Here is a 278,181-nt window from a genome sequence, read left to right on the forward strand (position 1 = left end):
ACGAGAGCAACAGAGCCACAGAGTTGGGTCAAATCCAGTCAGTGGGGGACAGTAATTAGATGAGAAAAGGTGGTGGGAAGGCAGTTAATCACCACCCTTTGCCTCGCAACAAAACCTGAGGCTTCTTGAAGCTGCTTTCGTTTACCAACCGCCTAGTTCCCCAGTAAGCACCCTATCGGAATTGGCAGAGAGACTCTCGGATTTGGTGCTGGAGACACCTAAACAAGTTGTTCTGGGTGACCTCAACATTCATGCTGAGTGTTCCTCACCAGGGCCGACCCAGGGCTTCATAGCTTCCTTGGCAGCCGCGGGCCTCTCACAATAGTAACAGGCATCACACATAGGGTTGCCAGTCCCCCACTGGGGGCAGGAGATCCCCCACTCCCACCATCCTGTGCACCACAGTAGGCCAATTTTGGCCCCAAATGGGCCTGATTTGGCCTGAAATGGCCTCAATTTAGTTCGCTGTGGAGCACTCAGGGGCCCGTTGCGCCACCCTGACAGCACTTCTGCACTCCACAGCGGCTTGATTCAGCCCGAATCCGGTCCAATTTGGCCCACATCAGGCCTCTGTGGAGCACAGGAGAACTCCGGGGCCCGTTGTGCCACCCCTGGCAGTGCTCCCATGCTCTGCAGCAGCCCAATTTAGCAAGAATTGGGCCACTGAAGAACACAGGAGCACTCCAAGGCCCATCACACTGCTCAAACAACACTCTTTGTGCCAAATCGGGCCCATTCCAGCCCACTGCGAAGCATGGGAGTGTTCCCAGGGACAGCATGTGGCCTGCGCGATGATGTCACTTCTGGGATGTGACATCATTGCGCAGGCTGGGAGCGTAAGTGACAGGTCTCCCACCTCCTGCCTGGAGGGTTAGGGGACCTGGCAGCTGTAATCACACATGGAAAAAGGCCACACGTGGTCTTAATCTTTTGCTCTGAGCCTTTGAGAGAGGGTCTTCTTTTGGGACTGGAGATTAAGCCTGGAACCGCGACCTGATGACTTCACAAGGGTGAATATGGCCCGGCACCCTACTAAAAGGGGGGGCCTGTTAAAGTTGTTCACCCACAAAGGCTCATGGGGTCCTTCTGGATTTCAAAACACTTTGGGGGATTTTAGAATTCCAAACATACCCTGGCTGTGGTGGAAGTCTGGAAAATGAAGCCTCTTGAAGCTATTAACAAGATTGTTCCTCGTTGACCTCTACCACCATTGCAGCAAAAGCCAGCCCTGTGGTGACCTAAAGAGGGCTGGAAGAAGTCTAGAAAGACTCGTGCTGAATTTGATAGAGCATGCTACTGAGCCCACTGGAAAATCTATGAAGCAGCAGAGAGAGCGGCAAAGAAACGGTACTTCTCTGCAAGCACTGCACCAGCTGGTCCACACCCATCTGAGTGGTTTGAGGGATCTTGATATCTTTTGAATCCTAAATCTAGATAAGAACTGAGACAGCTCCAGGCAACCCACTCTGCAATAAGTGCACGTAGGGGATAGACACTAAAAGGAATTTTGAAGGTCAGTAAGGTTTTGCAATGTTAATTTTCAAAGTGTTTAAATAAAACATCTTTTGTGAATGTAAGATATGGATTGTTTGTTAATTTATGTATGCTAATATTGGTGTAGGTTTCTAGATACTAAAATGCAGGGCTCATTTTGAGGGGGAACGCGCTGGGACGCAGTTCTGGCAGTTCCCCAAAGAGGTCACGTCAGGTGGCCCTGCCCACCTGACTCTTGGCCATTTTAGGCCCGTTTTGGCCTGGATTGGGGCTGAAATGGCCCGGATCGGGCCTGTGACGGGTGGGGGATCACTCTTCCACTCAGCAGCGGCCCAATCCTGACCATTTTGGGCCCCTTTTCGGCCATTTTGGGCCCAATTTTGGCCCTGAATGGCCAGGATTGGGTCCAAAACAGCCAGGATAGGTAATGTTAGGGGGTGTGACATATGCAAATCAGTTATGCCAATGACACATTTCCGGTGATGTCAAGGGGCATGGCATATGCTAATGAGTTATGCAAATGAGTTCCTCCAGCTTTTTCTACGAAATGACCCCTGCTAAAATGTATTATGAATTACACTTTGCACATGCTCTGTATTATTGTTTTGCTTTTTAATAATATGTTTCTTTATTTTTAAGATGATGTATTATTTATTCACATATAGTTTTATTGATAGATCCCCCTGACGAAGTTGTTATGAAATGCACAGGGATTACTTTATAATGAAAGAATTCTTCCTTTTGCACCAGTTGCTGCTCCTTCTTCGTTTTGCCTTGGTGCAGTCCCGGGTTGCCAGGTCCCCTTACCCTCCCGGTGGGAGGGGGGAGGCCTGGCTGTTACCTCCTTCTTCTCCTCTTTGCGCACGTGCGGCCCCATGACTGCGTGATCACAGCATTTCTGGTGATGTCACTTCTGGTGGTGTCACCGCGCAGGCGCAGGAGTGCACAGTGGGCTGATTTAGGCCTCAAATGGACCCAATTCAACCCACTGGGGGCCCAAATCAGCCTGCGGTGAAGTGCAGGAGTGCTCTTGGGGCAGCGCGATGACACCAGTGACATCGTTGCGCCACCCCAGTAGCTTGCCCGGGAGGCCCGTTCCTGTGCTGTCCTCCTCCACCAGCCAGTTAAGTGGAGGTGGGGTGTGGAGGGTGAAAGCGGGGTATCCCTCGCCCCCACCAGGGGAATGAGATCCTTAGTACCCCTGTTCTTCTTCATTGACTTCTAAATCTAATCTTTACTAGCTCAAGAACAGAAAATTAGCTGTGACGCTTTTGCAAAGTTCTTTGCTGCTAAAACAGCACAAATACAATCTGATCTGGATGCCGGCTGGAATAGAGGCAAAGCAGACGAAGTGATAAAGATGTCATCCAGTCCATTTCTGAACCGTTTTGACCCAGTTACAGTGATGGATGTTCAGATGGGTACAGCTGGCCCCACTGTAGAGCTCCCATGTTCTGAACAGCTGCACCTGGCTACACTCCCTCTTCTGCAGAAGCCCTCCTGTAGGCAGCTTACCCATTCCTGAGCTGAGACACCAGTCCTCCTAGCTAGATCATAGAATCATAGAATCATAGGGTTGGAAGGGACCTCTAGGGTCATTTAGATATCCTCTAGGGACCTCTAGATATCCAGTCCCTCCATACCTGGTGTCCCAACTCACCTCCATAAAGGCCGGGCCCATCAGCCTTCACCTTGCTGGCCATCTTGCTGGCCATCTTGCTGGCCATCTTGCAAATGGGACTGGTCTGCAGTTGACGAACAGGAAATAAGTAAAGACAGTTACTATACCCGCTTGGTGCCCTCTCCCTTCCATTGAAGCCACCACTGCAAGGGAGGTCTTACCTGGCCAGTGAAAAGCACCATGACAGTGTAGCTGCTAGGTGTATACTTGACCTGTGAAGGTGTCATTGTCCTTCTGAATGATGTCAGAGTGACTATCTGCCTCACCTGGGCTCACCTCACCTGCAACACACTTTATGCTAATGCTCTTATCACCTTTATAGCCAAGAACCAATCTGATAAATAAACCATATGTTGGCCCCAGAAACTAATTAAAGGATTCCATAGTTGGGCCATTAGCTGAGTATATTGTTTGCAGTGAAAGCGTGATCATAAGTGACGTGAGCTGGTTATGCTGGCTGGCGTGAGTGAAAGAGAGAAAATAACAAATCATACAGTTGTTTATATTTAGAAAAGAAAATAAGACTTCTTTATTATAGGAACTCCATACTGTGATAGAAAAGGAGGACAGATAGATCCTATCTACCTATCTAATCTAAGGATGGACATGGATGGCAGGACAAGTCCTGCATCCATGGTTGTAAGATGGAGAGAAGGGAGAAAAGTGTGACAAAGTCAGATAGACAAGGATGTCACAAGGAGGAAGTCCTGAGAATAGCAATCTACACATCAAAGGATAGTCAGAGCAGTAAATAGATGCCCTGACTTCTCTGTCTCTCTAAATTTTTGGTTTGTCCCCCTTTGAAACCTGAAGAAAGGGGCAGCGCTCAGTGCTCCTCTTCTAACAGAAGCAGTCCCCACAGACTGTGGGCAGAGAGACAGGCTGAAGTTAAAGACAACAGGTACGCAAACAGCGTAAAATTAGAAACTGGAAGTTTGTTAACAAGAGGGCCCATCAAAAGCCAGAAGATCTTATCCAGCCTATGCAGCACACCAGACTCCTCAACAGCGTTTCACAAGGAAGGCATCAACATGGACCAGACATGTCCTTGTAGCCACTTCTCTAGCTTAAGATGAGCCCCTAACCTGTGGGGAAATGTGGGGGCATTCCTGTAAGAATCCCTAGCCGTTTATTGCTTGGAAGACAAACCAGCACTTAGAATTGTGTTTAAAAGCTGCCTGAGAAGGAACATCATTTCTGACCTGCTTGCTCGAGCCAGTTCTAGTTAAGTATGTCCACTGCCCATTGGACCAGCTGAAGTTTGTCACTCCTGAAAGGCAGCCTCCCCGACCACGACGTACCGTTATCCATGGATATATCCGATCCCTTCTGTGGGGAAACAATCTCGCAAGCCCCATTTCTTTCCACGCTGGAGCCTGGAAGTTCCACAGCCAGATTTCCGCCTGGCAAGGCCCGTCTCTTCCTTACTCTCAGGCTGCCACCAACTAGACATTAAGAGTATTTCCTGCTGAAGGAATAGTATGTATGTATGCAGGGCTTTTTTTCTGGGGAAAGAGGTGGTGGAACTCAGTGGGTTGCCCTCAGAGAAAATGGTCACATGGCTGGTGGCCCCGCCCCCTGATCTCCAGACAGAGGGGAGTTTAGATTGCCCTCTGCGCCGCCGAGTGGCGCGGAGGGCAATCTCAACTCCCCTCTGTCTGGAGATCAGGGGGCGGGGCCAGCAGCCATGTGATCATTTTCAAGAGGTTCCGGAACACCGTTCCACTGCTTTCCAGCTGAAAAAAAGCCCTGTATGTATGTATGTATGTATGTATGTATGTATGTATGTATGTATGTATGTATGTATGTATGTATGTATGTTATATATAGTCTGTCTTCCTCACTGAAGGTGGATTACACCGTAAGATGGCCAAACTTCGTTCTTTGATTAGGAAAAAGACATCTAACTTTATTGTTACCTGGAAACCCCTTATAGACTTTTTGTGAGAAACAGAAAGAAATGAGCTGATGATCTGTGCATTTGAAGATTAAGAGGTAAAAAAAGATTTTTTAGAGGGAAAGGGGAAGTAGGCAAGATAAAACAACTGGTCTTTCAGAAAGATAAAACAGCAGCTCTTCATTGGCCAAGAAAAAAAAAGATTCCTATGTTCAATTTCTGTATGTTGCCAAGGAACAGATAAAGCCCCAAAACAAACATTCAGGAACAGAACGCTCCACCATTCTCCCCAATGGGAACTCAAAATGGCCAAAAGGAGAAGTATTTGCTTATGAAATCAAAATGAGTCCAGTAGCACCTTTAAGACTAACCAATTGTATTGTAGCATAAGCTTTCGAGAATCACAGTTCTCTTCGTCAGATGCATCTGATGAAGAGAACTGTGATTCTCGAAAGCTTATGCTACAGTAAAATTGGTTAGTCTTAAAGGTGCTACTGGACTCTTTTTGATTTTTCCACTACAGACTAACATGGCTAACTCCTCTGGATCTTATGGTATGGTAATTTTAGGGTGACTGTATAAAATGTAATGACTATATATCTTTCACAGAGAAAATTGGAGATTATTCCTGTATCTAATATAGTGTTTCCTTTTTTCTTTTTGTCTATTTTTTGTTTTATTATTTTTTAGCTTTTTAATATTCTGTTTAAAATTCTCAATAAAATTCATTTTTTAAAAGGTGGATCACACAGTGTGAGTTAGTGCAGTCAGTTTCAATGACATTTCAATGAACAATGTAATGGAGTCTAAACATGCAAATTTGCAAACATTTAAAACCAATTAAAAGCCAATACAGAGTTGAAGAAATGCTGAAACAGAGCGCAAGCGATTCTATGACATTAAAGAACATTAAATATGAGCCCCTAAGGGCTATCTGAAAAGGCACAGGTAGCATTACAGGCAACACAGACCTTTTCCGAGATTATTTTGCTTCCTCTACTATTCTTCACTATAGCATTGCCCGCACCCCCTTCCCCAGGCCTTTTCTCAAACCCCACCCCACATTACGGCAGCTCCCAGAACTCTTCAACCATCAGTGCAGATAATTTTCCTCCTCTTTATGTTTTTGGTGTTTTTCTTGTTTCTTTGCATTGTTAACACAAAGGGATGAGAAATGGGATGCCGGAAAGTGTGGATTTTTCCTCCTAACATCAGTTCCTAGGAAAGTGTTGGTATGTGGGGTTTCTTCTTGCTCAAGGACTGATAGGAAAAAACCGAGGGCTCCTGAGAAATTGTGGAAGGAGAACAATTTGGAAATCCCCATTTCCAAGTTTGTTCTTTCTGTCTTCCTACAAGCGCTCTCTGCCTTTGAACCAATTTACAACTTTATTTGAATAGCATGCTCTCTCTCTCTCTCTCTCTCTCTCTCTCTCTCTCTCTCTCTCTCTCTCTCTCTCTCTGCCTTTTCCTGCTTTGCTCAGGCCCAACAGGAGAGAAAGATGAAGCGCGCACATATTTGCCTAAGAGTTCATACATGTTATGAAGTACCTGAGGATGCTCAAGTGCAAGATTTTATGTGTGGTCCTCAATTCCTGTGCAGGTTGTCTCTTGCTCAGTGCATATGCATGCTACTTTCATGGGAGCTCCCTTTGTGTGATTGCATCTGCAAGTGAATACAAACGCCTCCACCACCAAGTCGAGACAGCAGAGCGCCAATTCAGCTCTATTTTCCCTGCGAGAACAAGTACTGTAGTCTCTTTGACTTGCCAATTTGCATTTATTTAAGGTGTGAAAAACTGTCAAGATCTGCATTTCAGTGAATGGATGTGGGAGGTGGGAGAAACCGGGAATTTAAACAGAAAATTTCCTTGTCAAAGGGTAGCAAAGAAAGGCTATAGAAATGTAATGCAACAGTTTGCATCAATTTCAAACCACATTGTTATCTGAAGGGAAAAATGGAAAACACTGGTGCCTCACAACACATTTTTCAAAAAACCAGCAAGGGAGCCTGAGATACTTTTAGCAGTCAAGGAGGAACTTGATATCGAACACTTGAATGTATTCATGTGGAGCAAATGGAAGTGTGACTGTGCGAGCGAGTGCATGGGAAGCGGGAAGGGGAACCAGTGAAATGAGGTGCACTTGAGTGTTCCTAGGTATCAATCAATCAATCAATCAATCAATCAATCAATCAATCAATCAATCAATCAATCAATCAATCAATCAATCAATCAATCAATCAATCAATCAATCAATCAATCAATCAGAGTGTCCCTAGGTAATTCTTAACTAGGGTTGCTAACCTCCAGGTAGTGGTTGGAGACGTCCTGGAATCACAACTGATCTCCTGGCCACAAAGATCAGTTCCCCTTGAGAAAATGGCTGCTTTGGAGGAGGGTGGAGTCTATGCCATTATACCGTGCTGAAGTCCCTTCCCTCTTCCTCAAACCCCACCCTCTCCAGACTCCAGCCCTCAAATCTCCAGGAATTTTCCAACCTGGAACTGGCAACCTTATAAACGTGTATTTCCACCCTAATTTCTAGGGCTTCCCAAGAACCACAACATAACCAGGCTTTTCCACATTGCTGCACCCTCACTCACTCTGTCCAAATCTTCCAAGATTCTCTAAGTCCTTGCCAACTTCCAGCTGGGACCTGAAGATCTCCCAATGTTACATCTGATCTCCAGACTACAGAGACAGTTCCCATGGAAAAAAGACAGCTTTGGAGGGTGGCCTCTATGGCATCACATTTCTGTTGAGGTCCCTCCCCATTTCAAACCCTGCGGTCTCCAAGCTCCACCCAGAAATCTCCAGGAATTTCCCTACCTGGAGCTGGCAACCATATTCTCAGATGGCGAAAATCAGAGAGAATTCCAGACCCCTCTTGGATATTGGCAATAATCCTAACTCAGATTTCAAATGTCTGAAATATAGAGAACAATTTCTCCTGATTCTTGTCAATACTGTTTGCCAACAACTCTTTCCTCTTGTATTTAGTACTTCTGGTGGTAGTCTGTCCAAGGGGTGGGTGTGGGTGGGAGTGGGGTTATTTTCAAAACCATTGCACCCACAAACTGACTTGCAGTCTATAAAGTATAACCATAGCTCATAGAAGACCGCAAGGCCACGCCCGTTGAAAAGCGATCTCAGACCTAGGGTTGCCAGCCTCCAGGTGGTAGCTGGAGATCTCCTGGATTTACAACTTATCTCCAGTTAACAGAGATCAGTTTCTCTGGAGAAAATGGCTGCTTTGGAGGGTGGACTCTATGGCATTATACCCCGCTGAGGCCCTGCCCCTCTCTAAACCTCACCCTCTCTAGGTTCCACCCCCAAAATCTCCAGGAATTTCCCAACCCAGACCTGGCAACCCTAATTGCTTTGAGCCATGGGAAAGTTGCTGCCAGTCAGACTACACTTCTTTGCATTTACCAGTATTTCGTGTTTATTGTTATTTGTTTCTTAAAATACTCTACCTTTCCTTTTGGCTGAGATTATATTCCTCATGGATAGAATTTGCCATTCTCTTGCCTCAGTACACCATTGAAGAGATCCTTCTCATTGTCTTAGAGGTTTGCTTGGGATTTTACTCTCCTGAACAGTATGGTTTCCTCTGCAAACTTAGCTATTTCATGCTCTTACTGTGGATCATTATGAATGACCTTGGGGCGCTCTATTGCTTACTTCCTCTACTGTGACAATTGTGCATTCATTCTTTTGGCCAATTCCTAATCCATATGAAGAGTCGCTCTCTTATCCTGTCTGCTATAATTCCTAAGAAGCCTGACTGAAAAGCTTTGATTATTTTTTTAAATGAATAATACATTGTCTACTAAGAAGCCTGAACTGAAAAGCTTTGATTTTTTAAAATGAATAATACATTGTTTTTTTACCTTTTACGTTGTCTAATACATAAATATAAGAATACATTGGCTACAACTCTTCTTTTACATGCCTAACAATTTTTTTAAAAACAGACAAAGGTCTTGGTCTTGGAATTTGAGTCAATGGCAAAACTTACTTTGTTGATTAATAACATTCAATTTATATACCACTGTTCAGGATCAGGACAACTTAATGCCCATTCGGAGTGTTTTACAAAGTGTGTTGTTATTATCCTCACGACAATCCCCCTGTGAGGTGGGTGGGGCTGAGAGAGCTCTGAGAGAGCTGTGACTGACCCAAGGACACCCAGCTGGCTTCAAGTGGAGGAGGGCGGAATCAAACCTGGCTCTCCAGATCAGAGTACCACCGCTCTTAGCTACTACACCAAACTGGCTCTCTCAGCAGGCTCTCTGAGAGAAGACAGTATCTACTTTTTTGGTTGAATGGAAACCTTTTATAGACTGTTTATATGAAACAGATAATAATGATTTAATGGTATGTGGATTTATGGAGTAAGGAATAAAAATGTTAGAAAAAAGAGAGCTTTTATTCTTAACAAAGCAAGTGAAAATTTGAAAATGATACATATATGTTCCGGAGAAAATCAGAACCCTGCTTGTAGTTTAAATAGTTTTTTTCCTCTTTTCTTTTTTCCATTATTTTCTTTTCCTACGTCTTTCTCATTTTTCTCTCCTTTTTTTCTTTATACGTATTGCTAGTTTGGTTTGTTTGATGATTTTATTTTTAATGTATTGTTTACTGTTTAAATGAATAAAAAAATATTAGAAATAGATAACATCAACCTCTTTTGCTTAAGCTGTTTCTTCCTTAACCCAGTTTATTGTGAACCACATTCTATTTATAGTATTCTATATTATAGTCTTAGGAATTATTTAAAAAAATGTACTTGGAACACAATCGTAGCTGATACGTCTGTAATTAAACCAACTTGTCCCTCATGGATTAACAGCCGCAGGAGAATGCTTCAGTCCCCAGAGTGTGACTCGAAAGAGCGATCACTGAACAGAAAATCAGTCCAGAAATATGTTTTGTCATGCAGTGAGCTACAATAAATATCTCTATCCTGATCTAGAGAGCTTGTAAAGGAAATGGCAAACCCAAACTCAGCTAGCGAGTGTTGTAAATTTTGTGGCTCTTTGAGACTGATATACACACAGCAAAACTCATGACAGATATGCTTAAAATTACTTATTTGTACTGAGTTGAAGTTTTAAGTGTCACATGCCCAAATATTGGTTTAGGCCCTAAATCCCTGAGGTACCAGTGGCTGATATTTCAATTACACATGGCTAAAACATGGCTGCTCTCAAACGTAAAAAAAACACCATCTATTTTATGGCAGTCATCACAGTTCATCCAGATCTGTGGCGAGGACTTGAGAGGCTTTTAAACAGCTGGAGGAAGGACCGGCTGTTCTGGAAACATTCTGTCCAGCAGGAAAGGGGAAAGAAAAGGCCTCGTTTGCAAAGTGTCTGGTCCAAAAAGGTTCTCCTCCAGTGTCTTTAAGACACCCCACTTTTTTTGCAAGAATGTTACATTTATCCCACTACCATTCCAGGATCTCTCCAGCTTTTGCACCGTCGCTGCCCTCCAGCGTATAGCCCACAGGGGCTTCTCCCTCCAGGGTCACTTTGTAAGCGGATCAGAACTCTGCACATAAAACAGCGCTTTTAAATTGGTTGCACAGGCAGGGGTGAGGGGAGCCGCACCAGCTACTTTTCTGCACAGCAGTGGTGCTCAAAGGCAGCGGAAAGTGAACCCATCCTAAGGGGGCGTATGGTTGCCAGCTCCAGGTTGGGAAATTCCTGGAGATTTGGGGGGGCGGTGCTGGGGGAGGACAGGATTGGGGAGGGACCCTAACAGGGCGTCATGCTGTAGAGCCCAGCCTCCAAAATACGGTTGCCAGCTCCAGGTTGGGAAATTCCTGGAGATTTCAGGGGGGGGGATCCTGAAGAGGGTGGGTTTTGGGGAAGGGATAGACCTCAGCAGGACATTGAAAGGAAATATAGAAAGATCCCATATGAGGATAGACACTGCCGTTGCTCCATTGGTGAAGTGGAATCATATGAATATGTCCTTTCCATCAAGTCTATAGGGTCAAGTTTATTTCCCCCCTCTTAGACACACCAATTGCAGAGGCAAATAAGGCCTGCCTGGAGAAACTCCTAATTGATGAAAATCCAACTATCTCCAGGCAAATAGCCAAATTCTGTCTCCATTTGGTTAAATCCGTAATAAAAAGAATAGCCAAACATAATCTCCTGCTCTTTTTATGATTTTAACTATTTTAATGTCCATGTTTTAAATATTAGAATTCCTGTGGTTCCCAGAGAACTATATACATGTTAAGATAAGATGCTAAATGTATTTTTTTATGTCCTTTACATTTTTATGCTGGATTTAATTATTTTATTGACTGATAAGAATGTATCGTCATTGTTATGGTCTCTGACAGCAAATAAATTCATTCAGCACAACATAACGCCATCGAGCCCACCCTTCAAAGCAGCCATTTTCTCCAGGGGAACTGATCTCTGTCAGCTGGAGATAAATTGTAATTCCGGGAGATCTCCAGCCACCACCCGGAGGCTGGCCACCCTATGTGTCTGAGATCGCTCTTCAATGGGTTGAGGTCCAAACCAGGTATTTTCTCCAAGGGACCTGATCCCTCTGGCCTGGAGAGCAGTTGCAATTCTGGGAGATCAGTTGCAATTCTGCCACCACCTGGAGGTTGGCATGCCCGACAGTGGGCCAGGCTCCGGTGGGCCCGGCTGGTGCTGCTGGGGCGAGGCAGGGCGCCCTCGGCTCTGAGGAGAGCAGGGAAGGCCGGGAAGCCCAACCGGCGGCAGGGCGGAGCAGGCAGGGAAGGTCCCGCCCAGCCCCAGGTAACCCGGCCGGGCAGGCGTGGCCTGGCCGCTGGGCTGGGCGGGCTGGGCTGCGTTGAGCGCGCCGCCGTCGAGGGGCTTCTGCTCGGCACCCGACGGGTCCCGAGGGCCGTTCCAGGGGCGCCCTCCTGCTGCTCCGCGAAAGAAGGTCTGTCCGCCCCCTCGGGGCCTTCGAAGGGAAGGGAAGGGAAGGGAAGGGCCAGGGGGGTCCTGCTGGGCTGTTTCTGGGAGCGTCCCGACCAGCGCCTGCCCTGCCCTGGGCGCGGCTCTGGCGCTCCGGCTTGGCTTGCGCGGCTCTGGCACGTCACAGTGGCCCCTTTCGGCCTCTTCTTGCGCCTGTCGGGGGAGTTTGCGTCCGAAGCAGAGCTGCGCCTTTCCGAACTGAGAGGCTTCAGTGGCCTTAGAAGGGCATAACTCTGGATGGCACTGGTAGTCATAGTAAAGAGTCCAGCAGCACCTTTAAGACTAACCCACTTTATTGTGGCATAAGCTTTCGAGAACCACAGCTCTCTTCGCGAAGAGAGCTGTGGTTCTCGAAAGCTTATGCTACAATATGATGCATCTGACGAAGAGAGCTGTGGTTCTCGAAAGCTTATGCTACAATATGATGCATCTGACGAAGAGAGCTGTGGTTCTCGAAAGCTTATGCTACAATAAAGTGGGTTCGTCTTAAAGGTGCTACTGGACTCTTTACTGTTCTGCATCAACAGACTAACACGGCTAACTCCTCTGGATCTATGACTGCTAATCACGGTGTCTGTTGGGGTGTGTGTGGCACAGGGGTTAAAATCCTTGACCTTTATTCCTATGGGGGGGGGGTTCATTCCTGGTTGCTGCAGTCCACATTGTTTTGGGGCTGCAAGATGGATCTGAAAAGGGAGCTTTGACGCTGGAAAGCTCATACCATGGAAATCTGAAGAAGTGAGCTGTGGCTCACAAAAGCTCATACCCTGGCACTACTTTTGTTAGTTTTATAGGTGCTACTGGACTCTTGCTCTTCTCTCCTGGAAATCTCATTGGTCTCTAAGGGAATACTGGACTCGAACCTTGCAAACTGTTATATGTGCTTGCTTTTTTAAAAAAAATCTTGCCCTCTTTTCCTCTGAGTGCCCTGACCTGGTGAGCCTGATCTCCTCAAATCTCAGAAGCTAAGCAGGCTCAACCTTGGTTAGTAAATGGATGGGAGACCTCCAAGGAAGACCAGGGCTGCAGAGGCAGGCAATGGCAAACCACCTCTGTTAGTCTCTTGCCATGAAAACCCCGCCAGGGGTCGACATAAGTCAGTTGTGACTTGAGGGCACTCTCCACCGCCACCATATAGTTTCAGGTAGGTAGCCACCTTGGTCTTCAGTAGAACAGCAGGATTTGAGTCCAGTGGCACCTTCCAGGGTACGAGCTTTTGAGAGATACAAGATACAAGCATCTTTTGTGTTTGATGAAGGGAGCTCTGAGTCTCAAAAGCTCATTTTCTTGAGCCTGGTAAAAATCAAGAGTATACTTGTTGGAGGGGTAAACCCCAAGGCTTGCACCCCTTCTCCTCTAGGCTTAGAAATACCTCCCTGGCTATGTGATGAGGTCCTTTTTAGTGTTGGCCTCTTGCATATCTGAAAGTTTTCTGGCTTTGCTCCCCTTCTCTTCACCCCGCCCCTCATTATAAGCTCTCTTTCTCCTGCTCACTTTTCGTTCCTGTTTGTGACCTGCCCGTCCCTTGCACGCTGGCCTTTTGCACTAGCATGAGGCTTTGCGCCACAGTTGGGAGCAGAATCTAGCCCCTTTGTGACTGTGTATTTTGGATGTCAGTCTGATGTCTCACTTGAGCGTATGTGACTCAGAGGTATGTCAGTGGAATTTTTCTCTGAAAGAAGCTCGCATAGGATTGTTGCCCAAACACGTTGTCAGTCTGAGCTGGAGAAACTATACAACAGTGTGGTGGATCACATTTATGATATCGAAGTAGAAAAAAATTCTTTCTGGCTCTCTGGGCAATGTTTTTATTTGAAGAGTGTTGTCAACATACTGACTTTCCAGAGGAAAAGAGCGCAATCTTGCTGGAAGGAATCTGTAAGACACATGTGGAGTCAAACTAGACAGAATGGTGGCAGACCTAATTTACATCCTCTTGATTTGTCTCTGTGTGTGTGAAATAAGCAGTATAGGTGGTCCTGAATGAATGCTGAGCGCTCTCCCCCATACTTTGCACCCTTTTGTACCTCGGCCATTTTGCTTCTGGAGAGGGGTTGTTTCTGATTTTGACAACCAGATTCATCTCCCCAAAAGAAGGGGGGGGGGGTTGCGGCAAAGCCACTTAGCCTGTTGTGTTCTCTCTCCTGCCGTCCGGGACGATGCTTTCAGACCTGAAAGTACAGCTTTCTTGGAGTGACTGATTCAATCGGACCAGATCGAATGAGCCAGTGGCATAAGTTGTCGTTTTGGTTAACCCAGAAAACCTATTATCCTCCCCCGGTGTCTGCTGTGACTCTATTTTCCTAGATTTTCCTTTACTGTTTATAAGCTGAAACCAACTTTCCGAATGATTTCTTCTTAATGCTTGCTTAAGCCAACGCGCTAATAATCCCTCCTCCTGAGGTTGGGGAGTTCATTCGAGACTTCTGCTTTTGTTTGACACATTTCTTGAAATCAATTTCCTCCCCTGGTGGAGGTTTAATCAGAAGTTGGACATCACCTTTCCTGTCCCTTTAAAAGGAAATGTTTTCCGCAAGGCGGTCGAGTATGACCAGGCAAACGCTTGGACGCTTTTCCTGTGCATAACTGTGAACATTCCCCGGAGGACTTCAGCACGTATCTGCGGCTGGGGAATTTCTTCCTACATTCTTGCACCAGGACTTGCTGGTATGTTTCTCCTTCTGAATACTTTTCTTTTTTAACCTGTTTATATCCTTCTACCCTGAAGAGAAACCCAGAAAATCTTTTGACTTTGTTGAAAGACATCCTGGAAGTAGATGGAGGGTAGCCTAGGCCCAAGGTGCAGTTCTTTTTATGCGGAAAAGCCTCATGTCCGGTTTTTGTGGGCATCTTGTATCTTGAGGGAAAAGTGAACGCAGAGGATGAGCGCCTCCGTATGAGCAGAGCAGAAGGATGCTTCAGACTGGAGTCACTGTACATTCCCACTCCCCTCTCTATCCCCAGGGAATAAATAGGTAAGTTTTCGGTGGACAATGAGTGGTTAAAATTTGGCCATCCTCCTTCCCAGGGGTCATTTCGTAGAAAGAAAGCTGGAGGAACTCATTAGCATAATTCATTAGCATATGCCACGCCTCTTGCCATCATCGGAAGTGTGTCATTAGTATAACTGATTTGCATGTGCCACACCCCCTGGCATCACCTATTCTGGCTGTTTTGGACTCAATCCTAGCCATTCCGGGCCAAAATTGGGCCCAAAATGGCAAAAAGGAACTGAAAATGGCTGAAAAGGGGCCCCAAATGGTCAGGATCAGGCCTCTGATGAGTGGGAGAGTGATCCACCACCCATCAGAGGCCTGATCCGGGCCATTTTGGCCCCAATCCAGGCTGAAACGGGCCCAAAATCGCTGAGAGCCAGGTGGGCGGGGCCACCTGACATGTGACCTCCTTGTGGAACTGCTGGAACTGCGTTCCTGTGCGTTCCCCCTCGAAATGAGCCCTGTTCCTTCCCAAAATGTTCCACTGTGAAAGGAGTCAAGTTTAGAAGTAATGTTTTATACTTTTGCTAAATCTATCAGATTTCATAGAAAAGGCAACCCCTGTTCCACTGTGGGTTCAATTAGAGCTTGATCCCAGAGGCTGTTTCCTTAGTTACCATTCTTTTGGGGGAAAGTATGTTTTCCGATCAGAATAAAATAGTGGGTTTTCTAAGACATGCCTCCTCTTGATTCAACCTGCCTGTTTGGACATTCATTTAGGATGTCACTTAGATCTGTCTACACATTATGAAGTCTCTAGGGATGCTCAAGTGAACCTCATTTCACATGTCCCCCCTCCAACTTTGCATGCACGTGACAGCACAGTCACACTTCAATTTGTTCTGTGTAATGTGTTTGATATCAGTTCTTCCTCAGCTGCTAAAAGTACCCACTTCCCTACATCCATTCATGGAAATGCAGATCTTGACACTTTCTCACACCTTAAAGAGAGGCAAATTGGCAATTCAGAGGAGCCTACAGTACTTGTTCTCACAGCAAAAACAGAGAGGAATTGGCGCTTTGCCCTCTGGAGTCACTTGTAGATGCAGTCATACAAAGGGAGCTCCCGTGGAATCAGCACTCACGTGCATTGAGCATGAATTGAGGACTAGACATACAATCCTGCACGTGAGAATCCCTAGGTATTTAGTAACGTGTAGAGACTCTTAGAGAGAGGATGCTTTAGGATAAAAAATAAACAACAATTTCAGCTTCGTTTGAAACATCTCAATTACAAAAACACATCAGTAAGGACAAGAAGAGTTTGCTCAGCCTTCACCGTTGGCATTCCCCTACCAGTTGGTATCCCTATGTATTTTTATGATTTAACATATCCTGAATATAGATGTGCCTTCATGTTGGCACATCTTAATGCTTTACCATCTGCTGTTTTTTTAGGTAGATACGCTGGTATTCCATACTCTGAGAGAACTTGTAATTGTAAATTTGTGACCTTAATAGTATTGAATCCATTGACCACAGACTCTTAAGCTGTCCTGAATTTTTAAAACTTAAGACAAGAGCTGATTTTTCCAGTAATTAGTAAGGATTCTGTTTCTCTGACTGCTGAGACTTCCAGGCTACTGAGCAATGAAGATGGATGGGTCACATGTAGAGTCGCTAGATTTTTGGCTGCCATTATAGAAATACGGAAACATTACAAAACAACTGCATAAATCTATCAGAAAAATAGTAAAATAGGTACAATAGTAAAATGGGTATAGTAAAATGGGTAAAATAGTATAGAGTCCAGTAGCACCTTGAAGACTAACCAACTTTATTGTAGCATAAGCTTTCGAGAACCACAGCTCTCTTCATCAGATGCAACTTTATTGTAGCGTAAGCTTTCGAGATCACAGCTCTCTTCGCCAGATGCAACTCTATTGTAGTATAAGCTTTCGACAACCACAGCTCTCTTCATCAGATGCATCTGATGAAGAGAGCTGTGGTTCTCGAAAGCTTATGCTACAATATGATGCATCTGATGAAGAGAGCTGTGGTTCTTGAAAGCTTATGCTACAATATGCATCTGACGAAGAGAGCTGTGGTTCTCGAAAGCTTATGCTATAATATGATACATCTGATGAAGAGAGCTGTGGTTCTCAAAAGCTTATGCTACAATATGATGCTTCTGACAAAGAGAGCTGTGGATCTTGAAAGCTCATGCTACAATAAAGTTGATTAGTCTTAAATGTGCTACTGGACTCTTTACTATTTTGTAACTACAGACTAACACGGCTAACTCCTCTGGATCTGTGATTATGTGGGTAGCTTCTCATGAACTCTTAGTGGCTGTTTGAGACCGCTGGGTTGAAGGAAAGAAAGAAAGACTTTCAGCTTCTTTGTTTTTTGGACCATGCTGAGCCGGCTCTCTCAATTCCTCTGAACAGCGGTGCTATCGGTAACAGTGATGTGGCTTTTTCAGCTGAGAAATGTTGACCAGCTTGTTGGGCAGGAAACTATAGCACACCTTGTGGTTTGCGTTTCATCACCCACAGAGTCTTCCAGCACCAGGCAGGTTTTTTTTCTTCTCCAATTAATGGTTAACTTTGCCCTCAGCAGTTCCTGGAAGAGACCAGCAGCTGTTTCACACCGTCCAGTTGAAAAGTAAATAGATTAAGTGTTAGCTGTGGGATCCATCGTTGTGAGACAGTTCGAGTGCCGCCTGCCCTGCCGTGATCAGCTCCAGGACCTGTCTTGCTGTTCTGTCCTGACCTCTTTGTCCCCCTGCCTGTTATGGAACTCCGGCGTTCCATGTCTGCTCGTTGTGGCTTTGCCTCTGCGGGGCACCCGAATGCCAGCTGTGCCCGCTCTTAAAAAAAAAGTTATTAAAATTTAAAACCGTATCAATAAACAAAAGTCTTTTAAGTGTAAGAACAATACAGTAAGCTAAAGAGAGCCTCTGTCCTGTCTGTACCTTTTCAGAATGTGTCTTGCTGTGACTGTGCAACTCTGCCTGCTTTGCCAAAGGCAGGGGTGTGTTTTGGTTGCTAGTTAGCGACCACTCGGAGCATCCAGAGATCAACATAGTATAGTTTATGGAGAGGTCAGCATTCCCGTGTGCCCACTCCTTTCTGCTCCGTGGCTTCCTTGGCTGCTAAATGCCTGTCTTCTTGCCCTTTCTGTAACCACAAAAGTATGTAAACAAAGAGAGATTCATGGGAAATTCTGGTGGTTTCTGATAGTGTTTGGGTTGGATACGTCACTTTGCACTTTTTGAAACTGTTACACTTTACCCATTTTTGCACTATGAAAGAAACAGATGTTTATTTTGACTTAAAAGTTTACTATTACTTATTGCTTAGTATAGGTTTACAAGTGTTAGTCAGCTATTCACGGCGAATGCTTTTGGCTTTCTTGTAACCATGCCTTGACTGAGAGGGCACAGGTTGTCGAACTCTGCCTCTTCTTCGCTCGGCCATTTCCTGATGCTTTCCAATGCCTGTTCTGTTTTTTAAAAAAATAATTGCAGTTTGAAACATGTACAAATGAGAACATCTGTATCATAAGAAGAATAACTTCAAGGGAGCCTTTGCTCCATGCCTTTCTGCCCGTCTTGCAGCAGGTGAAAACAAGATGTTGACCACTATTTATACCCCAGACCTTGTATTCTTTGAACTTGGGTTGTTTTCACACATCTTTACCCTCAGGGCTTTTTTTCTGGGAAAAGAGGTGGTGGAACTCAGTGGGTTGCCCTCGGAGAAAATGGTCACATGGCTGGTGGCCCCGCCCCCTGATCTCCAGACAGAGGGCAGTTGAGATTGCCCTCCGCGCCACTGGCACAGAGGGCAATCTCAACTCCCCTCTGTCTGGAGATCAGGGGGCGGGGCCACCAGCAATGTGACCATTTTCAAGAGGTTCCGGAACTCCGTTCCACCGTGTTCCCGCTGAAAAAAAGCCCTGTTTACCCTCACGCAAAATCACACAAAACTCATGGAACAAGGGCATCTTTATGGCATGATTTCTTACATCACCCCGTCATGATTCCGTGTCGTGCTCGTTCCGTGAGTTTTGCATGAGGGTAAAGACGTGTGAAAATGACCTATACGAGGCATCTTCCAGACAATCTTACAGTTCCATTTCCCTTGGTTACTGATGTTTTTCATACTTTCCCCTCAGTTTTTGTTGCCAATCCCTTGTGGCCCCAGCTTTTTTCCACCCCTTCAGTTCTTTCTAAAACCTATTTTCCTCCAATCTTTTTTCCTGAAATGGAAAACTTGGGTTGTTTTCCCAACCCTAATTTCAGTTTTTTCCAGTCTATCAAGACTGTGTTGTTTCTTGTTGCTCTGCCCACCTTGCCATTTGGTGGTCAGGGTTTGGTAGGTTTTTTCCTAAAAAAAATTTGCATGCTATTGATATATCTAGCCAGTGATATACCACACATTCACTAAACAAACCTGCAGTGACCAATCACAATGTTGGAAACATTCATTGCCACCAGAAATATTCCTTGTAAAAGCACATCAAGCATTTTGTTTGGGTGCTATTTCCAAGCTCTGTGCATACTGCATGCTAGATTTCTTTCCAACATGCGATTTGAAGAGAAAGAAAGGCAAGCCTGTGGGAGTATGTGGGGGTCTCCTGGAGAGAAAGGGAAGCCATTGACTTGCTATTGATCAGGGGTGAGGAAAAACTTCAGGGTGCCCCTTATAACCTGCATTCCCCATCCTGCCCAATGGGCCCTCCTCATAAACCAACAAAAGGGACACATGCTAGCAATGGCCCTGCACACTAACTCGTCTATTCAAAATTAAGTAATGATTCACTAGTCAGAATGCAGCTACTAGTCTAGTTCACTAGTCCAGAATGCAGAATGCAGTCTGGAGACTGAGCCCTACGAGGAAAGGCTGACGGCCTTGGGAATGTTTAGTTTGGAGAAGAGGAGATTGAGGGGGGAACATGATTGCTCTGTAAGTATTTGAAAGGCTGTCATTTGGAGGAGGGCAAAGAGCTGTTCCAGTTGGCAGCAGAGGGTAGGACGCGAAGCAATGGGCTAAAACTACATGCATAAAGGTACCGGCTGGATATTAGGAAGAACTTTTTCACAGTCAGAGTAGTTCAAAAGTGGACTCAGCTGCCTAGGGAGGTGGTGAGCTCCCCTTCACTGGCAGTTTTCAAGAAGAGGCTGGATGAATACTTGTCAGAGATGCTTTAGGTTTATCCTGCACTGGGCAGGGGGTTGGACTAGATGGTCTCTGTGACCCCTTCCAACTCTGTGATTCTATGAAAAACATTTCCTGGCATTAATGATGATTTATTGGTGGTTAGGTGATTCTGAAGCAGAATTTGCCTCCTTAAATGACATAAATAAAAAATAATACTCATTACCCCCCCTTTACTTCCTGTGAACAAAATCTTTGTGCAGTAATAATGAATTTGATCTTGACATAAGGAGTATAAACATAGAAAATTTCTTTATTGATCATTTCCCCTGGAGAAAATGGCCAGGCTTTGTTAGTAGCCAGACCCTCCTCTTGCTAAGAGGGTAGTTTATGGATGGAATATCATACACGCCTCCTTCTTCATAGGTCACAAGTCCAAGGCACTGCCTGGCCCAGCCAGTTAGGGTTTCCAGGTGCTTGCCGGAGGCAGGAAAACTCATCGGGGTTTGCACCCTTGCCTGTCAATCCGCCAGTGGTCAGTGGGAGGTGGCAAGCCCTTGGAGGTTACTCGCCACTGGCAGGCACCCCAGGAGCTCGTGCGGTATGGGCGCTCCCAAGGGGGCTCAGTGGTGTCACTCTTGGAAGCAATGCCATCGCACCGACTGTGGGAGCGCTCCCGTGCTTTGTTTGGGGCCGATTTGGGCACCAAATGGGTCAGATTGGCTCTGCATGGAGCGCAGGAGTGTTCCTGCGGCCGGTGTAACGACATCATTTCCAGAAGGGATGTCATCATGCAGGCGTTGGAACACCTGGGCAAAAAGGAGCACAGTGCCAGCGCCAAGTAAGTGACTGGTCCCCTCCTCAGCCGCTGGGAGGGTATAGGGACCTGTCAATCCTACAGCCAGTGGGAGCCTGGAAAATTACCGGAGTGGCTAATTGACTGTGTCAGAACTGTGGCTAGATAATGTCCTTACTCCAGACTACCTTCTGCAATCAGACAAAAGCCCGTTGTTTTCAAAAGTTTACTGAAGAAAATGCATTATAGTCCACGAGCCTGAATACAGTATTCAGGATGGTACATGTGAATTGTTACCAATGACAGGCAAAGCATGAGGTACAAAGTAACAGATCCCAGCAGGCCCAACCTCCCCCCATAGTTCTCATAACAATCCCTTTGAAGCTCGGAAAGCGAAAGTCCTTCGAGGCTGGAACAGCGGTAGCCAAAACATTCCTCCTCTGGGAGATAGCTGCCTGGGAACATCCTGGCACCTGTGAAGAAAGCACTCATAATACTGAAAGGATTAAAATGGAGTCTCTTTGGCACTAGCATACCTGAAAGTATTCTGAACATGACAGACTGATGCCTCTCCATGCCCCGGAAAGAGATGCATAACTTAGAATCATGAGGCTCCCAGGAAACTCTTAACTTATCTTGTCAATGCCCGATCTCACTTCCATGCTCAGTCTCACCCCCTTACCCTAATCAAGCTATTCAGCAAACCTGGTAGCTTTTCCCATCCGGTGCTTACACTTTTTCACCTGTCGTTCACTTCAGATAGGAACCATCAAACCTCTCCCAACTTATTGTCCAACTTGTGGACAACCCGTTAGGTTTTTGTTTGGGGGGAAAAGATGTCAGCTTGCCCGAGGTTGCATTTTGTCCTATAATTAGACTCCCTAGCCACCTGTGTGTGTGTGTGTGTGTGTGTGTGTGTGTGTGCGCGTGTTCTGGATCCATCCATGCACCCCCAAATCCATTTGGGCCTTCTCTGTGAAATGCGGGTTGTTTTGCTGCTGCTTCTGCGGACCCCTATCCTCAAGATGAGTAACTATTGTCTTTCCTGAAACTGCTTTTTCCGCTTTTCCTCCCTGATTTTTTCTTAGGTAGCTTTGTATGTGTGCTGTGTGTGGTTTTCTGTATGTTTCATTTCTCTTCAATAAAAAACCTTTCCGGTTGAACATTTGCCTGGCTTATCTGAGAATTCTCTAAGGCAGGGGTGGGCAAATTGCGGCCCGCGGGCCACATGCGGCCCGCTACAGAGTTTTTTGTGGCCCGCCAAGACAGTCAGAAAAATCCGCCTTAAACCGAGATTTCCTTCCCGTGCGCAATATGAAATTAGCACAATAAATAAACTGAATAAAACTACCACTATTTTATTTAATTTATATTTATTGATTTTTATGATACAATTTATACCTTTTCTGAAATGCAAAGTTAACTAATGAATGCAATCATTTTAAAAGGTGCGGCCCTCCGCTAACCTCCGCTCCCACAAAGTGGCCCCCGAGCCAAAACAATTGCCCACCCCTGCTCTAAGGGAATAATCCCCATAAACATAGGTGGAGATTCCCAATTACCCCTCTCCTTTGTCTCCCTTAAAGCTAATTCCCCCAACTAAATAGGAGACTGCAAATTTGGGTAACAGTTTGGAGAGTGGCCTCTGGCATGATACGTTTCTGAGGTCCCTCCCCTCCTCAAACCCTTCCCAGGCTCCACCCCCAAATCTCCAGGAATTTCTCAACCCAGAGTTGGCAGCCCTGGGCCAGGATATCTTAGGGATTTCCTCCTTCCATAAGGGACTGCCTGATTGCTGAGCTCTGTGTTAGAAGCCCTGACGATCCTATGCTCAGATATGCTAGAAGGGAAAGAGCCGTCATGGAGTTGGCACTTCTGGAATGTGCTTCCTTCTGCTATTTGCTTAGTGTCTCCCTTTTTTTTTTGTTCAAGCACCAGGTAAATACAATTTTATTTCCCCGGGCATTTGACAGTTAGTGGTTCTGATAGTGTTGGCGAGGTTTAAGTTTGAACATGACTTTCCCGCCTCTCCCAACTGCTGCTCAGCCTTTAGGGTTCCGTTCTTCTGTTGCTGCTTTTGAAATGTTTTATTGCTTCCAATGTCTTTGACTAGGTTATAGTGCTGTGAATAAGCATAGAAATAGGGAAGGGCTGTGGCTCAGTGGTAGAGCAGCTGCCTGGCGTGCAGAAGGTCCCAGGTTCAATCCCCGGCACCTCCAGTTAAAAAACGACCAGGAAGGAGGTGATGTGAAAGCCTTCTGTCTGAGAGCTTCTGCCCATCTGAGTAGACAATGCGAATGATCTGATTCGGTATAAGGCAGCTTTGTGTGTTCAAATACATAAATAAGCACCTCTCCAGGCCTGCTCAGCAAGTGAGAGTTTTAGATAAGCCTCTCTACACGAGACGCCTTGGCACGTGTTCATCAAGTGTAGGGAGGCGCAATGTTAGCTGGGAAACGTAGTTTTAAAAGACAGAGCCAGCAGAGATCACTCCTCAGAGGGTTTGTTAATTTCACCTTTGCCTCCCCGAAGGCGCTGTCAATTCCACTTCTCAACATCAGGGTAGTTTAAAAAGTCAGAGCCATGGAGGTGGCTCCTCAGAGGGTTTGTTCGTTTCGTCTTTGCCTCCCCAAAGGCTCTGTCAATTTTACCTCTTGCAACCAGAGGGCAGTGAGGAATGGAAGTGGGCTGGAGCTGCCTTCCAGAGCTGGGCTTGGACCTGGAGAGGTTCTAATGGGCTGAAGTTTCCCTTCTAGCATTTCACAGCCCCTTCACACAGCTCCAGTGTATAGCAAAGCCTTTGCCCTGCCTCCGGCTCTGTCTTTTAAAACTACCCTTCCCAGCTTCCGTTGCATCTCTCAACGCATGTTCTTCACGTGTCAGATGTCTTGTGAAGAGAGACTCTCTGTTTCCTATAAAATTGGGAACCTGTCTGCATGAAATTTGGTAGGGAGGGTTTCTTGGATGAGAGGGGCAAATCTTGAAAATTTCGCTCACATTCAATAGAAAACAAAGAAAGAACTTGTGTTTCCATGTGAAATGAATAAAACAAAAAAAGTAATAAATACATTTTTTAAAGCTAAGAAACAAAATATGGAACTCCCAACTACTTCTGCGCACTGAGTAAGTCCCTTCTCCACACCTCCTTTGGCTCTCCCCTCCATGCAAAGCCAGGTGTGCTAGAAGGGCCCAATTATGACATTTGCTGGGGTTGCCAGGGGATCTAGAAAGATCTCTTTATTATGTGCTGTCAATGACTTCTGGGTCTCTTGATTCTTTTCACAGGAGACATGCTCCCGGGGAAGATGGAACTGGCCAATGAGAAACTACGAAAGGAGCTGGAAGAGGAGTTGAAACTTAGCACTGAGCAGCTGCGTAGCCACGCCTGGTACCACGGCTGTCTGCCACGGAAGGTAAGTTCACAGATGATACAGGGAGGTGGCTGTGGCTTGCTTGGGAAGGTTTCTGCCCTGTTTTGGAGATCTGTTAGAGGTACCTGACCTGCCTCAAATGGGCAGATTTACCAAACCGAATTATTCAAAAAGGCTTTTGTATTGTAGGGAGGGGCTCTCAGATGCTTCGCTAATGAGTTAAGGATAATAGACTTCACCACTATGTTGCCTTACATACTATCTGTTGTCTTAAATATGTGCTGCTATGAGGAGCCCTGTGGCGCTAGGAGCCCCGTGGTGCAGAGTGGTAAGCTGCAGTGCTGCAGCCCAAGCTCTGCTCACGACCTGAGTTCGATCCTGGCAGAAGCCGGGTTCAGGTAGCCGGCTCAAGGTTGACTCAGCCTTCCATCCTTCCGAGGTCGGTAAAATGAGTACCCAGTTTCCTGGGGGTAAAGTGTAGATGACTGGGGAAGGCAATGGAAAACCACCCCGTAACAAAAGTCTGCCAAGAAAATGTCATGATGCGACGTTCCCCCTGTCAGGCTGTGGCTAAATAATGCTCTTCCTACAGATTCCCCTCCACAAGCAAACAAGAGTCCATTGTTTGAATAAGGAAACTTTACTGCAGAAAAAGTCCATTATAGTCCACGGTCCTGAATAGAGAACTCAGGATGGTACATGATCATTGTTACCAATGAAGAGCAAAGCATGAGGTACAAAGTAACAGTTCCCAGCTGCACCAGCCTCCCCCCATAGTTCTCAAAACAACATCTTTCAGTCTTGGGAAGTTGCTCCCTCTCAAGGCCAATCCTTGGTGGAACGGTGTTAGACACAACAATCTCGTCCGGTGAGAAGTCTGCTTGGGAACTGGTGCACCTGTGGGGAAAGCACTCAAACACTAGAAGCATTAGAAAATGGAGTCAGTACAGGTTACATATACACTGGACCTGACATTTCTGCCCCCCTTAAAATAAATCCCCCCCTGGCTTATATGGGTAGCGAGTATGGAAAGCTTTGGTTAATCTAGGAGCATGAACATGCACAGAGTTCACCCATTCATCGTAACCAGAATCAAAGTCCTTCCATCTGATGAGGTAAAAAAGCTGATTACGTTTGAATTTAGAGTCCAGAATTTGTTGCACTTCATAGTGTACTTGGTCGTCTATCAACGTTGGAATGGGTGGAGCTTTGACATGCCACTTGTCATCTGTTGGAGCTCTTTTCAAGAGGCTGACATGGAACGTGTCATGAACATGGCGCAAATTCTTGGGTAAATTCACAGCAACAGTCACTTTATTGATTACTTTGCGTACAGTAAAGGGTCCAAGGAATTTTAACGCTAATTTGCGGCTGGTTTGGGCTAGTTTCAGATTTTTGGTAGATATGTAAACATGATCTCCAGGTTGTAAATCCCAATCGGCCGCACGATGGCGATCTGCGTACTTTTTGTAATCCCGTTTGGCTTTTTCGAGATGTTGTTTTATAAGAGTCCATTGTTGAGCGGCCTCCCCCCACCATGAAGACACATCCGGCGAACTAGAGGACTGGAGAGGGGGAGCGTCCAGCGGGAAAGGGTTGAAGTGAGCTCCATACACAACTTTGAAAGGAGCCTCTCCAGTGGAAGCATGCACACTGTTGTTGTATGAGAATTCAGCTAGCGGGAGAAGGTCCACCCAATTATCCTGTTGGAAGTTAATGTAGCAACGAAGGAACTGTTCTAAGATCTGATTAGTTTTTTCGGATTGTCCGTCGGTTTGTGGGTGGTGGCTTGAGCTGATTCCCTGTTCAATATTCAACATTCGTAAAAGCTCCCGCCAGAAGTTGGCAACGAACTGCCCGCCGCGATCCGAAATCACCTTGGACGGAAAAGAATGTAATTTTACGATGTGTTTTAAGAATAAATCCGCCAATTTTCGAGCGGTGGGTACAGCAGTACATGGAATAAAATGCGCTTGTTTGGAAAACAGATCCACCACTACTAAAATGCAATTATGTCCTTTTGAAATAGGTAAATCAGTGATAAAGTCCATGGATATTGTTTCCCAAGGTTTGTTAGGTGTTTCCAACGGTTGTAAGAGACCCGGAGGTTTCCCTTTCCGAGTTTTGGCGCTGAGACAAATGGGGCAGGAGCCTACATATTGGGAAATGTCTTTGCGCATGCCCGGCCACCAGAATTGCCGCTGTATTAAATGTAACGTTTTCAGGTACCCATAATGACCAGCTGTGGGGGCATCGTGACAACGTTGCAGAACCTCCCGTCGGAGGCTGTCCGGGACATAAAATTTGTTCCCGGCTAGCCAATCCCCCTGTGGGGATTGATTCAGTTTGTTTTTAGGTGCTTTACCCCCCTCCTTTTCCACCTCAGCTTTAAGTTTCGATTTCCACTCCTGGCTGTGCGGGAGGGGTTGGCTTGCTCGGCTGCGGGTGGTCACCACGCCTCCCAATTGCGTAGGTGAGAAGACTGTGTCTATAGTCTCCTCCCGTTTGCTTTTGTGTTGGGGCATGCGCGATAGGGCGTCTGCGAGAAAGTTAGTTTTGCCTGGGAGGTAATTCAGAGTAAAATTGAATTTGGAAAAGAATTCTGCCCATCGTAATTGTTTGGCATTCAGTCTGCGAGGGCTCCGCAGGGCCTCCAAATTTTTATGGTCTGTCCAAACCTCAAAGGGGTGCCTCGCCCCCTCTAGCCAATGTCGCCAGTTAGTGAGGGCTGCTTTTACAGCAAAGGCTTCCTTCTCCCACACATTCCAATTTCTTTCAGCATCAGAAAACTTTCTTGAAAGGAATGCACAAGGCCGCAGCTTCCCATCCTCCCCCCTTTGCAATAATACCGCTCCAATGGCCGTATCGCTGGCGTCAACCTGCACTATGAACGGGCAGTTTTCGTTGGGGTGGCATAGGACGGGTTCCGTTACAAACTGCCCTTTCAGGCATTCAAAGGCTGTCTGGCAATCGGGAGTCCATTGTATTTTGGAGGAGGGTTTCTTTGCCTTGTCCCCTTTATCTTTGGTTTTTAATAGTTCTGTTAAGGGGAGCGTGATTTGCGCGAAATTTGCAATGAAGTCTCTATAGAAGTTGGCAAAACCCAGGAAGGACTGTAGTTCTTTACGGGTGGTGGGAGTTTGCCATTCTTGGATCGCTTGTATTTTAGATGGATCCATCTTCAAACCCTCTGGGGATATACAATAACCAAGGTAAGTAAGTTCAGTTTTATGGAATTCACATTTGGATAACTTGATGGGTAATTTATTCTCCATTAAAGTAGCTAGAACTTTCTGAACTAGTTGAATGTGGTCCTCCTCGGTGTCTGAGTAAATTAATACATCATCAAGATACACCACAACTCCTTTATAGAGGAATTCATGTAATACTTCATTTATCATGGACATGAATACGGACGGGGCTCCCGTCAAACCAAAAGGCATAACTAAGTATTCAAACTGTCCGAGGGGCGTATTGAACGCTGTCTTCCACTCATCTCCTGCCTTTATACGAACGTGGAAGTAGGCATCTTTTAAATCTAATTTCGTAAAGATCTTACCTTGGGCCACGACGTTGAGCAGGTCTCGGATGAGCGGGATGGGGTAGGCGTTGTTGGTAGACACAGCATTCAGTCCCCTAAAGTCCGTGCACAGCCGAAGCCCCCCATCTTTTTTCTTCACGAAGAGGACCGGAGCCGCATGGGGACTATTGGCTGGGCGGATGAACCCCCGTTGGAGATTGGTGTCGATGAATTTCCGGAGCTCTTCTCGTTCATGGAGATTCATAGGATAAAGTCGGCCTTTCGGTAGTGAGGCTCCGGGTAAGATCTCTACTGCGCAGTCGGTTCTTCTGTGCGGGGGCAGAGCATCAGCTTCTTCTTCGGAGAAAGCGTTTAAAAAGGGCCAATAAAATTCGGGTATTTGATTTATGTCTTCCTGGGTAAGAAGAGCCTTTTCAGTGTGAGTGGGATCACTACCCCAATTTTGGTTCCATCGATGGGTTTTACAGTTGGCGTGGGTAAAGGTGATGCATCCTTCAGCCCAATTTATGTGGGGGTTGTGATCACATAGCCACTTGCTGCCTAGGATTAACGGATATTTGGCTGTGGAGCTGATGACGAAAGATCTTTTCTCCCAGTGTTGGCCCATACCTGTGACCACTGGAATTGTTTCGGTGGTAACAGGGTTCATGTTGGTGCCGTCCATTTGTTCAAAAATAACTGGGTTCCGCAATTCCCGGACTGGTAGGACCAGTCCGTTGACTAGGGCTGGGGCAATGATGTCTCTTGAACAGCCCGAATCAATGAGTGCTTGCACACGGATGTGCATCTTCCTCTCCGGGTTAAGCAAAATCACTGGTATGAATAATATGGACCCATGCGGCCGTGTCGTGACGGGCTTGGGGTGGATCTGTCGGTTGGGCCCTTTTACGACAGATCCATTTCGTTTCCCGACTGAGGACTTTCTGGGTTTCCCTCTACATTTGGGGTAGCGGGGTCGTATTCCATGACTTCTTCCGCTTCTAACCCCCTGTCAGAGGTAGGTCGCTGGGGAGTGCCACGACCCCTGCCCGCTCTGGGAGCTGGTGTTGGGCGTTGGAATGTAGGAAATGGAGTAGGGGTTGGACGCCGTAGTTGGAGTGGAGGTCTTTGCACAGGCCTGTAGGGGCATTGTGCTGCAAAGTGACCGGCTTGTCCGCATTGCAAACACAACCCTTGCTGCCATCTAGCATCTCTTGCTCCGCGGGTGGCGTATCCAGTACCCCGTCCTCCCTTCTGTAACGTTAAGGATCGTCTCTGTCCTGTTTGTTGTTGTTGTTCAACCAAACGGACTTCCAAAATGCGATTTTCGACTTCGCATGCAAGTTGAATCCAGCCCAATAGAGAAGGAGGGTTGTCCTGCATAAGGGCTCTATCCAGGAGCCTCGGGTTCAGCCCTTGTTTGAACAGAATTATCTTGGTGGATTCTTCACACCTAGGGCATTTAGCGGCTAGCTGTCGGAATTTCGTAACATAGTCTCTTGCCGACATGCTGCCTTGTCGAATGGCTTGCAATTCTGTTCGGGCCCTAGTTTCTTCCAAGGGGTCTTCGTATTGTGCTCGGATAGCATCCACCAACCCCTGTAAAGTATTGAGTTCTGGGGCCCCAATATTGTATAATCCTACATACCAGTCTGCTGCTTTGCCTTGTAAACGAGAACCGAGATGCTCGATTTGGCTGGCCTCGCTACCAAAGAGATGTCCCCACCGGTTGAAGAACTGTACTACCTGCACGAGGAAAAATCCCAGTTTGGAGGGATCCCCGTCAAAAGTAGCTTCCAGTTTCACCCAGCCCATGGGAAGGTCTTGTCTCGGGGCTGGTGCCGGGTAAAAGTCCATCGGAACCATCAAGGGCGCTTGCGGCACGGGGAGAGGTTGTTGGGGCCATGGTTGTGGCAGCGGTGCTGGCTGTGCTGGCGGCGGTAGCACCGGCTGGGCTGGCGGCGGCTGCGCTGGTTGGGCTGGCGGCGGTGGCCTTGGTTGGGTCGGTGGCGGTAGCACCGGCTGGGCTGGCGGTGGCAACCGCGGCCCGGCTGGCGGTGGCAACACCGGAGCGCAGGCCGTAGCGGTTGAGTAGGAGGTGGCCGAATAAGTTGGGCCATGATCGGCCGCTGCGGGGCGGGCCGGCGGGGTCGTAGTGGTATAGGCCCCACTGGTTGATTAGGAGGTGGTAATATTGGCAAATCTGGAGGCAAACGTACCGGTTGCTGTAAAGGTATTAGTTGCGGTCGAAGCGGGAGGGGCCGCAGCGGCGAAGGCCTGATGGGTGCTGGGCCGCGCGGGCTTGCCCCTCCCGGCGTCGTTGATCTGGGAATTAGAGGCTGTTCCCGTGGCACTGGTAGACCGTCCCCTGGGGTTTGCTGAATGGGAATATTTACTGGCGGTTGATGTGGCGATCCCTCCCTTGGAAGAGCTGGAGGTTCTTCTAACTGATCCGGCTGGATCGTTATTGGGGAAGCTGGAGGGGGTATCACCGGCGACGTTGTCGGACGGGTTGGCCCTTCTCCACGTTCTCTAGGCACCTCAACTGGAGTATCTTCGGAAGGCGGACCTCCGTCCGTTCTAGGGGGTTCCGTTGGAGTTTCTCCAGGCACCTCAACTGGAGTATCCCCGGAAGGCGGGACTTCGTCCGGTCTAGGAGGTTCCGCGGGAGCTTCTCCCGGTTCTCCAGGACGGGTTTCCTCCTCTCCTTCCAATATGGGAGGGTCGATAGGGCCCTCGCCAGTGAGGCGGGATCCTTCTTCACCCTCAGCAGGGTAACTTGAGTGCGGCGGCTGCCACGGGACGAAATCCCTCATATGGGGAATAACGCTTTGTAGTGTTGCTATTTGTACGGCCATCTCTTCAGGTGATGGTCTCTCACCTGCTACCATCACCGAGAGCAGATGTATGGCATGAGCTAGGCTTTCCTCCATGTCGATCAATCTAGCTTCCAGCTGTTGGATTCGACCTGGACCCGGTTGTCCCATCGTAGAACCTCCTGCGGCGGCGGCTGCAGGGGAAAACGGCCCCCAGGGTGGAGGGTCTCCCTGATCGTCTTGCGATCTCGCTGCTAGAATTCCTTTGGCTAGGCCCGTCACTGCCGAAATGCCGGAATCTACAGCAAGGGTGCGATTTTGCATCTGTACCCAACTTGATTCAGGAACCTCCGGTGGCTCCTTCCACTGGGCAAGTTCCGAATAATCCCAACTTAGGACGCCGCGGCGGGACGTGTCCCATTCCGTGTGCTCGGTCGTCCTATTCCAAAACAGCCACGGTTGGCTGCTGTCAAATTCAGGGACTGTCTCTAGGCTCCGGCGCCCGTCCATGGATAATTGTTGGTGCACCCCACTGGCCCTGCGCTCCCTCGTTTCTCGGGGTCTGGGTCCCCACTCCGACGGTGTGGGTAACGAGAACAAGGGGAGGGCGGTGGCCGTCGGCCTTTCCCCTCCACTGCCGAGATCGATGAGAGGCGGGGTAGTAGTCGAAGCTCCGTTCCCTGTTGGCACAGGTTCCTGAGGTTCTTGGGGTTGCACTGGTTGATCGTCGGGAGGCGCATACGGATCAAACAAAGGATCCCTGTCCGGGACTACCTTGGATTCCGCTGGGCCCAACTCAGGCATGATTGGTAAAAAAATGTCAGGCTGTGGCTAAATAATGCTCTTCCTACAGATTCCCCTCCACAAGCAAACAAGAGTCCATTGTTTGAATAAGGAAACTTTACTGCAGAAAAAGTCCATTATAGTCCACGGTCCTGAATAGAGAACTCAGGATGGTACATGATGATTGTTACCAATGAAGAGCAAAGCATGAGGTACAAAGTAACAGTTCCCAGCTGCACCAGCCTCCCCCCATAGTTCTCAAAACAACATCTTTCAGTCTTGGGAAGTTGCTCCCTCTCAAGGCCAATCCTTGGTGGAACGGTGTTAGACACAACAATCTCGTCCGGTGAGAAGTCTGCTTGGGAACTGGTGCACCTGTGGGGAAAGCACTCAAACACTAGAAGCATTAGAAAATGGAGTCAGTACAGGTTACATATACACTGGACCTGACACCCCCATGGGTCAGTAATGACTCGGTGCTTGCACAGGGGACTATCTTTACCTTTTACCTTTTTATGAGCTACCTGTGCTTCATGTGGTCTAATGGCAGCCCTAGAATTGCTCATGTTTTGTTTCAGCATCCCTTCAGCTCTGTATTGGATTCTTGCTAATATTATGCCTTTGTAAACTTGTGTTTATTTACCCTATGACCTTGTTGATGGAAATGTCCTTGAAATTGACAGGACTGTGTAATCCACCTTGAGTTACAGGGCCAAGCTACAAGTGACGAATGACACTTGAACGGCAAGTGGATTGAGTGGAGGGCAAGTGAACAGGGAGAAATACACTTGCTGTTCAAGTGTCATTTGTCACTTGTAGCTTGGCCCTCAGTGAGAAAGGTGGACTATAAATGACATAAAATGTATGCTGGGCCAAGGCAGTGAAGAGCTTTGTAAGTGATAACTAATACCTTGAACTGAGCATAGTAACTGATAGGTAGCCAATGGAATTTGTCCCTGTTGTAATTCTGTTTTTTGTGTAGCAGCCAGATGGTACAGGAATCCTGTTCTGTCTGGTTCTGATGGTTCTGGTTCTGGTTCTAACTTCCTCTCAGCTCCCTTCTGCTGCCTGTGTCCTGTAACTTACTATTTTTTTAAAAATTATGTTCTGTTTTTCTCTCCGCTCAAGAGCCCAAGTGGCTTATCGTTGTTCCCTCCTCCTCCACTTAATCCTCACGGCAGCAGCTTTGTGAGGGTAGGTTAGGCTCAGAAATTATGAGGGACCCAAGGTCACCTGGCAGGCTTCCATGGTTCAGTGAGGGATTCAGACCCAATTATTCTGGGTCCAAGTCTGACACTCGAAACACTACACCACAACACCAGCCGTTATTTGTTAGAGGTGGTGGTGGAGAGTGCTGTCGAGTCATCCATGACTTATGGCGACCCCTGGTGAGGTTTTCATGGCAAGAGACTAACAGAGGAGGGTTGCCATTGGCTGCCCTGGTCTTCTTTGGAGGTCTCTCATCCAATTATTAACCAAGGCCTACCCTGCTTAGCTGAGATCTGACAAGATCAGCCTCACCTGGGCTATCAGGCATTGTTCAACCCTTTCTCTGAAGCCCTGTCCTCTTGCCAAGCCATTCACACCAGGAAGCAATTATTCCCTCTCTCTCTCTTTCCATCCCGCCCTCCTGGGATTTAGGAGGCTGAGTCTCTACTGCAGGAAGATGGGGAGTTTCTGATCCGTGACTCGCGGTCCAGCTCAGGAGACTACGTTCTCTCGTGCTTCTGGGGTGGCCAGGCCCTGCACTTCAAGATTATCCGGGTGGTCCTCCGCCCTCGGAAGGGTTATTCCCGCACCCTCTTCCAGTTTGAGCAGGAACAGTTTGACAATGTGCCAGCCCTGGTGCGCTTCTATGTGGGCAACCGGAAGATCATCTCAGACACCTCAGGGGCTGTGGTGTCCCGGCCCGTCAACAGGATGGTGCCTCTCCGTTGGCTGGAGGAACGCTACAGTGACACCGGCCAGCCTCCGGGGCCAACCAAAAAGGATGGAGCTCTTGCTCGGCAGTTCAGTTTCCGCACCACCGAAGCAGGAGGAGAAATGGCAGAGGCGAACCTGCTCCGGTAAGGAAATAACCGTGATGAAAGTATAGGAGGTGTGAGCACAGGGGCTTGTGGAAGGTAGCGGTGAGGGCTAATGACATAGCCTGGAGGCAAGATCCACTGAGGAAATTAGACCTTCTCCCTTTAAAAAGATAGGTGCTAAAACTGATGCATCTTTTGGGGGGAACAAAATGTAGCCAAGGCCAGGCAATGCGGCTCTGAAACAGAATCAGGTTGCTGTTCCAGCCAGGTTTGCCCTGCATCATCCTCCATGGAAGGGCTGCAGTCTTGACGATGCTTGCTTCCCTTTTATCTTGAGTCAAAGCATCATCAATTGGTGACTTCCTTTGGGTGGAATTCTTCCCTTTTCTTTACAAACAATCCTCCCTTTTGCTGAAGCCTCATCAGCATGTATGCAATCTTAATTTCAAGTTTTTGGAAGGGGGTGGGGGTCTGGATCACGCAGTGAAAGTTCCGTTGTTCTTCTCCCTCCCGCTGGGCAGGACAAAAGATCGAAGTGGAAGTGATCCCAGCAGCCTCGACCAACTTGACCGGAGGCCCTCCTTACACAGTGCCCGTTCAGACAGCAATTTGCTGGCTGGTGAGTGATGGGATAGGGGAGATTCAAAATGTGCGGGTTGGTACATGAAGGTAGCATTGTGCAGAATTTAGTTTCTCCTCTGTTTGCTGGGGCTGTTATTGCTGAATGTAAAGACATATAGGAGGGTGGCCTTTCAAACAGGAGTTGCCCCTTTGGCTTTGGGGAGCAATTTGATCTGTTGTCTCTTTGTTTCCAGTTCTACTTTCCAGCATTGCCATTTGCTGGAAAGGTTGCAGACGTCATAAAATCAGAGAATCTTAGGGTTGGAAGGTACCTCTAAGGTCATCTAGTCCAACCCCCTGTACAATGCAGGAAAATCACAGCTACCTCCCCGCCCCATACACCCCCAGTGACCCCTGCTCCATGCCCAGAAGATGGCAAAACACCGTCAAGATCGCTAGCCAAACTAGCCTGGGGGAAATTGCTATCTGACCCCAAGGTGGCGATGGGCCACAAGAACTAAGCACTCACTCTTGTGATCTGCCCAGGCTCACAGAATCAGCATTGCTGTCAGATAGCCATTTAGCCTCTTCTTAAAAAGTTACCACGATCAGAATTGCTCCAGGGTACAAAATGAGGGATTCCAACACAGACTCTAGAGCCCAACGTACTCCTAAAAATTCTTAGCTGTGTTGCAGTGGAAGAATAGGTTTCATTCATGAAAGGAGCGTTCTTCTCAGCTCATTTTGGTTTGGGATTGGTGTAATTTTTTTGTCTGTAAGTACATGGAAAACCTCCTCTGTTTCGGAGCATTTTCTTCCAGGTTGTAAAGATGACACATGCGCAGGTGGTGCCCCATATGTGAGTCTCAGGCTCCAATGAGACGTTACTAGTTGAGGATGGTTCCATGGGCCCATCTCATGTTCCCTGCGGTCACACAGGAGCTGCCTTTTAAAGACCCTGATTCTGCTCGGGACCCGTGTGGTGGTGAATGGGCTCCCACCTCCCCAATTTGGTTTTCCCGAGCCAAAGTGGCCCTGAGCGTATTATTTGCTCCATTTTGGAGCTACATGTGCAGCATTCAGTGCAGTAATGGGCCCCTACAGCTCTTGAAAAGGCAGTACCACACAGCCCCTGAGTGACTGTGCAGAGCGAGGTCCAAGGAGACCAGACTCAGCTCGTAAAGTCTAGTAGCGTGAGCCATGTTGTGTTGCCCGGAAATTATCGTTCCTAGCTCCATCCATTCTGAAGCATCCTCCAGCTCTTTTTCTCCTTACCCCCAAACACAAGAAAAAGAGAAGTTTGTAGATCTCAGTTGCATGGATGGCAAATGCCACATAAAATATTTGCAAGAAACACAGGAGAAAATTTGCCCCAACCGAAGGGTGCACCCCCCACGTGGTCCTTTTGGCCCTTGGAAAGCCACATGGGGAGAAAACAAGAGCTTTTCTAATTGTGATTTAGATGGATTATATTGCTTAATTGTTTTTTAAATAGGGTGCTTAGTGGAGTAAAAAAACAAAGACCTTAAATTGGAAAATGTAGAACCAGAATAAGCTATGCAAATTAATAACATTTGATTTATGTACCGCCCTTCAGGACAACTTAATGCCCACTCGGAGTGGTTTGCAAAGTGTGTTTTTGTTATCCCCACAACAATTACCCTGTGAGGTGGGTGGGGCTGAGAGAGCTCTGAGAGAGGTATGACTGACCCAAGGTCACCCAGCTGGCTTCAAGTGGAGGAGTGGGGAATCAAACCCGCTTCTCCGGATTAGAGTCCTGCAGCTCTTAACCACTACACCAAACCTGTGTTTTAAGTCTGCACCTTCTGTCACAAAACTGAATGTTTGGAGTACAGCATTAGGGATTTTTAGATCCCCTTGGCTATCTTGGTTTGACTTAATAGAAGAGGAGTGGTGGATGGTTTGCAGGTGTAATTTGATGGAGGGTGGACGGGTTAATGGAAACAGTCACACAGGTGTATTTTTAACGTCTGAGGTTAAGTCCTAGGACTAACATCTCGTTTGTATGGGTGACCTGAGTGGATAGGTGTTAATCAGGGCTGTCGCTTGACAACTTCCTGCTCCTCCCCAGCTTAATGTCTGTCCCTTGTTCTGTGCACAGGCAGCCCAGAAACATCACCTGGAATCCAGGATCGTAGCCCGCTCCCTCCCGCGTCGCCCATCTTTCGCACTGGCAGCGATCCTGTCCTGCGGCCAAGTGCCCCATCGTCTTACGAACAGGGGAGTCTGGCGCTGAGTGGCTCTGAAGGGCGGCTCCATTCCAAGGCCCCGCCCAAGCCCCTCAGGGCCCCTTCCGTGCTGGTGAGCGACTACTGTGAATTGGTTCCCAAGGCGCCCGAAGGCCCCCGGAGTCACGTGGAACGCCTGAAAGCGGAAGAGAGATGGCGTGGCCGGGCTCACGTCACAGAGACTGCCTTTGGGTTCCTGGACTCAGAAGGGTCGTTTCCTTTTCCCCACTTGGTGGAGGCAGAGGAGGAGCCAGGATTTGAACGGCCCCTGATGGAGACAGTTTCCTCTTTCCAGCCTAGGCACTTCCGTTCACTGCTCTTGCCCCCTGATAACAAGCCCTTGGAGCCCACGGCCCTGAAAAATCTCAAGGCCATCTTTTCTCAGCACGACTGCCAGGCAACAGCCTTTCATATTCTGCAGGTGGACTGCCAGGTAGGGGCAGCTGGTGGCTAATAAATAATCACTTTTCCTACTACTGCTCTCTCCCATTTTACAGATAGGGAAACTGAGGCTGGTGGCTTTTTCCCAGAGAGCCAGTTTGATGTAGCAGTTAAGAGCAGCAGTTGAGAGCCAGTTTGGTGTAGTGGTTAAGAGCAGCAGGACTCTAATCTGGAGAGCCAGGTTTGATTCCCCACTCCTCCGCTTGAAGCCAGCTGGATGACCTTGGGTCAGTCACAGCTTCTCAGAGTTTTCTCAGCCCCATCCACCTCACAGGATGATTGTCATGAAGATGATAACAACACACTTTGTAAACTGCTCTGAGTGGGTGTTAAGTTGTCCTGAAGGGCAGTATATAAATGAAATGTTATCATCTGTCCCAGGAGCTAGCTGAGCATAATTTGAACTCTGGTATGGTCTGTGCTAAACTACCAAGCTGGAGATAACTCCAGTAAGTGGAGGAAGCTCACATTCTGTCATTGGAAGCAGCCTGCATCCCCCCAAGAGCATTCCGGCGAAGTTAAGCTGGAGTTAGGTCCAAGTGCAGAGAAACCATGTGGCTAGTACTTCCTATTCATTTAAAAAGGCATGTGTGTGTGTGCTGTTAGCAGGACAAGGAAGCTTGTGTATTAGCCTTAGAGAATGCTAGATAACGAGGGTTTGCACTCTGCACCTTTAAGAATACAGACTCATGGGAATTGTAGTCAGATGGGGGAACCCACTGTATAGTAATCTTGTCTTGGCATCATTCAAGGAGATGTTTGTTACCTAAAATATTTCCTCTCCTAATGATTTGGGTTGAGTTCTACCATGGGTACTTTTCGCACTTGGTTTTTAGAGCGCGTTTGTACCTGTTCCACATCCCATGTTTGCAAGGTTTTCACACTTAAAAGCAGTCATGGGATGCAGTCCCGCTTTTTGTCCGCTGTATCCCTGATTTTTCCCCCTGCAGACATACCCCGATGTTTTTTTAAGTTCGCTGCTGACTGGCAGCTGGCCCGCATTTTGCTAATGTGAACACTTTTGCCCCCTTTTTGCTTCTCCCCCCCCCCCCGCTCTCCTTTTCCCTGGGAGCTGATTGGTTTGTGCAGAATTGACCACTCCCACCCTCCTCAGCTCTCTGAACTCCTTGTCCACCATTTTTTTTAGTAAAGCAAGGTGAGGGTCATAAGGCTGCTTCTTCGTTGGTTTCCTTCCTCCCGGTATGCATGCTCTTTTATTTTTTTTCAAAAGCCAGGAATGATTCCTAAGCTTGCTGCTAATTCCCTGCTAGCTTTAAAAGCAAGGAAAGTGTTAAATAGCTGCTTTCTCCTTCCTCCCTTAGGGTATGCACACACATTCTTTTTTTTTTAAAGACAAGAATGGGTTGCAACGTTGTAATGTTCCTGCACTTTCTTCCTGGCTTTAAAAGCCAGGAAAGGATTAAATGGCTGCTTTTCCCTCCCTCCCAGGCATGTTTCAGACTTTGCCAAAGAGGGGGGTAAAAACCCAAGCATTTTGCACAGCCCTTTGGAAACAAGCCTCTGCTTCCTGGGAGGAGATGAATCGGCAACATTTTAACCCTTTCCTGGCTTGATTAAAAAAAATGAGAGTGGTACATGTTTTCCCCCAGAACTCTGCCACCAATTGCCTCTCCAGTGGGCAGGGGACAGCCCAATCAGCAAAAAGGGGGGAAGGGTTCCAACATTGCAACGTTACTACGCATGCTCAATTTTTTTTTAAAAAGTGTGACGTGAATTGCAAGGCCCCGAAAGCCCAAAATTGCACCGAGGTTTTGAAATGAAACACAGACACCAAATCGGAATTGCAGTGGACAGTGTGAAATGAACAGGTGCAATGCCGAAGCCACTGCGATCGGGGCGAATGTTCATAAATGGCGGTTTAAACCGTAAGTGCGAAAAGGGCCATGGTGAGAACCAAATATGATGATGTATGTAGAACCAAAACACACAACGTCGCATTTTTGGAAGAGAGCTTCCAATCAGAACATCAGACGGTTCTATGCTATGTTGAGATTGAGAGTGATGATGGCCTGGATTCTGCCTGAAGCATAAGCCCCCTGCTGCAACCCCCAGTGCTGTTCCCGGGGGCGGGGGAGAGTAGACCCCCAGGAAATAGGTTGGAAGGGAGTCAGGAGGCCTGCCATGGAGGCCGGGGGGGAATCAGTGAAAATGGCCCCTTCTTGCACACGTAGAAAATTTAGCTGGGATCTAGCATGATATCATGTCAGTCCACCAGGGAAGTTCCAGCGTTTCCCTAAATGCTCCATCTATTCCTCAGGCTGCCAGAATTACCGGAGTCTCCAAGGAGCAGCGGCAGGCGATGGGAGTCAGCTCTGGGCTGGAGCTTATAACGCTGCCTCAGGGGCATCAGCTGCGAAAGGACTTGCTGGAAAGGTACCTACTTCGGAGTCTTTTCTGTGCTGTGGTTGTTGGCCTGGGAATCAACACTGCAAAGTGTGTGTGTGTGTTTCACAAACAGCACATCCATATTGTTTATGTATGAGTGTGCTCTCAAGGTGCAACCGACTAATGGCAAGAGGCTTTCAAGGCAAGGGAGAGGCAAAGGTGGTTTGCTGTTGCCCTCCTCTGCAGAGTCTTCCTAGGTGATCTCCCACCCAAGTACTGACCCTGCATAGCTTCTGAGATCCAGTGAGATCAGGCTACCCCATGCCTTTCTGCTTCCTGCTTCCTATAATGAAAGCAAAACCAGAACTTAGATAAAAAGCTGAAGGGGATGAGAGATCAACCTAGAGGGGTAATGTTGTTTCAGAGTTAGACCCCTCTCCCCTACCCCATTAGGAACAAAAAGAAGAGCCAGCTACCCATTCATGCCTTAAAGTTGGGAGGAAAAGCCATTTGGAGTGGTGCAGTTCCCGCTCACTTATTCTGGGAGCCAGTTTGGTGTAGTGGTTAAGAGCAGCAGGAATTTGATCTGGAGAGCCAGGTTTGATTCCACACTCTGCCACTTGAAGCCTGCTGGGTGACTCTGGGTCCGTCACAGCTCTCTCAGAGCTTTCTCAGCTCCACCCACCTCACAGGGTGATTGTCATGGGGATAATAATAACACACTTTGTAAACCGCTCTGAGTGTGGCATTAAGTTGTCCTGAAGGGCGATATATAAATCAAATGTTATTACTATTGAGAGCCAGTTTGGGGTAGTGGTTAAGAGTGGCAGGACTCTAATCTAGAGAGCCAGGTTTGATTCCCCACTCCTCCGCTTGAAGCCATCTGAGTGACCTTGGGTCAGTCACAGCTCTCTCAGAGCTCTCTCAGCCCTATCTACCTCACAGGGTGATTGTTGTGAGGATAATGATAACATACCTTGTAAACCACTCTGAGCAGGCGTTAAGTTGTCCTGACGGACAATATATAAATCAAATGTTTTTATTAATGTTATTATTATCCAGTATAACCCCCTGCCCAGTACAGGAAATTTACAGCCCCTCTCACCTCCCCCAGTGACCTCTGGGCCCAGGGGAGGAGATGGCGGTGAATTCCTTGCATTGTGCAGGAAATATGCAACATAATACTGTATTGAGGAACATAATAGAAAAACATGAGTTTTTCTTCAGATATGTTTTGTGTTTGTTAGGTTCGGCCTGCTATTGATTGCGTCCCCTGTGGCACAGCGCCCTCTGGTGCCGACTGGAGTCACTGACGCTGCAGCTCAGTCTTGGTGTGGGGAGGAAAGGAGCAGCTGGAGGCATGTTTTGGGGGGTGGGAGCAGACAGACAGAAAACGTACCATGGGCTGTCTCCATGCCTGTAGTTTGCTGGCATTAAGAGAAGCGAGCACTCTTCCTTGATTCTGGCAGAGGGCCTTCCTTGCAGCGTCTGCAGGAAGGCGCTTTAGAAAGTGGCGACGAAGGGTTCTTCTACGCTCTTTCCCATCCCGCAGGCACCACCTTATAGCCCTTGGCATTGCGGTGGACATCCTGGGCTGTACCGGGGCAGTGGCTGAGCGGGCAGCCACCTTGCACAAGATCATCCAGGTGGCTGTGGAACTCTGGCGGTCAGCAGGGGACCTCTTCGCCCTCTCTGCTGTGATGAAGGCCTTGCGAATGCCACAGGTAAAAGGAGGGGAGAAGGAGCAGACTGGTTTGGACTGAACCACAGGGGCTCTGCCGTGGTCAGAGTACACGCGGAACAGGAGCCAAGGGGGTCTTCTGCCCCCCCCCCCCACAATCAAAACCTAGAGTCTGTCGACTTGGCCTCTTTGGTGCTATGAAATTACAGCAAGACCCTTACTTTCATTTTAAAAATAAACACTTCCTGTGCTTCCTTATGGTGAATCGTACATGCAGCCCCTCAAGACATGCCTCGTTGCTGGGGGACTCGTATGGTGCAAGCCCCAGTAAAATTGTGCGTGTTCTGTGCACATGCAACTCCAAAAAGGGGCAAATAATACCCCACCCGTATTTTGGCAAAGGAAAAAGGCATTGGGAGGGGGGAGCCCCTCTTCCTTCTGCACTGCGCTCCATGTCAACGTTTGGCCCTTGCAATATATGGTGACGGCAGCAAGAAGGCAGAATGCAGTCCAGATTTTGACAGACTGGATGAATAAGCTATAGGAATATGCGTCAATGGCAAAATAGCAAAGAGTACAGTAGCACCTTTAAGACTAACCAGCTTTATTGTAGCAAAAGCTTTTGAGAACCACAGCTCTCTTCGTCAGATGCATGGAAGATAGAATCATAGGATCAAAGAATTGGAAGGGGCCATACAGACCATCTAGTCCAACCCCCTGCCCAGTGCAGGATCAGCCTAAAGCATCTCTGACAAATATTCATCCAGCTTCTTCTTGAAAACTGCCAGTGAAGGGGAGCTCACCACCTCCCTAGGCAGCTGATTCCACTTTTGAACTACTCTGACCGTGAAAAAGTTTTTCCTAATATTCCTAATATCCTTTGTGCATGTAGTTTTAGCCCATTGCTTCGCATCCTACCCTCTGCTGCCAACTGGAACAGCTCCCTGCCCTCCTCCAAATGACACTCTTTCAGATACTTAAAGAGAGCAATCATGTCCCCCCTCAACCTCCTCTTCTCCAAACTAAACATTCCCAAGGCCCTCACAGCCTTTCCTCGTAGGGCTCAGTCTCCAGACCCCTGATCATTCTTGTCGCTCTCCTCTGCACCCTCTTGATTTTGTCCACATCCTTTTTGAAGTGAGGCCTCCAGAACTGCACACAGTACTCCAGGTGTGGCCTGACCAAGGCAGTAAGAGAGGGGCTATGACCTCCTGCTATTTTGACGCTATGGCCCCTTTGATACAACCCAGGACTGAATTGGCCTTTTTTGCCACCGCATCACACTGACTGCTTATATTTAGTTTACAGTCCACTCTTACCCCAAGATCTCTTTCACATATACTACTGCCCAGAAGTGTATCCCCCATCCAGTATTTGTGCTTCTCATTTTTGTGGCCCAGATGTAATACTGTGCACTTGTCTTTGTTGCATTGCATCCTATTCACAGCTGCCCACTTCTCCAGAGCATTCAGGTCTTGTTGAATTTTAATTCTACCTTCTTGGGTGTTTGCTACTCCTCCCAATTTGGTATCATCAGCAAATTTAATGAGCAGCCCTTCCACTCCTTTATGCAGATCATTGATAAAAATATTGAAAAGTACCGGGCCCAAAACCGAGCCCTGTGGCACCCCACTGGACACCTCCCTCCAATCTGATGAAATGCCGTCGACCATCACTCTTTGGGTGCGGTCCTCCAACCAGTTCCCTATCCACCAAACTGTCCTATAGTCCAGTCCACAGTCTTCCAGTTTGCCCATTAGAATGTCATGGGGAACCTTATCAAAAGCTTTACTGAAATCCAGATAAATCACCTCTAAGATTACCCTCTACCCTCTTAAAGGTGCTACTGGACTCTTTACTGTTTTGCAACTACAAACTAATACAGCTAGCTCCTCTGGATCTATGACAATGGCAAAATTAACATCTTACATGCATAATAGGCCAATCCTACAATTTCAGGAAAAATGGAAAGCCTTTTTTAAATGTAGAACAATTAAAACAATTTTAATTAAGAACAATTAAAAACAATTAACAGTAAAATGGATTACTTCTCAAATTTGTAATTAAAATTTTAAATATAAATGTATTTTAATATAACTAAATATCGTATCTCATAGAAAGTGTTTTAAGAAATTGAATTAAGGGGATGGTGGGGAATTGGGGATAAATATTTTGTGTTTTATATATTCTGTTCTATCTCTGATTTATATAACTGTTATACAATCCCTTTTTTCTTTCTGTATCTCCTATTATTATTATTATTTTGTTTTTCAAAATAAAATATATCATTAAAAAAATTGGCCCTTGCAGTGGTTTAAAAATTAGTTCCCCGCAGCTGCAGGGGGGAAGTGAGTTTGGTCACTTCCCCCCAGGACTCAACTCATTGAAAAAAAAATTGCTTTAGTTTAGCATTCAGCATACGCAAAACTCTGGCTGAAAAGCTGTTGCTTGCCCAGGAGGAACTGGTTTTCTACGCAAACTCCTTAGCGGCTCACTCAAACCTCCCAGGGACACACGGATACAGACTGGTAGGTGGGTGTTTCAATTGACTTATGTTTCTTCCTCCTTGCCCCAGATCACGCGGCTAGAACAGACGTGGCGGCAGCTGCGCCAGAACCACACACACAGTGCCATTGTCTTTGAGAAGGAGCTTAAGCCCCTCATGGGGCACCTGAACCGGGCTGAAGGTGAGCATTGATTGTTTTTTTTTTTAAAGTTGTAGCAAGGAGGAACCGAAGATTGCTTTCTACAACATGTAGACCTTTGTGGTGATGCTTTGTGGAGCATCTGTGGATATTGGATAGCTCTTTCCATGTGCTTCAGCCAAATTATAAGAGCAGCCTAATAGCCCAGGCCAGCCTAATCTTGTCAGATCTTGGAAGCTAAGCAGGGTTGGCCACAGTTGGTACCTGGATGGGAGACCCACCCTGGGAAGGCCAGGGAAGAGGAAGGCACTGGTAAACCACCTCTGCTCATTTCTTGCCTTGAAATAATACTCGATTTATATACCGCCCTTCAGGACAACTTAATGCCCACTCAGAGTGGTTTAGAAAGTATGTTGTTATTATCTCCACAACAAACACCCTCTGAGGTGGGTGGGGCTTAGAGAGCTCTAGAGAGCTGTGACTAGTCCAAGGTCACCCAGCTGGCTTCAAGTGGAGGAGTGGGGAATCAAACCTGGCTCTCCAGATTAGAGTCCCGTGCTGTTAACCACTACACCAAACTGGCTCTCCACGGTCCTGGGGTTGACTGTTACATAGGGTTCCCAGGTTCAGGTTGGGAAATTCCTGGAGATTTTGGGGGTGGAGACTGGAGAAGGTGGGGTTTGGGGAGGGGAAGGGCCTCAGTGGGGTATAGTGCCATAGAATTCACTCTTCTTACATGCCCAGGGTAATACCAATCACTGCTTTGGGGTCAGGAAACAATTTTCCCCAGGCCAGTTTGGTTAGGGATCCTGACGGTGTTTTGCCATTTTTTGGGCATGCAGTAAGAGTCACTGGGTGTGTGTCTGTGGGCGGGGGGTGGGGGGGTGGGATGGGGAGGTAACTGCATTTCCTGCATTGTGCAGGGGGTTGGACTGGATGACCCTAGAGGTACCTTCCAACCCTATGATTCTATGATTCTTCAGAGCAGCCATTTTCTCCAGGGGAACGGGTCTCTGTTGCCTGGAGAGCAGTTGTAATTCCAGGAAATTTTCAGCTACCACCTAGTGGCTGGCAACCCTAGGTTGACATGAGTTGGCCGTGACCAGAAGGCACACAATTATTGGCTAGATAAGTGTTTGCTGCCATCCAGGTGTATTTGATAGCGGCTATGGTGCAAACTGCAACAACAGAACTGGCCCTTTCCAGGGAAGATTGGTTGGCTTGAAATATATGAATTCAAGTTATAGTAGCTTCCAGAGCAACGAGTGTGGTTGGGAGATGCATGTGGCCCTCATTGGATTTGCCCCAATGGGGGATAGGGGAATTGGGGCAGCACGTCCAGGTCCTGAAGGTTAAAGGCACTCTTGCTGCCCAGTTAAGAGCTGCGTCTATTCTGTGCTAACCTATGTATCGACATTTGGAACAAGAGACTCTTGAGTCTGCGACACCCAAAGCTCGAATTCGGCACACTGCACAGAAGGTACAAGAGTAAGAAAAAAGCTCACCATTTCCCTGTGGTTCATTCTTTGCAGGGCACTGAAAGTCCTGCCAGATCATGAATTGAAACCTTTGTGGCTTCTGAGGCTTTGCCAGTCATATGCATATCTGCAGAGAAGGCAAATAGCATTTGTAAAAATTCAGCGGCAGCGGAGTTCTGCACGCCTTGCCCTATTGTGGGTTTTTTTGGGGGGAGCTCCCACAGCATTGCGCTCTTTCTGCAGCTGTGGTCAAGAGCGGTGCCAAGAGGTTGCCATTTTGTTGCCATATCTGAAGAAGTGAGCTGTGACTGTCAAAAGCTCACACCCTACCGCAAATTTTGTTAGTCTTAGAGGTGCTACTGCACTTTTGCTCTTTTCCACTGCTACAGACAGACTAACATGGCTGCCCACCTTGATCTGTTGCCATTTTGGCTAGGCCTTTGTAATCTGCCTGTGATGCTTCTCTCTTCTAAAGAGAGTTTAACTCACTAAAACCACCCCAAGTTTGACTGTTCCTCTGCTTCAGTATCACAGCAGTTAGTCTTGCACTCCCCCCCCTCTCATTCAGTGCATCAAGGGGTACAGTCTGTAGTCTACTTTGGGCAAGGTTTTTCCCCTGCAGTCACTGGATATTCAGATCTGGTTGTATGGCCACGTGCCTGCAAAAAGCAAGCTTGGAATCTGTCGTGAAAGCGGCTCAGCCGTGATGCTTTGAAGCTGGGTATCTGAGCACTAGTCTGCATGGGTTTGGGTGGCCTTCACGGTTAAATAGGTTGTAAAGCTAGGAAGAACTACTGCAATTGGTGGGAAGCGTACCGGATGAAGAAGATCTGGGTTCTAATTTCTGTTGTACTATAAAATCAGGCTGGCTGACCTCTTCATGTCAGTGTAACTTCTCTCATGATGTCAGGACAAAACGGTGGTAGTGGGGACACAGGCATGTCATTCTGAACTTTTTGGAGGAAGGCCTCACCTGCATAGCCCAGGCGAGGCTGATCTCGTCAGATCTCAGAAGCTAAGCAGGGTCAGCATTGGTTAGTAATTGGATGGGAGACCTCCAGCGAAGACCAAGGTTGCAGAGGCAGGCAATGGCAATTGGCAAACTACCTCTGTTCGTCTCTTGCCATGAAAACCCCACCAGGGGTCACCAAGAGTGAACTAGGACGTGAAGGCAATCCCAGCCAAATCTGAGCACTTGCTTGTCAATTTGCTTTATCCCAAGTCAGTCCTCTTTCTAAAAGCAGCCCTTGCTTATTTGGGGCGGGGGAGGTCTTTCCTAGCCCTGCTGCTCTTAACTATTTGGGAGGGCCCCCCATAGAAGCTAGGCCTTTCCGTGGGGAGGGGCTGTGGCTCAGGGGTGGAGCATCTGCTTGACAAGCGGAAGGGCCCTGGTTCAATCACTGGCGACTCGAGTTAAAGCATCCAGGAGGTGATGTGAAAGACGCTGGAGAGCAGCTGCCGGTACGAGTAGGCAATGCTGACTTGGATGGACCGATGGTCTGATTCGGTCCGAAGCCATTTCATGTGTTCGGCACGGCAGACCTGCACTCTGCCTCGGAGATCGCCCTTCCTTGGAGCTGCTTCTGATCGTTCGGTGTCTCATCCCACAGAGAATGCGGACCCCTCCCTGAAGGAGGCAGCGGTTCCTCACATCTTGCCCCTCTTGTGCCTGATGGAAGGAGAAGAGCTGCAGGGTGAGAGCGAGGAGACCTGCGATGTCCTCTTGCGGATCCTGGCGGCTGCCCGCTCCATTGCGACCAATGCCAGCGTCTTCCGTGCCAACGCTGAGGCGAAACTCCAAGGTAGGGGGTCATGGCATTTGAGCTCCCCTCCCGCTTTGTTTCTAGCGTAGAGGCCGATAATTCCAGCCCTTCATTTTAAAAATCCTATTTGGTGCCCATCTTAGAGCCAAACTACGAATCTCTCTACACGAGACATCTGACACATGAAGATGATTTGTCAGGAGATGCAATGTTAGCCGGGAAATATAGTTTTAAAAGATAGAGCCAGCGGCAGGGCAAAGGCTTTGCTATGCACTGGAGCTGTGTGAAGGGGCTGTGAAATGCCAGAAGGGAAACTTCAACCATTATAACCTCTCCTGGTCCAAGCCTGGCTCTGGAAGGCAGCTCCAGCCCATTTCCATTCCTCTCGGCCCTCTGGTTGCAATCCCGCACAGACTGGAGAGGTGAAATTGATGGAGCCTTTGGGGAGGTGAAGATGAAATTAACAAACCCTCTGAGGAGTGATCTCTGCTGGCTCTGTCTTTTAAAACTATGTTTCCCAGCTAACATTGCGTCTCCCTACACTTGATGAACACGTGCCGAGGCGTCTTGTGTAGAGAGACTCCAAATGTGTGTGGTGGGTCCCAGATACCACGGGGGGCGGGGGGAGGCATTTCCCTGCTGCTTCACATCAGGAATTCTGTACTTGTAGAACACCAAAAATGGAGAAGTAGCCTCTCCCTGCTGTGTTCTGCCATGGAAAAAGGGCTTGGCGGGGAAGGCAGGAACTCTTCTTCCCCCTGTGGTGACGTTCTTTATTCTCTGTAGCTGCAAGGAACCCGGATCCAACTCTTTCAAAAACCTGCCTGTCCTGTTTGGCTGTTGCTCTCACAAAAGGCTCGGGATTGCATACGTGGGCCCTGTCCTTGAATTTAGAATTGCTTGCCCTGGGCCAGACAGTGAATTTTCACAGCTGAGCAGAGGGCCTTTGACTCCTACGCATGAGCCACTCCACCACCAACTCTTACCTCTGGTCTTTCAGAAAGGGGCAGGGGGATTTGCTGTCTTACTGCCAGCCACAGGGAGCACCCTCCCTGGACTGTGTCCCTTCCTGTTTCCATGAACACTCCCCCCCCACCCCCCCCCGTGTGCTCCAAAACATGCTTGTAATTACATTTTGTGACCAGCATTTGAAAGCTGGAAAGCGAGTGGAACTTCTGTCCCGGCTGAGCTCACAAGCATGAGAGGGAATCTGCAGGGGGCGGGAGGCAAAGGCAGACATGCGCCAAAAGGCGAAGGCAGACGCGTGCAGCTTCTGCAAGGGCCTCCCTTCCGTTTGAGGGAGCCAGGGGCTTCCATCTGCCTATGAGCTAGCCTCACCTCAGGCTTTCTGCTGTGAGCCAGCCAGCTGTGTTGCCCTTTGGACGTCTGCAGCAGTTTGTGCTAAGTAAGCTGCAAGGGCTCTGGTTGGAGTGTGGAGCGCTGGCCTGGCTCCTTTCCCCGCAGCTCCTGTCTGTGGTTTGCATGCTTGGGATACCATCGTAAGCTGTTTGGCTGCAGGGTCAGGATTGCACATTTATACAACAGTCGTGTTTCAAGCTGCGGCCTGTTTGGCATTCCTTTTCTTGTGAGCGATGTAGCAGGAAGATCCATCAGGGAACCTGTGTGGAAGAAAATCCCCCATTGGGGCATGGAAGGGTAGCGTGCTTCGGGATGGGGGGGGGCATCCTTTTAAAACCAGCACTGCTAACGCCACATTTTTGTTAGGTTCTGCGTAAGAGTGCAAACTCCAAAAACGATCAGTATCACAGAGTCAGGAGGGACATGATAATCGTTCGCAGTAAACACTGGTGGTGGCTGGTATTGTTCTGAAAAGCTGGGTTGGGGGGAAATTTTCCAGCTTAATAAATATCGGAACAATACTATTAAATTGATAATCCTTAGATTATTCACCACTACACCACCTCGTGTCGGACTAGGATTTTGGAGCCCCAAGTTCGAATCCTCACTCCGCCGTGGAAGCTTGCTGGGTATATATAAGAACTCTGCTGTATTAGACAAGTGGTCCATCTGTTCCAGCATCAACAACTGGGCACAGAGGCCGAGGCCTGCCCCTGAAGTTGTCTCCTGGCACCGGGTTTCAGAAGCTTTACTTCCTCTGAATGTGGAAGTTAGTTACCATAGTTAGCAGGGCTTTTTTCTGGGAAAAGAGGGGGTGGAACTCAGTGGGTTGCCCTCGGAGAAAATGGTCACATGGCTGGTGGCCCCGCCCCCTGATCTCCAGACAGAGGGGAGTTGAGATTGCTCTCCGCACTGGTGTGGAGGGCAATCTAAACTCCCCTCTGTCTGGAGATCAGGGGGCGGGGCCACCAGCCATGTGACCATTTTCAAGAGGTGCCGGAGCTCCGTTCCCCCGCGTTCCCCCTGAAAAAAAGCCGATAGTTAGTAACACTGAGGGTCCTCCATAAATCTGTCTTTTGAACTTTTAAATTTGTCTGTGTGGCCATCGCTACGTCCTCTGGCAGCGAATTCCACATTTTAAGCATTTGTTGTGTAAAAAGAAGTATTTGTTTTTATCTGTCCTGAATCTACTGTCAATCAACTTCGTTGGATGCCCTAGTGTTTTTGGAAGAGGGAGAAAAATCTCTATCCACCCCCCTACCCCATTCATAATTTTATAAATCTCTCTCACATCCCCCATATTCATCTCTTTTCTAAATTGAAAAGCCCTAGACTCTTTAGCTTTTCCTCATTGGTGCTCCTACCCCCTAATCATTTTGGTTTTCCTCTTGTGTACTTTTTCCAGCTCTGCAATGTCCTTTTTGAGATATGGTGACCAGAACTGCACATAGTATATCAAATGAGGCTGCAGTCGAGATTTATACAGGGCTATCATATCGGCCATTTTGTTTTCAATTTTTTTACTGTGTGTCGCAGCCTTTTTCACTGCTGTGACACACAGAGTCAACACACACTCATTGTGCTGCCCCACAAGGCCCTCCAGGTCTCTTTTCCTCTCAGCAAGGGTGACCTTGAGCCAATCGCATACTTTCAGTCTAAACTACCTCACAGGGGTGTTGTGAGGATAAAGCGGAGGGGAGAGGAGGAGTCACTTTGGGTTCCTACTGAAGACAGAGGAGAAATGAAGTTAAAAAAAATAATGAAATGCCTTCCTGAGCTAAAAAAGGAAGCGATTGTGTTAATTGAAGTGCTTTTAAACTTAAAAGCCCCCTGTATCAGTGGATGGTTGGGCAGGTCTATAGATACAGGGCCTTTAAAGGGCCAATTTACCTAAGCCAAGCTGGGGGCCATGGCAACGTCCTTTCTCCTTAGTCATGCTCTCTGGTGGGGGGGGCACCTTCTCCTGCAGGTGCCCCCCTGCACATGAGCGAAATCAACAGCAGCCCATACACGGGCTTTCTCTGTGGTGGCCCCTACCCTGAGGAACGGCCTGCCTGAGGAGGTCAAGAGACCCCCCACTCTCCTGGCTTTCCGCAAACAACGCAAAACCAAATTATTCAAGAAGGATTTTTTTACACAGATAGGCTGTATTGTAGGGAGGGGGTCTCAGATGCTTCACTAATGAGTTAGGGGCCATAGACTTCACCACTTCGTTGTCTTATGTACTATCTGTTGTTTCAAATATGTGCTCCTCTGAGCTTCCTGTTGTCTAATGTCGGTCCTAGAATTGCTTTCACCGTACCTGCAACTCTGCATTGGGTTCTTGCTAATGCTACGTCTTTGTAAACTTGAACCTCAGCTCACTTCAGAAGAAATGAGGTTCTTCACTTCCTCTGAAGAAGTGATCTGGGGCTCACAAAAGCTCACACCCTGCCACCAATTTCATTAGTCTTATAGGTGCTACTGGACTCTTGCTCTTTTCCACTGCTATAGACAGACTAACATGGCTACCCATCTTGATCTATTTACCCTACGGCATTGTTTATGGAAACGTCCTTGATATTGGCTGTACTAATCTCATACTGTGTAATCTGCCTTGAGACTCAGTGACTATAAATGACAGTATTATTATTAATAATAATAATAATTTTCAGTGTATCCTTTAACATTTAAAGGGTTCAAGCTCCACAGAAAAGTTCTGCCTCAGCTCGAATCCTGATTCCAGTATTACTTGGAGTGGAATGTCAGGAATCATAGAAGGGGGCATAATAATAAATTTATATATCGCCCTTCAGGACAACTTAATGCCCGCTCAGAGCAGTTTACAAAGGGGCTGAGAGAGCTCTGAGACAGCTGTGACTGACCCAAGGTCACCCAGCTGGCTTCAAGCAGAGGAGCGGGGACGCAACCTGGCTTTCCAGATTAGAATCCTGCTGCTCTTAACCACTGTACCAAACTGGTTCTCACAGTCTTTCACAGCATTGGATATTGTTGGTCTGGTCTTGCAAATAACTGGTATTTTATTGGGTTCGCAGTATCTGATCACACACCCCTAGTTCTTGATCTGCTTCCCTTCCCCCATCGTGAAACTCACAGCCCTCCCCGTGACTGTGTGCATTCCCGTACCATGGTCACCCGAGCAAGCGCTGCCGTTGCATACCGCGCACTCTGATCTCCCCTCATGCTTCTCTGCTAATGTCTTTTTTTCCATTTCCAGGGTTCCAAGCCTCCCCTGAACTTCTGGAAGCCTTTCAAACCGAGTTTGCACTTCTGTTACTCTGGGGCAGCAAAGGCGCAGAAGCCGAGAGGACTGAGCGCTATAGGAAATTCGACAGGATTCTGACTGTTCTTTCCCAGAAACTAGAGTGAACAAGGCAGGGACAGTATCAGTCTGTCCCTCTCCCACCCTGAATGCAAGCTTGTTAGATCTGTGAAAAGCCCAGGAAGAAATCACTGTGATTTGCTTCGGTGGATCCGAACTGTGCCGCTGCATCTGACAGCTGTGGTGGGCCTCGGAGCCCGGATGGACAGCAGACGCTGGAGTTGGGAAATTCATCAGCTGAACAAACATTCCTTCCAAGAGCTCACCTTTCTCTGCTTCCACCGTAGGGAATGTTAACCTAGCTTTGTATGAGCAAGCAAATTCTCTTCCCCTCTCTCCTGTAAAGTCTTGCAAGATCCTACAGGGATAATAATAACAACATTCAATTTCTATATCACCGTTCAGGACAACTTAACACCCACTCAGAGCGGTTTACGAAGTGTGTTATTATTATCCTCACGACAATTGCCCTGCGAGGTGGGTGGGGCTGAGAGAGCTCTGAGAGAGCTTTAACTTATCCAAGGTCACCCAGCTGGCTTCAAGTGGAGGAGTGGAGAATCCAACCTGGCTCTCCAGATTAGATTCCTGCCGGTCTTAACCACTAAACCAAACTGGTTCTGCCTAGCAGGCCGAAGCTCTAGCAGAATAGCAATTGGTGGGGGAATATGCAGGCCTCTTCTCTCCAACCTTATTGTTCAAGGCATCTGAGGACCCTTCCCTCTTCTTCTATAACAGGCGGCATTAACGAAGGGAGAAGCAGAGACTGTTGTTTTGGGCTTCCTGCCTGAACTCTCCCAAAGATGAGAACGTGCCCTCTGCTCCCTTGGCAATCATTCGCTGTAACTGCAGCAGCATTTTCTAATTGACGGGGCGGGGGGAAGAGAGAAGCATGCAGAAAGCAAAACCATTTGCGTGGGGAAGTTCAGAACAAAAGGAAGCAGCTGGGGCTGGACTTGAGGATGGAGGGCTGTTCAACTCCTGCAGTAGACTGGAGCGCCCCCCCCCCCATTATCTCAGCCTGTGCATTTGGAAGGAGGGGTGAGAAAGCAGAGGTAAGCAATAGCCCTCAAGTATCCACGCGGCTCCACCTAAGGATACCAAGCATTTTTACAAATGGAAAAATAAACAGGCTGGGGAGACTAGCAAAACACAATCACACCCTCCCAGTTGCACAGGCACCAATAATCTAATTTTATCTGCTTTTATGTGTAAAAAGGCACCAGGCTGGCCCACAAATACATTCTACATTTTGAGAGAGGGCGGCTCAGCACCTCACTCCCCCTTCCAGGCTTTGGGGAGGGGGGGGGGAACTAAAGACACACACAGATGATGTCAGCCAATAAGCTAAACCGAGTTGTAAAATAAATTGGTCACTGTATAAAAAGACTAATACATTAGTATTTTCTTTTAAAGAGACCACACAAAATACACAGGAGATATGAGAGAGACAAATTTGGGGGGGGGGCAGCATGTCAGGCTTCCCTGACAGCAAAGGCCACAAGGAAAGGAACTTGGGAAAGCAGGCACTTCCAAATGGCTGAGTGGGCCAGGTATATCGGATCCAGGCCAAATAAAGTGCATTTCGAGAAGAGAGAATCTGGACGTTGGTTTTGGAGCCAGTCTTGGCATTAAGGCTCTCACGCCTCAGGTAGGTACCAAGGGCATCTGACCCACCTTCCACACATGCAGCCCTTCTTCTCTTTCTGTAGACACACGTGCACACACACAGAGGCCAGGCCCCAAGGCAGAGCCGAAGGCAGGCGTAGCAGCAGTAGCAGGGGCGTGAGGCCCAGTCTCCCACAAAGACACCCTCTTGGTAGGGACAGAGTATGTTGAATGCAGCACCAAGCAGGGAGGTCCTCTGTCCTGGGGAGAGTGGAAGCCCTGCGCAGCAGTCTGGACTCGCTGGCCCTGGTCGATTCCCCCACTCGAGAGTTAGCAAAGGAGTAGCATCCCTTTATGCACAACCGTTTCTCAGGACCAAGGAGAAAGTGGACGGTGCTCTCCCACCATTCTGGCCGGACAGCTGTACTCCGGGGCGATAGCGTGGCTATGCTCACATCAACAGCGTGTACAGGGAAAGAATTACTAGTGGGGGGCATAGCAGAATGAAGCAAGTCTCCCACTTCTGTGCTAAATCCACAATGTTCTCTTCCCCGCCCCCCCCCTTGCTTGAGGAAGACAATTATCTCACGCTCTACTCCCAGTGGTAGTAATTTGGCAGGTCGTTCCTTCTCTCACATTTCCCACCCGCAGCAGGCATCAAGTCAGCTGAAATACGGCACACCTCCTCCTGCCCCGACGCTGGTTTGCAAATGTCAAGCTGCAGCGTCTAGGATGCCACTAACTCCTCCCCCGTTCAGTTGAGGCTGATGCGCAGGTAGGAGGTAGGGACGTAGCCTTCGTCCCCTTTGCTTCGCCGCACGCGGGTCCACCCGTCCCCCTTGTCCTCCTCCATCAGGCTGAGTTCTTCACCCTCCAGCATGGAGATGGTACCCTCGCTGGAACCTAGAAGGGAGGGGGAAGAAAATGAAAGCTCTGTAATCTGCCTTAAAAGTCTCAATAAGAAAGACAAGCTATAAATAAAGATAAGCAAAGGAGGGCCAGAAGACCGACCTGATGATACAAGAAACTCAGTCTAGCAACAGCTGTGGCCAGAGGAAAGGAGAAAGCCAGGAACCCCCCCCCCCCCCCGTTTCTTCAGAGCTCAACAAAGAGGTAGCCCAGACCAGATTAAAATCAACAGGCAACAGCCTTCATTTATAGGGTCCAGTAGCACTTTTAAGACTAACCGACTTTATTGTTGCATAAGCTTTCGAGAACCACAGTTCTCTTCGTCAGATGCATCTGTCAGAGAACTGGTTCTCGAAAGTTTATGCTACAACGAAGTCGATTAGTCTTAATGGTGCTACTGGACTCTCTACTATTTTGCAGCAACAGACTCACACAGCTAACTCCTCTGCATCTTAATTAATAGCAACGTTTACATCCCTTGCTGCTCCCATCCAGGATACAGTGACAAGACACCAATTCCATAGAAGTGAGGAGGCTGCACTGAGCTCTCGTCTCTACCATTCCAGCGTGAAAGCTGTGATGGAACGGAGCAGTCAGCACGCCGTGATTCTGCAAGCGAGGTGCGGAATGTGGTGCTAGGTGCAGAATTCAGCTTCCTTGGTTGGAATTGATCAAAAACAAGTTCCTGACCTTAATAGCTGCAGCCATCTACCCAGTGCAGGCTGTGTGTGTGTGTGGGGGGGGGGCATGTTAGAATCAGCTGATGCTGCAACGCTGGTGTTGCTAAGGTCTTGCATGTCTGATGGGCTCTTGGGTGGGGGGCCACTGGTTGAAGTAGGCCAGAAAGATTTAAAAGTCCATAAAGAGGGGGGGGGGGAGATGGGCCCTGAAAACTAAACCTTCAGGAGTCAGAGGGCTGCTGAGTTTTCAAGAGGCTGAAGGTGGGGGCCCCTGAAAAGCCATAAATTGCTGCAGGGGTACAAATGGTCAAAAAACGATCGATTTGCATAACAACGCAGTCCTGCCTCCCCTCACACATGAACTAAACGCAATGCCCCTTTTCCTCAGCCATGTTATCCTGCATTTGTCACAAAGCAGCTCTGTGACGTTCCAGCCGGCAGTGCCAAAGAGGCAGGATTTGGCTCTGCACCACTTGGGGCATTTCGCTGAGCAGGTACCTTCGAACTGGTATAAGGCCACACACGTGCCGACCGGAGAAGCCGGATCCTCCTCGAAGTCCTCGTCGAACTCCGTGTAGATGGGCTGGTTGAGGGTGTCTTGGCTCTCGTCGGAGAGGGTGGTGTCAGGGCTGCAAGAGAAAAGGCCAGCTGTTGGGGGGACGGCAAGAGCAGGCTGAGGAACTATCCTCTTCCCTAGAAGGATCCTTCCCTCTGATCTCAAAGCTCTCCTGGAACTGATCTGGTGATGACCAAAGCAGTAGCAGGAGGTGGCCTCTCGGCTGCTTTGCACATGAATCGGACCCTTTGTCCATCGCGATCAGTATTGTCTGCTCAGACTGGCAGCTGCTCTCCAGGGCCTCAGACGGAGGTCTTAAACATCATCTGCTGCCTTGTTGTTTTTAACTGGAGATGCTGAGAATTGAACCTGGGACGTTGGGCACGCAAAGCAGAGATTTTTCCACTGAGCCACAGCCCCTCGCCAGTTTGGAACTGCAATGCCTTGATCAATTTTCTTTGACTCCAAAATTATAGGAACCAGACGTATATTTCAGCCTTCAGGGTTATGTATGTGACTGTTCTTTCTTATTATTGCTATCACCAAGAAAAAAAAAGCAGCTTGGTGCCATGATGAAATTGCTAGGCTCCCTCGTGACCAGGCACCTGGGAACTGTCAAGCCCTGGAGACTGAGACACCTGTGCCAAGACCCAGAAATGATAACACAGCATAACACTCAGTGTGATGTAGCCAATTAAAACACACACACCCTTGCTATGAAAACCAAATTGGACAGGTTTTTAGGAAAATATACTGTTCTGCCCTTCCCCCCTCCAACAGGCCAATGCCGTGACCAAATCTAGCCACATACGGACTGCTTCTACACAAGCAATGACTCTCTGTGTAGCTATCTCTGCTGAATTTCCAGCTTTCATTTTTTAAAGTCTCCAGACCGCTTTGTATCTCCACAATGAGAAGGGCCTGTGTTGTTTTTTTAAATGAAAGCTGGGAATTCAGAACTAGCAGATCATGGAAATCTAGAGTAATAGAGTTATTGTGCTATAGTGATCTAGCAATTACTGTTTTTAAAAAGCCCTCCAGTAGTACTGGGGTGGTGGGGGATTGCAGCTGTCAGGCTGAGTCAAGGGAAATAGCACCAAATGTGAGCGAGACCCTCCAAACTGCACAGCCTGTATAGGTACTTTGACCTTTTCAAAAAGATTGTATCAAACCGGGGGCAGGGCGGGGGGAGGATGGAAAGTGGACAATTAGGTGATGATGTCATATAGATGCATCCCATAATGCCCCCTTCTTGGCTCCAGGTTGGATGCCAAACCAGAGCAAAGCTTCTAGGTGGGAAGGTGCTTGTGAATTGGTCACTCTTCTCACTGTATGTACATTTAGGCTCTATATTAAGAGTGGGACAAACCTATGTCTATGCTTTGCATTTCATAGCAGCTCTACGGCTCACAATTTTTAGCCCTTCTGCACTCACGTTATGTGCATATGTGGTCTGTCTGTCCTGTCACTGCTCACACGGCCTTACGTAGAAATTAAAATGGAAAGAACCTTACTTAATGTCATTTCACCGGTGTTTAATTATTGCCCCCATATATTTTACCACCAAAAGAGTAACGGAATCATTTGTCTCCGATAATAACCACGTCACCTGTGCTCTCATATTAGGTGGTTCCATATTTTTAATTAGAGGGATGATTAAGCTAGCCCTCAGCTCATTAAATATGGGACGCTCTATACTCATATGTTCAATGGTTTCAATTTTATCATATGGGCATCTGCCTGTTCTGTTAAGCATATGGTACTTTTAGGATGTGTGATTTTTCACAACTGATTGAAGACAGAGTAATGTACTGGTAATGTCCATCGAAAACAACACATGGTAACTGGATGAGAAATGGCCACATATGATTGTATAATGTTATGCCTTTGAAAAAGTGACCAATACGAAACGGGAAGAGAATGCTGGCACACGGCCGTTAGGCTATCAAGAGGCTCTCCCCTACTCTGTCTTCAATCAGTTGTGAAAAATCACACATCCTAAATGAGGTTGGAATAAATCAACAGTTTATTGCATCATTACAGTGGAATATGAATGAAGCTGCTGAGTTTGAAGTTGGAGTAGAACCGTTCTCACACATCTGGAAGAACTAACAAGAAAACAACAAGTACTCATTGAACTATATGTTCTGTAAGGACTAGTAACTTACTTGCATTTAAATTGTGTATATTGAGTTGTGATCTCTGCTACATTTTGTTTGCCTAAAGTTGTTAATACAGTTCTACTAACCTGTTAAAGTGTTTCACATGATTGTTTTTCATTGTTGAAGTAATTGAGGGTACTGTAAAGACTTCAGCCACTATACAATTGCTAAACTGCCTTTTTACATTTCAGCAGGTTCGGTGGTATCCCTTGTTATTTGGTTTTCAGATTTTGCATGAACAAACACTTCAGCCATCTAGTGGAAGCACATGGACTCTTTATCCACAAATGGTGGAAAGTGCCTTCAAGTTGCAGCTGACTTATGGTAACTCCCTCATGGGGTTTTCATGGGAAAAGACTAACAGAGGTGGGCCGTTTTCACATGCCTATTAAGGCTGCCGGAAAATCATGCAAAACTTGTGGCACGGCGGCGTCCTCATAGCATGATTTCCCATTTAATGGCACAATGATGTCAGAAATCACGCCATTAAACGGGAAATCGTGCTATGAAGACGCCATCGTGCTGTGAGTTTTGTGCTATTTTCTGGAGGTTTTAGCTATGTGAAAACAGCCGTGGTTTGTCGTTGTCTGCTTCTGCGTAGCAAACCTGGACTTCCTTGAGTGGTCTCCCATCGAAGGACCAAGCAGGGCTCACCTGGGTCATCCAGGGTCAGGGCCCACAAATGCTTACATGACAATAAATCTGTTAGACTTTAAGGTTCCATGAGGCTCTCTTTTGTTTTTTACTTCAAACATTCACAACTAAGTCCTGAGAAATCTTTTCAGGGTTTGTTTTTTGTGTATTTAGGTGTGAATATAACACTTTTCTCTCTGGAAAAGTCAATAATGCTAAGAAAAGTGGAAGGTAGTAAGGGACATGATTACTCTCTTTAAATATTTGAAAGGCTGTCATTTGGAGGAGGGCAGGGAGCTGTTCCAGTTGGCAGCAGAGGGTAGGACGCGAAGCAATGGGCTAAAACTACATGCACAAAGGATATTAGGAAAAACTTTTTCACGGTCAGAGTAGTTCAAAGGTGGAATCAGCTGCCTGGGGAGGTGGTGAGCTCCCCCTCACTGGCAGTTTTCAAGAAGAGGCTGGATGAATCTTTGTCAGGGATGCTTTAGGCTGATCCTGCACTGGGCAGGGGGTTGGACTAGATGGTCTATATGGCCCCTTCCAACTCTATGATTCTATGAAAAGAGGAAGACCTAAAACAAGATGGCAGGACTCAATAAAGGAAACCACGTCCTCCAGTTTGCAGGATCTGAGCAAGGCTGTTAATGACATTTTGGAGGTCTTTCATTGAGACGCCACGGGTCGGAGTGACTTGATGGCACATCACACACATAGCATGCCAAGTATGAGCAATGCCTGCATGTTAGCATTAGCCTCACAATCTGCAGTTATTGCATCACTCATGAGTTTCATACCTGGGTATTCCTGCTCGAATAACAAGCAAGGGGGAGCATGCAGCAACCAGCCCAAATCTCATACCTTTGCCACGAATTTACTAAATGGCCAGAGACTGGCATGTATTCAGAACCCCACCCCCTCCCCAATCTGAAATATAGGCCTTAGCTTGCAGGGTTTTGTAAGGATCAGAGATAATATCAGAGATCAGAGATGCACTTATTATAGTAATAACATTTGATTTATATGCTGCCCTTCAGGACAACTTAATGTTCACTCAGAACAGTTTACAAAGCATGCTGTCATTATCCTCACAACAAAGGTGGGTGGGGCTGAGAGCGCTCCAGAGAGCTGTGACTAGCCCAAGGTCACCCAGCTGGCTTCAAGTGGAGGAGTGGGGAACCAAACCCGGCTCTCCAGATTAGAGTCCCGCGCTCATAACCATTACAGCAAACTTGGTAAAATACTTTCCCCTAATTTACTACTATATCTGGTGCCTCTTCTTCTGCAAGGAAAAAGAGGAAAGGGAGAGGAACCGAGCTCCAGCACGGAGGAGGATTTAGCTACTATCTTCTCTTGAAAAGGAAAACCATGTTGTACATATAAAGAGTCCAGTAGCACCTTTAAGTCCAACCAACTTTATTGTAGCATATGCTTTCGAGAACCACAGCTCTCTTCGTCAGATGCTAAGAGAGCTGTGGTTCTCAAAAGCTTATGCTACAATAAAGTGGGTTGCTCTTAAAGGTGCTACTGGACTCTGCTATTTTGCAACTGCAGACTAACACGGCTAACGCCCCTGGATCTATGGCCGCGTTGTACGTGGCATACAGGAATGGGTGCAGATGCAGGCAGGGCTTCCTGCAGACTTTCCCAGAAAGGTCCCCTCCTCCCACACTGGGGGAATGGCGCAAATACACACTGACAAGCAACTAACGCCCGAACTGTGGCTGTGTCTCTCTCTCTGTTTCTGGAAACCAAAACTGAGTCTGCCATCAGACGTGACCACGCGGGGCTGAGTCAGAGAATTCAACGCATACTCCTGAAGTCACTGGCAGAGACAGACCCAGCTCCCATATCGATGATGGACTCAAAGTACCTAGCAGCAGCCCATGGCAGGTGTCAGGTCTTTTCACCCACCCACACAGCTGCCCGTAAGCTGGGACCAAGAAGCTAGTGAGCAACTAAGCCAAAAAGCCTCTGTTGAGAGTCTCAGGTGTTTCCAAGCCCCCCGCCCTCACAATCGGAATGCACAAAGTCCCCCAGAGCTGCCAGAAGAGACCCTCAGCAGCTGCCCCTCCACCCCCAAATCTGCTCTCACCTGTCCTTCTCGTGAGAACAGTTGTTGTTGTTCAGGGTGCTGGCAGGATCCAGGTGGCGGTTACACCGTGTGACCGTGTCGGGGCGGTTATTCAGCATCCGGCCTTCTGCGTCTGCCAGCCAAGCCTGGTGGATCCAGGAGATGGACGTGGGTTAGGGTTTCACTGCGCACGCATACGGAAACATGCACACACACACCCTCCAGTATCAGCTAAAACAAACAAGAAACTCAGAGCCAAAACAGACGAGACGCCGGACACGTGTCAGTTTCCCACAAGGTTCCACAGGAAGTGTAGTGAGAAAGAACCTCTGCCTGGGAGAAGAGGTTCTTTCTCTAGGCGTCTCGTCTAGTCCGCTCGGCTCCCTCTCGCTGCTGTCAGCATGCCCCCCTTATTCCCCTAAATGCACTTGGCAGCCAGAGGGAGCTGAGCACACTGGCCGCAGCAAGAGGAACAAAGAACTGATCACCGCTGTCAGCTCCGACGGCCTCTGGCACAATGGACTCCCTCTTGCCAGCACCAGTGTGCTCAGATCCTTCTGGCTGTGGAGTGCTTTTATTGGAGCAAGGGGAGCTAGTGGCGGCGAGAGAGAGTTGAGCGGACGAGGCAAGATGCCTAGAAAAAGAACCTCTGCCAGGGAGAAGAGGGATTCTCTCCCTCTTCTCCCTGGCAGAGGTTCTTTCTCACTACACTTCCTGTGGAACCTTGTGGGAAACGGACGCGTGTCCTCCACGCGTGTGGCGTCTCGTCTGTTTTGGCTCTCAGACCCTGTGCTTATGGCTTGGCCCACCTGCTGCACACAACGTCCACTGAGAGAATCAACGCAGACGTTCGCGTGTCCAAGCTGTTCTGCTGTGACAGGGCGATCCGCACCAAGTCCAGCCTCCTCTTTACCAAGCTTCATCACATAACACTCAGGGCCAATCAAAGACACAGTGCTGCCCAAGGCACAAAGCCCAAGTGGTCCTCGCTTCCTCCAAACAAACACAGAGCACAACCCGCCAGGAAACTGTTTTTAACTTTTCCCAACTGCTGCTTCCAGGAATTTGGGAGGTCAGTGGACAGAGGTGGGATGTGCCAATAGAGAACTTCCTCGTGTTGCCTCTAGCCCTTGGTGAGAAGGAAGAATGGATGGAGAAACGACCCCTGACAAATACCTCCCCTTGCTATCCTCTGAAGCTGCCCAATCATGAACTCTCAAGATAAGTTACCATTGTCTCAAGATCGGCACCCCAACTGCAATATGGTGGTGTTCATGCTGGCTGGTGCTATTGTTAAGGGATATTTTTTAGGGTTTCCTCTTTTAAAACTTGCCTTGATGACAAAAGTTTTTCCCCCTCACTGTTGAGATTAAGCTACAGGGTCAGCTTGAACTCATAGTAAGTGAGAAAGTTTCCAGCAACTGTAAACATCTTTTTGTTTTCATTCCCTAACTAGGATTTCAGCCTTGGAAGAGCTGCTTCCCAGAAGTATCTTGAACCCATAACAAAAGCATGGCTCCGGCTTCTGAAACGTTTGTATGACTGACCTGTCACTCAAGCTTGTCTTGTGCCATGTATTCTGGAAAAATGTAATTCAGGAGACGTTTGTATTGACCTTTTCGATCTTTTATTCTGTAAACAATTAGTGCTAAGGTATGTAAGATTCTCTGATGTAACTGTTCTTTATGCATGTGAGCTAGAGACAGAATATGCATCTGAGCTTTATCTGGAAATAATAAAACTCATGTTTCTCTATATCACTGTGATTGGTGTCTTGGATTATATTTGGGTAAGTGGTAGACGGGAAATTTAAAATTGGCAGCAGAGTACTATGAAAAAAATTTCCCTATTAGGTATTGTGTTGTCCCCACCCATTTCTCTCCTGGCAATAGCCAGGGCTTGGCTTTGACCCAGCAGACAGCAGTGAGGGTTCAGGAAGTTGGGTTGCTGACTTTGAGTTGGGAAATTCCTGAAGAACTGGGGGTGCAGCTTGGGGAGGGGAGAGACCTCAGTGGGGTATGAAGTAACAGAATCCACCCTCCTCCAAGGGAGCTGATCTCTGTTGTCTGGAGATCAGTTGTAATTCCAGGAGATCCAAGGAATGCTTGGATCTCCTGACTGGAGAATCCACCCTGGCTGACCTACCATACACGCAAAAGGAGAACTACAAAGATCATAAAAGGAGCAGGCAACCAATGACAGCATACGAGACACCTGTTATACCAAATGGATATGAAGCATTTTGAAAGGACTGTCATCAACCAGTCTCTTCTCAGTAAGGAGCAGCGACTAACACGAGGGTGCCCTTCAGTTGAGATGGAGCCCTCTGCCAGCCGTTCCTGGGCAAGTGTTATTTGGTGACCAGCAGGGCTTTTTTTCTGGAGAAAGAGGTGGTGGAACTCAGTGGGTTGCCCTCGGAGAAAATGGTCACATGGCTGGTGGCCCCGCCCCCTGATCTCCAGACAGAGGGGAGTTGAGATTGCCCTCCAAGGGCAATCTCAACTCCCCTCTGTCTGGAGATCAGGGGGCGGGGCCACCGGCCATGTGACCATTTTCAAGAGGTTCCGGAACTCTGTTCCACCGCGTTCCTGCTGAAAAAAAGCCCTGGTGACCAGGCAGCGGTAAGGAAAGGGACATCTGGACAGAGCAAGGCAGATGGACTCTCCCACTTCCTTACTTCATACTTCTGGATTTCTAGGTGCAGTCTCTCAATGTTGCCCAGGGTCTCCGAGATCTTTGGCTCGAGACTATTGGGATCTCCCATCTGAGGGGTCTTCTGATAAACATCCTTCATCTTATTTAAGGCATCCCTGAAAGAAGGAAGGTCGGGGGGGGAGGGAGGGGGAGAGAGAGAGAGAGAGAGAGAGCTGGTTACTCAGACAAGACTTTGTACATTCCAGGAAGAAGAAAGAAAACAGGCATGCACAACCTGGGTATTTGGAGTGAATGCATACTCATGAGATCTAACCCTTAATAAGGAGGCATGCTTTGTTGACTAGTATCTCTTCTAGTTTGTGTCATCTGCCCCCTCCCCCCTCCCTCAAGCTGGGAAACATACAGGAGGGATCTTCACTTGTCTATGAAAAGGCTTGTTACAACTAAACATTTATAACACAGTTGCAGAGAAACAGCACACACTTTTGTACCGGGTGAAAAGCGCATCTCTTGATTCATGCCATCTACCAGTTAACAAACTGCCATCTTTTTTTCTTTTTTCATTTCACCCAGCCAAACTACATGAGTTCTCAAAGTGGAAAAGGCTGAATGGGATCTTTCTCCATTTGCTGGCCAAGACACACAAGAGAGCTATACGTTAGTACAATAAGACAGGCAGGAGAGAGGCTTGTGAAGTGTTGTGCTGTTGCATACTGGCTTAACTTGTCAACAAAGCAAGGACAAGTCCCTTCCCATCAGGTGTTAACTGTGGATTTTAAACGACCCACATTTTGAAAACTGTTTAAAAAGCAACGCCACGTCAATTTAGCGCATTTAAGGTCTCTTCCTTGGAAGTTCAACCAAAGACAAGAGTCTCTGACCTCTGATCCAGCTCCTTCTGCAGTTCCCGGTTTCTTTCTTCTATCTTCTGCTGCAACTTTTTCCTCCTCTGTTCTGGAGGCAGGTGGCTGAAGTCTTCCGTGATCACAATCTGGCGGCAAAGAAAGACACACCGGTCAGCCTCTTCTGCCTCCTGCCCAGCCAGCTCACGGCCTTAGTCCAATGACCCTTCACCACTTCACCAACTTCACTGAGAACCGGAAAATAAATTTCAGCTTTTCCAGAAGCCAATTATCCTCCGAGAAGGAATGCTCATTCCAAAAGGCTCTCTCAGTTACAACTTCAAGGGCACTGGTTAGCTCTGAGTTGAGGGAGGGTGTGTGTAGAAATTGGCCCGATCAAGCCCTTAAGAGCTTATAGCACCCTGGTTTAATACCAAACTTCACAGTTAACTATTATGAAAACAGGCCCTCCCACAGAGGAGGCTGGGGTTTCCGCATAATTGGGAAGCTCTCCAGAAATGCAAAAAAAAACCCCCGCTCACGTAACTGCCTGATGAGGACTGAGCATGCTCACTCCCTCAGAATATTAAACGTAGATCAGAGTCGTTTAAGTTTGGGGAGGGGGTTCCAAAGCCAAAAGCAGATCAAGACAATGGCCTGCTCAAGCCCCTAGGAGCTTACAATGCTCTGACGGAGGAGAAGAACGCTCATCATTTATTCCTCCACTATCACCCAATGGTATTGACATTTTGAAAAGAATAAAGGGTTTTTTTTTAGCGCACGAATGTCATCATTTGCTTTCTGAAAAATCTACTTTCTTGTTGCAAGACAATGGAAACAGAAACCAAGATATAATAGAACTGTGAAATAACAATGGAACAGAACAAAAGGGACCTCCCATGCCCACGTCCCCCCCCCCCACAAGCAACTTATGGTGGTTGCGTCCGTTCTACCACTTTTGGACGAGTGTATGCACTGCCTTTTAGACTGCTACCATGTTCCTTCCTGCTTAGGATTAAACAAGACTAAATGCTACCTGAAGCTGCTCCGCCCATCAGGGCGATGTGGTCAAGGCACACAGCCACAGCACAGGCAAGAATGGCCAGATGGGGACCCAACATTCCCCATCAAGCTTGCAACCTGATTTTCTCAGCCCCTCCCCCACCCCCGGCAACTTTGCATTATTCCGCATCACCAACCTGGGAAACCAACAGAAATATTACGCCAACAGCACAACTGGCACTTTAGTATTCAGAACTCTTCATGTACATTATTTCCATAATCCTCATCAGGAATATGGAGGACAGGAACTGTATCTTTTCCCTAACCACCGACTCCCTGGCCTACAGTTAAACACCCCATTGGGATAGTCTGCTCTAGACTACAGATTTCTGTGTCTACTTTGTGTAGGGGAAAACATTCACCTGGCTGGACCAGAGCTCCATGCGCAGTTTGACCTTCAGTGGCCTTCATGCTGTTAATTTTAACTGCAGAATTCCTGACCTACAGCAAAGGTCGGAATCCCCCTCCTCTGCGCCTCCCAACATATATAAGAGTTGCCAGGATGGGGACAGAGAGGAGGGTCAAGAGGATGCCCTCCCCCATCTTTAGATGGTCAGACAAGAAAGCCAAAGCTGTTCTGATCTTAGGCAACTTACAAACATTACAAAAGTGCTGTGGCTGCTGCCTGAAGCTTTCTGAAACACTCTAAAGCTTTCAGAAAGCTTTGCTTCGGTATTTCCGAATCAGCTCAGCAATGCTGGGGCCAATTCGGGAATACCGAATCTACCCGAATCGGGCTCGATTCAGGTTAAAACCTCAAATCGGAAACCTGAAGCACATACCCCTACTGGCCACACACCAAGGAGAGAAAGCACACAGGCACCTTGTAAACAGGCGTAAACCAAGTGCTAGGCCTGTGTGAAAGAGACCATTCTAAACCCTACAAAAACAGAACGGATTTCCAAATTTGAAATTTCTCTTTCCCATATTCAGCCTACTGAAAAACAAAAGTGCAGAACAGAAGGCGTTTTTTTAATCTCATGAGCACTAAAATCTAGAGCTGATTTTCTACTCAGCAGTGGCATTTTTTAAACAGCAGGCACCGGATGCTGATTTATCAATGAAAAGGAGCCACTTACCCCCCGTTTGAGGCTGCGGAAGGACGTGATGCGGGGTTTGACTGTCTTATTGATCTCGTTCAAACAGTAAGACAAGGGGTCACGGGTGAATTTGGGGGATGGAGGTCCATTGATGGCAGATGAGGAAGGGGGAGAAGACAACAATGTGGGGCAATTTAAGGGGGAGAGGGGAGGGGGTGGGAGCTAGCGACAGACAAGGGCCACAAACAAGAAACAAAACACACACAGAGAACGAAGAAAACTCTGTAAGAAAATAAAAAGGAACATACACAAAACCACCCCAAAACACATGAAAACAGAGAAATTACAGTACATTCCACTTATACGGCACGTGCTTAGAACGGAAAGCTACGAGCTGGCTGAAGCGCCTTCTAATAGTTTGCCTTACAATGCAGTGACTGAGGCCACTGCTCGTGCTGCTTCCCCTTTACCCCTGGCCTGGCATCATCAAACCTATGTGGCCAATATAAGAAGAATGCACTGTAATCAAAATCAAGATACACTGGGGTGGGAAGGGGGGGGAGAGGAGCACCAAATGCACAGCAACACCTCACCACCGGGGAATACAAGAGAAAGAGAGTCACGCCAAGAAGCAAAGTGGGCTTTCCGGGTGGGCTGAAGGGATGGACTGGATGCAAGTATCCCATTCTGACTTCTCCTCTGACACTGCCCCCCCCCCCCCCGTCCAAATCCCTGGGCTGTGATCCTTTGACGTGGAGGCTGGGGAAGGAGGTTAAAATCGCCCTAAATCTCAATGCGTGAATGAGGATGGGATACGGTATTAGTAGCAAGAGAACAGCCATTTGGAGGGGGTCTTAGCCAAGCAGGCTGGGGAGAGGCCCCCCGCATCCTTCCTTCTCAATTAAGCCTTCTCACTTCCTGCATCTTGCCCTCTAACTAACCCCTCCCCTTGAAATAATGATGCCTGCTGTGTCTGCTTTACCCTTAGATGTAGCAAACATCTATGTAGCAGATAGCCCCCCGTGGAGTACAGTAAACCACTTACTCCAGTGTTAAATATTCCAGAGTTTCTAATTATTAAAGTGCAAAGTGCTCAAACTGTGAGAAGTAAAGTACAGTAATATATACAATACTAAGAAAATATCACATCTTATCTTTCAATCAGCACACGGGTGTGCCGGTTGAAAGATAAGATTGTGATATATTCTCAATATTCTATATATGATTGTACTTTAATTCTTACTGTTTGAGCACCTTGCACTTTAATAATTAGAAACTGTTGAATATTTAACACTGGAGTAAGTGGTTTATTGTACTCCACGGGGGGCTATTTGTCTTTAGGTTTGCTGTCTTCCCAGTCCTGGCCTTGAGCTGCGGCACTGCCGCCCTGATGACCGAGCGGAAAAAGCAGCACTCTGCTCCGCTCCATTAACAACAGTACCTCATGAAGGAACTGTTGGAATTCAGTTGGAAAACTTAAACAGATTCGCATAAGGGACAACTGTGTGTGCACTTTTGTTTCGGCTGTCTGGATTTGTTTTTAAAGTCTTCACCCCCCTTCCCTCCAATGCAGGTGTGTTTCAGTACTTCCAAGACCCATCCTTTGGGCGGCTGTAGTGCAGGATTTGGTGGCTTCGGGCTTTATTTATATTTTGCTCCTCCGCCAAGCAAACATAGTAAGGTTGAGAGCCAGTTTGGTGTAGTGGGTAAGAGCAGCAGAACTCTAATCTGGAGAACCAGGTTTGATTCCCCTCTCTGTTGCACCAATATAGATAAAAGCACATGGCAATAATCAATACTGAGCAATACTAGGCCAAGCACTTGTATCCTAGATGGACGTTCAGACTTTGCATGAATCATCTCTGTGTTTTTTCTATGTGTTAGGTACTTCTAACAGGTGTGCTTTAATCTTTTGACAGTTAATTAAAATAGTGGACTCTATCGAGATTAATGTTCCTCTATCGGAGATTCAACCAATGGTGATCTCTCAACTTAACTTTTTCTGACACTTCTCAGAGATTTATAGTTTTGTTTTGCAAGTTTGAGTATAACATAATTTTTTACTAATTGGAAGGTTGTACAATAGAAACTATGAATATTCAATGAAACATCAGACCAATTATCGTTTGTTTGTGCTATCATGTGAATAGACCTTAAATATTTGCATATGATGACTTATAAAATTGCAAACTCAGATAGAATGGCAGAGCTCTGATGGAAGAAATCTCTTGAGAGAATTTAGGTGAGAACTTATTTTTACCTATGCATTTCACAGAAACTTTATGTTAAACTTGGAATTTATTAGGAAATGTTAGCAAACTTATTTCTTATTGCCTTTCTGTGTTCTGTTTTTATAGGATCTATATTAATAATCATTTATATTTTGATTACTTGCTTCATTAAAAAACTAGGGTGTATTTTCAATAAAGTGAAATAAACTCTAGACAGGTGTCTGTGTGTTTGATAAAGAGTTGCAAAGCAATACTGAACTCTATATAAAATAAATGTACTGATAAACAGGTGGTTCAAAGAACTTAACTGTTTGACAGGTCTGAGAACTAATTGCTGAAAGCTTTCCAAGAGAAAAGATTCATCTTTCTTTTGGCTAGTAGAAGCTTAGTTTCAGACACGGGCAAAAGCTCCGTTACATCTCCTCCGCTGGGTGACCTGGGGTCAGTCGTAGCTCTCTCCGCCCTCCCTCCCCCATTGTGGGAAGAGGAAGAGAAGGTGATTGTAAGGTGCTCTGAGACTTCTTTGGGTAGTGAAGGGCGGGGTACAAAACCAGCTCTTTTCCTCCTCCTTCCCCACCTTCCCATCTGGCCTCACAACCACCTTAGAAGTTCAGTTTAGGATACAAAAGTGACTGACGTTAAGCTGATTTTCTGGGAGAGTGAGAGGGGCTGACTCTCAGTCTCTCGCAATCTTAAGCACCAACTAGATCGCATGTAATGTGAACCTGCCAAGGGGACTTGTGGACAAATCGGCCTCCCACCTTTGGGGTGGGGAAGGTTCTCCCCACCACTGCACCTTGTTAATTTGTTTTATTATTTGTATATTGATTTTAGTTTTTGTTTTTATCAATTTTAACTGTTCACCGCCCAGAGCCCCTGGGATGGGCGGTATATAAATTGAATAAATAAAATAAATAAATAAAAATGGCGCCTGCAGGATCCTTTGGGGACTCACTTCTGCATTGCCGCAGAGGCACACTTGTGACGGGGGTTGGGGGGGGGCGCTTCAGCCTTTCGTCTTTGCGCTACCTTCCTGCTCTGAAATGGCTTACGGGTGCACAATTTACAGATGTGAGTTCCCTTGAGGAACTTGCACCTGCCATTGTCCAGATCTGGCACTGCGCACTTTTAAGTATATAATGACTGGCAATTGTGGCCGCGGAAGAACTTGTATCTTTCTATGGACTCATCTCAGGCAGGCCACAATCTCTCCCTCTCTCATCTGCAATTCAGGGATAGCAACATCTATCCACTGTACACGCTTGTTGTCAAGCAGCGATACTCAGTGGCTTGGGAGCCTCCTGTATACACACCACATGTGGGTCTTCTGAGCACCATGCCCCGATGTGGCAACCTGCGCCATGTTCCATGAAAGTGGGGCAAGGCTCTTGCCTTGCGGGGCTTATGGTTGGCAGGTGGTTCCAATCCTGAAACAGAAGTGCAGGCCTCATAACACAGATGGAAATAAGTGGGGCTCTTTTGATTGATGTAAATTCAGAATGCGGCTCTCCAGGAACTGGGGTGAGTACCACTGCTAGAAAGATTGTGGAGGTCTAAGTAAAGATGCTCGGAACAATTCAAGACCATACAAATGCTAATATTTTAATGCTGCTACTACGAAATATGTTCTGAGGGGGCAGATGCTCAATATTCCACTCAGTTTCTTGGACTTCCTATTCTATCTTATTCCCTTTCCTGCCCTCTCTTTCCTTCCTCCTCTTGCCACAATACTGAATAATGACAAAGAAGCATAAGTGAAGTTGTATTTACAAATTGCAAAGTTTGCATCTGTCTTAGCAATGTATTTTGACTGAAAAGATAACGGTTGATTTTTGGGGGGCAAACATTTGCAACTTTCCCATGCAATGGGAGATGGGTAAGGCAGGGGCGGTCAAAGGACATGCAGGAAGACAGCTTGGCATCTATTAAAAAGCACCTTGTCTTCCTGCAGTAGAGAAAAGCATCCACAATAAGGGATCACAGTTCTGCATTGCTGCCTGTCCCTCCCAGAAGAGCCAAAAGACACTGAGATTTAAACTCCTTTGGAGACCTCTATAATTTCCGCGAGCATACTGATTTCCTCTTGTCCTATAGGGGTTTGTGGATATACCAGGAGAAATGGTAAAACCAGCAGCAAACTTAGAGGCAACACAGTTGATGTGGAAGAAGTTAGTCCAAAAAGCGGTGTAGGTAAAGGGAAGGCCCGCAAGCAATGCAAGTCCAAGCAGTTAAGTTTGGCGCTCCTGCAATTTCTGCCCTGCAGGATATACAGGGCTGGTTTGGCTGAGGAGGACCTTGAGAAGAGAGTTTGGAGGTCAAATGCACAGCCAAGGGGGTTGGAAAGTTAAGGCAGAAGCCACTGCTCAGGTGGAGGAAAGAACAGAACCTCAGGATGCCCATGACCGGTGGCTGGACGAGGCAAGAGCCACATGGAGAGAAGAGCAAGGAGGCCTTTGCCAAACAGGCCATGCAGAAGTTATAAAGGATCCTCTGCATCCATGCGACATTTTATCACATGTGGTGGAGATGCAAGAAAGCACAAAGATATTGGATAAAAACACACAAAGAGACGCAGAAGATTTTCAAGCTCAGGTTTGAGTTGATTCCGAAAAATATGCTATTAAATATTCTGCCGAGCATTGTTACAAAAGAACAGGGAGAACTCTTCCAGCATATGGTGACAGCTGCGAGAGTACTATATGCAGCCAAACGGAAGACAGAATCTTGCCCTGATATGCCTGAGTGGATAGATATACTGTACGAATATGCATTGATGGCTAAATTAACAACAACGACAACATTCGATTTATATACCGCCCTTCAGGACAACTTAATGCCCAACCAGAACAGTTTACAAAGCATGCTATCATTATCCTCACAACAAAGGTGGGTGGGGCTGAGAGAGCTCCAGAGAACCGTGACTAGCCCAAGGTCACCCAGCTGGCTTCAAGTGGAGGAGTGGGGAACCAAACCCGGCTCTCCAGATTAGAGTCCCGCGCTCATAACCACTACACCAAACTTCCTATGTGCATAATAAACCAGTATCGGAATTCCAGAAAAAGTGGGTTTCTTTATTACCTAGCTCAAAACTAAGAAAAACGAAGAGTAGTTAATACGGAAAGAGAATAATCATAACACAGACCTTAAAAAATGTTGAATATAAATTATGGAAGAGATAATTGATTAAAAACTATTGATATTAAAGTTTAAGTATAAGCAATCAAGGAGAGAGAGTAGAGAACTAATACATAAGCAAGTTGTGTTGTCACATATTTTGAATATATTTTTATGTTGTGGCTTAAATGGAGCTCAAATATAGTGCTTTGCAGGGCTTTTTTTCTGGGAAAAGAGGTGGTGGAACTCAGTGGGTTGTCCCCGGAGAAAATGGTCACATGGCGGGTGGCCCCGTCCCTGATCTCCTGACAGAAGGGAGTTTAGATTGCCCTCCATGCCACTGCGCAGAGGGCAATCTAAACTCCCCTCTGTCTGGAGACCAGGGGGCGGGGCCACCTGCCATGTGACCATTTTCAAGAGGTTCCGGAACTCCATTCCCCCGCGTTCCCCCTGAAAAAAAGCCGTGGTGCTTTGTATTCTGTGTAAGTTTCTATGCCCTTTCTATTGTAATTTCTATTTCTTTTCCAAATAAAACTTTTAATTTTTTTTAAAAAAAGGATCCTCTGGCAAAAAAAGAGGAAGAACTCGCCAAAGAGAAGAACTTCCAAAACAGGCCCTGGACCTCGGTCATGATCATCCCCACAGCACTAAACAGAGGTCAACTAAGGACCGGAAGAAAAGGAGCGCCCTCCCGGCCGCTCGAGCTCTGAGTGACAGAGAGCAGCTGGGAATCACTTCTTGGAACAGGCTGCGGGGCCTCCAGAGTCAGAGGGGCCCGGGAGACATGCAGCACAGGAGGCCGGCACGACCAACAGCTGAAAAAAAAGAGGCATGCTCTTGCCAAAGGTTATTCCGACTCCGCTAGGCTCAGGAAGCCAGTGCAAGAAAAAAAAGGGATTTCACAAGGACAAACAGCCAGAAAGGACACAGAAGGCAGCTGGACAGCAGGGAAAGGGGAGGTGGAATCCTGCGAATTGCCTCTGATTGAGCCAACAGTCATTATTTTGCTGGCTGGTCACCGTGGGCTTGTTGAGCCTGGGTTGGGGGGGGGGCGGTTAGTGGCACAGAACGATCTGCATGGCATTATACCAAACTACTTCCTGGAGACTCAGGACTCTGGAGGGGTACAAAGCACAGAGGCTGGGAGGAACACTGTGTCAGTCCCACTTCTTCCCATGCCCCTTCCCCCACTGCGCAGCCAGAGCTGATAAGAGGAACCTGTTGTCCAAGAAGCCCCGAGGACCACGAGACGAAGTGGAAGCCACCCTGCCCCAGGGCGTCCCTCCCCTCCCTGCTTCGCAGACCCCACCTTATTCTTCCTGCTGAAGGGCCAGCGCTTCGTCTTGCTCTTGCCCAGCAGTCGGGGATCCAGCCGGCTGTCGAGGGTGCCGCGAGGGGTGCCCAGGCTGCTATCGGAGGAGGTGCGGTTCATAGGCTGGCTAAAGTCTTCAAACTCCATGTCTCCTGGCCTCTCAAAGCCCGATTTGTGAAGTTCGATCAACATCTGTGAGTCCTAGCAAGAGGAGAGCGTCCTTGTTAGTGGAGCTGAGCAAGCAGCCCGTGGATGGACTCCCCCCTTGCCCCCACCACCCTCGAGCCGCGAACCATCAATATACAGACTAGCAGCAAAATCGAGACGACACTGGCGCTGACCTCTCCACCATCCTACCCCTTAAAAGAAACCAGAAGTCCTGGCGAGAGAGGGGAGACTGGGATTCAGGGAGTTACCCAGAAATTTTATATAATAGCTGGCCACCTGAAGTCAATAGGAAATGGCAGAACCCAAAACACAAGAAGCCTGGTATCTTTAACGCGACAAAATATTTTAATCTTCGTAAAATGAACACTGCAGGAGCCACGTGCTCGTCAAGCACTTCAACTGCTTTGCAACACACCGGAATGTGAAAGTGGGCATACTCCTGGACTGCTTACTGGGATGGGACCGTAGCTCAGAGCTAAACTACACGAGATGAATTACATGAGGACGCTTAAGTTAAGGGAGATGCAATGTTAGCCAGGAAGCATAGTTTGAATTTCACTTCTCTCTACAGAGCTGGCAAAGATGACTCCTCCGAGGGTTTGTTAATTTCCTCTTTGCCTCCCCAAAGGCTCTGTCAATTATTAACAAACCCTCAGAGAACTTTTCAGGCTCTGTAGAGAGGTGAAATTAACAAGCCCTCTGAGGAGTGATCTTTGAGAGGTGAAATTAACAAACCTCTGAGAAGTGATCTTTGCCAGCTCTGAAGAAAGGTGAAATTAACAAACCCTCTGAGGAGTGATCTTTGCCAGCCCTGTAGCGAGTGGTGAAATTAACAAACCCTCTGAGGAGTCATCTTTACCCGCTTGGTAGACAGGTAAAATTAACAAACCCTCTGAGGAAATGATCTTTGAGAGGTGAAATTAACAAACCCTCTGAGAAGAGATCTTTACCCGCTCTGTAGAGAGGTGAAATTAACAAACCCTCTGAGGAGTGATCTTTTCCCACTCTGTAGAGAGAGGTGAAATTCCAAACTACACTTCCCAGCTAACATTGCGTCTCCCTTCACTTGAGCGTCCTCGTGTAATTCATCTCATGTGGTAGAGCACAGCCTTTGCAGTCTGGAGATCCCAGATGCAATTCTACGCATGTCCTGGTTAAGGATCTCCAACTGAAGGGCTCTACGCAAGCAGACTCTACCCAAGATGGAGCAAAGGAGAGTCCCACTCATAGCTCCTGCTCATTTCATGCTCACACAAGGCTTTAAGAAGATGGAGAGTGGCGTATTACATGCCAGTAACTCCCATTAGAAAGCACACTACCCATTTTTTCAGCCTCTACCGCTGAGGCTGGATTCTAAGACTTGTCTGGTGGGCACCCACATTCTTCTCATCAACCAAGTCTGCTGCTGCCTTCATGCCCTCCAGGCACTTGCCGATGATGGGCATGACTTGCTGCTCGGTGTCCGAGAAGATGCTGTAGCCTTCTTTGAGCCGCAGCACTCGCTGCTCATCCATCTCCTGCAGTTTCTGGGGATGGACGAAAGGAAAAGGGAGATGGTCATACAGAAGAGCACATGGAGTCACTGGACTGGAAGCCCCAAGGGAAGGTCACCTGTCCATAAATCCTTCCAGCAAATGCACCTGACACAGGCCAGAGAGTCTTGTGTGGATGCCGCACCTAGTTTCCTTGTAGAAAAGAGCAAGACTGCAGTGTCCTAAGTCTCTTGTAGAAAAGAGCAAGCATCCAGTAGCACCTCTAAGACTTGTGGTAGGGTATGAGCTTTGGTGAGTCACAGCTAACTTCTTCAGATACTGTGCAAAAGTCCAGTAGCACCTATAAGACTAACATTTGTGGCAGGGTAGGAGCTTTTGTGAGTCACAGCTCACTTCTATAGAGAGCTCATAACCTACCACAAATGTTAAGTCTTATAGGTGATACTGGACTCTTGCTCTTTTCTACTGCTACAGACGAATATGGCTACCCATCTTGATCTAAGTTTCCAGGTTTGCCAAACCCATAAAATTGCAATTGCTTCCTTTGATTTCCTGAGGGTCACCTTGATGGAGGTTTTGGAAATGCGCTAATTTAAATTCCTAGATCGACTCATCCCATCAACACACACCACCAACACTCTTGGGATGGCCTGGTGGGAGACACTTTAGCTTCCTTAAGAGGGCATGTAGGGGTGGGTAGAAGAGACTGCAGGAAGAATTTGGTATATAGTACAGTATCAGCCACAGCTGCTTTTCCCTTTGGGGACTTCAGCTAAGAATTCACGCCAAAAGCTACTCCAGGCCGCTGCTTAACAGAGAATAAGTAAAGAGAAAGTTCACCATCAAGTCGCAACTGACTCATGGTGACCAAATGAAATTCCACCTCAAGGGGGTTTCAAAGCCAAAGATGAGCAGAGGCGGTTTCCCATTGCCGCCTTCTGCACTGCAACCCAGATGATTCATATATTATTTTTTAAAAGATATAAGTCAAATTACATATTGAAATGTGTGTAGTTGCACAACAGCTGAATAACAGGCTGCCAAGGAAAGGCCAAAAAAAAAGGTAAGGAAAGAAATAATTGCACAATTTGCCTGACAGCTTAACAAAATTTTATTTCAATTCTAATGGAAGTAAAACCCTTATCTAAGCCTCTGTTCACAGGTTCCTGGAAGATGAAGAGCTGGAGCCCAAACATCTCGAAACCAGTTTGCTTGGCTGTCTGTGAATCTAATTCGGAGAGTCGATTTTTGTAAAAGAGCCTGTGACAGATTCCCAGGAATTAGATTTCTGGGGGAACTTAGATGCCTGCTAGATTTTTCCCATCATCACACAATTTTTCCACTTTTCTGCCCTTGGCAGAAAACTGAGAGTGATTTAAGGAGTCACAACCTGGGAGCAAGTATAAGCTCACTCAGGCTTGGACTGATAACTGAGGTAAAAATTCACAGATATTGGTTTGCTTCTTAAAGCAAAGAGGAATAAAGTTAATTCAGAAAGAAAAGAGCAAGAGTCCAGTGGCACCTATGGTGGTGGAGAGAGCCCTCAAGTCATAGCTGACTTATGGCGACCCCTGGCGGGGTTTTCATGGCAAGAGACTAGTTGCCTGCCTCTGCAACCCTGGTCTTCGTTGGAGGTCTCCCATCCAATTTCTAACCAAGGCTGACCTTGCTTAGCTTCCGAGATCTGATGAGATCAGGCTTGCTCGGGTTACCCAAGTCAGGCCAGTAGCACCTATAAGACTAACAAAATGGGTGGCAGGGTATGAGCTTTTGTGAGTCACAGCTCACTTCTTCAATTACAGCTAGAATGAGAGTCCATCTGCCCTTATATCTTGATGAGTGGAGTGGACTCTTGCTCTTTTCTACTGCTACAGACAGACTAACACAGCTACCCATCTTCACTATTCAGAAAGAAATACACAACTGAGGTCAATATTAACAGTCAGTCAGGAGCTGCAGGATGTTAGGCTTCAAATATAAAAAGGCTTCTCTCAGGCAGGTTTATAGTATATCAATATAGCCCTCTGCTGCTACAACCAAGCTACAATCAGGCCCACCCAACTCTTCTGGCCAAAAGACAGAGATCTCTCAGTGTCACAGTGTGGACAGTGTCTTTTGGTGCTACACCTCTGAAGATGCCAGCCACAGCTGCTGGCGAAACGTCAGGAACTACAATGCCAAGACCACGGCAATACAGCCCGGAAAACCCACAACAACCATCGTTCTCCGGCCGTGAAAGCCTTCGACAATACATCTTCTGGCCCACTTTAACACCTTTCTACAATGAGTGCCCCAGACAGGGAATTTTCATCAAAGAACTGAAATCCCTGAGGTTAAAAACCCGAATCGGAAACCTGAAGCGCACACCCCTAGTCAAGACTACAGAGACCAAAGATATAATTAGGTAAATAAAAATGGGTGTCAGGAAGATGGGCGTTACTAGTATGTCTGTTAGGGCACGGAGGGTATTTGACTGTTTAGTTAGGTATTGCCCTCCTGATGCAGCTGCCGAAGTATTTTTATCATTTGACAGTACCAAAGCTCAGAAGAGCTTTTACTCTGGCAAGAATGAATGTTCTTCCCTCAATGGTTCTGGAAGGCAGATACAAGAAAGTACCATATGCTAACATGCAGATGCCCATATGAAAATATTGAAACCATTGAACATATATGATTACAGAGTGCCCCATATTTAGTAAGAGGGCTAGCTTAATCATCCGTCTACTTAAAAATATAGAACCACCTAATATGAGAGCGCAGGTGACGTGGTTATTATCGGAGACAAATGATTCCGTTACTCTTTCGGTGGCAAAATATAAGGGGGCAATAATTAAACACCAGAGAAATGACATTAAGTAAGGTTCTTCCCATTTTAATTTCTGCTTAAGGCAACAGCCGTAGGAGCAGTACTAGATAGACAGACAGACCGATCGATGATCGATACTTTGAAGGAGAAAAAAGCGACTCACAAGAAAGGACATTTGTGAGCTTTGGACTAGCAGAAGGAATATTCAAGCACCTTATTTTATGATGTTTTTTCTGTTCTGACCCTCTCTGAGCCCGCTAGCGGGAAGGGCGGGATATAAATATAATAAATAATAATAATAATACTCCTTACCCCTCAAATTCCTCAACACTAACCTTCCGTCTAAGACTAAAGTGTGAAGGGGAATTCTCCTACCCACTTCAAACAACCTTCCTCTAAATCTTCTCACTGACCAAAGACTGTTGCAGCCCAAGAACCTGCCCATGAAAATCCATTTTCTGGTATCCAAAGAATCTCTGCCAAGTTATTTGCTCCTAGAGAGATGCCAAGACCTTATCTTGATGTTAAAGACAGTGAGAACAAAGACTACCATGCTATCACCAGCGAGCCTATTCTCCCTCCACTAGCTTTATTTACCTCAGCACTTACAATCCACTTTCCCCATCAAAGAGAGCCCAAGACAGTTTCTAAATATTTGGAAGTCCTCTTCAGAGATATAGGCTTGGGGCCCGCTCCGTTGTGAGTTTTAGCCTACTGGTGTAGATCTACCTTTTCCACAACTTTTTTTGTAATCGTCAGCTCCATTCCTGCTGCTGCTGCTGCAATCCCAGTATTTAGCATGCTGCTGCTGTTAAATATTTTGACAATTCATGTTTTTAAGTACAGACTTGGTAGGATAAATTCTAACATTTTATTTTATGATGGCTTTTACTGGCTTTTGCAAGTTCAGTTGAGGGCCCTCGATACGGTACAAAAGGAATACAAGGATTTATTCTAGACCAAATGGAACCGAACAGCTGTGTGGACTTACATTGAAGATCTGCGGCATTTCCAGAAAGTACAATTGGCTCTGGTTGCGGTTGAATTTCTGCAGACAGGATGCGTACTCGTTCTTGCTGTCTTCAGCCATATGACTACGGAGGTTTGCTTGCTGCTTGGCCTGGGGGAAGTCCCAAAAGCTGCTAAGTCCATTTTAGGGGAGAAAGGCAGGGTATAAATATTTCAAACAAACAAAATTAGAGGAAAGACCACATTACAGAACACCCCGTAGCAGTGCTGAGGACAGAAGGTTTTGTTTAGGCTCAGAGTCAGCTTGTGGCGTTCATGAAACATTCTGTCTGGATTCTTTAATATTGTTCTGACATGAATTTGGAATTGTTATTGTACTTGGATAACATCACCATTGGTTTTCAATGGAGGATATCTTTCTGCATGCAACTGTGCCTCCCACCAACTGAGAGAAAATTTCCAGAGACTTTCAGGCAGGCCAGAGAAAAGGTCTCAACGCGCAGCAAGCAATTAAAGTTCTCACTGGCAGCCTAAGCTGAGGGAGAAAATATGCTTCAAACAACTGAAACCTCAGGGCCAAACTACACGTTTGTATTTCTTAAAGAGTTGCAATTTGAGGTGTGCGGATGACACCACATTACTGACAGAAAAAAGGAAAGACTTGAAACGACTACTGAGGAAGGTTAAAGCGCCAAAGCAGGATTACAGCTGAACATTAAGAAGACAAAAGTAATGGAGACTGAGGAATTACACAATTTTAAAATTAACTATGAGGAAATTGAAATTGTTCAAGATTTTCTATTCTTAGGCTCAATCATCAACCAAAAAGGAGACTGCAATGAAGAAATCAGAAGAAGACTGAGACTTGGAAGAACAGCTGTGAGGGAGCTAGAAAAGATCCTCAAAGATACAGATGTTTCTCTGGGAACCAAGACCAAGATAATCCAAATTATGGTATTCCCCATTACTATGTATGGATGTGAAAGTTGGACGGTGAAGAAAGCTGACAGGAAGAAAATTGATTCATTTCAAACATGGTGGTGGAGGAGAGTTTTGCAGATATCATGGACAGCCAAAAAGACAAATAAGTGGGCTCTAGGTCAAATTAAGCCTGAATTCTCCCTGGAAGCTAAAATGACAAAACTGAGGTTATCGTACTTTGGTCACATCATGAGAAGGCAAGATTCTCTGGAAAAGTCAATAATGCTAGGAAAAATGGAAGGCAGTAAGAAAAGAGGAAGACCTAAAATGAGATGGCTGGACTCCATGTCCTCCAGTTTGATGGATCTGAGCAAGTCTGTTAATGAGAGGATGTTTTGGAGGTCTTTCATTCACAGGGTTGCCATAGGTCAGAGGCAACCTGATGGCACCTAATATACACAAAGATTCGCAGGGTTCCCTGGACCCACAAACACGTAATTTGGCCCTCAGTGCTATAAGATAAGGCAAGAGGAAGGGAGTTGCCCCCCATGTGCCCTGCTTTTTTAAGAAACAAAAGCCAAAGACTACCATTTAATATGTTGATAATAAGCAGACTCCTTCCCCATCCCCCTTTCAAAAACTCTAATTGGCAAGCAAATTTTTGCAGTTGTCTGGCTCTTCATCACTGACCTCTCTTACACCTATATCTTATTCTTTATCATAAGTTTCTCTCTCTACCACTACTGCCAGTCTCTTAGAGGAGCAGGGCAAAGCCCTGGCCTCTGATCCTGCCACCACCACCCAAGCTTTACGCTACATGCAGGGCTTTTTTTCAGTGGGAATGCGGGGGAACGGAGTTCCGGAACCTCTTGAAAATGGTCACATGGCTGGTGGCCCCGCCCCCTGATCTCCAGACAGAGGGGAGTTGAGATGGCCCTCCGCGCCGCCTAGCGGCGCGGAGGGCCATCTCAACTCCCCTCTGTCTGGAGATCAGGGGGCGGGGCCACCAGCCATGTGACCATTTTCTCCGAGGGCAACCCACTGAGTTCCACCCCCTCTTTCCCCAGAAAAAAAGCCCTGGCTACATGCCTAATACATGCACAGCCCATATTCATTTACAACGATCTGTTCAGTGCGGTGGGACTCTAGATTTTCTTTATGCAATAATGTGCTCTTTTCTGCAATTAAGTCCTAAAATATTTCTTCATGTATCTCAAGGGTGCTAATGTGGGATGCTGTGGAACAAAACACCGGACTTGCCAATGAAGGTTTCTTCTCGTCATTGGAGTGGAAGGTATCCTTGTAGGGGTTACACTTCCCACCCACCCCTCAAGGAAAGGATATGTGCAAATTTCTTTGCAAGCCTTTCACGTCTGAATGGAGGCAGACCCCCAGTTCATGGCTCGCCAAGCTACCAAGCTACCTTTAAAGCCCTGAGCGGGTTGGGACTGGCATATCTTCGGGACCGCCTCTCCCTGTACGTTCCCCGGAGATTGCTTCGATCAGCGAATTAATATTTACTTGTGGTCCCTGGCCCTAAGGAAGCCCGCCTTGCTTCAACCAGGGCCAGGGCCTTTTCAATCCTGGCCCCAGCCTGGTGGAACGCTCTGTCAATGGAAACCCGGGCCCAGCGGGACATATTATCGTTCCGCCGGGCCTGTAAGACAGAGCTGTTCTGCCAGGCGTTCGGTGATTGAAGGGGGCGGTGCCATGTCGGCCTCCCACCTTTGGGGTGGGGGAGGGTTCTCCCTACCACTGCAGTTTGTTAATTTGTTTTATTTTTTGTATATTGATTTTAGTTCTTGTTTTTATCAATTTTAACTGTTCACCGCCCAGAGCCCCTGGGGATGGGCGGTATATAAATTGAAATATAATAATAATAATACCAGGTAGGAAATAGCTTGAGTAGAAGCACTAATGGCAGGTGCAAAGGATAACTTGGAAACAACATGGAAAGCAAGGGAAGGAACTGGAAAAGAGAGGAGAAGACTTGCCCAATCTGAATCGGAGGTTCCTGCCTTGAAATTCCTCCACCGCCCTGATGGTGGGGAAAGATACCTTCCAATCCACTGATAAGAAGAAATCCTCCTAAGTTAATTCTGTTTTGTTCTCTATGAGTGGAAGATGATATCCTCACATAAGATGTCGGAAAGTACTGATGTCCTGGTTGGAAATGACAAGGAATTATGGAGGAAAAAGCAGACACTGTTTCAGCCAGGCAAATGCGACTGGGCTGGAGTATCTACCAGACATCTTGGTTTTTAAGTTGAGCTTTTAAAGATTTCTTGTGTGTCTTTTTAATCTGTTTGATGGCCTTGATGAGAGCAGAAAGGCAGGGTATAAGTTTTGTAAATAAATTCATAAATGACAATGACGCCGACGCCCCAGTGGCTGCCTTACAGATCTTCTTCGATAGTCACACAGGTGGAAAGGGCAGCTAACTGAAGAGGGCTGTAAAGTCCAATGGAGCCAGGAAATGTTGGACTTTACAGGTCAGAAACTTCATGCCTATATCTCTCTGGGTATAGACTCATTAGAAACCTTACTCCCATGTTCTCAGGGCTGTATGGGACATACAAAAATACTCCAAGCAATGCTGGAAGGCCATGTGCTTTGATGAAACCCCCCCTCTTTTTATTTGATTTATACCGAGGGCAAAAGAGGAATGCGGGAGCTCCCCTTTCTGAGGAAGACTGAGTTCACCTTGGGGATGAAGAGAAGCCTGACCTGCCACTATGGAGCCCTTCAGAGAAGTCAAGACTTCTGCCCCAGGCCCCTACAAGTCATTGGCTGATTCCGCACATGTTGGATAATGCACTTTCAATGCACTTTATCAATCGTTTGAGGTGGATTTTTTGTTCCACACACGAAAAAATCCAAATGATCTATAAAGAGGATTGGAAGTGCATTATCCAACGTGTGCGGAATCAGCCATTGTGACAGCAATAAGGAGGGTCACCTCGAAGGGCAGGTTTTGCTCTGAAGTTGAACCATGGAGTTTGAATGGCCATATAATTTCCCAAGGACCTTGTAGAAGGTCTAAGGATGGGAACGTGTGCAGAACAGGAAAGACAGAGAATAACAATCCCTTGAGGAATCGTTTGGTGTAGCTAAGAGCAGAGAGAGGCTGACCCTCCAACCAGGCAGAGGACAGAAGGAGAGGCAGCCAACTGAGAATGCTGAGCCAGAAGCTTATCCCCAGTTCATCCTGGAAGGAAGAGGCACTTCCTGAATCCCTACGGCTTAGGAAGTAAAGGCTTTGCATTTTTTTTTTTTTGCAGCCACATCACGAGAGCATCTGCCAAGCGGTTGCATAAGCTTGCTTGAGGCAGAAGAACATCTGCATATTAGTCAAGTAGGTTGGTTAACCGAGGAGTTCAGAATTCGTCTTTTAATTTCCATGCAGTATCAGCCTGGGTAGTTCTGCAGCAAGACGTCATGACTGATGGAGTGATCTGGAGATATTTCTGCCATCCTTGCCTATTGGGGTCAGAGAATTCATAGGATACTTGACCAGTAATGATGGTTATTTTTGCCACTTCTTGGGTGAACATGTTGAGGTCTGCAGGTATAAGACGAATTGGAGGAAGCTAGAGAAGATGTCTGAAAGCTACCAGGAGGTGAGAGTGAATTCCCCCTGTCTGGCTGGACTCCGGACAGGAATCTTATGTATGCATGCATTTATAGTCTGCCTTTCTCACTGAAACTCAAGGCAGTGTGAGATTAGTACATTCAGTATCAAGAACATTTCCATAAACAATGCCATAGGGTAAATAGATACAAGTTTTCAAGAGGGGGCAGCGTGGAACACCACATGCACCGTGACGTGCATATGTGCCCTCAAGTCGCAACCGACTTACGGCGACTCCCACAAAAGGCTTTCACGGCAAGTGAGAAGCTGTGGTTTGCCACGGCCTTCCTCTGTTCTTCGACGGCTGCCCATCCAAGTAATGACCTTGTTTTGCTTCAAAGCTCTGATGAGATCAGACTCTTATCACGCTGCATTCCTTCACATATGTGCAGACGCTGTTGAGGAAATTACTCCAGCAGACTCAATCAAAAACAGTCCGGGAACAGGTCCCGCCCCAATGGAGGAAGGAATGATATAGAGTTGCCACCCTCCAGGTGTGGGGCCTGGAAATCCTCTGGAATCTTAACTGAACTACAGAGATCATCCCCCTGGAGAAAATGGCTACTTTGGAGGGGGAAATCTGGCATCATACTCTGCTGAGGTCCTTCACCTCACCAAACCCCATCCTCTCCAGGCTCCACCCCCTCCCAAATCTCCAGGAATTTTTCAGACAGCGCTGTCAAAGTTTGGAGGGAAAGAGGGAGAGGGCCCAGCCCTGCTCCCTCCAGCAGAGAAGGAGCAGGATTCTGCCTCACTCACACCCATCCCTTCTTGCTTGTGAAGCCGTAAGTAGGTTGCCGAAACTTTTCAGTATATTAAATAGCATTTATGCCTGAGGAGGCCTAACAGAAGGAAAAAAGAGCCGTGGAAACTTGCTGTGGTGCAGAGCAAGGAGGGCATGAAGAAGTAGCATTGCAAACTAACATGCATATGCCTCTACCTTGCGCAGCGAATAGGAGGCGTCACCCCTTCCACAGAGACCTTCCTCCATGGATGGAGAACATCATAGCCTCCCAGCTCTTTAACTGAAATGCAAGGTCCATTTCCAAAGGGTTATAATTGAGGTCCATCAAAAAAAACAAAGGTCTGTAAGCAGCAACTGACAATGCCGGCAAAGTATCATAATGTAACTTGCATATCTGGCGAAGGGTGAGTGGGTGTGGAGTACCAATGAAATGGCCGTTTATCGAACTCTCCTTTCGTACGGTTATCAATCAGATTTTGAGATACGTTAGGTCATATCCAGGAGCATTCTCCGAGGAGAATGGATGCGCCTGTAGGAGTTTCCCATTTTATCCTACAATCCTTGAGTAAATGCAGTAAAAGTTGATGTATATTAAGGGTGTAAAACTGGAACTTTACTTGTGAAGATCTGATGCAAACATCACCCATTCATAAATATTGTAAGTGCTTTGAATCCAAACAGAATGATTTCTGACCTCTGAGGCGGTCAGAAACCTTCCAAACTGGAAGGCAAGGCAGGGAACCGGAGGAGAGTTTAGCTTCCCTTCGTCTGCAGATTCCTTTTAATGAAGCAAACTTTCCACAAATCTCACTTTACATGTGTGCAGGGCAGAAAATACTACCTTTCAAGTCAATTCACACATTGTCCTGGCTTGGAAAATAATTTAAGATGGATTTTGTACCCGAACATTTTGCACAAATGTTCAAAGAACCTTACGTATAAAGTGGCATTGGTGGGGGGAGAGGGCGGGAGATGTTTAGCCCCGTTTCTGACCTTTTCCACATCGGCCTTCGTAGCATTGATGTCCTGGTCCAGTCTTTCTGCTGTCAACACAGCTTTCTCAGCCTCCCTGCAGTCGCGTTCAAATTTGCGTTTGCTCTATGAGAAAGGGACACAGACACAATCAAGTGGGGCGATGGACTGCGACCCCTGTGGGGCTACTGACCTGATGATCCCACACACTGGTGTAGTGAAATGCTTTGACTTGCCTACTCTTACTAAGGATCACCAGGCCATGCTTCAAATATTCCATTTTGTTAGCCACCCTGAGCTTGCAAATAGAAAGGGCAAGGGAGTGGATAAAAAAAAATGTAAATTATGTAACAAAACCATTATTCAAATAGAAGTGAAAAATCAGGAATACATAGGGCAAGTCTATATAGATATGCAAACTATATGATTTGAATGATTTTAGTTTATGTTTATATTAAAATGTATGTGTCTAGTTTGTTTTATGTAGATAAATGTAGAAGTAGATAGTAGTAGATATATGGCTGTTTCCACACATCCTTAAAGGAAATGATTACTCACCGAACGCTGCCAACTTTTCCCCTTCATTCCACGTCTCTGATTTCAAAACATAGCAAGCTGTTTGGCTTCTGTTTTGTCGGTGCCTTCTCGGGGACGACAGGAAAGTGCGTTCTCAGAAAAGGCACCAAAAAATTGGAAGCCGAACAGCCTGCTACTGTTTTGAAATCGGACATGTGTGGAGTGAAGGGGTAAACCCAGACAGTGAGCAGGCCGTCCTTTTAAGAACATATGGAAACAGCCTATGATTTAGACGTTTATATGATTATACTTTTGAGTTTAAAACTGAAATAAAACTTACTAAAAAGATAAGATTATGTTATTAATTCTAAATCGCTTTCAGAACAAAGCACTGTATGGAGATTTGCAAAATTAAAGACAAAACCTGCCTGCAGGTTTCATGATAAAAGCAAAAATGTTTTTAATGATAACAGTAAATACGTTTTGAAGAGGAAAGGAAATAATCTTTTCTTGTTTATGTACCTGAAATGCTTAAGAGTTAAGAGGAATCTAAGAAGCTGCCTCCAAAGAATCGGTCAGCAGATTTTTCTGGTCTGCACAGTCAAAAGTTAACGACAGTGTCTGGAAAACCACCGCTTCCACTTGTATCCGAGCCCTGGAGATGCCATTAACAGTGACCTTCAATTCCACCCTTGCTCCATCTCTGCCCTCCCCCAACTACGGGAGAGCCCCCAAACCATGATCAGTTTTCTCTCCACGTACAGACTGTAGCAGACAAAGTTCTACTCTGAAGAAACTGCAGGTAGGATGAACCCCAAACCGAGTTCTACCACAGCACAAAAAGTGATCCACTGATAAAAGGCTGTCCTCTGCTTAAGAGGGAAAAAGCAAAACAGCCACGGTCATGAGCACTCTGAAAAAAACAGCACCAGAAACGCCTAAGATACAGAACTAGCTTCTGAGTAGGACTCCTGTGTGCACATGTCAACAAGTGGGGAAACTGAGTGTCCACGTGCCATCTACACAGAAATAATGTACCAGCACATATATTCTTACTGTTTGAAAACTTGTTTTCAGGCAGGAGTCTTTTCTACATAAATATGGGAACATATTCAAGAATGCTTGCAAACCAATTAAGGGTCAGAATGGATTCTTGGGATCTCCTGTCTCAGATTTGGGTCTCAAATCATTCACAAATCATTTTCCTGTCTTCCAAGTTTCTTCAAACCTTTCACTCTAACCACTATGAAAATCCACACTCCAAAAAGACGGGGGCCAATTTTGCCTCTGCAGAATTTGTTTCTCTGCGGTTATGAGATTAAATCGCATTAATAATTTGAGACAGAGCCAGGATTCATTTTGAGGATGATTAATCAAAGCTTTGGGGCTGGAAGGAATTGTTCCAAAGGTCACATGGGGGAGTCTGGCCAAAAACCCAAATGCCAGAGTGGTGGCCGATGATGCTCCCACACCACGAGGATGCTCTGAGCTGTGTCACCCTTTCTTCCACTCACTAATCTCATAATTATTACTTAAATTACCTCTTAATTACTGTTTTCACGATGAAAGTCATAAACAACGAGCAATCACACACTAGAAGGGAAGGCCTCGAGTTTACTGCCTGAGTTACAACGTGCTTTTACTGCAGCGAGCAAAAATTTAGCCACATATCGGTACTTGTTTATCTTTGGGCCAAGCTACAAGTGACGAATAACACTTGAACAGCAAGTGGATTGAGTGGAGCGCAAGTGAACAGGGAGAAATACACTTGCCGTTCAAGTGTCATTCGTCACTTGTAGCTTTGCCCTTCATCTCTCAGTGACCAAGAAGATAATCTCATAATTATTGCGAAGAATTGGTGGAAGAAACATTACCTGAATAAAAAAGCCTCGTTTGGGCTCAAGACATTTTATTTCTTTATTTACTTCATTTATACCATTATCGTTCTCCCTAAAGCAGCTTACATCACTCTCCTCTCCTCCACTTCATACTCACAACAACCCTTTGAGGTAGGTTTGACTGAGGGAATATGATTGTCCCAAGGTCACCCAGTGACCTTCCACGGCAGAGGAGGGATTTGAACCAAGGTCTCCCGTATCCTAGTCCAACCGCAACTCCACACTGGCTCTGGTGACCACAATTCCGTCCACCAAATATTAATAGAGAATTTCTAGGGAAATAACGCCTTCTTGAATTGCGTTCAGTCAGCCAAACCCACAGAAGAAGTCGTAGGCCTTCCAGTCATGCGGTTCTCACCCTAGGCATGCGGCATACCACGTTAATTTTCACCTTAAGAACAGACTCACATTTTCAAGCTGCTTGAAGGAATTCTCCAGCTGCTGCTGAGCCCTTCGGCCTTCTTGCAAGTGCTGGGAAGAGAGGCGGTTAAGAGAAAGGAGGTCTTCATTAGATGTTATTATTAACATCCAGGGAGCAGCCACAAGGTACCATACTCTATTCATCCTTCTTCCATGTCCCCCACCCCCCATCCCTTTCTTTGCTGTGATCTTTCCCAAACCTGGTTTGGTCTGATCTTTTGGGGAAGACAGCAGTCAAAGCACCTTTAGATGCCTTTTGGACAGCAAGGTGTACATTTTTCCAGGTCTCGCTCACATCAACATCCTTTTGAGGGATTTTTTAAAAAAAAAAACAGATATTGCTAGATCACTATAGCACTATAACAATCATTTTCGACAATGTACTACTTCCTAACATTCATTGAAAGAAAGTCTCTAGCCATTTTTGTTGTGTGCTATAAAGGTGGGGACTGGTTTGTTGCTGCACTTGATCCTTACAGTGCTAGGCAAGGAAAGTGTGGTGGTGACGGGGAACTTTTGTATGGATACCTGTTGCCGGTGCAGATACCTCTGCATTTGCAGCAGCCAGGATAGCCATACAAAGAATTGTTTCTGTTTGGAAAGACTTTGAAATAATCCAATAATGGATGTACTTCAGAAGAGGCCACCTGCAACAGGTGTTTTCCAGCACCTGTCTGTCACCCGGCATTCTTGGTATGTTTAGCCTTCTTGTAGACTTTATCACACCTACCTAGTTCTCCTCTTAGTCTCTCTACAAGAGATGCCTCTGTATGTGTTCGTCAAGTGTAGGGAGATGCAATATTAGCCAAGAAGCATAGTTTAAAAAGAGCCGGCAGAGATCGCTCCTCAGAGAGTTTGTTAATTTCATCTTCGCTGCCCTGAAGGCTCTGTCATTTTCACTTCTCCAGTCTAAAACTGTGTGGGATCTCAACCAGAGGGCAGTGAGGAATGGAAATGGGCTGGAGCTGCCTTCTAGAGCCGGGCTTGGACTTGGAGAAGTTGTAATGGTTGTTTCCCTTCTGGCATTTAACAGCCTCTTCACACAGCTGCAGTGTAAATTAAAGCCTTTGCCGTGCTGCCAGCTCTGTCTTTTCAAACTACCCTTCCCGGCTAACACTGCATCTCCCAACACGTGTTCTTCATGTGTCAGATGTCTCGTGTAGAGAGACTCTTAGAAAGCTTGGACACTAATTTTTTCTAGAAGATAGCCTCCAAGAACGCCTGTTCAGGACTAAGGCCCTGAACTGGTTAGAATACCAAGCCCCACTTGGACCCATAGAACTTATTTTTGGTTCATTGGATCTTGACTGTAGCGAGCCAGTAAGTAAAATCTCTTTGTGTCACCGCTTGGAACTTCTGACAGTTGTGTGGAAGTTCTAATCAACAAAAATGATTGATGGGCCACTCTATGAGATAACAGGTGGCCTAGTTCTGTAAGAAAGTCCCAGGACTTCATTGTCAGCAGCCAGTGAACAAAATTAAAATATGATGTGCCCCTCACACAGAGGGACACCCGAGAGATCCTCAAATCCAAGGTGCATGGAATCAGACAGGTTCGATCCCTGATTCACCAGACTGACTACCATGCCAGGTGTTTTGCCACTGCATACTGTCACTTGAGTGCTTTAAGGAGGGGATACTTTACCGATTTTCTCTCCTGCTTGAGCTCCTGAGAGTACTTGGCAAGCTCCACACATATCCGTGTCAGGAGGTTCTCTGCTATAATCTCACGCTGGCCTGCAAAGTCGTTCAGCTCCCTCACCACCTGCAGGAAGGCTTGGTATTGGCAGAACCTGCACAGAAGGAAATAGTCACAGCCCATCACTGTAATAATAAACTGGCTGGCCTCAGAATCGGCCCAGAACCTTTAGGAACTGGGGAGGCAGTGCCAGCTTGGTTGTAACTAGGACTGCGGCAGAGGGAGGTCAGCAAGAGAAGGACTGCTTTGTATGCTGAGATGGCTCACATTTGTTTTGGAATAATAACATTTCAAGGCAACATCACGGCTCGCTCTGATTTGATTGATGACTGAGAGCTACACGAGACTCCCAACACATGTTCTTCATGAGTCAGGTCCTGTAAGGTTCCCTGGGAGGGGTAGTCTTACAAAGAACAGCCGCTTGATGAGATTCTCCACTGGGGAATCTTTTTCAAAAAACCACTTGGCTTGGGTTTTCCTCCAGGGGAGTGGGGGGGGGGTTGTAACAGGAGGCAGGAAAAAGGTCAAGGCTTTTTGCAAGAGAGAGAGAGAGAAAATCCTTCCCATTGAGATTCTCACTTCATTGTGATTCTCTATCCAGCAGCTCCTTCTCTCCTCCTTTTCATTTCCTCCCATCCCTTTTCCTCTTTTTTAACAGAGAGCCTGTACAAGTGAAATTGAATGACTTTTGTCCATTTCACCTCCTAGCTAAGTAGAGGAAGCCTGTTAATTTCACCCCTAGCTAGGAGATGAAATTGACGAAGGTCAGTCAATTTCACTTGCACAGGGCTCTCTGCAAAAAGAATAAAAATTGACTGACATTCCTCAATTTTACCTCCTAGCTAAGTAGAGGAAGCTGGTTAATTTCACCTCAAGGTAGGAGGTGAAATTGATTAATGTTGGTCAATTTCACTTGCACAGGGCTTTCTGCTAAAGGAATAAAAAGGGAACTTCCCCTTGGTGCTTTTAAACCAGCAATTCATCCAGCGGCTGATCTTTTTAAGACTACACTTCCCAGGGAACCTTGCACGTGCCCATGTGTATCGGGTAGTTTCCCTCAGGGGTCAAATGAGACATGGCACAGGGTAGCGATGAGTAGAATCTCCAGATTTTTTTTTAAAAAAAAACAGAACTTACCCAGCCCACAAGACTGTTTTGATAATCAATCAGACTCTTTCATCCCATGCCATTCCCTCTCATCTAAACTGCCTCCTGAAGCTGCTAACAGCTTTGCAGGGAACAAACAGATCCTTTCTAGCAATTAGAGAGAAAAAGGCAGGGCATCTATCTTTTCTTTTCCCTCCCCAAAGCTCAATTGCAGCTTTAGGAAGGGGTGATTTCTATTTTAGACTTTTAATAAATGCAAAAATTGGAAGAGAAAAAGAGCGCAAGATCAAACCAGTATGCATGTGACACAGGCCCGACAAGCTAATAAAGAATAAACGGGAAGAAACAAACACATAAAAAGGTTGCTTTGTGTAGTGAGCGAGGAACTGTCAAATTTGTTGCTACCATCAATACAGATGGAGAACAGAAGTCTGGAGAAGATGCTGTCCCATCCCAAATGGCTTTGCTGTGCTACTGGATCCAAGAGGTGCTGAACACCATCTAGTGACATAGGAAGAGGCTGGGTTACAACTCTCGTCTCGACCCAAACGCAGAGCTGCTGCTTCACTGACACCTTGACATATCCTGATGTTTTCCAAACAGGGGCCGATTTGGGTAGACTCCCCGTTGCTGCTGCTCTGGCTGTTGATACAGCAGCGACAGATTTCCACGCAGAAGGATCCCTTTTTTAAAAAATCAGTAATTTAATAGCATTGTTATCAATATACACAAAAAATATGGATCAGGCTTTAATTTTTTCAAAAGAAGTTTGAAGCCCATTTTGTTACAGAAATATGCTCCCTACCTTATATCTCCACAAAAAAGGGGTTTGTTTCCATTTCATTGAAAAATAAAGCTGGGAATTCAGAGCACCTGATCCATATTTTGGTACAACAGTATACTAATATAACGCTGTTAAATCACTGATTTAAAAAATAAAGAAAAACCCTCTGCATTAAGGAGACAAAATGGCTATTGTGGGGGAAATGTCTGATGTGCTGGCAAGAAAATCCAAATTTTTCTACTCAAGACTTCACTGTGATGTTTCCCAAAAATTTGAAGCAAATTTGAGAAAGATTGTAGAAAAGATGGGGAAACCCCAGGGGGTACATGAATGAGCCACGAAGCTCTGGAGAAGCATGAAAAAGAAAAAAAAACCCTTCCCAACAGAACTGAACTCAGGGCAAATAACCTGTGCAGAAACACCCCGTCTCCCTAAGTGGACTGCCTGGGTTACCAGCTATGCCAAGAGACAGTAACATGTTTAGGGCTGGCCAAGGAAAGTGACAAACCATTAATCTAGGTTATTCTGTTTTAAGAATGCACGCGATTGAGAGGAAACAAGCTTAGTCTCCTAACATTTAAGCACACACTGAACAATTCTTACTTTGACTCCAGGTCTTCACGCGTCGTCCTCTTGGGAAGGTGCTTTTTAACAAGATTCCTGTCAACAAAAGAAAACCATCAGCCTGTTGGAGGATTTACATCTTCCATTAATTTGTAACGGGCGAGGGCCAATTTTTTTTTTTAAGTTTCTTCTTTATTAGCAACAGCATCTTTGGTTGACTCATCTTTTAAGATGGAAACACAGGGCCAGATGAACATCCCCAAAAACAAATTGATGCAGCAAGTCAGTGGTTGGCCCACCAAAGCTTTGCGGAACTATTTCTCATGGCTTTGTATCCCTGGAAGATTATATTGGGGGTGCTTTGTGCAGGACTGATTTTTCTCTCCTTTTCTTGTGTTTGTTTTTATTTATTTTTCTGGACTGCCATACTCACGAGGACTGAAGTAGGGGTGCCATTCCCCAACTCAGGGTGGGGCGTCCCCTGCTTCCCCCCCTCCCACTTACTTGGTCGATGGGGGGCAAGATCCCCAGGGTGCCCCCCCTGGGCAGCACAGCACGCCCCTGTGCCCACAGTGGCCCGATTCGGCTGAATCGCACCCCGCAGCGGGCCCATTTTGAGCCGAATCGTGCCCCACAGCAGGCTGATCCAGCCCTTGATCAGCGTAGGAGCACGCCCAGGTTACCCTTTGATTTGTGCGATGACATCACTTCCCGGAAGTGATGTCATTGCGCAAGCTAGGAGCAGGAACCCAAGGCAGCAGTGAGGTAAGTGCCAGGCTCCCAATCTCCCACCGGGGGACTCAAGGGACCTGGCAGCCCTAGACTGAAGGCAGTTTAAAGTAAGATAGAACTATTTAACCAATCAGTGAGTGGATTACAAAATATGGTAACATTTGAATGAGAACATTTGTGCGTGCACACATGCACAAGATCGGAGTTAGTCTGCAAATCTTTTGATTTGAATATTAATTTCGTTTTTGTGACACAGCCTGAGAAATTATATGTTTCAAAATTTTCAAGTAGAAGTTTTTAAAAATAGAAAACATTGTAGAGTCTGGGCTGGGAGGTGGGGGGACCATACCAGGAAGATGGGAGGAAATCAGACCTGATATAGAGACACGTTTTAAAATAGGAAAACAATCGTAGCTGAGATGCCTCCTTTAGAACAGAATATTCTGGCACAGAAGGGGAAACAGAAGGCAGCGATAACACATCTTCGGCTTGAGAAAGAAAACATGCATCCAAAACCTCTTCCCCGAAGGATGATGGAAAAAACATCCTGATTCTCCCGGGGAAAGGAACAGAGGCACGAGGCAAAATCCACCAGGGATTCTCCACTCATGTCAACGAGGCATACACAGCGCAACCAAGGCTGTGTTAGAAGTGTAGACCGCACACTGATGGGCAAGTTGCTGGCAGCCTCAACAAGCACTGCTTGATTTTTGAATGTTACAACATTTATAATTTCCATTCATTTGTAATATGCAAGGCCAAACCAAATATCTTCTGTGGCTTTTTTTAAAAAAAACAGGTTAACTAAACAACCACAGTGGTGACACAGCTTTGTGGCTAGCACACCATCTCCCCCCCCCCGCCCCCCCCCCCCACACCTTTTACCAATGCGGACTGCCTCCTTGCTCCCACCCCACCATTTACCCTCCAGCTCCAATACTAGACCCGGCCAACTTTGCCCTCAGATACGTTCTAGCAACTGGCCATAACAATGGCCGCTTCCACCTTTGCTGTGGAAGGAGCAGCAGGGAGGGACCCGGGGACATCCAGGAATCTCACAGCTATCCCCAGCCCCCTCAGTCACACTGGCAGATGGGCCGATGGGATGAAAACCTTGCCAGGCCCCATTTCAGAATCGCAGCCCCGTGAACAAAAAACAAACCCCTAAGAGGGCTGAAGAAAGGAAGCAAAACAGAGCTTAGCTCTGCCCTTTTAAAGAAAGCACTTTGCCTGGCTCCGTCCCCATACTGGCTGTATGCAGTTTCTACAAAAATTCTCTGCATGCAACCACACCTTTGGGCCATAGGAAAGGGTAGCCAACCTCCAGGCGAGACCTGGCTATCTCTCAGAATTACAACATTTCCAGATGACATACATCAGTTACCCTAGAGAAAACGACTGCTTTGGAGGGTAGACTCTGTGGCATTATACCTACTGAGGTTGCCCCCCGCCCCCTATGAGCAGTCAGTGTGATGCAGCAGCAAAAAAGGCAACTGCAGTCTTGGAGTGTATCAACAAAGGTATAACATCCAAATCACAACGGTGTCATTGTCCCACTATATACCACATTGGTCAGGCCCCACCTGGAGTATTGTGTGCAGTTCTGGAGGCCTCACTTCAAAAAGGATGCGGAGAAATGGGAACGGGTGCAGAGGAGAGCAACCAGGATGATCAAGGGCCTGGAGACCAAGCCCTGTGAGGAAAGACTGAGGGACTGTTCAGTTTGGAGAAGAGGAAGTTGAGGGGAGACATAATTGCTTTCTTTAAGTATTTAAAAGGTTGTCACTTGGAGGAGGGAAGGGAACTGTTCCTGTTGGCAATGGAGGAAAGGACTGGCACAGAAGGGAAAACAGAAGGCAGTGATAACACAGCTTCAGCTTGGGAAAGAAAACATGCATCCACAACCTCTTCCCTGAAGGATGACAGAAAAAACACCCTGATTCTCCCACAATGGGTTTAAACCACAGGAGGAAGGTACTGGCTGGATGTTAGGAAAGGCTTCTTCACATTAAGAGTAATTCAGTAGTGGAATCAGCTGCCTAGAGATGTGGTGGGCCGCCCTCATTGGCAGTCTTCAAGGAGCAGCTGGGCCAAGAATTGTTGGGGTGCTTTAGGCTGATCCTGCACTGGGCAGGGGGTTGGACTAGATGGTCTGTAAGGCCCCTCCCAACTCCAGGATTCTATGAAGCCCCTCCCTCAAAATCTCTAGGAATTTCACAACCTGAAGCTGGAAAGCCTACGAAGGGGTTTTTCCTTCCCTTTAAATCTGTTTTAAAAGGGGAAGATCTGAAAGCCCCACGTGACATTTGGAAAGAGCACAATGTTGTGCGGAAGCTCTGCCTAAAATGCACAGGTTGCGCTCCACCTATGGAAAAATCTCCATGCAGAAGTCGCCAGCCTCAGCTTTGCCGTCTTGCACTTTATCCACTTCCTCGTTCTCCAGTGTAATATATGCCGCCAGGAATTCACAACGCCCTTTTGCTCTCTGTGGTGGACAACAAACTAGGCCTTGCAGAAGACTGCGCAGACATGAATCTGAGATTAAGAATCACAATATTCTGAAGCCAATGGGTTCACATTTTTCCCAGGGCCTTTATTTTGGTTCCAGTGGCACCTTATAGACAAGCAAGATTTTCAGGGCATGAACTTTCGAGAGTCAAAGCTCCCTTCTTCAGACGTGAGTAGGAATGGAGATCCCTCAGCCCTTTATATTCCAGCCAAAGGTGGGTGGGGTGTTACAAGGGAGGGGATCAGGATTTCAGATACAAAACAGCTTGATTACATGGGAAGGGTGTAGCAAAGGAAGATGTCAGGCTGGAAAGGCACAATGCAACTTGATTAGAGCAACTTGATTACAGCAGAAATTAGCATTTGGGGCTCTGTTCAGCCCCGGAGGGTCTATTGTTCTGAACTTGTGAATAGACTCCATTGCAGCAATCTCAGGTTGTAATCTCCCCTTGAAGTTTCTCTCTTTGAGGACAGCCACTGTTTAAGTTAGCAATGGAACGTCCTGGAAGATGAAAATGTTCTCCTGCTGGTTTTTGAGCATTCTGATATCTAATGTCATATTTATGTCCATTATTCAATATTATTTATTCATTGTATCCATAATTCAACCTGAGCTCAGCAGGTGGCCATGGGTAAGCGACTCCTTACAAGCCCAGCTCCCCAGCTGTATTTTGGGGATAATAACAACACTGACTGGGGCACTCATCTGTTTAGAAGAGCAGTAAATAAATGCAGCTATTATTATTTTTCACGAGGGGTTCCAGAGGCTGCACATTTCTCCTAATAAGGCCACAACAAAAAGGGCTAGAGACTTACTTTTTTTTTAAAAAAATGAAGCTGGGAACAAGTACAGTGTTGCAACAGATCATTAAAACAGTGTTATGATCTAGCAATTCTTAATTTTTAAAAAAGCCCTCTGATGGAAGAGCAAAATGGTGGCGGGGGGCGCAGGGGGAAATGCTGTGTGGACGCTCCATTGCATCTGAGCTACACAGACAGCTGCCTCCGAGTAGAAGGAGCCAAAATCACTCTTATCCTACAGAAGAATTTCAAAGAAAGAATGCAATGGAAATTGCTGAATTTAGAATTCCCGTAAACAGCAAGTCCGGGAATATACAATAAACCAACAGTTCTTTTTTCTTTTTTTCTTATAAACACTGTATTAGTGCAAAGGTGCAAAAGTGTAAAGTGCAAATGAATAAATACATTATACAATAAATACAATCAAATTTCTTGTTTCTTCTGTCCAAGTCGTTATGGGATAATGACAATGTCCAAAGGAAATGTTGTAGAAACCCACAATGGGGACTTAGCAATATACAAATGGAAAGTCACAATGTTAGAAGGGGGGGGTGACCCCAGTCCAAGCTGAAGGAAAATCCAAATGTGCCAAAAGAATTTCAAAGAAAGAATGCAATGGAAATTACTGAATTTAGAATTCCCAGCTCCCCCATACCCAAGGGACCTAGAATTTCTAACTTGCATTTCCCACCCCATGTAGATGTTAATTACTTCAGCTACACTTTCTATTGCTTATTATCTTATTTTATCCTGCACTGAGTTTTGCATTTTTCCCATGTAACAACAGTTGGGAACGAGACTCCCTTGCTCTGAGTGAACCGGTAACTCTTTGGATTGTATTTCCCCCCACCCCCCTCAGCCTCCCTTTCAGCTGCCAATACAAATGCTTCATTCTAATGTATGAACACTCCTATCCATCAGATAAAGTAAGCTCAGAATCACAAAAGATTATGCAGGTACGTTTTTGTTAAGTCTTCATCTTGCCACAGGTCTCTGGTTCTATTTGGGTGCAATACAGGTGTCTGTATTCCCCCATGGAGCAAAGGAAAGCTTGGACGGGTGATTTGCATTGGGAAACACATTACCAAACCAAACAAGGGTGAGGCTACAGCTGTTTTCAGTCTTTTTTTTAAAGCAATACTGATTCCAATCATGCATCATCTTTAGTTTCAGCTGCTTAATGTTTTCGGGGTTTGTGTGTGAAAAATTCAGACATTTCATTTATATGGAATCTACCCATCCATCCATCTATCCAGGGCTTTTTTTCTGGGAAAAGCGGTGGTGGAACTCAGTGGTAGAACTCAGGACCGCACAATGATGTCACTTTGGAACAAGGGGGGAGTTTTTTAAAGTTTAAATTGCCCTCAGTGAAAATGGCCACATGGCTGGTGGCCCCACCCCCTGATCTCCAGACAGAGGGGAGTTTAGATCGCCCTCCGTGCCTAAACTCCCCTCTGTCTGGAGATCAGGGGGCGGGGCCACCATCCATGTGACCATTTTGAAGAGGTGCCGGAACTCCGTTCCACCACGTTCCTGCTGAAAAAAAGCCCTCTATCTATCTATCTATCTATCTATCTATCTATCTATCTATCTATCTATCTATCTATCTATCTATCTATCTATCTATCTATCTATCTATCTATCTATCTATCTATCTATCTATCTATCTATCTATCTATCTATCTATCTATCTATCTATCTATCTATCTATCTATCTATTTTTGAGTTGCCTTGCTGGTTCTTCCTACATTTCAAATTTAAAAAGCAGAAAGGAGGACTCCAAGATGTCAAACAAAATTCCGGAGCGAGAAGTATTCAGGTGAGGGTCCCAAAAAAGGAGATGGAATTCTTCCTCACTCCCATCACATAATCTGAAAAGTGGATTTAGCTTTCACCTTTTCTTTCTATTTGGGATTTGCTTTCTACCTTAGGCAGAAACGCACAAATAACGTGGGAAGGAAATGAGTATCACATGATATGCCAGGCAAATGAAATGGAGGATTTGGGGGCAAAGTACAGCCCTTCTTCACTAACAGCCCCGATCTAAAAATTCTGGTAGAGAAGACAACAGAGGCTATAATCAGGAGTATAAACACTTTCAGCAAATTTAGGATAGAATTACATGGGGAGTTTAGATCTGTGAATGTTGTAAAAAGAAGTACATTCCTTTTCCAAAGGCAGCTGCCAAGACGGCTCCTTTTCCAGAACAAGAATGGCACAGGGTGGGTGGAAGATACATACAATAAACAGTGGCATAGACTTACAGAAGCACCCTCCACTCTCTTATACTACATCCTTTATAGAAATGCCCTCCTAAACATTTTGTTCTACACAGTGAACTTGCTTCAAATGCTCCAAAACACGACAATCCTGAGACTCTACAGAAAGGGCCCGGAAACAGCCCCCCAACAGCAAGAGAGATCCAAGGCATGGATGAAAGAGACGGGGGTGGGGGGAAGAGGAAGAAAATCCCTGCCGAGAGCAAAGCAGATCTATCCATCCACCTTTGCAGCTGAGGAATTACAGAATTTTAAAGTTGACAAAGAGGAAATTGAAATTGTTCAAGATTTTCTATTCCTTGGCTCAATCATCAACCAAAAGGGAGACTGCAAAGAAGAAATCAGAAGAAAACTGAAACTTGGAAAAGCAGCTGTGAGGGAACTAGAAAAGATCCTTAAAGATGCCTTTCTGGGAACCAAGATCAAGATAATCCAAACTATGGTATTCCCCATTACTATATATGGATGTGAAAGTTGGACGGTGAAGAAAGCTAGCAGGAAGAAAATTGATTCATTTCAAACATGGTGGTGGAGGAGAGTTTTGCGGATAACATGGACAGCCAAAAAGACAAATAAGTGGGTTCTAGATCACACCAAGTCTGAACTCTCCTTGGAAGCTAAAATGACAAGACTAAGGCTATCGTACTTTGGTCACATCATAAGAAGGTAAGATTCTCTGGAAAAGTCAATAATGCCAGGAAAAGTGGAAGGCAGTAGGAAAAGAGGAAGAGCTAAAACCAGATGGCTTGACTCAATCAAAGAAGCCACGTCCTCCAGTTTGCAGGATCTGAGCAAGTCTGTTAATGATGGGATGTTTTGGAGGTCTTTCATTCATAGGATCGCCACACAGAGGCAACTTGATGGCACATAACACACACTTTGCAGCTTGAGTGGTGGGGGATACATGGGGCAGGAGCAAAGAGGAAATGCCTGAGGCCACCTAGGAAGAGGTGATCTTCGAAAAGAGTCCTGCAGCCCTCTGAATCAAGAGAGGTCATTCCTCCAGTTAAAGATGGCTTCCAGCATCCACTGTTTCTCCTATGAGAGCACTAGGCAATATGGTAAAAGCCAAACAGTTGTTCTACCAACAGGAACCAGATGCCTCTTGTTTAGGAGCAAGGGATACTTTTCCTGCAAGGTGCTCCAACATGACCCTTGGGGTCCCTTCCAGCTCTAAGTTTCTATGATTTTAAGTCAGACATCACAGACCCAGCAGCACAGGTGTGAAATTTGACCTGTACTTCCAACAGATCAAGTGGTACGTGCTGTTCAGGTGCTCAGGAGTGAGAGGCAATTTCTGTAACAGGGAAGACATATTTTTCTCTGTCACACTGAATCCAAAGATATTTTCCTTTCACAGGACTAGAAAACATTTTGGAAATGTGGGGATTTTTGGTTTTCAGAAACCAGAAAAGTCCCCAAAATTTAGAAGAAATCAAACTCTAAGCAACACAGTGAGACACTCTCAGTAAATAGGGAAGGCTTATTTGTTTATTTGTTTGTTTGTCATTTATATTCCGCCTTTCTCACTGAGACTCAAGGCGGATTACACAGTGTGAGATTAGTACAATCAGTAGCAAGGGCAAGGGCAGGCATTTCCATACAGTGTCAAGGACATTTTCATAAACATTGTCATAGGGCAAATGAATACAAGTTTACAAAGTAAACTTGTTTACAAAGTAGATTTCACCACTATGTTGTCTTACGTACCATCTGTTGTTATAAATATGCGCTCCTATGTGCTTCATGTTCATATGCTCTGTTTCAGCATTTCTTCAACCCTGTATTAGCTACTTGCTAATGCTACATCTTTGTAAACTTGTGTTTCTTTCCCTACGGCATTGTTTATGGAAATGTCCTTGAAACTGACTGTACTAATCTCACACAGTGTAATCTACCTTGAGTCTCAGTGAGAAAGGTGGACTATAAAGGATATAAACAATAATAATAAATAAAAATAATATTGCACTCAACAGAGCGTCTGTAATTCAGCCCAGCACAGGGGGGCTAAATAACATGGACAATAAGGTTCCATAATGAGCAACAGCAATTACACAACAACAGACGGGTGGGTATAGAGCAGCCCACTGAAACAGTATCTCTCTTCGTCCCCAAAGGGCTCGTTATTTACAAAAAGCCTTTACAGGATGCCTGTAAGACTGGTCAATATAATCATCCCTGCATTGTGGATTAGGGATCCCATTCCCCCGGTGGGGGCAGAGGATCTCCCACTCCCATCTTTCGCCCTCCATCACCGCTTATCTGGTCAGCAGGAGAAAAGATGGGGAATGGGCTTCCTGGTGCACTCCCGTGGGCGGTGCAACGACATCACTGACATCATCACGCCACTCCGAGAGCACTCCTGTGCTTCGCAGTGGGCCAATATGGGCCCCAAACGGGCTGGAGCAGGCCCATTTGGGGCCCACATCAGCCCACTATGAAGTGCACACACGCTCCCCAGCCTTGTGTGATGACGTGACTGCCTAGAAGTGACGTCATCATGCCAGTGCAGGGCCACCCACGCCCCGAGACGCTAAGAGGACCTGGCAACACTATTGTGAATTGGGTATGCAGAAAATGATTGGTCACGTAGCGTCTTCTTTTGTCCAACTCCTGCTCCACACTCTCTCATTCCATCTCTCTGAGCCAATGAAGGGCCCAAAATGCACACCGACTCCTTGGTGTCTAGCTTGCATCTGCTGAAACATTTCTCTAGTGTTTTTTACATGGGGACAGGCTTGTGTGCTTTCCCTGTTGCTACTGGGCCTGCCCGTAAAGCACAGAGGGAGAGGAGATTCCTCATGGCAGGGCCCCCCACATTTGCTCTGCCCCAGTCTCCCATGGCAGCCCCCCCCCCGCCCCATGGCTTTAAGAAAACTGGCAACTGACACGCTACTTCCGGGTGTTTAGCGAACATTTCGTGCAACGCCGGGACGCTCCGAGGGCGTGTGGCTTTGCCCCTATTGTTTTAGCATTACAACAATCTGTCAGGTTCTCTGATGTTCCACCTTTCATTTTTTTTAAAAAAATAAATCCCTACCCTCTTTTGTTGCGGAGATACTGGAATTTCCTGGGGCATGGGAAATGGTGCCAATGAGGAATGGGACCAGAAAGATCCAAGTTTTCCCATCCACATGGGAGCCCCCCCCCCACCAGTGCTGCTGTGATCTTTCCCAAAACATTACAGTAAAGCAGGTCTAGGAAAGATCACAGGAAAGCTTGGGGAAACCCAGGACATGCGAGAAAGCATCAGAATACCTCGGGGAACAGGGGACAAAGCCTGCTTCACAACAGCATTCAAGTCTGGACAAACACACATGTGCGTGTGGGTGCGTGTGTGTGTGTGAGAGAGAGAGACCTATGTCTACTCTCTTCACCCAGTGCTTTAGAAAGGGAGAAATACCCCAGGAGGGGGTTCTTATATTCCAGTTCTTATATTCATGCCACTGCCTGACCAGGCACTCTTTCCCAGAGCCAGGCACAGACAAAAGCAATAACCAGCCTTTCCTTTCAGTCAAGTAAATCTCAGGCACAGCTGCCCTCTGAGCCCGTGCAGGCCTACCTCAGCTGTTTGGCGTATGACTGTTCGATCTCCGTCCTCTCCTTCACAAACTTGACGTATTTCTCCACCAGTTCTAGGCCCCACTGCGTGTGGCGCTCGATGGTGTCAAACTGATCCTAGAAGGGGAGAAGAGAGAAATACTATCAGACGGAGCGGAAAGGAAGAGGGCCCAATGGATCTAGCCACAAAAGCCTAGTTCTCATGGTGAGTTTGGGCTGTACTCGCCCAAATGGAGCTCAGGACTGACCGAGTACTCCTCCACACACACGCACACACACCCTGCACACAGAAGGCTAGCACATCTCCCCAACCTGGCGAAATGTGTAGGAACTCTTGTCCAGAGCAGCAATAATTCATGGAAGCTGTATGTTCAGGCTGGAGCAATACCTCCCAGACACAAATTTACCATATCAGGAAGAAACAGGCCCATGTCTGAGGTCCTCGGAGGACACATAAAGTGGCGAAGTGATGAGAAACAAGCACACAAACACAAGTCTCTTACACAGCACAGAAGAATGAAGAATAACTTATTCGGTCATCTTGATCAGTCTATCTGGCCCAGTGCCCGAGCTCTGGCCGATGTATACAACTCTCAGCTGAGGGTTCGGTCACTGTTCCTCTGTCCACAAGCCACATGAGACCCGAAGCTCCCCCCCCAGCTTGGCAGAATCCTTTTTACAGCACTGACCTCCGTCATCTTGATGCCTTGAGGTGGAAAATCCACAGGGCAGAGTTCTCCTGCAATAAAAGGGATCTGCACAAGGACCAAGCATCCTGTGCTTTGGACAGCACAACCAGGTGACGGCATCTACTCTCCCTTTTCAAAGTGTATCACCACAACTCAAGGCAGATCCCTTGCAGAGACAGGCCCCCTTCAGATGATATTGACGACGACAACAACAACATTCAATTTATATTCTGCCCTTCAGGACAACTTAATGCCACACCCAGAGTGGTTTACAAAGTGTGTTGTCATTATCCTCATGTCAATCAGGTGGGTGGGGCTGAGAGAGCTCCGAAGAACTGTAACTGACCCAAGGTCAGCCAGCAGGCTTCAAGCGGAGGAGAGGGAATCAAACCCGGCTCTCCAGATTAGAGTCCTGCCGCTCTTAACCACTACATCAAACTGGATTCTAACCAAGATTTGTTTTCTAGATTTTGTAATGGATTTGCACATCTGGGGGTGCAGAAGAGGAAAAAAGGGACCAAGACTACACATCTTGTAACATCCTTCACACTGTTTAGTTTTTAAATATGCTTCCAGCAAGTGTGTTAACCTCCACCATACAAATCTATGATACAGGAGTGACTCCAAGAGAGTTTCCATAAGCTATTAGCAGTCTTCTGTCATTCTGCCTCTAATCACTTTGTGCGTCTACCGAATGCCTCCTCTTTTACCAACTAAAAATAACAGAAGGCAAAGGTGCACGGGAGGCTTTTCCCACTCAAGTGTTCTGATGACAGCATCATTACAAGCATAAATTTAGAACAAGTGATAAATTATCTCATTAGTAGCTGATTATTTTGCCCATGGTGGTGGAGAGCTTTCAAGTCATAGCTGACTTATGGCATACAGATCCAAAAAAATCCATGGCAGGGGGGTGGGTGGGTTACATAGAACTAAGGCAGAGATGTCTGCAAACCAGACTTGGAAAAGATAATGGTTGGCAATTGAAATCTTGTAAGAGTATCTCAGGACACTCCCATTTCAGGTTACCTAGGCAACCACAGACAACGTCACTGAGACCTTAGCTTCATGGGGACTTTTCTGCGGAATCTGCTCAAGGACCTTTCCCAAGCATCTGGTAAATAGTAACATGAAACACAGGAAGTTGTCGGACACAGAACAGTGGTCCATCTTGCCTGGCGCTGTCTACATCAGTGGTCTTCAACCCATGCGCTGGGATCCTCAGATGGGTTATGAAGTCACTCCCATCTGCTGGGTTGTGAGTCCTTATAGGGTCACTATTTCTTGTTGCCTTTTGGAATAACCTACTGCTAATGTGCATGTGTTGGGACTGAAGGTTCCGCGCTCCCTGCTCAACGCTGCGCATGTGCAGAGAGGAGTAACAGAATGGCAAGGCAAGGACTCTCAGCTGTGGAGGGGATTCCTCCGTGGCTCATGACTCTTTGGTACACAGCTTGCATTTCTAGCCCTGGTTCTTTCGATTTCCGGCCTTCCCCTTCCCCAGTGATGTCACAACTCTGGCTGGCCCTCTGCCCCTCTAGCTTCTGTTGCATGATTCTGATGTTACGAGCTTGCAGCCCAGTAGGACCCTGAGTTTGGACTGGCTGAAGGACGCTAGTCTACATGACCAACCACAACTCTCCAAGCTCTCAGGGAGGGGCCCTTCTTAATCTTGTTGTATGACATATGGGGGGGGGGCGAAGAACAACGACGAGGCCTCCTTTCTCTCCTCCAGGTCTTTGGCCCTCCAGCAGATGAAGGGATGTGGTGGCAGGAGGGGCGGGGCCCTTTTTGTGGACCCTTTTGCCCTCCTCCAGTCTGCCTCTAGTTCTAACAATACTTCCACTTATGACTCAAACCCCAAAGTAATCACAGATGCTGGAAATCTCAGTAATCTGACCAAGAAAATGCCATCTGCGCCTAGCTTGGGTGTTTTCAAATTGAGCTCCAAGCTCCACTTTCCATGAATTAAAACAAATCACGCCTTCAAAATCTTAAGGGAGCAATTTGATTCTAGACAACCTGGCAGAACAATTTCTTACACAACTATGATTTTTCAGAAAAAAATACGACAGAAGTTGTAAGTATACTTTAAAGATATAAGGCCTCTTGTCTGCTTCATAAACCCGTATGCGTTTATTGTATTTGTAACCAGGGCTTTTTTTCTGGGAAAAGAGGTGGTGGAACTCAGTGGGTTGCCAGCACAGAGGGCAACACTTGGTGGGAGGTGGTGCCCCTGGTACCAGATGTGCGCGTGCAAAGTGCACGCATGCTCCCAGGGCCAATGACATCACTTTGAGTCAGCTGGAACAAGGGGAGAGTTTTTAAAAGTTTAAATCACCCTCGGCTGGAGCGGCGCGGAGGGCAATCTAAACTCCCTTCTGTCTGGAGATCAGGGGGCGGGGCCATCGGCCATGTGACCATTTTCAAGAGGTTCCAGAACTCCGTTCCACCGCGTTCCAGCTGAAAAAAAAGCTCTGTTTGTAATAGAATAATCTGGCTCGTAAATTTTTGGGCTACCTCCCAGAGATATGTAGAAAATTTATCAAGGCCTGATAAATCACCATCATTACAGGTAATATTCCGTTCATTCATTTGCTTCATTTATGCCCTACTTTTCTTCCCAACGGTGGCCCAAAGTGGCTCACATCATTCTCTTCCATTTTATCCTCACAACAACCCTGTGGGGTAGTAGAAAAGAGCAAGAGTCCAGTAACATGTATAAGACTAACAAAACTTGTGGTAGGGTAACAGCTTTCAGGAGTCACAGCTCTCTTCTTCAGATACCTGATGTGTTACATATTTCCCACCCTACATCCATTAGCTATTGCACATGAGAAAATCTGCAAGCTGATGACTCAAGAGGATCATCCCACACATTATGGAGGAGATCTGATATCTGAAGTGAGCTGTGGCTCACGAAAGCTTGCATTCTACCACAAATGTTGTTAGTCTTCTAGGTGCTACTGGACTCTTGCTCTTTTCTACTGCTACAGACAGACTAACATGGCTACCCACCTTGATCTATCCCCTGTGAGGTAGGTGAGGCTGAGAGTTTGTGACTGGCCCAAGGTCACCCAGCAAGATTCCATGGCAGAGCAGGGGATTCGAACCTGGATCTCCCAGATCCTAGGTCTACATCCTGATCACTCCGCCACACTGGCTCTGACCAATAAGGCCAGGTAATTTCCAAAACTCAACAGGATACAAGCATGCAATTTTTGTCAGCAAGCATGCAATACTGGAGGCGAGTGGGGCAAAAAATATTTCCATTTCCCATTCACCAAAATCAGATTTTAAAAAGCTTTCATTGCACAATGCTGAATGGCTGGGGGGAGACAGAGTATACATACTGGGGGATGGGAAACAAAAGTTCCAGAGCAGAATCCCTTACTGGGTCGGGGGGCGGGGGAGAGTGAGATTGCAGTGTGACACATTTCCCACCCTACATCCATTAGTTATTGCAGATGAGAAAATCCACAATATGATGTCATTGCAACACAACGCATTATGGAAGAGAACACAACTGGGGGTGGGGGATCCTCTTTTCTGCTGCAACGCCATGTCCAACTTGCCACCCGCACCGACGCATTTTGCACCGAACGATTTACAAACCATAGCCTGTTATGTAACGGACAACTTCTACTTCAAGGGGGGGAGGCAGCATTTTGGCCAGCACGGAGGAAGAAGCAATCCTAGCCAGAGTGATCATTTTCATGCCATTTCCCTGAGTAATTTCAGCACATTCACTCAAACCTTGGCTCTGCTTACAGGACAAAATTTAAACCCCAGGCAGACAGACAGACTCAGGGCAGTGCTAGACAAGCTGGGGACAACCACATGTATTTCTTCACATCTGTCCTGTCAACTGGGGAGATGGGCTCAGGGTGCGGCAGGGAAGCTGTGCTTTTTCCAATTTAACAGAGTGTGGAGCCATGAGGAGTCACGCTCTCCCCTAACTTTCCTTCAATGACCTCTACTACTTTAAGCACACTTCTCTCCCTGGGCCCTTCTTCATAAGCACGGCAAGGACATTTTCAGGATTTTAACTGATGTCACCAGCTTCCTCTTAGCAGGCCGATACTATCAGAGGAATTTTCTCTGCCAGCTTTGATCTGCAACATACGTCTGAAGCCCTACACAATGTCAAGTGTTGGGATTTGGGGGATATGTGAGTGTGGATCTTTGCCCTTCAAGATATCAGCCTTGCTGGGCAATCTAAATTTTCACCTCGGTATCCCCAGTTTAAGGAAAATAAAATTTTCTCCCACCGTCCGGCTGATCTCTCTAATGGCATTCACACAAGCTTGTTTTCAAACCATGCTGCCTGCTTAGCTCCAGGTAGATTCTCAAAACTACCCCTGGAACAGCGCTTTTGCTCCTGCAATTTAAAACAGGTAGATGATATTGTTCATTATATTCTACACTGCCCTTATAACAAGACTATTCGTAAGAAATTCTTGCACCCATTTCTTACTAACTTTTCTGGTAGAGAGGACTGCACGCACTTTCTATTGGCTAATGCCATTCCAGAGGTTTATTTATTTAATTTAGATTTCTATTCCGCCCTTCTCACAAAGGGCTCAGGGCAGTTTACAGCATATTAAAACACATTAAACTTAATTTACACTGTTAAAACCATAACAGATTGATAAAAAATATAATGTAATATAATATAACATACATATAAAATATATATATTTAGATGGCAGCAATCAATAGCAGCAGACACAACTCGACATGATAAGGTGGTGGACAACCTTAGTAGGGAGGGGTTCAGATTTTATTCTTCTCCATTTTTCTCCATTTTTCAGCTGGTGGAGGCCAAACCTGACCTCAGCCATATGCCTGGTGGAACATCTCTGTCTTACAGGCCCGGCGAAATGATAACACATCCTGCCGGGCCCTGATCTCAGTTGACAGAGAGTTCCACCAGGCCGGGGCCAGGACCGAGAACGCCCTGGCTGTGGCTGAGGCCAGGCGGGCCTCCTTGGGGCCAGGGACCACCAATAGATGTTTCTCTCCTGATCGGAGCGTCCTCTGGGGGTTACCTTTAAGGTGGCTAGTTTTATCCTTTTTTCAATTAATTTAAGGAAGAAATTATCCTTGGTTGCTCCCAACAGAATTTTAGCTAAATTACAATATTTATTTTATACATCATATGATGTATAGTGCCATTGGGGTTGGACTTCAGAGCAGAACACCAAGGCCCCAGCTCCCAGGTTCAGTGGGTGGGGGGCAAAAGCAAGTTATTGCTTCATATCTGAAGAATTCGGGGGGCCAAACAAGAACATTTTAGACAAGAGTCTAAAATGACATCACCAGCTTCCTAATTCAGCTTAAAGCAACAACATGGTGAGGCTACAGCCAGGCCACCCCGAAAAAGAGTCTGACAAACACATAGGCGATTCCCTCCGTAACCAGCTCACTCATAAGAGTCTGCAAAATTAATAGTCTTTGTATCAGGCATCTGACGAAGAGAACTGTGATTCTTGAAAGCTTATGCTACAATAAAATTGGTTAGTCTTAAAGGTGCTACTGGACTCTTTTTGATTTTGCTACCACAGACTAACATGGCTAACTCCTCTGCAAAATTAAGGAATCTTTTGAATCAAGTGTCAAGTACACACATATAGTAACAAAAACCTACTCATTACCAGTTGCCAAATTCTTCCATACCACTGAAATTTAGACCTCGATACAGTTACATGTGTTAAGGTGTAAAGGCAATAAATATAGAATTCAAGGTCATAAATATAATAAATATGAAGCAGAAGTCATAAATAAAAAAACACCATACAGGCGACCTTCAGAAATAAGTTCAAAATCACATGTAAGTCTAAGAAGTGCTGTAGTGCCAAAATGGATTACAATATCATAAACTTGGTTGTCTCTTTCTTATTTCCTTTGCAGATGAATGAAAACAGCTCCTGCACCATTGCTCAACGAGCAGCCCACTTACTCCCTTGTTTCGAGATCTTTTTCCAGAACGTGCCTTGCAGACTCGACTCATCCAAAGGTGTATTCAGGTCTTTTTTTCTGGGGAAAGAGGTGGTGGAACTCAGTGGGTTGCCCTTGGAGAAAATGGTCACATGGCTGGTGGCCCCGTCCCCTGATCTCCAGACAGAGGGGAGTTGAGATTGCCCTCCGTGCAGCTCAGCAGCGCGGAGGGCAATTTCAACTCCCCTCTGTCTGGAGATCAGGGGGCGGGGCCACCAGCCATGTGATCATTTTCAAGAGATTCCAGAACTCCGTTCCACCACATTCCAGCTGAAAAAAAGCCCTGGGTGTATTCATTCATTAAAACAATTCCTTCATAGAAAATCTCTACAAAGACCCCCTTGGCAAGTTTCTACCTTGCTTAGACATTCTTACTGAGCAAAAGAGGAGGGGAGGAGAGGCAGGCTCCATCTTTTAAAGAGCCTAGCTCCCATACTTGAGTCTCAGACGAATCCCACGATGTGCTAAAGTGTCACAATGAAAGCTTTCCCCTCTCTTTTTAAATGATAGAGATGGAGGCAGAAAAACGGCTATTCTTCTCCCCCATGGAATAGAGCATCTCGGAAAGGGAGATTTAATTCTCAACTTTTGTTTACTAAATATAAAGGGAAAAGTTTCAGGGCTATCTCTAGGAGATAAGCACGCCCAGTTGCCCATGTCCAAGTTCCTGACCACCACTAGGTAGTTTCTGCCTGTCCAAAGGAAGTATTTCCTTTTCCATATTCTCCTTTGTTGGAGTCATATATGAACCTCCCACAATGGGGAACATACTTTAGACTGTCTAGCTGAACCCTCTCCTAATACATACGGGGGGAAAGTCAGCAAAAATGTAAGTTTACCGTAAGACAGATGACATAATGAAAAAATTCAGCAAAATCAACTTATTTGGTTCTTTGAAGACATGGAGATCAAAGTGTGAGACTATTGAGAGCTCATTCCTGCCGTGTTTTATAAAACCACCCCTGGACAGAGGCAGCAACTCAACACTTGGCTCTAGAGAATCTTCCTCCAAAGGCACTTAAAGTGCTTGTAGGTTTTTCAGCACATGCATCCTCCGGGAAGTTTTGTGTTTTAAAACACAAAAGATGTTGAAAATCAGAAGAGCAGGGATGTGGAATTGACTATTTGGAATGGAAAAAGGAAGCTCATGCCATGCCAGAGGAAGGAGCAAGATTTGAGTCCCGTAGCACCTTGAAGAGCAGCAAGATTTTCAAGAGATAAGGTTTCGAGAGTCAACGCTCCCAGTATCTGATGAAGGGAGCTTGACTCTCAAAAGCTTGTACCTTAGAAATCTTGTTAGTCTTTAAAACCAACCTTTAAGGTAGAAAAGAGCAAGAATCCAGTAGCACTTATAAGACTAACAAAATGTGTGGCAGGGTATGAGCTTTCATGAGTCACAGCTCATGTCTTCAGACCCACGAAAACTCATACCCTACCATAAATGTTGTTAGTCATATAGGTGCTACTGGACTCTTGCTCTTTTCTACTGCTACAGACAGACTAACACCTTCTCGATCAACCGTAAAGGTGCTACTGGACTTGAATCTTGCAAACTCTTGAGGGATACACACTTTTGGTTTGCCCCAGGGGATTTTGAGATGCTGTGTACTTTCTTTGTACTCTGAACTGCAAGCTGCAAAGCAGACAGCTCACTGTTCAACTTTTAAAAGAAAGCACATTTCTAGTCCTCATGGCATGTCCATGGGAATGCAAAAGATCACAGGCAGTCTCCCCCCCCCCCCGAAAGTTCAGAGCTTTGATTCCATGACAGAGGTTCTCAGCTTCTCCCACTGTTTACAGATGAGAAGCAGATGGACGTCTGTCACGCAGAAGAGGAGATGCTCCAGGGACATTCCATTGGCTCCTATCACTGTTGTTGCGCAACTGACAATGCAGTTTAGTTCTCTCACTTGGTTCTCCCAGGCCATCTAGAAAGCTGCTGGTTGAACAGAGCATCGAATAGGGAAACTGAAGCTTGCCCCACCCCAGCTCTCTCTTAACAGAATATATTAAGGGGTCCAACACAGCTATTCCACTGCCCAGCAGTTTGCCTGAACAGCAAAAATGAGTTGTTGCCCAAATGACCAGAGCTGCTATAGCTCACACAAGGTTGCCAGCTCCAGGTTTTTCTTTATTTTATTTCATTTATACCCCCACCTTTTTCCCCAACGGGAACCTAAAGCAGTTTCATTATTCTCCTTTCCTCCATTTTACCTTCACAACAACCCTGCGAGGTAGGTTAGGTAAGGAATGTCTGATGAGCCCAAGGTCACCTGGTGATCTTCCATGGCAGAGTGGGGAATCAAGGCAGGGTCTCCCACCACTTTAGCTACCACCACACCACACTGGCTCTCCAGGTTGGTAAATCCCTGGTGATTTGGGGGAGAGAGTCTGGAGAGAGCGAGGCATAAAACCACAGAGTCTACTGTCCAGAGCAGCCATATTTTCCTGGGGACGTGGCCTCTGCAGTTTGGAGATCAACTGTAACTCCAGGAGAGCTCCAGGCCCTACCTGGTGGTTACAATAAATCACAGTGCATGGAATCGTATAAACATATTAAAGTGACTAGTGCAATACATGAATAAATAAACTGTACACAATTTCATACAATCATCCTAAAACTCTATACAAATAACAATCATACCCATCTATACATATCAAAAGTTCTTCCAATAATGATAACCTTCATTCAGTATCAAAAATGGATCTATCTCAGATTTGAGTTCATACTCAAATAAATATACATATGGCCAGGGATTTTTTTCAGCAATAACGCAGCGGAACGGAGTTCCGGAACCTCTTAAAAATGGTCACATGGCTGGTGGCCCCGCCCCCTGATCTCCAGACAGAGATTGCCCTCCACGCCACCAAGCAGCGCAGAGGGCAATCTAAACTCCCCTCTGTCTGGAGATCAGGGGGCGGGGCCAACAGCCATGTGACTATTTTCGCCAAGGGTAATTTAAACTTTAAAAAACTCCCCCCTCGTTCCAGCTGGCCCAAAGTGACCTCATTATGCGGTCTTGAGTTCCACCACCTCTTTTCCCAGAAAAAAAGCCCTGGATAAAGGCTTTACTGTTGAAGTGCTTTGTGGAAGAATGGCCATATGCAGGGCTTTTTTTCTAGGAAAAGAGGTGGTGGAACTCAGTGGGTTGCCAGCACAGGGGCCACTCCTGGAGGGAGGAGGTGCCCCTGGTACCGCATGCGCGTGTGCAAAGTGCGTGCACACTCCCAGGACCTCACAATGACGTCACTTTGGGTCAGCTGGAACATGGGAGGGGGGGCAGTTTTTAAACGTTTAAATCACCCTTGGCACCTCTTGAAAATGGTCACATGGCCGGTGGCCATGCCCCCGATCTCCAGACAGAGAGGAGTTTAGATTGCCCTCCGCGCTGTGGTGCGGAGGGCAATCTAAACTCCTCTCTGTCTGGAGATCGGGGGCATGGCCACCGGCCATGTGACCATTTCCAAGAGGTGCCGGAACTCCATTCCACCGCGTTCCCGCTGAAAAAAAGCCCTGGTCCTGAGCCAGCCCTCTGTATGAGCAGCAAAGCCGCAGGCAGACAAGGACAGCAGAGGCTCATCTGCACATTTGCTAAGTAAAGAGCAACGGACTCGCTGGCTGCCAGCACAAAACAATATTGTTGACCACAAAAAACCTTGAAACAAGTCACTGAGAACAAGCTGTTGCGTCCGGGGAACTGGACATCTGGCAGGAAGGTTCGGCCAGCAAGTGAAGGCTTGGCTGAAAGCAAATCTCGGAGTGGGATCCTCCCAGAGCTCAGATCCTAAGGGGGGATTACGAGAGGAAATGCCGATCTTCCCACTCACAGCAACGTTAGGAGAGAAAACAACTTGGGGAGATGTTTGCGGAGAAGAAAAAGCTATCACAGAAGTCTGGCAAACAGAATGCAACCAGCAAGACTGCTTACCCTCTGGACAGAGAGGCATTCAAGAGAAAAGAAGATGTTTTTCCAGAGAGCTGGAACTCGAAAGGGAGAGCCCTGGTGTGCAGGAATCAAAGCACAGAGACCTACTGAGAGCTGGTGGTTTGGATCCTCCAAAGGAAGAACATGAAAACAGATATGATCCCCCCAAATATGATCACCGCTCCTTCTAATGGTTCCCCGATAGGGCAGCTTAAAAGGGTCGCTCCAAAACAAACCAGACGAGCACATCGCTATGCAGGAGCCACAAAATACGGAAGGCAGTTGAGTATGAGTTAGAAAGCGGGGGGGGGGGGGGAGAAAGAAAGGAAAACAGAGGAGAGAGGAAGTTGCCATTCCTTAGGCTTGGAGGAAAGTTAATTGTGCACATGCACAAATACACCAGTGCATGCTCACTGCATGCATACATGCATGCAAGGGGTGTGTGAATGAAAGGAAAACAGAGGAGAGAGGAAGTTGTCCTTCCTTAGGCTGGGAGGCAAGTTATTTGTGCACATGTACAAACACACTCAATACAAAGTTACTCCAGTCTAAACCCACTAGCTTCCACAGATTAGTGCAACTCTCCGTAAGATACAAAGGCAGCAGAGCTCCTAATATCATATAGCATCCTGGAATGGGGTGCGGAATGATGCGAAAGGGATGCATATTGCAGCGCATGAATTTCACATCCACTGGTCCCCCTGTCTCCAGCCTCTCCCACAAAAGTACCCTCCTGCATTGCACTACTCAAACTCAGGGTTTCGTTAACAGCTGCCTGCTCATTTACCCGGAACTTCAAAGGTCAGGGAAACTATACCCAAAGCTAAGCGAGTAGTAGTTTATCCCCCCCACCCGCAGCCACATTCATACTTGCAATTCCTTGTGGGCCCCAACTTGTTCCCATTAAACTTAATAAGCCTGTTCAGTTACTCCATGAATACTGATGGTGTTTTTTCGACCCCTAGATGGTTCTCATGCTTTAGGCCACTAAACTGGAATACAGGAAATCGGCTGGAATTTAAGGCACAAAGCCCTATTTCCAAGCAATTTACTTCCTTCTCATACCTCATTCCATTGATTTAAATGAAACCAAGACAGAGGCCAGTGTCGTAACTGAAGGAACAAGTCAAGGAAACCGTTAAAAAAAAGAGGCAGCTTTCTATAAAAAGTGGAAGCTTTGCCCAAATGAGGAGGAGGAAGAGCCACAAGGTCGGGTAAAACAAATCTAAATTGACAGTAAGTCAAGCAAAATGAGAACTGGAGAAAATATACTGAAAGACAAGCACTAAACCTCTCTTTAAATGCAGAAATTCAGTTAGCGAGGCCACTGTAAGATGATACAAGAGTGAAAGGATAGCGAAAGGCAAAAAAACAATGTATTCTTCACTGCAAAGATGGGGGAAGGTAACCCATGGCAGAATCACTAATTTGAGGGAGGGTGACTGAACAGCCAGCTCAAAGAGACCAAGGTCTAGGACTAATGAATTAAAAAACAAACAAGTCACCAGGTCCAGACAGGACATATCCAAAATTCCTAAGAAACTTAAACGTGAAACTGTAGGCTTCTTAAAAATAATACACTTCTCCTCACAAGCTACCTAAAGAATGGGGAAAAACATTACGGGCAATTTTTGAAAAGGGATCTAGGAAATTATAGGTTCCTTAGCCTAACATGTGTTCCGGGTAAATTGGTGGATTTTGTTATTACAGATAGAATTATTGTTGGTATCAAGTCACCATTTTGTTAGCCTCTCTGTCCTCCATCTTGGCTCCACAACCAGATCACCACAGCTCTTCATGCCTACAAGATGTCATGAAACATCATTTTGGGCCATTTGTTGCACAGAGAGGGGAAACTCTCAGGATACATTTAGCCTAACCACTGGTACTATGACAAACTCGAGATACCAATCCATATTTGTTGTTGTTGTTAAGTGCCATCAAGTCACCTACGAGCTGTGGCGACCCTATGAATGAAAGACCTCCAAAACATCCTATCATTAACAGACTTGCTCAGATCTTGCGAACTGATTTGCAAACTCCTTTATTGATTCAAGCCATCTCGTTTTAGGTCTTCCTCTTTTCCTACTGCCTTCCACTTTTCCTAGCATTATTGACTTTTCCAGAGGATCTTGCCTTCTCATGATGTGACCAAAGTACGATAGCCTCAGTTTTATCATTTTAGCTTCCAGGCAGAGTCCAGGCTTGATTTGATCTAGTACCCACTTATTTGTCTTTTTGGCTGTCCATGGTACCCGCAAAACTCTCCTCCAGCACCACATTTCAAATGAATCAATTTTCTTCCTGTCGGTTTATTTCACTGACCAACTTTCATATCCATATACACGAATGGGGAATGCCATAGTTTGGATTATCTTGATCTTGGTTCCCAGAGAGACATCTTTATCTTTAAGGATCTTTTCTAGCTCCCTCACAAGTCTCAGTCTTCATTGCAGTCGCCTTGTTAGTTGGTGACTGAGCCAAGGAATAGAAAATCTTGACCAATTTCAATTTCCTCATTGTCAACTTTAAAATTGTGCAACTCCTCAGTAATCATTACTTCTGTCTTCTTGATGCTCAAATGTAATCCTGCTTTGGCACTTTCTCCTTTAACCTTCCTCATTAGTTTTCACTATTTGGTTTTTAGACTATCAGCGCTCGCAACCCAGGTCCTTTTAGCAATTCAAACAGGGCGTCTCTCAGCACAATGACACTCTTATTTCCGTACATTCCTCCGTAACAAAACCCCCAGTTACATCAGCACTTCCAGTTAATAAAAGTCGCCTCTTCGTGTCCTTCAACAGGAAACATCCCACATTCCAATGAGGTAATTAAACCTCCTTCCCTGTAATTCCTTCAGCCACACCTTCTGCCAACCAGAAAACTGCCTCTAAGCTCACCTGGATTCTCCTCCCCTACCTAAGCCTGAGGAAAACAAATAATTTGAATGCTGTTCTTCCCCTAAAACTGACACTAGTATCTTTCCCTAAACCATGCATATTACGGGCTTCGGCTCCTTTACACTGCTAAGTCCTGCCCAGATTTCTGCCTCTGGTCCTGGCCAGCGTCCCACTAGCTGGCTTTGCACCAGCTAGAGAACCAACCTGTATTTACTTCCTACGCAATTGGGGAAGCTTCCCTGCTCAATCCCCATGGAGCAGAGGTAAGAGGTAAACCCTCTTCTCTCCCCCTTTCTGGTCTCTAATCCATCCCCCCCTCTCTCTAGTGATTCACGTTGCACAAGAGTGTGGGCGTCAGTAACACCTGCGGCTCAACAGGATTTTCAAGGTATAATCTTTCGAGAGTCAAAGCTCCCTTCTTCAGGTGCCACCGGATTCATATCCTGCAGCTCGAAAGGGGCACCCCAGTACTTGATGCTATTTGAGCACTCGATGTCATTTTTGACTGCTTGAGGAAGACCTGGAAAAACAGCCCTTTCAATGAACTTCGGCTGTTTTTCCAGGACTTCTGCCTTTTCCTTTCTGCTTGTCTAAGATATGTTAAAACCTCTGGGTCTGAGCTGGGTGTTAAAACTTAAGCTAGAAGGTCTTAGAAGCAAGAGATAGCACAGGAAAGTATGTTTTCCTCCATCTGAATCTTTTAGTGTGAAGTCAAGATCCAAATTGAGTAGTAAGCCCATTCACACCAAATAGATCACACATAGTAGCAGAAAGCAAATGTGAGATTCGGGTCCGGTATCAGATCATCCAGATTTCCAGGGTATGAGCTTCCGAGAGTCAGAGCTCCCTTCCTCAGATACTTTGTTCTTCTACTACAGACCAACACGGCTACCCACAACTATCTTCACAGAAAGCAAATGTGTGAGTGAGTAAGTGAGAGGGGGAGAGTGAGAAAGAGAGAAAGAGAGAAAGAGAGAAAGAGAGAGAGAGAGAAAGACCAACACGGCTACCCACCTGAAACTATCATAGAAAGCAAATGTGTGAGTGAGTGAGTGAGAGAGAGAGAGAGAGAGAGAGAGAGAGAGAGAGAGAGAGAGAGAGAGAGAGAGAGAGAGAGAGGAGGAGGAGGAGGAGGAGGAGGAGGAGGAGGAGGGAAGGCAGGCAGGCAGGTTAGGGAATGCATATATATGCCACCCCAAAATCTCCCCCTTCAGGAGTCTCTACTCCCAAGGTGACTTTTCCTAATTCAAAATTGCTCACATTTCCACTCCTTGGGAACATTTTTAGTCCTCATCAAGCCTTTTAAAAGGAGTTTTCTTTTGCTTAATTGCACAGTCCTGCGTACCTGAGGAGTTCCTTACCTATAGAATTATAGGGTTGGAAGGGATCTCCAGGGTCATCTAGTCCAACCCCTTCCTTGTCTGTTGGTGGCTCATTTCTGTGGCCTGGGTCACCCATACAGGTTCCTGCTAACTCAAGGTGAGATTTAGTGATCTGGAACCATCAGTATGACTTCTGCAAAAGGAAACCTTTCCTCTCCAAAGATTTGGAGTCCTTTGAGAAGGTTAATAAACTGAGCTTGGGATTCCAAAAAAGCTTTTGATACAACCCCCTCAGCCGGAGGCTGCTGAGTAAACTTTGCAGTCATGGAATAAAGAGGTCAGAACCTCTTGTGAATTAGTTTTAGCGGTTAAATGGCAGGAAGCAGAGAGCAGGAGCAAACATGAACTCAAACAATTCTTCTAACAGAGGGAAATAAACAGTAGGGTCTTTAGGATTCAAATAATCTCTGGATTATTAAGAAAAAACCTGAAGAGAGGCAGTATTTTAATGCCCTCACATATTTTGGGGCTGTACTTGGAATACTGTGTACAGTTCTGATCATCCATTCTCAACAAGGAGGAAAGATGAAGAAAAGATGAACCAAAACAATGAAAGGGTTGCAAAACCTCTCCTATGAGGATGAGGTCAAGAGTCTGGGGCTTTCCAGGTTACAGAAAAGATAACTAAAGGGAGACATGCTACACCAAGGTCCCAACGTTGTAGAGCCTGGAGTCAGTTTTGGAATTTTGAAAAAGAGCGGTAGGGGCCACCAAGAACAGCTGGAAGCAGGGGCAATCACAAAATGGCGTCAGTCTCCTTATGGTGCAGGGTCCTCCCGTAGAATACTCAGGTATATAAGAAAAGGCTACAGTCCCGCACAACATAAACCAGCCTGCAGGTAGTTCCACATTCCCCTTTTCATGTCTAAGGGGATACGTCTCGTTGCATTTCAGGGAATGGCCGTGGGACATATAAGTGATATATATAAGTAGTATATAAAATCCTTTTCTTCAAATCTATATCCATCAGACCCCCCCTTTTCGTGTTGTTGAAATGTAACTGTGGCACACTGTGCATTTCAACAATGCCCAGCCCGTCCATCTGCATCCTGGTCACTCCGCTCACTTTGTTCACAGAACGGGCGCACCATCATTATCAAACGCTCTTCTCTGGTTTGTGGTGCAGGCTTTGGGATGAAACAGCGTGCACAAGAAATAATAAGAGGAAAACATGGAATGCAAGTGCACACACATACTATCAGCAAAATCCCTGCCGCTACATAGATGAGTATGGCCTTAAATTTTGATCCCAGTCCCGAAAACAACCCTCCCACCCATCCAAACCAGTCATCAAGCCAGCTGGTACTCTTGGAAATCTCTGCTGCAAAGTCCTGCAACTTCTTGCAGAGTTTCATCATACTTCTCTTGATCTTCTTGTTTCAAGTGTCATATTCTTACAGGTTGCATTACAAATACTACATTGGCTCCTGAGCGTAGAAAAAAAGTGCAAGGCATACAAGTGATATATAAAAGTAGTATATAAAATCCTTTTCTTCAAATCTATAGCCATTAATACCTTCTTTGGCTTGTTATATAAGCAACAGATGGATAGATTAGAACTCGCTCCCAGATGAGGCGTGCATCAAGAAAGTTGGGCCTACTCCACGAACACTCTAAACTGTCGCCTGGTGGAGCAGTAAAGCAGTGTGTGTAATTTGTGGTCCCATTCATTTAAGGGTTAGGATCCACAAACGGGCAACTGGAATGTCTTGTCCAAAGTGGCCGCACAACAACAGCACAATATCCAACAAAGTATGTGTGCGTCTTTACAGTGCAATTTCAGTGGGTTGAGATGGGAGTAACTGCACAGGGTTGTACTGTTGTTCATGCTTTGGTAACTCCTAAATTAGACTTAATGTGCTCTCAGATTAGCCCTGGGCGCTCCAAATTAAACCCATTGGCTCTGCATGGGTCTGTCCTTGAAGACTGTTCAGAAATTTCATTTAGATCAGATCCCAAATGTTCAGCTGTTGTCTGGTACAAGCAAGTAAGATTATATTAAAAAAACCTAAAAAAGAGGAAGACTGAAAGATCTGAACCCTCGCCTAGAGTGGTAGACTCTGTTTTTGATGCTTTAAGTAGCATTTATCGGCCGCCATCTGATTACTAATTGTATTGGATTGGATGTCTTGAAAGTTTTAAATGTTTTTTACTGTTTTATACTGCATAAATCTCATACATGTTTTAAAATCGTTGTAATCTGCCCTGAGCCCGTTCACAGGGAGGGTGGAATAAAAATCTAAAACAAATAAATAAATAAAATATATGACATTAGGGTTTCTATCTCCAAGTTGGGAAATTCCTGTAGATTTGGGGGCGTGAAACCTGGAGATGGCAGGGTTTGAAGAGGGAAAGGACATCAGCATGGTATAATTCCATAGAATCCCCCCTCCAAAGCAGCCATTTTCTCCAGGGGAACTGATCTCTGTGGCCTGGAGATGAGTTGAAATCCGGGAGATCTCCAGCCACCCCCTGGAGACTGGCAACCTTATATGACATTGATCATACAAGATCTTCACAGATTGTCAGTAAGTTTCTAGCCACAATTCATGGTGCTGGTGTAACCCCTTTCAGTATGGGTTCTTTGGGTCTGAAATAGGAGCCAAACTTGCAAGACAACTTTAAGTTAAGAAACTCAAAACCTTTCGACAGTCAGAACAATACAGCTAGATTTTTATAACTGAACACACAAGTGTAACAGAGAACAGAAACTTGCAGCAAACAGAGTCTTTGAATTCACTGGAGCAACTGGTTGTTTCTCGTAACACTGAGTAAAAATCCAACTATTCTGGTCCACCAACTGCCACAGTCTTTTGATACAGTCCTCTTGATTAAAGGAACCAACAGGCTTCACTTTCAACTTAAAAATTACAGCCCTTATTCATAGAATCATAGAGTTGGAAGGGGCCATACAGATCATCTAGTCCAACCCCCTGCCCAGTGCAGGATCAGCCTAAAGCATCTCTGACAAGTATTCATCCAGCCTCTTCTTGAAAACTGCCAGTGAGGGGGAGCTCACCACCTCCCTAGGCAGCTGATTCCACTTTTGAACTACTCTGACCGTGAAAAAGTTTTTCCTAATATCCAGCCGGTACCTTTGTGCATGTAATTTTAAGCCCATTGCTTCGGGTCCTACCCTCTGCTGCCAACTTGAACAACTCCTTGCCCTCCTCCAAATGACAGCCTTTCAAATATTTAAAGAGAGCGATCATGTCCCCCCTCAACCTCCTCTTCTCCAAACTAAACATTCCCAAGGCCCTCAGCCTTTCCTCGTAGGGCTCAGTCTCCAGACCCCTGATCATCCTCGTCGCTCTCCTCTGCACCCTCTCGATTTTGTCCACATCCTTTTTGAAGTGAGGCCTCCAGAACTGCACACAATACTCCAGGTGTGGCCTGACCAAGGCAGTATAGAGAGGGGCTATGACCTCCTGCTATTTTGACGCTATGGCCCCTTTGATACAACCCAAGATTGAATTAGCCTTTTTTGCCACCGCATCACACTGACTGCTCATATTTAGTTTACGGTCCACTCTTACCCCAAGATCCCTTTCACATATACTACTGCCCAGAAGTGTATCCCCCATCCAGTATTTGTGCTTCCTATTTTTGTGGCCCAGATGTAATACTGTGCACTTGTCTTTGTTGAATTGCATCCTATTCACAGCTGCCCACTTCTCCAGAGTATTCAGGTCTTGTTGAATTTTAATTCTATCTTCTTGGGTGTTTGCTACTGCTCCCAATTTGGTATCATCAGCAAATTTAATGAGCAGCCCTTCCACTCCTTCATGCAGATCATTGAAAAAAATATTGAAAAGTACTGGGCCGAAAACTAAGTCCTGCAGCACCCCACTGGACACCTCCCTCCAATCTGATGAAACACTGTTGACCACCACTCTTTGGGTGCGGTCCTCTAACCAGTTCCCTATCCACCGAACTGTCCTATAGTCCAGTCCACAGTCTTCCAGTTTGCCCATCAGAATGTCATGGGGGAACCTTATCAAAAGCTTTACTGAAGTCCAGATAAATCACGTCAACAGAGTTCCCCCGATCCAGTAAGCTGGTCACTCGATCAAAGAAGGAAACCATTCAAAGTGTTAAGAGCATACTTTTTTTATCAAAGTCCCAGCAACCAGCCTCTTCCTTGGAGGTTCAGCTCCAAACACTCACTCCACCCGACTGGGCTAGATCAACTGGCTCATGAGGGTTACACCGGCTTAAAAAAAACTAGTTAGCTCAGAAAGTGCCTTCTCCTATATGAGGAGACCTGCTTCCAAGTCCTTTTGGGAATCAAGACTGGCATCTGCTCGGGCAGCGCCTTCTTGATTGTCGCCCCAATTCTGCAGACTGCCTGCCCCAAGGAGATGCATAATCTCCAAAAATTGCCACCTTTCAGAGGCAGAATGAGACATTTTTATTCAGCCAGGCTTTTGAAAGATGCTCCTGGGTTTTCTCATAATTTAACTGATCTGAAGGGCTAATCCTATAATGCTGGGTTGGGGCTGTTTTTAAAGTTATTTTTTTAAGAGGCAGGAGACCAGCCAGGAATTGCAAGGGAGGAGAAAGCTCATCTCCCCCTCCCCACTCCAGCTTTTCCCCTGGCCTGGCTTTCAATCCCCCACTGCCTGGGGTCAGGGACTAGGAAGCTCGAGAGAGAGAGCAGTAAACTCTATGATGAGTCCCTTAAGTACCATACGAGGAGAGCAACTCACCATTATAAGGGGTTGTCTTGGAAACCAAAATGGATGACATTTCTGGTTATCTTTTGAGGGGAGAACTGTAAATTTTGGGGCTCAAATTTGTAATTTTTTTCTGCATGCATGGAGATTCCCCCAAATTGTAGAACCTGAATTTCTGATCCCTTTGCAAGGCTTCACTGTCTACCCAGGGCCAGAAAGCTTGCTACTAGATACGCTAGGGATGCTAGACCCCCAGTGGGGGCGGGGGATCCTCCTCCCTCGCCCCCCACACCCCGACCCCAGTTACCTGGTCAGCAGGGGGCGCACACCTTCCATGCGCGCTCCTGTGCGGTGCTGCGTGCTCCCGTGTGCATCAGCCGCCTGGATCGGGCTCAAAACAGGCTCAATTCGCGCCAAAATGGGTCCAAAACTAGCCTGATTGGGGCTGAAATGGGTGCGTTTTGGGCTGCTGTGGAGGGCAGGAGCGCTCCACAGCAGCCCCAATCTGAGCCAGGGGCTGCGTGATGACATCACTTCCCGGAAGTGATGTCATTGCGCTTGCGGGATGACACACACACACAAGTAAGTGCCAGGAACCAGTCCCCTGCCAGGAAGTTGAGATTGCCTGGCAACCCTAAGATACCCTGATGGTGGTTTCGAATAGTTTGATTGTGATGTTGTTCTCCATTCTAGCAGTCAGTATTTAAAGGACATTTGCAAGTATTTCAAATAAATAAATCAGATCAGAGTACAGCTGCTAGGAGTAGCAAAAGCCCCTTAGATTAGGTTGGGCATCAACAGGCAGGGTTGCCAGCCTCCAGGTGATGACTGGAGATCTCCCAGAATTACAACCGATCTCCAAGCCACAGGGATCAGTTCACCTGGAGAAAATGGCTGCTTTGGGGGGAGGACGTGATCTCTATGGCATTATACCCTGCTAAGGCCCCTCCCCTCCCCAAACCCTGTCCTCTTCAGGCTCCACCCCCCCCCCCCAAATCTCCAGGAATTTCACAAGCTGGAGCTGACAAACGTATCAACAGGAAGATCTTGTGCTTCAAAAATGAAGTATTTCACTTGTATCTTCTGCCTCTCTATCCTTCCCACTCAGATTTTACGGCAAGGGTAACAATAAAAAGGCGCTCTTCCCAATGCAATGAATACTTGCCCCAGTCACAGAACAGGGAAGGCAGCCAAGCAAGAGTGGCCAATGACTCAGGGCCAAGCTACAAGTGACGAATGACACTTGAACAGCAAGTGTATTTCTCTCTCTTCACTTGCCCTCCACTCAATCCACTTGCTGTGCAAGTGTAATTCGTCACTTGTAGCTTGGCCCTCACTTTACAACCTTACCCAGTTGCGAATCCTACAGCAGGAGTTCCCAGCAAGGTGCCCATGGGTGCCATGGCACCCGCCAACACCTTTCTTGGCATCCTCCAAGTGTTTTGAAAAGGTGGATGAGGCTGGGCGAGGCGCTTGCCCAGCACAGCTTCTGACTGGCCACTACAGGGCCAGTTGGCTATGCAGATTAAAATAACATTGGTTGTTGGGGGTTTTCCGGGCTGTATTGCCGTGGTCTTGGCATTGTAGTTCCTGACGTTTCGCCAGCAGCTGTGGCTGGCATCTTCAGAGGTGTAGCACCAAAAGACAGAGATCTCTCAGTGTCAACTCAGTGGTGACACTGAGAGATCTCTGTCTTTTGGTGCTACACCTCTGAAGATGCCAGCCACAGCTGCTGGCGAAACGTCAGGAACTACAATGCCAAGACCACGGCAATACAGCCCGGAAAACCCCCAACAACCATCGTTCTCCGGCCGTGAAAGCCTTCGACAATACATAAAATAACATTGTTTTGACGGCAGCTGCCATCGTTTGTTTTATACTCTCTTACTCCTGGAGTTGCCAGACATCCAGTTTTCCACCAGTCTGTTTTGTTGTCGGACTATCCGGTGAAAAGAGAGCAAAAAACACAGACACCTGCCCACCTTCCTGACATCCGGCATGCCTGGAGAGATGCCGGACTGCTCACCCAACCGCTCGGAGTCCTATACACCTGGGGAGAGGCTAGCTGGCCGGACAGCCCTCCCAGCCTCTTGCAGACCACCAGTGATGTCACTCCTGAAGTGACATCATCACACTAGGGTCGAATCCACATTCACCCATTACCCGCATGTTTATCGGATATCTTCCGTTTGCCTCCAATCCGTGATTTTTTCCTCTTCGTTCACATTCCTGCTTCCAATCCGTCTTTCTCGAGCGTCCCTCCGGTCACACGGCCGCTCGAAAACTGCTTTTTTGAGTGGGACCTTTTTTCCCCGCCCATTTTTTTTTAGTGCACTTTTCCGTTATTTTGATCTTGCCTTATAAAGAAACATCATTGAAGATAATGATGCTTCTCTTTCCCCCACTGACAGCACTGATGGCTCTCTCCCGTTTCTTTTTTGGAAATTTGGAAGCATGTGGGAAGCTTTCGTGGGCATTTCCTATGCAGGACAGTTCAGTGCCTGAATTTTACTGAAGTTTCACTTCCTTGGAGTGTCATTATTTCGATATTTCGTAATTTCGATATTACAGTAATATAAAATAAAAAAAATAAAAAACAGTTAAAAAGGAAGTTTCGCGAGTCCGTTCTGAGGATGGATTCACCCCAAAATGATTTTTCAAACTACCAGATTTGATTCAGAAACAGCATAATCAATAAATCCAGTGCTATGAAGTCAAAAACAGTCTTTTGCAGACTACGGAGCACTTGCAAGTTGAATCAGCCAATAGGAACTCTCGGAACGGCCGGAGAGACAGGAAGGGGGGTGGTTTTTAAAAAAAACGCGTAAATTGCGCCTTGGCCCGTTCACGGCCACCGTGAAACTCCCGTTGAAAACCTGTGACCACATATTCGGGAGAAATGCGAATGAAATGCATCTGTTTAATGAGGTAACGTGACCGGCACTCGGGATTGCGTGGGGAATGCGGGGAACATGCGACTTAGAATGAGTAATGTGGATTCGACCTAGGGCTGGGAGTGCACGAGCACAAAATAATAATAAAGAAGTGGCTGGCCCCCATGCGCTTTTGGAGGGGAAGCCATCTGGCAATCTACTCAATCCTCTTTCCCAGTGTATTTTTTAAAATCATCCCTCCTTTTCCATGCACTTGAGCTTCCTGTAGGTGTCTGGCTCCACCTCCTTTGGCAGCCATTTTGTAGTTGGCTTCACCTCCTACGGCAGCCATTTATTGGCTGTATCAGAATTCCAAGGATGCCCACAAGTTTGATAAGGTCGGGGACGCCCGTACTGCAATCTTACTGCAGTAAGACCCAAGGACTAAGTCATTCCATATCCTCGCATTCAGCCAGAAATGCTCAAGGTGTTCTTTGGATTTGCTCACACTGAAGACTTTCAACACTGCTGCTTAAGGCGCCCAACCTTCATTTTATTTGTAGAGCACAACAAAGTGGGAAGTCTCGCTGTCATCACTGAGGTCAGAAGTTCCTGTAGCAGATTTTAGAAAAACAGATTTTTCTGGGCTCACATGCAGCTCAGTGCTGATGTCCCCATTGTCCTCTATTGCAGCAAGGGAGACAACAACTGATTAATAAATGCAATTGAGCCGTGCTGGGCAAAGCTTTCAGCAGATCAATACAGTCTCCAAACCACCACTGCCCTTTGCCTCCAGACAAAGTGCAGCTAGAAAAGTTTGCCAGAGACCACAGATCTGCACAGATCTCATCCTGTCCTGACCCCCTTCCTGAAAGGCTGCCTCTCCTTCCCGTGACCCTGAATAAACTTCAGTAATCTGTACCGAAGTCCGCAGCTTCTATCCTCCTCTGGCATGCACCCACCAGCCACCACTACTCCCAGCCACAAATGCAGCACCCCGATTTTCCATCCATAGATAGGAGTGGTATCGTCAGGACCGAGACAGCATGTCTACTTTCAGCCCAGAAGAAAAGCATTCTTTCTTACACTCGCACTGCACAACCGCCTGAAATATTAAGAACAAAGAACAGATCTATCATTGTTCAAGGCTGTTACTCTTCCTCTCCATTTTCTTCCAGTACTGATAGTGCACAGAAGAAAAACCAGAAAAATGGAAGGTTCATCTCAACTTTTAGTTCTTGGCTTCCAGTTTACAGATTCCAATTTGCAGACGTCACATTTTTAATACAAAAAAAATTTTTTTTTAAAGGGGGAGGGCACCAAATTCAACTTCTAGAGAAATCAAAGCTACCATAGCCTCAAGGTTGGATTACTGTAACACACACAGCATGGGGCTGCCCTTAAAGGCAACATGGAAGAGCCAGTTAGTGCAGAATGAGATGTCTTTTGACCGAGAGAGGGCAACTCTGAACATATTACAAACATATGTTGAAACAGCTCTACTGGCTTCCTGTGAGCTTCAGGGCTCACTTGAAGGTGGCAGTTCTTACCTTTAAAGTCCTTCACAACCTGAGACTGGATACCTTAACAACCACATTGCCGAAGCCCATGCTCTAACCAGTTTTTGCTTTGGGTGCCCTTCCACGGGTCTGCATGTTCTTCCTCTGTCCATGGCAGGCATTCTTGGCCAGTGGACTGACATTACACCCTGGCCAGCCAGAGATCAGGAGGGAACCATCTTTGCTGAGAAGCAGAGAGCAACAAAGCATCTGGCCAACGGCGCATCCAGGTTCTACTAGCTGCACTTCCAAGCTTTGCGCAGAAGAAAAAAAACACTCTCAGATGTCAATCACACCATACCAATGAATCGGGGGGGGGGGTGGATTCAGGTAGAGTATGGCTGATTCCGCACACGTTGGATAATGCACTTTCAATGCACTTTATCCACCGTTTGAGGTGGATTTTTTGTTCCGCACACAAAAAAATCCATTCCAAATGATCTATAAAGGGGATTGGAAGTGCATTATCCAACGTGTGCGGAATCAGCCGATGTCTATCCCAAAGCAAAATTCTGGAGGAAGGCATTCTCCTTCCATACCCTAGCTCATCCCGCAGCCCTGCACAGAGTCAGGAAGGGTTGGAAGGCTGACCATTTCAGGGGGCTACTGCTTACCCTGTGAGAAACAGTGGAGCTGTTAAGAGAGGTTCAAAGGCAGAGCATCTGCTCTGAACAGAGAAGTTCCCAGGTCCAATCTCCAGGCAACATCTCCAGGTAAAAGGATCAGGTGATGTGAAAGATTTCTAACCGGAGAGCCACTGCCAGTCTGGGCAACACCTGGATTGACCAAGAGTCTGACTCAATATAAGTGTTAGCTTGTTAAGAATTTTTTGTGGCCTTGCTCTGTTCAGTAAGCTTTTCATAGATGCATAGTATCAATACAGGGTTACGTATGTATGATAAAAAAAAAATTTAAATTGCATATCCCACTGGCTCTCGAAGAAAAATTAAAGAGAAAAGAAGACCTCTGACCATCTAGTGCCAGATTTGGTAACAATTTGGTAACTTTAAAAAATAAAAACGTTAATGAGCAAACCTCTAGTTCACCTCGAGCGAAACTACACGAGATGTCCAGGCACGTGTCGTGTCCCGCAAGGTTCTCTGGGTAGTGTAGTCTTGCAAAGAACAGCTGCTCGATGAGATTCTCCGCTGGGGAATTTCTCTCTCTTGCAAAAAGCCTCAGCTCAGGTTTTCCTCCTGGAGCTCTGGGTTGGGGGGGGGGGGGCATAACAAAAGCCAGGAAATCCAGGGCGGCTTTTTGCAAGAGAGAGAGAGAACACCTGTGAAGTGATTCTCTGCCAGGGAGAAGAGTGGTGCGGGGATTCCCTCTCTCTTTCTCTCTGTCTCTTGCTAAAAGCTGCCTTGGATTTCCTGCTTCCTGTTACGTTCCCCGTTCCCAGAGGAAAACTCGAGCCAAGGCTTTTTGCAAGAGACAGAGAGAGAATTCCTCCCATCGCTCTTCCCCCAGCAAAGAGTCACACTGAGCGGCTATTCTTTGTAAAACTACACTACCCAGAGAACCTTGCAGGACCCGACACATGAAGAACACGTGTTTGGCGTCCTATGCAGTTTGGTTCCTACTTGCTATATGACATGGAAAAAAGGAAAAAGTCTGGTAGCACCTTTAAGACTAACCAACTTCACGAAGAGAGCTGTGGTTCTTGAAAGCTTATGCTACAATAAAGTTGGTTAGTCTTAAAGGTGCTACTGGACTCTTTCCTATTTTGCAACTACAGACTAACATGGATAACTCCTCTGGATCAATGGAAAAAAGGTTTCTGTAGACGGCATGGCAGTGAGAAGGGTTCTGGGTAAGACTAGCAGGACGAGGTGGGCTACCATCTTCCATTTCCTCTACCATGGTTCCCAAAACATGGCCCCCTGCTCTTTCCACCACAGCACAACATTCTAGGCGTCTCAAGCTCTCCTCCCCTTCCCTATACTGATCCATAAGAGAAAAAGTTCCTAACGTAGCGAGAAGGAATGCACAAATATTAAAACCAAATCCATGCTAAAGTTCTCCACGTTGGTTCTTTTGGGGGTGGGGGGTGGGAATCCTCCACAGTAAAAGAAAATTCCGTGAATAAGAGCAGAAAGAAATACTATGTCAGCACAAGCCCAGAATGTGAAGAAGGACTGCTGTGCTAGGAGGGGGTCAGGCTTGCACGAGACGGCCAGATTTTGGTCTCGCCAGAGCCATTTATCGGCAGAAAAGGCAATGCGCAAGAACTGCACATTCAAGAGGTGAGCGTTTGCCCATCCGTAGCATACATGTTGGATTGAGGGCCTTAGTGATAGATTTTAAGCCTTCTGTAGACACGCCCATAGCACAGAAGTGATCTGCTTTGTCCAGCAATATTTGCAGGGTCAATATTTTCATCTCCCCCCTTCCCCTCTTTGAAGCGCTGGGAGGAGAATGCAGCTAGCCTGGTTTTCCCAGTTAAGAGAAGAAAAAGCCAATTTGGACTCCCACGGCAAAGATGGCATCTTTACACTTGGCTGCATCTGGGGTGGGGGAAGGAGGGAAAGGTACTCACCCTCTTAGGATCGGCTGTCCAGCAATCTAAGAAAGAGGCAGGGAAAATCAGGGCCACGGCTGACCCCACAGCATGAAAGGCATACAGCCAAGAAAGCAACGTCCGTTCTAGGATCAGAAAGCTTTCCCTTTGAGAGGAAAGAGTTCCGTGGCTTACACATCCATGGAGAGTACAGGTTAAGGAACCAGCCTTTTTTCAACTTGCAAGGGAGAACTTTTCAAACTGTATTCTCCTAACCAATCATCACTAGAACCTTCTAAAACATGGCCAGATCGTACACGACAGATCATCTTGATTTTATCAACCTCGTTTCCAGGTGTTTGCAGGAAAAGAACACTGAAAAACAGAGTCACTTAAACTGTACAGCTGCTCCGTAGGCTCCTAAGAGGTCTCATGTGGTTCCATCACGATAGAGTGCAGGAGTTACTCACATGACTGAACACTCCTCCATACATTTTTTAAAAAAGCTATCTTGTCAGAGTGAAGGGTCTAGCGTAGCTTCCCCCCAGGCATGCCACTTTTTCAACCCTATGCCACCCCCTCCCCACCCCGCTGCCAAATCTGCAGACTTAATGCCCAGGCACAGCCTTATTGCTTTGCTAAAACTTGGGCTGAGCTGTTAACTCTACTGGAAACTTGCTAAATGTTTATTAGGAGAGGCAATTCATTATCTGGAGCAGCTGATTAGAGAAAAGGCAAAATAAAAACAGCTCCTTGGCTGAGTCGGCACTTCCACATCCGTGTCTCTGCAGAAAGAGCAGTCAAGCAGGCTACTTATGAACAGATAAAATGTAGTCGTCTTCCATGCTCGGTCTGGCTCTGTGGATTAAGGCCTGCTGAGTTACAAGTAGGGCTGCTTGTCCCCCCGCTCCCACCCTCCACTTCTGCTTACCTGGCCGGTGGGTGGGGAATGCATCTCCCAGGGCGTGCCACGCGCTCCCGCATGCCACTACGGCCTGATTAGGAATTGGGCCAGATTCGGGCTGAACTGAGCTGCTGCAGAGTGGAGCAGCACTCACGCGCTCCACTGCAGCTTGATTTGGTCCGAATCCAGCCTGGATCGGGCCAAATCGGGCCCAATTCGGCCACCTGTGGAGCGCAGGAGTGTTCCGAGGGCAGCACGTGGCCTGCTCAATGACATCACTTCACGGAATGACATCATTATGCAGGCTCGGTACACGCGCAAAGGAGCACTCCAAAGGGGCATTCCACCTGGAGGGGAAGGAGACTTGGCAACCCTAGTTGTAAGCTCTCTCCTGCACAACTTCTGGGGTTTCGCTGCCTTTTGAAGCACCAGGTGCTGGTGTGCATACTTAAGGAGCAAGGGCACCATGCCCCCTGCAGCACTGCGCATTCTCGCATTCTCACTTCTGCAATGTTGCTGAAGCTCAGCGTAGTCACTGTCTCCTGGGGTGACCTCCAGACAGACAACGTAGGGTGCGCTTTGAGGGCAATCGTGGAAGAAAGGCAGGATGTAAATGGGACAAACAAATAAAGACGGATGGCTCCTGACAGTTGCAGAAGGGACACCTTCGGAATGGAAATAATTGGCGCCGGCATTGTAGCTCCCTGTTTGCACACTAAACCCAAATACACACCCAGGACCAAGATGGAGGATTTGAGTTCTCACCTCAAAAAACTGGAAGGGGATGGTTACAGAATGCCAGCTTCTAATTCACTCTGTTAATAAGCAACTGCAATTAAGGTTGAGGGTGGGGGGGAGAAGCTTGTTGAGAAAAAAGGAAGAAATTTTGCAATGAGTTAGAAAGAAAAAAAGGCACGTGAAAGAAACCACATGACATAACAGCAAAGAGCCCCTTCGGTTTTTAGAACTGAATTTCTACTAGACAGCGGCCTGTATCCTCCCACTCCACTCGCAAAGCCCGAAGCCTTCCTCCGGCTTAAAGAGCTTTCTGTCAGCTTCAGCGGTTTTTACGCCAGAGGGTGGGCCTCTTCTGCCGCTGGAAGACTTCTAGCTTTGCTGAGCCGAGTGGGAGGATGCCAGGAGCTGGAGACCCTTCCTAGCAGACACCACTGCTGGCTGTTTAAGGTCAGACCATACCAGGGCTGCAGCTGAGGTTGCCAACTCCAGCTTGGGAAATGCCTGGAGAATTGGGGGTGGAGCTTGCAAAGGGCGGAGTTTGGGGGTGTTGTGCAGCTTGCAAAGGGTGGAGTTTGGAGGTGTTGTGCTATAGAGTCCAACCCCTGGAGCTGCTATTTTTTCCGGGGGAACTGATCTTTTTAGCGGAGATCACTTACATTTCCTCTAGACTCCACGTGGAGGTTGGCAAGCTTAGTTGCAGTCCCGGCAGGAGCGCCTATTGTCACCACTTGTATGTTTTGCTTGCCTGTTCCACAAGTCCGCAACACCAAAAGGCAGCAAGACCCGAGGAGCAACTAAAGTCAAGTTTGCTAGGAAGGAAGATCTTTTTAACCCATTGTGGTTATAATATCACCCAGTTAAACCTGAGAAGTTAGAACTTCATGGATTCTAGTGCTCACCTTCCTCTGTCCCTTCCCATAAAGGAACTCTCTGGGTGAACTTTAGCTAGCCAGTCTCTCTCAGAAATAAACTACATGAGACACACGGCACGTGTTCTTTATGTGTCGGGCGTCCCACAAGTTTACCTGGGGAGTGTAGTCAAACCCCGTCCCCAAGCTCGGGAGCAGGGCCTGACTACACTTCCCAGGTAAACTTGTGGAAACTCAACATGTGAAGAACACGTGCCGGGCGTCTCGTGTAGTTTAGCTCTCAGCCTAACCTTTTAAACAGAATGTGGGACTGGATAGCATTCCCCCATTTAAATTGGAAAACATGTGAAGCAGAAAGAGAGCAGCAACTCCTCCAGCCAATGGGCCTCCAGGTTCTACTAGCAGAAGAGAAAAAAAAACCTCCAATGAGGATACACTGTCAGATGTCAATCTCACCGTACCAATGAATCCCTAAAGAGAGGGGGGCATTCGGGCAGAGGATGTCTATTCCAAAACAAAATTCTAGAGGAAGGCATTCTCCTTCCATATCCTAGCTCATCCCTGCTCTCAATTTGCTTCTCGATTGTGGCTGGAAAGCAGTACATTTCACATCGCAGACATTACACATCTCATACCTCTTCTCGAGCCAAGAAAAGAATCCCAAAGTCCTTATAATTTATTCTTGTTTTTCAGTGCCATGTTCTGGACACAGATACGTTGCCAGAGACGTCCCTTCCCCCTACACTTAACTAAATCCCCCCCTTGCAGAGTTGGCACAAAGTCTCTGGTAAGAGTCAACCCACAGCAGGGGCTTTTAGAACCACCAATGTGCAAAAGAGGAAGAGTTCCCAGATCATGTCAGGATGCACAGGCCAGGCCAGGGTGACTCATGCGGCTGCCTTGAGAATGGGGTGGGTGAGTGAGAAAGACAGAAAAGGAGTTTGCGTTCCACCCGACACGGTCAGCATCATCGGGCTTTTGGAATGATTTCTGTAAACATAAAATACATCAACAAGTTTTGTTAGACTAGGCAAGGCACACAAAAGAGGAGCAGACTGAAGCACAGAGGGCGGCAATACATTCTCCCCAATTAACACAAAAGTCAGCCCTGACTGATAAAGAGTTCTACAGTTCCCCTGGTCATTCTCCGCCCAGCTAGCCAATGTATTTATTTTATTTCCGTATTTATATCCTGCTTTCCTTTCCACTGAAGACCCAAAGTGGCTTACAACACCATGTTCCCCTCCTCCAATTTTATCCTCAACAACAACCCTGTGAGGTAGATTAGGATGAGAAAGACCAGCTGGCTGAAGGTCCAAGTTTCCAGGTCAGAACCTGGCTCTCCCAGATCCTACGCCAACACTCCAACCACTGCACAACGTTGTCTGGGGACCCAGCTGCAGCTTCAAAGCAGGCGCTCCCTTGCTGAGTTAGGGTCTCTTCCCCAAATTTATTCTTTCAGATAATGCCAAGCAACAGATCCACTTTTACCAGTTCACTTCATAACAGCAAGATTAAAGGCCCCTCTTTGGAGCAAGACACTGTAACATGCATTGGAAAAAGATATGTACCAAAAGCCATAGACGCAAAGATTATTACAGCCAGCATGGTGCAAAAGTTAGAGTGTTAGACTAGGATAAGGGAGGCCCAGATTCGAATCCCCACTTTGCCATAGAAGCTCACCAGGTGATAAGGTTGCAAAGCCCCTTACCCTCCTGGCGGGAGGGGGGGGACCTGACTCTTGCCTCCTTCTTCCCTTATGTTTTACTGGTGCATGGCCGTGCACTGCACAAGAGCAGGAGTGCACGCACGCTTCACAGCAGGCCAATTTGGGCCTCAAATGGGCCCAATTTGGCCCATTTGGGGCCCAAATCGGCCTGCAGCACAGCACAGGACTGCTCACAGAGTGGCGCGATGACATCAGTGACGTTGCGTCGCCCTAGGAGTGCACCAGGAGGCTCATTCCCGTGCCTTCCTCCCCCGCCGGTCAGGTAAGTGGAGACTGGGGGGTGGGGAAGGTGAAAGCAGTGGATCTCTCACCCCCACTGGGGGAATGGGATCCCTATTGGGTGACCCTGAACCAGTCATGCACTCTCAGACTAACCTACCTCACACGGTTGTTGTGAGAATAAAGTGGAGGAGAGGAAACTGATGTAAGCTGCTTTAGGTCCCCCTCGTGGAGAAAGGTGGGGTATAAATGAAGTAGAAATAAAAATACTGGGTTAGGCCCAGCTCTGGTCACAGAAGAAAGCCACCCGGGAAGCTGTCGATGCTAACTGCAGCAATATTTCACATGTAGTTTTGTGCTTAGCATGTTCAAAGCACCTCACATCTTATCTTGCAATCTTTACAAGCAGTCTGTGAAGTGGGGGAGTATTATTATACCCATATTGCATTGGGGATGGACCTCAGAGCTTGTTGCCCAAAGGCCACCTAGTTGGCTCACAGCAGAGACACTATCTGAGCAGGAACTCCTAGCGCTTTGCTTCAGGGGCTTCCCAATTCGGAGCTCCGTCTGTTGGCTGCTGCAGCGACTCTCGAACAGACAAACTCCAAATCTACAGGATCAAGAGATTAAAATCCCACAGAGCCCTTCCAAACGGTTCTTGCTGCTTGACACCCAACAAGTTGCAAGCTGAACGGCAACCTTTGCAAAGCCAGGCTGTGTGTTTCAAAGCTGTCGGCAGTGGGCAGCTGGGGCCTGAGGAACCTGCAAGCGCAAGGTCTCCGTCCCAGACGCTGAGTCCTGCACCACACAGAGGCCTGGAATGCACTTCAGCAGCCTGGGTAAACAGGGCGGGAATTCTAATGAGGCCAACACGACTGAGCCACGGAGTGCATTGTTCTGGCAACCACAGACAAATCAGTTCTGTCGTCCCCTCACCCAAAAGCCTGGCTGCGTTGCTGGAGCCTTCAAAGAATGTTGCAACGTGCTGGAAAGTCGCCAAGAGGAACGGACAAGATACCAAGGGGCCAGGGACGTGGGGCGGAAAATTTCCCGATGCTATATTTTTCCATGCAAAACTTTCCACTCCACGTATGTATAAGTAGAATCTAGTTTATCTATAGTTGCTAGGGCTCTTGTGCGGCAAATCGCTCAGGTGAGACAGGCTAAAAGAAGGATGTGAAGCTTGGACAAACCCCAGTGCTGGTACATGGTCAAATGCACAACGTATTTGCCTTAGAACCATAGGGTTGGAAGGTACCTCTAGAGTCATCTAGTCTAACCCCCCGCATAATGCAGGGAATTCAATGACCTCCCCTCTTTTGCTAACATTAATTACTTACTAAAATTTGAATCGGAAAATTTCCTGATTAACATGTTCCCAGAAAACCCATATCACTGCAAGCGCTTTGCACTAAAATTTGCACAGAGTACATTTTGGCCACTTCTGGCTTGACATGACAAGTGGCACAAACAGGGCATAACTGATAGGTGCCCAAAAGTCAAGCGTGGCACTTAAAGAAAGAGCTGAAAGTAACAGACGGCCCTTGAAACCTGCATCTATTGATGGAGGAGAGCGCCACATCCACCCACAGACATTGTGACTGAGTCCAAGAACATAAGCAACATAATTTGGGGTTGGACTAGATGACCCTAGGGATACCTTCCAACTCTATGATTCTATGATCCGTGGTTTAGGGATAAAAACTGCAAAACTGGGTTCTTTTCTTTTACATTGCCCTTCAGCTCTCTGACTCTGGCAAATTAGCAGCATCCCAAATCATACCAGGCCGCTTCTTTAAAAATTAGTTTTAAATTCTTTGATTTGCTTCTCCCGTCAACTGGAAAATCTAGGTAGCCAAAGTTCAAGAAGCCTCACTACAGATAACTCATTAGAGATAGCAGTACAACCGCCAGTCTCAAATTGTTCTCAAAAGTGGGTCATGGCTTTCTTGTAGGTGGGCCGTGGGGCCGGGAAGGGGGGGAGAGGGTGACCTGGGAGGACTGAGAAGCTCAAAAAATAATTGGGCCCGCCTCTACAGAACAAGAGAAATGGCCACAAAATACAGTATGTTGCTCGATACAGCCAGGGCTCATTTCGAGGGGGAACGCACCGGAACACAGTTCTGGCAGTTCCCCAAAGAGGTCACATGTCAGGAGGCCCCGCCCACCTGACTCTCAGCCATTTTGGGCCCGTTTCAGACTGGATTGGGGCCGAAACGGCCCAGATCGGGCCTCTGATGGGTGGTGGGTCACTCTCCCACTCAGCAGTGGCCTGATCCTGACCATTTTGGGCCCCTTTTCGGCCATTTTCAGCCCTTTTGCCATTTTGGGCCCAATTTCAGCCCTGCATGGCCAGGATTGGGTCCAATACAGCCAGGATAGGCGATGTCAGGGGGTGTGGCATATGTGAATCAGTTACGCTAATGAGTTCCTCCAGCTACTCTTCTACAAAATGACCCCTGGATACGGCTATATATTTATAAATACTGAAAATGAAAATGTCAACTGGTTCAGTGTTAACTGACCTGAGATTTTTGTTTTAGATGGAGTGATAGCATGGGATTACTTGACAAGCAGGTACTAACGGCACAGTAGATTTAGAAATGCGGGCCCCTCTTTTGAAAAGGTAGAGAAGCACTGAGGTATAAGTACTGTGCATATTTCTTCTCTCACTTGAAAATGTGTTTGTGTGTGTGTGGGGGGGGGCATCATCTTGTGCCAACTGTCAAGAGGACAATTCGACTGCAAACCCGGCAAAGTAAAACTTGGCGGCATCTCAGTACTCAAAGGAAAATCGGTGCAGGGAGCCAGCTGTTGTTCAAGCATACCACAGTGCCTTGAACAGAATTCATTCTAATGACTCAGAGTCTCTCTCTACAGGAGACACCTCAGCGCATGTTTGTCAAGTGTAGGGAGACACAATGTTAGCCGGGAAGTGTAGTTTAAAAAGACAGCTGACGGAGATCACTCCTCAGCAGGTTAGTTAATTTCATCTTTGCCTCCCCGAAAGCTGTCAATTTCACCTCTCTACACCAGGGTAGTGTTAAAAGACAGAGCAGGCAAGATCACTCCTCAGAGGGTTTGTTAATTTCATCGTCACCTCCCCAAAGGCTCTGTCAATTTCACCTCTCCAGTCTAAAACTGTGTGGGATCACAACCAGAGGGCAGCGAGGAATGGAAATGGGCTGGAGTTGCCTTCCAGAGCTGGGCTTGGACCTGGAGAGGTTATAATGGGCTGAAGTTTCCCTTCTGGCTTTTCACAGCCCCTTCGCACCACTCAAGTGTATAGCAAAGCCTTTGCCCTACCTCCAACTCTTTTTAAACTACCCTTCCTGGCTAACATTGCATCTCCTGACACGTGTTCTTCATGTGTCAGATGTTTCATGTAGAGAGACTCTGTGTCTGGGATCTCTCTCAGTGCCTGAAAACAGGATTGCTTACCCTCTGCATGAAACCTTGGAGAACCACTGCTAATTCACAGGGGACTGCGTTCAGACAAGTCGACCAATGTTTTGGTCCAGCATAATGCATCTTCTCAGGCTGTTAACTGAGGCTGCCAATTGAAGTTTCAATGTGAAATTTTACAATTTGAAATTTATGCACTTAGATGCCTGAACAGCCCAGTCTAGCTCTGGGAAATAATGACACCAAAAATACACACAGAGAATAAAAATCAGATTCATTTCAACTTTAATCTGAAGATCAGAAGCAGTGCAGGTTTCATCCGAGACCATGAGGAACAAACAGGAGGTTGGCTGGGAGGGGGAATGTAGTGTCTGACTGTGCATGGTTTATGTGTTAAAGAACACATGTGCAAGAAGTGTAGAAATGCAAGACACGTTGCTAAAAGTCATTTGGACCAAGGGCAATGCAGCAGTGTAGTGAGCAACTCACAAAACCAAAACAATTTCTACCAGGCAAAATTGTCCTAATCAAGCTGCAAGCGAGGATTAAGATCTGAGCATCGACACCTGCCAAAAAGAGAGCTCTAGTATCCAACTTCCTTTTCCCAGGCCTGAATCACAAAATCCAGAGCTAGAAGGAGTTCAAGTACATACACCGAGCATGATGCCAGCCCCCAGTCTGCTTCCTTTGTCTCTATGAAACCCGGAAAGCCTGGACTTTTCTCAGAAAGAAGCAGATGCAGGACATAAGCAAGACATACGGCTAGCTGCCTCGTAACGCTTGGGCCCTTAGTAAAACTTGTTTTTCTACAGGCCTTTTGGATCCACGCCATGTCATGCGGGAAGAGATTACAGAAAGAGAGAAAGGAACAGCAGGGAAGCAAGCATCCCCAAATGGTACGTGCCTCTCCTCCAAGGAGCCTGGAGGAATCCTGTTCTCTTTGCAAGCTGCTAGCCAAGGAGAAACCCCAGGCTTTCCAGTCCTCTGCCGCTCCTTATTCACAAGCTGTATGAAAACAGAAGGGCACTCAGAGTTGCCCTTGGAAGCTGCGTCTGCTCACGGGTGCCCTTTGCCAACTGACCGCTTTCACCATGGATTATTTTTAGGATACAAGTAGGACAGAGTGGCACAGAAAGGTGAGAAGTTCAGATGTAAATTCAAGGCAAGGCAGCTGTTGCAGAGCAGAGATTTAAGAAGGGAAAGAGGAGATCGGCTAAAACGTTCAATTCAGAGTGCAAGCCGCTATTCAGTCAGGACTTCACTTGCCATCCAAGAACCGCTGCCAGTCCACAAACTGCCCTTTTCAACCCACCCATCTGCAGCAAGGAGGCTGTAGGAATGCGGAGCTGAGCTGAAACATTTCCAGCCACGGCAGGAATTGCAGGGAGGAATTCTAGGTGCCAAGGAGGGCAGGGCAGGGCAAGCTCAGATCTACATGTGACAAAAACTATCCCCACTCCTGCCTAAGTAAGTGGTGGCCACCACCTGGCCTCTGGCACCTCGGCGTTATTTGTAGAACTTGCAAAGGACCAAACAGTAGCAACAGCTATCATGCACCTAGCTGAACCTCCAGAGCAAGAAGCAGTCAAATCCCTACCCTAGCTCTCCTACCCTAGTGCTTCCTGAGCCCATCTGCATGCAAGAGAAGAGGCAAGCCATGGGATCCTGTCCCCAGATCTCTTCCATCCCCCCATTTTTTAACATTCAATTTATATATCACCCTTCAGGACCACACACCCACTCAGAGCAGTTTGCAAAATATGTTATTATTATCCCACAACAATCACCCTGTGGTGTGGGTGGGGTTGAGAGAGCTCTGAAAGAGCTGTGACTGACCTAAGGTCACACGACTGGCTTCAAGCGGAGGAGTGGGGAATCAAACCTGGCTCTCCAGATTAGAGTCCTGCTGCTCTTAATCACACTCCACCAAACTGGCTCTCATCTTTCTCTCGATCTAATGGAGACACTATGATGCTGGAAGCACCCCATCCAGACTACGCATCCTGTTCTTCAATCACGTTTATGTCATTTGGCAGGAAGGGAAAGTTGGACATGGGCCAGGTAGGTGTGCACAGTCTGTCTAGCAACTCCAGTACCGATTCCTCACAAGGGCAGAGTGAAGGTTTTCATGAGTCAGCAGTTACAAGTATGTCCCTTTTCCAGTCCTGTCTCCGCATATCAAATGCAGAGAACAGCCCCTTAGACAGCTCTCCTGCACAGGCTCCACTAAAGTGAATGGGAGCGTCACAATATATTTACTTGATCCCTCGCCTTTCTTGCTGAGACTCAAGAGAGAGTGCAAGATATATGCAGCACAGGCAGAAAGCGCAAGGCAACCAATGAGAACAATGCCGTGGGACTATGACTGCAGGAACGACAGAACAGTGCAAACAAACTGTTTAAGGCAAGGTGTACGGTTCACACCATTCACAAGGTACAGGACAATGTAGTATAAGCATTATAATGGTCTTGGTGGTGGAAAGTGCCATCAAGTCACAGATGACTTATGGCAACCCCTGTTGGGGTTTTCCAGGAAAGAGACTGTCAGAGGTGGTTTGACATTGCCTGCTTCTGCAACTCTGGTCTTCTTGGAGGGCTCCTAACCGATTACTAGCCAAGGTCTCCCCTGTTTAGCTTCCACAATATCACGATATCAGACGTGCCTGAGCTATCCAGGGTATGGTGGCCTTGCCCACTTTCAAATGCTGCAAATGTCGTAGAATGAAATGCAAATGTCTTCTGACAGACACAAGCATGTGACCTGTCAAGGTTTACTCATGATAACGAAATACGGGCCATTTTCACACATCTTACCTGCTGCCGGAACATTGCACAAAACACCCGGAAGACAGCATCTTCTTGTGTGAAATTGCGCCAGGAAGACGCAATTTTGCACAAAACTCCCAGATGACAGCGTCTTCCTGGTGCGATTTTGCGTGAGAAGACTTCTGGGTGTTTTGCGCGATGTTCCGGCAGCAGGTAAGACGTGTGAAAACGGCCACTGTCACATGCAATAGTGCATAAACTCTAAGGTGCATTTGCTGGAGTGAACTTGCGCTCTTAAAGACTCATGCCACAATAAATTGAAGCTGTTTTCACACAGCCATGCGCCCAGAAGATCGTGCGCAACATGGCATAAAAGCGTCTTCCTAGCTCGATTTCCTAGCACAATCCTGTTTAATGGCACTTCTCCTGACGTCATCGGGCCATTAAAGGGGATCGTGCCAGGAGAACACTTCATGCCATGAGTTTGCGCCATCTCCCAGGGCGCGTGTGAAAACGGCCTGAGATAGCTTTTAAGGAGCCATAAGAAGAACCTGGCAGACTATACTCAGGAGCTGTCTAATCCAACACTATCCATTCCCCCTCAGTGGCCAGACAGAGGCCAGGCCCCCCTGCTCTCTCCAACAACCAGCAATTGTTACCGAGAGGGTACACTGCTTCTGACCATGGAGGGTCCATTCAGCTAGTGTTTGATAATTTGCCCAATCCCCTTGTAAAGCAAAGGCGATAGCCGCATCCTGTGGGCTGCCGGTGCCATAAGTTAAATGATACACAAACAACTACATTTTTGATCTGGCCTGAATCTCCTCTCCGCTCCTGTGTTATGAAAACCACAGAAAATATTCTTCTGTATTAATTTTTATGCAATGCTAGAAATTTTATAAACTGTATCTTGACTAAAAAGCCCTAAATGTTTGTGCATCTGTTTATAGGAAAAATGCACTGATCATTTTAGCTGCCTTTTCTACACCTTTGCTAGCTCTACAATAGACACTTCGAAGTCTATCGATCATATCTTTGTCTTTCCTCCAAGGAACTGGGGGCAGTGCATAAGATTCTCATTTCTCCTATTTTATTCTTACAATGCTTTGGCAAGGTAGTAGCAGAAAAGAGCAAGAGTGCAGTAGCACTTATAAAACTAACAAAATTTGTGGTAGGGTATGAGCTTTCGCAAGCCACAGCTCACTTCTTCGGATACAGTTTCTGAAGAAGTGAGCTGTGACCCCCAAAAGCTCACACCCTATCACAAATTTTGTTAGTCTTAGAGGTGCTACTGGACTCTTGCTCTTTTCTGCTGCTACAGACAGAATAACACAGCGATCCATCTTGATCTATTTGCAAGGTAGGTTAAGGTGAGAGGCAATGACTAGCCCAGGGTCACCTATGGCATAGAGGGAATTTTATCAAGAACTGCAAGATGGAATATATCTTTTGTCACTTGCAGCCCTTCCGCAGGGATTCTGGGGGTGCTGCTTGTAGCCAGGTTTTAAGGACGCTCTTTGCTAGGGATTTTATCACCAAGACAATGCTCCATTATAGCAGCAACAGAACTGCACAAGAGAAACAAAGGCCAAATTCCCATTGACAAAGGACACAGAGTGACCGGACTGCAGCAAAACTCCGAGATTGCACTGGTGGGACTCGGCCCCGAGTGAGGAGATGTGGTTTTTCTTTTTTGAGTATGTGCACATAGATAATTTATCTGCTCGGCTTTGTTAAGTAAATACAAAAAGATCAGAAGATCCTTTGTGACCAGACTACATTTGCTTTCAAATTTACAACATTAAGGCCAGGCATGTTCATGACGCGTTCGTTTTTCTTCCTACATGCAAACCTGTGCGTGGCCTCTTTTTTCAGTTAAAACTCTTACAATAATAATATAATAACATTATATACTGCCCTTCAGGACAACTTAATGCCACGCAAAGTGTTATTATTATCCTCAGGACAATCCCCCTGTGAGGTGGGTGGGGCTGAGAGAGCTCCAAGAAGCTGTGACTGACCCAAGGTCACCCAGCCGGCTTCAAGTGGAGGAGTGGGGAATCAAACCTGGCTCTCCAGATTAGAGTCCTGCTGCTCTTAACCACTACACCAAACAACAGCTCTTTTGTGAATGCTTTGCTTAATGCCCAGGTGAAATTAAACCCAAAATCACATCATTGGACCAAACACATGGTCTTCTTCCCCCCCTCCACCCTCTTCCCAACCTTCTTCTCCTTCCTCTTTAGCCTTCTCCTCTTGACGGATTTAGATTACATATCCCTCCAATGGGAAAGACTGGAAAAGCAGAAACAGACTATCAAATTGAGCTGGTCCTGACCAGTGTGATGGGCCCAGACTTCAGTAGGCCCTCACTGATACATCTGCAGAAATGTTCTGTGGTCCATGCTTGATTTCCCATCTGAATTCTTCATATTTCATATTTGCTGGGAGGCAAAACAGATACAACCATCAGTGAAATTAAGGAACAGGTCAGACTATAAATTCCCACCAGCTTTTTCTGGTTCATAAAGTGCCCCTTCTCAGAATTCTATAGAACAAAAGTGCTTGTAGACCACACAACAACCCACCTGTTCTGGTCTCCTCTGGCTTTCTTCTAGGCCACATTCTAAAAGCAATAAGCAGAGAGCACTTGGCCCAGTCGGTGTTATTTATTGCCGACCCAGAACTACACAGATGTGGGATAGCTCCCAGGGTAATACCTGGCTGTACAAGATCGAGAAATAAAAGTGCCGGCTACTAAATTTCAAGCGCCAGAATCCAATCTCTCCTCAATTCATAATCCCCACGGAATAAGGGCTTTCACAGCATGGGTGAAAAAGATTCATGCTTTCTGGAATAGAACTCAAGTTCCAAACTGGTTACACGCCTCTTCAAAATATTCTCTGCTTTCCAAATAACGTTTGGAAGCTTTCTCTGCACTCCAGTACACCCCAAATTAAAGACATTTCCACTGGGAGCTTCTAGCCAGGAAAACTAGGGCCTATTCCCACTAGGACCTAAACAGGGCCTATTCCCACACCCCCAACAGAGCTTCACCATTATTTCCTTGCTCTAGTAGACTATGTCAGTACTGAACAAGGAACTTCCTCTGTTCAATTGTCCATTTCTCTTCCAGAAATGGAGACTACAGAAAAGAGACGGCAGATTGGGAGGGGGCATAAAATGTTTTTTATAGTTCATACTTTCTTTGTTTAGTGTAGTAGTAAAGAGCAGCAGGACTCTAATCTGGAGAGCCAGGTTTGATTCCCCACTCCTCTGCTTGAAGCCAGCTGGGAGATCTTGGAGTCAGTCTCAGCTCTTTCAGAGCTCTCTCAGCCCCATCCACCTCACTGGGTGATTGTTGTGGGGAGAGTAATAACACACTTTGTAAATTGCTCTGAGTGGGCGTTGTCCTGAAGGGCAGTATATAAACTGAATGTTGTTGTTGTTTGAGGAGGGAAGCCTCTGTGGCTGCCATATCACCGCATTCAGAGACAAATCTTACTAGGGTCACAAACAAGAATTAAAGTCTACACAGGCCCACTCAAACAGTCCTTTTCAAACCACCGTTTCCCCCGTGATAAGCCAAAGTGCCTGTGGTGGATTTCCTGGGGGGATGGAGGCTAGCCATCACGCTGCACACATTAAAAGGAATATATACTGGGTTCAAGGGACAGGATCTGGCCCAGTGTGTAAACACACCCAAGCCTGGGACAATCACAAGAGGTAAAAGTGACAGACAAAAGGCAGTTTCTGTGTCAAGTGAACAAGAATAAAATTTATTTTAAAACACACACAAATTGTAGTAACAGTTAACAACGAATCAGGAAGTGGTATGATGTTACTCTGCACATCCCTCAGGGAAACATTTTCCCAGGCAAGAGTACACTTAATTCTCTCAGGGAGGAAGCTCAGTCAAAGATCCCCCCGGTCTCTTCACTTAACTCCTGTCTGCGTAACCCTCCAACTCTTCCAAAACAAACTATCCCTGCATCTGTTCCCAAGTCCACCAGTATGCTCCGTGCTGGTGGATTCAGAGCACTGCTTTCCTTGGCTGCTGTGACTGGAGCACATTTCTCAGCTCAACTTGTCACACTGCTGCTTGCAAAAATTCAGATTTTTCCCCCAGGCCTGAGCTAAGGTAGGTCACAGCAAAGACAACAAGCTGACCGGGGAGGTCCCGGGTCAGAATCTCATCTCCCCTCCCCCCCGGACTCATATTTACCAGGCAGGCAAACCACTTTTCTCTCTGCCTCAGCACCACATACTGATCTACCTTGTAGTGCTGTTGTAAGGATTACAAGAAAATACACATGAAGCTCTTTGAACACTGAAAGCCCTACATAATAAGCACTTGGTTTTTTTCACCCAAATATGAGGCTGTAGAGAAAAGCAACCAGAAGGGAGGGAATCCCTCATATTTCTTGATGCCAACCACATACAGTTGTTAAAAGATGTCAAAGTCAGAACAACTTAATTCAGGCATCAAATCAAATCATGGTTTACCATCCATAATTCAGCATCTGACCCATATTGCCAGCTGTTTGCTCGGTATAATTTCCAACTTGCTCAGCACTCCTGCCTCCCTACTGCTGCAATGAATAGCTACAACCTGTCAATTGAATATATCATCATACCAAGCCACAGTTAGCACAAGCCACAATTTGCAGCCCCCTGTCAAAGCATGCTTTCTGCATCGAGCTTGTCACTATCACAAACCATGGTTTGTCAATTCAGACATCGTACCAAACCACAGTTAAGCTTCCTTAACTAGTTCTGGCCTGATGTGCATGGTTCCTAGGCACAGCAGACTGGTTTTGAGCCCAGCTTCTGAGGTACAATGGAAGGCACAAGGGTGCCAGCTGGGCTCTGAACTTTTGAAAATGAAGCAAGACTCCTCAGCCAGGGACAGAACTGTGCTGAGACATCAGCTGCAAGAAGGATCCTATTACTTTGCTCCAAACAAACATGTTCTCACTGGAACTGGGGTGACCTGCCAGCACTGATAGATGTCTGGAGCTATTCTTACTTTGCTATGTTAACCATGAGCCCAGTGACTAACAAGAGCGTTGTAGAATACGTATCTCGATTCTGCCAAGCCAAGAGGCACAAGTCAATTTTATGCCAACTACAAAAAAAAGCAGACATCTTGGCCACGGTTATTCTTATACCACCCAAGCTCTTTTCTACCTACAGACACCCTTCTAACTCACTGCTCTCCCAACAAATATTTAATGCCATCAAATAATTTCTCTACCCCTCTTATCCTGCTCTAACTTGCTGATCCATGTTCACTTTCTCTTCCCCTCCCTCAAGACAATCTGATTTCTCCCACTTCACAATCAAAATAGACATCAAGAGAGACACACACCCCTTTCTCTTTCTCTCCATTCATAAAGCGCAAAAGTTTCCAGGACAACTCTAACTAAAGATCCACCTCCACAAACTAGGCCAACCTAGACAGAGAAGCACACACCCAGAAGAGAGAAAGGGGAGGACTGAGGGAGCCAACCGATCAGCAGAACAGGTTCTTGACAAGCAAGACGTGCGAGTGAAAGCCCAGAGACGGGCCGCTTCCATGCAAGGCTGCAAAAGCGAATCGCCGGTACAGGAGCAGCAGGTGGCATGGGAGCAGGCAAGAAGAGAACCAATGCAGTCCCTGCGGCGCTCGCTGCTGTTGCCGCCCTCAGTCCTTTTCTTGTTTCCTTCTGTTGCACAAAAATGCAGATACAATAGAGATCACACCACTCCTAAACCCAGCCTAGCAAACCTCCATTTCCACTTTCTTTCCCAACTAAACCACATTGTAAACCTACAGCATGGCTCAGCTGGGAAATCATAGAATCACAGGGTTGGAAGGGACCTCCAGGGTCATCTAGTCCAACCCCCTGCAAATGCAGGAAATTCCCAAATATTCCCCCCCATACACACACACACACCCAGTGACCCCTGCTTCATGCCCAGAAGATGGCAAAACTCCATCAGGATCCCTAGCCAAACTGGCCTGGAGGAAATTGCTACCTGACCCCAAGGCTATGATTGGCCTTACCCTGGGCATGTAAGAAGAGGCCGCGAGAACTAAGTCCTGATGTGGCCCTTCCTGCCCTCCCTCTCATGATCTGCCCAGGTTCACAGAAGCTGCATTGCTGTCAGGTGGCCATCTAGCCTCTGCTTAAAAACCTCCAAAGAAGGAGAGCCCATCACCTCCTGAGGAAGCCTGTTCTACCGCTCTAACTGTCAGGAAGTTCTTCCTAATGTTTAGCTAAAAACTCTTTTGACTTAAATTTCAACCCATTGGTTCTGGTCTGACCTTCTGGGGCTGCGGAAAACAACTCCGTGCCATCTTCTATATGGCAGCCCTTCAAGTATTTGAAGATGGCTGTCATATCACCTCTCAGCCATCTCCTCTCCAAGAGGAGAGGAGGGGGGGGGGAGAAATGGAGGGGTGGCATTTCAAAGGACCAACGCTGCGGGGGGGGGGGGGGGAATATGGAGTTTAAGGGAATAGACAGATTCATGGAGAACAGATCCATTAATGGCTACTAGGTGACTAAAGTGAACCTCCATATTCAGAGGCAGTATATCTATGAAACCAAATGCTAGCAAATAGCATTAGGGGAAGGCCTTGACCTCCAGAATTGGCCCCCCAGAGCTGGCCACAGTGTGAAACAGGAGTCAGGACTAAATGGACCACCCGTCTGATCCAAAAGGCTCCTCTGATGTTCTTATTCTGAGAGCAGAGTCTTGCTCCGCTCCGCTCCCTGTTGTCTATATGGACGTTCCACCCGCCGCCACCCTCTAAATCAGACCAAAGGAGGCTTTTAAAAAGGAAAAGGCCAACGAGTCACGATCCGAATGAGCTCAGTATCACATGGAGGCTACTGGGGGGAAAAAACCTGGGCAGAAGTAATATCAAGGCTCATTTCGAGGGGGAACGTGCAGGAACGTACTTCTGGCAGTTCCCCAAAGACGTCACATGTCAGATGCCTCCACCCACCTGACTCTCGGCCATTTTAGGCCCGTTTCGTCCTGGATTGGGGCCGAAACGGCCCGGATCGGGCCTCTGACAGGTGATGGATCACTCTCCTGCTCAGCAGCGGCCCGATCCAGACCATTTGGGGGGCATTTTTGGCCCCTTTTTGCCATTTTGGGCCCAATTTCGGCCCTGAATGGCCAGGATTGGGTCCAAAACAGCCAGGATAAGTGATACCAGGGGGTGTGGCATATGCAAATCAGTTATGCCAATGAAACATTTCCGGCGATGTCAAGGGGCATGGTATATGCCAATGAGTTATGCTAATGAGTTCCTCCAGCTCTTTTTCTACGAAATGACTCCTGAGTAACATCAAGCTAAGACCAAATTTGCACGTGCTGCTAAAAGGGCTTTCCAGCCCGTTTTTACCTGTTGACGGTGTTCATGAGCAAAAAACAGACAGGCAGTTCTAAATGTGCTTGGGTCAGGTTCCTGAACAGAGAGATGGTTGTAAAGAGGGACTGACTGACAATCACAATTGAATCTTTCTCCACTTTTCCGTATCTATATCTGAAGAATGAGCTGCGTGAAGCTCACAAAAGCTCACACTCTACCACAAATGTTTAGTCTTATAGATGCTCCTGGCCTCTTGCTCTTTTCTACTGCTACAGTCAAAGTGAAGAAATGGGCTGTGACTCACAAAAGCTCATACCCAACCACAAATTTTGTTAGTCTTATAGGTGCTACAGGGCTCTTGCTGGTATGTACATAAGCAACCAATATGAGTTTGTTTAAATGTGAATAATTTTGGCAACAATTAATATGCTTTTGAAAATTTATCATCATTAAAGAATTCCATGTTATAAAGTTTTAACTTGATATTAAAATATTGTTGGTATTGTCTATTTCAGGAGAACGTTTCTGTTCAAGTTTGGCTTGTAAAAAACTAACAGCACCATGCTAAAGAAAGTTTGGCCCTTCTAGGATAACAGTGCAAAACATTTATACTTTTAAATTCAATAAATACGGCAAACTGTGCAATTCTATATGCTAACTTATAATTGATGCATTTTATGTTGTCAAATAGAACAATAACACAAATTTAGCTTTGACAGGAAAATAAGTATTGCATGTGTTTCAATTTCCTCCCAAATTTTCTTTTCCTGAAACAACAACAAAATCAGACCTGTTTCCCCACCACTCCCAAAGGCAGCAATATTTCTAGAAAGTTTACTTCTCTAGATAACATAACCCAGATTTGCCAAACAGGGTATACTCAAGAGGCAGCTGGGTCAACAGTCCCTATAGGATGTTCAGAAAGTTCATACTTGGTATTTTTAGGTGTCCCTGTAGAACTGTAATTTGTGAAAAACCACAGAATAAAAGCAAGAAAGTCGGCATGCATATATTTTATATATATTTATATATATAAAATAAAATCTGGCTCAAGTCAAATAACAAATATAAATCTAACGCACAGAAAATACAATAAAAAAACCCCTCCCTGCACTACGCCTAAAAATGACTGTCTCTCAATTCCCTTCCTTGGCTACTATAGAGGTTGTTTCCCATAGAAACTCGCTAGGAAACAGCTCTTTGTTACACTGCCTTCTGAATCAATTACTTCCTACTAGACAAATGCCACTCTCCCCTACTTTGCAAACAAAATGAAACACAAAACTCACACGAACCAAAAAAATTTAGAGCAAACATTTCCATTATTAAAAACTGCACGATTCCCAAGGGATGCCTTTGGGGATACGTTGGGAAAAGGACGTAAATTTTTCTTTGTTTGCAAGCGATCTTGCTAAGAGCATTATTATTTTTGTAATAGTGGTTTTGATTCCATCTGGCATGCCCCTTTCTTAGGAAAAGGCTATGCTGAATCAAATCCCCCACCCTGTTCCCAGTTGGAACTTGCATATAGACACAGTTGGGCTAAGTACCAGGAAGAAAGTCTGAAATCAGAAAGCCGTATCCAAGTCAGCACAAACAGCCAACTAAAAAAAAGGAACAACAACTATTGCCAGGAAGTCAGCTGCTTTTATAAGAAATGCCCGTGTCCTGGAAGGAAACGCTGGAGGCTTTCAGGGCCAGGGATGGCATGTTTGATGTGTTTCGTTTTCTTGTGGAGTGGCTTTGACCACCGTTCACAGCATACCTGGCAAATAACTGCCAGCACCATCAGAAAGAATTGGTATCACCTAATCGCACTGCCTATAATGCTAATCATATCCCCAAGAAGAAACTCTACCTATAGACAGGTAAGGTCATAACTGAGGGGGCAGGAGGACGCTCCCAAGTGTTGGTGAGCTAGCTGCCATCACCAGCAACTAGTTGCCATCACCAGGGTTGTTTATCTACTACTATATAAAAGGGGAGCCATATTGGCGACGACTCACTTTTTATTCCTGCACAGGTGCAAGCAGTGGGAAAGCCCAGCACACCTTGCGCTGCCCTTCCCAGCCCCAATCAGGCCAAGCCAGCAGCGAAGGTGGGAATGCCCGGCCAGGCCACCCTGCCCTCCCTCCACCCTGACTGGGGCACTGGGGAGGGGGCAATGCCCAGCCCTACTGCCCAGCCCTCCCCCCACCCAGATCGGGGTGCTGGGGAGGGGGCAATGCCCAGCCTGCCCGCCCTGCCCTTTCTACAGCCCGTTGTATTTATTCCCACAATGGGCTTGGTTGCTAGTTTGAAAATAAATGAATAAATAAAACTTGAATCTTTGTCCAATTCCTTTTTGAAGTTTTAAAATGAATAAAGAGGATCTTTCAAAATGAACAAAAATTGTGGTAGGGTATGAGTTTTCGTGAGTCACAGCTCACTTCTTCAGATACCTGTACCTTCAAGTATCTGAAGAAGTGAGCTGTGACTCACAAAAGCTCATATCACAAATTTTCTTAGTCTTACAGGTACTACTGGAGTCTTGCTCTTTTCTACTTTCAAAGTGAGTGGGGCAGAAATGCATTGTACATTCAGCTGAGTCTAGCTGCTGTGCAGCACTGGAGGCTGGGCTTCAGCATTCCTCAGCACACAATTCTGTGCATGGAAATTTTTAAAAGCCTTCAACACCCAAGACCCACCAATCTTAAGGGTGCTGCTAAAGAGTAGACATGGGCACAAACCAGAAAAAAACGAAACAATAGGATTCGTGGTTTGTGGAGTTTCCACAAACCACGAACTGGCACAGAACTGGCCCAGTTACAAACCAGTTTGTGGTTCATGGAGTTTAAATACCCCTTTCAGGGAATCCCCCCTGCCGCCTGCCAGGTGATAGTTTAAAGGGACCTGCCACTTGCAAGGCAGGGCCCTTTAAATGGCCCAAACCTGAGCCCCCAGCCCCCCACTTACCTTCCCTCTGATGCTGGGGTGGTAGAGGCCTCCTTTGCTGCCCTGCAGGCCTGCGCAGCATTGGAGAAGGCAGAAAACGGCCTTTCCATCCCTCAAATGGCAGCCAAGGCCCAAAGGATCGCCCCGCCCCTCAAACGGCAGCCGTGGGGAAATGGCCATTTAAACTGGCCCTTTAATACGAACCAAACGAACCAGTAGTCCAGTTCGTGGAAGTTCATCGAAACGAGCTTCCACAAACCCTGATTCGTAAACTCCGAACCGGGCTGGTTCGTGGGTTTTTTTGGTTCGTATTTAGGTCCGTGCCCATCTCTACTAAAGAGAATGCAAGAGAAACGGAGGCTTATAGCAGAGTACATCAGTTCATCTAATGATGGAAGGGCTGGATTTTTTTCTCTTACAAGGATTCCAAACCTGTTGTGCATTCGTTACTTTCCCTTTTTAATCTGAAAAGAAAACCTGAATATAGTGAGATTTACTCCTCAAGAAGCAGAGGCAAGATTGCAGTCCAAAACAGCCCACTCTTCAACACATCTGTCCTTACGTTCCCTTGCAAAGCAGGCTGGGGCTCTCTTTCCATTCTAGCTGGGAAACTGAAGCCAAGGATGCTCAGGCAAGGAATTTAATTCAGGCTTCAAACCAGACAGGGAAAATAGCCACTGGGAAATTTTGTCACTGTGTTTACGATGCCTAATAAGAGAAAACTAATCCTTGCTAAAGGGCAAGGTTGTCGCTGGGTAGAAAAACCACTTAATGTTAAATACAACTTTGCATATATCACCTGAAATAAAATCAGGGAGAACATGCAAGCAATTAAGCAGGAATTCAAATATCTGTATACAGAAGCATATGTGCTAAGACCGATATTGCAAAAATGGTTCTGAAAAAAAAATCCTGGAACTGTATTTACAATGCACCCTAAATAGACTCCCACCTGCCTTTTTACATACATACCAAAACTTCCAGAATCTGATAAAACTCTGCTAACAGATGTTTACTTTTGGAAATGAGTTTTCCCATGAAAAGTAATCCTCAGCAGGTGAAATTACACTGTAGCGCTTTAAAGTTTAACATTTATCTCAGCTCCCTTTCTCATATGATTAAGAGTGTACATCCATTAACATACACAGCAGAAGGGGGGAGTTATAAAAAGGGAGGCATACGTAAACTAAGATCCAGTTGAAACAACTGACTGATCCAGTGTCCTATAATAATGTCTGAAGCTCTGACTCACATTCTGGAAATCTTGTTGTTAATAATAATATTTCATTTATATACCACCCTTCAGGACAACTTAATGCCCACTCAGAGCGGTTTACAAAGTATATCATTATTATCCCCACAACAAAACACCCTGTGAGGTGGGTGGGGCTGAGAGAGCTCCGAAAGAGCTTTGACTGACCCAAGGTCACCCAGCTGGCTTCAAGTGGAGGAGCGGGGAATCAAACCTGGCTCTCCAGATTAGAGTCCTGCTGCTCTTAACCACTATACCAAACTGGCTCTTTGTTGGTCTCTGTAGGGCTGCTAGGTCCTCCGGTGGGGGCAGGGGATTCCCAGCTCCCACCTTCCACCACCACCCCGTCACCACTCACTTGGTGGCAGAGGGTAAAAGCAGGGAAACAGGCCTCCTGAGCACAAACCGTCACTTCCGGGAGTGGTGTCACTTCCCGGAACAAAAAGTGAAAAAGTGAGTGCCCCTCCACCCCCGGACTCAAATCCTGCTGTTCTACAGCAGACCGACACGGCTTCCCAACTAAAACTGTCCTATAATAATGTATCTTTTAGCTTTTTCCAGACTCGGTGTAAATACGCAGTTAAGTTTTTGCAGTATACAAATTTGGATTTCCTTCTTGCTAGTGCTACTTGCTAGAAACAATAAATGTAGATATTCCTCCAGCCTTGGTCGTTCAGCTCCCTTTCCCAAGCAGGAAGAGGAGAACGATAAGGAGTGAAGGACAATGGCAGAGGAGCGAAAGAAAGAAAGAAAGAAAGAAAGAAAGAAAGAAAGAAAGAAAGAAAGAAAGAAAGAAAGAAAGAAAGAAAGAAGAAGAAAGAAAGAAAGAAAGAAAGAAAGAAAGAAAGAAAGAAAGAAAGAAAGAAAGAAAGAAAAGACTAGTGGAAGTCATTTGGGGTCCCTCTAGCAACTTTTCAAGCAATGTCCTTGAGCTACTATCCCAACAGGCACTTCTATTCACGTCTGGCTGCTGAAAGGTCTCTGCCTGCCCAATGAAATGGGAAGGGCAGTGGACAACACACCACCTCACACAAAGGTCAGCCAACATTAGAGCTTTGATGCCACCCAGTTCACTAATATAAACACGGTCTCTTTGCAGCAACATGCATTCATTATGAGGCTCGCTACCCAAGGCTTGCAAACATTTATCAGCAGACCTCACCCAGCCATGGGGCTGAAAAACAATACACTACAGACTGAACGGGTCAGGGCAGGAAGAAACCAGCATAGCGTCGTCCTCCTCCTCCCCCACTTCAAAAATTCACCCTGCAAGTGGAAATGGCATTGCCTGTTGCCCCTGGCAAGCAGGGAGTTGCCACTTAATGCAGGGGCAAGATATTTGCAAGGGAAAAAACAGCAGGCAGGAGAAGCACTCTGGCCTGCCAATCCTCCATCCCCTGTCAAGTTTTGTTTATTTAAGCAACCATCTATCCATCCCACTCTTCTTTCCTCTTCTAAGTTTTATCCTCACAGCAACCCTGTGAGGTAGGCCAGGACCCCTTTCGTACAGGCTGTTTAATTCACATTGGCTTCTGTAGGCAAACAGATCTTTAAGGTTTCACGTACCTTAAGGTCCTCTCGCAGTTAATGAAGCTTAAACGTGGGTTTTCCAAATCCATTTTTGCTCCAGTGTTTTGCTGTTGCGTTTTATCCTCAGGGAGCACAAAACCTTTAAAAAGATTCTGTTTGCCTTCAGAAGCCAAAGCAGAATTAAAGACGCCGTATGAAAGAGACCCAGCCAGCACTATTACACACAACACGACATACTGTGCGTACAGATCAAGTAGGATCACAAACAATCTGCATTCTTTTGCCAACACGTGCTACCTGCTCCGGTAATTCATTAAATTAGAACCAGATTTTAGGTAAAGAATAACCTGCCCCAGTAAAATCTCCCACTTCTCTGATCAGTAAATTCAAGCCCTGGCATAAAGTCTCAAAACCAAGCAGCAACGCTAAACCGCAACAGTCCAGGTTAAGGATGCCTAACAGCCAAAGGATCTGGTATGTGCCAAATTTCAGTTCCTCTACAGCCTCCACTCTAGACCCTGGGCTCCCGTGCCATGCATTACAAGTTTCTAAGCAGAGTTACTCCCGTCTAAGCCCACTGAAATCAATGGGCTTAGATTGGAGTAACTCTTGTTAGGATTTCTCTGTAAGAGTCTTTAGAAACGGAATCGGTGGGCCATTTAAATATTCTTTCCCCGATAAGTCGATTGATCTTGCAACTGCATCAAAGCGGTGTTCTGTATGTGCATGCTTGCACCAGAAATAGCTTCCTCCACTCAAGCAACTAGGCTGGGAGCTTATCTGTGCTCTAACCAGATTAGACGCAGCAGCTTTGCTCAAATTGCTGAGAAAGACACCCTCCGGACCTTCTATCTTCCACATGCTCACAGCAAAGCAGAAACAGAACTTGATAAAAGAGAAAGCACGGGCCCCAATAATCACTGGGGAAATACTTCAGGGTTACCGAAATAGCCACAGAGGGGTAGAAGCATCTGAGAATCCCGTTTCTTGCACTTTTCACCCTTCTGCCTCTTCTGAGTCTCTGGCCTGATAGTTAATTTGAATAGGCCCGATCCAGTCTAAAAGCACTGAAACCATTGGGCTTAGACGGGTGTAACTCTGGACAGGATCACAGTGCTAATTTTTAAAAATGCACAGATTGTCTAAGAAGCACAACGTTAATGGGCAGGTCAAAGATGCTCTCCTGGTACCACACTGGAGAATTTTCAGCTTCAACCCATTAAAAGAAAATAAAGAACACTTCCTAGAAGAGACTTTACGGATCAGAAGAAAAACCTCCGAAAGTCCAGATTGTATACCGAATGCATTCCCCAAGCCTACCCAACCAGGTCCAGCATTTTGTGTAGTGTAGGCAGATCAGGGCTTTTTTTCAGCTGGAACGCGGTGGAACGGAGTTCCGGAACCTCTTGAAAATGGTCACATGGTTGTTGGCCCCGCCCCCTGATCTCCAGACAGAGGGGAGTTGAGATTGCCGAGCGGCGCGGAGGGCAATCTCAACTCCCCTCTGTCTGGAGATCAGGGGGCGGGGCCACCAGCCATGTGATCATTTTCTCTGAGGGCAACCCACTGAGTTCCACCACCTCTTTTCCCAGAAAAAAAGCCCTGGGGCAGATCATCTTCTGAACTGAGAACAAAAAGAAAGGAGAACTCCTGTCTTCTCCCTGAAAGGGAAATGCATGCAACCTAGCAGAAGCTGTGTACCACGCGGTATGGGGTCAGGATTACCGCTCAAGAATGACAAAGAGCTGGTCAGAGAACACCTAGCTACCTTAAACGAGTTCTTCTGGGCTGGATGAATGGGATCCTAAAGAAGGAACTTCGTCTTAGAAGCTTTGAGAAATACTGCTGAACTGGGAAGTGCCGTGAACTGGGGGAGGGGTGTGGCAGGCATCTGGAAAACTACAGTCTGGTTATTCTGAGACCTGGAAAAATAGCGGAACACACATAAAGCGGTCAGTCTGCAAGCATTTTGAAATCAGTGTTTGGATTAGCAAAAGCCAGCATGGCTTTGTCAAGAAGAAATCTTTCCAGGCCAGCCTTATCGTCGTGGAGTTTGATAGACTGGTGGATCACGGGAATGCAAGGGGGAAACAGTACCTCGATTTCAGCAAGGTCCTCCGGTGATAATTTGGTGAACAAACTGGTTAGACTCTGGCTGGATAATAGTACTGTGGGTGGATTCACAGCCAGCTGGATAACCCTGTACAAAAAACTCTTTTTCCTCCACTTCATCAACTTGGAGGGAATATTGAGAGAAGAGCAACACAGGGCTGGCGTCAGCCACATACCCTTCAACGTTTTTATCAATTGCTTGGAAGACAGGGTGGAAGGAATCCTTACCTAATTGCAGATGGCACTAAACTGAGAGCCCTAGCAAAGATCCTAGAAGACAGAAAATTTAAAAGGTCCTTGATAGGTAGAATTGAAAACTGAGCTGAAACCACCAAAAGTGAAATACAACAGAAACAAATGCAGAGTAGTGAATTTCTGCAAAAACAATCAAATGTACAAGTAGAAGATACAGGCTCTGGTGGGAGCACCTATGAAAACAATTTGGGAACTGCAACCAGTCGCCAGCTAAAAAAAACAAACATACCAAAAGAAAAAAAAGACCCGTGGGTTTTGGTTGCAATGATACAGCATCCAGGGCACAGTCTATCCTTGTTAATCAAAAGAGTTAGCCATGTTAGTCTGTAGTTGCAAAATAATAAAGAGTCCAGTAGCACCTTTAAGACGAACCAACTTTATTGTGGCATAAGCTTTCGAGAACCACAGCTCGAATGTATCAGGCGAAGACAGTTGTGGTTCTCGAAAGCTTATGCTACAATAAAGGTGCAACTGGACTCTTTACTATCAGGCATCACTTGAAGAGTTCTGTTCCGGATGGCACAGTTTATGAAAGATGTAGAGAAATCAGAACAGGTTCAGAGGAGGGCAAGAAAGAGGGTTGGGCATCTAGAAAACAAGTCGCATGAAGAAAAACGGAGTACATTCAGCCAGAAGACAAGACTAAGGGCTTGCAGACTGCATTCTACAAATGCTCGAAGGGCTGCCACATGGAAGAGGGCCGTGGCTCAATCCAGGCTGCTCCACAGGGATCTAAGGGGCTTAGGGTTACAGGAAGGTAAATATGGGCTAAAAAGCAAGAGAAACTTCCTAACGGAAAGAGCAGTTCAACAACGGGATCAGTGACCTAGATGCGGGGGGGGGGGGGGGGGAGGCCTCTCACTCACAGGACACTCTTCAAGCAGAGGGCGCGGAGCAATCTTTCAGGAACGTTCAAGCTTTGGGTTTCCTGCACAGAGCAAAAGGTTGGACTAGATGGTCCAGTAGGTCTCCCTCTAAGGTGCCAGCCATCCCAGGGACTACTTTTCTGCCTGCAGAGGTGATTTTTGATGGTTCCGCTCTCCTGCACCACCCTCTTCATCTGCTCCTTACATTACAGGCCCAGAGACCCACCCCAGCACAATCTTGGGGGTCCCGAAGGCTACAGCAAGACGGGAGAGGCAGGGAAGTTGACTTCTCACATGGCTTCCATTTAGGCCTAAATTATCCCCCCGCTCCCAAGTTCAGAGAACAGGGTCAGTGCCAAACCTAAAACTTTTTCAAGCCCTCTGAATAGAAAACAATTGCAGTATTTTGCCTAACGTTGCTTAAGACTGTAGACGGGGCTTTTGCCGCATTCTGCACCAGACTCAACTGCATTTCAGTGCCCGCCAAACTGGCCATCTTAATCGCGTGCAGATTTTGACCAACCCGTAACAAAAGAAGGCCCTGACCTCGAGAGCCCAGGCAAGCCTGATCTCGTCAGATCTCGGAAGCTAAGCAGAGTTGGCCTCGGTTAGCAATTACATGGGAGACCTCCAAGGAAGACCACGACTGCAGAGGCAAGCAATGGCAAACCACCCCTGTTAGTAATTTTCTTGCCATAAAACCCCCACCAGGGGTCACCATAAGCCAGCTATGACTTGAGAGCACTCTCTACCACTACCAAAAGAAGAGGGTAAGAAGAACAGATGAGGACATCGGAAGAGCCCTGCCAGATCAGACCAGAGGTCCATCTAGCCCAGCACCCCGTCTCACACAGTGAACTGCCAGTGGCCCTGGAGGACCAAAAACAGGATATAGTTTCAAGTGGATAGACGGACTCTCCAAAGTTCATACCCTGGCAATCTAGTTGGTCTTTAAGGTGCTACTGGAAACCAGATCTTGCTCTTCAACAGGATACAGAGGTTGTAATGACAGCAGGAGACCAGCTTCACTCAGCCATAAAAACAGCCAAATGGTCAACAAGGAAAGAGGGAGTGTTTATGGAGATGGAGGGGTAGGAATGCAGAGTCTGGAGATGTCACCAGAAGCCAGATCAACGTATTTTCATATTCCGAGTCTAAAGCAGTAAAGTGCACCAATACAGGAGTCTCGGGGGATGGCGGGCTAAAGGGAGCCAAGCTCCAGGGAGCAGATCGGGTCTGAAACCTTTTACACACCTACAGAGGAGAGGGTTAAAAGCCACCTGCTTGGCTGTCGGCATGAGTGAGACAACCTCCCTATCACCCATCCAGGGCTTTTTTTCTGGGGAAAGAGGTGGTGGAACTCAGTGGGTTGCCCTCGGAGAAAATGGTCACATGGCTGGTGGCCCGCCCCCTGATCTCCAGACAGGGGGGAGTTGAGATTGCCCTCCGCGCCACTCTGGCGCGGAGGGCAATCTAAACTCCCCTCTGTCTGGAGATCAGGGGGCGGGGCCACCAGCTATGTGACCATTTTCAAGAGGTTCCGGAACGCCGTTCCACCACCTTCCAGCTGAAAAAAAACCCTCCATTCATTCCACCCACAAGGGAAGGGGGGCATCGGGTACATTCTGAAAGAAGTCTTCCTTAGAGTGCTTTTCTGATCTGGTAGATAAGCTTTCCCGATCGTCGTCTGTGTTGTTCCACTATGCTGCTTTGGGGCTTAGTACTAAATAAAACTTCAGCTTGTTAAAGAATCGAGACTGCGCTCTCTCCTGCCCATGGGCCCGACTGCTCGCTCAGCTACAGGCTCAGTGATCCCACCTGCACCAAAGTGCTTTGGGGGGAGAGTAATGGGGGGGGGGGGGAAGCAAGCCATTCCACTGAGGTCCCTCAAGCTCTGGAGAGGGCTTCAGAAGAGAAAAGAAGGAATCACACAGAGAACGCTGGTATTCCTCCATGTGACACCAACCCTCTGGACAAGCTTAGATCTCTTCCAGCTCAAAGGCTTGCTGCAATGGGGGGGGGGGTTGTGCTTCATAGGGTTGGGAACATTACCTGCAAAACTTGCAGCATCTCTTGCAGCTCATGGGGGGGGGGGGGCGGGGAGAGCCAGATTTGCATCTGACAGAACTACCATATGTAGATAATTTCAGGAAGATAGCCACACTGGGCTGCCGTAGAAGAGCAAGATTCAGGTCCCATAACACCTTAAAAGCCCTGACCAGGATAGCGCAGGTGAGCCTGATCTCATCAGATCTCAGAAGCTAAGCAGGGTCGGCCTTGGTTAGTAACTGGATGGGAGACCTCCAATAAAGACAAGGGTCGCTACGCAGAGGCAGCCGATGGCAAACCCCCTCTGTTAGTCTCTTGCCACAAAACACCCAGCCTTAAGTCAGCTATGACTTGAGGGCACTCTCCACCACCACCAGCACCTTAAAGACCAACCAGATTCCCAGGGTGTGAGCTTTCAATCTTGCTGGACATCTAGTTGGTCTTTCAAGTGCTACTGGACCTGAATCATTATACGAGACACACTGGAAATTAGACAACAAGAAAAGGCATTTATTTATTTCAAACGTTTCTATCCCTCCTTCTCTGCAAACAGACCCAAGGCTGGCCAGTTTCCAGCAGCCCCCCCCCCTTCAATACTGCTGGCTTCTAAGGTGGGCCTTCGCTACCGCTCAAGGATGGATGTTTGCTTTAAATGCAAAACACATCAAATGGATGGGAGGGGGGAGAGAAACAGAAGAAAGCCTTTGGGTTCTGCATTCAAAGCCCCCAGCACAGTCCAGGACTCCCCCTTCGCCCATAAACTGCATCCTTCCGACATTCTCTCCCCAGCCTACTGAAAACACAGGTAACAGGAGTTGGGATATAAGAGGCCAGCAGGGCACTGAAAGCAACTGGGTCGAGCAGTTCAGACAAGCACAAGACTACAGAGTTGGGAATGCTGACCCAACTCTGGGTTCGCAACCCAGCCCAAGAGTTCCACCCGAGCAGCCCGAAAGGGCGCAGCTGTCTGCCCGGGCTGGACCTACGTTTGCCAATCTGCTGGCGTTTTCCTAGCATTACAACTAATCTCTGGACTGCAAAGATCAGTTCCCCCTGGAGGAAATGGCAAGTTCAGAGGATACACCCTTTGGCATCACATGCCTCCTGAGGTCCCTCCCACACCCAAATCTCCAGGAATCTCCCAGCCTGGAGATGGCAACCCTAGTGGACCTCCCGAGAGGGAAAGGGGCGAGGGCGGCCCCGACGCCAGCGGGCAAGACGTGCGCAACGGCGCCGCGGAAAACTTTCTGGACTTTCGCCCCCTTCCTTCTCCACTCGCAAGAAGCCCGAGAAGGGGCGGCACACCGTCGCGGCACCTCTGCCCCCCCCCCCGCCCACCGGATGCTGGGGAAAGGAACGGGGCTGGGGGGCTCGCAAGGGGATACGACCGGGGAGCCCCGGAAATGGCCCCCGCCTCCGCTTTGGGCCGGGAGGCGCGTCCCCACGGTCACTGGCATCCCCCACGTTTGCGCAAAGACCTGGGAGGGACGCGGGAGGGGCGGGGGCGGGGGCAGGACACCGCCCCCCCCCCGCCCCCGGCCATCTCCCCAGGCGAAGAGCAACAGGCAGCCGAGGCGGGCGGCGAGAGAGGCGGGCGGGGAGGGCAGGGGCGTGGGGGCCAGGGACCCGCGGAGGGCGGGCGAGGGCTGCGCGGGGCGCCGGGGCTCACCCAAAGCTCGGTGCCCCAGTCCATGCTGGCGGCGCGCTCCGGCCGGCGGCGCCTGGCAGACCGATCCCGCTGCTGCTCCTCCGCCGCCGCCTTCCCGGGAGTCGCGCTCCGCGCTCCCCTCCAGCTCCAGCGCCTGCCCGGGACACGCCCCGCTCCGCCCCCCGGCGCCGTCCTTAAAGGCGCAGGCAGGCGGAGGCTGCCAGGCGGCGCCCGAGCGGCTCTTCCCCGCCCGGCCGCAGGCGGCTCCCGCGCTCCGCGGCCGCCTCTGCGGTCTCGGGGCGCCCGTGCGCACGAGCACGACTCGCTGCCGGGAAAGCCGGCTCCGGCTCTGCCTTTGGCGCGCCTCCCGACGCGGAGCTGGCCAGGCATTCCACGCCAGGGAGTGGGTCAGACCCAACCGGGTGCTTGGCACGGCTCGGCGCGCAGAGGTGGGAGCCCGGGCGAGATGCCAGCCTCCAGGTGGGAGCTAGAGATCTCCCGGAATTGCAACTGATCTCCAGGCCACGGTTCCCCTGGAGAAAATGCCTAGTTCAGAAAGTGGACCCTACAGCGATATACCCTGTTGAAGTCCCTCCCCTCCCCAAACCCTGCCCTCTCCAGGCTCTAGCCCCCAAATCTCCAGGAATTTCCCAACCTGGTGCCGGCAACCCTTGCTAGCCCTCTCCTGGGCGCTGGGTTGCCACCTCCACCCTGTAGAATTCCGGGAGATTTGCAAGCAGGGTCGGTGGAGGGGGCATCGGAGAAAGGGATTCCGCCTAGAAGTTGCCAACCTCTCTCAGAATGACGTTTGCTTTCCAGGCGGCCTTGAACGCCAGACTATGCCATTATACCCACCCTCCTCAAGCTCCACCCTCCCCTCCAGATCTCCAGGAATTTCCGTATCTGGAGCTGGCAACCATAGGAGTCTACCTCCTGAAGCTACCATTTTCTCCAGAGGAACTGAACTCTGCGGTCCAGAGATCAGTTGTGATGCCAGGAGATCTCCCGGCCCCACCTGGAGGTTGGCAATGATATGACCCATACAGTTGATGGCTGGGAGCCGGGCAAGCCCCTGCAGAGCCTCTGGTGTCCTCCTCATGGGGCCGCTCCAGGCCAAAGAAGTGGTCTTGCATGGACTCCTTCCTAGCTGTGCTGATGGCTGCGTCAAAAGTCCATGTCGCACGGGCTCCGTGTTGCTGCAGAGTTTGCATTAAAAGGCACATTGTGCTCCCGCCCAGGCCGGCTCTCTTGCATTGTATAGTGAAGCCTCACTGCACAGAAGGGCTGATCTGCAACAGCCACACTTCTGTGCCACTAAAGAGGCCCTGGCAAAAGGCACATGGCAACATATTTGTGCTCTCCAAACAGTCACACTGAACCATCGTGGCAGGTCTCTCTTCCCCACCTCTCGTCCCACTCACTTTCTGGGATCCCAAATTTTAAAGTTATTGGCCTCTTAGGACCACAGTCTAGTCTCCAGCCTGCCCCTGTGTGACATTTTAACCCCAGCCAAACTAGAGACTTTCCCTTCCCTCAACAAAACTGGACTGTGGAGATGGAGGGAGAGGGAAACCGTGATCTCTGAGTAATGGGTTGCCATGCATTGGTTGGGGATGGGGCCACCTGCTTCCTTTGGTTGTTTACTGCATCTGGGAGAGCTTTTATTGATTTATTTGTTGAAATATTTACATGCCTTTCTCCACCCATCTTTGCAGCTCAAGGAAACTTAACAAAACCCTGACCTCCAGGCAGCAAAGGGTTAAAAACAACTAGTGGGAAAATCCATCAGACAATCTGAACTGGTATGCCAACTGCACCCCCTCCCGAATCACCAGAGCCCCAGTGCCTTTCATACATGCCTCAGGAGCTTCTGGGGTCTGATCTTCTAAAGAGCTGTATGTGGATATTACCCTATACCAGGGGCCCCCACCCTTTTTGAGCACCTTTGAAATTCTGACAGGGCGGTGGGTGCAACTCCAAAATGGCTGCCACAGGAGGTGGAGCCACCCACAAAATGGCTGCCACAGGAGGCGGAGCCACCCACAAAAAGGCTGCCACAGGAGGTGGAGCCAAACACACACAGGAAGTCCAAGTGCAGGGGAAAAGAGAGGTAATTTGAAAAAAACACACTGGGAAAGAGGAGTGTGAGAGAGAGTATAAGACAAACACTCATGACAGCTGCCCTCAAAATGATGTTATTTTAATCTGCATAGCCAACTGGCTCTTCAGTGGCCAATCAGAAGTCCTGCTGGGCAAGCACCCCACCTGGCCCCACCCACCTTTTCAAAATACTTGGTGGGTGCCAAGAAAGGTGTTGGTGGGAGCCATGGCATCCATGGGCACTGTGCTGGGGACCCCTGGCATAGAATTATTATTATTATTATTATTATTATTATTATTATTATTATTATTATTATTATTGGATTTATTATCCACTCAGAGCGGATTGCAAAATAAATACATTACAATAAAAACAGCATTAAAATAATAAAATACAATAACCTTAACCCAAGTTGCTCAGCACCCAACCAAAAATATTCCATGAGCTGGGAACTGGCAGAATATATTAATATTTCAGTAGGAACTGGGGTGAGGGCTTTTTTCAATCCCCCCTTCCTCAACTGGAGATCAGCACAGAAGCCCACCAGTACCTTGGCCTCAACCATATGCCTGGCAGAACATCTCCATCTTGCAGGCCCTGTGGAAAGATAGTAAATCCTGATGGGCTCTTGTTTTAGCAGGCAGAGTTCCACCAGGTTGGTGCCAGGTCCGAAAAGGCCCTGGCCCTGGTTGAGGCCAAGCGAGCATCCTTGGGGCCAGACACCACCAGCAGCTGTTTCCATTTTACAGGCCCTGCGGAACTGTAACAGGTCCCGCAGGGCCCGGATCTCCAGCGGGAGAGTATTCCACCAGGCCGGGGCCAGGGCAGAAAAGGCCCTGGCCCTGGCTGAGGCCAGGCAAAGGTCCTTCGGGCCGGGGACCACCAGGAGTTGTTTGTCTGCGGAGCGCAACACCCTGCAGGGGACATAATGGAAGAGGCGGTCCCACAGGTATGCAGGTCCCAGTCCGTGAAGGGCTTTAAACACCGAGGTTAACACCTTGAACCGGATCCGGAACTCCACTGGGAGCCAGTGCAGCTGGCACAGCACAGGATGAACGTGTGCTCAGACTGGCGTTCCGGTAAAGACGCGTGCCGCTGCATTCTGGACCAGCTGTGACTTCCAGGTCAGGCCCAAGGGCAGCCCAGCATAGAGTGAGTTGCAGTAGTCTACCCTGGAGGTGACCGTTGCATGGATTACTGTGGCCAGGTCCCGGGGCGAAAGATAGGGCGCCAGTTGCCTGGCCTGTCAAAGATGAAAAAAGGCAGACCTGGCAACGGTCATGACCTGGGCCTCCATTGAAAGTCTGGCATCCAAGGTCACACCCAGGCTCCTCACCGTCGGCGAAGGTTTCAATTGTACCCCATCGAGGGCTGGGAGCCGGGTCCCCAGCTCGATTGCCCCATGACTCAGACACAGAACCTCCGTCTTCAGGGGATTCAATTCCTGGACAAGACTTGTTTAGATCTTGGAGCTACTTATGCAAGCCAACCCTCAACACATTTACTATCCAATCCTGTGCCAGTTCTACAGTTAACCTTGGGATGTTCCGTTTCACCTTCCTTTATGTTAGATGCCAGACTCATATCCTACAAGTAGGGCCTTCACTCTGGCATCTTCCGGGCAGTGGAATACATTCCCCAGAGAGTCATAGATGCAGAGGAGTTAGCCGTATTAGTCTGTGGTAGCAAAATCAAAAAGAGTCCAGTAGCACCTTTAAGACTAACCAATTTTATTGTAGCATAAGCTTTCGAGAATCACAGTTCTCTTTGTCAGATGCATGGTACAGAAACTGGTCAAATATAGAAGAGGAGGGAGGAGGGGGGAGGAGAGAGAAGAGGCAATTAGTTGGGGAGAGGGAGGGTGCAACCAAAACATTCCTTTGCTAGTAAATGTAAACATCTCCTTTTGGTGCAAATTTGACTCTGTCAAGCTGGGACTGAATAGGGACTATGAATGGTTATCACATTATCACAGGTAACAGATTTCCTTTACAGAGGCTGGGTCTGGGGGAGCCCAGTGACACCTGGCGTGGGCTTTCGGGGACCACAGTTCTCTTCGTCAGATGCATCTGACGGGGAGAGCTGTGGTTATCGAAGGCTTATACCGCATTGGAATTGGTTTTGCTGCTACAAACTAACAGGGCAAACTCCAACTGACCCCAACACCAAAAGGAGATGTTTACATTTATTAGCAAAGGAATGTTTTGGTTGCACCCTCCCTCTCCCCCCCTAATTGCCTCTTCTCTCTCCTCCCCTTCTCCCCCCTCCTCTTCTATATTTGACCAGTCTCTGTACCATGCATCTGACGAAGAGAACTTGATTCTCGAAAGCTTATGCTACAATAAAATTGGTTAGTCTTAAAGGTGCTACTGGACTCTTTTTGATTCCCCAAAGAGGCCCATCTGGCTTGATCTACTGGGACCCTTTACAAAATGAGTGTAAACTAGTTGGGGGCTTGTGAAGAATTCCAGATGGACAAAACAACACCCCCCCCATCTCCCTCCCTCAGAGGTCTGAACAGCCTGACCCCCCCCCCCACACACTATTAAACTGACATTCTGTCCCTTCTGAAGCATATTGTTATTAAACAGGGTTTTTTCCCCCCTTTTGGTTAATTTAGTCGGGTTTTTCCCTGGAATAAGTTCAGGTACTTACCCTTTCTGTGAGTGGACCAGTTCTCCGGCTTTTCGCAGCTACTCAAGGATCATCCAGGGTACTATTAGAGTGACAAGTGTGCCCCCCCCCCGTTCCAGGAATGATGGGAGAGGGGAAATCCCATCCCCGTTCCTCGTCCTCATCACAACCAGTGATGTTAGTTTTCTGGGGAAAGTGTCTGATTCAAACTTAACTGTTTAAATAGTGTCAGCAAAAGAAGGCAAATCTACCACTCAGAAGCCTGGGCTATATACATGCTTTGTTTCCTCCATGTAACCCATCTAGCGTGATTTGCAGTAGAGCAGCCCTTAAATATATCTATGCTATTTATAGTTTGCCTTTCTCACTGAAACTCAAGGTAGATTACATAGTGTAGGTCAATACATCAAGACTAAGCAATGCAAGATTAGGACTGCAGACATCGGAAACCAGGCAGAAATCTGAATTGGCGCTGAAGCAAAGCACAAACATTCATGTGACTTGTTAAATAATGCAGGCATTACATAGTAGGATCATACATGCAGCAACACTACCTACTAGCCACAGTAGTGTAGTCTACAGTCCCTAGCCCTTTATTATAAAGCGTCTTTCTGAACCATTTTGTTATAATAATGCCCCATTTCCTGGGTGAAAAAACATGCTGAATAATTCAGTTTTGCATAGTTCGGGGATTTCCAGGAGAGTGGGTGCTTTCCTGACCTCTTCAGGCAGGCCACAACAGAGAATATACAGGTGGTTGTTGATCTATGTACAGGTGGTTGTTGTACAGGTGATCTAGGTACAGGTGATCTTCAGGCAGGCCATTCCATAAGGTGGGGGGGGGGCCACAACAGAGAATGCACAGGTGGTTGTTGATCTTGTACAGGTAGTTGTTGTACAGATGATCTATGTACAGGTGGGAGTGTACAGGTGATCTATGCACAGGTGGTTGTTGATCTTGCCCACTTGCAGGGTGGCACCTGCAGAATGCCCTGCTCAGATAAGCAAAACTGACATGGAGGAATATAGGGGAAGAGGTACTCCTGCAGGTATGAGGGTCCAAGGTCTTAAGGGCTTTGTATGTCATAGCCAGTCTCTTGAACTGAACACAGTAACTGATGGGAAGCCAACACAACAACTACAGAATGAGAGTAATATGCATGCTCCACCGAGATCCTGATGATGATTGAACGGTGGCATTCTGCACCAACTGGAGTCTCCGAGGGGAGACCTATATAGAGTGCATTACAGTAGTCTAGTCTCGATATTACCGTGGCATGGATCTGGGCGTCCGGATCAGCCAGGTCAAGGTAGGGAAGGGGCTATCTTCTGGCCTAGACTATATTGAAGGGAAACATTTTCCCCCATCTGCTTTAACTTGCATCTCCAGCACAAAGGTTGGATCCAGTACGACCCCTAGGTGCTTATCTGAGTCACCAAGGGTCAACTGAAGACCGTCGAAAGGGGGAAGCACACTATCTTTCAAGAACTTCTCCTTCCCAACTAGAATGACCTGTCTTCAATGTTTAGTTTCAGTTTGTTCACTTTTGGCCATTTAACCACAGCAGACGAGCAGTGATTCGGGATCTCTACTGTAGTTTCCAACCAACCCAGTGGGGTGGGGTTTTTTTTGTTCCTTGCCGCCACTCTGAGTGGCAGGAGAATTTTTTTTTAAAATAGCTATCAGACCAATGGCATGACATCACTTCTGGGGAAAACCTAGATATCCCTTATGTTATCATGATCGTAGTCTTTTAGGGAGATAACTTCCGAGGAAGATCTACTAAGAATAAATTCTGAGGAAGTTCAGCTACAAAACAGGTTTATATCTAAATGCTCGTCTTACTACAACTTATTACAGAAGCTGTTTTACAATATTGCAAGAATGGGACTTTTCTAAATTTATGGTGCAGGATCACATTATTTGTTGTGACATTTTTCTGTCATTTATATAAGGACCATATGCAATTTTATAACATAATATAGTAGCTATAAATCACAACGTTGTTTGGGGTTTTTTTTGAAAACTTAGAAGTGACTTCAATCCCTTCTAGAATTGTTGAAAGTTCTATGGTTTCCATGATTCCTTTAGAGGCATGATGTCACTTCTTGATTTTTACGGAAGTGACATCACACCATTGCCAATGGCCAACCCTCCCCCCAATGTTCACAGACCACGGGCCCCTTTTAACCAGAGATAACAGGGGCTGAACCTGGAACTTCATGTGTGCAAAGTAGATGCTCTATCACTAAGGCTGCAATCTTAAAGACACTTTCCTGAGAGTAAGCCCCATCGATGAGCATAGGGCTTACTTCTGAGTAGATCTGCTTAGGATTGCTCTCTAAGCTATGGCCCCTCTCATTCCTGAGTTGTATTCCTGGAAAACATAACCCTGGTCAACAATGAGGAAGTAAATGAGTATCTGGATTATACAACTTCAGAGTGCACATGGGGACTTGTATGACTGAATACTAGAGATGGGCACGAACCGAAACACAAACCAAAGTTTCTCATGAACTGGGCCGGTTTGTGGTTCACGAACCGGCAGTTTGTCAGAGTCCATTTCTGACAAACCACCATGAACTTTAAGCCGGTTTGTTTGGTTCATTTTTCAGTTCATTACTGCAGACAGCCTGGCCCCGATCAATCAGTTCCCTAGGCAATGGAGATCCCCTCTTTCTGCAGACCTTCTGCTGCCCCAGAAGTGACATTTTCACGAACCAAACAAACTGGTTTGCAAACTGCAGCAAGTTCGTGAAAGTCCATGGTTTGTGAAATGCGAAGAACCACGAACTTCATGGTTCAGTATTTTCCTGGTTCGTGCCCATCTCTACTGAATACCAAAAGATCCTCAAACCCATAGAAAGCTTGCATGTCAAGGGAGGCAACCAATCCACGTTCTGTTGCTACACTTCTGCCTGCGGTGGAGCTCATCTTTCCTTGTTTAAAGGAGTTATTCTGCTGTCCCTCAACACTACTTCAGCTGCGTCAGGGACCGTTGTCTTCTTCCTTGCTTTCCAACTAGTTGAAGCCCCCATTCCCTGCCTTCATTTTTTTTTCATGCACACACAGTTCATGTACCTTTAATCAACACTTTTGCACTAGCTCTGCCAAGAGGAAGAGGAACAAACAATTCATGGGCTACAAGCAGTATCTGAAAAGGCCTGCTGGGTACCATGGGAGGGGGTGACTTAATTTCTTTGGACTGCAGGTTGTGTTTCTCCCAGGGGCCTTTCATGAAATGTCATATACACAAGATAATGGCTGTATAACCATCACCCCCTGCCCTCTATACTCACAACCAGCAAACTAGATTACAATTGATGTCTGAGATTCAGAGCCTCCTCATCTCACCCTGAAACATCATTTTGTTGTGCGCATGCAAGCACCCCCCCTTCCTACTGAACATCAAGGCAGATGAATAATTCCAGAGGATTTAGATCCAGATGGGCAGCCGTGTTAATTTGTCTTTAGCAGTAGAAAAGAGCAAGAGTCCAGTAACGCTTATAAGACTAACAAAATTTGTGGTAGGCAGGGGTTATTTCATAGAAAAAGCTGGAGGAACTCATTAGCACAACTCATTAGCATATGCCACACCCCTTGACATAACCAGAAGTGTGTCATTAGCACAACTGATTTCCATATGCCATACCCCCTGACATCAGCTATCCTGGCTGTTTTGGACCCAATCCTGGCCATTCAGGGCCGAAATTGGGCCCAAAATGGCAAAAAGGGGCTGAAAATGGCTGAAAAGGGGCCCAAAATGGTCAGGATCAGGCGGCTGCTGAGTGGGAGAGTGACCCACCACCCGTCAGAGGCCCGAGCTGGCCACCTGACATGAGACCTCTTTGAGGAACTGCCAGAACTGCATTCCTGCGCATTCCCCCTCAAAATGAGCCCTGGTGGTAGGGTATGAGATTTCATGAGCCACAGCTCACTTCTTCAGATCCAGATGGGTAGCCGGGTTAGTCTGTCTGTAGCAGTAGGAAAAAAGCAAGAATCCAGTAGCACACATAAGACTAACAAAATAGTCTCAGATACTGCTTCTAGGAATCTGAAGAAGTGAGCTGTAACTCATGAAAGCTCGTTAGTCATAAGAACGTAAGAGCATAAGAGAAGCGATGTTGGATCAGGCCAATGGCCCATCCAGTCCAACACTGTGTCACACAGTGGCCAAAAAACCCAGGTGTCCTCAGGAGGTCTGCCAGAGGGGAAGGGACACTAGAAGCCCTCCCACTGATTGCCCCCCCCCCAAACACCAAGAATACAGAGCATCACTGCCATAGACAGAGAGTTCCATCTATACCTTGTGGCTAATAGCCACTGATGGGCCTCTGCTCCATATGTTTATCCAATCCCCTCTTGAAGCTGTCTATGCTTGAAGCTGCCACCACCTCCTGTGGCAGTGAATTCCATGTGTTAATCACCCTTTGGGTGAAGAAGTACTTCCTTTTATCCGTTCTAACCCGACTGCTCAGCAATTTCATTGAGTGCCCACGAGTTCTTGTATTGTGAGAAAGGGAGAAAAATACTTCTTTCTCTACCTTCTCTATCCCATGCATAATCTTGTAAACCTCTACCATGTCACCCCTCAGTCATCGCTTCTCCAAGCTAAAGAGCCCCAAGCGCTTTAACTTTTCTTCATAGGGGAAGTGTTCCATCCCTTTAATCATTCTAGTTGCCCTTTTCTGCACTTTTCCCAGTGCTATAATATCTTTTTTGAGGTGTGGTGACCAGAATTGTACACAGTATTCCGAATGAGGCCATACCATTGATTTATACAGGGGCATTAGGATACTGATTTGTTTTCAATTCCCTTCCTAATAATCCCCAGCATAGCGTTGGCCTTTTTTATTGGCGTCGCACACTGTATCGATATTTTCAGTGAGTTATCTACCTCAACTCCAAGATCTCTCTCTTGGTCAGTCTCCGCCAGTTTGGACCCCATCATTGTGTATTTATATTTGGGATTTTTGGCCCCAATGTGCATTACTTTGCACTTGACTACGTTGATGCCCACTCGCCCAGCCTCGACAGATCCCTTTGGAGTGCCTCACAATCCTCCCTGGTTCTCACCATCCTGAACAATTTAGTGTCATCAGCAAACTTAGCCACTTCACAGCTTACTCCCAACTCCAAATCATTAATGAACAAGTTAAAAAGCACCAGACCCAATACTGAGCCCTGTGGTACTCCACTGCTTACCACCCTCCACTGTGAATATTGCCCATTTATACTCACTTTGTTTCCTATTCACTAGCCAGTTTTTGATACACGAGAGGACTTGTCCTTTCCCCCCATGACTATTGAGCTTACTTAGCAGCCTTTGATGAGGAACTTTAGCAAAAGCTTTCTGGAAGTCCAGGTAGACAACATCTATTGGTTCCCACTTGTCCACGTTTGTTCACACCCTCAAAGAACTCTAACAGGTTCGTGAGACAAGATCCTCCCTTACAGAACCCATGCTGAGTCTTCCTCAATAGCTTTTGTTCATCAATGTGCCTACTAAAATTCTTTCTTTAATAATGGTTTCCACCAATTTACCCGGTATTGACGTTAGACTGACTGGCCTGTAATTTCCCAGATCTCCTCTGGAACCCTTTTTAAAGATGGGGGTGATGTTAGCTACCTTCCAGTACTCAGGAATGGAGGTGCTACTGGACTCTTGCTCTTTCCAGAGGACTTGAAAGCTCGCTCGCTGTTTTGTAGTCTTTCGTTTGGTCCTAATTATCCCACACTTGTTTCTTTTGGGATTTTTCTGTGGACCAATGGTACTCTCTCCTCTCGGTCATTGATAAGTCAGAAAATCCTTCAAGATATGTGCTAGGTGGGAGCAGAGCCAGTTCAAAGTATTTTGTCACCCCAATAAAGGCACCCCTTCAGAGCCTGCACCCCAGGCAGCCAGGTCCAAACCTGGGGATGCCTGCCCCCTCCTTGTGCCACGTACAAGCCCCTGAATTATACCAAACATACATGCTAAGTCCACCCAAATCTCCACTATGCTGTGTGTAACAAGGCTTTCCCCAAAGTCTGATTGAGCTTTTCAAAAAACGTCTCCTCCTGTGTACTTTAGAATTTGGAAAAAATTAGTAAAACCTGTATAGTAATTTCTTGAACTACGAAATAGCAAAGTGTGCAGAACAAATCAAGATGGGTAGCCTTGTTAGTCTGTTTGTAGCAGTAGGAAAAAAGCAGGAATCCAATAGCTCCTAGATGACTAGCAAAATTGGTGATAGGGTATGAGCTTTTGTGAGTCAAAACTGGTATCTGAAGAAGTGAGCTGTGACTCACGAAAGCTCATACCCCACCACCAATTTTGTTAGTCTTACAGGTGCTACTGGACTCCTGCTCTTTTCTACTGCTACAGAAAGACGAACTGAAGAAGGGAACTGTGACTCACGCTCATACCCTACCACCAATTATGTTAGTCTTATAGGTGCTACTGGACTCCTGCTCTTTTCTACTGTGCAGAACAAAGATCGCCTCTCACCAAAACCAGTCCAGGGCTTGGATCCAGCAATATGCAAGCAGAGTCACGAATGATATTAGCACAGCTCTGCTTGGGCCAGATCTTTTGCAACACCTATCTCCATTCTTCCTATATATGTATAGTGCCCAGAAAATGGTTGCACTAAGATCTAGTGAAAGCGAGAGCGCTATAAGGCTGGCTTAGCACAAGAACTCTTGTACAGAAGCAGGAATTTTGCACCAGATCCAGCCAACATACTGGAAGCTGTTTTGGTAACAAATGCTTTGGTAACAAATGCTTTGTTTTGGTAACAAATGCTTCCCTCCCTACACCCCTTTCCCCTCCAGAGAAGTCCCTCTTTCCAGACATTTCAGTCCCTGTACCACCCACGTTAAAAGGGATATAGGGAAAGAGTTCAAGAAAGAGAGACAGAAAAAGAAAAGACAGTTCAGTTGATCATCAACACAAGACACTTTATTATATATTCATCCCTAACTCTAAGGAAGTCAGGTTTTCTCCATTGTCTCCTCACACCAGTACTGTGAGGTAGGTTAAGGCTGAGAGGCAGTCACCGACTCAAATCGAACAATCCTGAGTAGAGTTACTCCAGTCTAAGCCCATTGATTTCAACTGGCTTAGAGTGCAATAACTCTGTTTAGGATTGCACGGAAAGTCTCTCAGTGGCCTTCACACGGGAGTGGTGCCTCTCTCCCCTTCAAGTCTTACATCACACTAACTCTCAAGCGTCTGTACTAAGGGACAAGCCCCCTTCCCATTTCCCCCCTTGCCTTAGTCCTTAGCGACTGCTTTCACAAAACCAAACCAGCAGCTTCTTTTCTTGCCATTTCCTTCTTTCCTTTCCCTTCCACTCCATCTCCTAAAATTAGTTCCTCTCAGTCCAGCAAAATGGCTGATGAAGGAACTCAGCTCTGGACAGCAGAGAATGAGGTGGTCGAATTCCACACCACTTCAGATCGCAAATGGCTACAGTCAGTCATTCCCCAGGGCACCTTCAAGGAATGGGAGGGGCCTTTTAAAAACCTTGTGCCGCCCCCATACTTGTTACAGCAGGTCCAATGGAGGCCCAACCGGATTTTCTGTATGGGCTTGAAAAGTTGTAACGTGGGTATGGAACGTTTAGCATAGTTTATTTAGGAGGGACTCAGAGTTAAACTACACGAGATGAATTACACGAAGATGATCAAGTGAAGAGAGACGCAATGTTAGCTGGGAAGTGTAATTTAAACTTCACCTCTTTCTACAGAGCCAGCAAAGATTGCTCCTCAGAGGGTTTGTTCATTTCCTCAAGGCTCAGTCAATTTCTCCTCCCCTTTGAGCAGAAGAGGAAATTAACAAACCCTCTGAGGAGCAATCTCTGCAGAGAGAGGTGGAATTTAAACTACGCTTCCCAGCTAAAATTGCATCTTCCTTCACTTGAGTATAATTTGTCTTGTGCAGTTTAGCTCTCAGAAGATTAATTTTAAAAGATTTACCCTCCAGAAATGGAGATGGCTTCAAAGTGTTTTTTGACAGCTCTGGAATTTCCCCCCAACATGTCAGGCAGACTGCTGGGGCTCCTGGTTGGCCGCAGGAATCAAGACCACCTGGGTGATTCATGACTCTGCTCCTGAGCTCCCTCTCCCACTAGCAAGGGAGAGGCCGTGGCTCAGTGGCAGAGCACTGGCTTTGCATGCAGAAGGTCCCAGGTTCAATCCCCGGCATCTCCAGTTAAAAAGGACCAGGCAGCAGGTGATGTGAAAGACCTCTGCCTGAGGCCCTGGAGAGCAGCTGCCGGTCTGAGCAGACAATACTGGCCTTGATGGACCAAGGGCCTGATTCCATATAAGGCAATGCAAGCAATGAAACAGCAGCAACAGGCGGAGTTGAACAACCTTCAAGTCCTCTTCCCTCCATAAAACAAGGGACAGGCATCAGCTCCCAACCAGCTCACTAGCTGTACCCAGGTAAAGCAGATACCTCTCCACTAATGCATATGTCCTGGGAATATCCAAACTGGACTGCTGTAGCTGGGTCCGTTTACAAAGGTGGCTTGGAAGGGTCAACTGGGGCCATAAGGTAGTAGCTGGAATGCTTACTGGAACCTGCTGCACCGAAGTCCAGTGCTTTACCAGTTTGTTTCTGGGACAATTCACAACACGACTTTTAAAGTTTCAAATGGCTTGGGCCCCAAATGCCTGAAGACCATCTTCTTCTATATGGACTTGCCCAGAATCAGAGGTCCTCCAGGAGCACCCTGTTGAAGAAGAATGCTCCATCAAATTTGCTCTGTCCCTTCCAGCACCCTCTTGGCTAACTTTCCATCGAAACTTTTAAAAGCTTCACTTTATCCGCCTTTGAAATACATTGGCCAGAGATTTTATAGTTTTTATCTTGTACAGGTTTAATATGCTACTGTTTAAAGATTTATGGGTTTGTTTAGGTGTGATTATATATGTGTTATCTTCCTGCATTTGTCTTTAAGGTTTTGATATCTATCGGGTTTTAAATTTAGCCCAGACATCTTAGATCTTAGAGAGGTCTCTATACATTCAATATAAAAAAAATATCACCAAGAGACTAGGATTTTGACAAAGGAAATTTCACACAGAAGATTTTATGTGAGAAATGCGTCTGTGTTTATGAAATTCTAATGCATATCATGGTAGATTAAATATACCCTGATTTTAAATCATTTATATTTAGTTATGACTGAGAAATGTTAAGAGATTAGCAGTACAATCCTAAACAGAGTTATTCCAGTCTAAGCCCATTTCAACGGTCTTAGAGTGGAGTAACTCTCTTTAGGATTGCAGTGTAAATTTTTATTGTATATATTGTATGCATTCATTTTTATTATATTATTTGTATATGTTAATATGGATTTAGTATAATATGCATTTGTATTTTAGTATCTTGCTTAATTTCAATAAAGAATAAACACCTAAACTCTAAAAGTAGTTTCCGTGTAACTTGATGGGACAGAGTTAAACAAGAATAACCCATTAACAGATAATCTGTACTCAAAAGGTGCAGGTGCTCAAAAGGATATCTTCCTTTTCAGACCTTATTAGAAGCTCTGATGCTGTCCAGTTTTGGTGAAATAAATGTTACTGACCGGACAGCTCAGAAGCTTTAAGTAGGTACGGATAAAACATTCCATTACAAGTCCCAATCGTTCAAGCACCAGAGGCAGAAAATCCAAATCTATGGGGCCCCATCTGCCGAGAACAGCCCTATCTCCCCAGGGAATGGTGCCCCATGGATCATACTTGCCCACCACTTTTAAAGGTGTTCGAAATCAAGTGCCTGATGAGATCACCTTGCTGGGGGGGGGGCGTCGTTGTCGTTGTTGGGGGGGGGGTCTCCTGCATCTGGGATGTGTGACCAACCTTGCAGGGGAGGGGGCACTAAACTCCTCAATGCGAAATTCTCTAGGAAGCCTTAAAGTGGAAAGTGTCCTAAGCAGGGCATACAAAGCTCTAAAGCCGGACAGGGCAGCATCTTCTCAAGGGGACTTCGTATGGTCCAGGTCCCGCCTCTTCCTCCACTGAAGCATTTTGAGAAGACTGAGGCTGGCTTTGAAGAGACGGTCGTGCTGGAAGATCATCTGGTGGAAGGCGTTGAGGGGCAGGACCCCACTGGGGTCTGCATGCTTGAGGGTGGTGATGGGGGTGTAGAGGCTGTTGGTCTGGTATCGAAACGGAGGCTTCTCAGAGGTGATGACTTTCATAATGTGCTGCCAGGAGGAGAGGAAGGCGCAAGATTGAAAAATGCTCACAGGAGTATCATGGCACTCGGTAGAAGTACCAATTCAGGTTTTAGGACAGAGGGAGGGGAAGAGGCGAGGGCAAGAGTCAAAGGACAGCTCTGAATTATACTCTAGACACGGGAAGTGGTGCTCAACTTTCCCTGGTACCCCTCCTCGCGAACTCAAGTCTGAATCTAAGATGGGAATAGACAACAAAACCTGAATCCTTGCGTTCCCTCTCAGGTGTAGCTTGGTAATAGACTCTATTATGTTTCGGCATAAAAATGTTCCAGGGAAGGGCACCATTATTGCCCAGGCTAGACTTATCTTGTAAGATGTCAGAAGCTAAGCAGGACTAGCCCTGGTTCGTTCTTGGATGGGAGACTACGAAGGAAGTCCACACAGAGGCAGGCCATGGCAAACCACCTCTGTTTGTCTCTTGCCTTGAAAACCCTGCGGGGTCACCATGCAACTTGACAATGTCAGCTGCAACTTGACAACGCTTTCCACCGCCTTACTTACATTCTCTCAGTCTGAACTCACAAACACTCCATTTTCAGGGTGACCCCCCCCCTCTCCCAGTAACCAGATATCTTGGACTATAAGTGTAGCAAATCTTAAGGCTCTAGCTGATTAAGCTGGGGGGAGAAGCAATGCAAACATCGCTTGTTCACACACCACCTGTCCCCCCAACTGCAGCACCTGAGTTGCAGACCAAGGGAGAGACGGAGGGCATGCTTTACCATCCTTAGTTATTCTGGGACAGGGGAAGGGGTTGGAAAAGCAAGCCTGGTCCCACCCCTTGCTCTCCTCATGGCAGAGGTGTAGAAATGTCCCTACCCATCCTTCCCCCTTCCATACCTACCAAGCAATGGCAAAGGCAGCAGTCAATGGCAGAACAGCACCCCCAAGTATACACTTCAGCGGGTGCCATTCATTCATTCATTCATTCATTCAGTGGAAAAGAGCAAAAGTCCAGTAGCATCTACAAAATATCTGAAGAAGTGAGCTGTGGCTCATGAAAGCTCATACCCTCCCACTAATTTTGTGAGTCTTATAGATGCTACTGGACTCTTGCTCTTTTCCACTGCTACAGACAAACATGGCTACCCATCCTGATTGATTGATTGAGTCATTCATTCATTCAGTGGAAAAAGCAAGAACAGTAGCAGTCTTCAAATATCTGAAGAAGAAAGCTGTAGCTCACGAAAGCTCATACCATTCCACTAATTTTGTGAGTCTGATAGGTGCTACTGGACTCTTGCTCTTTCCCACGGCTACAGACAGACTAACACAGCTACCCATCTTCATTCATTCATTCCACAACTGAGGCCAATTTTTCCAGGTGCAAATAGATCAGGTTAGGACCTACCTCCGCCACCTCTTCTGGAGATTGCCCCAGTGCAGTGAAGACATCCTTGGAGTAGGTCAAGTAGAGGCCTTGGAACAAATCCAGTGTCTCTTTATCCACTGCAGAGAGATCTATGTTGGCTGCCTCTTTATAGAGCTTCTGCTCAAACTCTGTTGTGACAGGTCCAGGTTCAATTAAACTGATGCTGAGGAATCAGACAAAGAGGGAACAAATATGGTTGCCAACATACAGGTGGGGCCTGAATTCACTTCCCCTTGAAGCAAACAGTGGCTTTGGAAGAAAGACGCTACAGCATCACGTCTCTGCAGAGTTCCCTCCCCAAACTCTGCAGTCCTTAGGCAAGACACAGAATCACAGAGTTGGAAGGGGCCGTACAGACCTTCTAGTCCAACCCCCTGCCCAGTGCAGGATCAGCCTAAAGCATCTCTGACAAGTATTCATCCAGCCTCTTCTTGAAAACTGCCAGTGAGGGGGAGCTCACCACCTCCCTAGGCAGCTGATTCCACTTTTGAACTACTCTGACCGTGAAAAAGTTTTTCCTAATATCCAGCCGGTACCTTTGTGCATGTAATTTAAGCCCGTTGCTTCAGGTCCTACCCTCTGCTGCCAACTGGAACAGCTCCTTGCCCTCCTCCAAATGACAGCCTTTCAAATATTTGAAGAGAGCAATCATGTCCCCCCTCAACCTCCTCTTCTCCATACTAAACATTCCCAAGGCCCTCAGCCTTTCCTCGTAGGGCTCAGTCTCCAGACCCCTGATCATCCTTGTCGCTCTCCTCTGCACCCTCTTGATTTTGTCCACAAAATCTATTTAAGCTGCCTTAAACGAATCTGTGTGTGAGAGTGGAACAGCATTGACACCATGGGGCTAAAGGTAATTTCATTGGCTAGTTTTCCAGCAAACCGGTGCAAATGGCAGCTTTGGAGGGGAGATTTATTTTGAGGGGAAAGAGTTAACCTGCCCCACTCCAGCAGTTCAACATCACGTGTGTCCTGCAACTAGCTTGGCATCGAGTTGTTTTTGTTAATGATCCAGGAGTCCTCCCAATCACATTCCCTGGGATCTATAATTTACCTTTACCACAGCAGTCTCTCCAATCTAACTGGCCCCAGAGCAGAATCAACACCTTTCACACCTATCAGTGAAGCATTTCAAAAAAGCCAGCATAGAAGTTCTCAGTTCCCCTTTCTTGTACGCAGCACAACACGTGCCTTGATTATGGGACAGCGTTACAGGCCGGAAAGACACCGCCCACCCTGGGGAGGGACCAGGGTGCCTCAAGGAGCCTTCAGTTTGGAGCCAGACTGATACAACTTCACAAGCAAGACTCCTGCCAGGATGGCACCAGCCCCGACAGTGCTGTTTCGCATCTTGTGCCCAGTTGGGGTGAGCACCTTTCTGAGAAGCTGCAGAGGGCTAAGAGAAAAGTAAGCAGGGCTTTTTTTCAGCTGGAACGCGGGGGAACGGAGTTCCGGAACCTCTTGAAAATGGTCACATGGCTGGTGGCCCCGCCCCCTGATCTCCAGACAGAGGGGAGTTGAGATGGCCCTCCGCGCCGCTCAGCGATCGGGGATCTAAGCTCTCCTCTGTCTGGAGATCAGGGGGCGGGGCCACCAGCCATGTGACCATTTTCTCTGAGGGCAACCCACTGAGTTCCACCACCTCTTTCCCCAGAAAAAAAGCCTTGAAAGTAAGTAACAGAGGCGATGGGGGTGCAACACGGATGCAGGAAGGATGGATAAATGGAGCATTCGGTAACACGTCTGCGCTAAGGAACCCCCTGCCGTGACTCACTTGATACCAAACTTCAGGGCCTGTAGGGCCAGGCTCTCGCAGAAGCCTTCCACAGCAAATTTGGAGGCACAGTAGAAGTCGTTGAAGAAGAGACCTGTAGGGAACATGCCATTGGGGTGGAGAATCAGCCATGGAGATGTGTGTCCGTGCATATAGTCTCTTTCCTCAGAACCACATTTATAGCCAATGCTTGGCAGAACCTCAGAAGACAGAGAAAAATTACTGAATACAGTGGGCTCAGGGCTTCAGTGCTCTATGCAGAGCCAGTTCGGTATAGTGGTTAAGAGCGGCAGGACTGTAATCTGGAGAACTGGGTTTGATTCCCCACTCCTCTGCTTGAAGCCAGCTGGGTGACCTTGGGTCAGTCACAGTTCTCTCAGAGCACTCTCAGCCCCACCCACTTCACAGGGTGATTGTTGGGGGGATAATAACAACACACTTTGTAAACCACTCTGAGTGGCTGTTATGTTGTACAGAAGAGCGGTATATAAATCGAATGTTATTAAACAGCCAAAACAGCAGATAATGTGCAAAATAATTTTTTTAAATGTTTATTATACCAATTTGCAGTTTAAGCATTTTTGGTGGCAAATTTGGCTTGATTCTGAATTATTCACCATTATGTATACACTGCACTTCCACAGAGACCTGGGGGTTTGTTATTTTATTTGGGTTTTAACTAGAGGGGTTTTTTTAACTATTGTAATTTGCTTTAAACTGCGTGGAAAGACAGATAGAAATGTTTTAATAAATCAATACATAAAGTTCTACGGTTCTACGCACTTGAGGAATCCAGCCCCAATGCTGGAAGTCTAGAGGAGGAGAGAGCTAGATGCACCAAAGTGGGTGCTGGCATCGAGGGGCTGGCATCGAGGGGCTGTGCCAGACTGAAGCTTTGGAAGAGTCCAGAGTGGGGGTGGTAACATTCTCTATGCATGCCACTTCTCAGGCAGCTACGGACCGTGCGCTTACCAAGAGGTGACCTGCACACTGCCTTATTGACTGACATCATATCAAGTCCAGCTTGCTTTGTGGGACTCAGGGCTGTTTCCATGTAAGGAGACATGTTTTGCGTTCATAGAATCATAGAGTTGGAAGGGGCCATACAGACCATGTAGTCCAACCCCCTGCCCAGTGCAGGATCAGCCTAAAGCATCTCACCTCAGAAGAGAGGGAAATTTGGGTTTTGAAGAATGGGAGCAAGGTGTTTAGGAGGTTATTCAAAAGTATGGTCAGGATACATTCAGATCAGAGACAGTGGCGCAGCTCAGTGCTTTTGCATGCAGACTTGTGCCTCTGGATCACTCCAGATCCCTGGAATTTCCAGGCAAACAGATTTCTGGAGAAATTTCGCTGGACTCAACTACAATGAGATCTCCATTGGACATGTGGAAGTGGAAATCAGTGTGAACTGGTCTGACTCTGGTATTCTTTCCCCACTATGCGTCTTCAGTTCTGGAAAGGGCTTGAGTATTTCATCCTCTTTTACAAAGAAGTTGGGTTTTGGTTACTATGGTATGCAAAATGAATGAAATGTGGCAACACACACAGCTGCCTAACATCGAATCAGACCGTTGGGCTGTCAAAGTCAGAATCATCTAGTCAATCGTTCTCTGGGGTCTCAAGCAGAGGTCTCTCAGATCAACTAGCTCCTGGGTGGGTGGCTGGCTAGGACAGCTGGAGCCTCAGCCTGTCCAAAACGCCAGTGTCCAAAAAGCCTCGGTGTTCCGAATAAGCACAAAGCAGCTTCATCGGTGGACGTACTCCGAGAGGGGCCATCTACTCCAGGGGGCTTCCCAGTTGTGCTGCCTTCCCTCCCATTCAACATCCACAACCACGCCAGAGTCATCCCCATGTCCTCTCACCTTGTAGCCCCAAGACACTGCTCGTCACCACGATGTGGCCCTCTTTCCGCCGTTTCATGTCAGGGAAGACTTCCCGGATCAGGCGCACCACTCCAAAGAAATTGGTGTCAAAGAGGCGCTGCACAGAAGCCATGTTCTGACTTTCCACCGGGCCGATCATGCCCAATCCGGCATTGTTTACTGCAGAGAGAGGCAGGGATTCGCTACAGCTGCTTCCTAAAAGGTACCCCCCACAACACCAAGACAGAGAAGAGAGCCTCCTTTCTGCAATTCACACACACACACATGCTCCACCCCATCAGGTACACGTGTGGAACAGTTTTAGGTGGGTAGCCACGTTGGTCTGCAGTAGAACAGCAGGATTTGAGTCCAGCGGCATCTTAGAGACCAATAAGATTTCCAGAGTGTAAACTTTTGAGAGTCAGAGCTCCCTTCTTCAGACAACTGAAAATCTCATTGGTCTGACAATCTTGTACACCCTTGAAAAATCTTGTTGGTCTCTGAAGTGCCACTGGACTCAAATCCAGGCACGGAACAAGCACACAGCTATTGATATGCCTTTAAAAGGCACTCGAACTACAGAAAAGGGCCAAACCAGCAGGCCTGAAAGTTTTCAAAGTTGTGGCAATTTACAGTCTGCTTACAGTGAGACACTCACATAGAGACAGGAGGACAGCAGAAACTGGATGGCTTCCGTTCATGGCCATCCAGCCTGACCCACAAAAATATTATGCAGAGAGAGAATTATGGAAAGGAACTCAAAAGACAAAACTGGCCATGAAAAACTAACTACATTACTTATCCAAAAGCATGAGACATTTTATATAACAAAATTCTTTATAACAAAATTCATTTTGTAAAGGGCATTTTTATATAATTTCTAAAGTGCTACAAGTACAAAATTATTTACGTATCCCTTTTGTTATATCCCAAACATGAAAAGACATCAGCTACACAGTCCCACCATAAGTCAGAGAAATCTCCCGCTTGAAATCTCCCAAGCGGGAGATCTTGATATAAATAATTTTGTTATATAAAATGTCTCATGCTTTTGGAGAAATAATGCACTTGTAGTTAGTTTTCCTATGGCCATTTTTTTTCTTTTGTGACCCTACAGAAATTGTAAGAATTTAGCCTGAACTCAAGAACTTTCACCCAACTGCTTACATATGCCACCGTGGCTTAACCAGGGCTGGCAAACGAAATTCTGGACTGGGCTAGCTGGGCCCACAATGGACTTTTATAGCTTGGTAGGACTGGGGAGAAAACAAGCAGTGCTCATCCAAGCACAGGCTAGGGGCAGGGGGGATACCTTGGAGATGTAGTAGGGGGGAAGAAGCTTTCCTACCGAGCACATCCACCTTGCGCTGGGGGATGCTATCCACACAGCGCCGGATCGACTCCTCGCTGCTCACATCCAGCTCTTTGATTTCCAGAGTGTTGTCCAAGACAGGCCCGGCTTCCTTCTCCAGGGCTTTCCTCTTCTCTAGATTCCTCATAGTGGCAAAAACTAAGGAGGGAAAGAAAAACAAGGGATTATGGGATGCACTATACGCCAGCCGAGGGAAAACTGCAAAGGGTATTACCCCTGAAGGTCAGGGCAACTGGCTGGGATGAAATCTATGAAGGAACAAAAAATAAAGATTTAAGGATTCTAAAACATTCAGGCCCCGTGCCAAGAATGTAAGCCCCACCCTCCACTTCGGACGCCAATGGGGCAGGCCAGTGGAGAACAAATGTTACTGCCCCATCACATTTGATCTGGCCCTTGACCACTCGCTCTGAGGATTTTTATTAAATGCGACTGCAGGCAGAATTTTTTCCCCTTTTTTAAAAAAGATGACTTTTTAAAGATTAATTTTTTTATAAAAGAAAGAATAACTAACAGAGAGATAACAAAACAAAGAATAACAAAACAAATTAAGAGAAAGATAGTAAAACAATATAAACTAAAAAGAGGCTTCCAATTTTCTCTGTGACAAATATAAGTATACTTTCAAATTTTTCTCTTATTCTGTTTATAAAGACAAGCTCTCTTTTTTCTATTGTCCAAAAACTTTATTCAGCAAACCTACAAATCATCAAATTATTATTCTGTTTCATGCAAAAAGTCTATAAGGGGTTTCTAATCAGCAATAAACGAACTTATTGTCTTTTCTCTGATCAGTGAAGTAAGTTTAGCCATCATTGCAAGCTCCAACACCTTCACCAGCCATTCCTCTATTGTATCGGTCTATCCCTGTGCCAGTGTACTAATTTTGGGGGCCACTAACCTGGTTTAAATACTATGTCAAAGGCTAAGTTAATGGAATGGTAGGTTTTTGCTTTTTTAAGTGCCCGGGATAGTGGTTGAATGAATTAAATCTTGCCCTCAAGTCATAGCTGATTTATGGTGACCCCTGGTGGGGTTTTCAAGGGAAGAGACTAATAGAGGTGGTTTGCCATTGCCTGGCTCTGCCTCTGTCTTTGTCAGAGGTCTCCCATCCAATTACTAACCAAGGTCAACCCTGCTTAGCTTCTGAGATCTGACGAGATAAGGCTTGCCTGGGCTATCCAGGTCAGGGCAGTATAGTGGTTAAACCAGGCAAAAAGGAAGCAAAAGACACATAAACAACCTTTTTCAAAGTATTTGCTCCTGGACTGGGCTGTTTCATGGGGGAAACAGGCAGAGGATGTACCAAGCGCATGATGCTTTCCCACACAACAGCACCAATGATAATTCCTCCCTGCATACAAAAAACCAGCATGCCAGGGAGAAGGTCCTAGCTTTGCTTTATCCACGAAAAAGAAAGAGAAAGCTGTTCAACCCAGCTTTCCAACTAAGTTCACAGAAGTTACTGGCTCACAATGATTTTCTACCAGCCCGCCTACTCTCACCTCCCTGTGTTTATCATTGGTGGCCAAAAAACAAAGAACCATCTCTTGTAAAGCAGCTTCCTTGCCCCATCATCCAGAGAAGATCCTAATTCATCACAGGCAACATCGCAAGAAGCTATAGCAGAGGCTCCCAAGGGCTGTTCCAAAGGGAACCGTTGCAAAGAAATGCCGACCATGTGCAAAAGCACTCTGGTTGCTTACTGTAGGGCTCAGACGAAGTCTCTGATGCTGCTGAGCAAAAAAAAACCCTCGGCTCAAGTGGAAGAGCGTGTTGGTGGGCAAGGCCAGTCGGTGGCTCTCTTGCCAGTAACATGGCCTCTTAGCAAAGTTTATTGCCAGCCAAGGCTTTAGGCCCAGGTTCTACCTCTGCTGAGGCCACACTTTTGGGCAACCATGAAAGGGACAAAGAATAAAATGCCAAATATTCTAATGCCCTTGTATAGAGGTGTGGGGTGGCCTCATTGGGAATACTGTGTACAGCTATGTTTGCCTCCAAGGGACGTTGCAGAGCCTGGAAAAGGACGGAAGAGAGCAACCAAGATGATTAAGGAGCTGGAATACCTTTCCTATGAGGAAAGACTGGAGGGTCTGGCAATTTTCAGTCAACACACACCCAAAAAATGGAGGGAAGACACAATAGAGGTTTATAAAATGACACAATGGGCTGAGAAAGAGGATAGAGGGAAATGTTTTTCCATCTCCCATAATACCAGCACTGCAGGGCCCAATGAAGTTGTTGGCAAATGGATTCAGGACACAGAAAAAGAAATGTTTCTTTACTCAACGAGTAATTAAACTGGAATTCGCTGCCTGTGGAGGCAGTGAATGGCCACAAGCAGAGAGAACTTTAAAAGGGAGACAGACTCATCGAGGAGAGGTCCATCGATGGCTACTACCATGGTTAAGAAGAAGAACCTCTATCTACAGAAGCAGTAAATCTCTGAAACCAAGGGCTAGGAGGCAGTATCAGGGGAAGGCCTCGACCTCTATGCCCGGCTGTTGGCCCTCCAGGGCTATGGGTTGGCTGCTGTGTGAAATAGGATGCTGGCCTAGAGAAACCACCGGTCCAGTCCAGCAGGGCTCTTCTTATCTATCTATATAAAGACAAGTGTCCTGACTGACTCATCAATGCCCAGCCCAAACCCCTGGACCTAGAAACATGACATTTGGGGAGAACATTCCTTTCATGATGTAAACACCCACTAAGAAGGGACTTTAAGAAATTTGCCCCATAAGGGAGTAAAAAGGGGTAAAATGTGTTTTCTCCAAGGGATACCGCTTCCCTATGTGGCTGGCAGGCTACTGCCTGCTTGCACCCCCACCCACTGCCAGCTCGGCCACTCTTCCCCGATTGGGCCAGCCTTTCAAGGTCATTTGCATCTGTACGCTGATTGGGGCTCACAACATTCCACGCCTCATCCCCCTCCAAGACAGTTGGAACACAGAGGTCATTTGCACATGCGGCCCGATGGGTCCTCACCCCCACATTCCAAACCGTCTGCAGTTGCTATTGGGAGTCATTGCATGTGTCCTGAGGTCAAATGAGGTATTATAACTGGATTTAAAGTACTTAAATACCATAGCAAAGCACTGGTCTCAAGCTAGTTTTCTTATATTCTTAACATTTACATTACAGCTGCCTCTGTTTCTTATCCTCACATTTGAAAGGTTGGGTACAGCATAGCATAACATTTTGTGAGGACCTAACGCAACGGGAGGAGTGAACCCTGGGGGCCTGTGGCTCTGTTTCTCCTGAAACGGCGCACTCCTGCATGGCCTCTTCTAGCTCTGTGTAGCCCCTTACCTCGGAACCGCTTCAGCTCATCTCTGGCCAGGCGCACAGCCAGAGCCAGCCCGATGCCCGAGGAGCAGCCGGTCAGCAGCACGTTCCGAACAGCCATCTTGCCCCTGAGCAGAGGAAGGGAAAAGAAAAGTGAGAGGAATCCCCCGGAAGAGCTGGGATGAATGTTTGGTAGAGAGCGGCTGCTGTAATGTAATGGCAAAGAAATCAACCTGTGAATGAGGAAGCCACCAACAGGGTGGATTTGATTTAAATCACGATTTAAATCACGATTTAAATCACTAAGTAAGACTTGACTTAAATCATGGTTTTCAACATAAAGACTCATTCTTTCTGGTATAATCTTAATATCTACAACCAGATGAAGGTTTCATTTCTAGAATAACAACTTTTCAGATTAGTTTTACAGTTATATCAAAAATTACTGATTTGGTTATACAGGGAGAGAATAATATGATAAACCTCAGGCTATACACACAAAAATCCAAAGACTTGTGGAGTATTCTGCTCAAAATATTCCACTTTCATTTTGACTGCTTGCCCCTCCCTCCTCACACTTAGGTTCTTGTGCAAATCCATTCCACTCCCAACAATCTTCTGTTCATTGAATTTTTTGGAACTTAGCACTTAAGAAGAGGTAAGGGGTTGATTTTGTGTACGTAGATTTGCAAAGGAACAATGGGATTAAGGTCTTTTTCTCAACTCCGAATATTTATTTATAATCTTTTTGCTGTGAAGAAGAGGCATGTGATCTCTGTAGACACAATTCACAGTTTTGAGAACTGTAAAACCAAGCATCTATGATAATATCTTCTAGACAGAAAAACTGCCCAATAATCTTACAGAAACCTCTGCAATGCATTAATGGAACTCATTTACCAAGAAATTTAAACATTGGCCGTTTCCACACAGCTCACCTTTTGCCGGGGTGCAGCGTGTTCTCGCGTGAAATCGCGCCCAGAAGACGCTGTTATCACGCGATTTCGTGCAAGATCACGCTGTTATCATGCGATTTTGTGCGAGATCACGCTACATCCCGGCAAAAGGTAAGAATAACCTTTGGACTGTAATGTATCTTAAATAGAAAACTATATTTAGATACGCTTTTCCTCAAAAGAACATTTTATTAAGAAAATCTAATTTAAATTTTAAAAATCTCATTTTTAAATGTTTTAAAACAAATCATTGATTTTTATCCACCCTGGCCACCATGCATCATAGATTCAAGAGGAGGCCCCACGAAAGGACGGAAGGAAGGAAGGGACAGACAAAGACAGAAAGACAGAAAGAAAAAGACAGCCAGTCTCTCTCTCTCTCTCTCTCTCTCACCCCCACCCCCACCCTTACCAGCCACCTATAACTAGGAGGATAATAAGGGTAACTGAGACACTAAACATACACAGAGTGCACTGGTACTACAAGAAACAATGTCAAGGGGGTAAAGGCTGGGAATTTTTCTATGCAGCCAGCAGAGGCAATTTTGCCTTTTTAGAGCAATACCCAGCCATGGAATAAAACCAACCAACCAACCAAATACACAGCTGGCACCTGGGTAATAAATAGTCAGACACCTGGTTGCACTAATTTCAGGAGAGATGGGGAAGATCTAAAACACACTCACATATGTGTATCCATAATGCCACTTATGGCATCAATCTTCTTTTAAACTGAGAACACAGATGGACGGGGGGGGGGGGGGAATGCAGAATGTATTGCATAGGAGCTCCTAGAAGAAAGTGCTTCGGCAACCTACACTTCCATTGTGCTCCATGTGTGTGTGTTCTGGGAAGGAGCAGAGCTCCGAGGCCCACAAAGCCGTTGTGGCTTGCTCAGTAACACAAGGCAAAGCTGAGATGTGGTTTTCCACATATCGCTCAAGTCAATCTTGGCTGGGAGCATTTTCATGGCGCTGACGACATGGGGAGATGGCTACCCAAGGACTCCCTTCCTTGATGCATGCGGTCTGCCCCAACTCCATCCTCGGCAGCCATTTTAGGAGCTAGCTCTGCCTCACCTGGGAGCACGGGAGGTCATGGCTTTCCTTAGGCTGTGCCAATGAGTGACCATGGGTGGATGGGAGATTGATCCCCGGATGAGACATGTGCGTGCCTACCCAATCACCACCAGGGGCCTGCAAAGCTGGGCACCCACCTTGGTCTATCATTGAAATTTCCTCAGCCTGAGTGCCAAACTTAATCACTATCAAGCAGTCACGTGGGCTTGACCACCTTTTACTGGCGTTGCCTGAATGTCTCCCACCAGCCTGCCTTCACACAAATCCAAGCTGAGAAAAACAATCTTTTAAAACCCTTTTAACAAATTAACATAATACAACCACTTTTCTCTTTAACTAAACTTGTAAGTGCAACCATATAGAAACTTTAAACCAATAACGTCTTTGAAAAGGCAAACAGTTCAACTTGTCTGATTCCACTAAATGAAAGAGTCCTTTTTTCACTATCCTTCCAATTCGAAGAAACTGGAGCCTGGGCTTCCGTCCTCTTCTGGGGGAATTACAGCCCTGCAAAAATACTACAATCCCAGTAACACCAAACAAACATAATACACAAAAACCACTTTTAGTGGTTCACAGACAACATTTCTAGAGGAGTTAGCCGTGTTAGTCTGTAGTAGCGAAATCAAAAAGAGTCCAGTAGCACCTTTAAGACTAACCAATTTTATTGTAGCATAAGCTTTCGAGAACGAAGAGAACTGTGATTCTCGAAAGCTTATGCTACAATAAAATTGGTTAGTCTTAAAGGTGCTACTGGACTCTTTTAGACAACATTTCTGATTGCCTTATTCAAGGAGATAACAGCATATTAATTATTATTCAGCTCTCCAGCAACCAGCTTCGTCCTCAGCTGCCCGGCTCTAGCCCCTATGGGGCAACACCAATTACTTCACAGGGGTTACTCAACCTTTCTGGGATTCCCCCCCCCCCAACTTGGTCAGAGCCAGGAAATCCATAGAGACTCGTTCTGGACTCACCCCAAATTCCTGGACTTTACAATGATTTCTTGGATATCCTTCTGTGCTGGCTCTCTTATAACTGTGGCTTCTCTGCCAGCCAAAACCAGGCAGTCTCCTTCCCTCCGCTTGCTCCGGGGCTGCCAACTCTGCCTTTCTTTCTTTGGGACTCCAGGTTGTTTCCTTGCCACATAGTCGCTCCGCTGTCTTATATTTTTATTACTTCTCAGGATCTTGGGAAGCTCTGCCTATAGTCCCTGACTCTGGATCATGGAAACAGACAATACTGAACCCAGCTCAGCAACCTGAGGATAGGTAAACGCCTTCTCCGTTCATTCCTTTTCTCTTAAAAACTCTTTCCTCTTCTTTAAATCCCTCTCTCTCTCACACACACACACTTTTCCTCGTGGCTGTATCCAGGTGCATACATGCTCACTTAGCCCGAGGCTTGGCTCTCGTTCATGTTCTTTCTCTCCTCTCATGTAACCCTTCATACACATCCTTCTGAACACAACAGTTTCACTGTTCTGATAATTTGAGTACCTTTTTCTATTCCTGTACCCCTATATTTCCCTTAATAAATTGTTTTGGAAAAGTTCTGGTAGTTTTGTGGTTACTGGTAGCCCGGTAGAGGCACTTAGCTCACACATAGCCAGGTAAAGAGTAGAGGGCATCCGTAGGCTACTTGCACAGCACAATGCGAAAAAAGAGCGGCCACTTCCCCAATGTTGATAACATTCTTCAAGACAAGAAGAGATTTACTGCAACAAATGTTCTGAAAATGCACCACTGCTGCCTTGTGTGTGTGTGTGTGTGCGTGTGTGTGTGTGTGTAAATCCATCTTTTGATGAGCATTCTCTCACCCAGCTCCCTCCCTCATTGCTATCCTAAGTGTTATAGTCCTAGCGGGACAGGACTGTGTAGATCAGTGATGCTGCAAAGATCCAAGCTCGCTAATGGAAAAGTTTGTCTTACATGCAAAAAACAGAGGCAAGAGAGAGTTCCTTGTATGGACTCAAGATTCCCCTATACCTCATATTACCCCCAAAAGGGCCAAGCATGGGGAAGGGGGAGAGAAACTGCTGAAATGGCAGTTCAGAGGCAAGGTTTTGGATACCAAGGAAGGAGCTGGACTCCAGAAGGGACCCAGTAGTGGAAAGAGCCAGCTAGCTGACTGGCATGGTTCCTGACAAGCGTAGCCAAGAGTCCTTCTGGCCAGGGAGGAAGAACAGTTGTATATCCTCAATCTCCAGCATCTCCATGAATAGCAAAAGACCTGTGCTGAAGACCCTGAAGACCCACTGCCCATCCAAGTAGCAATACTGACCTTGAGGGACCGAGGGTCCGATTCAATATAAGGTAGCTTATCATGAGTTCATGTGTGTTCCAAAGGCATTCTTTCAATCCCAGTTGCCTTTCCGAGCTCTTTCACAGAGGAAATCCATGGAACACTGACTTGGTTGAGGGCCACATACTGGTGTCAGCTTTAATGCTAGCCTAGATGTCAACCAGCACTTCGGGCTCAGCCCAACAGTGCAACCCAAAGAAGAGTTACTCCAGTCTAAACCCACTGAAGTCAATTGGCTTAGACTGGAATAACTCCATTTAGGATTGCACGGCAAACCTCTGTTGCAAACCAGCTATCAAGTGATTTGGGACAATCAGAGGACATACATAACAGTCAAAAGCCATTCACAGACTCTTCCTTCTTGGATCTCACCAAACTTTTGGGAAAGTCATTATCCTCCCCCTCCTTTTGGTGGGCGGGCACTGCACAGCGCTCAGTTCCTAGTGTGGCCACGCCACCGTACATATTGATTTCAAACACTGATATGCCAGCACTCTGCCTGATATCAGGCATCCAAAGGGAACGCAACACCACTTCACATAGTCGTGCACTAGTTAAAATGTCACAGAATCATAAAAAAATCAACCATCCTAAAAACAGAACAAGCTGTTGATAAGACTACCGCTCGGCCAGTCCATGCAACAGTCCTCACTGTAGGGACAAGCAGGCTTTCCTTTAAGAGGAAGGTTGGTTATTGTCTTGAAAAGGCTACACAAATTTCTCTGGGAAGGGAATCCTGTTGGTGAGACACACCACCAGCTGTGGAAAGATCCTGCTTTTAGCATCCCCCCCGCACCTCAGTTAAGAAGGAGTAGGCCTCTGATGGAGCAGAACAGAATCACCAGCCAAACTGTTTACAGTTTAGGGGTCAGTCCAGCACTGAATTGGGTCTGGAAACTACATTAGACCAAAAGATAGTCAGTCTGGGGCACAGGAAAAAATGCATTTGTCTGCAGAAAGCGACTGCATTTTGCAGTTTCCAAGCACCATGCAGATGCAGCCCTGTGCGAAGCATATTGCAATAATCTTGTAAAGAAGTAACGAGGGCCTAGGTGGCTGTGGCTTGATCCCAGATCCTACACTCTGAACATGCAAATTTAACAGGCAAAGCTTTCACTGAAACTTTTATCTTCATGCTAGGAAAACCTTCACCTGTTTCCTTTCGGTACATCAGACAGACATAGGAATTGTAGGATTTGAGTCTAGTAGTATCTTAGAGACCAACAAGAATTTCAGGGTATTAGAGTTTGCGAGTCAAGCTCCCTTCCTCAAATACAGAGGAAGACAAAGAAAGACGGTCAGAAAAGAGAAGATGAACTCCACAAATGCATGTGCAGATAGGCTGAGACGGGAATATGTCTCCCAGGTCACAACCTTTTGAGAGACGCACAATGTGCACGTGTCTTGCTTTGTCCTGTGGTACACGGCTCAGCTGGCTGGTTGTGCATTGCTGAGCTACACAGCAGGCTTGACCCTGAACAAATATTTATAGGCTCAAGCAGTTAATCGAGTTAGCGCTACAGGCACACTCTGGGAGGAGTTAATCTGTTCAAGGAATTGGGGCGGGGGTTAAAAAGCAGGCTTGGGGAAAACCATTTCTAAGACCTTGGTACAGACATCACGCTTCCCAGACCCGAGTTGACGGAGCGGGCATCTGGGGCTCCCCCACCTTATCTGGAGGTTAAAATATGGGATGTCTGAAGGCCTCCCAAATCCCGCGTGCCTCCTTTCCAGAGGCCACCCAGCTTCGCCCAATCTAACCCAAAGCACTCCCAATGGGGCTGGCTGCTCCCCCTGCACCTGGTAGGTTTGCCAACCTCCAGATGGTGGCTGGAGATCTCCCGGAATTGCAACTGATCCCCAGCCAACAGACATCAGTTCCCCTGGAGAAAAAAAATGGATGCTTTGGAGAGTGGATCGTATGGCATTATATCTTGCCGAGGTCCCTCCCCCAAACCTGCCTCGCCCAGCTCCAGCACCCCCCCCCCCACTTCCAGGAATTTCTTAACCTGGAGTTGGCAACCCTAGGTCCTGGGCATGGGATCACCGTTAGCTGCCCCACCCCCCTCCCAGCCTCCGGGGATTAATGGCCCCAGCCTGGGGGATCCCCTCGGGTTGCGAACTCCCGGCTAGGCAATTCCTGGCGTTTAAAGGTGACGCCTGGGAGGGCTGGGATGTGAGTGGCTGGGACAGAGCATCCAAAGTCGCCCTCTTCTCCAGCTGCTCCGACCTCCGTTGCAATTCCGGGAGATCTCCAGGCTCCACCTAGACGTTGGCAACCCTAGCGGGCGAGGTCACCCTGGGGCAACTCTGCGCCGGGCGGGCGGCGCGGCCTCGCCGTTGCCCTCCCAGCTCGCCCGGGCTGCGCCCCTCTCGGGGATGCGCGGCGGGCGCAGCATCCCGGGGCCGTTACCTGGGCGGCGAGGCGCGGCTCTTGCGCCCGGCAGCGACGCGGGGACCGGCCTGGAGCGGCGCCGAAGGTGACCCGACCCCCGCGCCTCCAGCAGCCCGGCGCGCCTCCAGCCCCTCGGCCGCGCAGCTGGAAAGAGGAGGCGCCCCGACCCGGAGAACGCCGGGCCTTGTAGTCCGCGCCGGCTTCCCTGCCCGCGGCTCCGCCTTCCCGGCGCCGCGAACAGGTGACCGGCCCAGGAGCAGCGCGACGGCGGCTGGCCGGGAGGGGGCGGCCTGGAGCCCGGCGGTGGAGCTTCCCCAAGTGAGGCCGCTCGCAGTTTAGCAGGCTGGGAAGATGGGCTGAATCCGCAGCTGGAGGAGAATTGACAAGCGTTTGCTGGCCTGAGCTGCATGTAGGCAAGGAACGGGACGGGACGTAGGGTTGCCAGCTCCAGGTTGGGAAATTCCTGGAGATTTGGAGGCTAGAGCCTGGAGAGGGCAGGGTTTGGGGAGGGGAGGGATTTCAGCAGGGTATATCACTGTAGGGTCCACTTTCTGAACTAGGCATTTTCTCCAGGGGCACTGACCTCTGTGGCCTGGAGATCAGTTGCAATTCCAGGAGACACCCAGCCACCACCTGGAGGCTGGCAACCCTAGGATGGGTTCACAAAAGCGCTGGCTTCATCACAGCCTCCCCCTGCGGTCCCTGTCTTGTCTCCCCACCTCCCTTTCCAGATAGAATGCAGCTTCCCTTGAAAGAAGAAAGACTCCATCCGCGGAGCTCCAATAACAGCTTGAAACTACCTCTATGTCTCTCTCGTCTTGCGATGTGCCTGCTTGGTGGTGGAGCATGTCCTCAGGTCACAGCTGACTGATGGCGACTCCTGGCAGGGTTTTCAAGGCAAGAGACTATCAGAGGTGGTTTGCCATTGCCTGCCTCTGCGACCCTGGTCTTCCTTGGAGGTCTCCCATCCAATTACTAACCAAGGCCTACCCTGCTTAGCTTCTGCGATCTGATGAGATCAGGCTCGTGGTTAGAAGAGCAAGATTTGGGTCCAGTAATACTTAAAGCCCCAGTAGATTTCCAAAGAGAGCGCTGAGTCTCAAAATCTCATACGCTGGAAATCTAGTGGGTCCTTAAGGTACTACTGGGCCCAAATCTTGCTCATCTACTGCAGACCAACAGGGCCACCCACCTGAAACTATGCTTAGAACAGGTACATTGGGAACTTTGGCGATGTGGACTTTTGGAGAGGGGCTGCTTTTTTGCCCAAAGGGAGCTTTTCGCATGAACAGCCAAAGACGACAGCAAGTGCTGTTATGTTACACACGGCTTCTTGCTAACACTGCTCTGCTCAGAAACTTACAAATCAAGATGCAAACACTGACACGGACCCTCCACTCGACTCATCCATTCAGGGACCCCACCCCATACTGATAAGAAGCGGGGGGGGGATTCCATGCACCAAACTTGGATTCCTGCACGTGGCTCCTTCCATACTGCCAAGGAACAGGTATCTCCTCTGTATCAGCTCCAGAACACATTTGCTCTCAACAGTTGCTAGCAGGCCTCACCATTCTCCAGTATCTGTTCTTTCTCCCCACTGACCAGCGCCATATCTACTAATATCCCACCCTGAGAAACAGCCGTATTACCTTCTGCCCCCTCACCCGACTCCATCTTGCCTCAGATCTGACTGGGAGCAGGTACGGTTGCCAAACTCCAGGCGGGGCATTTGAGTGTCCCGAGGAGGTGGGGCCCGGAGTTCTCCAGGAATCACAATGGATCGCCAGACTACAGAGATCAGGTCCCTGGGGGAACATGGCAAGTGGGATGTATGGTATCACATCCCACCGAGCTCCTTCCCTCTGATAAATAAATTGGCCTCAGAAATCTAATCAAAGGATTCCATAGGTGGGCCATTAGCAGAGTCTATCGTTTGCAGTGAAAGTGTGATTATGGTGGTGTGAGCTGGTTATGCTGGCTGGTGTGAGTGCAGGAGAGAAAATAACAAAGCACACACTTGCTTATATTTATAAAGGAAATAAAGAGTTCTTTATTGTAGAAACCCCATACTCTGATAGGAAAGGAGGAGAGATCTAAGGATCTAATCTATCTAAGGATGTACATGAATGGCATCCTGCATCCATGGTAGTAAGACAGAGGGAGGGGAGAAGGAGATGATGGCTGTGACAAAGCCAGGAAGAGAGGGATGTCATGAGGAGGAAGTCTTGAGAATAGTAATCTACACATCAAAGGATAGTCAGAGCAGTAAACAGTAAACAAATGCCCAGACCCCCCCACTGTTCCCGTCTGAAACCTGAGAGGGACAATGTAGAGTCCTCCTAACATCCCCTCCAAACTTTGCCCTTTCCAGGTACCACCCCAGATCTCCAGGAATTTTCCAAGCCAGAGCTGGCAAGCGTAGGAGCAAGTCCTATTATTCTGTCTATCAAGTACATCTTCCTTCCCCCAACAGCTCAGGGTGGCCTACGTGGGTGAGTGTTACGGTTAGGCTCTTAGAGCTGGTTGACAGTTGTTTTGCTGCCTTAATGTTTATTATTGTTAATCAAGGTTGTAAGTATCATCAGGGGTTGCCATAAGTCAACTATGATTTGAGGGCAGGATTTCATTTTCAACCTGCCTGGGAGTCTCTGTGGAGAGAAAGGGGGCTTAAAAGTGCCCAAAGAAACAAACAGATAGCCTTGGGCTGCCCCACAGGCCCTGCCTTCCGGGCTGGTGCTGACTTTGATTCTAGTTTCGGGTGGGTAGCCATGTTGGTCTGCAGTAGAACAGCAGGATTTGAGTCCAGGGGTACCTGAGAGACCAACAAGATTTTCAGAGTATCTGAAAAAAGGAGCTTTGTCTCCCAAAAGCTTATACTCTGAAAATCTTGTCAGTCTCTAAAGTGCCACTGAATCTGACTTTGATTCTCTTGTGGCGTGCATAGCTAGCTGCGTTGCACAAGTGGTAGCCCTGGCTAAGCAATATGCTGTGTGAATCTCTTGTTGTTCAAAAATCTTGCCAAGGGATGCTTGGCAAAAGTCTTGCCCAGGGGTGCTTCAAACTTTAAAAGAAACATGTATCTGTATTTCTGATGAAACTGGCTACCTTCCTCTTCCCCGAGTATGGGAAAAAAGTCTTCTCTGTTGCAAGGCTTGGTGGCTCCAAGTGCTTCATGGTAAGTGGGGTTTCTTGATCTACTGCTTTCTTCAAAGGGATCCCCCTGGTTGAAGTGATCTAGTCTTAAGTATTCCCACCATCTCTGGTTTTGTTATCCAATGTGGGTTTTGCCCAAACCCCTACGGCTTCACCTGCTGCTTCCCCAATATCCAGCAGGTGGCGATGGTGTATCACCATCACCCATCACTGTCTTAAGATTTGCTCAAGAGGTATGGGGGGACAGAGCATGAGAAACTTTAAGTTATCTTGCCAATTTGGCTTACGTTGGCCCTTTCCCCATGTCTTAAAAATCGCACGACACTCACGGAATGCTGGTGGCTTCACGGCGCGATTTCTGACGTCACCCGGATGCAGGCTCCAATGATTCTGTTTTCATCGCGTTGATTTTTAAGACAAGGGGAAACGGCCCAGGAGAGTCCGATCTTGTCAGATCTCAGAGCCGAACTACATGAGTCTATGCAAGTGGCCAGATTCGTTATTTTTCGTTACCTTCCCGTGTCTCTTTTATCCCTGGTGAACTCGCGTCCGTGGCTCTGCTCTGTGCACGTGTCAGCAAAAAAGCGGTTTATGCGTAGTCACGTTGGCGAGTGTCTGCAGTCAATATCATCGAGCTGCCATTACAGAGTGGTGATTCTGTTTTGCTTCCACTTCTCTCTTCCAGCACAGAAAAGAAGTAGGGGACAGGGGACAGTTACAGGGGATGGTTTAAGCGTGCGCAAACTGGTGGTACATGATGGGATACCATTCCCGTGTCTTGGAGGAGCGCAGAAGAAACCCATGCCAGCACAGACACGGGATCAAGCGCAGTCTGGCCGTGCTGGCGAGGGTACAGGAAAGCAACAGGGAGACTCGTGTAAATCTGTTCACGTTTCGTTTGTGTGCCATTCATCTCATGTATGGCTCTCAGAAGCTAAGCAGGGTTGACCTTGGTTAATAATTGGATGGGAGACTTCCAAGAAAGATCAGGAGTGCAGAGGCAGGCAATGGCAAACCTCCTCTGTTAGTCTCTTGCCATGAAAACCCCAGCAGGGGTCGCCATAAGGCAGCTATGACTTAAGGGCACTCTCCACCACCACCACTGTTAATATAAATATTATATGAGTACCACTTTTCCCCTTCGATCTCAGCCTTTAAAGGGACCTGTGTGGTGTGAGAGACAGTTGATCAACTCCTTTACCTGGCACCATGTTAGTTATGCAAATAAAATACATGTGTGACTTTTCTTTTGGGGTTTTCCTGTGGACCAATGCTGCTGCCTGCAAATTTGGGCAAGCAAAAGTCAACCATGGTGTGGTGTGGATCCCAGAATAGATAGAGTTTGATGAGCAACTCTCAGCTCCCTGCAGTCTCTTTATCATATTCTTCTGAAGGACAGAGCGCTCCGCCGTGGTTGCGCAAGACACAAATGCACCTTCTTCATCTTTTCCCAGATCGATGGCAGCCCATCTGTGTACACCGTGGGATCCATGCTTAAAAATCACGCCTTCCTCTTTCTTCCATCACTGCATCTCTGCTGACAGAAAAGGGAGGGAAGGGAGATATTGTCCCCTTCTCTCTTCTCACTATGGCTGGATGACCGAGTGGCTGTTACATCTCATGGGCCTCCAACACCAGGAGTCAACATTTCTGGGGTCAGAAGGGACTGCTGGGGAAAAGTAAAAACTAAAGGGACCCCTAGCGAGACATCAGGTATGTATGACATTGGCTACCTATCAGTTCAAGGTATTGGTTATCACATACAAAGCTCTTCAATTGGCCCAGCATACCTATGGGACCACCTCCCTTCCTATGTTCCACCACGGCAGCTTCACTTTTCTGCACATGGGCAAAATCAACAGCAGCCCGTACATAGGCTTTCTCTGTGGTGGCCCCTACCCTGTGGAACGGCCTACCCGAGGAGGTCAGGAGAGCCCCCACTCTCCTAGCTTTCCACAAACTATTCAAAAAGGTGGTTGTTGTGGGTTTTCCGGGCTGTATTGCCGTGGTCTTGGCATTGTAGTTCCTGACGTTTCGCCAGCAGCTGTGGCTGGCATCTTCAGAGGTGTAGCACCACTGAGAGATCTCTGTCTTTTGGTGCTACACCTCTGAAGATGCCAGCCACAGCTGCTGGCGAAACGTCAGGAACTACAATGCCAAGACCACGGCAATACAGCCCGGAAAACCCACAACAACCATCGTTCTCCGGCCGTGAAAGCCTTCGACAATACATATTCAAAAAGGCTTTTGTATTGTAGGGAGGGGGTCTCAGATGCTTCACTAATGAGTTAGAGACCATAGACTTCACCACTATGTTGCCTTATGTCTTATCTGTTGCTTTCAATATGTGCTCCAGGGTGCTACCTGTACTTCATGTTGTCGAATATCAGCCCAAGAAATGCTTATGTTCTGTTTTAGCATTTCTTCAAACTCCAAATTGGATCCTGGCTAATGCTATGTCTTTGTAAACTTGTATTTATTAACCTTATAGCATTGTTTATGAAAATGTCTTGAGAGCCAGTTTGGTGTAGTGGTTAAGAGCACGGGACTCTAATCGGGAGGACTGGGTTTGATTCCCCACTCCTCTGCTTGAAGCCAGCCGGGTGACCTTGGGCTAGTCACAGTTCTCTCAGACCCACCCACCTCACAGGGTGTTTTGTTGTGGGGATAATAACAACATACTTTGTAAACCACTCTGAGTGGGCATTAAGTTGTTCATTAAGTGGGCCATTAAGTTAAATTGAATGTTGTTGTTGTTATATTGCCTGTACTAATATCATGCTGTGTAATCTGCCTTGCGTCTCAGTGAGAAAGGAGGACTATACATGACATAAACAAACAAACAAACAAATGTGGAATAGGTAAGACTGGGAATTAAAGTGCTTAATGCTGCCACCCACTCAGAGGTCCCATATATGAGGCTGCCTGGAGTTCCCAGCAAATGTTTATGGGGGCAGACAAAGAGAGGTAATGAAATGCCCCTCTCTGTCTCCCTCCCTCCTTTCTTCTCTCTCACACATACACAAACACACACAAACAGAATGCGGGTTTCTTCTGCTCCACAGCAGTGCTGTGGGATTTATGAGAAAGGCACTCCTCGACAACCCACACGCAGGCAGGAAAGGACTTCGGACCAACCGGAGCAGTTACATAAGCAGGAAACACCCTGTTGTTTCCTGGTCAGCGACAAACGGGGGGATTTCCCTGCCATTCTATCAAGCGAGCCAAGGAGGCAAAGAAGTTCTGGTTGTTGTGAAATGCCAGAGAAGGGGGGGGGGAACAGTTCCACAGAAAAGTTAAACAAACAGGTAGGAAAACGGAGAAGGGTCCCAAGGGGGAACATACTGCACCCTTCCTGGAGGTGAAAGAGCTGCTGAGCTTAGGGCAAGGGGCTGGGTATGAAAGGTTTCTGGGGCATACGGGGCAGCGTGCCACATGGAGCAGTGACATGCACAGATGTGTATATCAAGAGCTACAGGAATAAAGAGGGTATCTAAACTCAGCTACCCACCACTGGCAAACCAACTAGCAATGCTTGTTTTATTTTTATCGCTAGCCCACCTTTCTCACGGAGACCCAAGGCAGATCATGCAGTATGAAAATAAAGATGTCACATGCAAATGGGGAAGCTGGTATGCAAGTTACCAGACCTGCAGACCAATGAGAGCCCCTTGTCAGACTTCCACGTATGGGAAATCTGTATGTGCATAATCAGTTTTGGGGGGTGCAAGTAAATAAACGGGTGAATATGTAATCCAATCAGGATGCAGTTAGATCAAAAGGTGGTGGCCCTGACCGCTTCCCTCTGTAGAAAAGGGGATGGGTTTCCCCTCAATTGCAGGGGCTTTGCTCAAATGTTCCCTCTTATTTTTGTTGCTCAATCGCTCCCTCTTTCTCTCCAACTGTAATCCGAACCCAAGCAGACCCTTTTGGTAAGCAGAGGTCAGGCTGCCAGGGAGCCTCATTTATCAGAATGCCCGTGAGCGTTGGCCATGAGTCTGTGCCAGCTTGAGAAATCCTGATATCTGGGAGGGTCAGAAAGGAGAGGTTAATGCTCTCCCAATCCATGACGCGGTTCCAGGAATGCTGAAGAAAGACTCCCTGCACCGCTCTTGTGCAAGCAGCATGAACGAGACCCAGGCCAGAGTGACTGCACAAATTTAGGTGGTGGTGTTTGTGAAGTGTGAACCAGTGGTGTGCAATGAGAGTCAGACTTCGTTGCAGCGGGCTGTTCTGAAGTTACCTATATGGTGGTGGTCAGGGCTTTTTTTCTGGGAAAAGAGGTGGTGGAACTCAATGGGTTGCCCTCGGAGAAAATGGTCACATGGCTGGTGGTCCCGCCCCCTGATCTCCAGACAGAGGGGAGTTGAGATTGCCCTCCACACTGGAGATCAGGGGGCGGGGCCACCGGTCATGTGACCATTTTCAAGAGGTTCCGGAACTCCATTCCCCCACGTTCCCCCTGAAAAAAAGCCCTGATGTTGGTGCTTTTTGTATATGCCACTTGTGGTCTCTTTGGCTGCACAGGAGAAGTCCTTCACAAACCAACAATGCTCCAGTTAGAAAAAGAGGCGAGTTGGGGCGGGAAGGAGCTGCAGCCCAGGCTGCTTTGATGTGGATTATGTTGGAAGAGGAGGACTCAGCGCTGTCCCTTTCCTCTGGTTTCAGAGGAGGACAAACCAAAGAGTTAGAAAGACAGAGAGGCCAGGGCATCCTGTTTACTGCTCTGACTATCCCTTTGATATGCAGATTGCTATTCAGGATTTCCTCTTCCTCACCTCTTCTCTTCCTGTCTTTGTTCCAGGCAACACCTCTCTCCTTCTCCCTCCCTCCGTTTTGGAAACAATGATGCTGGGCTTGTCGTAGCATCCATGCCCATCCTTAGACCAGATAGGTAGATAGTGTCAGGTTCTGGCCGTTAGACCCAAATAGTACTTCACATCAAACACTCCAGGTGCATGAGTTAAAGTTGCTTTATTCAGGATCTACAGTTCAGTGTACACATGACTACGGTATTGGCAGAAGAGATGCGGGTATGAAGGGTCGGGTTAGTTACAGGGAAAGTTCCCGCCTTTTAGGATAGGGACGGTTAGAACTCAGGGAGGGGGAAAGAGTGAGAAGGCTGGGAAAGAAAAGGAAATCATTTTCAGCTTCTCAGACTAGCCTGTCATCCAAGGTCGTTCTCAAGTCTGCAGTGAAAGTAAACACCAATGAGATAAGAGGGACAGTTCCAGTTCCTGTTTCAGTACAGGATGTAACAGACAGTTAACATACTCTCAGAGGTTCAGCAAAACACCTTCATGGCAGATATGTTGGCATGCATATCTGACAGATAGGATCAGTCTCTCCTCCTTTCCTGTCAGAGAATGGTGTTCCTACAATAAAGAACTCTTATTTCCTTTCTAAATATAAACAAGTGTATGCTTTGTTATTTTCTCTCTTGCACACGCACCAGCCAGCAGAACCAGCTCACAACTACCTATAATCACATTTTCACTTCAAACGATAGACTCTGCTGATGGCCCAACTATGGAATCCTTTAATTAGGTTTCTGGAGCCAACATACGATTTATTTATCAGATTGGCCATTACTGGGAAGATGGCATGAAAAGAGCATGCGTTGCAGTGGTTGCAGGGAAAGCAGGTATGCATCTCTCAGATGATACATGGCTCTGCATGCTTCGCAAATTGCATTCCAGCATCCTCTTGGACGCTGCAGCCCAACATCTACTATGATGTTATAAAGGATCATGGGGTAGATCTCTCAGGTCATGAAGTCAAGCTGCTTGAGGTGGTAAAATGTCTTCGGGGTCCTAAGCCAATGGCAGTTGTCCACCTGACATGCATAACGCTGGTCTCCCCAGGCAGGGATGTTAGGTCCCCTGAAACGCAGGTGGTGGAGCCTAGGAGCTGAAGACTGAAAGACGAGGTGGTTCGTGGCAAATTGGGTGGGAAGGCAGGATAATACAGCCTGATACTGTCAGATCTCAGAAACTAAACAGTGTTGGGATTTGGATGGGAGACCAAGAAAGAAGAATGGTTTTTTGTTTTGTTTTGCAGAGGAAGGCAATAGCAAACCACCTCTGCTCATTTGCTTGCAAAGTGGGGTCTGCATAACTCAGTCGGGACCTGATGGCACATACATACATTGCAGATCAGGGTGGAGCTTGGAGGACATAGCAGCAACAACATTCCACTATGCCCTGAACCATTCCCCCTGTTCTTTTCCTTTCTGTTTTTGAGTTTTTAGGCTGATGAAGAGTTCTGAGGAACTTGAAAGCTTGCACACTATGAAACGTGCTGTTTTGTGATATTTTTGTTTGATCTCATGGAAGGCGCCTCATGGCTTTTGCTTTCACATTTTTCTGGAGTGTGAACCAACATAAGCCAAGCTACAGTACTCTGCAAATTCTTCCTCTTGTAATAACTAAATTGTTATGTAAAAACAAAGCCCTGTGGTTCTTTAAAACTTGCTGTGGATTTGTGCCCGGCCCGGTATGAGCTGTTTTTCTAGAGAGGTAATATGAGGCATTGTGGAAAATCAAATATGGTCACTGAGAACCAAAAAAAATAAGATCTATTTCAGAGATTGCAAAATAGGTATGTGCAGACTTGAAGAGCTGAATACTGTCAGTGGAGATTGCTTAAATTCTGATTAAAGAGGCATGAGAGTGGAGAAGGGAGGAAAGATAAGCCTGGAAATAAAGCAGAGCTGAATTTGCATGCAGCCAAAATAAATGCACCCTTCATGTTACATGTTCATAGAGCATTACTATTCTACCTAGAGAGATCCAGGAGTTTTTGTAAAACCTCAGCTTTATTTGTATACTTTGCTGGACCTTGAAAGGGCCTTCACACGTTGTCTCAGACTTTGTCGCATTGGATTGTTTCTTTAATTAAACTCTGTTATCAGCATGCTGCAGTTTGGTGTCCTCATGCCCTGACAGCCCACTCAAGGGCCCGAGCATCTTTGGCTGCATTTCCCAGAAGTGTCTCCCTCTGACATTTGTGCAGCTGCTACTTGGCCTTCTGCTGACCGATGTTACTCTATGGACAAGAGGCAGGGCTTTTTTTCAGCGGGAACGCGGTGGAACGGAGTTCCGGCACCTCTCGAAAATGGTCACATGGCTGGTGGCCCCGCCCCCTGATCTCCAGACAGAGGGGAGTTGAGATTGCTGGAGTGGCGCGGAGGGCAATCTAAACTCCCCTCTGTCTGGAGATCAGGGGGCGGGGCCATCGGCCATGGGACTATTTTCGCCAAGGGCAATTTAAACTTTAAAAAACTCCCCCTTGTTCCAGCTGACGCAAAGTGACATCATTGTGTGGTCCTGAGTTCCATCACTGAGTTCCACCACCTCTTTTCCAAGAAAAAAAACCCTGACAAGTGGGATCGGTGGGATGTGCCGTGCTTCATTCTCTGTCCAACTAGAGAGTCACTCCCACCTCCTGGGTGAGTAACTTGCTCTTCTCCCAGGTGCCCACGGGTGGCAGGCAATCTCCCCTTGCCCGTTGATCGCTGGTGATTGGTGGGAGGTGGCAAGCCCCCGGAGATAGCCCACTACTGACAGGCAACCTGGGAAAGCATGCGTTGGATCCGCGGCTGCTGGGGCATGACGATGTCACTTCCCGAAGTGATACCATGAGTGTGCTCCCACACTTTGCTGGGGCCAATTTTGGCCCCAAATGGGCCAGAATTAGCCCTGTGCGAAGCGCGGGAGCATGCCCATAGCTGTTGTGATGATGTCACTTCAGGAAGTGACCTCATCGCGCGCACTCTGAGGAGGAACACACCAGAGGCATGAGGTAAATGCCAGGTTCCTGACAATCCTCTCTCTCAATGTGGGACTGCACAGAAGACAGACTAGGGTTGCACTTAATGTTATTCATTGAAGTCTTCTGTGCAGGCACACGCTCCTTCCCTCCTGCCCCGCAGTGAGCTTCTTAACATTATATTGCATTATGCTTATGGCGGCTCAGAAGAACTGAACATCCCTCACGGCATGTGACCATTTTGGCGGGAAAGCACGTTGCACCTTGCTAGAGGGACGGGTGCTTCTTGGAGCCTTTAGAAGCGAGGAAGTTCTCTTCACGGCCGGCCTGCACCTGGTTGTCACTAACGCCCCCCAAATTCCTGCACTGTCTTTTTCTGGATTTCTGCTCAAACTATGTAACTCAAGAACCCTCCTTATCAGTGAATGCTGATAGGATCTAATAAAAGTATTATTTTACTGTTATTTTTAAAAAATACGTTTTCTGACATGGAAGGTGAAGAGTCCAGGAATGCAACCTCCTTTGAAATGCTTCATTCCCATCACCCAATAGCCACAGATCATTTGTCTCTCACAGTATCCTAACATTTTCTTTTGAATAGGCCTTTCTGAATGCTCAGCGCAAAGTAAATATAGAGATGTTGCAATTGCCTGAATGTCTTTGGGGTTTGTCCAAGCTCCATTTCTTTCCAAATGTTCTTGCTGAGAAAACAAACCTATTACTGGAAACCAGCTGATAACCGGCCCTTCCTCATTAACTCTTTGTTGGTGTTTGGTGGTCGAGCTAATTCATAAACTCTTTGAGTGACGTTTCTAGGTGCCAGGCAAGAGACATACCACATGCATGCTTAGCCACATGCAGAGAGCTGTGATGTGCTAAGACTAACAGAGGTGGTAGCACTGTTGGAACTGTTCATTCATTAAAAAGAAAAAGGGAAGAGCCACGGCACCTTTGAAGGGCCATTGAATGTTGAGTTGTTTGTTCAGGCACAATTCAATAGGTCACGTCAAATTACTTATGTTTTGTTTCAGCAATGTTTCATCTCTGTCTTCCTGTATTCAAATATACTCTTTTCAAATGTCTGCTATGGACACCCTATTGTATTGTTAATTGAAAGTCCCAGCTGGTGAACATATTGACTAGCACTGTGTAAGCTGCCTTGATTCTCAGTGAGAAAAGCAGACTATAACGAACAAACAAATGAACGAACTAAATAAATAAATAAAGCACAGGAGCGCTCTTGTGGCTGGCACAATGACATCACTTCCAGGAGTGATGTCGTCGCGCCCCCTGGGAGTGCATGCGCCATGTGTTTCTGGGTGCCTGCTGGTGGGCAAGGGTGCAAACTTCCAGGAGTTTGCCTACCACTGGCGGGCACCTGGGAACCCTAATAATTGTTCACCTCCTGGAGTGTCTTGTCCATGCAGACTATGTTGTCAGGTCATTGGCCTACATAGCCCCATCTTGCCTCTTTTGACCGGCAACTGTTTCCAGGGTCTGATGTTGAGTTCTTTCCCATTAGTGACTCTTTGATTGTTTTAGCTAGAGATGCTGTGTGGAGTCGAACCCAAGACCTTCTGCATCCAAAGCAGAGGCTCCACGACTGAGCCACAACTCATCCCTTTCTTGTTCGTGCGCATTACTCCTTCTAGAGTCTCAAACTTTTCTTTTAAATTATTTGTTTTAGTAGTGCTGAATGTTCACAATTGCACCACAGGCCTGGGAAGACTGCTTTAGCTGGTGGCGCATCAGAACAGTTTCTACTGCTTTGTGGCTCAAAATAAAATTTTAAAAAGCCCAAAGAGGACACGGTGTTCCCTAGGAGGAAATGCTGGCATCCACAACTGACTCAGCTCCCATGAACAAGAGAGCTGAGCTTGAGGGTTAGTCATTTATTTGACTTTTTTAAAAGATTTGCATCGCACACTCTCCAAAAATCTGGTGGGGGCAGCTACTGATATAAAACGAAACAATTAAAATAACACTTAAAATAACCCAGAAAACGAAAATAACAAGTTTGGGAGATGTTTGAACACATAAGGCTGCTTTCTGTTGAGTCAGACCAGTGGTCTTTCCCTGTCAATGTTGTCTACTCTGACGATCAGCAGCGCTTCCTTTTCGCATCACTGGCGACTTGATCATTTTTGCTGAAGATGTGGGGAATTGAACCTGGGACCTTCTACATGCAAAGTAGGTGCTCTACCCCTGAGCCGCCATCACCCCATGCATAGGATGCAAGTGCTTGAAATAGTTGGGATTGCCGACCTCCAGGTCGGATCTGGAGATCTCCTGGAATGACAACTGATCTCCAGGCCACAGAGATCAGTTCCCCTGGTGAAAATGGCTGCTTTGGAGGGTGGACTCTATGGCATTATGCCCTGCTGAGGTCTTTCCCCTCCCCAAACCTTACTGTCTTCAGGCTTTGCCCCAAAATCTCCAAGAATTTCCCAACCTGGAGTTGGCAACACCTAGAAAACACATGTACAGTTTCCAGTTTATTTGGGAAATCCATTTATCTCTGCCTGATCATTATCAATAATAATTATTAAGAATAATTAGAGAATTATTAAGCCTATCAAAGAAGCAAAGCCTGCCCAGCAAAAATCAGCATGGCTTCTGTAAAGGGAAGGCCTGCCTCACCGATTTCTGGAGTTCTTAGAGAGCATTAACAAGTCTGTAGGTCCGGGCAATCTGGGAGGCATCATATACATACTTGGATTTTAAGGCTGCTAACTCTGGGTTGAGAATTTCCTGGAAATTTACAGTGCAATTTTAGCAGAGTTACACCAAAGGGAATCAATGGGCTTAGATTTTAGGATTGCACTGTTGGGGTGGGAAGGGTGTCATTTAGGGAGGGGAGGTACTTCAGTGAAGTGTGATGCCATACAGTCCACCCACCAAAGCAGCCTCTTTTTTCCTCCAGGGAAACTGATCTCTACAGACCAGAGATCAATTGTAAGTCTGGGAGATCTGCAATCCCCTCCTGGAAGTTGGCACCCCCATTGGACTTCCAAAAGGCTTTTGACAAAATGCTTCAACACAGACTCCAGAGTAAGCTTAGCAACCCTGGGATAAGAGAACGGGTCCTCTTATTGATTAAAAATGGGTTACATGCCAGGAAGCAGAGAGTAGGAATAAATGGACAGTTCTTGCAACAGAGGGAATTGAGCAGCAGTGTTAGCCAAACTGCCTCAAAGATGAGGAATTAATAGACAGTAGGCTTATATTAAGGGATCATGACCTGTGTATACTGGGATCAGAGTTCCTGGAACACGCCCAACAAGAGAGGAGACAGTGGCTGCTTCCACACACATTGGATAATCCACTTTCAATACTCTTTAGTGAACATTTGAAACTGATTTTCCATGTGTGGAACAAAAAATCCACTTCAAAAGGATTGCGAAAGTGCATTGAAAGTGCATTATTCAACGTGTGTGGAAATGGCCTAATACTTCAGTGAATCAAAGACTTTACTTAATAACCTTGAGTATACAAAATACAAGGAACACACACACATTCAGGAAATAAAAGGTGGGAAAGTATAGAGACTGTTGCATTAGCAGGAAGATCATTGTTTGGGTGATACTTGTCTGTTGAGAAGCAGAGATTCAGTAGTGGGGGGAGGGGGAAAGATCACCTAGTGTAATGCCTGCACTACACATGGCGGGGTGGGGATGAGATCTCTCCGAGCGACCCGCGAGGGTCTTCTTAAATAGCCAGTTCCTATCTGGAGGCAGGACCCAAGGTGGGTACGTGCCTCCAAAGTGGTTCCCAGGCACTTTTACAAAGAGAACGATTGATGTGCTGGACTAGTGTGGTCAGCACAATTGATATATTGGTTTAGAGCACTGCTTAACATTTGGCGTTGGTGGCACCTCGGAATGATCAGAGGGGCAATAAGGAAGGATGGGTGAGAACTGATCGGATCTTTAGGTAGTCCGTCATGCTCTGCATATCAGAGGCAAGACCTTTAAGACCTGATCTGCACGTCAAAGGTCTGTATTTCAAAGGCGAGTGCTGCGTGACTGGAGCGCCTGCAGGTTATGGCTCCAACGGGAAGGTAGTTGCTCTGTTAAGCTGTCTCTGGAACATGGCTTCTCTTGGTTCACTGCTAGCCCTGGCACTTCTAGAGGTCTCAGCAGCAATGGCTGGCATCTTGGCAGCAGGCACGCAGATCTGGGCGCACAGGGTAGCTACACCAGAGTGGTGACCTCAATACCAAGCCGTGCACAGCTCATATATATGCCTGTGTCCAGCTGCTACAGGCAACAGCAGGGTCCCACAAGGATTGGAATTAGGAACAGTTCTATTTAACTTGTTCTTAACATATTTGGAATTGGGGGTAAGCACTGTAGTGGATAAGTTTGTGGATAATATAAAATTTTTCAGGATGGTGGAAACCAAGGCAGATTGCAAAGAACACCAGGAGGATCTCTTTATATTGAGTTAAATCCTAACTTTAAATACATGCTGATGGAGTCTGAGACTGAGAGTGGAAATACACGTTACGAAGGACCTGGGGATGCTCAAGTGCAAGATTTTATGTGTGGTTCTCACTGTGAGCCAAGCTACAAGTGACGAATTACACTTACCTGGCAAGTGAACAGACTCACATGTATTCCTCCCTGTTCACTTGTGCTCCACTTGCACTCCAAGTGGCTCTATATGATCAAGTGGAGCGCAAGTGGAGTGCAAGTGAACAGGGAGGAATACACGACGTGAGTCTGTTCATTTGCCGTTCAAGTGTCATTTGTCACTTGTAGCTTGGCCCAGAGAATATTTCACTGATGTTAGAACAATTGTCATTCACTTCCTAGAATTCCCCCCCCCCATTGGCCACAGGAATCAAGACCACCTGGGTGATGTATTGTCGAAGGCTTTCACGGCCGGAGAACGATGGTTGTTGTGGGTTTTCCGGGCTGTATTGCCGTGGTCTTGGCATTGTAGTTCCTGACGTTTCGCCAGCAGCTGTGGCTGGCATCTTCAGAGGTGTAGCACCAAAAGACAGAGATCTCTCAGTGTCACAGGGTGGAAAAGATGTAGGTTATTTGTATCTGCTCAGGAGGGGTGGGGTTGAGCTGAGTCATCCTGTAAGAGTTTCCCAGGGTGTGGAATGCTAATGGCGGGAGGCTTCACTGTATCCTGAGGAGGTTCTTTTGCATATGGATTGGTACTTGATGTGCTAATCTTCTCTGCAGGACTATTGTCGGGTGTAGAGTGTTTTGTTAGCCTGGTGTTTTTCAGAACTGGCAACCATGCTCGGTTCATTCTTAAGGTTTCTTCTTTCCTGTTGAAGTTTTGCTTATGCTTGTGAATTTCAATGGCTTCCCTGTGCAGTCTGACAAAGTAGTTGGAAGTGTTGTCCAGTATTTTGGTGTCCTGGAATAAGATACTGTGCCCTGTTTGAGTTAGGCTATGTTCAGCCACTGCTGATTTTTCATTTTGAAAAAACAGCTCTAGAATCAGCACCCCACAAACCTAGTGTATGGTTCCGGTTTGTGGATGATACATTCATCATTTGGAGCCATGGGGAGGAAGAATTGATGGGGTTTTTGAATCATCTCAACAACATCCACCTGAACATACAATTCACCATGGAGAAAGAAATCGAGGGAAAACTCCCTTTCCTGGATACCTGGGTCATCCGCAAAGCAAACTTTCAGTTAGGTCACAAGGTCTACAGGAAACCAACTCACACTGATCGGTACCTACACAAAAACTCCAATCACCATCCCCGACAGAAAAGAGGCATAATGAAAACCTTAGTGGATCGTGCAAGACGGATATGTGAGCCGCACTTTCTCAATGAGGAAATTAATCATCTAAACCACGCACTTCAGGCAAATGGCTACTCCAGAAATGAAATCCGAAGAGCAATCAAACCCAGGATGAATCAAACAACCAAAGAAAAACAGTCTCCCACAGGAAAAGTGTTTTTGCCATATATCAAAGGAATTACTGATCAGATGGGAAAGCTTATGAAAAAGCATAACCTTCAAGCAGTATTCAGACCCACCCGAAAAATACAACAGATGCTACGATCAGCAAAAGACAGTAGAGACCCCCTAACCTCTGCAGGAGTATACCGTATACCCTGCAGCTGTGGACAAGTTTACATCGGGACCACAAAGCGTAGCATCCAGACAAGAATAAAAGAACATGAAAGACACTGCAGACTTGGACAACCTGAAAAATCAGCAGTGGCTGAACATAGCCTAACTCAAACAGGGCACAGTATCTTATTCCAGGACACCAAAATACTGGACAACACTTCCAACTACTTTGTCAGACTGCACAGGGAAGCCATTGAAATTCACAAGCATAAGCAAAACTTCAACAGGAAAGAAGAAACCTTAAGAATGAACCGAGCATGGTTGCCAGTTCTGAAAAACACCAGGCTAACAAAACACTCTACACCCGACAATAGGCCTGCAGAGAAGATTAGCACATCAAGTACCAATCCATATGCAAAAGAACCTCCTCAGGATACAGTGAAGCCTCCCGCCATTAGCATTCCACACCCTGGGAAACTCTTACAGGATGACTCAGCTCAACCCCACCCCTCCTGAGCAGATACAAATAACCTACATCTTTTCCACCCTGTGACACTGAGAGATCTCTGTCTTTTGGTGCTACACCTCTGAAGATGCCAGCCACAGCTGCTGGCGAAACGTCAGGAACTACAATGCCAAGACCACGGCAATACAGCCCGGAAAACCCACAACAACCACCACCTGGGTGATTCATGACTCTGCTCCTGAGCTCCCTCTCCCACTAGCAAGGGAGGGGCCATGGCTCAATAACAGAGCATCGGCTTTGCATGCAGAAGGTCCCAAGTTCAATCCCCGGCATCTCCAGTTAAAAAGGACCAGGCAGCAGGTGATGTGAAAGACCTTCTGCCTGAGGCCCTGGAGAGCAGCTGCCGGTCTGAGCAGACAATACTGGCCTTGATGGACCAAGAATCTGATTCAGTATAAGGCAGATTCATGTAACCAGATTGACCTGGTCAAGGTAGGGTGTCACCATCCTGCAGGTTAAATAATAACAATAATAACTGCTCTTCTAGACAGATTAGTGAGCAGTGAGAGCAGTGAACAAGTTAGTGTTATTATTATCTCCACAATGCAGCTGGGGAGCTGCAGCTGGGTAGGCTGACCCAGGGCCACCTACTGAGCTCATGGCAGGAGTGGGATTCGAACCAGTAGAGTGCTGATTCGTAGCCAAACCACTTAACCACTATGCTACAGCAACTCTTTTGAATGAAGAAGCATTTTCCACAACAGAATTAACTTGCTTATCTAGCAATAGTACTGTATCCAGTATAACCCCTAGACTCTTAACTGAGACAGCACCATCAAATGCGGGAAGCTGCAAGACCTCTGCCTCCCAATCAGCATCACCTTCTTGTCAAGATTCAGTCTCAACTGGTTCATCCAACCACAGAAGCCGGGCACTGGCTCAGGACAGCTATAGCAGCATCAGGTAGTCTAGACTAAAATATAGAGAGACCGCTGAATATCATCACAGATGGGTGATCCTGAACTCCCAAACTATGATTTCTCCCTAGGGCTTTACATAAAGAGTAAATGTAACCCCCATGAGCTAATTGGTTTAACACAGTAGGGCGGGGTTAGCAGGGCTTTTTTTCAGCTGGAACGCGGTGGAACGGAGTTCCGGCACCTCTTAAAAATGGTCACATGGTCAGTGGCCCCGCCCCCTGATCTCCAGACAGAGGGGAATTTAGATTGCCCTCCGCACCGCTGCGCAGAGGGCAATCTAAACTCCCCTCTTCCTGAAGATCAGGGGGCGGGGCCACTGGCCATGTGACCATTTTCACCGAGGGCGATTTAAACTTTAAAAACTCCTCCCTTGTTCCGGCTGACCCAAAGTGATGTCATTGTGTGGTCCTGAGTTCCACCACCTCTTTTCCCAGAAAAAAAGCTCTGGGGGTTAGTATCTGGAGCCAAGCAGGTGAGGAAGAGACCGGCTGCTGGGAGCTTGATAACTATTTACAGGCTCTTATCACCTTGAATAAAGTAATCAGAAACACATCATATGTGAACAATAGTAACCCAAAGTGGTGCACGTGTGTTATAATTAGTTGATATTATTATTTGGAATCATCTTATTCTTGCAGGGCTGTACTTCCCTAAGAAGAGGACAGAAGCCTGGGTTCCAGTTGGGTGGGATCTGACAAGTTGAACTTGCTTACCTTGAGTGGTTTTCAAAGACAATTGATTCCGCACACGTTGGATAATGCACTTTCAATGCACTTTATCAATCGTTCGAGGTGGATTTTTTGTTCCGCACATGAAAAAATCCATTCCAAATGATCTATAAAGAGGATTGGAAGTGCATTATCCAACGTGTGCGGAATCGGCTGAAAGTTTCTGGTTTTGTTGCGCTTAGGAGTTTGGTAAAAGAAAAGAAAAAAAATAGTTGTATTGTTCTTACGGTTGCCAGGTTTGGGTTGGGAAGCTCCTGGAGATTTAGGGGGAGGGGGTTGGAGCCTGGAGAGGGATCTCAGTGGTGTATAATGCCATAGAAAAGAGCAAGAGTGAAGTAGCACCTATAAGACTAACAACATTTGTGCTACGGTAAGAGCTTTCATGAGTCACAGCTCACTTCTCCAGATAACAGACTAACAGGGTTACCCATCTTGATCTGATGTCACAGAGTCCACCTCCCCCCAAAGCCATTTTCTCCAAGGAAACTGATCTTTGACCTGGAGATCAGTTGCAATTCCGGGAGACCTCCAGCTATCTCCTGGAGCTTGGCAACCCTAATTGTTCTAATTGTTAAAAGGACTAGCAAAAAATAAAAATTTCCTTAACAATTGCATGTAAGTTTGTATCCTAAATTAGCCCCATAACTGAGCCCTGTTAAATCCCACGCCACTGATGCATCAGGAGCAATTCAAATCGGTCCAAAGCACAGCCTTTGATACTTACTTCTGCCCCCAACTGGATGGATGGCATGCTCTACTGTATCAGAGGAGGCTGATAAATCCAGCAACAACAAGGGAGAAGTTCAAGGCTTGTCTGCATTCCGACGGAGAATCAACAAAAGCCACCAATGCTATTGCCACTCCACAGCCCCCAAATCAACTTTGGACCAACCCAACTCCTGAATCTGGTGTTCGGCGAGGTGCCACACAATCGTGTCCGACAAAAATCTTGTTTTGCAAAAATTGTTGAGAAAGTGGGGTGTCCCCAGAACGCTGTAGACTCCCATCACTGAAGAATAAAGGTTTCTGCATCCTCAAATAAGTCATATAACCCCTGGATCGCAAGACCATGCTGTGCCAAGTGACAGAGTGTGGTGCCCCACCCAAAGCCTGGGTTTTGCACAAAGTACTCCAAACGGGGTGCCTCCAGGAATCTGATAAAATTGCATGTGCTAAATAGTTCTGAACAGTGTAGGTAGTTATGCATTCCTGCTAAGTAGTATAAGTTAGGTTGGTCCAAAATTTATTTTGTGGGGCAGTAGCCCAAGTTTTGCTGGAGTGGATCCTGCCCCATTCTTTCCACTCCAGGACATTCAGTTGCTGACCTAAAAGTAACGTTTATCCTGCAGAGGAATTTCAAAGGGAGACTAGAAAGAGAGCTTGCTGAATTGCAACTGATAATGAAGCTCAGGACAATGCATCCACCTGGATTGAACTGTGACCTGGATTTCCTGTCACCAATGCTAATTTCTCTCACCACTCCTCTGCGTACCCCGCCCTATTCAATCATACCTGCTATTGTCATTCACTGGTATTTATCATTCGTCTTCTGTAATCACTGCCTCAGTCAGTGCTGCCCTAAACCGAATCTTGGCCACGAAGGCAAACAGAGAGACATTGTAGGATACGTAAGTATCATTATCTGATAATAGAAACATGATGATAGATCCAGAGGAGTTAGCCGTGTTAGTCTGTAGTAGCAAAATCAAAAAGAGTCCAGTAGCACCTTTAAGACTAACCAATTTTATTATAGCATAAGCTTTCAAGAATCAAGTTCTCTTCATCAGATGCCTGATCAAAACTGGGCAGATACAGAAGAGGAGGGGGAAAGAGAGAGAAAGAGAGGAAAGAAGGGGGCATAAATCACAAGAGGACAGAATGCAATTAGCATGGAGGCTATCAAAACATTCCTTTGCTTGGAAATGTAAACATCGGTGTGCAGTCAGTTTGCTGTATTAGTTTGTAGCAATGAAGGTATCCAATTCCTATGTAGTATAAGCCTTCGGTAACCACAGCTCTCCCTGCCAGCTGCATCTGACAAAGAGAACTGTGGTCCCCGAAAGCCCACACCAGGCGTCACTGGGCTCCCCCAGATCACGCCTCTGTAAAGAGAATCTGTTACCTGTGATAATGTGATAACCATTCATAGTCTCTATTCAGTCCCAGCTTGACAGAGTCAAATTTGCATATGAATTCCAATTCAGCAGCCTCCCGTTGGATTTTGTTTTTGAAAGGTTTCTGTTGAACCACAGCGACCTTTAAGTCTTTGGTGGAATGTCCTGGTAGATTGAAGTGTTCTCCCACTGGTTTTTGGACGTTTCCATTTCTAATGTCAGATTTGTGTCCATTTATTCTTTTGCGTAGAGGTTGGCTGGTTTGTCCAATGTACAGAGCAGAAGGACATTGTTGGCACATGAGGGCATATATCAGATTGGAGGATGAGCAGCTGTAAGAGCCAGAGACAGTGTAGTTGATGCCATTGGGTCCTGTAATTGTATTCCCTGGGTAGATATAGGGGCAGAGCTGGCATCTGGGTCTGTTGCAGGGCCTGGTACCTGTGCTGGTGACTCTGCTGGCCGATTCATGATTGTAAGTGAGAAGTCGTTTAAGATTGGGGGGCTGTCTGTAGGCAAGGAAAGGTCTTCCACTCAGGGCTTCTGAGAGAGAGGTATCATTTTCCAGGATGGGTTGTAGCTCACTGATGATACGTTGGATGGGTTTGAGCTGGGAGCTACAGGTGACAACCAGTGGTGTTCTGTTGTTAGTTCCTTTAGGTTTGCCCTGGAGCAGACTGTTTCTGGGTACTAGTCTGGCCCTGTTGATTTGTTTCTTCACTTCATTTGGTGGGTACTGTAGTCTCAAAAATGCTTGTTGTAAATCTCTTAAGTGTGAGTCTCGGTCGAGAGCATTGGAGCAGATACGGTTGTAACGTAAGGCTTGGCTGTAGACAATAGATCGAGTGGTATGTTTAGGGTGGAAGCTGGAGGCATGTAGATATGAGTATCGGTCTGTTGGTTTCCGGTATAAGGTGGTATTTATTCGTCCATTATGTAGTTGTACAGTGGTGTCCAGGAAGTGTACCTGTTGTGTAGAGTGGTCCAGGCTTAGGTTGATAGTAGGGTGAAAGTTATTGAAGTCCTGATGAAATCTCTCAAGGGCTTCCTTCCCATGGGTCCAAATGATGAAGATGTCATCCAGGAATCTTAAGTATAGTAGTGGTTCCAGTGGATGGGAGCTGAGGAAGCGTTGCTCTAAGTCCGCCATGAATATGTTAGCATATTGTGGTGCCATGCGTGTGCCCATGGCTGTGCCATTAACCTGTAGATATAAGTTGTCACCAAATTCGAAGTAATTGTGAGTGAGTACGAAGTGACAAAGTTCAGTGGCGAGGTTTGCTGTGGTTTTGTCCTGGATAATATTCCGTATGGCTTGCAATCCATCTGCATGTGGGATATTGGTGTACAAGGCCTCCACATCCATGGTTGCTAGGATGGTGTCATCTGGTAGGTTGTCAATGGACTGTATTTTCCTGAGGAAGTCAGTGGTGTCCCGTAAATAGCTGGGTGTGCTGGTGGCATAGGGCCTGAGGATAGAGTCCATGTATCCCGAGACTCCTACTGTGATGGTGCATTTTCCTGCAACAATTGGGCATCCTGGGTTACCCACTTTGTGGATTTTGGGTAGTAGGTAGAATCTTCCTGGTCGTGGTTCCTGGGGTGTGTCCGTATGGATGCATTCTTGTATGTCCATGGGGAGTGTTTTTAATATTTTATTGAGTTCCCTTTTGTATTGTTCAGTGGGGTCAGAAGGTAGTATTTTATAGAATGTTGTGTTGGAGAGTTGTCTTTCTGCTTCTTGTATATAATTTTGTTTGTCCATGATGACAACTGCTCCGCCTTTGTCAGCTTCCTTGATTACGATGCCAGAATTATTTTGGAGGCTGTTTATGGCCTCTCTTTCTCCACGGCTGAGGTTCTGCTTTAGGTGTTGTTGTTTGTCAATTATCTCAGCCTGAGCACGTCTACGGAAGCATTCAATGTAAAAGTCCAATGAGGAGTTACGGCCCTCAGGGGGTGTCCATGTGGAATTCTTTTTCCTGGAGTTTTGTAACGATGGTTGTGTATTGCTGGGTTGGGGTGGTGGTGTCAGGTTCAGAATGCTGTCTTGTATGCTTTTGCTTAACCGACTCCATATTTAATCCTTTCAGTGTTTAAGTGCTCTCTCCCCAGGTGCCAAGATTCCCAGGCAGCTATCTCACAGAAGAGGATTGTTTTGGCTACCGACGTTCCACCAAGAATCGGCCTTGGGAACTTTCGCTATCCTGACTTCAAAGGGGTTGTTTTGAGAACTATGGGGGGAGGTTGGGCCTTCTGTGATCTGTTACTTTGTACCTCATGATTTGCTAGTCATTGGTAACAATGCATATGTACCAACCTGAATATTGCATTCAGGCCAGTGGACTATAATGATCTTTTTCTTCATTAAATGCTTTTTGGAAACAATGGACTGTTGTCTAATTGCAGAAGGCAGACTGGAGTAAGGATATTATCTAGCCACGGTTCTGACATTTTGTTACCAATCAATTTTTTCCAATGCCTAAGCCGGATCAAACGGACTTCAAAGCTGTCCCAGTCAGGGATCCTTTGTTTGACCCGTATGCCTCTCCCGGCTCTCAAGGTTTGGAAGCCCAAGAACCTATACCGCGAGGAGACGGCTCCTCGGTTACAACGATATATACCCTCGCTCCTAGCAACGCGGATACGTGGCCTAGAGCCACAGCCGCACCACTCTTCAACTTGCCCACCCCGACACAGTGGGGTGCAAGGCCAAGGGAAACAAGAGAGCGGAGGGCCAGCACGATGGTTACACAGCTACAGCTGGATAGCCGGCGCAGTTTGGAATCCATACCCGAGCAAACCAGTGGCCGGCCATGGCTGTTCTGGAACAGGACGACCGAACAAACGGAATGGGAAACGTCCCGCCGTGGCGCCCTGAGTTGGGATTATGCAGAAGTCACCCCGTGGTCGGGGCAACAAGAAGTGGAAGAACTCATACCTGGTCTACTGCGGCCACCTACTGAAAGTGTGCCCACTTCGCAAGCTACGTGCTATACGGAACAAGAGGAGGAACCTACGGATAGAGTACAGCTGTTGGAGAATAGACTGTTAAGTATGGAAGAAAGTTTGGCGAATGCCGTCCACCTGCTGTCGGTGCTAGTGGCGGGAGACAGGGATCGTGTTCCGCCAACTGGTCTACCTGGCATCAGCCAAAGTTTGGCTAACCTGCAAAATCAACTGTGGCCGCAACAGCCACCAGAGACGGGAGACGAGGATTCGGTCACCGGGGAAGGACCCTGCCCAGATGATCCTTGCCCCGATCAACCGATTGTACCAGGAGATGTCGGCACCGGCGGGGGAGGTGGAGAGCCATGCCCAGAAGACCCTCGTCCTGATCGCCCTGTAATTCCAACGGGCAATGGGAATGGAGGAGGTGGGGAAGAACCAAGACGGCCTCTGGAGCCAGCTGCCCCAATAGATCCGCCACCTACAACACAAGCGAGCCAGCCCCCAGGTCTTCCGGGAGGACCCACACCGCTGGTCATTCCAGGAGCGGACAGGCCTCTTCCTACACCGGGGCCGCGAGGGGATACGGTCCCTCTCCAACCCATCTCCCCTCTCCCACCTCCGTTGCGGCCAGCCCCCACTCCCCCTCAACCAGTTCCCGGGGACCGACCGAGGGAGCGTCCAACACCTTCTCGACCAGCCCCAATGCATCCGGCACCAAGAGGGTCCCAACCAATCCCTCAACCGATTCCCCAGCCGATTCCGGGAGCGCCCTTACCGCACCAACCTCCACCTCAACCTTACCCACAATATCCTCCTCCACAGTTACCACCGACGCCGCGGCAGCTTCCCTTACAACTCGCTCCGCTTGATGCCTACCCAATGCCGGCACCAGCTCCTAGACAAGATCTTCCCATGGGATGGGTCAAACTGGACGCTACGTTTGATGGAGACCCTTCCAAATTGGGATTTTTCCTTGTGCAAGTGGTGCAATTCTTCAACCGGTGGGGGCATCTTTTCGGGAGTGAGGCCAGCCAAATAGAACACCTGGGATCACGTCTCCAAGGTAAAGCTGCCGATTGGTATGTGGGACTGTATAACGTGGGGGCCCCCGAATTAGATATGCTCCAAGGGCTAGTGGATGCGATCCGCGCCCAGTATGAAGATCCCCTAGAAGAAACTAGGGCCAGAACAGAATTGCAAGCAATTAGACAAGGCAGCATGTCGGCTAGAGACTATGCTACAAAGTTCCGACAGCTCGTTGCCAAATGCCCGAGATGTGAGTAGTCTACCAAGATTATTTTGTACAAGCAAGGGTTGAATCCTAAATTGCTAGACCGAGCTCTCATGCAAGATAACCCTCCTACGCGGTTAGGGTGGATACAATTGACCTGCGAAGTTGAAAATCGTCTACTAGAAGTTCGTTTAGTGGAACAACACCAACAACCTCCGGGCCAAAGACGTTCCTCCACTCCCCTCAGGGGAAGCCGGGGGGCTGGATATGCCACTCGTGGAGCAAGAGATGCTAGATGGCAACAGGGGCTCTGTTTGCAATGTGGCCAAAGCGGTCATTTTGCGGCACAATGCCCATATCGGCCGGTGCAAAGACCTCTGCTCCAACTAAGACGCCCAGCCCCCGCAGCCTACCCGGCACCATCGCGCCCAACTCCAGCTCCAAGAACCACTCCAAGAGGTAGGGGAGCGCCGAGGAGAAGCCTTCCCGAGAGAGGACTGGAATTGGAGGAAGTCATGGAGGAGGATCCGACTGCCCTAACGGGGGGAGAGAATCCAGAGAGCCCCGCATCGGGAAACGAAATGGATCTGTCATAAAGGGACCCAAACGGCAGATCAAATCTTCGGGGGTTCCGGTTCCAAACCGACCCCATGGGTCCATACTCTTCATACCAGTAACGTTGGTGAATCCGGACCGGAAAATGCATATCCGCGTACAAGCTCTAATTGATTCAGGCTGTTCCAGAGACATTATCGCGCCAGCCTTAGTTAATGGACTAATGCTTCCGGTAAAAGATTTGGAAATACCGGTAACTTTCGAGCAAATGGATGGTTCCAACATGAATCCAGTCACTACTGAAACCACTCCAATCATAACCGGCATGGGACAGCACTGGGAGGTAAGACCATTCGTCATTAGTGCCACAGCGAAATACCCCCTGATCCTGGGAAGCCGGTGGTTATGCGATCATAACCCCTATATCAACTGGGCGGAGGGAAGTATCACATTTACCCATGAATCCTGTAAACATCATCGTTGGGACCAAAACTGGGGTAATGACCCAACTATAAGTGAATCTGCTCTTCTCACCCAAGAAGAAATCAACCAAATACCTAAGCAATACAGAGCATACACCCAAGCCTTCACCGAGGAAGAAGCTAATACTTTACCTCCTCACAGAAGGACGGACTGTGCCGTAGAAATAATACCGGGAGCCTCGCTGCCCAAGGGCCGTCTCTATCCCATGAGTCCCAACGAAAGAGAAGAGCTCTGCAAATTCATCGATCTCAATCTCCAAAGGGGATTCATTCGCCCTGCCAACAGTCCCCATGCCGCGCCAGTGCTTTTCGTCAAAAAGAAGGACGGGGGCTTAAGACTGTGCACCGACTTTCGGGGACTTAACGCCGTCTCCTCCAGCAACGCCTACCCCATCCCGCTCATCAGAGATTTACTCAACGTCGTGGCCCAAGGTAAGGTCTTTACGAAATTAGATTTAAAAGACGCTTACTTTCATGTCCGTATCCGAAAAGGGGATGAATGGAAAACCGCGTTCAATACACCCCTCGGCCAATATGAATATTTAGTTATGCCTTTTGGCCTGGCCGGGGCCCCATCGGTTTTCATGTCTATGATCAATGAAGTACTGCATGAATTTTTGTATAAAGGCGTTGTGGTGTACCTAGATGATGTGTTAATCTATTCGGAGACCGAAGAGGAACACGTGGACCTTGTAAAAAAGGTCTTAACCACTCTCATGAATAACAAACTGCCCATTAAGCTCTCTAAATGTGAGTTCCACAAAACAGAACTCACTTATTTAGGCTATTGTATTTCTCAAGAGGGCTTAAAAATGGATCCAGGCAAAATACAGGCCGTATTAAATTGGCAAACCCCCGCGACCCGCAAAGAACTGCAATCATTCTTAGGCTTTGCCAACTTCTATAGAGAATTCATTGCAAATTTCGCTCAAATCACACTCCCCCTAACTGAACTATTAAAAACCAAAGACAAGGGGGACCAGGCCAGAAAGCCGAGCGCAAAACTGTCGTGGACACCAGAATGCCAAACAGCGTTTAATCACCTTAAAACGCAGTTTGTCTCAGAGCCCATCCTGCAACACCCCGATGAAAACCGCCCCTTCATAGTACAGGTCGACGCCAGCGACATGGCGATTGGGGGCGTGCTGCTACAGCGGGGGGCAGACGGAAAGCTCAAACCCTGCGCCTTCCTTTCCCGAAAGTTTTCAGAGGCAGAAAGGAATTGGAATGTATGGGAAAAGGAGGCTTTTGCTGTAAAAGCAGCTCTCACTAACTGGAGACATTGGTTAGAAGGAGCCCGTCATCCGTTCGAAGTCTGGACGGACCATAAGAATCTAGAGGCCCTTCGCAGCCCTCGCAGGCTAAACACCAAACCACTGAGATGGGTGGAATTTTTCTCCAAATTCGACTTCACATTAAACTTTCTTCCGGGCAAAACCAACTTTTTGGCTGACGCGCTATCACGCATGCCCCAACACAAAAGCAAAAGGGAGGAGACAATTGACACAGTCTTTTCACCTACGCAATTAGGGGGCGTGGTAACCACTCGCAGCCGCACAAACCCCTCCCGTCAACCCGACCAGGGATGGAGAGAAAAGCTGAAAGCTGAAGTGGAAAAGGAGGGGGGGAATGTGCCCAAAGACAAACTGCAACAGTCCGCCCAAGGGGAATGGCTTTGGGGAGATCGCTTCTATGTACCCAAAAGTTTGCGGAAAGAAGTTTTACACCGTTGTCATGATGCCCCCACGGCGGGGCACTACGGGTACTTAAAAACGCTTCACTTAGTGCAACGCCAATTTTGGTGGCCGGGCATGCGCAAGGACATTTCCCAATATGTTGCGTCTTGCCCCATCTGCCTCAGCGCCAAATCCCGAAAGGGCAAACCCCCGGGACTCTTACAACCTTTAGAAACGCCCAATCGACCATGGGAAATAATCTCTATGGACTTTATCACTGATTTACCCCCATCGAAGGGGCATAATTGTATTTTAGTTGTGGTTGATTTGTTTTCCAAGCAAGCTCATTTCATACCGTGCACCACGATTCCTTCTGCTAGAAAACTGGCTGACATTTTTATCAAAAACATTGCAAAAATACATTCTTTTCCAACCAAGGTGATCTCGGATCGCAGCGGACAGTTCGTTGCCAACTTCTGGCGGGAGCTTTTACAACTACTGGGCATTGAACAAGGTCTCAGTTCAAGCCATCACCCAGAAACAGATGGACAATCGGAAAAAACTAATCAGATATTAGAGCAATTTCTACGTTGTTACATTAATTTCCAGCAAGATAATTGGTTGGACTTGCTACCCTTAGCGGAATTCTCATATAATAACAGCGTCCATGCCTCCACGGGAGAAACTCCCTTCAAAGTCGTCTATGGCTTCCACTTCAAACCATTTCCGTTTGAAGCGCTCCCCCCTCCTACTACAGCTTCCAAAGACGTCACCGAATGGTGGGGGGAAGCAGCTCAACAATGGACTCAAATCAAAAAACACCTCGACAAAGCCAAACAGGATTACAAAAAGTACGCCGACCGCCACCCTGCGGCAGAATGGGATTTACAACCAGGCGATCTTGTTTATCTTTCTACGAAGAATCTGAAAGTAACTCAAACCAGCCGCAAGCTAGCGTTAAAATTCTTAGGACCTTTTCCTGTTCGCAAAGTAATCAACAAAGTAACGGTTGCCTTAGATTTACCAAAAAATCTACGCCACGTGCATGATACTTTTCATGTTAGTCTATTGAAAAAAGCCCCCATTGATGAACAATGGCACATTCGGGCCCCTCCAATCCCCACTTTGATTGATGACCAGACCCACTATGAGGTGCAACAAATATTGGACTCTAAAACAAAAAGAAATCAGTTATTTTACCTCATTAGGTGGAAGGACTTTGACTCTGGGTTTGATGAATGGGTGAATTCTGTACATGTTCATGCTCCTAGACTTGTGAGAGCCTTTCACTCTCGTTACCCACATAAACCTGGGGGAGGAGCATCTTAGAGGGGGCAGAATGTCAGGTTCAGAATGCTGTCTTGTATGCTTTTGCTTAACCGACTCCATATTTAATCCTTTCAGTGTTTAAGTGCTCTCTCCCCAGGTGCCAAGATTCCCAGGCAGCTATCTCACAGAAGAGGATTGTTTTGGCTACCGACGTTCCACCAAGAATCGGCCTTGGGAACTTTCGCTATCCTGACTTCAAAGGGGTTGTTTTGAGAACTATGGGGGGAGGTTGGGCCTTCTGTGATCTGTTACTTTGTACCTCATGATTTGCTAGTCATTGGTAACAATGCATATGTACCAACCTGAATATTGCGTTCAGGCCAGTGGACTATAATTATCTTTTTCTTCATTAAATGCTTTTTGGAAACAATGGACTGTTGTCTAATTGCAGAAGGCAGACTGGAGTAAGGATATTATCTAGCCACGGTTCTGACAGGTGGGGGCTGCTGTGATGGTGTCTGTTCAGTGCTTTGTTCGTCGTTTTGTCCTGGACACCACTGTACAACTACATGATGGACGAATAAATACCACCTTATACCGGAAACCAACAGACCGATACTCATATCTACATGCCTCCAGCTTCCACCCTAAACATACCACTTGATCTATTGTCTACAGCCAAGCCTTACGTTACAACCGTATCTGCTCCAATGCTCTCGACCGAGACTCACACTTAAGAGATTTACAACAAGCATTTTTGAGACTACAGTACCCACCAAATGAAGTGAAGAAACAAATCAACAGGGCCAGACTAGTACCCAGAAACAGTCTGCTCCAGGACAAACCTAAAGGAACTAACAACAGAACACCACTGGTTGTCACCTATAGCTCCCAGCTCAAACCCATCCAACGTATCATCAGTGAGCTACAACCCATCCTGGAAAATGATACCTCTCTCTCAGAAGCCCTGAGTGGAAGACCTTTCCTTGCCTACAGACAGCCCCCCAATCTTAAACGACTTCTCACTTACAATCATGAATCGGCCAGCAGAGTCACCAGCACAGGTACCAGGCCCTGCAACAGACCCAGATGCCAGCTCTGCCCCTATATCTACCCAGGGAATACAATTACAGGACCCAATGGCATCAACTACACTGTCTCTGGCTCTTACAGCTGCTCATCCTCCAATCTGATATATGCCCTCATGTGCCAACAATGTCCTTCTGCTCTGTACATTGGACAAACCAGCCAACCTCTACGCAAAAGAATAAATGGACACAAATCTGACATTAGAAATGGAAACGTCCAAAAACCAGTGGGAGAACACTTCAATCTACCAGGACATTCCACCAAAGACTTAAAGGTCGCTGTGGTTCAACAGAAACCTTTCAAAAACAAAATCCAACGGGAGGCTGCTGAATTGGAATTCATATGCAAATTTGACTCTGTCAAGCTGGGACTGAATAGAGACTATGAATGGTTATCACATTATCACAGGTAACAGATTCTCTTTACAGAGGCGTGATCTGGGGGAGCCCAGTGACGCCTGGTGTGGGCTTTCGGGGACCACAGTTCTCTTTGTCAGATGCAGCTGGCAGGGAGAGCTGTGGTTACCGAAGGCTTATACTACATAGGAATTGGATACCTTCATTGCTACAAACTAATACAGCAAACTGATTGCACACCGATGTTTACATTTCCAAGCAAAGGAATGTTTTGATAGCCTCCATGCTAATTGCATTCTGTCCTCTTGTGATTTATGCCCCCTTCTTTCCTCTCTTTCTCTCTCTTTCCCCCTCCTCTTCTGTATCTGCCCAGTTTTGATCAGGCATCTGATGAAGAGAACTTGATTCTCGAAAGCTTATGCTATAATAAAATTGGTTAGTCTTAAAGGTGCTACTGGACTCTTTTTGATTTAGAAACATGATGGTCTCAGATTCAGGATATGCATTTATGGTAGGTAGAATACCAGCCAAAAATCTGGTCTCTGGGCACCCTATATAGCACTCAGGAAATTATGTAATGGGGCAGATCCTCAACTGCAAGCAACCCACAGAAACAAACACTGTTCCATTGTGATGTGAGAGTAGCAGCCAGCCAAAAGGGCTGTTTGCATGGTTTGAAATTGCAAGATGGTAAGAGATGTCAGGGCTTGTTGCTGCCGCTGCTGGGCGGGGCCCCAGCTGGGCCAGCCCTGACATCAGAGGGGCACCAGGGATACTGCAGGACCCTGCTCTGTAGAAGGAGGGATGGTATACATCACCCAGGCTCCCTCTCAGTCCACTCGCCAGCCTGCTCAACCTGGCCTGCTTACCCTCTACGTCCTCCATCGTCTCCTCCTTCCAGAACTCTCCTCCAAGCCTCCTCTTGCATTGCACTGCTGCCACTCCACATCATCACTCCTTACTCACACCCACCACCTCAGAGCTCTTCCTAGCCACCTTATATAGGGTATCCTTTCCCCGCCCCGCCCTCCTTCCAGGCTTGTTCCCTCTCCTGACTGGGACCAGCTGTGCCTTCCCTCAGGTGTTTCCCTCCTACCACTAATCCCTTCTTGGCTTCCTTGCCTTGCTGGCAGGGTGGGGTTGAATGTGAGCCATCCCCAGCTGAGGTCTCCTTGGCCTTGCTCACGAGGAGCTGCCCCAGCCGGCTTCTGTGCTGCTGAGCATGCCTGGACTTGCTTGCGAGGAGCTGCCCTGGCCAGCTTCTGGGCTGCTTGCTCATTGATGCCGGGGGGGGGGGTCTACCCATCTCCTCCCCCAGAATGTCTGTGGCAGCCCCACCTGGAGGGGCTTGGCTCCTAGCAACTCCTGAGCCAGGCTGCTGTCCTCTAGCCAGGGTGTGGCTCTGGGCTGTAGTGGCTGCTTCTCCTCCTTGGCTGGTAAGGGCTCTGTTTGGGCTGCTGCTGGGCCCCTGTTCCCCCTGCCTTGGCCCTTTTCCTCTGGCCTGCTTAGCCCCCTCTCCTCCCCCTGGAGGGTGGGACTAGCTGGTCTCTCCTTGCTCCCTCCAGCCCCCTGAGGCTTTGGCCTTTTGCCCCTTTCCCCTGGAGTGGGCAGGTTCTGGCCCTGGTTGCTGGCTGGGGCGGCAGGGTTGCTGCCTCCCTTTTGCCTCCTGCTATTCCCTCCTGGCAAGTCTGGGGGCTGGGGCTCAGACCCCGGACAAGAGACACTCTGAGATTGTAAGTGGAAATATTAACTAATTGTAGGTCCTTCCTTCATAGGGTCACCATAGGTCGGAGGCGACTTGATGCCACATAACACACATCAGTAGATCTAAAATGGTCAGATTTAATTAATTTGTACCATTGAATTGGGCATCAGTGTATGGCATATTGCAGGGCATTGTCTCAAGTTCCAGGAATATATAGAATCATAGAGTTGGAAGGGGCCAAATAGACCATCTAGTCCAACAGTATGTATTTATTTATTCCAAATGAGGGCCACCAAGGTGGCTATGTACTTATCTATGCATGCATGTTTGAGTTGGTGTGGCTGAAAGTTCGCTTAGGGGCACAGAGCTGTTTATTTGTGGTAAGGTTGGGGAACCTGGAACTAGGAACAGGAAATGCTGAACTGGGAACTAGCTTCATCTTTTGTCTGCTGCTCACCGTGTGGTTTCCTAGTCAGGGGAGACATTGTCAGTGTGAAGCTGCACCAAAACACTGGCTTAGTCTATCTTGATCCCCAGATAATCTGGGTGGGGGGAGAATCTCTGTTCCTTCCTAGATTTAGCATTTCAGAGCCAAGCTACAAGTGACGAGTGACGCTTGCCTGGCAGGTGAACAGACTCGCGTGTGTTCCTCCCTGTTCACTTGCCACTTAATCAAGTGGAGAGCAAGTGAATGGCAAGTGAACAGGGAGGAACACACACGAGTCTGTTCATCTGCCAGGCAAGTGTCATTCGTCACTTGTAGCTTGGCTCTCAGTCCTACTAAAATGATCCCATGCCACACTCTCTCTGAACACGATTATTGGCAGCCAGTCACTCCCCCAGCAAGTGGTACAGATGCAGACTTAGCCCTTCTGACTGGCAGAGGAATCACAGAAGTCGATTTGACTGTTTCCTAATTCTGGTTCTTGCTTAGCAAAAAGACAAACAAATAATTTTGATGGCTTTGCTTGTTTCCTCTGGAATTCCCAGGTTGCTCAAACTCCTCCCCGTGTACTGATTAACCGCTGAGTGGTTGCCCAAGAGCTTGGCTTCAAAGGGGGCTCTCAGGATAAATACCCAGCTCTGCAAGCGGCACCTCCTGGCCCTCTAGATCACCATGGAGGGATTGGCTCTCTGTCTGGCGGCTGTCCTGGTGGTTTGTTTCCCAGCTTCTTCCCACAGCCAGCTGTAAGTACAAGATGGATTTTGTCATTTCCTCCGCAAAGTAGGGCAGCCATTTCTGGCAAGAGGAAAAAGACTCTGCTGCTATTTCCCATTTTGTTCTCCGATTCATTGAATTCAGATCTCTGCTATTTGTAAGGGTGATTTGGGGATGCTTCAGCTGTAAAGCATTTCTCCAGCCCTTCGTGCACCAATTTGGATTATCAGTGGTTAAAGAAGCAGTGGAAGGGAGACAGTGGGCAGTAGGGCTTGAGTAGGGTTGCCAACATCCAGGTGGGGCCTGGAGAGCTCCAGGGATTACAACTGATCTCCAGACTATGGAGATCAATTCCCCTGGAGGAAATGGCAGCTTTGGAAGATGAACCCTGTGGCATTATACCCAGGTGAGGTCTCTCCCCTCCCCGAACCCTGACCTTCCCAGCCTCCAGTCTCAAAGCTCCAGGAATTGGCAACATTAGGGTCACATCCTGATGGCCACCCCTGGAAGTCCAGTGAGGTGGGTCAGAGGGCAGCAGAGGCCCCATTTGCATTGTAGGAATGGATAATATTACTTTTCAGTATGGGCAAACTGGAGAACTCTCCAGCCATAGTACAAGAGGAGAGTCCAGTAGCACCTTTAAGACTAATCAACTTTATTGTAGCATACGATTTTGATAACCACAGCTCTCTTCATCAGATGCATGGAGGGTATGAAGAAACTGGCCAGAGTTTCTTCCTAGTTTCTGAGTTCAGAGTTTCTGGCCAGTTTCTTTATACCCTCCATGCATCTGCCAAAGAGAGCTGTGGTTCTTGAAAGCTTATACTACAATAAAATTGGTTAGTCTTAAAGGTGCTACTGGACTTTTTTTACTATTTTGCAACTACAGACTAACATGGCTAACTCCTCTGGATTCAAGAGGAGAGGAAGTTACAGTCAGAATCCTGACCCGACCCCCAAAACTTGTTTAAAGCTGTTTTTTAAATAGATTTTTAAACCAATTAATGAAAATTAAATGAAGAAGAAAACCACACAGCTAATGACAAGAAAAGCAAAAAGAAGGAATAAAAGAAATTAGGAATAAGTAGCAATTGTCCCTGTGAAAAGATATATAAGCAGGGCTTTTTTTCTGGGAAAAGAGGTGGTGGAACTCAATGGGTTGCCCTCGGAGAAAATGGTCACATTGCTGGTGGCCCCGCCCCCTGATCTCCAGACCGAGGGGAGTTTAGATTGCCCTCCATGCCGCCAAGCAGCACGGAGGGCAATCTAAACACCCCTCTGTCTGGAGATCAGGGGGCGGGGCCACCAGCCCATGTGACCATTTTCAAGAGGTTCCAGAACTCTGTTCCACCGCGTTCCAGCTGAAAAGCCCTGATATTACATATTATACCTTAACTCCAGCCTAAAAAATGGGTGCAGAACCAGTGGTTCAGGAAATCTGGGGAGGTTTGTCTGGGACGAAGCAAGTTCCAATGCACTCACCCTGTCTCTCTAACAGCAGCTGTCTCTCCCTGAAAGTCAGAGCTGGGAGCCCCTCTCCCCCCGGTCTTTTCCTCTTGTAAGAAATTTGGAGCTCCAGTCTGCACTTGGGAGGAAGACCTGCCTATCAAGCTAAATTGGGCTTAGATTGGGGTTTCCAGGGCAACAGCAGGAGTTCAGACAGAGTTCAGACAATCCCTGCCTGAGTTGCCTGGGAATTGATTGCAGGTGCCAGACTATCTGGCTTGACGAACAGCAACGAACAGCAACGAACAAGGCTTGCAACAACCACCTGTTCATTTAGGAAGGGGCCCCACGAACAGCTTGTTCACGAACAGCAGATTGGGCTGTTCGTGGGGTTTTTTTAGTTCGTATTGCTGTTCGTGCCCATCTGTAGTCATGAGTAGAGCTTGGGTTGCAGTACTGCAGCTTACCACTCTGCGCCACTGCAGAAAGGTGGCTGTAACTTTCGTCCCTGCACCATTTCCCCATTGTCATTGGGTTGCTCTTGGGGTGGGGGGGCAGGCAGGCAGGGATGGATGGATGGACAGACAGACAGGCAAAGAAAGGGCGCTGGTCTTTTCCCCTTCTGCCATGGCTAAAAGCAGCCCAGAGGTGCAGATATGTCAGAAATTGAGGGTAGGTTATGTGGTATGCGTTTGATAGACAGCTCTGGCTTTTTTGGGAACTTGACAGGCTTCAGGTAAATTCTTGCATAAGGAGAGGAACTTCTGTTCTCTTCCCATGTGGTCACAGCAGCTGAGGACACAGCAAAGGGTGCCGGGTATGTGATGGAGCAAGGCAGCACGTTGGTAGTGCAACCAGGCATTGCCAGCTGCTTCTCCTGCCGGGTGCCTCAGTAGCAATTTGCCAGTCCACACTGGACAGGAGCTCACTGCAACTGTGTGTCAAAGCGGACAAGGGGCTGGGAGCTCCCAGAAGGGGATTGTATTCAATTACCAGGTATGCAGCCCCCCAAATGGATTTAAGCCTTCATCCTGTGCCAGTTTCTAGATGTGAAACAGCTCGGAGGAGCTGCTTGTTGGAGGAACATAAGTACCTAGTTTTAGCAGTGCGGTGAGTGTAATTTAAAGACGGCTACAGATTCTTGTGTATGAGCTAATCTGGGCTGGGCTGCCGAGTTTCTGGATCCCAAAATCATAACAAGGCAAAGATTAGAACCAGTTAGATTGCTTTCTCATTCACCCTATGATTCTTGACAGGTGTTTTAAGAGCTTTGATGACAGCATCCGACGCACAGAAAATGACTGGCCCAAGGTTTTTGCCACTGCTTGAGGTTCAAAGATGTAGTCACAAAGTGAAATTCAAGCCTACAAGGAAATGAACTTTTGCTAAATCTCCAAAATAAATGCGTGCTAACTAATCTGAAAAGACTAGGAAAATAATTAGGGTTGGGTGTAGGGTTCCTGGAGATGTGGTTGGGGGGTGGGGGGACTCCTGACTACAGTGGAATTTGGAGAGAGAAGGAACTCGGCAGGGATGTGGTGCCATATATAGTCCATTCTCCAAAGCTGCCATTTCTTCTGGGGTGAATTGATCTCTGTAGTCTAGGGATCAGTTGTGAATCTAGGAGAACTCCAAGCCACATCTGGTGGTTGGCAGCCCAACATGCAGCTTTCTGGAGCAGAGCAGAGCAGCTACCAAGAAAAATAAATGATTTCTGCTTTTGGTGAATTGTAGATAGACATTGAACAAATTGGCAACTTATGCTTAAAATTTGAGGAGGGAAAAAGATTTTTAAGGACTCTTCCAAGCATACATTGTCGCAGTGGTGGAGCCTTTAAACTGGATTTCTTTCTTTCTTTCTTTCTTTCTTTCTTTCTTTCTTTCTTTCTTTCTTTCTTTCTTTCTTTCTTTCTTTCTTTCTTTCTTTCTTTCTTGTTCGTTCGTTCGTTCGTTCGTTCGTTCGTTCGTTCGTTACTCCTCTGACCTATGGGTCTTACATAGTATTTATCAAACATAATTGGGAATATGAGGAAGAAACATGAACCTTTGGGCAGGCTGTGGTTCAGCATTTATCTAGATGTTCCCGTGTATTCACTACCTTTTGCTTACTGGAAACTGTTCCTTGCTACATAGGGTTGCTAGTCTCCAGGTGGGGGCTGGAGAGCTCCCAGAATTACAACTGATCTCCAGCCTAGAGGGATCAGTTCCCCCGGAACGGCTTCAGAGGGCAGACTGTAGGGCATTACACCCCTCTGAGGTCCCTCACCTCCCCAAACTCTCCACAATATCACAAAGATGCTATATTTTCATAGAATCATAGAGTTGGAAGGGGCCATACAGACCATCTAGTCCAACCCCCTGCCCAGTGCAGGATCAGCCTAAAGCAATTTTGGGCCTATTCTTCAAATTTTGGGCCTATTCCTCAAGAATCAGCCCCACTGATACTTCATTGCTTCTTATTTGAACTGTAAGTGACATCTCTGGAAGCCCTGTGGGGCACATGTGCACCATTTTGCTGCATGTTCCAGCCTCCCAGGTCCCCTGGTGGGGGTGGGGGATCCTCTGTTTCCACCCTCCACCCTCCCCACCATTAACCTGGATGGCAGAGGGAAGGGTGGGGAAATAGGTCTCCCAAGTGCACTCCCGGGATGGTGTGATATCATCGTGCCACCTAGAGTTCCGGTGGCAGGCAAACTCCTGGGGATTTGCCCTCTTGTCTGCCAATTGCTGGCACCTCCCAGAGGTTTCCCGCCACCAGCAGGCACATCAGGAATGTGCGTTGCATGCGCACGCTTTGTTTGGGGCTGATTGGGGCCCCAAATGGGCCGGATTGGCCCCATGCGGAGCATGGGAGCACTCATGTGGCTGGCACGGTGATGTCACTTCCAGAAGTGATGTCACTGTGTGAGCCCTGGGGTGCACACAAAAAACGCCCCCTCATGTCAAGCACGAGGTAAGTGCCCTGGCACCACGAGAATGGAATCGTAACTGCCTGCCTCTGTTTGGGAAACAGTGGTATCAGAAATCACATGAAAAAGCCACCAATAGCATTCCATGAACAGGGCACTATTTTTAAGACGTGGGGAAACAGCCCATGTCACCATCTGAACCCTTGACCTTTCTTGCTCTGTGTTTGGGATGGCTATGAGCGACCTTAAGAATGATCTCTCCTCAAGCCATTTCTTTCTTGACTTTTCCAAAACAAGAGTCAGGAGGAGTTGCGTTCTACAGGCCGAGATTTCATGACCACAAACTCCACACACACAATCTTTCTCCACAGCTACAGCCTGATCACTCCCAACATTCTGAGGGTGGAGAGCGAAGAGAAGATTGTCGTAGAGGCACATGGACTCAATGTTCAAACAGAAGTGACCATCACCGTCTACGACTTCCCACAGAAGAAGAAGGCCTTGTACTTAGTCCAAGCCTCCCTGCAGCCAGATAATGGCATGATGGTGACACCGACCATAAAGGTGGGTATGTGGTAAATGGTTGTAAATGGGTGCATCATTAACATGCAAAAATTAATCAGAAACAGACAAGCAAAGCACCAGTATAGTCAAGCCCAGCTATCAGAAACTCAAAATGTAGCTGAATGATGAAAAAACAAACTCCCGAATACTCAGTTTTGCAAACAAGCCAGTTTCTTCTACCGGAAAGCAATGTCTGTGGGCCCCAAGCAGCCCCAAGCAATTACAAGCATTTTAGTGATTGCATGGCTGGGCTACGTACATGAAATGCACACCTGAAAGCTTTGCACAGAAGACAAGCGGTAACTCCTGGGTAGTTTATGAACATTCCCTCTCAGCAAGAAGCTTGTCAGAAGGGGAATCAAGATCAAGTTCAAGACTGTCTCAATTTAAATCCTTGCTGTAAGACAGGAGTGATGGTAAGGCAGGCGGAGGAGCCACAACCAGATCACAGCTAGGATATTAGAGGAAGATCCAATTTAGTAGTTACCTCATTACTCAGAAGCAGATCTGAGCATCTTCATGCCCGGATCTGCAACTGCTGCTCTCTGCTGGCTAATACTAGTAAGTAGTGAAGAAGTGAGCTGTGACTCACGAAAGCTCATACCCTGCCACAAATTTGGTTAGCCTTACAGGTGCTACTGGGCTCTTGCTCTTTTCTACTAGTAGTAGGTAGTGAGTTTGTGTGTATTTTGGGTTTAGAAACCTAATATTTCCAGCCTAGCAGAAGCTAGTCTTAATAGGAAGAGGACAGATGCAAGCTTGCCCTAAAGAATGCAGGTGCTTCGTTTCCTACCTCAGATGTTTTCCAAGCCATGCTTGGTTTTGCTGTGTTTCCTTGGGACCTGATAAAAAGATGAGGCCTGGCCCGTTAGGGGGCAAACAGACATTGCACAAATGCAGGTGAATACACATGTATACTTAAAACTGTGGTTGTTATGGTTTTTCTCCCCTGTCATCACATTATAAATGATTAGCAACGGAGCCCGTTTTTTAAAAAATGGGCACTAGAAAACGGCATGGCCTGTGGAGGGACAGGCCGGCTTGCCTGGCTGTCCCACCACAGTGCCAACCTCCTGTGGGGCGGACCAGCTCACCTGGCCTTCCCACTGCCACGGCATCCTCCAGAGTAGTGGGCCGGCTCACCTGGCCGTCCTGCTGCCGCAGTGCCTTCTGGAGGCCATATTGGCTGCGATGCACTTTTTATCCTGGTGCTCCTGTGCAGGTGCACCAGGATAAAATGTACGTTGTCGACAATATGGTTTGCCTTTTATGTTTAAGGATAGATGTCCTTGTTTGTGAATCGAATATTGATTTAGTGTTTAAGTTTGCCATACCTCCATTCTTTTTTTAATTAAAAGTTTAATATAATTAAAAACAAACTTTAAAAAGCTACAATTACACATATACTAATAAAACAAAAACAAAAACAACTAATCAACATACAAAAAGATATATAATACAGAAAAAAACAAAAGCAATCTAAACTAAAAAAGTTTCCAATTTTCTCCAATACAAATATTTGTATCATGTCAAATCTACATTTTCTCTAAATAATGATTAACAGCTCTTTTTTTCTGTCAAAATCCCTTAATCCAGAAATCCAGAAATCATTGTTATCTATTTCATAAAAATAGTCTATGAAGGGTTTCCATTCATCAACAAATGAACTTACTGACTTTTTTCAAATCAGAAAAAAGCCCTAACTCCATTCTTCAAGCAAGAGGTCCACCTTTAAAAAAAAAAAACACGTTTCAAGTAATCCTTGCACATGAATGCATTTAAAAGTTAATTCGGTGTGTGTTTTTAAACAACATCTTGAGCATCTTAAAAGAAACTTCAGAGGGGAATTGATATGTGATATCACAGGCAGTTTCCAGTGTATGGTAGGGTAGAAGTTGTTTTCTCTGAATTAAACTTGAAGAGCACACGGCATTCCTCAACTCGTCTTAGCCAGTGTGTGTTTTCCGTGCTTATACTGTTCAAATTATGGCTGCTTCCACACACGTTGAATAATGCAGTTTCAATGCTCTTTAATGATAATTTGGAAGTGGGTTTTCATGTGTGAAACACAAAATCCACTTCTAAAGGATTGCTAAAGTGCATTGAAAGTGCATTATTCAATGTATGTGGAAATGGCCTATGTATTGTTTGTAAGGCTGTTCAACCTAGGGTGCTGATACTCAGAGTGGAAATACACATTGTGAATTTTCTGGGGATGCTCAAGTGCAGGGTTTTGTGTGTGGTCCTCAACTCACATGCAGGCTGTTCTTACTTGACGTACGTGCATGCCGCTTTCACAGGAGCTCTCTTTGTGTGATTGCATCTGCGAGTGAGTCTGGAGGGCAAAGCGCCAATTCAGCTCTGTTTTCACTGTGAGAACAAGTACTGTAGGCTCCCTTGACTCACCAATTTACATTGCTTTAAGCTGCGTGAAAATGTCAAGATCTGCATTTCAATGAATGGATGTGGGAGGGAGGGAAACTGGGATACTTTTAGCAGTTCAGGAGGAACTGATATTGAAAGCATAAATGTATTCATGCGTAGCAAACTGAAGTATGACTGTGCGAGCATGGAAAGTTGGAAGGGAGACACATGAAATGAGGTTCACTTGAGCGTCCCTCAGCACTTAGTAACATGTATTTCCACCCTCACTCAGGCCTCTTCGGCCTGCCACCTGTGGCTGTTCTGAGCACCGTTCCTCGTGGGTGCGTTCACTGCTAGTTGAAAAAATGATGGGAAATGGGGGGCTCACATCACTCTCTGTGAGCCCAGAAGTGATGTCACCAGGGAATGCTCTGGTGTTTAGGTGATTTTGCTAAGACCCAGCTAAGTTTCTCTTGATCTCCCTCTACAGGTTCCTGCCAAAGACATGAAGAAAGATTCCAAGCTCAACCAATACGTGGTTGTCCAAGCCAGGTGTGCCCAGTTCCAGCTTGAGAAGGTGGTTCTGGTGTCCTTCCAAAGTGGTTACATCTTCCTACAAACAGATAAGACTATCTACACTCCTGGAAGTTCAGGTATATCCTTCTACTGAACCAGATTCTCTAGCAGGCACTCCAGTGGATCCCCTCCTGTGCCAGTTGTTTTGATGCCTCTCTTGCCAGTGGGGTTGAAAGAGTCATTTGTTGAGGGAGTCAAAAAAATGTTTGAAAGAGGGAATTCTGTTTATATTTGTTGTTGTTATATTTGTTATATATATGAATGGATGATTGCCTTTTTTCAGGTTTGGGGGGGGGGCATAATCTGTAGTGAGGGAATGTCACAGCTACATTTACCTGAAATTAAAGATTTGATCTTTCATGGAGAGGAAGAGGGGAACCTCAGAGCCTTACAGACATCTTACTTGGTTTGGCCTTGCCTTTTGTGGAAGCAACAGTTTCCTCTACATCCATTCACCTGGCTTTGCCACAGCCTGCTTGACTTCCCTTCCTGACAGGTGTACTAACAGTTTATTGTGTGGGAGGAGATGTAGCCTTTGCTTTTACATGTATTTTTAATGAATAAGTATCTGTCCCCGTATCTGTCCTTTCCATCCTGTGATCTCAGTCCTTGAAAAGCATTAATCGATTTTCCCATGTGGGGAGTGTATATCAGGGCCAAACTACACATTTGATGGGAGATCCATGATAACATTTTCTTTCAGGTAGGTAGCCAGGTTGGTTTGCAGTAGACCAGCAGGATTTGAGTCCAGCGGCCCCTTAAAGACCAACAAGATTTTTCAAAGGTATAAGCTTTTGTGAGTCAAAGCTCCCTTCTTCAGACACAGGCTGTATTCCAGTATCTGAAGAAGGGAGTTCTGACTCTTGAAAACTTACACCCTTGAAAAATCTTGTTGGTCTCTAAGGAGCCATTGGACTCAAGTACAGCTTTAAGATTTTCTTCAATTTAGAAGAAATGGGGAAATGGTGTTAAGTACACATGAAGTGTGTGTGACAAAAGCGTTCAGCCTCCCACACCATGGCGCTGATCCAATTTCCCCTGTCATGGCTGCTTTATGAGTATTAGAGAAAATGTCTGGGGATCTGAGTGCAGCATTGTGTAGTTTGACACTTAGGGCTCCAGAAGGCCCCCATCTTAACTTTATTATCCTAAACCAGTGATACATTCTTTTCTTTCTCAGTGCGCTATCGAGTCTTTCCTGTGGGTTACCACCTGGAGCCTTTGAATAAAAACGTGATTGTCGAGTTTGAGGTGAGAGCCGTGATGAAAGAGCCTGTCAGAGCAAGTGTGTGTGAAGTGGGTTGTGAGGTTAGGTGTGCTGTTTGTGTGCCAGGAAAGCATCCGGAGGATCACTTATAGTGGCTGAGGAGTGGGTGGGGAAGGCCATAGCAACTTGTTTTGGGGAACATCTGCCGTATCATTTTTTTTCTTCAATCATGAGGTAGAATTTCAGGTCTTATGAGAGAGTTAAGGGGTGGGTGGGAAAGGCCATTGATGGGTATCAGACAAAAAGAAGCCATCTTCTTCAAGGTATTGCCCACTCAATGCTTCCAGATGGTCACAGGCTAGTCATGAAGGCAGCTGCCCTCTTCGATTAGTATGCCATGCCACGTTGCCCCTGACCCTGGAGGGTCCATCCAGACCATCTGCCTTGAATTTGTCTAATTCCCTTTTAAGCTACTGACAATTGGCGCCTGATCTTGTCTGATCTCAGAAGCTAAGCAGGGTCGGCCTTGGTTAGTAATTGGATGGGAGACCTCCAACAAAGACCAGGGTTGCAGAGGCAGGCAATGGCAAACCACCTCTGTTAGTCTCTTGCCACGAAAACCCCATCAGGGGTCGCCATAAGTCAGCTATGACTTGAGGGCCCTCTCCACCACCACTATATTAGTGAATGCCATAAATTAAGTAAGTTTTGTGTATGAAGAAGTACTTTTCAGTTGTCTGACCTGTCTCAAGGCGAGTCCACCTGTCAGGCTTGCCTGCATTGAGGTTCACAAAACTTCCAATTATGACCTCTCTCTGCATTGTGGCCTTTTCTTTTTGGTTGTGAAATGAATCTGCACTTCTGATCATTTGCTGATCCATCCCGTGTTGACATAGGGCAGCAGAACTCTTATCTATGGTGGTGGTGAAAGTGCCATCAAGTTGTAGCCAATTTATGGCGACCCCTACTGGGGTTTTCAAGCCAAGAGACTAACAAATGTGGTTTATCATTGCCTGCCCCTGCATAGCAACCCCCGTCTTCTTTGGGGCTTTCCTGTCCAATTACTAACCAAGGCCAACCCTGCTTAACTTCTGAGGTCTAACAAGATCAAGTTTGCCTGGGCTATCTTGTAGTAGTAGTAGATTTATTGTCATTAGCTATAGGCCATCACAAGATTTTAAAAAAAACACTTTGTGAAAAAACAGTTACATTCAGCATCACAATTAGAAAAATTAAAATAAACTGTACAAGGAATCTTACCGGTCATAAGGACATCCCATTCGGAGGAGCCTTGGATCTGAATTTCCTGGCTGCTAAGGCAAATTGTGAAACTCTAAAGGATACTCGACTGTCCCTGTCTGCTAACAGGAACACAATTTTCTCAGTTTCGGAGGGCTGTCTAGGGTACATCTTTCTATAAGCATGCTGAGTGCTGTATACAATATATTTGCAAGCCCTGTTCACCCCTTCCGTGATGACGTTAATCTTCTTTTTGCAGACACCAGAGGGCATCATTGTCCACCATGCTTCCATTTCCTCTGTTTCAACAAACACCCAGCCGTTCAACATACCTGAGATTGTGAGGTAATTTACTCTGAATATTTCTTTTAGCAATCTTTACAGAAGCCGAACTGAAATATCAGCCGTGGAAGAAATATGTACGATGCCCTTTGTTTTGCATTTCTGGTTTCAGATTAAACTAGACATACCCTGAACTCCCATTTGAGCAAATATTCCCCCATCCATAGGCGTTCACACACATGCAATCATACACACTCTTGCATCCTCCTATTTCTTCAAGGAGCTCAGAGAAGAATACTTGGGGGCGATTTCATTTTTTCTATTTTATCCTCACAACAACCCTATAAGGTAGTTTGGTAAGGCAAATAGAACATTTACAGCCAAAGGGATTTCTCACCAATCAAAACCATTTTATTGTATTGTATTATTTTTATTGTATTTTTTAAAATTAAAACATTTATACCTTGCCTTTCCCCGTGGCTCAAGGCAGCTTATAATACATAATTAAAACATCCACTGGCAAAAAATACCCCCCACCTAATAAAACCTAATAAAATGTCTGCCACCTAAACGTCTTTAAAAACCTTGGTAAGCTGACACATTAACTGTGTGCTAACGCAATGCTGTAGTGACAGCCAAAGCAGGCGATTCTAGCATGGCCCTCATGTGGCTTGCTTTTGGAAAATGCACAGCAAAACCCCAACAAGTTCAAAATGCTGCCAACACGTTCCGTACTGGGGCTGTTTGAACCATGTGAAGGTGCCTTCTCCTGTGTCAGTCCAGTTGGTCCAGAAGGTCAGCGTTGTCTACTCTGATTGGCAGCAGCTTTCAAGTGTCTCAGGTGGAGGTCTTTGATATCACCTACCGCCTGGTCCTTTTAACTGCTCTACCAATAAAACAGGGTCCCCTGTTAGGGTTGCCAGATCCCTTACTCTTCTGGCAGGAGAGGGTGGGACCAGGAACTCAGCTTACTTGTCCTCTTCAAGGCCCAGGAGCACACACACACTTCGTAGCAGCCCATTTTGTGCCCAGATCAGCCCGCTGCAAAGTGTGGGCGCACTCCTAGGAGGCCTGTTCCCCCACATTTCTCCCCCCACCGGTCAGGTGAGTGGTGGGAACAGGGGATCCCCCGCCCTACTGGGGGCCCTTAGGATGCCAGGTCCCCTTAACCTCCCGGCAGGAGGGGGGACCTGGTGCTTACTTTTTGCTGCTTCCTGGGTGCGCTTTGGCTTAAAGTCTTCCTCAGAGGCTCTGTTGTATAGGCCTCAATTATTAGCAGTGCCTGCACAATGACCTCACTTCTGGGGAGTGATGTCATTGCACAGGGGTGCGTGCACGCAGGCCAATTTGGGCCACAAACAGTCCCGATTCAGCCTGTTTGGGGCCCAAATCAGCCAGATGCGAAGCATGGGAGCACTCTTGGGGCAGCGTAATGACGTCACTCCTGAGAAGTGATGTTGTCACACCAGCCTGGAAGCATGCCCGAGAGGCCTATTCCTGCACCTCTCCCCCCTCACCAGCCAGGCAAGTGGGGGGGGGGCAAAAGGTGGAAGTGGAGGATCCCCCGCCCCCACCAGCGGAATGGGATCCCTAGCTGGGCTTGACTTTTAATTCCTTCAGTGGTCTGGTCCAAGATAACAATTCAAGCATCACCTATGAACCGTCCTGCAGCTTAAAGTCTTCCTCAGAGGCTCTGTTGTTGTGTAGGCCTCAGTTAGAAGAGGGGGTTTAGCAGTGAAGTGTTGGCATTCCCGCCTGAGGGAGGTCCATCGGCCCTCTTTCTTTCTTTCTTTGGCTTTTATCCCGCCCTCCCTGCAAGCGGGCTCAGGGCGGGTTACAACAATAAAACAGATAATTTATAATAAAATCACAGCATTTCCATAAAACCACCCCCAGACAGCGACCCTACAACCTACTTTCCACAGTGGCCTTCAGAGAGCAGCAAAAAACTGTGCTGTTGTAGAGAGCAGCATTTGAGGTAGCCCAAGCAGCTGCAGAAGTGCCGGTTTAAGGGATAAGGTTGCCAGGTGGGAAATTCCTGGAGTTTTGTGGGCTGGAGCCTGCAGAAAGCAAGGTTTGGAGAGGGGAGGGACCGCAACAGGGTATAATACCATAGAGTCCACCTTCCAAGGCAGCCGTTTTCTCCAGGGGATCCACTGATCTCTATGGCCTGGAGATCAGTGGTTATTCCAGGAGATCTCCAGCCACCACCTGGAGGTTAAAACTACAAAGGGGAAACCCCACTGAGGACCTAACTGGAATGAACGCTAAATGCATCAAACAATACCCAATGAAGCTGATAAATAGGTGTTAATAAAGTGCTGTTGTGCTAATAATACATTAATAATTTCATCATGAATACATCATAAATATCCAAACCATACCTGCATACAATGTGGATACCAAAGGTTCTATCTATAAATATGGCAATTAAATATCCTATAATTGGCCAGAAAGTATAGTACAGTCTCGCAAGTGGCCCAGAAATGGCATTAAGAAACCCAGGAAAGATATGAATCTCTGAAGGGGGTTGATCCCAAATTCCTGAGGAATATGCGCTTGGCAAAGAAACACAACAAGAAAGGGCAGGGGGGGAATGCGTGAAAATAATGCCAAGTAACCAGCTGTCTTTGGATGGTGAAAGGGAGTGACTTGCTTAGAAGCTAATCAGTTTTTTTTCCTTTTACTGTTAGTTTTTCACTCAAGGCATTTTGTATAAATAAAATTGGGTAAAAAAATAGAGAGGAACATTTGGCTTGTGATCTTCAACTAGAACACCTCTTAAATGTTTATCTTTGTTAAGTTTTCTGATTTTAAAGGCTGTGGATTTTCTCAGCCTCTCTTTCCTTCCATCTTTTTATGTTAACAGTTTTATTGAAGCTGTGGTAAACTAAACTGCCATGAGCTAAATGAAAGACAGGAAATAAATATTTCAATGAATAAAAATGTTATCTTGCCTGAAGCTGCCCGGTGAGTTTCATAAGTATTTGAAAAGCCAGATGTAGCCCCATCGCAAACAGGCCCTACATTTTCCAGGCAAGCTGCTCTGTTCCAACCATAACTCTATTTTCTGTGGATGAACATCAAAGAACACGGAATATCCCTGTCTGAGCAATACCATTCCTGATGCAAAGAAGTCTGGGACAATGCTTGCTTCACGTTTATTGTTACAAAGCCAATGAAACAGAAGCACTAAAGGGTTTGCCCTTTTTGACATTTTTCTCCTCTAGCTTTGGAACATGGAAGGTTGTTGCCAAGTATCAAGACTCCCCGCAACAGAATTTCACCACACAATTTGAGGTCAAGGAATATGGTAAGAATGACCATTCTGATTTAGCATCTTCCCCGCCTGTTCCCAGGATTCGAGACCCAGTGTTGGGTAGTGGCTAGAATGATGGACTAGGATTTGGGCAAACCAGATACAATTCCCTGTTCTGCCATGGAAGTTCTCTGGGTGACCCTGGTAAAGTCACATCCTCTCAGACTAGCCTACCTCACAGGGTTGTTGGGAGGATAAAATAGAGGAGAGGAAAATGATGTCAGCCCCTTTGGGTTCCCACTTGGGAGAAAGGTAGGTATAAATGAAGTAAATGAATGAAAGGAACATCTCCTTTAGGAATGTTAAATTTTTAAAAATGAAGTTTTTTATGGATGCTGGTGGGAGAGACTAAAATTTCCATCAGGCACTGTGAGAATACTTGTGCACAAATTGAAATGTCAAATGCTCAGCTCCAGTGATTGCAACCTGCAAGCAGGGTGCAACCTACAACAATGTTTGATGTGTATACTACCATTCAGGACAACTTAACGCGCACAAAGCATGCTATTGTTATTCTCACGACAATCACTCTTTGAGATGGGTGAGGCTGAGAGAGCTCTGAGAGAGCTGTGACTGACCCAAGTTCACCCAGCTGGCTTCAAGCAGAGGAGTGGGGAATCAAACTCGTTCTCCAGATTAGAGTCCTGCTGCTCTTAACTACTACAACTAAACTGGCAGGTGATTGAGCTTCCCTGCTCACAACATTGTTAATTTCAGTTGCAAGCAGGGCTTTTTTTCAGCTGGAACATGGTGGAACAGAGTCCCGGAACCTCTTGAAAATGGTCACGTGGCTGGTGGCCCCGCCCCCTGATCTCCAGACAGAGGGGAGTCTAGATTGCCCTCCGTGCCGCTCCAGCTGCGCGGAGGGCAATCTCAACTCCCCTCTGTCTGGAGATCAGGGGGCGGGGCCACCAGCTCTTTGACCATTTTCTCCGAGGGCAACCCACTGAGTTCCACCACGTCTTTTTCCAGAAAAAAAGCCCTGGTTGCAAGCAAATCTTTACGGTGATCAAAAAGACATTTGATCTGACAAAAAAACCTGGGTATTTTCAACAGGGCAAGTTCAAACATTGACTATATTTGTTGTGATGCACTTAGCATCCCTGCTGTTGTAGTAGAAACTCAAGCGAATGGCTCTTTTCTCCTTTCATGAATGTTTACAATCTCCACTTTCTCTGTTTTCCCCCAGTGCTGCCAAGTTTTGAAGTCATGCTGCTACCACATGAGAAGTTTTATAACATTGAGAGCGACGAGGATTTCAGAGTGTCCATCAATGCAAGGTGGGTGTGTGCAGATCTGAGAAGGCGACGATGGATTGATCTGATATCAGCTGTCATCTGCATGACATCAAGTTGTCTGACAACTAAATTGTCTTATATCCAAATATAGATACTATATTTTATATATTTATTTATATATTATATAATTTATTATTCCTTTATATTATTTATAGTATTATTATTATATTATCTATTTTTATCACATATCATATAATAGATAGATAGATAGATAGATATCTGCAGCCTCGGGTCATTTCGTAGAAAAAGAGCTGGAGGAACTCATTAGCATAACTCATTAGCATATGCCATGCCTCTTGCCATCACTGGAAGTGTGTCATTAGTATAACTGATTTGCATATGCCACACCCCCTGACATCACCTATCCTGGCTGTTTTGGACCCAATCCTGGCCATTCAGGGCCAAAATTGGGCCCAAAATGGCAAAAAGGGGCTGAAAATGGATGAAAAGGGGCCCAAAATGGTCAGGACTGGGCTGCTGATGAGCAGGAGAGTGATCCAAGACCCGTCAGAGGCGTGATCCAGGCCGTTTTGCCCCCAATCCAGGCTGAAACAGGCCCCAAATGGCCGAGAGTCAGGTGGGCGGGGCCACCTGACATGTGACCTCTTTGGGGAACTGCCGGAACTGCATTCCTGCGCGTTTTTCCTCGAAATGAGCCCTGTGTAGCCTCATACTGAACATGGTTACTTGGAAATAAATTCCACTAAGTTTCTTGTAAGTAGGAACTGTGTAAATAGAGAACAGATAGCAGCTCTCTAAGTTCAGTCTAAAGGAAGTCTCACATCCACTTACCGTGCTGCATTAACCATGCTGATAACTTTATGAAAGACCAACATTTGAGAAAGAGGAATTGTCCTGAAGTTACATTCATCCAGTTAGCATCTCTGTTGATTATTCCGAGTGGAAATACACATTACTAAGTACCTAGGGACGCTCAAGTTTAGGATTGTATGTGTGGTCCTCAATTCACATGCAGGTTGTTCTTGCTCAGCGCACTTGAATGCCGCTTTCATGGGAGCTCCTTTTGTGTGACTGCATCTGCAAGTGATTTGGGAGAGCAAACTGCCAATTGAGCTCCGTTTTGGCTGGACTCCTTTGACTTGCCAATTTGCATTGCTTTGAAGTGTGAGAAAGTGTCAAGATCTACATTTCAGTGAATGGAGGTGGGGGAAACAGATACGTTTAGCAGTTGAGGAGGAACTGATATCAAACACATTAATGTACTCACACAGAGCAAATTGAAGTGTGACTGTGCAAGTGAGTGCATGGAAAGTTGGAGGGGAAACACATGAAACGAGGTTCACTTGAGCGTCCCTAGAGACTTCGTCATGTGTATTTCCACGCTCAGTTCAGCATGTCCAAGCTTGCTGAGACCCTAGTTAAAATGGAAGATTCTTTGAAGGGTTGCTCTCAGGCCACCACACAGAAAACTTCTTCACAAATAAACTGATGGACAACTCCTCCTTGCATAAACATATGCAAGTGGTGAATGTAATGGGCATGATTATCTCTGGATGGGGTGGGCCGGGGGGGGGGGTCCTTTTCTTTTTCCAGGTCTGATGATGAAATCTGAGCATGCACAGCGTGGGACAGTCATGAGGCCAGTGGTGATGCCCTCATGCAGAAATAATAACTAGAAAAGTTAGTTTAGACCCAGACCCTATTGTCTTCGGCTGTCTTGTTCCAACAACATTCTGTGAAGCTCAGAGAATCCTGCTTTGACTTGGAATTCATGAGTCGAAAGGTCATTTACTCTTCCCGGATCACCATCATCATTCTTTTAATCAGTTCCTGACAGCTGGCTGCCTCTTTTTCCGTTACGTTTTGTGCTTTACACAGGTGATTTCAGCTAACCAGGAAGACCATTCATGAATACTATCTACAAGTTGGGAAAGACATTTGTCTCTAACAGTTCAATCCTAACAGCACTTTCCTGGGAATAAGCCCCACTGAATAAAATTGGACTTACATCTGAGTAGACCTGCTTAGTGTTGCTGTGTCGCTCCCTAAGTTTAACATCAGAAGGGGTATGCAGGGAAGAGGTGCTTAATGCCTTTCGCCTTCATTCGCTGTGCTTTCTATCCAAACTCATTTTTTGTCCCGATCCAATATGAGCCCAAGAGAGCAGAAAGTTGCATGAAGCAAGATCTGCTTTGACTCTCAAAAGCTCATACTTTGGAATTCCAGTTGGTCTTTAAGATGCTATCAGACCCGGCTCTTACCTCCAGGCTTTATATGGGAGTAGAAGTATGACTGCCGCTGTCAGAGATGGCCTGACCCTTCTTTGTCATTATATATCTTCACCCAGGTTCCTCTATGGAAAGAAAGTAACAGGAGTGGCCTTGGTCCTCTTTGGAGTGATTATAGATGGTGAGAAGAACAGCATCCCCGACTCACTCGACAGAATTCCGGTAAAATACACCAGGCTTAGATGCCTTGAATTTTTTTAAAAATCTTTTTTTTATTTTATATTTTAAAAATTAACACAAACCTCATACGAAACAGAAATAAAATCAGACAATAGTGGCAGGCCTACACATAAGCATCTATAGAAGGTTTCCAAATATCTAAAAATAACTCCATACACCATTGTTGTTTGTATGTCATATGTTCAAATATCAATAAGGTTCTAAGGTCCTCAATCCACTGAATTATGGAAGATGGGCATTTATCCCTCCAGTGTTGTACCTGTAATATAAGTCTTTTGATACAGAAAAGGCACCGAGGGCCCATTTTGATTTACCATTGGTTAGCTTCTTTAAAAAGGCAAATAGTTTAAAGAGCCAGTTTGGTGTAGTGGTTAAGAGCGACAGTAATCTGGAGAAGTGGGTTTGATTCCCCACTCCTCTGCTTGAAGCCAGCTGGGTGACTTTGGGTCAGTCACAGCTCTCTCGGAGCTCTTTCAGCCCCACCCACCTCTCAGGGGGATTGTTGTGAGGATAATAACATACTTTGTAAACTGCTCTGAGTGGGTGTTGTCCTGAAGGGCAGTATATAAATTCAATATTGTTATTATTATTACTATTATTATTATTATAAAAGTTCATAAGCATCCTGAAAAATTAATGAATATTCTAACACAAAGTTAATTTGAGTAGTGACTTCCTCCCAAAAAGACTGAATAATTAGACACTGCCAAAACATATCTTTAAGAAACCCTGGTTAGGTGCATATGTGTATGAGAGCTGGAAGGGATGGAGTGGCCAACGGTGTCTCTTTATTCTTGTCTTTTCAGATTGTAGAGGGTGAAGGGGAAAGAGAAGCAGTGCTAACAAAACGCAAACTACAGGAACGATTTCGGCAACCTGCAAAGCTTAGCGATCTCATTGGGCAATTCCTCTACATCTCCGTGACGGTGATGACAGAATCAGGTAAAAAAAGACGGCTCCCAATGAAGCGGAGGGTGGTTTATGCATGGAGCGGAGGGTGGTTTATGCATAGAGGTGTCTTGTATCTTGCTGCCCTAAGCAAGGGGTATTCACCCCTCCCGAGTAGGGTTCCCAGGTCCCCCTGTGAGGGTGTGGGGGGGTCCCCCTCTCCCATCCTATGCCCCCTGCTACCACTCAACTGGCTGTTTGTGAGAAAAGGTGGGGGAACAGGCCCCCTGGGCATGCTCCCAGGAGTGACATCTTCGCACTGACCCAGGAGTGCTCCTGTGCTTCGCAGTGGGCCTGTGCAGTGATGTCACTTCCTGGAAGTGATGTTATCACACCACCCTGAGGACATCAGAAAATGTGAGTGTTGGGTCCCCCCTTCCACCAAGAGGGTAAAGGGATCTGGCAACCCTACTCCTGTGTCCAAGTCTGGGACCCTATTCAGTGGTGGTATGAGCTTAGAAGAGGATGGTGGTAGTAAAATAATAGAGGTTGAAACAAGAGATTTTTTTAAACAGGAAGGAAATCTGGTTGGGGCCAGACTAGATGGGATGGCAGCCTCGTGGCTGCTGCAAGGAGGCTGTCAATGTTTTAAAGAGATCTTAAGCTACTACCATGATGAGCCCACCATATGGCGCCCTTCTCCCTCCCTGCATGCCTGGAATTGGTTTGAAAATATTTCATAAGCTTCCCCCAACGATGGGGGACATTCTTATCTGCATCTCTCTCTTGCTTTTGCAGGCAGTGACATGGTGGTAGCTGAATATAATAACATTAAGATTGTGACCTCTCCCTACAACATTCTCTTCACAAAAACCCCCAAGTACTTCAAACCAGGAATGCCCTATGAACTTACGGTACGGTAATACTAATTAAGTTTCCAACAAAACGACTACTTTTAGTTATTTAAAACATTTTTATACTACCTCTCAAAATCTCAGAGTAGTTCACAATTAAAACCATACAAAACTAACAAAAATGCAGCAGGGTTAACCAATCTAAACGGATCAGCCACCTAAAGGTAGTAATACCAATTAAAGTCTCTTTTCTTCTTATAATTTGATCTCAGGGTTCAAGCAGATGAAATGAAATATACTTTTTTTATTGGGGGTCTTTAACTGTTGGATTGCTTCCCCCCCCCCTCAATTTGCCTCAGGGACGAACACAGAAGTGTGGGGAGACGCATTTGGCTGTGGCTTTTAAAAGGACGCATTTTCTCCTTGAAAATACTAATTTTGTGGGGGGGGGGAGCCAGTTTCAAAGAAGCGAAACAGAGTGGAGGTTGAGTGCTTAAACCCCTTCCCTCTTTCCGTGCACAACTCTAAGGCAAATTGAGGCTGCTTGAGCCTGCAATATGTAATGGATTGACTGTGTGACCTGGGTCTCATCACAGGATCACTTAAAGCTATTTTAAAACTAGAACCGTCATAAATAACACTGAAATTATCTTCTGATATTCCAGATCGTGGGGAGAAGTGAGTTGGGCTCAGCAGAAGTTTCTGTGTTTTACGTTGGTTCATTGCTCTCTTCCAAACTCTCTCAGGTCTTTGTCACCAACCCGGATGGCTCCCCAGCTCCGAATATCCCTGTGGTATCCCAGCCCATCCAAGCCGACGGAGTGACCCAGAATGATGGAACGGCCAAACTTATCCTAAACATGCCAGCGAACACACAACAACAAAGAATTACTGTGAGTTGTTCTGAGATGGTGCCAAGTTTCACTCAAATGCGTTGTGGTTGGTGGCCACTGTTTACATACATGCACAAAACCAGCTGAGAGCTTTTAGGAGAGGCTTCCTTGCTCAGTCCACAATATAAGTCTTGGTTGGTGTGAGAAGATTCAGTTCCTCCTGACAGAGGGGAGGAAGAGACCTTTCCTTTTATAAAGAAGTCCACCATCCTCAATTTGGGTGCTGGGGAGAAATATGTGTCTTGGTGCCAGACACTGTATGGAGTTTTATCTATGCACGTGTAAGTTTTGTGTGGAATCTGATGCATGGGGCTGGGGTATATGTGTTTGACTGTCCTTCATACTTTCATACTTTTCATGGAGTCGCATCCTTGACCTTTGCTCTAAGACCACCCCTGCATGAATATGCAGGTCATATAAAAATACTTACTCTGGCCGATTTCGCATGGCTTACCTGAAGCCGGGACATTGCGGAACATGCCAGAAAAAACACGGAAGATCGCGTTTTCTTGCACGAGTTTTGCATGACATCGCACAAAACTTGCAGAAGAAAACGCGATCTTCCGCGTTTTTTTCCGGCATGTTCCACAACGTCCTGGCTTCAGGTAAGCCGTGCAGAATTGGCCAGAGTAGATCTTTGTTTTCCCAGGATCTAAACCAATTCCTCCCTCCTCATGTCTCAAAAATTATCCTTTTTTCAGCAGTACTGGGAGTGGAGTTTCTGTTTTCCCTATGATGGAACATAGAAGGATTCATGCGTGCTTTGGGCAACCCTGAGTCACCCCTTCTCTGTGTTGTCTCTTCCCCTCTGACAGGAAGGGGTACTTTGCTAATACATCTCTCTCTTTTAGGTCAGAACCAAACATGGGAAACTCCAGGATGCACAACAGGCCAGCAATACCATATTGGCTTCTGCCTACCAAACCCAAGGACAGTCCGGAAACTACCTCCATTTAGCAGTCACAGCACGAGAACTCAAGTCCGGGGACAACTTGCCAATCAATTTCAATGTGAAGAGCAATAACCCACAAGTGCTGAACCAGATACGTTATTTCACCTACATAGTAAGTGCAGGGGGAAATCCAAGGGCCACATCGGCATCTGTTTGTTAATTAATACTTGTTCTTGCTGGATGGAACATTGGTAGCTGAAGATGCCCCAGGGGTGGAAAACCCACACCTTTCTATGGAAACCATGTCCTAGCCAAAGGAAAGCAGCAAGAGTGCAGTGCATTGGCTAAGGGCCAAACTATAGATTTCACAGCAACCCTGTGTCACCCCTTCTCTGTGTTGTCTCTTCCCCTCTGACAGGAAGGGGTATTTTGCACCAGTGAAAGGACAGGCAGAAAGGGGTACTTAACCTTTCTCCTGCCACCCGCTTGCAGCCTGAAATTTCTTCCCCAGTCTCTGTTCCTCCCATAGAGAGCAAAAAATTCTCAGGAAAATGTAAATGCTTCCTCGTGGATATATTTAAATCGTATCAGGAGGACATGTGACTTAAGAACAATGGATATGGTTACTTTTCTGTGTCATAATTCTAGCAATGACTCCACTCCCAATGGATGGTGATTTGTAGTCCATCCATGTTTCTTGTATTGTTTTAATACATAGTAATCCACCTGGATTTCAACTGACGAAAATGGAATTCATTAATGGGATACATTTCTAGGCACCTATATCTAAGGCCTTGTTGAAAAGCTGGAGCCGGGAATTCCTTTAGTTTCCGTACTCTACTCTCTAAAGAGGTTTGGCTTGAGGCCTTCTGTGGGGAGGCCAGAAAACCACCATACTTTCATGTCCCATAGCATCGATCAATACCTGGCAACTAGGGGGCGGGCTGGAACGATGCTGAGATTGGCCAGTATTGCCAATGTCACTATGTCAGTTCTGAGGACAACCCAGAAGTGACAAAGGATACCTTTAGGAAGGGCCGGAGACACCTAGAGCTACCCATTGCCATTTCTGGGTAATTCCTTTTATGTGCGTTGAAGGTAGGCACAAGAAACAGTGACACACAGGAGGCTGGGACTTTTGATTGTGGTGTGATACATACCGTCCCCTGATGAAGTGGATTATCCGCGAAACAAGATCTGAATCTGGACACTTGTAGGGCGGCGGAGAACCCCGACTGTGGAACTCCGTTGTTGTATTCCACCCACCACCTTTTCATCTGGCATCTTTCAGTGTGGACAATAATGCTTGGTCCCAACACGGAATCCTCCAGTTGTGGTTCCCTCACCACTAAGACCAGACTGATCTATTTTCTCAGTGAATGGAACTATTAAGCGGGTGAACAGTTTGGAATACGGAGAATAAATAAGTTGGTCACTGAGTTGAAGTGGTGAGGAACGTGGTCTCGAGTGTGGACTTGTGATTATTACACAATGTATATTTGAATTATGAAATCTTCATAGCTTATAAGGAATAATGGTTTTCCTGTAAAGAATTATTAAATGTGTCTTGGTGTTTGTTACACGTTGCCAGTTCCTTGCTGTTTTTCAGCTTTGTCCCTGCGGCAGTTCTTTATGTGCATTCAACCATGTATATCGCTCAAGTAACCCACAGTTACAAGCAGGGCTTTTTTTCAGCTGGAACATGGTGGAACGGAGTTCCGGAACCTCTTGAAAATGGTCACATGGCTGGTGGCCCCGCCCCCTGATCTCCAGACAGAGGGGAGTTGAGATTGCCCTCTGCGCTGCCAAGTGGCGCAGAGGGCAATCTAAACACCCCTCTGTCTGGAGATCAGGGGGCAGGGCCACCAGCCATGTCACCATTTTCTCTGAGGGCGATTTAAACTTTAAAAAATTCCTCCCCCCTTGTTCCAGCTGACCCAAAGTGACGTCATTGTGCAGTCCTGAGTTCCACCACCTCTTTTCCCAGAAAAAAAGCCCTGTCCTCCATATGTCCTTTTGCTCCAGTGTGGTCTTCAGACAGCCGTCTGTTGGCGATTCCACCTCTTAGTGTGTCCGTCTTGGCATTAACCAGAGCTCAGGCCTTTCTGTTGTGGCTCCTGCTCTGTGGAATGGGCTCCCAGAGGAGATGAGGGGAGCCTCCATCTTGGAGATCTTCGGGGCGTACTGCAAGGCCTGTCTGTTTGCCAAGGCTTTTGAGGGGAGTTGAAGGACCGGCATCTTTTATGGTGGGAGGGAGAGAGGGATTTGGGGGTAATTGTCTTTTGATTTTAACTGTAAGTGTTTTTCAGCTATTTTTGTAAGCCACATTGAACCTTGAGGAAAGGTGGAGCCGAAATGTTTAAATAAATGAATAAATGTCACCCACACCACTGTCTCTCGTTCTCTATCAGATCATGACCAAAGGAAAGATTTTCAAGACCGGGAGGCAACCCAAGGGAGAAGGACAGAATCTGGTGACAATGTCTCTGCCCATCACCCCAGACCTCATCCCCTCTTTCCGAATTGTGGCTTACTTTCAAATAGGAAACAGTGAAATTGTGGCTGACTCTGTCTGGGTGGACGTGAAAGATACCTGCATGGGAACGGTAGGTGTCTTTGAGCCTGTAGGAAAGAAAAGAAAAAGCAGAAAGAATGCATAAATTCAAAATCTGGCAAATCCTGTCCCCTCCCTCCAGATTTGTTTCCATTCTGATTAGAAAAAGTTTAGGGCTACAGTTACCAGGCCCCTTCCCCTCCTGGCAGGAGGGTGGAGATCCAGCACTTACCTTCCAGGTGGTTCTGGGATTGTCCTCACACCAGCATGATGATGTCACTTCTGGGAAGTGATGTCATTGAGCAAGGCTGGAGGAGCGCATGCATGTTTCTCAGCAGGCCGATTTGGCAGGGGATCCCCCACTCCCACTGGGACAATGGGATCCCTATTTTTCCCCCGTGCAAAAAGAGTAGAGGGGGGAGGAGAGTTTTCCACTTTGTCTGCTCCATGTGGAGGTATTTTGTGTACATGAGGCAGCAGAAATGGGAAACTGTCCCCTACTCACTGTTTTTGCACAAGGGAAAAAAGCTTAGGAGAAAGGCAGGTGCTCTCCTTCCCACAACAGCAGCTTTCCGAGCCCATTTGGGCTCTCCTTTTTTTTTTAATGCAAGCCATTCTCCAAAGCTGCTGTGCGTCTGCGCAAGCCTGGGTGGGCTCCGAGGAAAACTTGTGAAGGAAGTAACGTTTAGAGTGAGAGGTGTGCTTAGCTGGCTTCACAGTAAGCTTTTTTTAATTTCCCAGAGGAACAGGCCCTCAGTTTTTTTCTGTGAGAGTCTGTATGCCCCTGGCATCGTAGATCTAATCAGGAGCTCACGTAGTATGAGTGTGCCCTCGTTCAATTGTGAGGGAAATGCACAAGGCATCTTAAACGAGTTAAATGTTTGATCCAAGATCATGAACTGAGCTTCTGCCCCAGAAAGACTTCCAAATTGCCAACCAAAAAGGGAAACAATCCTACCAGGCTAAGAAACTAATACTATATCACGTCTAATCAGAAGTGTCTACAGAAATTAATCAACAATAATAGATATAATAATTTTTATATTTTTAAAAAATATTCACACCTAAATTGCAAAGTGCTGGGAGTGCTCAAATGTATATCTGTGTACCAAAATCAGATAATATTTTCCTACATATCCTAAAAACATGCAGAAATTAACAGCATCATATTCAGAGACATTATTCCATCAATATACAAAAATTACAAACAATATTGACAGTCCAACTTGGCCATAAAAATCTCTTCGGAAGAAACTTCCTCCTGATACGTTACTTGAGCTGTTCAAGTAAACTTCCTCTTGATGCACTGTTTAGAGTATTAAACTATGACTCCCTTATGCTATAGCAATGTACTTTGCTCAGTAAATCTTTGCAAGACTGTATATATTCAAGGTAAATGTCCTCAGTACTTCAAAATATAAGTTAAAAAGGTAAGGACTGAATGGCAGGCTACATGTATATATTGTGGAAATGACCACTGAGGAAGGCCGTAGGGCCAGAACACGTCTGGTCTGTCTTTGGACGTTTCCACACTACTTACCTTCACCCAGAACACCACGGAACATCGTGAAAAAAACCTGTGGAAGATACCGTTTTCTCACTCGAGTTTTGTGCGACATCGCGCAAAACACGCGCGAGAAGACGCTATCTTACGCGGGTTTTTTGCGACGTTCCGCGGCGTTCCGGATGAAGGTAAGTAGTGTGGAAATGGCCTTTGTGTTGGTCATTGGACTGTATCATCATCTGGGTATGGAGAACATTTTAGCAATTTTTGATATATGCTTGTAGCCTGCCGTTATTCTTTGCTGTTTGCTGATCCTCATGGCCACCTTTGTTCAACAGCTGGTTGTGACAGGAGCAACTGAGGCGGATAATGATATCCACTTACCAGGAACGAGAATGAAAATCAAACTGGAAGGGGATGCAAATGCTCACGTTGGCCTCGTGGCTGTCGACAAGGGAGTCTACGTCCTCAACAAGAAGTACAAGCTGACCCAGTCAAAGGTGAGGCAGGACTTTCACCGTGGGAGGATCAGCCAGCACTGAGCTTGTTGAACCTGGCAGGTGCTGAGTTGGTCCTACCATTTGTGTCATTTGTATGGCAGATATGGGACACTGTGGAGAAGAGTGACATTGGATGCACAGCTGGCAGCGGCAGTAACAACGTGGGTGTCTTTGCAGATGCGGGGCTGACCCTGGAGACTAGCAATCAGATTTCCACACCTCAAAGATCAGGTATTACGGGGGTTTGTCTCTGTGAGATGGTGCAATCCAATATGAGATCTCCGTTTTGAGAGGGCATCCGGTGGTCTGAGGGCATTTTGCTGCCCCCCAATGCCAGCCCCACCAACTCACAGCTGTCTTCCAGAATCCAATGTTGTGGGTGCTGGGACACATTTCTGGAATTGTGTGCAATGATGCCAGCAGTTAGAGTAGTGGTCCCCAACGTGGTACCTATGGGCACCGTGGCACTTTCCTGGCACCCACCTGGTGATTTTAGAAAATAGACAAGATCAGGTGGAGGTTTTGCTCAGCAAAGCTGCTGATTGGCCATTGGAGATTCGATTGGCTGTGCAGATTTTCAAAAATGCTGCTTTGCCAACAGCTGCCTTCTCAGCACAAGATCTTGACTGTGTGACTGAAGGTAAGCTGTGGCAGCCATTTTGTGGCTCCTGCAGCAGCCATTTTATGGCTTTACCAATCATGCTGTGTCAGACTTCCAAAGGTAACCACAGGCTCAAAAAAGCTGGGGACATTATATGGAAACATGGGCAATGAATCTCCAATGGTCACTGTTTCTAAGAAGAGTCATCCAAGGAGAAAATATCCAGGGCGCTCAAGGTACTATATTCACACATTTTATTCTCACATCAACACTGTGAGGGAGGTTAGAGTTTATTTTTCCCCAATGGGGTAACAGCAACTTGGGATCAGCAATTTTCAGTGGGAAAATGGCAGAAGGGAATAGAATTAAACAGCCCCCACTCCCATCCATCAACCAGGCCAGACTTTCCTTAAGAAAAAGGAATTACATATCCTGTAAATCTGACTTTCGAAACAGCAGCCATTGGGGGACCATTCCATGTATGTGAATATGGTTGCCGGGTTGCCCTGGCAACCACTGGGAAATTGGGATGAGAGAGCATGGGGGCTGCAGCATTTCATCCTCAGTGCCTAACCAGGGCTGTTTCCACACTACTTACCTTCATCCGGAATGGCGCGGAATGGCGCGGAAAAAACGCGAAAGATAGCGTCTTCTCGCACCAGTTTTGCACAAAACTCACGCAAGAAGATGCTGTCTTCCATGTTTTTTTCACGACGTTCCACAGCGTTCCGGATGAAGGTAAGTAGTGTGGAAACAGCCCATGATAAAATCACTTCCAGGAGTACAAAAACAAGAGGAGGAAAAACCAACCTGATGAATAAGTCAGGAACCAAAAAAGTTGAATGACCAAGAATAAAATAAAATAAAATAAAATAAAATAAAATAAAATAAAATAAAATAAAGAAGTATGATTATTATTTATTACACAGTGTAAAAGTGATAAAAACCTTGCCACGAGGTTAAAATCTAGGAGACCTTGTAAGAGCAGTTACACAGAGTCACACAGTTGATTGCACATAAAAAGGAACCAAATCACAGAATTGATAATACATACACAAAGACCAACGAGTTTCAGCCTGCTTTTATATTTCTTCTTTATTTTATTTTTTTCTTGGTCACTCAACCTCTTTTGGTTCCTGATTCATCACTTCCAGAAGTGACATTGTTGCACAAGGAAAGGAGCGTGCATACATGCTTTGTGCCACTGCCAATTCTTTAAGAATCAGCCCTGACACAAAGTTCGTACATGGTCTTACCCCCCGTCCTACACACAATGACATTGGCCGTTTCCACATGGCTTACCTTCCCTCGTAACGACCCGGAACATCGCGCAAAAAACACAGAAGACCGTGTTTTCTCGCGCGAGATTTGAGCGAGAAAACACGATCTTCCACATTTTTTGTGCAATGTTCTGGGTCATTCCAAGGGAAGGTAAGACATATGGAAATGGCCATTACTTCTGGAAGTGGCATCATTATGGCACATTGTGGAGATGTGTTGGCGGGTGATTGCTGGGTGGCTTGCCTCTTGCCAATTACCAGTGATTAGCTGGCAGAAGGCCAAACCACAGTGGTGCTGCCCACCACTGGTGGGCACCTGGCAATCCTATACATGAATGTTATCTGTGGCTCATCCTGCATTGGGCAGGGGGTTGGACTAGAGGGTCTGTATGGCTCCTTCCAACTTTGTGATTCTTTGATAGGGCTGCTGGCAGCAGATCTCTTCTGTCCTACATGGGAGTAGATCCAGTTCAATTAAGCAGGATTTACTTTTGAGAAAACAGGCACAGGATCAGTATGTACCAGAATTGGAAATCAGTGGATTTTCCTTATTTCAAGCCAGTGGGATTATATTCTCTTCTTGCCTCCCCCCTTCCTCCCATCCCCAGATCCAAAGTGCCAGCAGGTTGCAAGACGCCGTCGGCGCCGCTCTTTGCAGCTCCTGGAATCCAAGGCCAGCAAAGGTATGTGGGAAGGAGTGGGGCAGGGCTGGCTACCCCAAGAGGTCAAAATGTGAGCCTGGAAGAGCTCTTAGATAGATTTGCTGCCCATATGGTACCTTCTATGAAGAAACTCTCCTCTTCCTGTGAGGTGGCCATACTTCCTCTTTTAAGGATCCAGCATCACTACATAACACAGAGAGAAAAATTGTTCAAGAAAAATTGCATCTCACCATCACCCACTGCAGAGAAGCTAAGTGTCTCCTGTAGAAATTCCTGGGGACAACTCACAGATAAGAAGAAGCTCCATCTCTACCTTAAGAACCTCGGCCAGGTAGTCTAGGGAAGACGCTTCTGGAAAGCCACTGCCGGACAGATTAGATGAGGGTGGCCAAGTTGGATTGGGCAGGTCCCTTGCAGAGCCACAGCTCAGTCGTTGGAAGGGTAAGCCCCTGTTGTCTCCTGTTAAAATGTGTCCCAACTAGCAGGGCTGGTGTAAACCTGGGCTCGATGCACCATTAGTCTGCCTCAATGCAATTTCATGTACCTTGAAAAGGTCCTTAAAAGTATCTCAAGTGGCAGGGCTATAAAACCTTTCTTTGCCTGAAACTCTCTCAGATGAGGGGGGTTGAAGGACCAATAGCTGGAGACTTATATTCAATCGTTTCTCATATCTATAACCCACTTCTCAGTCAAATGACTAGTTTTGTTTAAAAAATCATATAAAATACAATGCAACAATAAAAATAACTGTGACAAGGACAATCCCCCTACAGCCTAGCCCAAAATCAAAGCGTGCACCTATATTTCTGCATACTCATTCTCCAAAAAGGATAACTGGATTTGCTCCTTCATAGCGTTTATCGGGAAACCAGCCTTCTCCTGTTTTGAACAGTGGACCGAGAATGGTGTGGAGAAAAGACTTTTTCTAATGTTTGACTGAGGTTTTTATCTTTCAGTGGCCCGCTATCAAGATCGGAGGCTGAGGAAGTGCTGCGAAGATGGCATGCAGGACAACCCCATGGGGCACAGTTGCGAGAAGCGAGCAGAATACATCGAAGATCAGAACGAGTGCAAAACTGCCTTCCTTGAATGTTGCCGATACATCAAAAGCATCCGGGATGAGAAGGCGCGGGAGGAGCAGCTGATCCTATCGAGAAGCAAGTAGAGGGTTTTTTTTCTTCTTTTGGAGCAAGAAGCGGTACACAGGTGGAAGATCAGGCTAGTATTTTTCGTAGACTGACAGGAAGGGTAGCGTGGATATCTATATCTATCTACATCCATATCTATCTATATCTAGATATAGATATCAGTCTCGATTGATACCAAGATCAAGACTGATATCTAGATTAATATCTAGATCGAGATCAATGTCTATATTTTACAAATATAAGCAAAAAAAGACAAAGAGAGAAACGGTGAGAAAGAAGGGAAGGGTAATAAAGGATAAAGAAGCACATACACTGCTATGGTAAAAAGGTCCTCGCAGGCACCTCTCCAGCTCTACTCCACACCCCAAAGAGAAAGGAGAACTTTGAGCCACCGCCACCCACAAAAGCAAAGGGCTTTCAGTCCTCTTGTCAACCAGACACCTCTCTTCAAGCACCATTTAAGGATTTCAGGGCTTTCTGTGGCTGATCAGCTCCCTTGATGCCGAGAAGGGGGCCATTTCTTAGGAGTCAAGTATACCCAAGTAGGGTGGTCAACTCCAATTTGGGAAATTCCTAGAGATTTGGGGGTGGAGCCTGGAGAGGTCAGAGTTTGGGGAAGGGATTGAGATCAGTAGAGATATGATGTCGTAGAGCCCACCCTTTGACAGCAGTAAGCAGTTAATTAAAGTGCATTATATACAAGATATATATATATATATATATTGTATATATCTTGCAAGATATATATATATATCTTGTGCAAACCTTTAAGAAATTGTTTGGATTTATATAATTTTTGTGAATCTCAGTCGGTTATGATAATGTTAGCAGCTTTTGAATATGATGAGGAGGCAATTTTGTATATTTACACAAAGAAGTATATAGATATAGTTATATTTCACAAGAGAACTTTGATTAAATTGTAGTAGTGGTTAGATTATCATGGTGGTTATTCCTCAATCTTCTCTCAACTGGAGGTTGGCAGTCCAACCAGGCAGACACTGATTGCCCAGATAATTTTTGCCAGTTCTGGCCCCATTCCTCTTCGGGTTTTCTTCTGAATTTCACATGCTTAACTTCCGCTTCAGACTTTAATACAGCATTCTCAAAGCTGCTTTTTGAATTTTCTGCATGCACTTATTCCCCAATGTTTTTCTCGATGTGAGGCGCGGCATTCGCAGGAGTCATCAGGGTGGCCCCCTCTGTTGTGCTCAGTTGAGGGTGGGCTCCCCAAACCTCAGACTGGCAGACCACCACGGAGGGTTGTGCCAACCAAACCCCTGGTTGGTACCTCCTGAGAGCCCAGGCCCCTCAGTGCTCTGGCCTGGCACTTCCAGCGGCCTTACCAGGTTTTAGGCAATAAATCAGCCTAAGAACCTCATCAGGTTTAACTATCTCCCATGTTTCTGTAACCGAAGCTAAGCTATGTTTCAACTCAGAGAACTTACCGCTGGCCTCAGCGCCTCCACTTTCACATAGAAAAGAATCTGCCCAGGTTTCTGGAGAGATTTCCTTTTCGCTTTCAGGATTTCTTTGTTGCTTATCTAAACCATTAAGTTTTTTTTGAAACAGTTTAAGGTGTTTTGATTGGGCACAGTTATTAAATTTTAGCCACATCAATCTCACACGCAACAGCCTCCTATAAATTGGTAGAGAGAGAGCCAGTTTGGTGTAGTGGTTAAGAGCATGGGACTCTAATCTGGAGAACCGGGTTCGATTCCCTACTCCTCCACTTGAAGCCAGCTGGGTGACCTTGGGCCAGTCACAGCTCTCTCAGAGCTCTCTCAGCCCCACCCACCTCACAGGGTGATTGTTGTAGGGATAATAACAACATACTTTGTAAACCGATCTGAGTGGGTGTTAAGTCGTCCTGAAGGGCGGTATATAAATCGAATGTTGTTGTTGTTGTTTTTGAGGAATGTAACGAGATATGAAGGTGTGTACAGCATTTTTTCATTCTTCAATAGTTCTTCTTAAATTCTGATTTAGCCTTCTGACGTTCCTCATCAAACCATTCCATCTTTCCCACCTTTCTTACAGTTGTAGCATGTTTCCAAAATAAGGTTTGAAATGGTCCCAATAATTTAGCCAGTAATTCACCTAAATTTTGCCCTGTTGTATGATTGATGTTTTCTCTTTTAATGTTATTTATATTTTCCTGATTAATCAATTTCTTAGCTTTATCAGCAATATAGGAGTTCCACTTGTTGTACCTGCGATATAATGGCCTACCACTTTGATAAGAATTAGAATGCACTTTTAATTCAAATGTTGCAGAGAGACGATCCCTACAAAAGATTTCCATCATAGCATATTTAGCTATACTTGAATTTAGCTATTTTGCTGCAAGAATATAGTCTAAAACACTGTCTCCTTAGGTGGAGATCAGAGATGGGCACAAACCGAAATAAGAACCAAAGTTTGGCACGAACCAGGCTGGTTTGTGGTTCACGAACCAGTGGTTCGTCAGAGCCCATTTCTGATGAACCACCACAAACTTTAGGCTGGTTCGTTTGGTTTGTTTTTTGGTTCGTCACTGCAGACAGCCTGGCGCCGATCAATCAGTTTCCTAGGCAATGGAGGTTGGGCTTTCTGCAGACCTTCTGCTGACCCTGAAGTGACCTTCTGCTGACCTGGAAGTGACAATTCGCTGACCTGGAAGCGACGTTTTCATGAACCAAACGAACCAGTTCGCAAACCGAGGCAGGTTCGTGAAAGTTCGTAGTTCATGATTCATGAAACGTGACAAACTGCAAACCTCATGGTTGGTTTTTCCCTCAGTTCGTGCCCATCTCTAGTGGAGATATAAGTAAAGTTAGCTATCTGACAAGATGACATTAATTCCTGGTGGCCATTTAAAATTTCCAAATTATATTTTACTGTGAAGTTCAACAAATAAATGCCAGCAATGTCGTTGCCCCCATCCAAAGATATTCTACTGTTACTCGGTTTAGAGAAGACCAAGCCCTCTCCAAACCTAGATTTCAGAAAATCTGTATTACTAGCACCGACTCTTGCATTCATATCACTCATAAGGATAATCTGTGCTGTTGGATATCTGATAACCAAATTTTCTACATATTTATCTAAAGCTAACCAAAATTTTGTAATAAGAACGAAAGCATTTAAACAAGAAACATACACATTAATTATCAAAAAAGTTTCACCAAACATCTTAACTAAAAGAGTTATTGCGCTATCATTAAAAAAAGATCTGTTTGAATTATCTTTAAATTTCAATCTTTTCTCACCCAGGTTGCAAGGCCACCCTCTGGGCATCCTCTTTTAGTCACACCAAAAGTGGCTTGTAGACTGAAAGCTTTAAAGCCGTCTAGTTTAATTGGGGGTTTAGCTCAAGTCTCTTGTAAACAAAAGATATGGAAATCCTTCAGCATTTCTATCAGATCCCAATCCCCTTGTTTATTATGCCAATCATTAGTCCATGTCAGTAATTTAATCTTATTGTTCTGTAAGGGAGTGTGTCATTGTTCACAAGTAACCTTTTTGCATCTGGTTCAATAACAGCAACTTTGAGTCCATGAGAAGTGGTCTTAGACAAAGTAACATCCCCTTCTGAAGACAAATGGGAACCAGTTGGCCATAAATTTCCCTCAATTGCTTGCTTATTTATTATTAGGGCAGATCTCGCTGTAATTGTAATTAGTTTCAGCCCAGTTGCTACAGGAACAACTGGTTGGTTACTTTCCTCTTTACTGCATTTTGCAAGTGAGCTCAATTAGCCCCGTGGTGTCAACCACCTCTTGCGATTCTAAGAGTGGAAACACATGAGATAAATTTCATGTGAAGAGCACTTGATTGGTCCCTGGGAATGGGAATTTTACCCTGCCCCCTCTCCAAGCCACTGGAGGAAAACCGAACGAAGCGGATCTTCTTCCAAAGAACAGCCATTCGCTCGACTGGAGAGATTCTCTTTCAAAGAGATTCTCTTTCAAAGATTCCCTTTCAAAAATCCAATTGGCTGGTTTTCCTTCAGGAGCCCAGAGATGGGGCAGGGGAGAGGATGTAACAAGGCCCTACCAGAAGAAGAAGTATGGGAGGGACTGGGTTTCTCTCTCATTCGCAAAGGACTTCAGCTTTTTTCCTTCCTCGAGTTATGTCATTCCCAACCACCACAACCCATCCTGAGTTCCCGGAGGATTTCAAAAGAGAGAAAGGGTGTGTGTGAGAAAGTCCTTCCAGTTGCAATTCTCCCTGGCTGAGCTGATATTCACATTGAGCGGCTGGGTTTTTTAAACTACAATTCCCAGGGATCCATGCAGAATTCGACACTCGCCCATGTGTCTCGTGTGTTTTGACCCTGAGTTCGGAGCAATTGTTTATGCTCCACAGATGTAGAAAAATCATATTCATCAGCTGAAATGCGAGTAAGTCTTGCCTTTAATTTTTCAAATCTTACGAACACTTCTTTCTGTTCTGCTCCAGGAAGGGGTCTGAAAGATTCATTCAACGCTTCTTTCTCCGCATTTTCCTGGGGAATCTTCTTAGAACCAGAAGGTAGATTATTAGATCCAGAGGAGTTAGCCGTGTTAGTCTGTAGTAGCAAAATAGCAAAGAGTCCAGTAGCACCTTTAAGACTAACCAACTTTATTGTAGCATAAGCTTTCAAGAACCACAGCTCTCGTCATCAGATGCTTTGTCAGAACCAACCAAAAAGTTGGTTAGTCTTCAAGGTGCTACCAGACTCTAGATTATTAAAGTGAGCTATCTGAGGCTCACTGCTCTCTTGCACAGAAACATTTGCTGATCTTGCTTGCCTCATCCCCAAGAATCAAAGCAACAAAGGCAATAATTCACTCCAAATACCCTGAAACACTCTTATACTTCTTATAGCCAAGGAAGCAAACTGTAAGCTCGATTTAAGTGGTTATTCACCACCATAAAAAAGAAAAGGAACTTATCAAAAAACAAAACAAGAGGAGCTTAATACCAAGCCTTGTAACAGCAGTAGGCTAGAATGAATTTGATCCCTTTTATTCACCACAGATCTCATTCTTCCTGTCTGATTCCAGCACGTTCCAAGGATGGCATGAGTCAGAAAAAGCCTTTTGCCCATTTAACCCATTTAACTTTTTGCGCAGTTTCCATTTAACTTACTAAGAGCGGAACTACAAGTGACAAAAGGCACAGGTTGGACACTTGTCAGCTTCCCTCAAGTTTTGATGGGAAATGTAGGCATCCTGGTCTTGCAGCTTGGCTCTCCGACTGCTGTCCAATGGACTTTTCAACTGTCACTTGTCCAATATTCCGCCAAGCGGCCTACATTTCCCGCCAAAACTTGAGGGAAGCTGACAAGTGTCCAACCTGTGCCTTTTGTCACTTGCAGTTCCGCTCTACGTGAAGTTTGTTCAGCCAGCCATTATTGCTATCTGAAGGTTAATCTGGGAAAATGTGTTCCCTGCCTGGGGAGTCTGTTATAGGGTCACTTCCCAAAGCTGAACATTTTACACAAATTACCTGTGTGGTAGACACCGGGGGTCAATAGAGCAGTTACTTTAACAACAACAACATTCAATTTATATACTGCCCTTCAGAACAACTTGACGCACACTCAGAGATGTTTACAAAGTGTGTTATTATTATCCCAACAACAAACACCCTGTGAGGTGAGTGGGGTTGAGAGAGCTTCTAGAAGCTGCGACTGACCCAAGGTAACCCAGCTGGCTTCAAGTGGAGGAGTGGGGACTCAAACCCGGTTCTCCAGATTAGAGTCCCGCTGCTCTTAACTACTACACCAAACTGGGATGAGAACTAAAAACTCTGCAAGTAAAAACCAGGAGAAAAGGCTGTAGCCCAGGCCACTCCGTAATATGGTACTTTTCTACTTGAAGAGAGCATTTAAAGTAGGGAGCCATTGAAAAAACCTTTGGAGACAGTTTTCTCTTTGAGCGTACATGCACACACCATGGCGCCTTCCTTCATCCCTTTCAACTCATTTTCCAGTGGGATGAAAGAAGGAGCTGTGGCGCATGCATGCATAGCTCAAAGTGGAAAATACCTCCAAAGGGGCGTTTTCAGTCTGTGTGCTCCAGGATTCTTTGCCTGGTCTCCCCCCCACACACACACACACACAGGCCAGGTGAGCTGGACCAGGGGACAGCAGGTAGGGGCAGAGAATCCCTCACCCCAGGTGGCGGGATGGGAAGCCAATCTTCCACAGCCCTGGCATTCCACAGGGACACAATGTGGCACTATTCCATTAATCTGAGAATACAAGAATACAACAGAGAATATGTTTGGACTTAGTCACTGGAGACTCTAGAGCAGAGGTCCCCAGTATTTTTGAACTGAAAGGCACTTTTGGAATTCTGATACAGTGTGGTCGGTGCAGCCACAAAATGGCTGCCACAGGAGGCAGATCCAACCACAAAATGGCTGGCGCAGCTGATCATCAGCCACACTGTAAAGATCCTTATTCTGTGGTGGCAGCTGTTGCCAAAGCAATTTAAAAAAAAATCTGCACAGCCAATCAAATTTCCAATAGTTAATCAGAAGCTTTGCTTGGCAAAAGCCCTGCCCACTTTCTAAAAACACTTGGTGGACTCCAGAAAAGGTATCAAGGGGTGCCGTGGGTCCCGCAGACACTACACTGGGGACCGCCCCCCCTCAATGTACAGAATGCTACTGGTCCAAGGACTTGACCCCACCCCAACACTTACGCTCTGTCTCAACTATATTGTGAGATAAATCCACATATGCCATCAGGGCTTCATGAGCAAGCATGGTCTAAGTCTGGCCTCGTTCTTCTGAGCTTCACAGTACGCTGGAAGCATGGATTGCCAACCTCAATGCATGCCAGTGTGCAAACTGCAGACTGGTGAGATCTCCATTCTGGCAGCTCCGTGGTGTTGAGAGTAAAAGCAGCTAGCCGTGTGTGGAGAGAAGATAGCTCCAGACTCAACCTTTCAGCCAATCTCCCTTTGAGAAAACAACCTAAGCTTGTGTGTGTCTTGATTTCCCAGGTGATATTGATGATGGTTTCTTAACTGATGACCAGATTGTCTCCAGAACTGAGTTTCCTGAGAGTTGGTTGTGGCAAATGGAACGGCTGGATACACCAGCGAATGATGCCGGGTACCTGTCTTTGTCTTCTGCAATGCGTCATCAACACATCAATTAAACTGATTCCATGGTCGTTCCCTCTCCATAGAGAATACTAAGAACTATGGCGGGGTGGGGAGGGGCGGAGATTGGGGACTTTGAAAAGATGTTACAGCACCCTCCCTCAAGTTCCAGTTCCCAGGATTCTTTGAGAGAAAATATAGTGGATAAAATGGCATAAAATGAGATCAATCTATCTTGTTAGATTCAGCCTCCCATTTGTCAAAGATCCAAACACGGTGCTCATTCTTACATACAAGAGTTGGGATTCACATATTCCTTCCCATATGAGCTGATATGCCCATTAATACCTTCCCATCATGCCCTGCTGATTGGATCTTGGTTCCATCTAGTAGCAGTGACCTTGGCCTGGGCTTTCTTGGTGGTGGGTTGAATCTTTGCAGCGGGTTGAATCCTAATGCTGATTTTTAAAAAAAACAAAGTCTGTGGTTCTAATGAGCATTTTATACTGTACATGAATGTTTGATCAAGATGGGTATCCATGTTAGTCTGTCTGAAGCAGTGGAAAAGAGTAAGAGTCCAGTAGCACCTTTAAGACTAACTAGGATATGAGCTTTTGTGAGCCACAGCTCACTTCTTCAAATACAGCTAGAATGTGAGTCCCTCTGTCCTTATATCTTGGAGAGTGGAGTGATTGCAGAAACCAAAAGGTAATAGCCGGTGAATGACAAAGGCAGGCATGATTGAATAGGGTGGGGTGTGCAGAGGGGTAGTGGGTGTGGAGAAATCAGCATTGTTAATGAGACAGGAAGCCTTTGTCTCGATTCAGTCCTGGTGGATGCACTGTCTTGAGTTTCATTATCAGTTGCAATTCAGCACTGCTGAATTGATAAATAGACTGAATCGAGACAAAGGCTTCCTATCTCATTACCGATGCTGATTTCTTCACACCCACTACCCCTCTGCATACCCCATCCTATTCAATCATGCCTGCCTTTGTCATTCACCGGCTATTACCATTTGGCTTCTGCAATCACTCCACTGTCCAAGATATAAGGACAGAGGGACTCACATTCTAGCTGTATCTGAAGAAGTGAGCTGTGGCTCACAAAAGCTCATACCCTACCACCAATTTTGTTGGTCTTGTAACTGTTTGAGTATTTCTTCTGTAAATTCTGATGACTGCTAGTCACCTTGAACCGCAGAAACATGGGATATAAGCTTATGAAAAAGGCAGGCAGGAAGCCAGGATGAAGGAAGTTTAAATTTACCCCCGATTGTGTTTCAAGACAAACCTGTGGTCCCACATGATTTGCATAAAGATTGGAAACTAGGCTTGCCTCAAAGCTACAAGTGACTCCAGATGTGTTTTTTTAACATGTCAGAAACACAATTTTAGAATATCTAAAGCAAGGGCAGTTATTAATTTGGATGGAATAGGGTTAAGGTCAAGAGAGGAATCAAAGTGGATAAATTTGATGTTAGTAGCAGCAAGACAGGTGATAGCAAGGAATTGGAAAGAAGCTAAGGAATTGACTATTAATCACTGGCGGGGAAATATGAATAATATAACAGTTTTAGAGTACCTTACGATGAAGATACGTAGAATGAATGGGTTAAAGGTTAGGGAACAAGAGGAGAATTGGTTTAGAAGGATGGCGAGGTACTTAGAAACGTTTAAACAATTTGGGATGATTAGTCGGTTAATAGGAAATTGAGAAGTATATTTGATTGTAAGGTTATGTGGAATGATGTATAGGGCAATAGAGTTGTATTGGGAGTAGTTGTGAATATGATACAATATGGTATGGAATAATATTTATGTAGCTACCGCCTGGCTGTCCCTACACGGGTGTTGTGGTGACGGGTTTTTTTTCTTGGAATATAACAATAAAGCTTTTACAAAAAAAAAAACAACAACACAATTTTATCTGGGACCTGTAGTTTTCAAAGACAGAGCTGCTCGAGATCACTGGGGGAGAGTAACTTTGCAATTGTTTTCTTAAAATCTCAATGAGGAGAGGAATATAGGACCCTGTCCCTAGCGTGGGAAGGCAGGGGTGGAAAAAAGCTGGTAGTTCATCTCTCTGTTGAGACTGCAAGAAAACAATTGCAAAGTTCCTCCCCCCCCCCCCCCCCGCGATCTTGCACAGCTGCCTTTGAAAAGCTCTTCCCCTCTCCTGCCTCCCTGTGCTAGGGACGCAGTGCTGTTTTCAACTACAGTTCCCAGGTAAAATTGCATCCCTGACATGTTAAAAAACACATCACTCGTCACTTAGCTCTCAGTCCCTAGGAGAAGGGAAAGGAAGATTCCGGTCTGGACTGCATGGGTTACGCCTCACTCACTGTGGTCAGTAGGGAGTGGCATAGTTCCGGGGGGGTATTTTGACGGTTTTCTTAGGCTGTTGGTCCTGCCCCTCTGCTTTTCTGCTTCACTGGCTTGCTGTTTGTAGGGTGAACTTAGGTCCTCTTCGAAGGTGACCGAGCAAGTTGCCACCTGCCGAAAAACTCTCCCTGAAGCATGTGGATTAAGGCTAGAACCATATGTCAAACATACCAGTGCGTCTGCGAGTGAAAACAGCCTGCATGCTTTTTTCTCTGGGATGTTTAGCATGTGCCTTCTGTTACTACAGCTTTGTGCATTTTCACCTACCCCCACCCCCTTCACATTGCTGGGTGCTGGTGGCAGGGGGATCGTGCTGTGTGGCACCATCAGAATTGGGATCAGCTGTCCTAGATGTTACAGGAAAGGAGGGAGAGTGAATCATTCATCCGCCTCCCATTTTCTGCAGCAGCTTTGTGTCTCATTCCACTTTGAGACTGCACCTCTTATACCCTTTTGTGCTTAGGACAGGTCATAGAGTCATAGGCTTGGGAGGGACCTCTAGGGTCATCTAGCCCAACCCCCATAGGTGACCTGGCACCTTTTCTTTGTATCTAGGATCTCATCCAAGACGGTGTCTGTTTTCCTGAAAGATTCCATCACAACCTGGGAGGTGCTGGCTGTGAGCTTGTCAGAAACCAAAGGTAAGGGGTTTTGTATGGCAGGCACTTATGGGAAGCAGTTGTGCAACTGATGGTGAGCTTACAGCCTGCCTCGGAAAACATGGAGGAGGTAAAAGGGAGATTTTATGTGTAACCCCGTTTTATTCTTTCCCCCTTTCCCCTCATTCCAGGGGTCTGCGTGGCCGATCCTTATGAAATCGTAGTGAGGAAGGACTTCTTCATTGACCTGAAGGTGCCTTACTCAGTAGTGAGAAATGAGCAGGTGGAGATTCGAGCTGTTCTCTACAACTATCGGGACCAAGACATTACGGTGAGCTCGGGGGTTTTGTCTGGGGTGTATATGCATTCAGAACGGAGGGAGTTTGTACCCTTCCTGGCACTAGGAATTTTGCTAGTAAAAGTGCCATATCGAGATACCATCTTCAGGTTCATGGCAGGGAATTCCAAGGTGCAACCCATAAATTGTGCAGCTCAGCTTCAGGAACCCTCTAGCATTAGTCACACTTCTATCCTTTCTCTTTGAAAATGAAATTCAGTTTCACAACAAATTTGTTTGTTTAGTGGTTTGTTTGCTATCTGGAAATTTCTATGCCACCTCTTCAAAGTCCTGCTCAAGGTGGCTTACAATTAAAACCACAGCACAATATTAAAAGCAAGCCATTTAAAACAAGCCGTTGGACATATAAGAGCATAAAACCATCCATAAAACAGAAGCATACAATTAAAAAGCTAGTAAGACAAGATCTTTAAATAAAAGCCTGGTTAAAAAGATGGTTTTTGGCCTGGTACCTAAAGGAATATGTAAAGTAAGCACCAGGGGGTGCTTCCACCTTTGTGCCAATCGGAGGCTGTTAGTCTCACCTTCATTGCCCAATGCTGATTATGTTAACAGCTGTGATAGGTGCCTATTGGCTAGCACCTGTAACGTCACCAGCAAACTTAGACTCCAAACCCTTTGCTGATCTAACTTTCAATTTGCAGAGGAGTATTTCTCTACCACCAGTCATAAAACTGGGTTCACATTACAAGTGCAGAACCTACCACACTTCCTGGGAAAATGCTATGTCTGTCTTCCCCCCAAGATATAATTTGTTTGAAAGGAGAAGTGAACGATCTGCTCAGCTCCCTTCTCCCTTTTTCAGAACATAGAGTTGTGTTCAAGACAGTGTATCGCCCCTCTTTCTCTGCAGGTGCGGGTGGAGCTCATACACAACCCAGTGTTCTGCAGCGCTTCCACTTCCAAGGAAAGATACAGGCAGACATTCAACCTTAAGGGCCAGTCCTCCAAGGCGGTGCCATTTGTGATTGTCCCGCTGCAGCAAGGACTCCATGACATTGAGGTCAAAGCAGCGGTTTGGGGCCAGTTTGTGTCTGATGGTGTGAAGAAGAAGCTGAAAGTTGTGGTATGTATTAAGTCAGGGCCTCTAAATGTCTTTGGGGAAAGAAAGGCTGGAGTGATCCAGTTTCTCCAATGTTCTGCCTCCCTTTGCCCAGTAATCTTGACAGAATCACAGAGTTGGAAGGTGCCATACAGACCGTCTAGCCCAACCCCCCTGCCCTCCATTTGCCCCAGAAATTAGATCCGATGCTTTGGCTTGCATTTCCCTGTTGCTGCTTTGAGTCTCTTTCTGCTGCCGTGTCAAGTGTGAGCTGTGGTGAGATCCTGGTGAAAGATGGTTCCTGTTCTTCTTCCTTAACAGACTGAAGGGATGCAGAAAAAGCTTGTGACAGTCATTGAGCTGGATCCGACTAGACAAGGAGTCGGTGAGTACCAAATTTCTCCTTTAGCACTTCTCTTTTGACTGTTTTGTGAGTCCGGTGAAGATCTTTCTCTACATCGTATTTCCACTCACTTTGCTTTAACATTTCAAGGCAAAGCAGCAGGGCTTTTTTTCAGCTGGAACGCGGTGGGACGGAGTTCCGGCACCTCTTGAAAATGGTCACATGGCCGGTGGCCCCGCCCCCTGATCTCCAGACAGAGGGGAGTTTAGATTGCCCTCCGCGCCGTTCCAGTGGTGCGGAGGGCAATCTCAACTCCCCTCTGTCTGGAGATCAGGGGGCGGGACCACCGGTCATGTGACCATTTTCACCGAGGGCAATTTAAACTTAAAAAAACTCCCCCCTTGTTCCAGCTGACCCAAAATGACGTCATCGTGCGGTCTTGAGTTCCACCACTGAGTTCCACCACCTCTGAGCCCCTGAGGATGGGTGGTTTATAAATTGAAATAATAATAATAATGATGATGATGATAATAATGATAATAATGATAATAATAATAATTTCCCCAGAAAAAAGCCCTGCAAAGCAGATATACTTTTATTTGGGAAATTTCAGATAGGATTTTGGGGGGGGGGGTCTCAGAAAAGTTTGCTGAAAGACATGAATATGTAAGGCTGCTGAATTCTGTTTCCCACCCTGAGCACAAACTTTATAACTTTAGTTCTGCAAGGCTGTGGTCTTAGATGTGTATTTTGCCTGCTTTTCGTTCTCTTCCCCTTCAGCCTTCAGTTTTTGGGCAAGGAAGCCAGTTCGAATTCTAGAACTGTAGATCTCTGCCTTTGGGTTCTGTCCTGTTTCCTGCCCCGTATCGCTTAAATTAACACATTTTCCTTAAGAAAACGTGATGTTGCTAGTTGGAGTGATTTGGGACTGGAAGTAGGGCAGAACCCAAATGCAGAGCTCTACAATTCTAGAATTCGAACTGGCATCTTTGCTCCAAAAGTGGAGGGCAAGGGTCCGACTCAGGGCCAAAACAGATGTGAAAAGAGTTGGCTCACAGCTTCCTGACCTGACTTTCAGTCACACTTTCACACAGGTACTAATCTTTGAAAACTCTCTGTCACTCTGCACAGCTCCAAATGCTGAGACTTCCATTCCGTTTTTGCCCAGGGGTCCATGTGTCCATCCCAGGGCGCCTTCTTCCCCCTTGCAATGTTTTAAAAGGTAAAAGACAGTCCCCTGTGCAAGCACCGAGTCATTACTGACCCATGGGGGGACGTCGCATCACGACTTTTTCTTGGCAGACTTTTGTTATGGGGTGGTTTGCCATTGCCTTCCCCAGTCATCTACGCTTTACCCCCAGGAAACTGGGTACTCATTTTACCGACCTCGGAAGGATGGAAGGCTGAGTCAACCTGGAGCCGGCTACCTGAACCTGGCTTCTGCCAGGATCGAACTTAGGTTGTGAGCAGAGCTTAGGCTGCAGTACTACAGCTTACCACTCTGCGCCACAGGGCTCACTCATGCAATGTTTAGATCCATGAAAATTACAAATAGGTTAGTCCCTGTGAGTATGTGACCAGCAGCCAGACTGAGCATTTGTGACTCAACTTATGTCACTCTGAACATGTATTTTGGCCCTAAGGGCCAAGCTAGAAGTGACAAATGACAGTTGAATGGCAAGTGAACAGACTCAAATGTATTCCTCCCTCTTCACTTGCGCTCCACTTGCACAAGTGGAGTGCAAGTGGAGCGCAAGTGAAAAGGGAGGAATACATGTGAGTCTGTTCACTTGCCATTCAAGTGTAACTCGTCACTTCTAGCTTGGCTCACAGCCAGGCAAAGAGCCACACCACATGAGTTACAAAAACATGATCAGAGCACGAGCAATTTTTAAAAAATTCAATTATCAGGCACATGGAGCCCAGTTCTGACTGAAACTATGGCCTGACGGGAGTTGTGCCTAATGGTGCCCTGAGATTTTCAGTATCAGCACAGGGAATCTTTATTGTGTGAAAGGGTAGCTTTTCAGAATGCCCCAAAGTTCATAGCTGGAATATAACCCTAATGTCGAGTTCTACAATTCTAGTATTTGAAGTGGCCTTTTTGTTTAGAAGGTGAAGGACAGGTGAAGACAGGACAAAGGTAAACAGCCTTGTAGAACTGAAGTTTGGGTTTGAGGCATGTGTACACAATTCCGAAGCCTCTCTCAGATGTGACAAGAGAAGACGTGTGAATCTGTGGGGAGCTGCACAAAACTGCACATTCTTACATGAAGCGATCCTCAGATAGGAGCCACAAACTTCATAAGCCAATGTGTTGTCTTAATCAGGCTAAGCCACAAGAGGCCCTGGGAATTCCATGACTGGAGCTTCAGCATTTTTTCAAAATTCAATTATCAGGTGCACAAAGGCCTGATTCGGAGGGGAGGGGTTAAGCCTCCCTCTCGGTGCCATTTTCCCAATCTGAAACAGTCCTGGGAAACTGCTGTTTGCCCCACTGAGGAAGCATATAGGTACTGATATGGGTACCCATATCTTTACCCCAACACCCTGACCTGGGTAGCCCAGGTGAGACTGATCTCCCTCCAATCTGATGGTGTTTCATCAGACTGGAGGGAGGTGTCCAGTGGGGTGCCACAGGGCTTGGTTTTGGGCCCAGTACTTTTCAATATTTTTATCAGTGATCTGGATGAAGGGGTAAATGGGCTACTCATTAAATTTGCTGATGATACCAAATTGGGAGAAGTGGCAAACGCCCAAGAAGATAGAGTTAAAATTCAACAAGACCTGAATACTCTGGAGAAGTGGGCAGTTGTGAACAGGATGCAATTCAACATAGATAAGTGCGCAGTATTACATCTGGGCCACAAAAATGTTAAGAACAAATACAGCATGGGGGATACACTTCTGGGTAGAAGTGTATGCAAAAGAGATCTTGGGGTAAGAGTGGACTGCAAACTAAATATGAGCAGTCAGTGTGATGCGGTGGCAAAAAAGGCAAACTCAGCCTTGGGTTGTATCAAAAGGGCCATAGCATCGAAATCGCAGAAGGTCATAGCCCCTCTCTATACTGCCTTGGTCAGGCCACACGTGGAGTATTGTGTGCAGTTCTGGAGGCCTCACTTCAAAAAGGATGTGGACAAAATCGAGAGGGTGCAGAAGAGAGCAATGAGGATGATCAGGGGTCCGGAGATTGAGCCCTACGAGGAAAGGCTGAGGGCCTTGGGAATGTTTAGTTTGGAGAAGAGGAGGTTGAGGAGGGACATCATTGCTCTCTTTAAATATTTGAAAGGCTGTCATTTGGAGGAGGGCAGGGAGCTGTTCCAGTTGGCAGCAGAGGACAGGACCTGAAGCAACGGGCTTAAATTATGCACAAAGGTACCGGCTGGATATTAGGAAGAACTTTTTCACGGTCAGAGTAGTTCAAAGGTGGAATCAGCTGCCGAGGGAGGTGGTGAGCTCCCCCTCACTGGCAGTTTTCAAGAAGAGGCTGGATGAATATTTGTCAGAGATGCTTTAGGCTCATCCTGCACTGGGCAGGGGGCTGGACTAGAAGGTCTGCATGGCCCCTTCCAGCTCTGTGATTCTGTGATCTTGTCAGATCTCAGAAGCTAAGCAGGAGCGGCCTTGGTTAGTAATTGGACGAAGACCAGGGTTGCAAGGCAGGCAATGGCAAACCACTTCTGATAGTGGTTTGGAGATCATGAACCCCGCCCCCCCCAAGGAGTTGCCATAAGTCAGCTATGATTTGAGGGCACTCTCAACCCCTCTTTACCCCAGCAGAGCAAATAAAACCTTACTGGGCCATTTCAGGTTGAGAAAACGGTACCACCCTTCCATTCATGCCATAGTTGCTGTAGCCTAATGGTTAAGTGGTTGGGTTGTGAATCAGCACTCTGCTAGTTCGACTCACACAACTGCCATGAGCTCAACAGATGGCCTTGGATAAGCCACTCCTCTCAGCCCCAGCTGTATTGTAGGGATAATAACAACAGTGACTTTGTTCAGTGCTCTGAGTGAGGCGCTAATCTGTCTGATAATTGGATTTTTAAAAATGCTGATGTTCCGATCATGGTTTAGTGTCTTATCCCTCAATCTGACCAAGATCAGGTTTTCTTAAGCCAGCATCATCTGGTAAATAACATCCCATTAGCCTTTTATCAAAGGGATTGTTCATTTTTTTCTCCAGGCATTTGGGAACCCTACTTGTCGAAAAAAATAATTAGGGTACCCCATAAGCCACGAAGTTTAGCAGTACCTTAGTGTCTTCTCTTAACCCCCTGCATCATTTTTATCCTCTCTGTAAAGTGGAGAGCTCTAGATAAAACAGATTATTTTTGGGAGGTGGTGGGCTCTCCTCCTTTGGAGGTTTTTAAGCAGAGGCTAGAGGGCCACCTGACAGCAATGCTGATTCTGTGAACCTAGGCAGAGAGTGAGAGGGGAGGGCAGGAGGGGTTACGTCAGCGCTTAGTTCCTGTGGCCCGTTCTTACATGCCCAGGGTAATGCCAGTCACCACTTTGGGGTCAGGAAGCAATTTTCCCCAGGCCTGTTTGGCCAGGGATCCTAACAGTGTTCTGCCATCTTCTGGGCATGGAGCAGGGGGGTCACTGGGGATGTAGGGAGGAGTTGTGAATTTCCTGCATTGTGCAGGGGGTTGGAATAATGACCCTGGAGGTCATCTAGTCCAACCCTATGATTCTATGATTGGACCAAGATCACATTAAGACAAGAGAGAGGTTGGTGCCTTGTGGCTAGAGTTAGGCCAGGCTCACTCAACCTCTATCCCTCTCCCTCTCCCTCTCTCTCTCTCTCTCTCTCTGTATCTGTCTCACACACACACACCTGTAAGCCTGCAATTGTTCCATGCATAGGATGCCAAAAATGATGACTTCCCCAGTCTGTGGCAGGACATGCCATATGGTAAATGGGTTCTGCTTAATCTGATGATTCACACATTGTGCAGGCCTGGCGTTCCTAGGGTTGCCAACCTCCAGGTGAGGCTTGGAGTTCTGGAATTGCAACAGATCTCCAGACTACAGAGATCGGTTCCCCTGGAGAAAATGGCCGCTTTGGAGGGTGGACTGCATGGCATTATACCCACTGAAATCCCCCAACCCTGCCCTCACCAGGATCCATCATTGAATCTCTAGGCATTGCTGTTCCTGGAGTTGGCAACCCAACTCTGGTGTCAGCATACTCTGAGGTGGGGCAGCTTCCAGGGCCCATGTCTTTTGGTGGGGCTGCGGCCGTCGCCCCCCATGCAGGCACCTCCTCTGCCACCAGTCTGCATGCTCTTCCCCACCTGTTTGCTTGAACTGCTTCCAGGCGCCCGGTGTCATTGGGAAAGGACATGTGGGTGGTGCACACCTGGTGGCCTTGGCGGCAGCACTGCCACCTGCATGCACAGCCAGTACTGTTGAGCAAAGGGTGCGGTTGTGCTATGGACCCTGAGCATGGGCAGTGGGAAGGCTTGTGAGTGGGAGAAGGATGCAGAGGCAGGTGAGGGGCACACGGGTGGTGGTGGAAAGGGAGGCGTGAGGGGGGCCTAGAGAGGGGCAGGTAAGGGCCCTGGGCTCTCTCTGCCTAGCCCCCCCCCCCAAAACCGTTCTTCTAATACTAATATCTTCATGTCCGCTCCCATGGTACTCCATCTATGCATGGAATCCTCACCAGCCCCAGAGAAACACTGGCCAGCATCCCGAAGAAACGTGCATCTGTAAGGACCGTTGGACAATCAATGCCTTTGTCTCTTACATGTTCCTGCTTTCTTCGCTTTTTTCAGACGGCGTCCAGGAACAGAGGGTCAATGCCAGTAACCTCGACGACATCGTTCCCGACTCTGAAACGGTGACCCAGCTCACCATCCAAGGCAAGAGTTAGCTGCTTTAAAATATAGGGTTGCAGGATCAGAGAAAGTAGAGCAGGTTCAACTGCCTAGGATGGCACAGCGAGGAGCATGCCAACCTTGCCATCCCTCCAGCATCGGGGATAGTGACTGGCATCCCTTCCTGGCCGTAAGCTGCCACCAGCCAGATCCAATCCAAGTCTTTGTGGCAACACTGCAGGGGCATGACGGGGCACAGACAGGATGGGTGAACCTAACTTGAGCTGATAAAATGCCTCGAACCGCCCTTGCTCTATGCCACTGAGAAAGAAGCACTGCTGGGGCACCTGAAGAATGCATTCTCTGATGGATGGAACATACAGAATATTAAAAAAAACTGTAGCTAATCGCAGAACCTATTAAAAAGTATCCCAAACTGGGCTTTGGCAGAGGAGTATCAATTGCAGAGAAAACGTGGGAGTGTCTGGAGAGTGGTGACTGGTGTGAGTGTGAGAGAGAAAATAACAAACTTATACTTAGCTTAGGTTTAGAAAAGAAATAAGAATTCCTTATTATAGGAACACTCTGATAGGAAAGTGGAGAGAGAGATTTCTAGATTGTTGCTTTGTTTGACCAGGCAACCCTGTGGCCCAGATCATTGAAAACTCCATTGATGGGGCCAACCTGAAGCATCTCATCGTAACCCCGTCTGGCTGTGGGGAACAGAACATGATTACCATGACTCCATCAGTTATTGCCACCCATTATCTTGATGCTACTGGGCAGTGGGAGAAGATTGGGGTGGACCGCAGGACAGCTGCAGTCAAGCAGATCAACCAAGGTAAGGCTGGTGGGAGTCTTGTCAGACTAGTCCTCCCTGCCTTGATTGGCAGGGGGTACAGTGGAGGGAGCCATAAATTCTGCCTGTCAAGATGCATACTTTGGGAAAAGCTGAGCCTTGATGTCGTCACCATCCTCCGTCTCCTCCTTTTTCAGGTTACGCGCAACAACTGGCGTACAAGAAAGCAGACAATTCCTATGCTGCGTTTAAAGACCGCGCGGCTAGCACTTGGTAAGTGTGGCTAGGCCTGATCCTTCGGTGGATGGGCTTTCTGAAGGCTCAGCTCAAGGTAGAAATACATATTATGAAGTACCTAGGGATGCTCAAGAGAACCTCGTTTCACATGTCCCCCTCCACTTCCCATGCACTCACTCGGAGAGTCACACTTCGATTTGCTCCCCCTGAATACATTCATGCTTTCTGATATCCGTTCCTCCTCAACTGCTAAAAGTTTCCCAGTTTCTCCCACCTCCCACATCCATTCATTGAAATAGATGCAGAGGAGTTAGCCGTGTTAGTCTGTAGTAGCAAATCATTTTTGCTACTACAGCAAAAATGTAGCAAATGATTTTGCAAATCGTTCCTCCAGTCACAAGCCTGCTCTCAACGATCTTTGGGGGCGGGCAGCTGCAGCTTTCTCCTCCCTGGGCGTCTTGCTCCCAGGGAGCTGCTCTGGATTTGCAAAAGCTGCTGCTGCCGCCGGCTTTCTCTGGCTCTTCAGGCAGCGATTCTAACAGAGAGGGGAAGGACACTCGGACTTCAGTTCCCAGGAAAACCTGCGAAAATGATCAAGTGTTCTACGTGTGAAAAAAGTCACTTGAAGCTTGGCTCCATGACAGGCGACTACACAAATGAGCCTAGGAGAAACTTCAGGCTCACCTTCACAAATCCTGCCCTCTTGCTTGGCGATATCATTGGCTCGTTCTGGATTTGCAGTAAAGCATATTTTGCCATGATATCCAAACCGGCCAATTATGGTTTACTCTTTTTCTACAGGCTAAGATTCCAGACAATGGATTAATCTTTGTTTGCCACAAAAATGGCAAAGAACTCATTATCTTGAGGCACAGGAGGGAGGAGGGGCAGGATCTCTGCAAGGAAACCTGAAGCTCCTTCAAGACTTGTACATGTTGCCCAAACCACGAGACTGACTTGGGGAGGTTTTCATTCTCTGGCTCAGTTCCTTGCTAGCTAAGAACCAAAACAGACGAGACGCCTGACGCGTGGAGGACACTTGTCAGTTTCCCAAAAGTTTCCATGGGAAATGTAGTGGAAAAGAATCTGTCAGGGAGAAGAAGGAGAATCCTTGCACTCGGGAGCAAAGCTGGCGGAGGTAAGAGGGACAGGGAGCCACGCCCAGCTCACAAGTGCATTTAGGGGAGCAAGGGGAGCACGCTTTCCCTCCCTGCTGCCAGCGAGCTCCCCTAAATGCCAGTGAGCGCACTGGCAGCAGCAAGAGGGAGCCGAGCAGACTAGACGAGATGTCTAGAGAAAGAACCTCTGCCACAGAGGCTTCTTGTCATTACAATTCCTGTGGAAACTGACGAGTGTCCTCCACGTCTCCGGCGTCTCGTCTGTTTCGGCTCTAAGCCTTCTCTCCCTCCGTGCTGCTCCCTGCCCTCTGCTGTGCCGGTCACCTCCTCACTCCTAACATTCCAACCCCTTTCCGACGGGGAACCGGCTAGCTCTAAATACCCCCAGAGTGCTCACAGCTGAGAGCAGCAAGATTCGAACTGGCAACTTCCTGGCTCAGGCTCTTACCTGCTTTGCTACGTCAACTTTCCAGGCTTGAAACTTCCCACCTCTGAGCGCGCTTGTGATGCGGGGTCCTTCAACATCACTAAAGCTGCCTGGACGCATCTTGCTCCAAGCCTCCTGCTTTGCTTCTCTCTGAGCCTTCTTCCCTCCCTCCCTTTGGTGAACAATATTAGCTTGGCTCTTTGATCTCATCTTTTCAGAAATACAGTTGCGGTCATGCCACAGTTTATTGATGGGTGTAGAATGAGCCACAATGCTCCCATCCACCCACTGATTGCCCTGCCCTGCCTGGCCTCTTCTGGTAAGGTTGGCAGCTTGCTACCCTTGAGAACTTGGAGTTGGTTGGGCTAATGTGCCACCTTCTTTTCAGGCTAACAGCATACGTCGCAAAGGTCTTTGCCATGGCGAAAAGTATAGAGTCAAACATTGATACTAATGTCATCTGTGGAGCTGTGAAATGGCTGATTCTGGAAAAGCAAAAACCAGATGGAGTGTTCCAAGAAGACGCCCCTGTGATCCATGGAGAGATGGTGGTATGTTGGATTGGTGCTTTTAACGTTATTTGGCCTCTAGAGGCCCAGGGCGTTTCAGGTTCTTAATTCAGAAGAACACAGTACAAGAGTTGTTATTGTGTTGAGCCAAAGTAGCTCAGGAATTCTTAGCCTTCTGTTGATTAGAGTTGCCAGTTGGTGGTTTGAGAGAGACTAAGGGCCAAGCTAGAAGTGATGAATGACACCTGAATGGCAAGTGAACAGACATGTATTCCTCCCTGTTCACTTGCGCTCCACTCCATCGAGTGGAGGGCAAGTGGAGCGCAAGTGAACAGGGAGGAATACATGTGAGGGCCAAGCTACAAGTGACAAATGACACTTGAACGGCAAGAGTATTTCTCCCTGTTCACTTGCACTCCACTCAATCCACTTGCCGTTCAAGTGTCATTTGTCACTTCTAGCTTGGCCCTCACAAAACAGGGCATAATGGCGATGAGATGGCTTTAAAAGGAAATTAGACAGATTCATGGAGGATAGGTCTACCTGCAGCTGCTAGCCATGGTGACTAAAGGGAACCTTCACATCCAGAGGCAGTCAGACCTCTGAATATCAATGTCAGGAGGCAATTTCAGGGGGAAGTCTCAGCCTCTGTGCTCTGTTGTTGGCCCTCCAGAGTAACTGGTTGGCCTCTGTATGCTGGACTAGATGGACCACTGGATTGATGCAGCAAGGTTCTTCTTATGTCCTTAACCCTCTAGCCTTGTTGCTGAAAGAACATCAGCTTTCTGTAGCGCCAGTTATAGTCGAATGTAGAGGTGGGGGGGGGGGGCGTAACGCAGTTGTTTCTTGGAGGATGTACCGCCTGCAACAAAGGAACAAGAGGAACAGGGGAGCAGTGAGGGACCAAAACCTGATGTGTAGGTAGGGGTAGCGGAAGAGAATGTGAGAGCAGCGGTGTGGCTCGGGTGAGGCTCTGCTTTTTTTAAAAACAAGGAAGTCTAGAGGAAGCTGCTTCTGGGGCAGGGAAAGAAAGAAAGAAAGAAAGAAAGAAAGAAAGAAAGAAAGAAAGAAAGAAAGAAAGAAAGAAGTGATACCAGTATAGCAAGTGGGGGGTCAGTTGTGACGGGTGGCCGTATGCTGTAAACTGAGCAGACCAAAGATATTATGCCTGTTCATAATATTCAAAGACATGCAGACAATCCAGAATTCTGGTAAACAAGAGTGTTGTTTAAAGACTCTCTTGGACTCTCTGCCTCCACTCATTCCCAACACACCTCTGTGGCATTTCCGTGCAGAATTGCCCCGTTGTATCAAGTGGGGCTGCCCGGAACAGATCATAAATTTAAACAAGGAGTTTCTGCTGATGTGCAGATCTATTCATCAAGCATCTCTTTTGGCAGTGGGCGGCATGCACGGCCGCTTCCACACAGAGCATTTGCTTTATCTTGCCTTCGAAACCACAGAGGTTCCTCCAGGGACTGCTGCATTATGTCATTGACTGGTTGTCCCCTTCTGCCTTTTCCCTGGCTCTGCTCTGCAGCTTCCCCAACCTATTTTTGGTATCACCCTTTGATTATCCCTAATCGTACCTAAAGTAGATTTGGGCAACATGTGGATTTTCACACCTCCCCCACTTATATATGGTGCCACATGCAGCTTTGCCAACCATTCTCACCACCACCACCACCACCACTCCTCTCTTTCCTCCTTATATTCCTTTAAACAACACTCTTATTTACCAGAATTCTGGATTGTCTGCATGTCTTTGAATATTATGAACAGGCATAATATCTTTGGTCTGCTCAGTTTACAGCATACGGCCACCCGCCACAACTGACCCCACTTGCTATACTGGTATCTTCCTTCCTTCCTTCCTTCCTTCCTTCCTTCCTTCCTTCCTTCCTTCCTTCCTTCCTTCCTTCCTTCCTTCCTTTCTTTTTCTTTCTTTCTTTCTTTCTTTCTCTTTCTTTCTTTCTTTCTTTCTTTCTTTCTTTCTTTCTTTCTTTCTTTCTTTCTTTCTTTCTTCTTTCCTTGCTGCTGGGAACCGGGCCAGTCCTGCCTTCCTCTGATATTAGACACAAACCACATTGTTCCAGATCTCATCCTTGTCTGTTTGTTTTGCCTTCTATCTGCAAATGCCATATCAATTCTGTTTTCCTTCTTTATTAATTCCTATTTAATCTTTTATTATAAGTCTGGATCTATGCTGCCTCACTTCATCTGAGATCTGGTTGTTTTCCAAGGTTCTTTCCCCATTAATATTGAGTGAGGGTTCTTTTACTCCTTGTAGGGAGATGTTGAAAGGTGTTTTGGTCATCTCAGGAGCCAGAGGAAGGTTTTCTTGGTATCTGAAATCCCAGGTGGTGGCAGCTTATGGTTTTTAATGGTTTGAAACCCTCGACTGAGTAAGGCTGAGGGAGCAGGAATTTCGACTGTAACACACACTGCATATTCTTGGGTTCCCTGCAGAAACAAAGTAGAAATTAGACTGGAGAAAGAACCAGAGTGAGAGAGGTCTACTATGGAATAACCTAGTGATCTATACACATACAATAGATATGCATACACAAATAATAAGAGCTGGTCTATAAACTGGTGCATGTTGAACTGAATGATCCTCAGAGTCTTGGAAGTTTTTGTCTTCAGAACAAGGGGTGTGCTTTATTTTATTAGCAGGCCAGCAGCTGCGAATGGGCATTGAAAGCCCTTCTCCCCGGCTTTCCCAAAGGTGCCGCAGGGAAGGGTTCTGAGGTAAAACATCTGCTCTTTGCATGCAGAAAGTCCCAGGTTCGATCCTAGGCATACCCACTTTTAAAAGTTCAGGTATTTGGTAATATGAAGGAATTCTGCCTGAGTCCCTGGAAAGCCACTCCCAGTGAAAGACACTTCCGTTGCCAGTTGGCTGCCCCCTTAACTGTGCTCCTCCAGTAGCAGTCCCCAGAGAGGTGGGTGGGCGGGTCTCTTATGGGCACATTGCTGTCAGTTTCCGCCGTTGAAACAAATTGTAGCACCATCCTTGAACAGCAAGAAGTTGCTATACTATCAGCCTATCTTCTTTTTTATTATTTATTTATTTATTTTTATTTATTTATATCATTTATTGTCTACCTTTCTCACTGGGACTCAAGGCGGATTACACAGTGTGAGATTAGTACAATCAGTAGCAAGGGCAAGGGCAAGGGCAGGCATTTCCATACAGTGTCAAGGACATTTCCATAAACATTGTCATAGGGCAAATGAAATACAAGTTTACAAAGTTATAGCATTAGCAAGGATCCAATATGGGACTGAAGAATTGCTGAACACAGAACATAATCAATTCTAGGACTAACATCAGACAACATGAACCACAAGTAGTATATAGGAGTACATATTTAAAGCAACAGGATAATATGTAAGGCAACATAATGATGACGTCTCTGGTTCCTAACTCATTAGCGAAGCATCTGAGACCCCCTCCCTACAATCCTGCCCTCCTATCTGAGTAAAAAGCTTTTTTGAATAATTCGGTTTTTCATTGTTTGTGGAAAGCCAAGAGCGTGGGAGCTCTCATGACCTCCTCAGGCAGACTGTTCCATAGGATAGGGGCCACCACAGAGAGAGCCCGTGTGCGGGCTGCAGTTGATTTTGGCCATGTGCTGGGTGGCACCTGCAGGAGACCCTGTTCTCATGAGCGAAGCTGCTGTGGAGGGAAATAAGGAGGGAGGCGGTCCTGTAGGTATGCCAGGCCAAGGCCATGAAGAGCTTTGTGTGTAATTTCAGTAGCTTCTGGTTTTCAGGCTTCTGTTGTGCTCTCGCTGGCTTTCTATACTGCTGATGCTTTTGTAGTGCTTACAAAGTTACTGTTCTTGAGCAATTAGGAGTTTAAAAACAATTAATACTGCTTTAAGTGACTAGTGTTTTCCTCTTCCTAGGGAGGCTATAAGGGTGCAGAACCAGACATGTCGTTGACGGCCTTCGTCTTAATTGCATTGCTGGAGAGCAGATCAATCTGTGGCGAGCAAATCAATGTAAGTTTCTGTGTGCAGCTCCTCTTAGGAGACAATCATACCCCACCCCTTCTCCCCACCCCGCTCCGTAATGCCCAGTTTTTGCTACTTGCCCCTCAGGTCTACAACTTAACAACAACCCATCTTAACAACTACGTAGTACACCCTTTATTTATTTGAGTTGGACTTTATTCTTTTGATGTGTTACTCAGGGCTTTTTTTCATCAGAAACGCGGTGGAATGGAGTTCCGGCACCTCTTGAAAATGGTCACATGGCCAGTGGCCCCGCCCCCTGATCTCCAGACAGAGGGGAGTTTAGATCAGGGGGCGGGGCCACCGGTCATGTGACCATTTTCGCCAAGGGCGATTTAAACTTTTAAAAAACTCCCCCCTTGTTTCCAGCTGACCCAAAGTGACTTCATTGTGCAGTCCTGAGTTCCATCACTGAGTTACCACCACCTCTTTTCCCAGAAAAAAAGCCCTGGTGTTACTCATTTCCCCCCATGTTGTGTTGCCCACCACTTGGGGAAGTTGGCTTCATGGAAATCTATTCAAAATCAAATGTATAATGTCTGACCTTTGGTCCCTGCTGTGTTCTGACATCCAGATACTTTGCTTTTCTGTTCAGAGTTTAGAGAACAGCATCAACAAGGCTGCCGACTATCTAGCCAGAAAGTATGATACTTTGGAGAGGCCATATACCGTGGCCCTCACATCATATGCTTTGATCCTAGCAGGAAGGCTTGAACCATGAACGGGTACTTATGAGAGCATCAAAAGGTACGTTTGTTGAAATTCATTCAGTACCTGAAAAATATAGATTGATTTCTGGGGGCGTGCTGTTCATTCAAGGAAAAGAATGAGAGAAGGGAGAGCCCCTAAAGAGCACACTGTCCAGAGAATGTATCAGTGGCGCAAGCCAAGGCAAAAACAGAGTGCAAAACAGCCTCTCTCTGCTTCCATTCAGCTGGCTACCCGGTTCAATACGCCCCTGATTCAAGAGTGGGAGTGTCAAGAACGCTGGAGCGTTTTCCACCTTAATGTGC

The 278,181-nt window shown here is 46.7% G+C and overlaps 4 protein-coding genes across 6 annotated transcripts in view; 2 read left to right on the forward strand and 2 right to left on the reverse strand.

Annotated features, from left to right (window-relative positions):
- Nucleotides 1-11,915: 11,915 nt before the first annotated feature.
- On the forward strand, nucleotides 11,916-52,685 carry SH2D3A (SH2 domain containing 3A). Of its 2 annotated transcripts, none has more exons than XM_055003220.1 (10): nucleotides 11,916-12,010; nucleotides 24,225-24,352; nucleotides 33,071-33,495; nucleotides 33,978-34,075; nucleotides 36,140-36,699; nucleotides 38,986-39,101; nucleotides 40,606-40,777; nucleotides 43,310-43,421; nucleotides 46,468-46,659; nucleotides 51,197-52,685. In XM_055003220.1, the coding sequence occupies exons 2-10, from the start codon at nucleotides 24,230-24,232 to the stop codon at nucleotides 51,346-51,348; spliced, it is 1,950 nt and encodes a 649-aa protein (XP_054859195.1). In that variant the 5' UTR covers nucleotides 11,916-12,010; nucleotides 24,225-24,229; the 3' UTR covers nucleotides 51,349-52,685. The 2 variants fall into 2 exon arrangements, with proteins under 2 accessions (XP_054859195.1, XP_054859196.1); XM_055003221.1 differs by lacking the exon at nucleotides 11,916-12,010 and adding an exon at nucleotides 14,665-14,712.
- Nucleotides 52,682-158,033, reverse strand: TRIP10 (thyroid hormone receptor interactor 10). Of its 2 annotated transcripts, XM_055003222.1 has the most exons (15): nucleotides 157,919-158,033; nucleotides 100,752-100,867; nucleotides 90,909-90,965; nucleotides 88,361-88,508; nucleotides 86,704-86,766; nucleotides 83,903-84,007; nucleotides 77,635-77,763; nucleotides 73,724-73,870; nucleotides 72,174-72,377; nucleotides 65,559-65,741; nucleotides 63,457-63,566; nucleotides 62,598-62,730; nucleotides 59,942-60,066; nucleotides 54,994-55,124; nucleotides 52,682-53,809 (listed from the first exon to the last, which is right to left on the reverse strand). In XM_055003222.1, the coding sequence occupies exons 1-15, from the start codon at nucleotides 157,940-157,942 to the stop codon at nucleotides 53,661-53,663; spliced, it is 1,824 nt and encodes a 607-aa protein (XP_054859197.1). In that variant the 5' UTR covers nucleotides 157,943-158,033; the 3' UTR covers nucleotides 52,682-53,660. The 2 variants fall into 2 exon arrangements, with proteins under 2 accessions (XP_054859197.1, XP_054859198.1); XM_055003223.1 differs by lacking the exon at nucleotides 65,559-65,741.
- Nucleotides 158,034-169,553: 11,520 nt separating this feature from the next.
- LOC129346565 (retinol dehydrogenase 8-like) lies at nucleotides 169,554-189,419 on the reverse strand. The gene is made up of 7 exons (XM_055003906.1): nucleotides 189,292-189,419; nucleotides 182,564-182,667; nucleotides 179,231-179,392; nucleotides 177,883-178,062; nucleotides 176,018-176,111; nucleotides 174,223-174,406; nucleotides 169,554-172,838 (listed from the first exon to the last, which is right to left on the reverse strand). The coding sequence occupies exons 2-7, from the start codon at nucleotides 182,658-182,660 to the stop codon at nucleotides 172,608-172,610; spliced, it is 948 nt and encodes a 315-aa protein (XP_054859881.1). The 5' UTR covers nucleotides 182,661-182,667; nucleotides 189,292-189,419; the 3' UTR covers nucleotides 169,554-172,607.
- Nucleotides 189,420-222,924: 33,505 nt separating this feature from the next.
- The window catches only part of C3 (complement C3), a 78,765-nt gene continuing 23,508 nt past the window's right edge, over nucleotides 222,925-278,181 (forward strand). Inside the window, 29 exon segments of the mRNA XM_055003293.1 lie at nucleotides 222,925-223,043; nucleotides 227,741-227,933; nucleotides 230,788-230,950; nucleotides 232,054-232,124; nucleotides 233,579-233,664; nucleotides 236,832-236,914; nucleotides 238,110-238,200; nucleotides 240,527-240,629; nucleotides 241,454-241,589; nucleotides 242,334-242,449; nucleotides 243,136-243,282; nucleotides 244,134-244,346; nucleotides 246,586-246,780; nucleotides 248,571-248,732; nucleotides 248,834-248,963; nucleotides 251,222-251,296; nucleotides 252,232-252,432; nucleotides 259,404-259,515; nucleotides 262,445-262,530; nucleotides 262,680-262,819; nucleotides 263,700-263,912; nucleotides 264,210-264,273; nucleotides 270,015-270,101; nucleotides 270,694-270,897; nucleotides 271,053-271,128; nucleotides 273,026-273,188; nucleotides 277,061-277,156; nucleotides 277,764-277,871; nucleotides 277,873-277,915. Of these exon segments, the coding sequence (XP_054859268.1) occupies nucleotides 222,973-223,043; nucleotides 227,741-227,933; nucleotides 230,788-230,950; nucleotides 232,054-232,124; nucleotides 233,579-233,664; nucleotides 236,832-236,914; nucleotides 238,110-238,200; nucleotides 240,527-240,629; nucleotides 241,454-241,589; nucleotides 242,334-242,449; nucleotides 243,136-243,282; nucleotides 244,134-244,346; nucleotides 246,586-246,780; nucleotides 248,571-248,732; nucleotides 248,834-248,963; nucleotides 251,222-251,296; nucleotides 252,232-252,432; nucleotides 259,404-259,515; nucleotides 262,445-262,530; nucleotides 262,680-262,819; nucleotides 263,700-263,912; nucleotides 264,210-264,273; nucleotides 270,015-270,101; nucleotides 270,694-270,897; nucleotides 271,053-271,128; nucleotides 273,026-273,188; nucleotides 277,061-277,156; nucleotides 277,764-277,871; nucleotides 277,873-277,915 (3,628 nt within the window). The 5' untranslated portion in view covers nucleotides 222,925-222,972.

This window comes from Eublepharis macularius, chromosome 19 (assembly GCF_028583425.1).
Source record: "Eublepharis macularius isolate TG4126 chromosome 19, MPM_Emac_v1.0, whole genome shotgun sequence".
NCBI lineage: Eukaryota > Metazoa > Chordata > Lepidosauria > Squamata > Eublepharidae > Eublepharis > Eublepharis macularius.

Bases quoted from the DNA above. Each gene is read 5' to 3' on its own strand.
- SH2D3A (XM_055003220.1), top strand. From the start codon at position 24,230: ATGCTCCCGGGGAAGATGGAACTGGCCAATGAGAAACTACGAAAGGAG. The intron at 24,353-33,070 runs GTAAGTTCACAG...CCTGGGATTTAG, and splicing joins ACGGCTGTCTGCCACGGAAG to GAGGCTGAGTCTCTACTGCA. The intron at 33,496-33,977 runs GTAAGGAAATAA...CCCGCTGGGCAG, and splicing joins GCAGAGGCGAACCTGCTCCG to GACAAAAGATCGAAGTGGAA.
- TRIP10 (XM_055003222.1), bottom strand. From the start codon at position 157,942: ATGGACTGGGGCACCGAGCTTTGG. The intron at 90,966-100,751 runs GTAGGCCTGCAC...TTTTGTTGACAG, and splicing joins TCATACGCCAAACAGCTGAG to GAATCTTGTTAAAAAGCACC. The intron at 88,509-90,908 runs GTAAGAATTGTT...CCTTCTGTGCAG, and splicing joins CGTGAAGACCTGGAGTCAAA to GTTCTGCCAATACCAAGCCT.
- LOC129346565 (XM_055003906.1), bottom strand. From the start codon at position 182,660: ATGGCTGTTCGGAACGTGCTGCTGACCGGCTGCTCCTCGGGCATCGGG. The intron at 179,393-182,563 runs GTAAGGGGCTAC...TTCCCTCCTTAG, and splicing joins TGAGCTGAAGCGGTTCCGAG to TTTTTGCCACTATGAGGAAT. The intron at 172,839-174,222 runs GTAGGTCCTAAC...TCCTCCTGGCAG, and splicing joins CTCCAGAAGAGGTGGCGGAG to CACATTATGAAAGTCATCAC.